Genomic DNA, 288,358 nt, shown 5'->3' with positions numbered 1-288,358 from the left:
AAACCAAAATAACCCCCAAACCCCAAACCCAGATAATCCAAGTTAAAAATGCAGGCATCAGGGGAGCAAAGGGACATGAACAGACAGACATTCTTTCAAAGAAGACATACAAATGCCCTACAGATGCATTGAAAGAGCTCACGTTGTCAGAAAAGTGCACATCGAAACCTCAAAAAGATTTCTCCTTATATCTGTTAGAATGACTTCCAAGAAAATGACTCGAGATATAAATGTTTTTGAGGGCATAGTGAAAAGGGATCACGTGTGTGCTCTTGTTGGGGATGTAAACTGCTAAGGCCATTGTGGAAAACAGCATGGAAGTTCCTCGAAAAATTAAAAAGTAGATTACCATACAATCCAGATTCAGTACTTCCACTTCAGGGTATACATACACAAGTAGCAAAACACTCCCCTACTCATTGTAGCATTACTCACGGTAGCCAAGATATGGAAACAAATTAAGGGTTCATTGACGGGAGGAATGGATAAAGAAAATGGGGTACATACGAGTATTATACTGCCTTTAAAAGGAAGAAGAGTCTGTGATTAGAGACAACATGGAGGAGCCTAGAGGGCTCTGTGCTAAATGAAATAAACCAGACCCGTAAATACAAATACCACACAACATCATTTATATGTGGAATCTAAAACAAGTCAGAGAAAATCCAACTCCTAGAAGCAGGGAGTAGAATGGTGTTTACCAAGGGCTTGGCGGTGGAAAGATTAAGAGATGGTGGTCATAGGACTCACAGTGAAAAATTCTCCTGTACAGCATGAAGACCATAGTGATTAACACTCTATAGGCTTTTGAAATGTGCTAAGAGAGTGGATCTTAAGTCTCCTGCCACGAAAAGAAAGGTAAACACGGAGGTGGTAAACATGTTAATGAGCTTGATTATAGTAAACATTCACCATTTCACACCATATACATATGTGAAAACATAGTAATTCTTCTACCCTCTTGATGAATTCCCCTGAGTATCATAACCTAATGATTAACGCCCTGTGACACTTCAAATGAGTTAATTTTTTTCTGAAGTAAGTACAGCCACTCTTGCTTCTTTCTCTTAGTTAGCATTCTCGAGTCTTTTTTTTTTTTTTTTTTCCATCCCTTCATTTTCAGCCTATGTGTCCTTTAGGCTAAAATGCGTTTTTGTAGACACTAAGTATCTATTTCTTGACTCCTTGTCAATCGTTTTCACCACTCTATGTCTGTTAATGGGGATATAACCCATCAAATATAAAATTACTATCTTTAAAGTCATTGCCGATGAGTAACAAAATGGGCTATTTCCATTTTGTCAATTGTCTTCTATCAGTTTGCAGCTCCTTAGTTCTGTTCTTCCTCTTGCTGTCTTCCTTTGTGTTTTGACGGGGTATTTTTCTTAGTGCTATGCTTTGATTACTTTCCTTTTCTCTTCCTACACTATATTTCTGCTTTGTGGATACCACAATGCTTATATAAAACACCTTATGGTTATATCCGTCTGTGTTCAGCTGGTAACAACTTAACTTTGATCATATACTACGCTTTAACATTTTTTCTTCTCCCCTGGATTTTTACCGTGTTGAAGTCCCAGTTTATGTCTTTTTACCTAGTGTGCATTAACAAATTTTTACAACTGTACTTGTATTTCATACCTTTGTCTTTTCATTTTTATACTAAAGTCAAGTGTTTTACCCACCACCGCTAGAGTGTTGGAGTGTTCTGAATTTAACTAGAGGCTTCCTTTTACCTGTGAGTTGTATGCTTTCCTATGCTTTCACATTGTTAACTAGTGTTTTTTTTTTTTTTTTTTTGGTTAGTATTTCTTGTAAGGCAAGCCTAGTGGTGAATAACTCCCTCAGCTTTTGTTTGTCTGGGCATGTCATTATCTACCTTTCATTTCTGAACGATGGCTTTTTCTGAATAGAGTATTCTTGGTTGTCAGGCTTTTTTTTTTTTTTTTTTTTTTTTCTTTCTCTCTTTGACTAGATCATCCCACATGCTCCTGGTCTGCAGGGGCTCTTTGCAGCAGTCTCCTGCTGGCCTTATGCTGTGCCCTTGTTTGTGACAAGCGGCTTTTGTCTCACTGATTTCAAAATTCCCTCCTTCGACTTTGGATATTTTTATCACAGTGGGTCCCTGTATAACCTTCTGTGAGATGATACTGTTGGGGGACTTTTGAGCTTCATGAGCTCGGATGTCCATGACGCTCCCAGCATTTGGAAGCTTTCCAGCCATTATTTCTAGGAACAGGATTTCTTCTTTCTCACTATCTCTTCTCCTCCTGTGTCTCCTCTCATGCATTAAAAAAAAAAAATCCCATAGGCATATCCTTTCTTTTTCATTCTTTTTTCCCCTCTCTTCTGATTACCTAACTTCAAATGACCTGTTTTTGAGTTCATTGATTTTTTTTTTCCTTTTGCTTGATGGAGTCTGGTGTTGTAGCTCTGTATTACATTTCTTTCTTTCTTTCTTTCTTTCTTTCTTTTTTTTTTTTTTTTTTTTTTTGTCTTTTTGCTATTTCTTGGGCCACTCCAGTGGCATATGGAGGTTCCCAGGCTAGGGGTCGAAGCGGAGCTGCAGCCACCAGCCTACGCCAGAGCCACAGCAACGCTGGATCCGAGCCGCATCTGCAAACTACACCACAGCTCACGGCAACGCCAGATCGTTAACCCACTGAGCAAGGGCAGGGATCGAACCCGCAACCTCACGGTCCCTGGTCGGATTCGTTAACCACTGCGCCACGACGGGAACTCCCTGTATTATATTTCTAATGTCATCCCTTGCAGTCTTCAGTTCCAGAATTTCGTTTTGGTTCTCTGTTTATGATTTATATCTCCTTGTTGACTTTTTCACTTTGTTCAGGTATTGATTTCCTGATTTCGTGGAGTTGTCTATGTATGTTGACTTGCAGCTGCCTGGGCATCCTTCAAACAATTATTTGAATTCCTTATCAGGCAATTCATGGACCTCCATTTCTATGGGATTGGTTACTGGGAAATTCTCTTGTGTCACTGGTTGGGCTGCCTAGATTTTTCCTATTCCTGTAAATCTCATGTTGGTGTCTTTGCATTTGAAGAAGAAATCTCCTCCAACAGTCTTTCCTGGCCTTCTTCATGAGAGAAGCACCTGCACCAGTCAGCCAAGCTAGGGATGCTGAGGGGTCTCTGAAGCCTTTTCCGTGGCTTCACCTGTTCCACTCCTGCTCCCCCTTGTGAAGGAACTGTTAGGATGATGTATGCCTTCCTCGACTGCACAGAGCTAACACACGTGGACAGCTCCCTGGTTATTTTCTCTAGGGTGACACCCTGAAGTATTTAAGGTATGTGCCTTCTCTCAATCTAGCAGAGTGTGTGTGGTGCTGGTTCTCCTTATGCTCTTGTGCATGGTCCATAGAGGCTTGAGTGTACCGTCTGCAGGGGCATCAGTGGAATGCCAGTTCTGAGGGGGAGGAGCACATGGAGTGCTGGGGGTGCTCCTGGGCGAATTGGTGCTTCTGCAGGTGATGGGTCCTATGAGGTTTCTGAAGTACAGTCCGTGAAGCAGTTTAGTAGAAACGCAGCCCTTTGTTGAGTTTGGTGCCCTGTCTGCGGTGAGGCCTGGCCCCATTTCCCTGCCCCTTGCTGTCTCAGTTTATTCAGCATGCTCCTCACCTCTGTGCTCTCAGTTTGGGCAAGAAGGAAGTGGGATACTTAGGCAGCATCTAACACCACTTGGTAATTCGGGGGCTCACCACACCCTCACAATCCCCCATGGGGGGAATTGCTGACTCAGGGTGTCTCTCTAGGCATTACTCTGTGTAACCCTGGGGGAAGACTCATATCAGTAAAGTGAAAATGTTCTTACCCTCTTCAATGTGTCTGGTTTGGGATTTTTTTTTTCTTTTTCTTTCTTTCTTTCTTTCTTTTTTTTTTTTTTTAACTGCAGCAGGGTGCTGCAACTTCACTACTGGACAATGCGACTCCCACAAAGACACTCTCATCCATGGTCCATTGACAAAATAAATGTTAATTTGAGGAGGTGAGCAACATCACGGAGGTCCCAGAATGTGGGCAATTGCAGATCTCAGTTCTGCTGAAGGTAATGTTCTTGTAAAACACGCAGATCAAGGGCAACCCTACTGTCCTTGGACCCTGCAGGCACCAAGCTGACTCTACCCTCCCAGGCACATGAGACTGTGGGTTCCCAAGGCTGCAGGTCATGGGGATGCTGCCATCCTGTGGGCAGTAGTTCCCTGACCGGCTCAGCCCTACTTGTGCTGTCATCACCCTGGGCTCTTTTTTTTTTTGGTCGTCTTTTCTAGGGCCACACCAGCGGCATATGGAGGTTCCCAGGCTAGGGGTCTAGTCAGAGCTGTAGCCGCCCACCTATGCCAGAGCCACAGCCACGCAGGATCCGAGCCACATCTGCGACCCATACCACAGCTCAGGGCAACACCGGATCCTTAACCCACTGAGCAAGGCCAGGGATCGAACCTGCAACCTCATGGTTCCTAGTCAGATTCGTCAACCACCGAGCCATGAGCCATGATGGGAACTCCACCCTGGGCTCTTAAACCCAAAGAGCATGTGGTCTCTTGAGCCCTGTTGCCTCAGGGACCATGCGGTGGATCCAGTCCCTCAAGTCACTAGAGCACCATGGACTCCTACATCTTGCCTGTCATGTGGATCCTTCTCTCAGGTGACCCCTACTAGCTGCCAGGACGTGGAAGACTGAGCCCTTGACTGTGATCCACTGCCTAGGGTCATGGGGTGCTAGGGCCTGGTACCCCTCCCCTCCGTCCCCCCCACATAGATGGCAAGTTCAGCCCCCTCTGTTACGTGAAGGTTGTGGGCTACTTAACTCTGGCCATTCATGTATAGGCACCACACGTGGCACACAAGGCCCTCTGAGTCGTGCCGAGCACTGTAGCTTCTTCCAGAAGGCTGTTGGTCACGTGGATCCTATGGCCACAGGTCGTGGTCACGTGAGACCCAGCCCTCTCAGTTCCCTGAAAGTGGAGGGCTTCTGAGCTCTGTGGTTCAGGTGGTCATGTGACGCCCTTTGGTCGTGAGGAGAGCCTGCCCTTAAAGCGTGGGCACGGTCTACTGAAGGGCTCGGCTTGGCCTTCAAAGGAGTCAGGCCTATAGGTGCAGAAGACCTTTACACGGGCTGTGGGTGCCCTGGCTCAGGGGGAACTTTGATGAGACTCTTGCTCAGATCCCAGCCGTTCCATCCACTTTTGTATCCTGCCGCGGTGGGCGGTACTCAGGTGGGAGGGTTGCCCGCCGGTTCTAGAAGTTCACTCCCAAGAAGGGGGCTTTTCCCGGCGCCAGGGTGACCTCAGACCACAGCCTGACCACAGAGCAGAGGCCCGAGAGAGGGTTGGCCAGAGGTAGGGGGAGCGCTTCTGAATGTGGCCTAACTCTTGTACTCCTGGCAGAGAGAACTTGTGAGTGTGCAACCTGAATCTGGGCTCACGGGAGCTGTTGTTGGTAGAGTGAAGTGGGGGACGAGAAGGTCCTGCCTGGGAGCGCGGGGTGGTGGTAGGGCAGATGGGGTTTATGGACTTGTGTGTCCTCTCTCAGCAGCAGGGCCCTGGAGGCCAGGTGGGACCCCTGCCCCGCCCCCGGTGAAAGCTCATCACCCTGCCTGGTTCCCTGTCCTCAGAGTGATGGCATCGTCGGCTCTCCTCTAACGTATTGTCATCAAGGGCACCAGAGACCTCCCCGATGCCAGCGTGTATAGACGATTCCAACTCTGTGCTTAACTTGTGCCACTTACTTGATTCTGCAGAGTCCCTTTATTCCCTAGATACCTTTCCCCTGCAGACATTCCAGAGATGTGCTCAGGGAAGATACCGAGCAGAGTGAGAGGGAGATGGAAAGGGGAGGAGGAGGAGAATGTGGGAAGGAGAATGAGAGAGAGAGAATATGAGGGACAGCATCTTCAGGAACTAAATAGTTCAGTAACAGCGTCAAGGTGGCCCTGACGTGAAGATTCAGACCTTATTTCTTATACTTAATTTGAAGTTCAGTAGTTTTACAAAAATACCTCTGGGAGTGGAGTCACAATCCTTTGGTGCTTAGGTTCTCTGAAAGGTTTAAATAAGTAATCCGGGCAGACACTAGTGGTTTCTGCTCTCCCCCCTGATTTTCTAACCCTCCCTGCTTAGATTCTTTCTTGAAAACTCCCCCCTTTCCTTCACTTGGAAAATACTAGTGACGCGACCTAAAAAAATCTTCGGTGCGATCCCAGGTGCTCCTCATAGTTGGTACATCATGAAACCGGTGTTGAATGGGTTAAGCTGAGCAGATAGCAACATTATGTTTACATTGATAGGGGACTGAAACACATGGCTCAAGAATATTGTCGCTTGTGATAGTTCATATTACATGCCACTTAAATAATCCACTTTATTTTTCTCTCATGTCAGCACTTCCAAGCTGGTTCTGCCAGACACAAGGCCCCCAAATCAGCAACAACAAAAATGGACTCGCCTTTAGAGAAGCGTGGGACACACAGGACTGAAGGTAAATGGAGTTCCTCATGCTAGGAGGTTTCTTAGATAAGATGCCAACATGCAATCATAAGCCTAAGGGGAGGGATAGCTTTCCCAGCTCTTGCGGGAATGAAACAGTGTTGCACAGAGCATCTGAGGAAGGAGCATTCCTCAGAAAACTGTCTGGGGAAACCTGTCCAAACGAAATCTTCCAGCACTTTCAAACCTCGCGCCTTTGTTTACTGAGAACAAGGGAATTTTTGTTTCTAATAATCACCATCTGTTCTTCTTCTCATGAAGAAATGGCTTATTGCTCTTGAATTCATTTTATCTTATCTCACTGGCCAGTCTCTCTCCTGCTTAAACCCTTTCACTTCTTCATTCTTCAGAAAGCATGTGTCTGATAGCGTGGCAGCAAAAATAAGCGCATCAGTGCAAATTGTGAAGAAGTCTTGTCTACTATAGAGCAAATATAGCGCCCCCCTCGGGAAAGCAAGATACACCTTACCTATCAGGATCAGCAGGCACAGTGCCTCTCATTGAAATAGTCCCAATACACAGGTTTCCAAAACAGTTTTGTTATTATTATTTAACCATTAAAGCTGCTGTGTTTTGAGTCCCTATCATGAGTCAAGGACTGTGGTGACCTCGTCGTGTAAGTCAACTCACGTAACCCTCAGAAAAACCCTGAGAGGGTGTTACTTCAGTTTACCGATAGAAATACACGAGTCAGGAGAGGCTGGGCTGGGCTGTGGTAATAGACAATCCCCAAGGCTCGGGGGCGGATACCTACCTCCCACTACATGTCTGTGGCAATTGCACAGCTGTCACGGGGTGACAGATGTCGGAGAGCTGATCTGTTCTTATTGAAACGTCTCAGGGATACGAACTGACAGAGCGGCCACCATCTAGAAAGTTGTCAATCCCTGTGCCTGAGGGAAGGAGGTTAAGGGAGCTGGAGGCGGGGCATTGGAGAGGTGTCAAGCCAACAACTATACGTTCTGGCCCAGAAATAACACGTATCACTCAAAGCCATTAGCCAGAACTAGTCACATCTATCGCCCCGCCCAAACTGAGGGGGTAAATCAGGAAGTGCAGTACTGCCAGGCGCCCCGGGACAGGGGAGAAACGGAAACACTTGACAAGCAACACCACTGACTCCTGCTTGATGCAGCTCAGGCTCTGAGAGATTGAATCCTTGCATAAATCATCTGGGCAGTAAGGGACAGAGCCAGGATTTGAATCCAGACAGGCATGTTTTCAAAGTCGATGGTCTTTCTATACTCTTTCCTATATTGTATGCTATTCACTTAAATCAAATACATATATACTGGTGATGCCTGAACAACACGGGGATTGGGTGGGGTGGGGGAGGCTCCAAGCCCCTGCACACTTGAAAAATTCACATAGAACATTTGGCTCCCCCCAAATGTAATATAACTACTGTTGACCAGAAGCCTTATCAATAACGTGAACAGTGAAAAAAAGCACCTATTTGGGGTGTTACATGTGTTATAGAGTGTATTTTCGCATTGAAGTCGGTCAAAGAAAAGACAACTGTATGAAGAGAAAATACACGTACGGTACCGTACTCTGTTTACGGATACTGAAAGTTTGCACCATCTGTTTACGAGAATAATCATTCTGTCAGTACCTACATCCACACTGTATTATATGATCCAAAACACTGTAGATGTTTTACATATTACTAACACTAGACACCAAAAGTTAAAAGATGATGTGAAAGTGAAGTTCATATTCATTTACAGGTATAAGGATTCGTGCACTGATAATGAAGAAGCAGCAATATGGTTGCTTTATGGTTGTCTAGTGTGATGGATACCACTGCTTCATGGTAGCCTAGCCAATACACGAAGGAAAGAATCATTACCAAACTTTTATGGCATGCAGTATCACAGTCACACTCATGATACGCCATGGGAAACAGATATATATTAAAAAAACAAAAACAAAAACAAAAACACATACCTGTGCCGATGATGGGCTGATACAGAGTTTCTCTAATTACTAGAGATAGATAGACACAGAGGGAGAGAGAGCATGAGGCATACTCTAAATTTATGTAATTCTTTGAAAGCAAAGTTATAAAAACAGTATGAAAACTAATATATAATTAATTTTAGATAAAATATCATTTACCTTATCCCTAGGTGAGGATAGACTGTCCATTTCAATCCAAGTCTTGTACACGAAGTTCGAGGGTCACCTGTATTTACAATAGAGATCCTATTACTTCAATGTTCTTGTTCCCTCTGCCTTAATCATCTGATGTGCCAAAAGTGGACCTGAAGAGACATGGTGGCATTGGCTAAAGACATGAGCACGGCAAAACTGCAGCTCTCGTCCAAATAGATGAATGGATTGGACATTTGAGTGTCCGTTATTTTCAAGGATAAAAATGACAAAATAAAACCTGATGGTAGATGAAAAGCTTGCTCACTGATCATTAATGTACAAAGAGTAATCTCATGTCTTTCTGCTATTGTCAAAGAAAGATAATAAAAATAAGAGCAGACATTAATGAAACTGATAACAGAGATGACAGAGTTCAACAACTAAAAATGCTAGCTGCAAGCACTTTAAAGAGATAAGACAATAAGGAACCCTCTCCCCAGGAGGACCAAGAAAATCAGAGATAAGGCAAAGATAAGCCACTTTGGAATGAAAAAAGCTGTCAAACCTGCAGTTTCAACAAAGCGTCAAATGACACAATAGTGCTAGGAAAAAGCTATGCTGATATATTGGAAATTTAGAGTCAACAGACAGATCTCAGAGAAAACCACAAGTTTCCATGCTGAAGAAGTGAAAAATCTTAGTATTACTCAAGGTATTCTTGACAGAGAATACATGGGAAGGCAAAATTATTAGCCGATCTCAGTTCACAAATGCAAAAACTAAAGATAAATTAATAGCAACTGAAATCCTGCCATGGCTCCAAGAGGAAACTCAGTAGGACAGAGTTGGGTATAATCCCAGGCATGCAAAGTTGGTTTAGTTTTAGGACACCTGTGATGCAATTGAGCCCATCAGGGGAATAAGGAAAGGAGGAAAGGACGATAATCACAAAGTATTCAGTAAAAAAAAGAAAAAGAAAAAAAAAGGCCTACAAAAAAAAAGTTAAACAACCAATCAGCAGTAAACGATGACAACAACAGTCATTCTCAGGAATCGATAAAGCAGAAGAAGTCTCTTTAAACTAACAACAACCATTACATCAAACAGCATACTAATAGTGAAACATTAAACACATTCCGGAGTTCCTGTCGTGGCACAGTGGTTAACGAATCCAACTAGGAACCACGAGATTGTGGGTTCGATCCCTGGCCTCGCTCAGTGGGTTAAGGCTCTGGCGTTGCCATGAGCTGTGGTGTAGGTCGTAGACGTGGCTCGGATCTGGTGTTGCTATGGCTGTGGCATAGGCCGGCAGCTACAGCTCCCATTAGACCCCTAGCTTGGGAACCTCCATATGCCGAGGGTGCAGCCCTAAAAAGCAAAACAAAAAACAAAACAACAAAAAAACCACCTTCCATTTAAAATCAGAAAAGAGACAAAGATGACTTCCCCAACCGCTTTTCTGTTTCATACTACCTCTGTAGGCAGAACAGTAAGCCAGAATACATATGTGTATCTATCTATATATATGTGAATTCATGAGTGTATACAGAAAATACAGCTGTCAACATCATATAGTCATCTTCATATAAATTCAAGAGAGGCGGCAGAAAATTAAAGTTGATGCTTGAGGTTCATAAGTTTGTTGAGTGTTAGACTAATATAGACAAAATAATTGTAACAAATAGAAAGTACCATTTCCATTCTGAAACACTCATAAGCTTTCCTGTTGTTTAGAGGCTAAGAAGCTAAAACCATGAAAGGAAACATGTGTGTGTGTGTGTGTGTGTGTGTGTGTGTGTGTGTGTACACACAATTACCAGAACCCTTTACAGCTAGGGTTCTAAATGAAATCTCGAGTTTATCAGGCCTATACACCATCCTGAGACTTGGAGATGTATGTAACTGAATGATGTGGAAACCATGTACGGCTCAGTGACGTGGTCAACTGTGGATGATGGGAGGGGCCTCTGGTTCTTATGGAGCCCTAAGAGCAGCTCTAGAATGCATACATGTCAGGTAGCATGCAGGAAGCAATGGTGTTTCAGCTGTCACAGCCCCATAGCATGAATGGGCGCCCCTGGCTGTGCAGCACCCAAGCCCACTTTTCTGGCCCTCACAGTGTTTTCCTAAGCTGTGCCACACAGTTTATTAAGAATGTCTTACTTTTCGTAAAGTAGCTGGAACAAATTCTGGCATAAACAAGTGGGGATTTTGATGAGTGGAATACCTGACAGCAAAATTGGTTGCAAGCAAAGGGAAGGCCCCAGAAGGAAGTGGGCATCTAGGAAAAGTTATCGGGCCCAAGAGGCTCTGAAGACAGTAAGGATCCAGGTGAGTAGAGGATGGAACATTGGTGTTCCATGGCACGCCATGGTGAGAGAGTTGCAAGAGTTACTGCCTGTGGTCCCTTGCATTGAGATGCGTTTGAAGTCAGTGTGTTGCTGGACCAGGCAGCTGCTGTTATGGACTCAGAGGACACTCCTTTCCCCACAGCACTGAGAAACATATTAGTGCAGCGGGCATCTTTGTCTTTGAAGTGTTCTGAAGTGGCTGACTGTGTAGGCCACGGATGAGATGGGAGGTCCTGCCATTGACATGGTCACCTCATTGCAGTGGGGGTGATGGGATCCTGGAGTTGCAGGCCCAGTAGGAGCAGTTAAGCTCCTGCCTCAAGGTAAGTAATGTTGACCTCAGTAAGCAGCAAGGATGAAAGGGTAGTCACACATTGGTTTAATCTAGAGCAATATTGATCTGGGTGGCCAGTTGATCAAAAGATCCCTAGGTTCTGGAAATACCTGACCATCCTCTAAAGTTGCATTCATCCATGTAAAACTAAATAAAATATAAATATTTCCTAATAATAAAGTACAAGAACACAAGAAGAAATAAATAAAACTCTAGTAGAACGGGTAATGTGAGCTATCTGGAGGGTGAATGATAATCCCTTACTCCATTCCCTCACTTGACCCAGAACACTGTGAATGAGTGGGCTACAGAGGAAGGGCACACCCTGCAATGAAGTCCCAAGTAACTACAGTAAATCTTCTTCCCAGGCTTAGCCAAAGGGTCTGTCAGCCACTTACCACAGTTACTGTGCACTGGCTTTAAGGGCACTTGCTCTAAGCCAGAGCTCAACAGACTTTTCCTGGAAAGGGACAGATCACAAATCTTTGAGGCTCTGCAGGCCTTTCAGCTTCCTCTGGAGCTATGCAAAGCCGCCATTGTAGAGCAAAAGCTGGCCCAGACACAGTACGGCTGTCTTCCAATAAAACTGTAAGCATGGCTAGGGATGTATGAATTCCAGATAATTCTCACAAGTTAGGAAATATGATTCCCCTTTGGATGTTTTTTAACCATTCAGATATGTAGAGATCATTCTTAGCTTGTAGGTTGTACAGAAACAGGGGGTTTGGGGCTGCCATATGCACACTGAGGTATAAGGGATGATTGGCCAGCCAGGGCCTGCTGTATAGCACAGGCAACTCCACCCAAGATTCTGTGATAATCTATGTGGGAAAAGAATCTGAAATGTGCTGTAGGTGTGAAACTGAATCACGTGGTTGTACACGAAACTATTACAACATTGGAAATCAACGGATACTTCAATAAAACCGTTAAAATGAAAGGAAAAAAGAAACAGGCTGCAGGCCAGGTAAGGCTTATGGACCATAGCTTGCCAGTCCCTGCTCTAAGCTCATGGAATCACTAGGTTCCCAGAACAGCCCTGACTGGAAGTTCAGAAAAATGAGGGGGTAGGCGTTCTTAAGGTCTTCTAGCAAGCATACCCTGAAAGCTGATGCCTTATAACACGGTGGTTTTCAACCTTGGTTGCACCCTGCGATCACACAAAGGGTTTTAAAAATGTAACTACCTGAGCCTGACCCCAGTCTGTTTTAATCGTCATGGGCGTGGCCTGGAGCTAGTGATGCTTCTCAGTCTCCCCAGGTGGCTGGCGTGTGTAAACCAAGTTGAGAACTGCCTGAACAATTTAAATGATGAGAGTGCAGCTGTTTTACAGTATTTCATGTAAACATCTCATACTTGTGGTTTTGGAATAATCCTGTTGGAATAATGAATGCATATAAATTCCAATAATAATAAATATGTAGCAATGCTGGGAAGTTTGAAATAAGAATTCCTGTGTAAGAAGTGGAGAATAGTCTCCTGAGAGATAGAAAGGGAAGGCAGGCAGGAAGGATGGCAGGAAAGCAGGCAGGCAGGAAGGAAGGAGGGAAATGGGGAATCTCAGAGGTAAGGCAGAGGTCACCAGTGGTAGGGTCAGGGTGGAAGTCAAACCACTGGCGAGCCCAGAGCCAGGTATGGATTAAAGTCAAGCTCCCAGGAGCCCTGGGCTGACTTGACAGTGAAGTCTTCTCTGCAGGAGGCAGTCACAACCCAGGGCAAGCATGGAAGGGACAGAACAAACTCAGCACATGGAGTGATGGTACTGGGGGAATAGAAAAAATAGAAAAGGCTGAAAAAGACCTTAAGGTAGTTAATGATATCCTTTATACAAGAACAGAAGACTGACCAAGAAGCTGGCTGATTGGACAGAAGGATGGACTTTCACTTCCTCCTGAAACCTCATTAAAACAACATTGAAGGTAAAAACCAAATCAATACAGGAGTAGATTACTCAGCAAGAAAAAGGCAAGAGCATGGATGGATGAATCTCAAAAAAAAAAAAAAAAAAAAGGTTGCCGAGTTAAAAGAAGCCAGACACAAAGAACTATGAGATGTTTAATTCAATTTATACCAAATTCTAGAGGAGGAAGGAGACTGAAAGCCAATCAAAGTTTGTGAGGGGCCAGAGGATGAAGAGGAGATTATCTGGGAACCTTTTGGGGGTGTGTGGTATATATGGTCTTGATCTTGGTTAAGGTGCTGATTCGCCTAAACCGCTGAATTTTACATATAAAGCACCATGAATCAGGAGCAGTTTGGGGAGTTGTCTAAAGTGATACAGCTTATTAATGAGCAGGGAGAGACTTGCATCAGCTTATTAGTGCTAACTTGTTCCTATGATGCTGCACAAGGAGCCAACAGGTATAGTGCTTCCCCCTAAGCACCTGGGAAAACCCTGAGCCAGGCATGAACATCCTTTAACACAAGTGAAGCATAAATCCGAACGTGTAACTCTTGTGCCTTCCAGCCACTCATTTAGAAACATGGTTGACATCCTCACGGGTTGCCTTATCTTGACTTTTTAGTGTTTATATTTACACGTAACAACATAAACATTCATTCATATCTTCTTTGGTGGAACCATACTGTGTCATACAGTTTTATATCTGGACTTTTTTTTTCACATTGTATCACGTGGTGTCAAAGAATATTCTGTGTTGCTTTTTGTAGCCTACCACTTAAGCCTAAACTATTTTTTGAATAATGATGCTTTTTTTTTTGCCTAGAGATTGGAAAGGGGGACTTAAGCCCACCCCCCACAGACTTAATCCTTCCACATGCCTGTTTCAGCCTCTGAAGTTTTCATTTTGGTTCCCTTAGATAGTATGTCAGATTATTTCCCACCAGGGCTGCCCTGTTTTACTATGGCCCCTTTCTAAGATAGCTGAGTAGCTGACACTGTAGCCTGTGCCCACACAGCCATCCATTTTCCTTTTTGGAACAACAGATGCCGCTAACACACATTCAGCCCTTACTAAACACCAGGGGTTTATTAAGTACATGACTGAGTAATAGCTAACTTACTTGTGGGGCTCATCGGTCACAGGCATTTCTCCAGAAGCTTTCCGTGTATCTTCATATATACCAATTCAGTTCTCACAATTACCTCATGAGGCAGAAACTCCTACTACCTTCAGTTTGGCAGGGGGTGGGGTGGTGTGTGGGATGCAAGGAACTGAGTCACCATAAGGTCACAGTCACTTGCCTTGGACCATCATTTAGCACCATTTTCCAACCCCGGTCGATCTGACCTCAGAGCCTTTGCCCAGAATCAGCAATGTGTGAGCGGCTCTGTGTTCGGACTGAAATGAGCACTGGGATGGGACTCACACAAAGTTGGATGGGCGATGACGAGTGTGGTGTCTGGAAGCAAGAAGCCCTGCACTCCAGCCTTTAGTCCAAGAGGCCCGTGGTTGCATGCTGTTCCCCTGTACGGTCTCTCCTTTCTCAGACAGTGTGGGAACTGTTTCACTGGTGTTCCAGTTGAAGGCAAAGTAACAGAGACAGACAAACTACACGTGGAGAGAAAGGAAGGTTTCCAGTGCGGGGGGGGGGGGGGGGGAGGAGAGCAAATGGCCAGGGCGAATTCAGCCCTCAGAGCTTGTTGCCATTTGTGGTTCATTCTCTTCCCAGTGCTCACTCTCATCTTTGTGACCCATACACCCATCCCTTGGCCGTTTCACTCTGTGGGTCAGGTACTCACGTCCCTTCTTTTCCATTTATCCTTGATTCCAAGGATGGGCCTTGCTACTCCTCTTCTGATGATAGCACCCTCTCTTTGGTGCCATTGTCCTTCTGCGCCAAAGAGCCTTGAAGCACAGCCATGTAACTGTAGGTATGTCATTAGGTAGGAGATACTTTGTGTGATGAATTCAAAATGTGAAATGTCGGGGTCAGAATGACTTTGAAATGGTTTAAGCATGTTATATGCTTAAATCGGGCTCTCCTATGCTGTTAGCAAAAATGTATATTGCTATAACTATCACCAACTGTCCCTAGGACACTATGTCTCACGTTCGAAAGTGTTTGTGTGGTTCTTCTGGGAAGCCAAAGAGCAGGGACTCAAATCTGGACCTCCTCTGAAGCCCAAGCCCAAGCTGTGCTCCACTGGGTCCTTTGGCCTCCACTGCAGGGGATGCGCTATAACCCTGGCCAACCCATGGGTATTGTTCTTTTGTTGTTGTTTTTAGGTTTTTTGTTAGATTCCTTCGGTACAGAGAACTCTATTACTTTCATAATTAAAAAAATCAAAGACAAATACGAAAAAAATCAGTGAAAAAAAAAAAAAAGCATACCAAGACTAAGGGCAAGCGGCAAACACTGGGCATGTGTAATACCGTGGGATGCAGAAAATGTAGAGGAGGATCCAGTTTTGGTGGCTACGCACTCACCAACATGATTTGGAACACGTGTATCTGTAACCTAATTACAAAAGCTTAGAATGCACAGCATTAACATATGCCCATGCACACGCACACACACTCCTCCCCTGCTCTGAGACTGTGGCCGTGCTTACTGTCTGTCACAAAGCCGAGCACCCACAGATATAACTGCAGGTCCAGAACTCTTCCCCCCACACACACCAGACATCCACGAAGAAGCTATGTCTGCTGGATTCAAGGCAAGCGTCTCCTTGTTTCTGTCACCACTTGTTTACCAACGCCTCCTTCCTGTGATCAGAAAAGCCATACTTCTAGCGCTAATCAACAGGGAGGGGCTTGGCTCTATTTCTAACTGTACGCTAGTGAAAAATATTTGTTTTGCAAAAGCAAGATTCAACACAGGCTAGTTTTGCAGGCAAGTTGTGAGACAGTTCTGCAGCGCAGTTTTTTGTTGTTGTTGTTGTTCTTGTTCCTTTCCGAAATAGGTAGGTGTGGGTAGAAATGGCTGAGACGTGTGGATTCTCAAATGTGGCTTTGTTGACGATCCCAAATCTCCATTATACACATTCTTTTAGCGAATATTAATTCGTTGTTAGTTCTGTGCTGGACATTGCCAGCCCCAGAGGACTGCTAATGTACAAACCCTGTGATCCAAAAAGATTTCTCCATCAGGTTCAAAGCAGAGCTCTCTGCAGGCTTTGCGAAGAGGCACCTGGACCCGCCCAAGCAGGAGGGACTAGGTCCTGGTCACAAAACATCATCCCAGGTGTAATCACAGAAGTCTGCCCCTGATTGCTGAAAGCTCACCGTGGAAAGAGAACCAGTACCAGTAAGCTGGGGGACCACTTAGGATGCGGAGATGGACCGATAGGTGGGGACACTGACTCGTCTGAGAATCCTGGGAAATGTATCAGACCCCTGTGCCCCTCATATTCGTGACCTTGGATACAGTCGTCATGGGGTTTCTGCATGGAGGTCAAATAAGTCTAGTGAGAGTTCCCAACACTGAGCACTTGTTGGTTGCTGCTGGGCAAGCACTGGTTCCTAATCGCCCTGTTCCTTCCTTACCGAGGCGGGATCAGGTGCCAGATCGCCGTGGCATTTCTTCATGAGAAGAAGAACAGATGGTGATTATTAGAAACAAAAATTCCCTTGTTCTCAGTAAACAAAGGCGCGAGGTTTGAAAGTGCTGGAAGATTTCGTTTGGACAGGTTTCCCCAGACAGTTTTCTGAGGAATGCTCCTTCCTCAGATGCTCTGTGCAACACTGTTTCATTCCCGCAAGAGCTGGGAAAGCTATCCCTCCCCTTAGGCTTATGATTGCATGTTGGCATCTTATCTAAGAAACCTCCTAGCATGAGGAACTCCATTTACCTTCAGTCCTGTGTGTCCACGCTTCTCTAAAGGCGAGTCCATTTTTGTTGTTGCTGATTTGGGGGCCTTGTGTCTGGCAGAACCAGCTTGGAAGTGCTGACATGAGAGAAAAATAAAGTGGATTATTTAAGTGGCATGTAATATGAACTATCACAAGCGACAATATTCTTGAGCCATGTGTTTCAGTCCCCTATCAATGTAAACATAATGTTGCTATCTGCTCAGCTTAACCCATTCAACACCGGTTTCATGATGTACCAACTATGAGGAGCACCTGGGATCGCACCGAAGATTTTTTTAGGTCGCGTCACTAGTATTTTCCAAGTGAAGGAAAGGGGGGAGTTTTCAAGAAAGAATCTAAGCAGGGAGGGTTAGAAAATCAGGGGGAGAGCAGAAACCACTAGTGTCTGCCCGGATTACTTATTTAAACCTTTCAGAGAACCTAAGCACCAAAGGATTGTGACTCCACTCCCAGAGGTATTTTTGTAAAACTACTGAACTTCAAATTAAGTATAAGAAATAAGGTCTGAATCTTCACGTCAGGGCCACCTTGACGCTGTTACTGAACTATTTAGTTCCTGAAGATGCTGTCCCTCATATTCTCTCTCTCTCATTCTCCTTCCCACATTCTCCTCCTCCTCCCCTTTCCATCTCCCTCTCACTCTGCTCGGTATCTTCCCTGAGCACATCTCTGGAATGTCTGCAGGGGAAAGGTATCTAGGGAATAAAGGGACTCTGCAGAATCAAGTAAGTGGCACAAGTTAAGCACAGAGTTGGAATCGTCTATACACGCTGGCATCGGGGAGGTCTCTGGTGCCCTTGATGACAATACGTTAGAGGAGAGCCGACGATGCCATCACTCTGAGGACAGGGAACCAGGCAGGGTGATGAGCTTTCACCGGGGGCGGGCAGGGGTCCCACCTGGCCTCCAGGGCCCTGCTGCTGAGAGAGGACACACAAGTCCATAAACCCCATCTGCCCTACCACCACCCCGCGCTCCCAGGCAGGACCTTCTCGTCCCCCACTTCACTCTACCAACAACAGCTCCCGTGAGCCCAGATTCAGGTTGCACACTCACAAGTTCTCTCTGCCAGGAGTACAAGAGTTAGGCCACATTCAGAAGCGCTCCCCCTACCTCTGGCCAACCCTCTCTCGGGCCTCTGCTCTGTGGTCAGGCTGTGGTCTGAGGTCACCCTGGCGCCGGGAAAAGCCCCCTTCTTGGGAGTGAACTTCTAGAACCGGCGGGCAACCCTCCCACCTGAGTACCGCCCACCGCGGCAGGATACAAAAGTGGATGGAACGGCTGGGATCTGAGCAAGAGTCTCATCAAAGTTCCCCCTGAGCCAGGGCACCCACAGCCCGTGTAAAGGTCTTCTGCACCTATAGGCCTGACTCCTTTGAAGGCCAAGCCGAGCCCTTCAGTAGACCGTGCCCACGCTTTAAGGGCAGGCTCTCCTCACGACCAAAGGGCGTCACATGACCACCTGAACCACAGAGCTCAGAAGCCCTCCACTTTCAGGGAACTGAGAGGGCTGGGTCTCACGTGACCACGACCTGTGGCCATAGGATCCACGTGACCAACAGCCTTCTGGAAGAAGCTACAGTGCTCGGCACGACTCAGAGGGCCTTGTGTGCCACGTGTGGTGCCTATACATGAATGGCCAGAGTTAAGTAGCCCACAACCTTCACGTAACAGAGGGGGCTGAACTTGCCATCTATGTGGGGGGGACGGAGGGGAGGGGTACCAGGCCCTAGCACCCCATGACCCTAGGCAGTGGATCACAGTCAAGGGCTCAGTCTTCCACGTCCTGGCAGCTAGTAGGGGTCACCTGAGAGAAGGATCCACATGACAGGCAAGATGTAGGAGTCCATGGTGCTCTAGTGACTTGAGGGACTGGATCCACCGCATGGTCCCTGAGGCAACAGGGCTCAAGAGACCACATGCTCTTTGGGTTTAAGAGCCAGGGTGGAGTTCCCATCATGGCTCATGGCTCGGTGGTTGACGAACCCGGCTAGTATCCATGAGGATGCGGGTACAATCCTTGGCCTCACTCAGTGCTTAAGGATCCGGTGTTGCCAGTGCACTGTGGTGTAGTCTGGCAGCTACATCTCCGATTCAACCTTTAGCCTGGCAACTTCCATACACTGCTAGTGCAGCCTTCAAAAGCAAAAAAAAAAAAAAAAAAAAAAAAAACAACAGAAAGGAAGAAAAAGAATCAGTGGTTAAAGGAATGTTTATTGTATACATGACACAGTAGTTTAGGAATAGATTCAACAACTGAAATAGGGGTAGGAGGATGGATAGGGAGTTGGAGGAACATTCATGCCACATCATCCATTAAAAAGTATTTCAAACTTTTTTAGACAGCCCATAATAAGAAATGCAAGTGCAGGCCTCTCCAAGATGTAGACGAATATTTATTTGCTCTTCAGATGAAAAAAGCATTTGTGCATATAAAAGAAATGGAACGCTATATAAATAGAAATATATATAGCTTTCAATACTTACAATTTAAGTCTGGGATATACACAATTCAATACTTACAATTTAAAGTCTTGGATAGCAAAAGGAACCACAAACGAAACTAAGATGCAAAGGAGAAATATGACTTGTTTAAGAAGAAAAAGGCTGATGGAGGGATTTTAAAACGCGAGCACAAAAGGATTAGCCACAGAACGGAGGCGAACCCACGTAAGGACCGGGCGAGCACAGAGGGTGGACAGGAGAGAGGACCGTCGAGCAATCCAGTGGACTGCCTTCCTTCCTAGCCCATAAGCCTTGACCCTGGAAATTTCAGGCCGCCAACAGAATCGTATTTTACAGAAAAAAATGCTGATGTAACTTACCTGAACTGGAAGAAGGGTCGGAAGAACCCTGAGCGGTCCAAGACCCCAGTAGTGGGATCCAGCGCAGTGCGATCGATCGCACGGGTATGGAGACTCCGTGTTGGCGGTGCCTGGCGTTCTAACGGTTCCCTCTCAAAGTTAAAGTTTCAGGAGGAGGACTTGGATTGGCGCAGCTCAGGTCAGATGACCCCCTATCCATCAATCATCTCTTAGTGGGAGGCGGGGCCAGATTCCAGACCCGCCCAGAGGACCCGAGTCCACAGGGGATTCTGGGTGAGAGGGTTAAGCTCATGCGCACCCCCACTGGCCTGGGTCTCCTTGGGTGGAAGGCCAGGCGTGATGCCGCTCCCTGTGGCCTGGGCGCTCCTTGGCCAGGGTCTCTGCCAGGCCGGCCCTCCAACCCACAGAGCTAAGGTCGAGGTTTATGGGCTCCGCAGCAGGGGGTGTGAGTTTCAATACCAGTGGCCACTGGATGACGAAAAGCCTTCAGACTTTAGTGTCCCCAGGGCTCTGCTCTGTTGAACAAGGGGTCAGCCCCCTCCTCCCCCCAAAGACAGGAAGAATGTGTTCTGACCTCTGCAGTCAAGCCAGCATAGCATTTACCTTGACATTTGACAAAAGCAGTAGAACGGAGAAAACGTCCACCTGCTAATAACCGTCCAGTGCATTGCAAGGACACTTAATATAGCTCTTTCCTATGCTGTCCCTGACTCTGATTCCACTTTTTTCCTGTTTCCTTTTCCCTTCCACGTTATTTACCACCTTTGGGAATACAATATATTCTAGTCAATTTTTAAACGGTCCGCCTCCCTCAGAGGAAAAATGTTAATGACAGGAGGGCAGGAATCTTGGTTTATTTCTTCCTTAACATATCCCAAGGCCTGATAGTATTGCCTGATTCAATGGATACTCGAATCTTTTTCAAAGGAATTTCTCTCCAGCCACACTGGCCCCTCTTTGGTCCTCTAACACTGACTCGCCCAGCATGTTCCCATCCATTATGTATTTTCCTGTAGCAGCCTGCGCCCAGATATCCCTATAGCCACCTTCCTTACTAAAGTCACCTCTCTGATCACCTTATCAGACAACTCTTACTTTACTTCATGACATCTAGCATGTGATCATAGCTTTTGTGAGGTTTCATGGGGTTTTGGTGGTTTTTTTTTTTTTTCCTTGAGTTTTGTTTTTTCTCTGTTTTCTTTCTTCAACATTTCTTTCTTACACTCTAATTGCACATAAAGGGGTAGACCGGCCAGGACTGTGTTAATTTTTGTAGTACTGTGTCATCTTTCAGTAGATTGGGGTAATGGCATTGTCGACTAAAAAAATTACACAACCTGAAAGTTGAGAGTTGCATTTTATTGGGGGGTGAAATTAGCACTTAAACAAACCCAGGAGACAGCATCTCAGGTAGCCCTGAGAAACAGCTCCAAGGTGGTGAGGGAGGAGCTAGAATATAAAGGGGTTTTTGCAACAAAGGACAGGGAGCAGGAACAAAAGAGGCCTGGGCTGAAATCATTCCTCTGATATGCACATCCGCTATCAGGGCCAGTATCCTGAGTTTTCACAGCCTGTAGGACTCACCAGCTCTTACCCTAGGAGGTGACCGCATTCACAGATGCCCGTGACAGTCTTTATCCTTAACTACAGACCAGGCTGAAGTACCACCCAAGGAGGAAAAGGGGGAACATCAGGATAGGATAAAGGGGAGGGGGAGGTGCATGCAGCACCCACACATTGTACAAAAGTTTGTGGCTGATCTCCTGAAGGTCACTACCAGTCCCAAGGAGCAGACCTCACCATGAAGGATTTTAGTGTTTTTCTAGATATGAGGAGATGCAAGAACTGGGCACCTAAAATCGCCTCCTAAAAATGTCCGACTATGTGAAGGCCTGTTCTTCCAGTTTTCCTAGAGCACAGGGTGTCTCACTCCTGGTCTCCACCCTGAGCCCGCTCAGGGGGTGCCGCAGGTTGGTCGCTGCAGTGGCTCATGTTTTACTCCATGTAGAGGCTGATGGCAAGTGCCAAACGTCCATTTACAGGATCAAATATCTGAAGATTGGATCCCTGATTTTATGGCTTTACTGCTTTGTAGCTACAGGACCTTGGCCAGGCACATTAACTCTTCCAAGATTTCGTTCTCCATCTTCAAAAGGACAGTGGCAACTGACGTGACTTCTCAAGTCTGTTGATTGGGTTTCATCCAGATAACGCATATACGGTGTTTAGCAGAACACTGGACAGTGTTGACAAAGACATGATCATGATATTTATCATTGACTGTATGTTATTATCCGAATTGAGCCTCAAGAGCACGAGAGTTCTTCCTAGTCTCTAGTTCTGAAAAACATTTTGCGATTTCCAAGAAGTCACCTTAAACTACACTGTGCTTTAGACTGATTGTGCTACAGGCAAAAGGAATAATAGGCCTTGTCAATGCTAGTTACCGCTAGTTGTTTAAGAAATGTCTAAGTAGTCAGCTCACCTTGAACCCAGTGTCACTTTTTTAGTGGGCAATGGAGAGTTGAAGTGCCTAGATTGTCCAAAAAAACAAACAAACAAAAAAAATCTAAAGAACCCCAGGGAAAGATAATGAAAAGTCTGTTCCTCCCTCAAAGGACAAGACGTTAGCCCAGCCTCATGTCAGGTTCTGCCCAGAGAATCCTGAACAGAAAACAATTGAGACATCCGATAGGCAGGCCACCTGTACAGACAGCAACTGGGTGGGCTGCAATGATCATGCACCTAAGAGATTTCTCTAGGTGGACCATGGCTTGGTGAAGCTGGAATAGCAGAAACATTTCAAAAGGAGAATTTTAGCGTAATTCTTTTCTCTCATATCCCCAGAACGAATTTTGAAAACAGTCTTCTCCTGTTTTTAATTTGCACAGGATGCAATTTCTGCTATTTGTACATAGACCAGAAAGATGTGCTTTACATATCTTTGTTTCTAAATCTTGGCATGACAAACATAGTCCAATCAAACATGGAAAACGGTCAGCATATGACTGAATTGGAAAGATGGTTCTCTCTGAAAAAATGGTCAAATATGAAAAGGATTACTCTTAATAAGTAAAAGTCTGGTTTCATTTTTTGATTTCAGTAAATGTATAAATGATACTCTATGACATCTGCCTTCTGAATCCCAAATCTAGTATTGGTAGGTGGATAGTTAGAGAGAAAGCAGGCTAGAAGAAGCCCAGTCCATTGCCCTAAAACTCGCTGCCAGGATCTATGCAGTTTCAGTAAGAGATACATCATTTTTGAGTTCTGTAATTTGCGCTTGTTTCTCTCTTAAAACTTCCATTGTCTTTGCTGGATTTTCAATTTTTTTCAGTTGTTTTCAGAGAATTTGTAACCCTTGTTAATTACTTTAAGAAGGTCACTTGAGATTCTTGTCATTACTCTAACATCATTGACCTCAGTGTTGGCATCTGTAGGTTGTCTTTTATTATTCAAGGTGTCAAGTTCTTGATTCCTGGTACTGGGATCTCTATCATGTGCTACGCATCTTGGATACCACATTATAAGACTCTGGGCCCTATTTCATCTGTATTTTTTGCCTGATTCTGGGGTGTAACAAGGAGTGGTATGGGTCATATATTCAGATTTCTGCTCTGATACCACCCTAGAGAATGTGGATTACTGACTCACACTGCTTCTGTGGTAGCTGAACTCCCACCCAAGCCCTGGATACCTTTGCAGTGACAGAGAGGCACCAATGTACAACACTCTATTGCCTCAGAATGGGAGTTTAAGCTCAGTTCCTCCCGCCCACCCCTCCCTGGGCCCTGCTGACACCAAGGAAGGCGGATGGAATGGCAGATTTAATTTGTGGCTGGCCGTAGGGCTGGGGCAAGAAGCTTGGCTAGCTTCCCACTGGCCTCTGAGACATCAAGGGAAGGAAGGGTGGAGCTGAGTGCCAGGTATCCCTGCCCCCACTGCATGTTTCTCTCCTGATAATGAGTGGAGGTGGAGGCTCAGCTCTCAGTGGGGCTTAGCACACAGAGGGGCGAGGGAGAAAGTGGAGTGTTGACCAGTCCCATTTCACACCACCTCATTACTGCTGGATGGCTGTGGAGGTGCAGCTTACCACTGGCCACCACTGACAGCCGAACGGGGGTAAATGGAATGCTTACTAGTCCCTATCTGCACTGCCTTGTTCAGTGTCATTGGCATTGAGTGTAGTTGGTGGCTGGATCCCTCTGACCCTACCTGACAGGTAAATTGGATGGTCATCACCTGCTTCAGAGAGGCAGGGTGGAAATTTCGCTTCCCCCCTGGCTTCTGAAGCCTCAGGGGGTGGGGGAGGGGTTTGTGTTTGACTGGAGAAGGGGGCGTTATTGCCAAACAGGTTTCCTGTGTTCAGATTACCCTTTCCTTGGGCTAAAGGAATAGACTTTTCTTAGAGCTTTGTGTCTGTCAGTGTTGGTGGTTTTGCGCTGGAGGCTTCAGTGGTGCCTTATCTGGACCTTTGGGAAGGGAACTCGTTCCTGTTTCCTTGCTCAAGTTGCAAGGGCACTAACCAGTTTGTCTTCTCTCCACCTTTTAGAGTTTCCATTGCTTGCTTGCCTTGCTCTGTCCAGGGTGTTCTGATGCAGGGAGACCACTGGGGAGTAGTGGGATTGGAGTTTTCCAGGACATTAATTTTTACAATTATATTTTGGGAGTTCCTGTTGTGGCTCAGAGGGTTATGGACCCAGCTAGTATCCATGAGGATGGGGGTTCAATCCCTGGCCTCGCCCAGTGGGTTCAGGATCCTGAGTTGCCATTAGCTGTGGTGTAGTTTGTAGATGTGACTTGGGTCTGGCATTGCCGTGGCTGTAGCTCCGATTGAACCCCTAGCCTGGGAACTTCCATATGCCGCTGCTGTGACCCTAGAGAAAAGTAAAAAAAGAAAAAATTATATTTTGATGACTCTAGTTACTACCAAGGTCTGCTCATATTTTGATCATCCTCTGGACCAGAGAGCAATTCCTTGATAAGAAAATGTAACATCAAGCTTTCCTTTTCAGCACTTTGCTTCTCCTTGAACTTCCTGAGCTTCTATAGCCCATGATGGGCTCTTTCTGAAATGTGACAAATAAAATTCATTTTCTGGGTTTTCAGGTTTCCAGATATGATGCTCATTTAACTCCCCCTTTTACATTTCTTTATAAAAAATATGTTCCTCTAAGTAATAGTGGAATACTGGTTGCAGACCACTGTTTTGCTTATCCAAGTTTTCTTTACAAATGGAAGTCTAAAAGTTCTGGTCTGGTTTGCTGATGTGATTCATGGGTGAACATGTCAGCTACAGATGAGAGCCAGGTAAATTTTTCTTTCATTTTCAAGATTGGTGTTCCAGATCTGATCACAAGGTTGGAGGTTGAAAACCTGTGAAAACTTCAAAATGTGAGGGAGAATATTATATTTCTTTTGTTTATTACTTCCATGGTTTGATGGAGGGGGCTCATGAAATTCCTGAGTAAATGGGAGAGAATGAAGAGACTCTTATTTAAAGAACACAGAGAACACCTATACAAATAATTTAAAAGATCAAGTATCCATTCTCAGTCATCTCCTGTCAATGATAATTTTTATTTTTTTCCTGCAGAACTTGCTTGCATATGTATTTGTGTCTGATTTTGCATTAGACTCCCTGCTCAGGTTGAGGAGCCTAAGCTCCAAGTCTGTCTGTGGGTCTGTAAATGGAAAGTCTTTCTTCCTATGGTTTTGAGGGTATAATATTTTTTACAGCTGGAAACGTTTAACACATTTGATTTTTTTTCCTTAAAATTAATCATATCTTAGACTGCTTGGCTTATTGCATCTGACAAATGCTGAAATAGTTTTATAAAAAGGAGTACATTAATTCCCAGTGCAGAAACTGATCTTCCATTGCTCTAAATGTGCCGGCCTTTCAATATTAGATTAATATGCAGAAGTCAGTTGTCTTTCTACACATGTGCAATGAATAACCTAAAATAGAATTAGGAAAGTATTTCCATTTACCATGGTATCAAGAAGAATAAAATATTTATGAGTTAATTTAACAATCACAAAATGTACATCTGCAAACTAAAAATATTGTTGGAAGGAATTTAAGATGGTGTAAATAAATTGGAAAATATCCCATGATCATGAATATTAAATATTATCCATATTGAGCCAGAGATAGAATGCAATGCCTACCATAAACATTGCACATTACTTTGTAAAATTAACAACTTGATTTTCAAATGTGTATGGAATTGAAAGGAACCTACCTTAGTCAAAACAAACTTGAAAAAGACAATGCAAGAGGACTCATTGTTCTCTATTTCAAAAGTTTCCACAAAGCAATAGTAATTGAGATACTGTGAGCCTGGCACAGGGGTAAACATACAGCTCAACTGAACAGAATGGAGAGTCCAGAAACAAAGCCAAGCATCTTTGGTCAACCAATTTTTAACAAGGGCTTCAAGACCATTAATGGGGAAATAGGATAGCCTTTTCTGCAAATGTTGCTGGGACTATTAGAAAGGTACATTTGAAAAAATAGAGTTGGAACTTTATCTCACACCATATACAAAATTTGACATCAAGTGGATCAAAAAGCTAAATGTGAGATCTAAAACCATAATATCCTTAGAGGAACATATAGGGACAAATCTTCATGATTTTTGCAAAGGATTCTTAGATACAACAATTTTATTGCCCAAGAAAATATAGACATTAGGAACTTTATCAAAGGTGACAATTTTGTGCTTCCAAGGATACTATCAATAAAGTATAAATAGGATTTTTCATGTGGCGCAATGGATTAAGGATCTGGTGTTTTCACTGCTGTGGCTCCTGTCACTGTTGTGATGTGGGTTCAGTCCCTGGCCTGGGAACTTCCCATGCTGCGGGCATGGCAAACAAACAAACAAACAAACAAACAAACAAATCAAAACAAAATAAGTGAAAATAGCACCCATAGAATGGAGGGAATTATTTGCAACTCATATATGTGAGAAGAGAGTTATATCCATAATTTGTAGGGAACACTTACATCTCATTAATGAAAAGACAGGTAACCCAATCTTTTAAAATGAGAAAATGATCTGAATAGACATTTCTCCAAGGAAGTTATAAAAATGGGCAATGAGATGCTCAATATCATCAGTCATTTGGGAAATTCAAATCAAGACCATAATGAGGAGTTCCCACTGTGGCACAATGAGTTAATGATCCAGCTTGTCTCTGTGGAAGCTTTGGTTCCATCCCTGGTCTGAGGCATTGGTTAAGGATCCAGCATTGCTGACGATGTGGCATAGGTTGCAGCTCCAACTCAGATTCAATCCCTGGAGCAAACTGCCATATGCCATATGCTGAGGGGGTGGCCTAAAAAAGAAAAGAAAAGAAAACAAAACATAATGAGATACCCCTTCAATCCTACTAAAATAACTAGAATCAAAAGGCAGATAATACCAAACACTAGTGAGGATGGGGCAAGTTGGAACCCTCATACACTCCTGGTGGAACCTTAAAATGGTGCAGCCACTTTGTAAAACACTGCAAGTTTCTGAAATGCATAAACAGTCACCACACAACCCAATAATTCCACTCTATATATCCAGTAGAAATAAAAAATATGTTCACACAGAAATTATAGATTAAAATTTATAGCAACATTATTCATAATAGCCAATAATGGAAACTATCCAATTGTCTATTGACTCACTGACAGATAAACAAATTGTGGTAAATCCACACTATAGACTTATTCAGAAATAAAAAGGAATGACTTGCTGATATATCCTACTGCATAAATCAACATTGAAAACGTTATGCTAAATGAAAGAAGCCAGTCACAAAAGACCATGTATTATATAATTTAATCCACATAAAATGTCCAAATATTTTGTCTATAAAGACAAAGTAGATTATTATTTGCTTAAGGCTTAAGGTATGGAAGTATAGAGGGTGACAGGTCAAGATTTGGGTGTTTCTTCTTGAAATGATGAATAAGTTCTAAAGTTGACTGTAATGGTGGTTGCTGTGAATATTCTAAAGGCAATTGAATTGTACAGTCTGAGTGAACTATATGACATGTGAATCGTATCTCAGTAAAGTAGTTAAATATACAAAACGAAACAAAAAAACCCAAAAGACATAAATCTATACACATCAAACTTAAAATATATATCAAATAGTCAATCTTTTAAGTATATGTTTTTAAAGAGATTAAATCTATAATTAATAACCTTTAAAAAGAGAAAACATTGGAATTCCCATTGTGGCTCAGCAAGTTGAGAACCTGATGTTGTCTCTGCGAGGATGTGGGTTTGCCCCCTGGCCTGTCTCAGTGGGTCAAGGATCCAGCATTGCCATAAGCTGCAATGTAGGTTGCAGATGCGGCTCCAGACCAGTGTTGCCATGGCTGTCACAGGCCCCAGCTACAGCTCCAATTCAATCTCTGGTGTGGGAACTTCCATGCTCCACAGAAGTGGCTATAAAAAAGACCAGAAATCATCAGGCCCAGATGGCTTAATTGGTGAATTATACCAACATATTTCTGTAAGAAATTATACCGATTCCCTATAATATCTTCTAGAATATAGTATCAGAGAGAGTACCTCCTCACTCATTCTATGAGGCTGAAGTTACCTTAACACAAAAACCAGAGAACGATGTTACAAAAATAGAAATGTACAGACCACTGTTTCTCATGAAGATAAATGCAAAGTCCTCAACAAGGAATTAGCAAATAGAATCTAACAAGATATTAAAAATTATACCCTTTCACCACATGGGATTTATTCGAGGTATACAAGGCTTATTCAACATTTGAAAATCAATTAATATAATCTCTCACATCAGCAGCTTAAGGAAGAAAACACTCATAATTACATTAATGGATGCAGAAGAAGTATTTGGCAAAATCAACACCCATTAATGATAAAAGCTCTCAACAGCATGGGAATAAGGGGTAATTTCATCAACCTAGTAAAGAATGTCTATAAAATCCCTGCAGATATCATCATACTAATAGTGAGAAATTAGAACCTTTTCTTCTAAGATCAGGAACGAGACTAGGATGTCCCCTCTCATTGCTCATTTTCAGGTGTGGACTGGAAATCCCAGCTAATGCAATAAGGCATAACCAGAAACTAAAATTGTGCATATTAAAAAGGATGAAATAAAAGTGTCTTTGTTCACACATGATATAATTGCCTGTGTGGAAAATCTGAAAGAATCAACCAAGAACTCCTGGAAATAATAGATATAGCAAGGTTTCAGGATACAAGATGAAGATATATTTTATATATCTTTCAATCATTCTCCTATATAGTATGAGGAAATCTATGAAACTCTGGTGAATAAATAAAGAACTAAACAAATGAAAATATTCCATGATCATGAATAAGAAGATTCAATGTTATCAAGATGTCATTTCTCCCAAACTTTATCCATAAACCAAGCACAATCACAATCAGAATAACAGAAAACTGTCTGGGGCTAGAAACAAACAAATTATAAAGTTTATATGGAGAAACAAAAGAGCCAGAATAGCCAACACAATATTGAATGAGAACAGAGTTGGAAGAATGATACTACCCAACTTCAAGACTTGCTCTTAAGCTACAGTAATCAAGACTGTGGAAATCATGAAAGAACAGACATATAGATCAAAGGAACAAAATAACCAAGAAATAGCCCCACATAAATAGAATCAACTGACTTTTGACAAAAGAGCAAGGACAATACAGCAAAGACTGTCTTTCCAAGAAATGGCCATGAAATAACTGGACAGCTACATGTGTAAAATGAATCTATACACAAATTTATACCTTCACAAATATTAACTCAAAAAGGATTACAGACTTAAATACAAAACAATAATACACCTAGAATATAACACAGGAGAAATTCTAGATGACTTTGCATTTGGCAATGATCTTTTACATATAATACCAATGGCACAGTCCATGAAAGAAATAATTGATAAATTGAGCTTCATCCAAATTAAAAACCAGCATGCTGGTTTAAACTAAAAACTCAGCAAAAAGAAAATTAGCAGTGTGATTGGAATATCTGAATGGCACTTCACCAAAGAATATATACAGAGGGAAAACACACTTATGAAAAGATCCCCAATACACTATGCCACTGGGGTATTACAATTTAAAACAACAATAACATACTATTACACAACTTTTGGAATAGCAAAAATCCAAAACACCGACAATACCAATTGCTATCATGGATGTGGAGCAATAAGAACACTCTTTTACTATTGATAGAGACGCAAGATGGTAGAGCCACTTTGAAAGCTAGTTTGGCTGTTTCTTTTAAAACTAAACATACTCTTATAATATGATACAGCAATTGTGTTCTTTGGTATTTACCCAAATAAATTGAGAACTTATACCCATAGAAAAACATGCAAATTGATGTTTTTTAGCAGCTTTATTCATAATTGGAAGCAACCAAGATGTCCTGTCCTGCAGGTAGATGGACACATAAACTCTGGTGCATCTCTATAATGAAATACTATTCTGCATTAAAAAGAAATGATCTATCAAGGCATGAAAAGATGTGAGAGAAGCTTAAATGAATATCATTCAATGAAAGAAGCCAATAGTATAAGGTTATATAATGTATGATTATACTTATGTGATATTCTAGAAAAGGCAAAACTATGGAGACAGCAAAAAGATGAGTGGTTGCTTGGGGCTCAAAAGGATGAAGGGATGAATAGGTAGAGCACAAAGGGTTTGGGGAAAAGTGACATTATTCTATTTGATACTTTATTTGTGTATATATATATATGTCATTATACATTTGGCCAAACCCATAGAATTTATAATACAGAGTGAACCCTTATGTAAACTACGGACTTGGGTAATAAAGGTGTGTCAGTATAGATTCATCTACTGTAAAGACTGTACCACTCTGCTATGGGATGTTGATAGTAGGGGAGGCTGGGTAATGGGAGGTATGTAGGAACTCTCTGTCCTTTTTGCTCAATTTGCTGTGAACCTAAAATGCTCTAAAAATAAAGTCCATTAAAAATACATTTCATATCTGAGATGTCTTCATAAAAACTGAACAAAACAAGATTTATAGATGAAGGACAAAATTATATTGAAAAGTGAAAAAGAAGTCTGCAATATTTCAAGGAGAAATATTAAATTATGGAAACAAGATGTGAATATAAGAAAAAAATTTGGAGTTCCCATTGTAGCTCAACAGGTTACAAACCTGACTAGTGTCCAGGAGGATGTGGGTTCGATCCCTGGACTGGCTCAGTGGTTAAGGATCTGGCATTGCCACAAACTCTGGCATAGGTCACAGATGCGGATTGAGTCTGGTGTTGCTGTGGCTGTGGCTTAAGCTAGCAGCTGCAGCTCTGTTTTGACCCCCAGCCTGGGAATTTCCAATTGCTGCAGGTGTGTCCCTAAGAAGAAAAAAAAATTTCTAAGATATTGAGAAAGTGGAGGAGCCAATGGCATTGACCTACAAGTCCCAACTGTATTTAAACGTAATTATGAGTAAGCACGTGAGCAAGCCAGTTGGAAAGGGAAAAGATTGTGGCCAGACATTAGGATGTTTGAAATCATTGTTTCGGAGGAAATGAAGCAGTTTATAGTTTTTTTCATTCACTCATTTAATACATTTTTATTGGATGCCTCCTATGTGCCAGACACTATTCAAGGTACCTGAGCAGTGAAAACAAAAACAAAAACACAAATGACTCATGCCATTGTGGAGTTGATATGTTAGGAGCCTTTTGCTTCCTGACAAATTACTCCAAAATGTATCAGCCTTCAACAATAAGCATTCATTATCTTGAACAGTTTATAACAGTCAGGAATTCAGGAGAAGCTGAGAATCTTTCATGAGTTTACAGTTAATATGTCTGCTAGAGCTATTGTCATCTGAAGGCTTGATGGGCTGGAGGATCTGCTTTCAGTTTCAGTCACATGGCTCTTGGAAGTGGCCTCATTTCTTCACTAGCTGTTAGCCAGAGGCCTCATCTTCTCACTATATGGGCCTCTCCACAGGGCTTCTCATGACAGGGCAGCTGGCTTCTGCCAGAATGAGTGATCTGAGAGAGAGAGAGTTAGAGAGAGGGTAACCAAGATGGAAGCTATAATTTCTTTTAGAACCAAATCTCAGAAGTAGCATACCATCATTTCTGACACGTCTAGGTACTGGGGGCACAACAGTGAGCAAAGAGGTCAAATACCCTGCCGTCTTTCAGGAGACTTGGCAGGCATGAAGACATGGATATGTACACACAGTTATAGTAGCTCTGGGGCAGATAAATTAGAGCAGAAAGAGTTAAGGCACTCTCTTTATACTGGGTAAATTTGGAGGATGGAAGGCTTTTGTCATAAAGATTTGCCTATGTCTTTGGTATTCAGGTACCAGATCTTAATATTCAGAATGACTAACCTCTGAAGGCTGGGAATTGTCAAGAGATGACCCAAATAAGATCAAGGACTTTTGTGTTGCCCCTGCCCTTGTGCATAATGAGAAATGCTACCCTCACACAGAGGTGAGGGAGCCCCTCACTCCTAACTACAGGTTATAATCAGCCATAAGCGCTTTAATTTTTTCTTTTTCTTTTTTTTTTTTTTTTTTTTTTTTTTTGCTTTTTAGGGTCGCACTCATAGCAAATGGAGGTTCCCAGGCTAGGGGTCAAATTGGAGCTATGGCTGTGGGCCTATGCCATAGCCACAGAAACGCTGGATCTGAGCTGAGTCTGCTACCTATACCACAGCTCACAGCAACACCGGATCCTTAACCCACTGAGTGAAGCCAAACCTTTTTGGATCCTAGTGGGGTTTGTTAACCGCTGAGCCATGAAGGGAACTCCTAAGCTCTTTAATTTTACTTTAAAAAAATGTTATAGTCACACCTACAACATATGGAATTTCCAGAGATTGAATCCAAACTGCAGCTGCAACCTGCACCACAGCTGCAGCAACACCAGATCCATTAACTCACTGCACTGATCTGGGAATTGAACCTGCACCTCTGCAGCAACCTGAGCTGCTCTAGTTGGATTCCTAACCCACTGCACCACAGCAGGAGCCCCACCATAAACTCTTTTATAACAAAAGCTTCTTCTGTCTCTGTCTCCTTAGTGCCCAGTACAGGGCCTACCACATTGTATGTGCTCAGTAAATGTTTTTCCCTGTGCTTGGAACAGGAGATTTTTTTGGGTTTTTTTTTTTTTTTTTTTTTTTGCTTTTCATGGCTGCACCCGTGACATATGGAGGGTCCTAGACTAGGGGTTGAATTGGAGCTACAGCTGCCAGCCTACACCATAGCCACCGCAACGCTGGATCCGAGCTGCGTCTACGGCCTATACCACAGCTCATGGCAGCGCCAGATACTCAACCCACTGATTGAGGCCAGGGGTCAAAACTGCAACTTCATGGTTCCTAGTCAGATTCATTTCTACTCCACCACGATGGGAACTCCCAGAAGATTTTTTTTTATCTATTCCATATATTAGATGCCCAAAGGGTATTTGGTGGACAAATGAATTGATTAAAATCCAATAATTCCTACATAATGTGTTCCAGCTGTATTACAGAAGAACCCAGAAAGGATGGGCAAGATGGGTCTCTATTTCTTGATTTCACTAAGTGATGAGGTGATCTAGGCAGTACCATTGAACCTGAGTGGCTTTCTGTCTAGAAAGTCTACTGAGATAAAATGTAAAATATAAGAGCTGTTACCATATACTTAATATTATTTTCTTCAAGCTATCTTTATTAATATGGTCCACATCAGTATGGACGGGAACATACTAGCAAAAAGATGGGAACATACAAGCCATAGGCACTAATTTAAAGATTTGTTGAGGGAGTTGTTGTAGCTCAGTGGGTTACAAACCCAACTAGTATCCAAGAGGATTCAGGTTCATTCCCTGGCCTCAGTCAGTGGGTTAAGGACCCAGTGTTGCCATGAGCTGTGGTGTGGGTTGCAGGCGTGGCTTGGATCCTACATTGTTGTGGCTGTGGCTTAGGCTGTTAGTTGCAGCTCCAATTTGAACCCTAGGCTGAGATATGCCTACCTGTGGCCCTAAAAAACAAACAAGCAAAAAACCAAAAACAAGATTTGTTGATCAAAACCTATAACAAAATTGACATTGGAATATAATTGGCATACCCCTCTAGTTCTAATCTTAGTAAACTAAATATGCCAGAAATATCAAATACACCACATTTGATATCCATTTATCATCTACAGAAATATTTTCCAGATCAGATTGCCTTGCAGCTAGTAAAATGATATACTGTCTTCCTGAGTTCATAGACCTTAATTGGAATTTTCCTAACAAAAACATTTTGATATGAATCAAAACTACACCTTGATATGATCAATTTTAAATATTCAGTAACCTTATTTGTAACAAAATAAATAGCCCCTGCACCATTTTTAAAAAGCCATATTTGCTAGATTTTATTCGGATGCAAATATTTATTGGTGCATTATCATGTGTTTGCAAACAATATTGTTATTAGTATGTCTGTTAGTTCAGGTCTCCTGAGAAGCAAACACCAAGTTGAGGCTTCCGGGAAAGAAATTAATTGGAGGAAATGCCTGAAAAAAATAAAAGGGAGGGAGTAGAAAAGGACAGGAAGAGCATTCAGACCACAACACAGGGATGACAGCTGTGAAGAGAGAGAGAGAGAGAAGAAAGAGGATTTTGTAGGAAGACACTTAGCTCTAAGGTTTCTGACAGGCTGTTGGGAATACCATGAGCCAACGTTGCCTATTAGAAGAGTCCTCATCCTGAAAGAAAGGACCTGCACTGGTAGCCTCCACCTACACCATTACTTCTCACTTAGTGATTATTTGGAAGCAAGCTAAGGGAAGCATGGCTTTGGTGCAGTGGTGGATGGAGAGGGCCATCAGCTGAGCTGTTAGTCAGCTAGGCTCCCCAGAGCCACCAGACCTCCTAGCAGGAGATCGGAGTGGCATAATTTCATAGCCGCCACCATTCACCTTCATACTGCACAGATCTACTTCTCTGTGCAGGTTTAAAGAATAGCTCCTCCTTCATTCCTATGGGCCTGTCTTCAAGAGGAGAAATTTGAAGGGAGAGGTTAATGGGATAAATTATGGCCCTTTCTGCTGCATTTTGTCTGGGCCAGAACTGGTAATTTTTATCTTCCTTTTCCACTATCCATTTTAAATTTCCCTCACTCTCAGTTATTATCTTATCCTATCACAATGTGATTTCTCTTCTTGCCTGCAGGTCCCTGGACACCAGGAGTCCAATGCTTGTCATTCAGTGTGATACCTGTTGTGACCCCATGGACCATTTTGGTAGGAAGTAGACACACTCCTTCCCCCCCACCCTTGATTCAAGATCCAGTTCTTCCAGTTGAGGCCAAAGCCCAATATTGTGGTCTATATACTGCTTCCTGGAGAATGATACCTATTTTTTCAGTGTTATTATTGCTTGGTGCTTCAACTGTGCCTTTAAGCATGTTCTTTGAGGTCAGCTTCTTCTAAATAGTGCAATATGTGATATGACTAATGGATCTCCTTGTCATGGGCCCATTTCTGGATATCCTTTACTGTGAAGTGGCTGTGCAGATTTTATACTGGGCAAGATTCCATGACCATGGATCAGGCCCTCAAAAATGCCCCAGTTTGTGGTACTTACTGAGGCTGTGCAAGCAGAAAACAAAAACTCATACCCTGCCAGCATGAACCTTTTGACCCTTCCAGGATAGAAAGAGTCCAAAATAGTCAACTTGCCACTAGGTAACCTATTGGTCTCCTTGAAAATAAAGATATTTTGGGGAAGCAGACTTGGTCTCTGTTGCCACAGGTTGGATATTCATAATGGGAAGCAGCTAGATTATCTTGATATGTAGACTTTGTGGCTCTTGGGTCCATATATTAGCTCCATTTCTGCCATCATGGCCACTCCTTTGAGGTGCCCACCCCAGTCCTTAGCAACCACAACTGTACTCTGTTTCTATGAATTTGGCTTTTTTAGATTCCACATGTAAGTGAGATCATACAATATTTGTCTTTCTCCAATTTCGCTTAGCATAATGCCCCCAAGGTTCAACCATGTTGTTGCAAATAGCAGGATTTCCTTGCTTATGTGGCTGAATAATATTGTGTTCTACATATACACCACCACTTCTTTAACCGTTCCTCTATCAGCAGACACCTCAGTCATTTCCATAGTTACTGTGATTAATGCTAAAATGAACTTAGAAGTGCAGATATTTTTTGAGGTATTGATTTCATTACCTGCCTTTGTGACTTGATGATTTTTCATAGTGGTATGCTTTATCTTTTGTGTACCTTCTGGAGGTTTTTGCTTTGTGGTTCCCATGAAGCGTACATAAAATGTGCTTATAGGTATAATAGCCTATAGTAACTGATAACACAACTTCAGTCACATACAAAATCTCTGCTAATGTATTCCCACCACATTTTATATTTTTGATGTCACACTTTATCACTACTTATATAGTGGATCCATTAACAAATTATTACAGCTATAGTTATTCTTGATACTTGTATCTTTATCTTTCATACTATAAGTAAATGATTAACGTAACAGCATGTTACGGTATTACAGTATTCTGAATTAGACTATATACTTTACCAGTGTGTTTTATATTTTCATATGCTTTCATATTACTAATTATTGTCCATTCACTTCAGCTTGAAGAACTTCGAGTATTTCTTGTAAGGCTGGTCTAGCAATGATAAACTCTCTTAGCTTTTGTTTTTTTGGGAAAGTCTTTATCTCACTGCAATTTCTGAAAGATAACTTGCTGGATAAATATTCTTGATTGGCATTTTTTTTCTTTTAGCACAGTGAATTTACTATTCCACTCTCTCTTGTTCTGTAAGGTTTTGGCTGATAAATCCATTGATAGCCTATGGAAGATTCCTTGTATGTGAGGAATTTTTTCCTCTCGCTACTTTTAAAATTCTCTTTGTGTGTTTCCTTTTAGGTAATTTTATTATAGTTTGTCTTGGAGATAATCATTTTACGTTGAAAATTTCAGATGTCCCATTGACTTCATGATCTTGGAGGTCTGAATCTCTCCCCTGATTTGGGAAGTTCTTAGCCATTATTTCTTTAAACAATTTTATTTTCCTTTTCTACCTCTCTACTCCTTCTGGGACTACAATGCATAGATATTTCTCTTAATGGCATTCAGTAATTATTATAGTCTTTCTTCTTCACTCTTTCTCATTCTTTTATCTTTGTTCTCCGCAGGCAGGGTAATTTCAAAGGCCCTGTTTTCTACCTCACACATTCTTTCTTCTGCTTGATTCAGTTTGTTGTTGATAAGCTTTACTGCAATTTTTATTTTATTCATTGTAATCATTAGCTCCAGAATTTCTCTTTTGTTGTTTTTTATGATTTCTATCCCTTTGCTAAACTTACTTTTTTCATTGCTGTTTTCCTGTCATTACACTGTCTTTGCTTTTTGTTTTTTTTTTTTGTAGCTCGCTGAACTTTAGAAAGTTTATATTGAATTCTTCATTAGGCAAATTACAGATCCCCATTTCTTTGGGATCAGTTACTAGAAAATTATTGTATTCCTTTAGTGGCATGACGTTTCCTTGATTTGTCATGTTCCGTGAAGTCTTATATTTCTGTCTTCACGTTTGAAGGAGTAGTTACCTCTTCCGGTCTTTAGTGGCTGGCTTCAAATAGAAATACCTTCCATAATCTTTCTTAGGGATTTGAGGTTTTCTCAGACCTTTTTTATGACTATGCCTGCTCCACACTTCTTATTCTCTCTTAAGGAAGAATTCTTAAGATTGTATGCCTTCTTTTCCTTCTGCAAATCCAGGCTAGATTCTATAGCCTCCTATTTTCTTGCTTTCCTTAGAGTGGTGCTGAATTTTCAAGTTTTGGGGTTTTGTTTGTTTGTTTTTTGTTTGTTAGGGGGGGTCATGCTTGCGGCATATGTAAGTTTCCAAGCTGGGGTTGAATTGGAGCTGCAGCTGCCAAGCTATGCCACAGCCACAACAACTCCAGATGCAAGCTGTGTCTGTGTACTACACCATAGTTGACGGCAATGCTGGATCCTTAACCCACTGAGTGAGGCCAGGGATTGAACCCACATCCTCATGGATACCAGTTGAGTTCTTAACCTGCTAAGCCACAACAGGAACTTCTGAGTTTTCAAATTTTTATGCTTTCTCCCAGTCCCATAGTGTCTGGCCAGCTTTCTGCAATGCTCACTAGGCATCTGCAAAGGCTCACTCTCCTGCACAGGGAGACAGCTGTGTTGTGGAGGTAGGTGTGGATGAGGCACATGGAGCATTGGAAGTGTCCATGGGCCAGTTGGGAGTATCTCTGGGTGAGGAATTCCCAGAAGCTATGGACAGGCTTCCTGATAGAGTGTATGGAGTAGTTAGTAGGATCTTCATCCCTTCAATGACCTTTTCTGCGATTCTCCCAGCCACTCCTTGCACCCCAGTCACGCAGTACACCAAAGTTTTCTGAATGGGGTGAGAAAGAAATGGGTCTTTTGTCAGCAACACACAGAGCTGAGGGAGTTGGATGCTCACTCACACAATCTGAATTTCCCCATAGACAAAACCACATACTCAGAAGGTCTCTTTTGGCATTAAGCTGTGCTACTTTGGGAGAGAGGTTATGTGGGTAAAGTGAAATGTTCCTCTTACCATTTAAAATGGATCCAAAATCGGGTTTTGTTTGTTTATTGGTCTTACGTATATGTGTGCGTTGGAACTTCTCTGCTGTACTCTTGGACTTCTGCAAAAGTGCTCTTATCTGTGAGTGATTTTCAAAATCAGTTTTCTTAGAGAGGAAAACAGCAGAGCACTCTTATTTCACCATTTTGTTGATGTAACTCTCCAAATGTGAACTGCTTCTGATTCTCTTTTCTAAGTGGATACGAAGAACACATTCACCAAATCAATAACTGCACATCAGGTACTTTAAACCTTATAAATGCGCTCTAGCTGTGATACCACATCCAGCACAGCAGCTCTGATTGCAGATACCATTTGGTTGAATTTGTGGTAGCATACTGTTCTTCTCCAGGATTCAATAAGCTTCTCCAAAAATGAGACTGGCAAAGTAAGTGGAGATATGATAGAGACCAGGCCCCTGTATCCATTAGGTCTTTAACAGTGGCACTAATTTCCTTCTTTGTCCCAAGAAGATATTATATTATTTGTGATCTAATTCCTTGGCCAAGTGGAAGGACGTTTTCATAAATTTCCAGTTGACTTCTCCCACTATGCAAGCTCATACTTCACAGGCCAATGATTCAATAAAGCTGTTACTCCAAATACCAAATATATAAATTGCAATTTTACAGTCAGGGAGTGGAGATAAAGACCATGGAAAGCTGTGACCTGACAGTAAACTAGACTTTACATAGAAATTCATCCATTATCTGGTCTCTTTAAGCCCCTACTCTATCAGTTGGGCCATGATGATGCTTTAGGTGTCCCAGATATCAATGTCAAACATAGGCCCTATATTCAATAGTTGCTGAAATATCTGGGTGTTTTCATTTCCCTTGTATACAGTAACCTGAATGAATAGCTATAGTTCCTTTTGGCAAAGAACTAGCATAATCATTGTAGTATATACTTGTGATGTTGCAGGGTTCTTCTTTCTAAAAACATGGCTCCCTCTTTAATAATTGTTCTCTGGATCTGAAAATTGGGTTGGGTCCATAAACTAAGAAATGGGTCATGACTTTTTACTGGGAAAACCTCCCTCAGCCTGCTTCTCTTACATTCTTGTCTTTTTCAGCTTATATGTATTGAACAACACCCTTTTGGACAGTCCATCTATGTTCCTCCTAGGGATGCCAGGCTCCATTAACTACCTTCATAACTCCCCCATGGTAAAGCCCCCTTGGCTGCCCTACTGATGCTGCTCATTATAATTGTAATTATGGCCTCCTAGCTTCATGAAGTTAAGAACTGCCTTCATCCCCATTGATATTAGTGACCCAATTTTGTGACCGCATCTCTTACCATCTCTGATCTGAAGAGAGCCACCACTAAACTTCATATGGATGCTGGCACCCATCTTATCCACACATTCCTGATAACCTAGATGAATGATGTATCCTCTGGAACACTATCCTCAGCTGGGTCTTTTCATTTCCCATAAAATAACCATTTCATCTTGGCCACCTCTCTGAGACTTTGTATTTCTTTCTCTATTGTATATCCGGATACCTCAAGCATTTCCACTTCATTAAGCATGGGCCATTGTTTTCTCCAGGCTTCTAAGAACCACGCTAATAGCAAATTTGCCCCATCTCCTAGGGTCATTGCTGTTGTTAAATCCCATGTCCCTAGAAGTTCTCCCAAGTTAATTGATTCTTGCTTATCTAGTCTTATATTCAGGTCACTTCAATCAGGTACCTGCAAAATCCAATCCTGGGAGTACATGTATACCTGGATCCCTCTGGTACCTGCTAGGTAATTTTTACATGAAGCAACTTTGAGGTATGATCTCTTTTCTTTCTTATCATTCCTTCATCAGAATGCCCCAAATGGGTCATTCTGTGACTTATCACTAATTAAGGGTCTGGAAGCCTTGTGAGGAAGAAGTAGGGGCACCTCCTGAGGATAACAACTGTTTCATTGCTGGGGTGAGGCCTCTGTAAGTAGAGGGGAAGTTCTTATGCTTACTAGACAATCATGGGCTATCTCTGCAACTTCTGAGGGAGGGTTTGGAGTAATCTGCCAAACCACCATTCTCAGGAATGCATTTAGGGACATCCATCTAGATGTACCTATCCCATGTTTCCATATTCTAGATTTTTTTTTTCTACCAGGGACCTGACATTAATATAACACACTTGCTTTAGCTGAGTAGTTAAATGTCTCTGAAGCTGTGCAACCCTATCAGGGTCCAAGTTTTTGCTCTTCCACTAAAGTAGATAAGATCCTCTTTAAAAGTGAACAGAAAGACTCCCAAACTCTTATACTTAGCTTTTTTATTTTAATATAATGAGACTATTTATTCAACCTTCTTGCTAGGAAATATAGCAATTTACCAAAAGTACACAAGCAATTTGGGGGAAAAAATTAAAAGGATAGTAAAAGCACAATATTATGAAGCAGTATTGACCTTTAATTGCTTGTTGATGACCTTCAGTTTCTCATTATCGCTCTGCAAAACATCGCTAAAACTTAGCAAACTAGTAACAGCTAACTCCACTCTCCTGATAGGTGTTATCCCTTCCCTCTATTTTATTTTTATGGCTGCACTTCTGGCATATGGAAGTTCCAAGGCTAAGGGTTGAATCTGAGCTGCAGCTGCTGGCCACAGCCACAGCCTATGCCACAGCTACAGCAACACTGGATCCAAGCTGCATCTGTGACCTATGCTGCAGCTTGCAGCAACGCCAGATCCTGAACCCACTGAGTGAGGCCAGTGATTGAATGTGCATCCTCACAAATACTATGTCAAGTTCTTAACCCACTGAGACACAATGGGAACTCTCCTTCCCTCTCTTTTAAATGTCTGTACACCAGCAAGGATGGTGTCATACAGGATTTTCCCAAACTCAAGACTGATGAAATTTCTAGCCATTTTCCCACTATCCTCAGCCGTAGACTCTGTATTCCCACACCAGTCAGGATATTTTTGTTTGTTTGTTTTGCTTTAGGGCTGCACCCGAGGCATATGGAAGTTCCCAGGCTATGGGTCAAATCAGAGCTATGGCTGCTACGCCACAGCCACAGCAACTTGGGATCCAAGCCTTGTTTGCAACTTACACCACAGCTCACTGCAATGCTGGATCCTTAACCCGCTGAGTGAGGCTAGGTATCAAACCCACAACCTCATGGTTACTAGTCGGATTCTTTTCTGCTGCTCCACAATGGGAACTCCAGGATATTGTTTTATTTGCATGTTGGGTGTTAAATGAGCCAGACCATAAACTCCACCTTACCACCAGTTGTCTTGGACAATTCCTGGAATCACTTGTGTTATCACTGGTCCCCTGAGAAGTAGCCGCCCAAATGGGAATAGATAAGCAAGAGATTAAGTGGGATAAATACTACCAAGGATAAAAGGGAAGGACTGGGAGAAGGTAGGGAGAGGGTTTGAATGGTAATGCAGGTCTGACATTGATGAAGGAGAGGAGGAAGGGAAGGAGGATTTAATAGGAAGAGGCTTAGACTTTAATGCCATCCTGGAGTTTCATCTAGGCTGAAGAGGAGTCCTGGAGCCAAAGACTCTGGTTATAGAAGTCTCGCATCTCACAGAAATGCAACTGTATTAGTAGCATTTATTGGCAAAGATCAGTCCATGGGATGTATGGCCTCAGTATGACTGTGGTGGTAGATTCAGAGGGTCAGCAACTGAGGCCGTCAGCCAACAATGCTCCCCACAACAGGAGACCTGTGGTTCATTTTCATGGTTTTTAATAACAGAGGCAAAGTTCTAGTTATATAGCTGCTTTACCACTTAAGATTCCTTTAGATTTTTCAGTTTATATTGATCAATGATGCACTATTCCAATCTTTTAAGAATATTTAATGTATTTATGTGTGAATTTACATTTGAATTAGCCACCAATCCTGGTTAGTCATCTCACCACAGATATAAGACATAAACTAGGAATTCCCATTGTGGCGCAGCGAAAATGAATCCGACTAGGAACCATGAGGTTGTGGGTTTAATCCCTGGCCCCGCTCAGTGGGTTAGGATCTGGCATTGCTGTGAGCTGTGGTGTAGTTCATAGATGCAGCTTGGATCCTGTGTTGCTATGGCTGTGGTGTAGGCCGGCAACTGTAGCTCTGAATAAACCCCTAGCCTGGGAACCTCCATATGCTGTGGGTGCAGCCCTAAAAAGACAAAAGACAAAAAAAAGCCATAAACTAAAGTTGTCATACAAGCAATATCAGAAATTTCATCAACTTGGGTTGTAAAATATATACCAGATTATAAAAGTGTTCTAATAAATTTAATGAGCTATTGTGTTATGTGTTGTGATAGTTATAATTTATTCAACTTTTAAGCCAAAAATCTGATGCACCATATCCAAGTTGGCTAGTAATATATATCTTTATTTCAGCAGCTGTTATGTCATTTTCTCTTTTGCCACACAATATGGAACTACACACGGCAATGATAAAATTTTCTCACAACAGTCCCAACATATTCATAGCTTTTTCATTTTTTTTATAGTATGTACAAGGCTTACTGACAAGCTTAGGCTTCTGTGTTTTCAATTTCCTTTTACATTTTGAAGGCTTTGAATGTTCATTTGTACAAATACCATTAATAAACACGTTAAGGTCTTCATTTTCTTTGGGTTTTGTACATTTGAAAAATCGTATTTTAAATAATTTTAATATAAGCATGTATTTTTTTAGGAAAGATATTCCAAGTTGAAGTTTGCTGTCCATAAGGGAAAATGTCCTCAGTGATTTTTATTTGCTCATCCAGATCCAGAATTTGACCATGAATATAGCACTTCATTTTTCTTTCATCATTAAAATCATCCAAAGTAAGGACATTTATATTAGTTAAATTAAAAATCTTACTGAGGGAGTTCCTGTCGTGGCCCAGTGGTTAACGAATCCGACTAGGAACCATGAGGTTGCAGGTTCCATCCCTGGCCTTGCTCAGTGGGTTAGGGATCCGGCATTGCCGTGAGCTGTGGTGTAGGTTGCAGACGCGGCTCGGATCACGTGTTGCTGTGGCTCTGGCATAGGCCAGTGGCTACAGCTCCGATTTGACCCCTAGCCTGGGAACCTCCATATGCCGCGGGAGCGGCCCAAAGAAATAGCAAAAAGAGAAAAAAACAAAAACAAAAAACTTACTGAGTCTCAGACATGTAAAAACACCCCATTTGATAAATTTCATTCCTTAAAAAAAAAAAAACCCAACATTTCAAAACTGATTGGTTGCCGAAAGTGGGAAAAAAATCCCCCCCACACCTTACTTTACAGTAAGCTGAATTGTGTTAATAAAAATCAGACTATGCCTTTTTAATTCTCCCATCAGAATGATGTTTAGGAGTTCCTGTCGTGGCGCAGTGGTTAACGAACCCGACTAGGAACCACTAGGTTGCGGGTTTGATCCCTGGCCTTGCTCAGTGGGTTAAGGATCCCAGCGTTGCAGTGAGCTGTGGTGTAGGTTGCAGATGCAGCTTGGATCCCGCGTTGCTGTGGCTCTGGCGTAGGCTGGCGGCTACAGCTCTGATTTGACTCCTAGCCTGGGAACCTCCATGTGCGACGGGAGCAGCCCTAGAAATGGCAAAAAAAGACCAAAAAAAAAAAATGATGTTCAAATTGAAAAAAAAAATAAGACACTTGTGAGCTTCCTATGGAAGGGCCATTCCTCCACAATGCAGGCATTAGCGTGCCACTCCTTTGAGTCTCTCATCAGCTTGGATGGCTTCAGTATATATTGCAATGTGCACAGCTGTTGCTATATCTGTAATGATTCCTAATTTTCCCCTTTTCTATTGTTATAATAGAATCCCAGTTTTCACCCCTATGTTGGTTTAATGGCCCAGAAATGGGTCTCGACTTGTACTTTTGGAAAAGTCTTTCCTGGAAAATAGGCTAAAAGATGTCAGTGTTTGGTAAGCTGGCATATCAGTTATGTTTAAGAAAAGGAATGGCTGATTCTCCTGAATTCTGGCAAGGTAGGTAAGTGGAAACTGGTAAAAGAGGCTTCTGCTATATTTTTATCTGGAAGGATTCCCCCCCCCCTTACCCTTTGGCTAGTGTCATTCTGGGGATAAAATCGAGCACCAAAATAAACAATAATAACAAACTAAACCCAGCAATGGCTAAAACAAATAATATAGCATGACAAAGTTGTACTTATCCTAAGTGTTCAATGTTGATTTAATATTAGTAAATGCATAATGTAATTTGCCACATTCGTAGCATAAGTGAGAGAAGAAAAAAGATGATTTTCTAAAAAAAATAAATCAACTTCCAGAAAAGAAGGTATATACAGTGAAATGAAACAACCATTCTTTAATAAATGATTTAAAAATAGCAGTAAACTTCAGCAAACCAGGAATAGAAGGATTATCTTTAAAATAACAAATGGACACTAAATGAACTACAGTAAACAACATACTTAATAGTGAAATTTAAAACTGTCTTGGAGTTCTTTTGTGGTGCAGTGGGCTAAGGATCCGAAGTTGTCACTGCAGTGGCTTGGGTCACTGCTGTGGCATGAGTTCCATCCCTGGCCCAGAAACTTCCACATGCCATGGGCATGGCAAAACAAAACAAAACAAAACAAAACCTCTTTAAACAGAAGGATGGCCCATATAACCATTTCTGTTCAACATGGTACTGAGTGTCCTAGTCAGGGCAGTAAGACAAAATGAATACACATATACATACACACATTATTAAGTGTATTAAAGAGAAAAGAAAACTGATACTATAACTGTCTTCATGTAAAACTCAAGAAAATCTACAGAAAAGAATCATTATTAATATATTTTAGTGATTTTCTGGATATAAGAACAGTATGCCCAAAATAATTGCAACAAATAGAAAATAAATTTTTCATTGTGACTATACCATTTACACCAGCAAAATTTGTTTTAAAGAATTTGAAATGTCAGTTTGATTAGGTCCCATTTGTTTATTTTTGCTTTTATTTCTGTTGCTTTCAGAGACTGACCTGAGAAAACATTTGTAAGGTTGATGTCAGAGAATGTTTTGCCTATGTTCTCTTCTGGGAGTTTGATGGTGTCTTGGCTTATATTTAAGTCTTTAAGCAATTTTGAGTTTATTTTGGTGCATGGTGTGAGGGTGTGTTCTAGTTTCATTGCTTTGCATGCAGCTGTCCAGGTTTCCCAGCAGCAATACTTGCTGAAAATATTGTCTTTTCCCAATTTTATGTTCTTGCCTCCTTTGTCAAAGATTAATTGACCAGAGGTGTCTGGGTTTATTTCTGGGTTCTCTATTCTGCTCCATTGGTCTGTCTGTCTGTTTGGGCACCAGTAGCACACTGTCTTGATGACTGTGGCTTTGTAATATTGCCTGAAGTCTGGGAGAGAGATGCCTCCTGCTTGATTTTTGTTCCTCAGAATTGCTTTGGCAATTCTGGGTCTTTTGTGGTTCCATATAAATGTTTGGATTATTTGTTCTAGTTCTGTGAAAAATGTCTTGGGTAATTTGATAGGGATTGCATTGACTCTGTAGATTTTTTTGGGTGATATGGCCATTTTTACAATATTAATTCTTCCAACCCAGGAGCATGGAATATCTTTCCATTTCTTTACATCTTTAATTTCCTTGATTAATGTTTTATAGTTCTCTGCATATAAGTCTTTTACCTCCTTGCTCAGATGTATTTCCATGTATTTGATTTTTTGGGGATGCAGTTTTAAAGGTATTGTATTTCTGTATTCCTTTTCTAATATTTCATTGTTAGTATACAGAAATGTGACTGATTTCTGAATGTTGATCTTATATCCTGCTGCTTTGCTGAATTTGTTTGTTTAATTGCTGTGGCCAGGACTTCCAATACTGTGTTGAATAACAGTGGTGAGAGTGGGCATCCTTGTGTTGTTCCAGATTTTAGTGGGAAGGCTTTCAGCTTTCCTCCATTGAGTATTATATTTGCTGTGGGTTTGCAGTCACATGGATGGAAATAGAGACTCATCCTGAGTGAAGTAAGTAAAAAAGAGAAAGACAAATACCATATGATATCACTTATACCTGGAATCTAATATACAGCACAAAGGAAACTTTCCACAGAGAAGAAAATCATGGACTCGTGATTGCCAAGAGGGAAGGGGGGGGGAGTGGGAGGGACTGGGAGCTTTGGGTAAATAGATGCAGTATGTTGCCTTCGGGATGGATTAGCAATGGAATACTGCTATGTAGCACTGGAAACTCTGTCCAGTCACTTATGATGGAACGTGTAATATGAGAAAAAAGAATGTATACATGTAAGTGTAACTGAGTCACCATGCTGTACAGTAGAAAAAAGTATACACATAAATAAAAGATTTAAAAAATTAAAAAAATAAACTATAAAAAAAGAATTTGAAATGTACTATAGGTTAGCTCACTTGGAAGCTACTCCAACTCTCTTATATGCTTTCCTATAGTATAAAGTCTGGAAAGCTAAAGAAAGTAGAGCTATGTGAGTGTGTTTGAGTGAGTGTGCATGTGTACACAATTACCAGAATCCCTTACAGATAGGGTTCTAAATGGGATATTGGGTTTATCAAGCATATATACACCATCCTGAGACTTGGAGGTATAACTGAATGATATGGGAGCCATGTATGGCTCAATGACATAGTCAGCTCTGGATGACGGGAGGGGTCTCTGGTTCTTATGGAGCAGTAAGAGCAGCTCCAGAATGCATACATGTCAGGTAGCATGCAGGAAGCAATGGTGTTTCAGCTGTCACAGCCCATAGCATGAATGGGCACCCCTGGCTGTGCAGCACCCAAGCCTACTTCTCTGGCCGTCCCAGAGTTTTTGTAAGCTATACAATATATTTTAAGGATGTCATTTTTATAAAATAGCTAGAACAAATTCTGGCATAAGCAAGTAGGAACTTTGATTAATAGAGTACTTGACATTAAAATTGGTTGCAAGCGAAGGGAAGGCCCCAGAAGGAAGTGGGCATCTAGGAAAAGTTATTGGGCCCAAGAGGCTCTGAAGACAGTAAGGATCCAGGTGATTAGAGGATGGAACATTGGTGTTCCATGGCACGCCATGGTGAGAGAGTTGCAAGAGTTACCGCCTGTGGTCCCTTGAATTGAGATGCATTTGAAGTCAGTGTGTTGGTGGACCAGGTGGCTGCTGTTATGGACTCAGAGGACACTCCTTTCCCCACAGCACTGAGAAACATATTAGTGCAGGGGGCATCTTCATCTTTGAAATGCACTGAAGTGGCTGACTGGTGTAGGCCATGGACGAGATGGGAGGTCCTGCCATTGACATGGTCACCTCATTGCAGTGGTGATGATGGGATATAGAACAGTCCCATCACATCAAAACATTTCCCCATGTCGCTTTGTAGTCACAACCTCTATTCACTCCTACCCTTAGCAACTACTGATGAATTTTCTCTTTTTTACTCTCTTAAATTCATTTTTTATTACAATATAGTTGATTTACCATGTTGTGTCAATTTCTACTGCACAGCTTAGTGACCCAGCCACATGTATATATACATTCTTTCTCACATACTATCTTCCATTATGATCTATCTCAAGAGATTGGATATACAATCCTTATGCTGTGTACAAGAATCCCTGTGCTGTACAGTAGGACTTCATTCAGTTTTATATCCCTATAGTTTTACCTTTATCAGAATAGCTTATAAATGGAATCATATTATGGCTGCTTTAAATGTGTCAACCTGGGTAGAATGGACTACGTTTTCTAGGATTCACTTACCTGTATGTCGATAGTTAGAGTTAGCCACAAGAGAGATTACTATGGGAGATTTTGAGGGTGGAAGTCAAGACACACTGCCTCTATATAGTTCAAAGACATTTCTTATTGGCTGGCTCATCTCAATGGTGTAATACATTGGTCAAGCCTGTAATGTCTCCAAACTTCTAGATCTTTTTTGCTTTTCTGACTCCTGGATCTGGCATGTCTATTTAAATATATGGTTAAGGGAACCAGATTCTGCATGACACCCATGCCATTAAGTGTAGAGGCCCTGAGAACATACTCAGCCGGTCTTCAAGGGCTCCAACTCGTGCTTATGCATTATAGCTTGTTCTTGTTCTCCCCCAGGTTATACCTAGCTTCTCCTCCTGACTGCTTGCCTCTTGGTTTTCAAGCTTTAGCATCAGATGTGAAGAGACAGCCTTGCAGAAAATACTTACCCAGTTCCCACAGTTGTGTGAGGTCAAATATCTCTGAAGATGAGCTGATTGTGATAAATACAAGCCCCAAAGAAACACACAATAATTTCTCCAAGTCAGGACCAACACCCTCCTCCAGCTCCTTGCCCATCTTCTCCCAGGGGCAGTTAGAAATTGTATAGTCTGTCTCCACTCAGTCTAAGATAAAATTTGTTTGGTGTTAGACAAGAGTGATGTGAATTTTTAGGGATAGGAGTGAGTTGAGAGGAGCAGAGGAGGAAATAATAAGAACTCATATTTTTTAAATCTATGAATAAATCCTAATCAAATTATAATGTATGTGAGCAAATTTTAAACTAAAAAGATGTTCCACTATTCATACTATGATTAGTCATTCCCTTTTTCATCACTCAGTACGCAGAACATCTTTATCTCTCAGTACAAATTCAGCTATGTTTGAACTTTGAGCAGGTGTACAGTAATGTTCTGAATTCCATGGTCCCTGTGTCATTATTTACATTTAGATTTACACAAGTTTTTCCCCAATACACATTATGCCCACAGTGTCCATTCCAAGGCATATGTCACAGCAAATTCAAAGGTATATTTTTGTCACATAGATTAGGAAATGGCACCATGCAGTCAGTGTATCTCCACTTTGGACCTAATGGATGCTGTCTGTCCTTCATCCACTCCAGATGCCTTCATAACAATCAATGGGACTACATCAGAAATACAAAGGTTCTTGGTCTGCCCAGGGTGAGATCTGGAAATTGAGTACAAAAAAGTGGAGGTTAGATGGCTTGGGAGTGAAAATCAGGGCTCCTGGTACTGATGATTCCCCAACCCCCTCCCTTCACTTGCTACAAGCTATAATCAAGGTCCAGAAAAGGTTTTCATGAAATGATCCATGGTCTTGAAAACAAAAACCCTAAAAGCAGCACTGGACTTGTGATCATCATCCTAATCTTTCTTTCTCTTTTCTGGGTCTGTGACTGAAGTGAGAGGTACAGTCTGTCCAAAAAGGAAAACCTTACCTTGGAGGACTGACCCTTGTCCACCCAAAAGGCCAGTTCTTCTGTATATTTGTTCCACCCAGAATCCCTGCTTCTTTTCAAAATAAAGAGTGATGTTGTTTGTTCCATAAGTGATGTTATATCCTGTATATCCTGAATCACTTTTCAAACATGATCCAACAGGGCCAGGACCAAAAGGCTCTGCCTCACCATTCATACTTGGGCAGTCCCTAGCACTTATATTGCCTCAGTATATTCCCAGACATTTGGAAATAAAATCTGATGAGCAAGGATACACGTTCTAGGGAGGAGACTTAGCGATAATGTGACTAAGCCAGATGCCATACCTAGGGGCTGGCAGAAGCAGGCATGTTACCTGGCTAACAGAACATTTGCAAGGGATGCCCCCTGTCTTAATGGAGTCAGTGGAAGTGAGTAAGGCATTTCCCACATTGTTAATTCACACACTTTTATTATTTGCGTTATTTCTCGAAGAACATACAGTACATATTTTTAAGATTTACAAAAATAAGATTTGTATAGTGGCCTTATTGCACTTCTCATGTACTTTCATCAGTCTTCATCCTAAATACCTATCCACTAGAGCACCTATCCACTCTGTACTCTAGAAATTTTGGCACAAAACCATATGAATAAAAAACGTCAGTCAAGGTAACTCTATGCATTAAAACAAAAGTCAGTATTTTATTATATTTTTGGTTCACAATTCCTCTTTTTTCCCATATGATTGAAAAGACAAATACATTAAAAATCATTATAAATCTATATTAATGAGCATAAAATGTTTATCAGAGACTAACAAAATAAAGGGAAAGGACAAAATTGAGTAGAAGCAATGACACTACATGGATGAACTTTGAAAACATTATGTTGAGTGTAAGAAACCAGAAACAAAAGATCATATATTGCATGATTCCATTTACATGAAATATCAAGAAAAGGAAAATCCACAGAGACAGAATTCAGGCTATCGGTTGTCAGAGGTTGTCAGGAGGGAGTAAAGGGGAATGATTGCTTGATGGATATAGGGTTTTCTTTTGAAGTCATGAAACATTTCTGGAACTAGACGGGGGTGATGGTTGTTAAACATCGTTAATATACTAAATGCCACTGAACTGGACAGGTTCAAATGGTTAAAATGTTGAATTTTATGTTAGGTAAATCATATCTCAATTTAAAAAGAAAAACAATTTAGGTAGTGTAGTAGAGAGATTTCTAAAATGCTCCCCCCAAAGATTCCAGAACCCTGGTGATTTTATCACATGCTAATCAAGGCACTTCTGCAATTCGATTTTGCACATGTAATTCAAGTCCCAAATGAGCTAACTTTAATGTGAGTTCCCATCATGGCGCAGTGGTTAACGAATTCGACTAGGAACCATGAGGTTGCAGGTTCCATCCCTGGCCTTGCTCAGTGGGTTAGAGGTCCGGCATTGCCGTGAGCTGTGGTGTAGGTTGCAGAGCGGCTTGGATCCCGCGTTGCTGTGGCTCTGGCGTAGGCCAGTGGCTACAGCTCCAATTTGACCCCTAGCCTGGGAACCTCCATATGCCACGGGAGCGGCCCTAGAAAAGGCAAAAAGATGAAATAAATAAATAAATAAAAGGTTGAGATTATCTGAGTGGACTGGACCTAATCATATGAGCCATTCAAAAGCAGACAGTATTCTTCAGCTGACAGCAGAAGTGGAAGTCAGAGCAATTCTAAGTGCATGAGGGATTTGAAGTAAGGACAGTTCTCTTACTGGGTCTGAGGGAACTACATGATAAGATATGAGAGCAATCTGTAGCTCCTGGGAGCAGTGCCTAGCTGAAAGCTAGTAGGAAAACCAAGACTTCAGTCCTACATACCCAAGGAACTGAATTCTGACAATAATAAGAATGTGCTTAAAAGCAGGTTTTTCTCTAGGCTTGCTACCTGATCAGGGCACAGCAAACCAACATCTGGATTTCAGCCTTGTGATTCTCTGAACAGAGAACCCAGCCATGCTGTGCCTGATTTCTGACCTATAGAAACTGTGAGATAAATTTGTTGTATATGCCTTTAAGTTTGTGCTAATTTATTACATGGCAATAGAAAACTAATACAGGTTTTACTATATTTACTGAAATGGAAATATGTCCAAATACACAGTTAAGTTTTTAAAAAGCCTCAGAAAACTATATACGGTTCAATTAAAATATGTGCATATGTTATGTATTATTTTGGTAACATATTTTAATAAAGAAAACAACTTTTTAATGTGTTTAAGATAGGGAAAGTCATTAGAATCTCTTTTATTTCTGCTACAGAAGGGAGATTTATCTTAAACCATTCTTAACAATATTATCAATAAAAACTGAGTTTTAATAGCATTTGAGTATAAAGCTTTCTTTAACAAAACCTTACTAAGCTTAACAAAGGGATGTTTTACATTAGCTGACAGAATTTTTTTTTTTCTCTTTTAGGGCCAAACCTGTGGCATATGTGGGTTCCCAAGCCAGGGGTCTAATCAGAGCTACAGCTGCCAGCCTACACCACAGCCACAGCAACGCCAGATTCAAGTTGCATCTGCAACCTACACCACAGCTCACGGCAACATCAGATCCTTAACCTCCTGAGCAAGGCCAGCGATTGAACCTGAAACCTCATGGTTCCTAGTCAGATTCGTTTCTGCTGCACCACGATGGGAACTCCAAGACAGAATTTTTTAAAAGATAATTTTCCCACTAGTCATAGCTGTATAACTCATGCTATATTACAATGCTTCAAATATTTTAAAGCATTTGAAGTAACAAAAGAACAAATAATCTTTTATGACCATGAAGTTTTCACAACTTCTAGCATTAGAAAAGAAAATCGTATTATTTAAAAAAAAAAAAAAACTTAGTCGAGCAGTGAACAGTAGTTTCTTCTGCTGAATAAATGGGGAAAATGTAGTGACTTTAAGTTTTTATTTTTATTCAAACTTTCAACTTGCTGTTAAGATTAGTTCTGTTCCTTTCTTAAAGGGGAACTCATTTATGATGTAATTCTTTCTGATTTAATATCATTTTCCTTTACATCTGTACATTCATAGAAAACAATTTCCAATAATATACACCAAATTGAATGGTTTTATTTTTGAAAAACAACTCAATCATGAAAATTAATTTAAAAAGAACAGAGACTGAAATAAAAGTTGACGAACTTGGGATTACAGATCAATGAAGGGTGTGTGTGTATGTATGTGTGTGTTAACCAATTTCAAGGTTTACCAAAATAGATAGTTTGCTTGTACAAAATCTTAGGGAAAAGTATTCAGTTTGAAACTTTTCCCTTCGACTTAAAAATTTGTTCTTAAAGTGTTACTCTGCTTAGAAGTTATGTGATATCCTAAATGTTAAAGAATAATTTTAAATATTATTTTATCTTTGCTTGATATAAGAAAGGATTTCTATATATAAACACATGCAAAATGAAATTTCTGAAAGAATATATAGCAAATTCATTCACTTTCTACATTATTCATGTCTGTATTACTTTACTTTTAAAAACATAATCATTAATAAGGACAGTAAAGACATTTTAAAATAGAACTTGAACTACACTAATATTGAAAGACAATAAATCAGCAAATTAATAGGATGATATTTTTAACACCTCAAAGTGTTTCCCAAACTTGCCTAATCTTATAAATTACCTAGAGTACTTCTTAAAACACAAACTCTCATGTCCCATCCCAGACCTACTAAATTAAAACTTACAGAGGATGATCCTATCTATCTAGGTATTTTATAGATCCAGGATGTCATCCAAGAAGGGGCAGACTTGGTGAATCCTGGCAGATCAGGCTTAACAACCACAACAACAAACCCTAAAAAGTAAAAATAAATAAACACAACAAAATCAAAATTTTGCAATTCAAACAAAAGAAGTATAAAGAACCCATGCACAAAGATGTACACTAAAGCTATGCCTGTAATAGAAAAAAAATAGAGAAAAATCTAAATGTGCCTGAATAGAAAAATAAAAATGAATTACAATACAATTATACAATGAATACTATACTGCCGTAAACAAATAAATGACATGTTTCTATATACATCAACATAGATGAATGTCAAAAACAAGATTTTTTTTTTTTTTTTTTTTGCTTTTTAGGGCCACACCTGTGGCATATGGAGGTTCCCAGGCTAGGGGTCGAAGTGGAATTACAGCTGCCGGCATACGCCACAGCCACAGCAATGCCAGATCTGTGCTGCATCTGTGACTTACACCACAGCTCACGGCAATGTCAGATCCTGAACCCACTGAGCAAGGTCAGGGATCGAACCTGCATCCTCATGGATACTAGTCAGATTTGTTTCCACTGAATCACGATGGGAACTCCTCAAAAAAAACCCCATGGTTTCTAAGAGGAGTTCCCTTGTAGCACAGTGAGTTAAAGATCCTTTGTTGTCGGTGTTGCAGCTCAGATCACTGCTGGGGGGTGGGGTTGATCCTTGGCTCGGGAACTTAGGCGTGCTTACAGTTTCAGCCAAAACAACAAAAAGAAAACATGGTTTCTAAAAAAATAGGTTGTGTGTTTGTGTATGTATGCAATCTGTATTTTCAAATTATATATATTATAAAACCATGGATGTATGCTATATTCTTTTAACCTAATTTTATATGATTCCAATATTTCACAAATTAGTATTATTGACTACAACCTGTGTTGGTGAGGGTATGCATACACGAACAGCATTCCTTAATTCTTTCTGTCATTTATCACAATTGTTATTTAAAGAAACAAGTATGTATTGCATGAAGACATTATGATCTTTTTCTCTTAGTTGAAATAAACTCCAAGGTAACTGGACTCCTAAAGCAGTTGTTTGCCTGATATCTATTTTAGCAACATTTTTTATAACACTCCGACTGAACAAAGTAAATCAAAGTATATTTTATCACTGTTGAAAAATAAAAAATAAAAAAGCAAGTAGCAGAACAGTTTATAGTATACTATTCCAATAAAATATTACCTGATGACCTTAAAAACAATTTTTAAAGAATAAATGAAATAAGACAGAATGAAACAAAAAATAAAACAAAATTTTAAAAATATAATAAACCAGTGTTGATAAACACATAAGAAAACAGGAATTCTCATACTTACCAAACTGTGACAATATTTTTCAAAGCCAATTTCTATGACAGTTAAAACCATCAAAAGTCATATACAGCAGTGGTCACTCTAGGAATTTAATCTTCATATTAGTATTAAAACATTTATGTACAAACAAGTTCAATCAACCTTGACTCTCGTAGTGAAAACTACAAAGAGCTTAATATCCATAAATATGGGAGTGGATGTGTGTGTGTTATCTTTACTTTGAAAGTAAATATTTGGCCTGATTGAGAGTAAAATAGTATATTTCTTGAGGAAGCGATAAAGATGATATTGTCCTACTTTATCTGGATTTCTAAATTTTACTGAAAGCTTTTTTTTTTTTTTTTTTTTTTTTTTTTTTTTTTGGCACTTTAGGAGCTTGCTCAGCCCAGGCTTAGGACAACCTAGATTTGCCAGAGATTTTAACATTCCCAGGGTAACATCTACCGATAAAGGACCCACATCTGTGGATAAATTTCCCATCTCCAATTTCCCATCTTTAATTGGGATAATTCTGAGGAGCATTCTACACGGTTCCTTAGACTTAGAGTGTTCCCTGCAGGGTTGGGTCAATTGCCTTTTGGCTATGTCCGACTCTGGTGCTATATTTTTAAAAAGACATTTTCATTCTTAAATTATAAAAATAACATTTGTTATATACTATTTTGATGGTTTTGTGCCTTTTATCTAAATATTTAGTGTCTGTATTTAAGTGTTTAACAGGAATAACACACTTCATTATTTTCCCAAATAGTAATCAATTATCCTGGCACCACTTCTTCAATAATCTAGCCTTTTCCCACTGATTCAAAATCTTTCAGTCAGATTTTACTAACATTTCTCCATATTTGGGTATGAAAGTTGCCTTTCTCTCCTGTTTCATTTGCCCTATATTTATTCTGGTATAACATTGTTTTAATATTGTAGCTTCACAACACTTTTTATCTGTTTGCATAACTTCCCCAAATTATTGTTTTGAATTGTCGGAAAACTTCAGTGTCGCTCTATTTTAGAGGCCATGCTGAAGTCTTTTTGTAAAGTGAATTTGCACTAATGTAATTTAAATATAATTTCGAGGGGACCATAAATTTGTCACAGCTTCTCAAGATCCGAAAATCCACCAGCGAGACTCCATCAGATGCACTGCCTCATCTCATAAAAGGAATGCACAGAGACCCTTCACAAGGGAAGCCACCAGCTTAGGTTTATAGTTCAAAGTCCTTAAAAGAGCAGTAAGGGAGTTCCTGTCCTGGCGCAGTGGTTAACGAATCCGACTAGGAACCATGAGGTTGCGGGTTGGGTCCCTGCCCTTGCTCAGTGGGTTAATGATCCGGCGTTGCCATGAGCTGTGGTGTAAGTTGCAGACGCGGCTTGGATCCCGGGTTGCTGTGGCTCTGGCGTAGGCCGGTGGCTACAGTTCCGATTCAACCCCTAGCCTGGGAACCTCCATATGCCGCGGGAGCGGCCCAAGAAATGGGAAAAAGACAAAAAAAAAGATCAGTAAGTGTGCTGTCCGGAGGGTCTACATTTATAGGATAATTCAGCAGCAGAAACAGGTTGCCAAGTTTTTGGAACCTGAATCTTATTTTTCAACTGAAATTAACTGTATTGTTTAATTATAACAAACAAACAAAAAAAATGAAATCAGGAGTTCCCGCCGTGGCACAGTGGTTAACGAATCCGACTAGGAACCATGAGGTTACAGTGTTCGATCCCTGTCCTTGCTCAGTAGGTTGAGGATCCAGCGTTCCCATGACCTGTGGTGTAGGTTGCAGACGTGGCTCTGATCCCGCGTTGCTGTGGCTCTGGCGTAGGCCAGTGGCTACAGCTCCGATTCGACCCCTAGCCTGGGAACCTCCATTTGCCTCGGGAAGCAGCCCTAGCAGAGGCAAAAAGACAAAAAAAAAAAAAAAAAATGAAATCATGCGAATGGGAAATTGAACAAAATTAATCACCCACCCCTTCGGAAAAAAATAAAAGTAAAATAAACAGGGAAATAATTAAGGTGAAGTTTGTTTTTTTTAATGTTACCTCTTATCTATTTTCCAGACTTCCTAGCTTTGTCCCCCTCACCTCCCCCGCCCCGGTTCCAGCCTGGGACAAAACCAACAAGACTGATGGGGAAATTCTAGGCTTTATTTGCTGGAGAGGGGAGGGGAGAGAGTGGGCATTTAATAATATAGAAGAGGAAGAAGAAATTCTTTAAAAGCTTCGACAGAAATCAGGGAAAAGGCAGATACAAATGACAAAATATTGTGACCCGTTTGGTGTCAAAGATTGCTAAATAGGAAAATAAATAAATAGATAAATAAATAGATACAAAGGGATGGGCAGTACCCAGGGGTCTTGGTAGGGAGAGGAAGGGAATGAGGAGGAAGGTGGCCCCGCCCACACTCGCGCTCCCAATCCCCAGCCGCACTGCAGGTACAACCACAACTGGGGACCTGAGTTTAGGGTGACGTAGCCCTTAAGAGACCTGGAGTGTACGCCTGTAGTACTCCATCCTTACAGTTGCCGGCAGTAGCTCTTTGTGGCTGTGCGCGAGCTTGCTATTGCCTTGAAGGCGGGCGAACCTGTACCCTGGGAAGGAGGAAGCCTCAGAAGCTGACAGCTATCCTCAGCAGGTTGGCGGGCACTCAAAGGGGAGGGAGCGGAGGGCCTGAGGGCAAAGACAAGAGCGGGTCCGGGACTGGAGTCACGCAACCCTTTCCCGCTATGCGCTTGTTTTGTGCAAGAAATGGAGGGTTTGTGGGAGATCGAGGGGTCAAGGGTTAAAAATGGTTACCAGATGGGATCTCTTAGGAGGTGGGCGGTCGGGCGACACCTGGAAGGGAAGGACCAGAAAAGGGGACTGCAAGGAAACGGCCTGAATCCTGCAGGGCGACAGGAGGGGCGCGCAACCTGTCACCTGGGTTGGAGACTGCGAACTCTGCAACGGGTATAGGACTCCATTCCCGGTGTTGCTTCTCCACCCTCCTTCCATTTTGGAGCCGGAAATGGTGGGCTACAGGAACTCGGGGGAGGGGGGCGGGGACCCAGGCGGCTGCAGCAGACGATAGGGGCGGGGATTTGGTCTGGGAAACAAGTCCCTTCTGTGGAGAAAACATTCGATCTGGCGAGCTACCGACTTAGGGCTATAGCTGGGGAGCCAGAAACAGTTTCTGGTCCCTTCAAGTCGGTTTAAGCATGGGCATTGCCTGAGGACCCTGTGGGTAAGAGTGACAAAGTGGTCACGCCCCAGCAGTTACAGGTTGCAATGCCCACGTTACCTCTTCGCCCTTCATCCATCTTGATGCATAAAATGGTGGGCAGTGGAAGGAGAGTGAGCTCCAGAAGGCCACTGGGTCCCAAAAGGTCCAGGCAGGTACCCAGATTGAAATTCTTTATAAATAAACCGCATACCTCTTAGCAAGCTCTTCAGACTCCCCAGCCCTGCAGAGTGTCCATTTGAGTTCAATAAATGGTAATTAGGAGAAGGGAAGGACAAGACAGTGGAGATAAGGGGCCTAAAGAAGAGGTGAAACTAGTTTGGAGGTGATGATTTATTATTATTATTACAATGCCTGTTTCTGAAAGGCAGGGTAGCACATCATGGGGTGGGAAAAGAAACTGTGAGACAGGAAGGTGGAGAAAGAGAAGGCAGCAACATTTGACTATCTGAGTCCTAAACCAACAGCAATGGAGCTGGTGCCCTGATACTGGTCCTTGAATCAATTGGTCAGCCCTGGCCATTGCTGCATTTCTGTCTGCAGGTCCACTGGTGCAACAGATTTCAAGGCTAAGAGAGGAAGACTACTTCTGATCCCTGCAGGTATGGAGGGTGCCTGGACCCTCTAGTGTAGGGGTAACAGGAATCAGAACAGAATCTGGAGGACTCCCAGCCCTCCCTGCCTGTGTTAAGTGCAGGAGAAACCTGATTTTAGAAACTGGACCTGTGGCTGGTGAGGGAAGAGAGGAGAGGGACAAGCTCTGGGGTGCCCATGGAGAGCTTACCAGGATCCCTGGTAGCTAAGGCCTGCTCTCTCAACCACTGTCCAGCCCACAACCTGTCCTACGTTTTGGTGCTAGGAGTTGCCCAGGGAAGGATTTTTAGGGAAAATGATGGGCTTTGAGTTAGGGCTGGATCTAGGGCGCCTCCTGGAGGGCCTACGAAGTATCTGGTGTGAAAGCCTTTGCCCACAAAGCTCTGAATCCCGTCATTTACAAAGCACTCAATCCTCCTTTTTGTCTCCTAGGAAGAAGAAGCAGGAAAGAAATCTCAAGATGGAAAATTTTCCTAAGGAAAACAAAGGAAAGGAGCAGGCTCAAATGCGGAATGAAGAAGCCCACCCTTTTGGAGGTGGTGAAGGCCAGAGGCCTGGGGAAAACGTTCCAGGGGACTGGGTTCCACCTGCCCAGGATTTTAGAGAGGATTTGCCCAATAGGCTTGTCAATAACATTGACATGATAGATGGAGATGCAGATGATATGGAAAGGTTCATGGAGGAGATGAGAGAGCTGAGGAGGAAAATTAGGGAGCTTCAGTTGAGGTACAGTCTGCGCATTCTTATTGGAGATCTTCCTCACCATGACCATCATGATGAGTTTTGCCTTATGCCTTGAATGCTGAGGTTAATAATCATAACCCCCCTGCTTCCCAAAATTGCATTTTCTTGATGTACCTTTTACTACGAACCTTTGGTGTTCTGTCATTTTTCTGATTGGAGATTTTGTTTTTACTTTTGACTTAGTCTGTAAGTTTTTCTGTCAGCGGGGGAGATTGATCAACTTGCATGGGAAGATGTCTATTCCATATGGTAAAGCTAATAAAGCAGGTTAAAAAGCAGTCTGTAGATGTACCATCTCATTTAAAATCATGCCAAGACTGGGGATCTGGTAGATGGACCCTTGGTTTTGGACAGGTTCCACCACGCAGTCATCACTGCTTCTTACCTAGACTGCCCTTCTCACAGTAAATATATTGTCCTATTTGTCCTGGTACCCTCAGTGCATAGCATAGGGTGTGATAAGTTGTATGAGGGCACAACAATTAACTATAGCTGAGTGAAAAGTCCTGCAATCTGGGCCCAGGTTTGTCTCTGATCACTTGTGAGCAAGTAACTTTCTTTCTCTGTAGACTGGAGCTTACAACTGAAAAAGGAACACAATGGAGAAAGCATTATATATCAAATTCAACACATGGGGATTTCCTGTTGTGGCTCAGCAGTATGAACCCGATTAGTATCCATGAGGATGTAGGTTCAATGCCTGGCCTCACTCAGAGGGTTAAGGGTCTGGCAGAGCTGCAGTGTTGGTTGCAGACATGGCTTGGTCCTGCATTGCTGTGGCTGTGGCATAGGCCGGCAGCTGCAGCTCCGATTTGACCCTAGCCTGGGAACTTCCATATGCTGCAGGTGTGGCCCTTAAAAAAACCAAGAAAAAAAAAGAATTTTAAAAAATTCAACACATGGATATTATAATGTTATATATGTCAGTGTTTATCAACATGTGCTATACAGATCTGCTGTATCAGAATACTGTGAAGAATTGGTTAAAAATTTAGGAAACTAGGTTTGACTCACACCTACTACATCCTACAAGTTCATCAGACATCTCTGGACTTAGATACATTAGAGGCCCCACTTTAATTCAAGTCTGGACACTCCCCTCCTTATTATACAAACACACACTCTCACACACACACACACACACACACACACACACACACACACACACAATCAGCCTTTATTTTACCACTAGGCCATCCCTTTCTAAAGAGACAACTGTCTTATGTTTATGCTGTTATAGGTTCTAATCTTGGTTGCAGGTTTGAATTACCTGAAATTTAAAAGTGGAGCTCAGGTCCCAATGCCAACTTATTGAATATCACTCATTAGAAGTGAGATCAAGGGATCATTGCCTTGTAAAACTCCCACAGTGATTCTGATGTGCATGTAGAGTTGTGCACAACTGGGTGTAATTTGTAACTAAAATATCTGTGGTTTATTTTCTCTGCACTACCCTTGATAGACCACGTAACCCTAAGGAAGTCATTTCATGTACCTAGAATATATTTCTTGTGAAAAATGTCATATCAAAAAGGAAGGACTACACCCCAAAATCAACACGTGGTAGTATATGTCAGTATCCCTTGAAGTTTGCTAGCCTATCAAATGTTTCAAAATCACATGTGGAACTTGTTTAAAATACAAAATCCTGACCCCACACCCAAGAACCATACTTTAATAATGGTACCCAGGTAACTGCATTGTTAATAGGCTCCCAGGTAATTCTGCTGCACACTGGAGTTTGAGAATTGCCCCTACACATATTTTTATCCCATGTATATTAAGGAAAAAACAATGAGATCACTAAAAAAGAAAGGTAGATATATGTTCCTGAATTCAAGGAAAAGATCATAGAAGAGAAAGACTTTCTAAATATTAGAGGAATAAGAAAAGATAAAACCATAAAGGGAAAATTTGATATATACAATGTAAAATTTTTAAAATTTTTTTCTTTTTATGGCCATACCTGGGGTATATGGAGGTTCCCAGGCTAGGGGTGGAATTGGAGCTGCAGCTGCCAGCCTATGCCACAGCCACAGCAATGCCAGATCCCAGATGCAGGTTGCATCTGTGACCTACACTGCAGCTTGCAGCAATGCCAGATCCTTAACCCACTGAGTGAGGCCAGGGATGAAACCCACCTCCTCACGGATGCTATGTCGGGTTCTTAACCCACCAAGCCACAATGGGAACTCCAACCATGTAAAAATACTAAATATTCTGTAAAGCAAGACTATAAACAAAAGTTTTAGAAGAGGGTCTGCATGTCTGAATAAGATGTATTTCCTCACCTGAACACTGTGTAATGCCATTCACTGTCTCATACAATGTGAGTAAATATAAACAACAAAATTAATATAAAGCACATTTCTCTTGTACATTTAAAACCTTGATTGTAAAAATCTGTCCTAGCCATTTTGGATTTATCCAATAACAAAGGGAGGTTTATCTGCTTGTCTCAGGGAAAAGGTAGTAAGGGGGAAATAGGGACAAATACTTATTTGTCTCGGAGCCTGCCACTAACCATTGGTATTTGTTTCCTGTGGCTGCTGTTACAAAAAAACACAACAGAAATTTATCCTCTCACATTTCTGGAGGCTGAAAGTCAGAAATAAATACCTGGGCAGGGTCATGCTCCCACTGGAAGTGCTACAGAAGAATCCATTTGTTGTAATGTAACCCCTATGGAAACTACAATAATCAAAACAGTGTGGTTTTAGCATAAAGACAGACATACAGACCAGTGGAATAGAATAAACATTCCCAAAATAAACTCACACAGACATGGCCAGATGATTTTCAACAGAGTTCAAAACCATAAAATGTGGAAAATATAGTCTTTTCAACAAATGTATTAGGAAAACTGGATATCTACCTGCAAAAGAATGAGGTTGCACTCTTACCTTACACTATATACACACAAAAAAAAAATGTCAAAATGGATCAGAAACCTAACCTAGGAGCTAAAACTATAGAACTCTTAGAAGGAAACAAAGGGGAAAGCCTCATGCTATTGGATTTCTTCCTTTGGGAAAAAGAATGTCTCTCTTATGCCTATTCTACCACTGAGTTTGGAAGCACATAACTTCTTTAGTTTCACAAGTTCACAACTGGAGAGGAATTTTGCCTCAGGAAGAATCATACCTCAAGTCTCATCCAGACTTGATTTAGATGATGTTTAGATGAAACATCAGCTTAGAGTTGATGAACTTAGAGTTGATGTGGAATGGGTTAATAGTTTGGGGGCTGTTAGGATTGGATGAATTTTTTTAATATGAGAAGGAGATGAATACTGGGGAGCCAGAGGGTTAAATGTTAGGTACTGAATCGTGTCCCACAAATTCATAGGTTAAAGCCCCAACCCCAGTGTACCTGTATTTTGAGATAGTTTTTTTAAGGAGGTAAATATGGTTAAATGAGGTCATAAGGTGGGACACCAATATAATAGCCCTGGTATGCCTGTAAGAAGAGGAGATGGAAAAGGCCATATCAGAATATAGTGAGATCTGGAGAAAGCAAACCTGCTGACAACTTGATCTTGGAATTCCAAACTCCGGGACTGTGACAATTTAATTTCTATTGTTAAAGTCACCTAATCTGTGGTATTTTTGTATGGAAGACCTAGAAGACTGATAAAAGATATAACATAGATTGGTGGCTGCCAGGGACTGGGGTGAGAGAGAAAGGAGGGAAATGCATAGTGAATAAAGAGTTTTACTGCGTGGTGATGGAAATGTCTTGGAACTAAACAGAGGTGGTGGTTGCACAACACTTTGGATGTTCTAAGTACCACTGAATTGTTCTCTTTGAAAATGGTCCAATTTTAAAATTTTTTAATTGTTGAAAAATTACATGATACAGAACTTAACGTTTTAACCATTTATAAGTGCTCAATTCAGTGTCATTAAGTACACTCACATTGTTGTGGAATCATCACCACTCTTATCTCCAGAAATTTTTCATTTTCCAAACTGAAACTCTGTACTCGTTAAACAGTAACTTCCCATTACCCCTTCCCTCCAATCCCTGGTAAACACGATTCTACTTTATGTCTATAAGAATATGATTATTCTAGGAGTTCCCATCATGTCGCAGTGGAAACGAATCTGACTAGGAACCATGAGGTTGTGGGTTGGATCCCTGGCCTTGCTGCTCAGTGAGTCAAGGATCCGGTGTTGCCATGAGCTGTGGTGTAGGTTGCAGATGCAGCTTGGATCCCGCATTGCTGTGGCTCTCACGTAAGCCGGCAGCAACAGCTCCGATTAGACCCCTAGCATGGGAACCTCAATATGCTGTGGGTGCGGCCCTAAAAAAAGTCAAAAGACAAAAAAAAAAAAGAGAGAGAGAGAGAGAGAGAGAATATGACTATTCTAAGGACCTTATGTAGGTGGAATCATATAGTATTTGTCATTTTGTGTCTCTCTTATTTAACATGTTTCTCAGGTTCACTCATGTTATAGCATGTAGCAGAACTTCATTCCTTTTTAAGCCTGAATAATAGTGCTGAATGTATATAACATGCATTATTTATCTGCTAATTTCTCAATAAAAAATGGGTTGTTTCTCCCCTTTGACAATTGTGACTAATGTTACTATGAACATGGGAATACAGATGTCTATTTAAGCCTCTGCCCTTAATTTTTTTGAGCATATACCCAGAAGTGCAATTGTTAGAACCTATGTTAATTATACATCTTTTTTAGGAAATGCCATAATATTTTCCACAACTGCTGCACAATTTTACATTTCCACCAGCAGTGTACAACTGTTCCAATTTCTCCACATCCTCATCAACACTTTATTTTCTGAGTTTCTTTTTATAATAACACCCTAATGGATGTGAAGTAATATCTCACAGTGGTTTGGGTTAGCATTTCCCTGATGATAAGCCATATTGAACATCTTTTTATATGCTTTGGCCATTTGCATATCTTCTTGGAAGAAATGTCTATTCAAGTTTTTTGTCCAGTTTTTAGCTGGTTTTTTTTTTTTTGCCACAACTGTGGCATACAGAAGTTCCTTGGCCAAGAGCTGAATTGGAGCTACAGCTGAGGCCTACGCTATAGCCACAGCAACACTGGATCCAAGCCAAATCTGCAACATATGCTGCACCTTAAGGCAGCACCTGATCCTTAACCTATGAGCAAGGCCAGGGATCAAACCTATTTGGCCTACCACTCTGTCAGCATAAGGAAATCTGGAAAATCTACAAATACATAGAAATTAAACAATATACCTCCATTCAATCAGAATAAATCATTAAAGAAATTACAAAGTACTTTGAGATGAAAGAAAACAAAAACACAACATGCCAAAACTTATGGGATATAGTTAAGCAGTGCTTAGAGGGGAATTTATAGCTTTAAATGCTTATATAAAAGAGATGAAAATCTGAAGTCAATCATTTAAATTTCCACCTTAAAACATTAGAAGAAAATTAGCTTAAATCCAAAGAAATCAGATGAAAGGAAATAATAAAGATTGGAGAGGAAATAAGTGAAATAGAGACTAGAGAAACAATGGAGAACATTATTAAAATCAAAAGTGAGTTCTTCGAAAATATTAAAAAAAAATTCTTGAAAAAACTACAGGTAAGATTGCCAAGGGGAAAAGATGAGGATTCAAGTTAACAAACTTAGGAGTGAAAGAGGGGACATCACTCCCAATTCTATGGGTTAAAGGATTGTTCATAGGATAATGCTATGAACAACTGTATGACAACAAAAAAAAGATGAGTGAGATGAAATGGACAAATTCTTATAAAGACACAAACTGCCAAACTTGAAAAATAGAAAAAGTAACATTACTGAAAATGGCATTGTATGGAACTCCAGGATTTCATCCCTTCCCAAAAGCAGTTAATAAACTGGAAAAAAAATTATCAAAATCAACTTTTGCAGACTCTGGAATCTAGTCAAAAAATTACAACTGGGGAAAATTTGGTGAAGAAAGAAGCTCCTGTACTGTGGTAATAAATTTTAAATTGCCTGTCTACCATCCCCCACTGCCCAGATTGGCAAAAGTTTGTGGATGATAGCCCTTTAACCTAGTTCAGACTGTTACTGCTAGAAAGAGAAATTTGGATCCTATTCTCATAGAATTGTGGTTGTGGATCTTGGTCTGTATGGTGGTTGCCTCAAGGACCAGAATAAATATTTCTCCTTGCACAGCAGACTGAGAGTATTCATGGGACTGGAACTGGAACAGTAGCTTCCTGAGTGGCTTTTACTAAAAGCATTTAACATTATAGATATTGGCCACAGCAGCCTAGGGCAAGGAGCAACATTTAGGATAAGCAATAGACAGACTGAGAAGCCTAGGAAGGACAGTTAGGGAAGAGAGATACATGGGGAAACAAGCACTTTTAAACACATATGCTGAGGAATCAAGAAGTTTATGTACATGCCCAAGGTTGAACACATACTCAAAAAAGACCAGAGAAGACCCCAAGCATTCACCTGGGGCTGGCTTTCAGGCTCTGCACAAGCAGAAATTAAAGCATTTAAAAAGTGCTCCGGCTCAGAGCTCATCTGTAAAGACTGGGAAAATGGGATTTTTTTTCCCTTTTATTGGCTCTAGGCATTAAAAGTAACCATGTTCTAACACCACTGAGCTAATGAAACACAGACTTCAGTGGCCAAATATTACCCAAAATGCAGAATTTACAAAAATATTTGTAAAAGTCCCTAAAGAGGGAAATAATAATCCACAACAGAGAGCCACAATAAATCCTATGAAGTGAGAGAATCTGGTTTCTAGATTTAACACTTTCTAATATTCAGAACACTCACATTCCAACACAAACTATGAGGTATATGATGAAACAAGAATGTATGATCCATTCACAGAAAATAAAAATTAATTCTTAGAAACTGAGAAATTTCATGTATTGGACCAACAAAATAAAAATTTTAGGTGGATTGCTTTAAGTATACTCAAAGAGCTAAGGGAAACTGTGGACGAAGGACGAAAGGAATTTAGGAGAATACTGCTTCAGGAAATATAGAATATCAGTAGAAAGAATATAAAGAGAATGAAATTATGAAAATAAACTAAATTCTGGAGCTGGAAAGTACAGTAACCACAATGAAAAGCTCACCAGAGGGTTTCAACAGCATGTTTGAGTAGGCAGAAGAAAGAATCAGTTAACTTGAAGACAGGTGTTTTGAGATTATTCAGTCTGAGCAGTAGAAAGTGAAAAGAATGAAGACAAATGAACAAAACATAAGAGATCCACGAGATACTACCAAGCATACTAATATATTAATGATGGGCATCCCAGAAGGAGAAGAGAGATAGAAAGGGGTAGAAAGAATTTTTGAAATAAAACAATGAATGAATGAAAATTATGCATATTAGAAGAATGACATTAATCTGTGCATCTAAGAATTTCATTAACTACAATGGGAATGAATTTAAAGAGATCCAAACCAAGGCAAAATATAGAATATCATCAAATCCAAATATGTGGAATTATACTGTAGCAACTATAATATTGTCAATTTTCTAGTTTTTGAGTTGGATCATGGGTTCACAAGTATGAAAGAGGAAAAGGAAGGGGGAGGTAGAAAGAAAGGTAAGAGGGACAAGCAGGGGTCAATAATAAGAGTGCGCTGTGAACCAAGGACTTTCATGAATCTGTGCATCTGCAGTCCACTTATAAAAATGTTTTAACCCTTCCCCCCCCCTTTTTTTTTCTTTCTCTTTTTTAGCTTTTTAGCTGTCTGACACTCTAGATGAGAACAGGTCAAATGTTGGAGTGCAAGTTTCCAGCGTGGAGGGAAGTGAACAGAGAAGGCAAGAAGGGAGTTGGTGAAATCAGTTTGGGGTACATGGATTTTGAGGTCTCTTGGGGAACCTCAGGCAGTGGTGTCCAACAGACAGCTGGCAAAGGTCTGAGGCTCAGAGGAGGGAATAACGTGGGTCTGTAGATTTGGGAATCATCTGTGTTTAGAGGGAAATGAACAGAGATCACCCAGGGAGAGAGAACAAACACGAAGGCTGAGAAGAGAGGAGGCCCAGACACCGCTACTGAAGGTAGCAGCGCAGCTTCCTGGTGGGCACCACCACCAGGGCTGTGGAGTCAGGCAGAGCTGATCTTGAAAGCAAGCGGGCTATGGGGCTCGGTGTGGAACACTCTTGTCAAACTCAGGTGCCTATCCCTTTTATCAGCTGTCACAACTGGCGATAATGGGCATCTCAGAGGGATGCTGAGCAAGATGAGATGCGCTAAGTAAAAGCACCTCCAGTCAGGAAGCTTCCTCTCTCCCGTACTGTCTGTAACTTCTCTTTCTCCAACCTCCTGTCCAGCCCCTCCTCCGTCCTCAGCCGTGCCTTCCCCTGGGAATGGGGCTGAGGGGGCGGGGCGGGGGGGCATCCGAGCTCTGGTGACGCGGTGCTCACATGACCGGCCTACGTGGGCAGCAGCCCCCACACCCGCCTGCCGGTCCTGCGGTCGGGTCCCAGCGCCGTCCGCTTGCGTCGCCCGCGCAGAACCAGCTCCCTGAGCCGCCCGGGCGGCGGGCAAGTGGGGAGCGGGCTTAGGCGAGCCCCAAGAGGCGCAGGCCTGGCCCGGGCCCCGCAGGTCAGTGTGAAGGTGGGAGCTGCTGGCAGCCCCGGGCGGGGGTGGAGGCGAATGGGACTAGGATCCTGGAGCAGCGGTGAGGGTGGGGGAGAGAGGAAGGGGTCCAGAGATGGCTGAGGAGGGGCACGGGGCGTGGCGTGGGCAGGAGGGGTGGAAGGATCCCGCAATTGGCCCGCTGCCTCCTCGACGCCCCACCTCTGCGCCCTCCATCAGTTTTCTGGCCTGAAATGGAGGGGGCGGGGGAGGGGTGTAACCCTGAAACGTAGGCAAATTCTGGAAATAACCCCTTTTTACCCTCTGCCCAGAAGGAACTACTAACTTCTGAGTAAAGAGGTAGAGGTGGGACGGGTTGCCTGCAGGGGAGGGGGACCCAGAGACCCTAACAGTTTCGAAAGCATCCTGGCCTGGTGTCTGACACCTGAAAAAAAGATGTGGCGACTGAGATGTGGGGTCAGGGGAGATAAGGGGGAACGGTTGGTTGAAGAGGCCCCAGATTCAGGAAACGGACCTCGGTCCTCTGACCACGCAGCCCCTCTCTGTGTCTCCTTTCTGTCTGCAGGTCTGCGTGTCTGTTCCCAGCACTCTGCAAGGCCAGAAAAGGAGGAGGAACCTGTCCAGAATCCCTGCAGGTCTGTTAAAGGGGGGAGGGACACTGGAAAGGGACGGGGCCCGGGGTGGGGGGGGGCAGGTGGAGGGCACAGCTTGGGCAGAATTTGAGGGCCCCACAGCTCATCCTCCACCACATGTAATATATACACTCCCCACCATGCCGAAGGATAGTACAGAAGGTTGCAGGGCCTACCAGGTAAATGGCTGGCGCTCATGGGCAGGAGGAATGGTGGAGTAAAGGGTGGGCAGAAGGCACACCAGGAGGGTCAGGCCAGGTCAAGGGGATCCTCCCAAGGATGAGATGCTGGTACTATCCAGACCTGCATTTCACCCCAAAGCCCTCAGTCTCCCTTGCCTCCTCTTTGCCTCCTCTCCCCCACCTCCATCCCCCAGGACAAGAAAAGGAAGGAAAATCTCAACATGGAAAAACTCTGCAAGGAAAATGAAGGAAAGCCGGAAAGCGAGGGAAAGCCAGAGGATGAAGTAGAGCCTGACAATGAAGGAAAGTCGGATGAGGAAGAAAAACCAGAAGTGGAGGGGAAGTCAGCACATGAGGGAAAGCTCCAGAACGAGGGACAACCAGAAGATGAGGGAAAACCAGAAGACGAAGGGAAGCAAGAGAAGCAGGGCAAGTCCGAAGATGAGGGAAAACCACCTGGTGAGGGCACGATGGAGTCCCAGGCAAAGCCAGAGAGTGAGCCACGGGCTGCCGAAAAGCGCCCCGCTGAAGATTACGTACCCCGGAAAGCCAAAAGGAAAACAGACAGGGTGACAGATGATTCCCCCAAGGACTATGAGGAGGACTTACAGGAAAGGCATTTGGGCAGTGAGGAGATGATGAGAGAAGGTGGAGACCTGTCAAGGGCTCAGGAAGAGCTAAGGAAAAGACAGAAAATGGGTGGTTTTCATTGGATGCAAAGAGATGTACAGGATCCATTCACCCCAAGGGGGCCACGGGGTGTCAGGGGAATGAGGGGCGGAGGTAGGAGCCAAAGGGGCTTACATGATATCCCCTATCTTTAATGCCTTTGGCCTTCAATTCTGATTCTCTGATGAGAATGTCACTGACCCTGCTTTCCCTGGCAGGCATTTGCCAGGCTGCGTGCTTTAACCGTAAGCTGATATTTGCTTTAGGTGTCACTTGTTACCAGCAGCCTTTTGGTCCAACTACATTGCTGTCTGTGTTTCAGTAGGGGATTTTCACCCATGTGCATGAAAGAGATGTTCATGGTACACTGTAAAATAACAATAAAGAAAAATGGTTTTCATAACTGAAAATATTAGTATCTGCCATTTTTGTGAAAGTATAAATACTTGCATAATCCATTTGTGCAAAGAGAAAACTCTGAAAATGTGTGCACTAAAAAGGAGGTGATGGTTTTTCCCTGCATGGTAGCCAAAAATAGGTCTGACCTTCACTCAAAAATGAGTCCAATCACTTGATGGTTCCTCCATGCCATTCCTCTGTGGTACCCATCCCCATGTCTTCCCCTAGTTGTAACTACATCAGTGGGTATTGATACCATCCTATGGCTCCCACTGTGTCCTTTACCATCCTATGGTTCCCACCATGTGTGATTCTTTTTCTTTCTTTTCTTTGATGATTCATTTCCACTTTTTTCTATTTGGATTATGTTAGTCATTAAAAAAAAACAACTAAGACCAGAAAACAATACATGATGTGATTGGACTGCCCAGTGAGTTTATGAGAGCAATGACGACACTTAAAATTTCTGTTGTCAGAACGTACAATAATAGGTAAAACTCACATTAACTCTGGTACTCAGAGCTAGGGAAATCAACTTGGCAGTTAGAACAGACACACTGCTATAAAAGTCAGTGTTATTATCTGTAAAATAGGGATAATACTTGCCTCATGGGACTGCCAAGTGGATTAAATGAAGTACTTGCTGAGAATATTCGCTGTGTTGTGACTCAGTACTCACCATATACTTGGGGGAGGGATGGCTCCCATACCACTTTTATGCAGTAGCAAGTATATGGATGGAATCAGACACTGAGAGAATAACTGAGGAAGGTCTCACCAGTGCTCAGGAATAAGTCCAGGTAGCTAAGAGATAGATGCCACTCTCTCCTGGATAATGCCATGTCTGCTGGGTTCTGTGTCCCTTCTCCTGGATCTTGTACTCATTACTGATACTGTGTAATGAGCTGAAGGCCATAAGGTGCCAAGAGCCCTATCAATTTCTCTAAGGCCAGTGCCCACTTAACCTTGACCTCTTCAGAAGTGTGGATAAAGCCCTCTCTTCACTTTAGAATTACGGTTACCTAGTTATCTGTAAGTATCCCCTTAGTGCTACTTGAGACTCTAACACCGTTCAGATTTTTTTTTTTTTTTGTCTTTTTGTCTTTTCTAGGGCCGCACCTACGGCATATGGAGATTCCCAGCCTAGGCGTCCAATCAGAGCCTACACCAGAGTGACAGCAACGCAAGATCTGAACTAGGTCTGCAACCTACACCACAGCTCACAGCAATGCCAGATCTTTAACCCACTGAGCAAGGCCAGGGACTGAACCTGAAACCCCATGGTTCCTAGTCGGATTCCTTAACCACTGAGCCATGACGGGAACTCCCCTTCCAGATTTTTTAAGAAAAATAATCATTTATGTGTATTTTGTTGGTTTATGTGGTTTTGCATACGTAAATATCCTTCTTACCAAATTCAGATATTGCAGATTAGACGGGGTGTGGGAGTGGGGAGGGGGCAGATATCTGCATGATAGAGGCAGTGCTATTCTCACAGGTGAATATCTCATCTGCAGACTCCTTCCAAGGTTGAATTTTCTCCCAGGAAACTCTTAGGCCCTGCTTTAGCAGTTCAGCAGACCCATCAACATATTTGATTTTTAGATCCTTATTAGTGAATATGTGGTCCACGGACCAGCTGTATCAGCATTACCTGCGAGCTAATTAGAAATGCAGAATTCCAGGCCCTACTCAGACTTACTGAATTGGAATATTCATTTTAAAAAGACCCCCAGATGATTCCTATGCACATTGACGTTTGAGAAGCACAGGGTTGGAGGGAGACTCTTTTCAGGCCCCTCATTCCCACCTTCACATGATGTGCCAAAAATGATAAGTATATGCCCTATATAACATACACATCATAGATTATTAAACAGACCCATATTTGTTTGTCAAACTGCAGATACCCTCTCCTCATGCATTAGTAGGTCTTAAAATTAATTCACTAGGGTCAAGACTTGCAATTTTTTTTGGTCTGTTTAGAGCCGCGTCTGTGGCATATGGAGGTTCCCAGCCTAGGGGTCAAATTGGAGCTGTAGCTGCTGACCTACACCACAGCCACAGCCACGTCAGATCTGAGCCACGTCTGCAATCTACACCACAGCTCATGGCAACGCCAGATCCTTAACCCACTGAGCAAGGCCAAGGATAGAACCTGCATCCTCATGGATGTTAGATTCATTTCCACTGAGCCACAACGGAAACTCCAAGACTCCACAACGGAAACTCCAATTTTTAATGAAATAAGTTAGAGTTGAAGAGATTCAAATATAAAATACCAAATTGCTGGAGTTCCCACTGTGGCACTATGGGTTAAGAATCCAACCGCAGTGGCTTGTGTCACTACAGAGGTGCAGGTTTGATCCCTAGTCTTGTGCAATGGGTTAAAGGATCTGGCATTGCCACAGCAGCAGTGTAGGTCACAGTTGCTGCTTGGATTCAATCCCTGGCCCAGAAACTTCCATATGCTGCAGGTATAGCCATTAAAAAAATCAAATTGCAGGTAGTTAGAGTATTATTTTGTGGAATTTGGTATGTATGTATGTGTATGTACCATGAGTTATGATTTTAAAAAATATATTTCTGACTGTATGCTATGGTTTTTTTAAAAATTGAGAAACTGCACTGAACTCTTTGCATTGCAAAGCATATCCAGTCCCTTTCACACTTGTATCCCTAGTGCCCAGTGCAGTACCTAACAAATAGTAGGTACTTACTTAAAGTATAAATAATAATGACTAATTCAGGAACTTGAGTTTTTCTCCAAGTTTAGCCCCTGCCTACATAAATAACTGTGGGCAAATACAATTGTCTAACAAGGTTTACTTAAAATTCCAAAAGGATCCAGTAACTATAGGCTTCAAAGCTAGATAGGACCTATTGCAATTCACAGTGAGAGCTTTCATTAGTAAAAGATAGACACACTCAGCAGCACCAAGGAGAGCTCCTGGGCTGGAGAGAGTAGAATTTCTTGACCAAGGGAAGACAGTCTCTGTAAAGTGAAACTTAACAATTGTGGAATCCTTACTGTAAAGGGGCTCTGTGGAGGGCTCTGTGTATGCCACAAGAGCACGCCTCACAAAAGAACAGAAGCATGCCTGCCAGGGTGGGAGGCCAGGCATGAGGGGCTGCCCTGGAGAGATAGCAGCTGAGCTACCTGCAGATTTTCTTTCTTCACTTAGTCCCAGGGGAATCAAGACCTCAGGTTTTAGAGACAACATATATCATATTGGTCTTGTGTCTGGACTCCATATGGTTTCCAGTTTTTTAAAATGATTTTATTCTTTCATTATAGCTGGTTTACAGTGTTCTGTCTCTTTTCTACTATACAGCAAGTTAACCCAGTCACACATACATATATACGTTCTTTTTCTCACATCATCCTCCATCATGCTCCATCATAAGTGACTAGATATGGTTCCCAGTGCTATACAATAGGATCTCAGTGCTTATCTACTCCAAAGTCAATAGTTTACATTTATTAACTCCAGATTCACAGTCCACCCCACTCCCTCGACCTCCCTCTTGGCAACCACGTCTGTTCTCCAATCCATGAGTTTCTCTTCTGTGGAAAGGTTCATTTGTGCCATATATTAGATTCCAGATATAAGTGGTATCATATGGTATTTGTCTTTCTCTTTCTAACGTACTTCGCTTACTCTGAGAGTCTCTAGTTTCATCCATGTTGCTGCAAATGGCATTATTTTGTTCTTTTTATAGCTGAGTAGTGTTCCATTGTGTATATATACCACCTCGTCTTAATCCATTCATCTGTCGATGGACATTTAAGTTGTTTCCATGTCTTGGCTATTGTGAATAGTGCTGCAGTGAACATACAGGTGCATGTGTCTTTTTCAAGGAAAGTTTTGTCCAGATATATGCCCAAGAGTGGAATTGCTGGGTCATATGGTAGATCTATATTTCGTTTTCTGAGGTACTTCCATACTGTTTTCCATAGTGGTTGTACAGTTTCTAGGTTTGAGTGATACCCAGAGCAAGAAAAAAATCTACAGTAGGTCCAGGCTATAGTGCAAGTTTCTCTGACACTTCAGCTTCATTACTCTGCAGACTCAACTTTATTGTATTCCTGCTAGATAGAGTCTGTGAAGCCTTAGAAATCTCCAGCAGTAGAAGTAGAATACATACCTCACTGTTTTAGAGGAAAAAAAAAAAAACATGTTCCCTTTTCTTGGCAACCCTAGCTTGCTACCAGTCCTTGGTAAAGACTTAATACCTGACCATGAGCTTTTCATTTTCTATGCAAATAGGATACCAATTTTGAACTTGTTTTTATCTACTCTTTGAATAATGAAGTTTGGTATGAGAATCAGCTTCCCACCATTAGTTGCAAATGGATTTAAAAGACGGCCTGAGTAAGTCAAGAAGGCACAAATAAATTACAGACTTACTCCTACTATTTCACTGTCCTTCTCTCAACCGACATATACGGTCTCATAGGGAGTTCCTCATGACCCATTAGAAAAAGAGATAAAACAGTGGTCCAGCTCATGAATCTATCTTCTTGGTATGCTGACAGTAGGTACAATTGGATGTCTGTTGCACTACAGCCCCACTCAGGAACGACTCAAAAACAGTAGGAAAAAGAAATGATACTAGTGGGTAGAATTTTGTGTGGTCCCTTTTGTATAAACACGTCATGGCTGTAGGTATGGAGCTACTCAAGCTCATGTGCAATGGTTAAAAGATTGGTCAAGGACTTGGAGAGAATTAAATTGGAAAATTAATGATGAGGAAGTATGAGGAATAGGTTTGTAGATGGCCACTCATAAAGGGTGCAGATGGTACAGATATCCATGTCTCAAGATATAATAATTTATTATTGCACAACAAATTACCCCACACTTAGCAGCTTAACAAAATATTCATTTATTAGCTCACATATCTGTAGGTAAAAAGTCTGGCACAGCAAGGTTGTGTTTTCTGTTCAGGATCTCACAAGGTTAACATCAAGATGTCAGCCAAAGAGAATTCTCATCTAGAAACTGGGAGGAAAATCTTATTCCAAGTTCATTTAGGTTGTTTCCTGAATTTAGTTCCTTGCAGCTATAGGATTATAGCCATACATTTTTTTGCTGGTCCTCAGCTAGGTTGTTTTCCGTTTGTGGAGGCTACTTGCATTCTTTATAACATGAAGCTCACTCCATCTTCAAGCCAGCTGTAACACATTGACTCTTTCTCATGCTTCTAATCTCTGACTTCTTTGTCTCTGCTTCTAGACCCCTTACTTAAAGGGATGATATGATTAGGTCAGGACCACCCAGATGATCTTCCTATATTAGGGTCAACTAATTTTTGATCCTAATTACATCTGCAAGATGACTTCACAAAAGTATATGAATTAGTGTTTGATGGAATAACTGGAGGAAAATATGTATACACCATCTACTAGTAATTTGGTAGGTCACCTTAAAATTCTGCCTATTACAGTTTGCCTTCTGGTCCCCAAAGTTTTATGCCCTTCCCAGATGCAAAAGACATTCACCTTCTCCCAAGCTTCCCAAGAATCACATCACATTACAGTATTAGCCCCAAAGTCAAAATCTCATCATCTAAATTATCTAAACCAGATGTGGGTGAGGATCTTGAGTGTAATCCATTAAGTGCAATTCCTGAAGATACTCCTCTCATCTGTTGACCTATGATATTAAAGACACAAATTTTCTGCCCACAGCATATGATGATGGGATAGGCACAAGATAACAGTTATAGACAAAAATGTGGAAAATGGAAGATAAAAAGAAGTCACTAGCCCACAACTGCTGGACTTCCATGATAAGATCTCAAGGCCTGAGAATAATAATCCATGGCTCTTAGCTTCACCCTTTGTGCTCGTGGCTCTGTCTTCTGGACTCTTAGCTCTGTATTCTGAGCTCTTGGTTCTGTCCTCTAATTCAGCCTTCCTTTTTCATTAAAGGTAGCACGTGGTTCCAGTTAGGCAGTTTTATCAGACTGCTTTCCACCAGAAGAATTTTGGGGTTCTGATATTCTTTCATTTTGTACTCTTTTGTCTCTTTCATTCCAAGCTGATGATATTTCTGTTGAAATAATTTTCTTAAGAACCTTGTTAATCTTGAATAAATTGCACTGAGTTTTACTTCATTGGACAAAATCTATACACATGGAGTTTCCCTCGTGGTTCAGGGAATTAAGAATCTGACTAGTATCCATGAGGATGCTGGTTCCATCCCTGGCCTTGCTCAGTGGGTTAAAGGATCTGGTGTTGCTGTGAGCTGTGGTGTAGGTTGCAGATAAGGCTTGGATCTGGCATTGCTGTTGCTGTGGCAGCTGCAGCTCTGATTAGACCCCCACCCCGGGAACTTCCATATGCCTCAGGTGTGCCCCTAAAAAGACAAAAAAAAAATCTACACATGTAATTATTCCTGAGATAATTTTTCTCTATCTTTGCCTCCTGTTGAGGTGGGAAATGTGTGTGGATGCACTCACCTCCTAAAGGATTTGCATATTCATTGCCACAAATTATCCTCCCACTAAGTTGGTAGTGGCACATTAAATCCTCATCTTTCAAATAATTAACTTCTTTGTCTGACCTCTAGATCCCTTAAGCTTCCTAGAGGCTGTTGGGTTTTGTGGAATGTGCAAGCCATAATTTTTATCTCTCAAAAATGAACTTTTATGACTGAGTGCTCTTTTTAAAAACTTTCGAAGGATTTAGCAAAAGGTTATGCTAGCCACACCCTCAGCTTTTTCGTTATGTCAGCTTTTTCGTTAAGGTATCTCTTAATTTTAGTGTATTTTCCCACTTGAATAGAATGAGAACTTCCCAAATCATTAAGTCCTATTTCCTTTGTGTTTAACAGATATCCCATCAATTTGTCTCTCTCTTGCCACATTTTGATATAAATAATAGGAAGAAACCAGGGCACACCTCATCATCTTGCTTGGAAATAATCTCACCTAAATGTCCAAGTTTATCATTTACAAGTTCTGCTTTCCACTGAACTGTAGGAGATAATTTCACTAATCATTATGCTACTGCATATGAGGATCTTACTGCTTCAGTTTCCAATAACATGCTCTTTACATCCTTCTGGACTTGTACTGGCAAGGTCTTTGAAGTGTCTGTTTTTATTTATGGTTGGTTCCAAGCAATAATATTCCTCAAAATTCTCCCAGCCTTCACCCACTGCCCAGCTCCCAAGCAGTATTGGGTATTTGGTACTTTCAATCCAATATCTAGATTAGTTTTCCATTACTATGCAACAAATTACCTCAAATTTATCAGCTGACAGTGTTTGGCACAGCTGGGATGTGGGGAGAGGGAACCCTGTGTTTTGGCTACAGCAGTATGGAATGGAGCTTGGAAAGTGGGGAGGAAGCAATCTTGGTTCAAATATTACAGGCACTCAACTTTCTTACTGAATTTTTATAGATTTTCTTGAACAGATGTTTCTTCATGTGATTTTTGTCCTTAAGACCATTAGGAATTTAATGACTGACTTTCTTTTGTAAAATATATTTTTTACCACTTTCACTGAGGATACAGTCAGTGGGGCTCCTCATGCTGCCATGCCAGAAATCAATCTTCCATTATTTCTTTGCAGTGTTTCATCACAATTTTCTTTCTCTTCTTCTTCTGAGACTTTGGTTAATCACTTGACCCTTGAACAATGCAGGGGTTAGTGGTACTGACTCCTTACACAGTTGAAAATCCATTATACCTTTTGGCCTCCCCCTAAACTTAACTACCAACATCCTATTGATGACTGGAAGCCTGACCAATTACGTAAACAGTAGATTAACACATATTTTGTGTGTTATATCCTGTACTCTTGCAATAAAGCAAGATAGAGAAAAGGAACTGTTATTAAGAATAAGGAAAATACATGCACAGCACTGTACTGTATTTATTGACACTGTATATTTACTTCATCTGTTTACATAGTCTGTCAATGCCTACATCAATATTGTCTTATATGATACAAAATAATGTAGCTGTTATATGTATTGCTAACACTAGACATCAAAAATGAAAAGATCATTGAAACTTAAATTTATGGTTGCCAAAGGGGAAACATGGGGAGGGATAAATTAGGGGGTTGGGACTGACATGTATACACTACTATATAAAAAATAGATAGGTAATAAGGACCTAGTGTATAGCATAGGGAAAGTTACTCAATAGTGTGTAATAACCCATATGGGAGAAAAATCTAAAAAGGAATGTATATATGTATATGTATAACTGGTTTACTTTGCTGTACACCTGAAACTAACACAACTTTGTGAGTCAACTATACTCAAATAAAATTTATTTTAAAAATTAAAAGATCATGTGAAAAAGAAATTCATATTTATTTATAGGTATAAGGATTTGTGCATTGATAATGAAGAAGCAGCAATATGATTGCTTTATGGTTGTCTAGTGTGATGGATACCACTGCTTCATGGTAGCCTAGCCAATACTGTAATGAATAAATAATTATAAAACTTTTATGGCACATAATATCACACTCACATTCATGATATAGCATTGGAAATTTTGTTACATTAAAGAAAAATACTTACCTGTGATGATGATAGGCTGATACACAGTTGAGAGAAAGGGGAGAGAGAGAGAGGCATACCATATGATTATGTAATTCTTTGAAAGCGAAGTTATAAAACAGTAAGATAACTAACACATTATTAATTTTATATCACTCACCTTCTGCCTGTATAAGAATAGGCAATTCACATCAGTATTAAGTCTTACACACAATGTTATTCATGTATATTTTTGTATATTTATTGAAAAAAATCCACATATAAGTGGACCCAAGCAGTTCAAACCTGTGTTGTTCAAGGGTCGACTGCATATACATTAAATTCTTTTCCACCATATTCCATTAGTCTCACAATCTTTTCTGCATTGTCTTTTTGCCTCTCTCTCCCCCTAAGTCTAGAGATTAGCACCAGTTCAGAGCCTTTAGCTAATAACTCCCAGAAGATTTTTATATTTATTGCCCTAGTGCACAGTCACCCTGAAAAGTGTCTGCTGGAAAAGACTATGGAAAATTCATAGTACACACCAGTGGCTGCAGGGTCCTAACTTAGAGGTAACTTGCCTTTCCCTCAGTTAGGTGAGAAGTTGAAAAACCCCACTATAGCAACTTGAATTAGGAAATTAGCAGCGCTAGATTTTTTTTCTGCCTGAACATGTCAGGTAGAATTCTATAGGCTGCTCAATTATTTCATTTTTAAGAGTGCTCTTATTATTCATCACCACTGATCCCTGTGGGTCAAAAATCATCTAATTACCATTTTGTCCCCAGGGCTCATTGTAGTAGTTGCACTCAACGTGTTTCATGTGACTAAGCACTGTCACCTGACCTCCACCACTCTGGGATCCATTCATTCATACTAAGATCAAGTAGTAACTCAATACCTCTGCAGCATTCTTCACCACCATCTCCATCCTACAAAGCACAGGCCCACAGAAATCTTTAAGGATGTTCATGACCCTCTCACCCATGCATTTTTAATGTCTTAGAGCATGTATGCACAAATGCCCCCATCCCATATATCAGGGCTCCATTCCTTCCCTACTAGTGTTCTTACCTTGTTGTAAAATCCATAGCAGCTAGGGCAGTTAATTGGCAATGGAACTCAGTGACACCATGAGGACCTGAGCTTGGGCTTCAACATTTTTCTCATCCCTAAGATGAAAAACTTCTTCAAACATGCCATGTAAGCTTTACGTGTGTGTTCTATTTTCATAGTTTTCAATTTATTTTTTCCTATGTATACTCTTTAGGACCATCAAATGAACACGGGAAACTCCATAACCTCTTGGATAATTATTTTCAACATAATGCTTAAATGACACAGCAGCTTGATTCCCCAAACTTTAGATGCCACCTTACATCATTCCATGACACCAGGGGTGTCAATTTGAGTAAGTGTGATACTACTACGTGCTGTGTACCAGGCAACCTCTCCTAACACCTGCCTCCATTCTCCTGACCCCAATCGTAAGGAGGTAATTTTTTTCTCCTTAAATTAGCAATTCAATTCCTGGGGTAACTTCTGGTATCTATTACTGTATCTGAGATGTGCATGACAAGAAACAGGGAACCCATTTTTAGAAAATTTGAGAGGCATTTTTTTTAAAGGTCAATGTGTAAAGATGTGAGAAGGGTACTGGAGAACCACAAGGGATAGTACAATACTCCATGGCTAGTAATGGTAGGGTTATCTAGGTCTGAAGGACAAAGGGAAAGAGAGGTTACTGAAAGCTGGAGATACTGTTTCTATTCCTTCAGGAAACTTTGGAGGAGAGACTCAGCATCTGGTGATAACACAGGGAATAAGCTGAGAAGAAAATTTCCTGACCACATTGTCCATCATTGACTGCCACAGAACAAGAGAGCTCTTTGATGTAGTTAATACAAGTCAGATTCCCTGGGATATAGAGCAGGGTGAAGGAAGAATCCCAATGGGAAGATGGAGAGATTTCTAGGAAATAAGTGATGGCCGTGTTAGTAATACTCACTGGGAATTGTGCCTGCAGTGGGAAAGGGTCCCCCTATTCAGCTTTTATTACATTGTAAGGAGAGGGGTAAAAGGCATTTTGTTGGAGTTCCTGTCGTGGCACAGCGGAAACGAATCCGACTAGGAAGCATGAAGTTTCGGGGTCGATCCCTGGCCTCGCTCAGTGGGTTAAGGATCCAGCGTTGCTGTGAGCTGTGGTATAGGTCACAGATATGGCTCGGATCTGGCATTGCTGTGGTTGTGGTGTAGGCTGGCAGCTGTAGCTCTGATTGACCCCTAGCCTGGGAACTTTCATATGCAGTGGGTGTGGCCCGAAAAAAAAAAAAAGACATATTGTTCTTACAGGGTTAATTCTAGCAGGACTGGGATTTGCCTAAACTGGTCTACTAAAGTAAGAAGTGCACCTGTGAGTTACTGACTGCATGGTAAGGGCATGAAACATACTAAGAGTTGTTTTAGAGCCATGGGTCCAAGGAATTTGGGTGGTATGTGCCAGCGTATCAGCTTTGTTTATTGGTAACAAAAAGGTTGATCATTTGCTCCTGATCTTGGTGAACCTCCCATTAAGAGCCCTGCTGTTGAAGTCAGCTACATAGCAAGAATAAGCCTATATAACCATCACTGTATGAGAATTGTGGGCTGAGACCCCATTTTGTGCTCTCTAGTTCTAAGGTATTCTGTGCATGCATCTGTGGTTCCTGTTCCAAAAGAAGAAGTGCATATTGCCAGGGCTCTTAGAGAGACGGAGAGGAATGGGGGTTTATATCTGGACACTTTAGCCCCTGACTATGAGACAGTTCTTGGCTGTGGGGCATATTCTCAATGCTGTTGCTGTATCATATTTCTTTTTTTTTTTTCCTGTGCCCATCTACGGATTTGCAAGCATTGACATTTGAGGTCCCATGAGTCTTCTTTAGCAACGGAACAGTTTAGCTGTCATAGTTATCATAGTATATGGAGAAGAAAATACACCATACTATGAGATGTCTTCCATTTGCCTTTGTTTATAGTCATGATTTGCTCTAAAGACACTTTCAGATTCTCTTCAGTGGATATATTAATCCTTGCCATTATGGATTCATCCTCCCAAACTTTTATACCTTACACAGGCCTTTAGCTCCCTCCCTACACACAAAATAGCCATTGCTCTTTTCACTTTATGGTGATTTACACTTACTATGACTGCAATCTTAATGAATATATAGGTCAGTGGACATTAGCCTTTAGTGTGAATCAGAATCTCCTAGGAAGCTGGTTAAAAATGGAGATTCTAGCACTCCACTCATTTGATCTGAGGGAGAGGGTCAGTTCACATTTTCAACAAAGTCCTCTGGTGATTCCAACATGTGGCAAGTTTGCAAAATTTAAAAATATGCATACATTAATAAAATGACTAAGGGTTAAATTTGTGGTACAAATGCTTCCACATGATGTTTCATTTGGAACTGCAATTAATCCCACTAAAGAAGTAGAGTCCACAGTTACTTATTTCAACCAGGAATGATCTGGGGTACAAACACCTAACTCAACTATTATTACTTGCAAATTTATTAAGAACCTATTGCTTGATCAGCACTGTGCTAAGCATTAGAGGTACCAGAATGAAAAGGACAAATTGTGCTTTGAGAAGCAGAACCCAAAACAGTGTTTCGCAATTTTTTAAAAATTTAGCCCACAATCAGAAATTTATTTTTCAACACAATTCAGGGTGTACAAACACACGTATATACATAACTGAAATACAAATTTCACGAAACAATACTCACCCTATCTACCTGCAATATAATTTGATATTTACTGTTTGGCTCTAACCAATGCTATTCTACTCTACTTCATTAAAAAAAATTGCAGGGATTGACTCATTTAGTTTGTTTCCATTTCTACTAATGTCAGGGATGTGGAACTGCAGTTTTACAAACACAGGCCTACATAATAATCTGTGGGGTGTATCTTATGCAACACAAGCATTTATCCTTCTGGGCACATATTTCCCACAATGGTGGGAGTGGGAGGCTAAAGAGAGTCCCCTTATAAACAAGTGCTTTGCAAACTTTAAAGTGCACAGGAATCACCTGCAGATCTCGTTTGAATGAAGATTCTTATTCAGTAGGCTTGGAAATGGGGACCTGAGATTCCACATTTCTATCTCCCCAGTGATGCTGATGCAGCCAGTCCATGGACCACCATTTGAGTAGCAACGCTACCACAAGTGTGGGTAGGTGTGCTAACCTTGTAATGAAGGACCAGGCAGGAGTCTCCTAGGAGATAATTTCCTCTAAGGAAAGAAGAATGAATCAGAGAAGGCACTGACACATGAGAAAAGCACAGGATGTGCCACTCATATTTTATCCCAGCTTCGCATATCTGAATCTAGTGGAAAGATGGCTGTACACAAAAACAAACTTGGAAAGCAACAAACACAAAAAGGGTTGTTTTGGTGTTAAAAAATAAAAAGGAGTTCCTGCTGTGGTGCAGTGGGTTAAGAATTCGACTGCAGTGGCTTGGGTTGCTGTGGAACCACCAGTTTCTGGTTTGATCCCTGGCCTGGCACAGTGGGTTAAAGGATCTGGTGTTGCTGCAGCTGTAGCATAGGTCACAGCTGCAGCTAAGATTCAACCTCTGGCCTGGGAACCACCCTATGTTGCAAGTGTATCCATTAAAAAAAAAAAAAAGATTGTAGGATTGTTTCACTTAGGGACTGAAACATCACTGAGGTGTTACAACTTGGATAAGTATAACTATAAAGTGAGGAAAATGGCTTTAATCTCACTTCCATAGGTGAAATGGGGTGAGGCAGGTTTGGGGCTCATTGAGAAATCCAAGGAAATCAACTGGGCTTTGTCACCTTGGTACCAGTTCATCAGCAGTAGTGAGGGCCTTTAAGAGCATTCAGGATTGTTTGTTGTTTTTTTTTTGTTTTTTTTTTTTAATTTTATTTTTATTAGTGTATAGTTGATTTACCACGTTGTGTCAATTTCTGTCATACAGCTAAGTGGAATTTATGAAAAATCATCCTAAAAATAACAGTAAATGACACTGAAAAAAAAAAAGAGTGAGTGAATGCAGGACTCATGAGAAGGGGTATAAGTGCCCAGCAGACATGGCAATACCCAGTGGAAGGTGTTATCCACCTTTTGGCTTCCTGGACTTATTGCTGGGCACTGGTGAGATGTACCTCAACCCTCCTCCCAGTGTCTGATGGGGTCCTGGTCCTGCTAGTGTAGGGGAAAATGTAGAAGTCAGCCTAACACGGCTTTCATACTCAGTACCTCATCTAATCCATTCCTCAATTCTGTAAGGCAATTACTACCCCGTTTCACAGATGACAAGACTGTCCTTTACAACAATGGATCTGTCATAACTGCCAATTTGATTCCTCCAGATACAAGTCCACAAGTAATGTGAATTTTACATAATATTTTAAGTTCTGATAAGAATTTTGAATGTCTCCACTGCTTTCCTAAACTCAGTAAACAGTTCTTTGTATTGCTTTCTATGTATTGCTTCTTTTTTTATTTCAGTATTTCTTTATAAGGAAAATAACCTATGTTCTCTAGGAAAAAATAGACAGATGAGTAGAACTAAAACAAAGAAGTCACCCACAATCTCACAGCTCAAAAAATCATTGTTAACCATTTAGTGAACAAAATTTTCTATTTTTCCTGTGCATAGATGCACTATATAAATTTGCTTTTTTTTACAAAAGTGGATCAATTCTATAGATGATATCATAAGCTGCTTTATTTTTCCAAAAATCATAACGTCTTTGTAATGCACATGGGGGAAAATCCTCTATGGGTAAAAACATTGTTGATAACAAGATTGACACCTCGAGCAAAGTATCAGCAAAACCTTAAAGCACAAGGCCTAATAAAGACCTGCCAGGGGCACTACACAAAAGGAATGTCTTCAAAACCCCTCTGTGGGGCCCTGCAGCCACCCCTGAGTTCCCTTGGGCCCCTGGGGTGGAAGGGGTCCTGTAAACTTTTTTGCATCCACATAAAACCCCCCAATTTCTGTCTGGTTTTCTTCACCTCATCCTCCACTCTGGCCATCTCGTCAAATTCTCTTATCATCTCCTCATTGCTCAAATGCATATCGTGTATGGCCTCCTTGTATTCCTTGAGACACTGAGCCAGCCCCTTGTTGGTTTTTCTTTTGGCCTTCCTGGGTATATCATCCCCAGCTGGGCGCTTTCCTGCAGCCATTGGCTCGCTGGCTGGCTTTTCTTCTTTGGGCTTGCCCTCACTCACTGGCTTTCTCTGGCTCTCTGGCTTTGCCTCACTCTCTGCTTTTCCTTCTTTTGGTTTGCCCTCGCCCACTGGCTTTCCCTGGCTCTCTGGCTTTGCCTCACTCTCTGCTTTTCCTTCTTTTGGTTTGCCCTCGCCCACTGGCTTTCCCTGGCTCTCTGGCTTTCCTTCTTTGGGCTTTGCCTCACTCTCTGGCTTTTCCTTATCCTTTAGAACTTCCTCATCTTCTGGCTTTCCCCTGTGATCTGTCCTTCCCTTGTTTTCTAACTTTTCTTTGTCTGCCACGGCACAAGCTACTCCTGGCTTTCCCGCATCCAGTGGCTCTTCTTCCTCTTCCATCTTTCCATGGTTCTCAGGCTTTCCTTCATTTTCATTGCAGAGTTTTTCCATGTTGAGATGTTCCCTCCTTCTCCTGTCCTGGGGGTGGGGCAGGGGGAAGAGAAGACAAAGAGGAGACAATGGAGACTGAGGGCTGGGGGTGGACAGCAGGTCTGGATGGTAGGAGTTGCTTCTTGCTCCTTTCTGGGATCCCCAGACCTGGCCCAGCCCTCCTAGTGTGCCTTCTGCCCACCCTTTACCCCACCATTCCTCCCACACACAGGAGCCAATCATTTCTGTTGCAGGCCCTGCCATTTTCCCCCAACGTTTGCTCAGCATGGCAGAGTGTGTGAAGATGTTTTGGGAAGTGGACAGCGGGGTCCCCAATTCTGCCCAGGTGGTGTCCTCCTCTGGACCCTACTGTGACCCTGTCCAGTGCTTCACTGACCTGTGGGGATTCTGGACAGGCTCCTCTCCTTTTTTGTAGCCCAGCACAGTGCTGGTAACAGCCTCACAGACCTGCAGACAGACAGGAGACCATGGCTGGATGGCTGGTGAGCCCTGCTATTCCAACATTTCCAACTCTACCTTCCAAGACCTTGCACCTCAGTGGCCACATCTCTCTTTCAGGCCTCAGACACCAGGCCAGGATGCTTTCAAAATTGTTAAGGTCTCTGGGTCTCCCTCACCTGCAGGCAACCTGCTCCGCCCCCACCCCTTCCTCCTGGGCACAGAAGGTTAAAAAAGGGGTTATTTCCAGAATTTGCCTACGTTTCAGGGTCACACTCCTCCCCCGCCCCCTCCATTTCAGGCCAGAAAACTGATGGAGGGCCCAGAGAAGGGGAGTCGAGGAGGCGGTGGTGCCAAATGCTGGATCCTCCGGCCCCACATGCCCACGCCACGCCACGCCCCGTGCCGCTACTCACCCATCTCCGGACCCCTTCCCCTCTCCCCCACCCTCACCGCTGCTCCAGGATCCTAGTCCCATCCGCCACAACCCCCGCCCGCGGCCAGCAGCATCGCCTACCTTCACACTGACCCGCGGGGCCCGGGCCAGGCCTGCGCCTCCTCGGGCTCGCCTAAGCCCGCTCGCCCCTTGCCCGCCGCCCGGGCGGCTTGGGGAGCTGGTTCTGCGCGGGCGACCGGAGCGGATGGCGTGGGACGGCACCACAGGGAGGGTGGGCGGGCGCGGGGGCTGCTGCCCACATAGGCGCCCAGCCGGTCACGTGAGCACCGCGTCACCCAAGCTCGGATGCCCTGCCCCCCCCCCGCCCTGCCCCCTCACCCCTATCTCCAGGGGACCAGACAGCTGCTGACCGAGGGGTGGTAGGATGGGCTCTTGGAGGAGTTACCCACAGACCAGGATGGGGGCAGCTTCCTGACTGCAGGTGCCTTACGTGGAGCATCTCAGGTTCTTGCTCAGCATCCCTCTGAGATGCCCATTATCGCCAGTTGTGACAGCTGATAGGTACCTGACTTTGACAAGAACATTCCACACCGAGACCTATAGCCCGCTTGCTTTCAAGACCAGCTCTGCCTGACTCCACAGCCCTGGTGGTGGTGTCCACCAGGAAGTTGCGCTGCCACCTTCTTCTCAGCCCACGTGTTTGTTCTCTTTCCCTGGGTGATCTCTGTTCATTTCCCTCTAAACACAGATGATTCCCAAATCTACAGATCCACGTTATTCCCTCCTCTGAGCCTCAGACCTTTGCCAGCTGTCTGTTGGACACCACTGCTTGGGGTCTCCAAGAGACCTCAAAATCCATGTACTCCAAACTGATTTCACCAACTCCCTTCTTGCCTTCTCTGTTCACTTCTCTCCACACTGGAAACTTGCACTCCAACATTTAACCTGTTGTCATCTAGAGATTGTCAGACAGCTAAAAATTTAAAAAAGAAAAAAAGGAAGATTTAAAATAATTTAAGTGGATCGCAGGTGCACAGATTCATCTCATAACCCATGTTTGCCCCTCTTCCTTCTCTTCCTTCCCCTTTCTTTTTTTTTCTTTCACATTTGTGAAACCACCACCTGACCCAAGACTACAAAACTCCCAGTACAGTAGCTGCTACAGTGTAGTCACACACACACACACACACACACACACACACACACACGGGTATACAGGTGTCTGAGTGTATAAATATGGGATGCCACTATTTCTATTTTGATTTGCAAAATACCACATCTTTTTACACAATTATTATGAATGCGACACAACTACTTCTAATTATATTCCTTTTTTTTTTCTTTTTATGACTGCAACTGTAGTATATGGAAATTCCCAGGCTAGGAGTCAAATCAGAGCTGCAGCTACTGGCCTAGCCACAGCCACAAGCAACATTGGATTGGAGCCACATATACAGCCTACACCACAGCTTGTAGCAACAGAGTCCTTAACTCACCAAGCAAGGCCAGGGATGGAACCCACATCCTCTCAGACATTATGTTAGGTTCTTAACCTACAGAGCCACAATGGGAACTCCTCTAATTATATTTCTTATGCATATGTTTCTTAATTAGACAAAACATTTATTTTCCTACAACGTTTTGTTCCACCAAAATATGTATTCTCATTAACATTAACTTGACGTAACAAGTAATTTTATCCTTAATATTGAATTTAATTTTATCCTTAATATTGAATTTAATCCACAATGCCATTAATAACAAGCCTAAATATGTCCTTTCATGAGAATGAACTTCCAAAAAATGTATTATTATTATTATTCCATTAATTCGATGGGGGAAGTAATATCAAATCACTCTTAGTATTAACTGATTTTGTTTTAATCATCTGATGATGCCAATTTTAAACTATTGTCAATATTTGCCTCTATTAAAGTTTCTTTGCTAATGGAGCCAACATATTAAAAGCTATTGGGAGTTCCCGTCATGGCTCAGTGGTTAATGAACCTGACTAGTGTCCATGAGGACTCGGGTTCAATCCTTGGCCTCGCTCATTGGGTTAAGGATCCTGCGTTGCTATGAAGCTTGGTGTAGGTCACAGACCTGGCTTGGATCTCATGTTGCTGTAGCTGTAGCTTAGACCAGTGGCTACGGCTCCAATTGGACCCCTGGCCTGGCCTAGGAACCTCCATATGCCTCTGGTGCAACCATAAAATAAATAAAAAGAGCTATTACTCCTATTTTTGAACCTGCACACAAAAACTTGGGATTCAAAATTTGAAGAAAAAGAATTCATTCTAAATTAGAAATATCATTCATAGAATGAGGAGGCAACACAACTTCTGCATCTGTATGTACTTAATTGACATTCTTCTTAAAATAACTACTACCTTCTAAAGTAGATGGAAATTTCTTTTAGCAGGTTGATTTGAGTTTTCTGGAAGTCAATAGTATCACTACAGCCCCCTTAGTGCATAGTAAATGTCAGCAAACATTTTGTGGGAGTTAAATGTTTATCACCAACTTTCTTAAGGAAACAAAAGTTGTTACTAATTTTTCATTCAATATACTCATAAGTTTCTTGTTCAGAGATTGAAGAATCATTTCCAACAATAAAATATAGATGTAGATTTGCACTGTATAATGAATGATAAAACCACTCTACCAAGGATGTTCATGCTCCACAGCGGCACGACTCAGCTTGTACTTCCCTCACATATTTCATATACACTTTCATGCTTTTTTTGTTTTTGGGTTTTTTATTTATTTATTTTGCTTTTTAGAGCTGTACTAGTGGCACATGGAGGTTCCCAGGCTAGGGGTCAAATCGGAGCTACAGCTGCTGGCCTAAGCCACAGCCACAGCAACATCAGATCCAAGCCATTGTCTGCGACCTACATCACAGCTCACAGCAACACCAGATCCTTAACCACTGAGCGAGGCCAGGGATCAAACCCAAGACTTCATGGTTTCTAGTCAGATTCGTTTCTGCTGCGCCATGATGGGAACTCCAACTTTCATGCATTTTGGATATCCTTAGCATGATCATGGTCCAACTAGCTAATCACATGAAATAGCAGAGCTAGCAGCATCAAGTGCTTTTCTCACTACCAGTCAAGACAAAAAGGGACTGGTTCTCTAGCTGCTGCTATGAGAGTTTACCTCATTTTAATACTGAGTACCCTGCATGTTGTCCTTGAAGAGGATGTATTACTTATGTGACATTAGGAAAGAGACTTTTCAAAGATGATTAAAGATTTTGAGAAGAGAATATCCCAGATTATCCAAGTAGGCTTTAAATATGATTATAAATGTCCTTATAAGAAGGAGACAGAGGGAGATTTTACTACAGAAGAAGGCAACCTAACAACTGAAGCTAGATCCTAAGCTGCTTGGAGTTCCTGCTGTGGCACAGTGGGCTAAGGATCTGGTGTGGTCTCAGCCGCAACTTGGATTCAATTCCTGGCTGGGAACTTCCATATGCTGCGGGTGCCAAAAAAAAAAGAAAGAGAGAAAGCAAGCAAGCAAGCAAGCAAGCAAGCTAAGCTGCTGGCTTTGAAGATGAAGGCAGGAGCCATGAGCCAAGGAATGCAAGGAATGAAGCTTAGAAGCTGGAAAAGGCAAGAAAATGGATTCTCCCCTAAAGCCTCCAGGGGGAGCCCAGCCCTACCCATAAACTTGATCCTAGCCCAGTAAAACTGATTTGGGGCTTTTAACATCCACAGCTGTAAGAGAAGAAATGTGTATTGTTTTAAGCCTTCAACTTTATGATTATTTGTTACTGAAGCATTAGGAAATTAATACAGTAAACAGTCTACTAAACCCATTCTGGCTTTTGCAACAGGGAAGAACAACTATGACTCCATATTGAACCTAGTTTAGTTCTTACCTTTGTCTTCTGGTGTTAGTTGCCTTTGCTTCGTCATGTTAGCGCTGCGCATAAGCACATTAATTATTGAAGGAATTTTGCCTGCAGCTTAGGGTGTACGTGATAGCCCCATTTTGAAGAAGCTCTGCCTTCCCTGAGGTGATAAGGAAATAAGAACAAAAAAAATTAACATTTCTCTTATCTATTTTTGCAGGAACATCTTGACCAGACCAGATTAACGTCAATGGGAGTCAACTGACCAAGAACCAAGAATTTTCGCAACCTCTCTCAGACCACTGGTGCCTCGCTGCTTGAGGCTATTCCTCACCTCCTGACCTCACCTCCTCCTGCTGTCCCCTTCACTAGCCTAAAAGAAGCTTGAATTTGACCCCAAATTAAGATGTTCTTTAGGATATTACTCCGCCATCTTCTCATCTTGCTTGCTTTCCAAATAAAGTCGATTTTCTTTGCCCCAACACCTTGTCTCTCAATTTATTGGTCTGTCATGTGGCAAGTGGTATGAATTTGGACTCAGTAATACTTTAATGTAAATATCAAAAATAATAATACATTGTTTAACAATGAAGATTTTTGGACAAGTGTTAAACTATATGGATGCCAGGTCAATAGGCAACCCTTATGTTAAGGGCAAATCAGGAAGCAATTTGTGTAAAGCCACCTGCCCCAGTGCCTGGCTCATAATAAGTATTCAATTGGATGAGTTTGTATTAGTATTCTGGTTGAGAACAGCCATGTCTTTTTTAAAACTTTCTTTAGACTATTGTAGATTTACCTATAGTTGTGGAAAAACAATAGAGAGACGTCTTATGCCCCTTACTCATTTTCCCTCTATGGCAACTTGTGTAGCTACAGTAAAATATCACAAATAGAAAATTGACATTGATATGACAAAATAAAATTCATATTTTAAAGTAAGACAAGATAAATTTAAACATACAATTTTTCTCTGCTTGTTTGGGCCTCCTTCCTCCCCTCTAGTGTGCATTGTGCATCTGTATTATGCATTGACCACATCTCCCCAATGGCAGAAATACCTACTTAACCACAAGAACAATTTTTCTTTATCTGATGCCAGCCCTGTAACTCCTTAGAAGATAACATTCCTTTCTCAATCCTGTAAAGGGTGATGATGATTCACCACTCAACTTGTATGTGCAAACATCTTTGGTGAACTTTGTGTACAATGTCACCATGTCATTTCCCTCAAAGACAGTGATTGGTGCAGAACAGTGGTCAGACAACCTGGGGAGATATAGGGCTGCACCTAATGGAAGTTCTTAGCTTACATACTTACTTTTGATCTTATTAATGTCACTGGATATATTACTCGTATCCTGCCTACTTTTCAAAATCGTTGTTGCATTACCAAATGTGTGACTGAGTCTCCAATAAAAATAATGAAGACTAGGTGACTTGAAACAATTGACCAAATATGTAGTTCTATATGAGATTAATCAATCAATCAATCAATCAATCAATCAATATGGGAAGAAGTGATAAAAGGGAGTAGTTTCCTAGACCATAACAGACTAGTAAGACAGGTGGTCTAGAGACTTTTGGAAATTGTTGATAAACCTAGTCCAGTAATAGCACATTGGGTGGCCTGTCAAGAAATTCCTGGCCTGACCTGGGAATTAGCATTCCTAGCACCGTGGGACAAAATGGTCATGAAATGCTTTCCAAAACCTTGCTCAAATTTATGACCATGAGAGTGCACTGCCAACTAAAGTAGATTGAGCACCAGTACGTTCTATGTCTCTAAACTTCAACATACCCTGAAAGTAGTTCACGGTGGAAATCAGGAATGAGGCACTCTATGTTCTGGGAAAAGTGGCAGAACAGGCTTTTGGGTAGTTAAGATTTTCAGGGAAAAATTTTTGTACCCAGTTTCTTGCATCTTTTCATACCTAGAAAAGCCCTAAAACTGTGAACTAAGATATCTGTTTCTTGCACACCAAGTTGTATGCTTGATTGTATCCAGCCCTTCTCTAAAATCACATATACTGTTCTTCCCCTTTACCTCTTGGGAATAGTACCCAGAGCTTTCTGAAGGAGTGCCTCCTGGGTTGTAATTCTCAGGTTGGTGCAAATTATATTTTCCATTTCTTTCTTAGATTGAATACTGACTAATTTCTTGATGGCAGATTAACCCACTGGCCTTCAGATTTCACCATTTTACATGTGCTCATATTTGTGTATATATTTAGTTTTATGACATTTTATCATACGCGCTTTCCCAGATGGGATCTCTTTAACCCCTACATCTATCTGAGAGGTGTCGTCCAAAAACAACCAGCACTGGGGAAATTATTTACCCAAGATCCTACAGTATGCCTGGTCCCCAGTGTTCTATCGTAGTGCTCCTCTGCAAAGTCTCTTCTTTCTGGGTCACATTGCACACATTATTCTTGAGGAAATAACATAGACTTAAAAAGTGGGATGGGGAAGTATATGAAATAAAATAAGATGGGGTGATGCTTTTCTTTTGTAAACCCTATGGAACTGGCCCAGTGATTATTTTTCTTTTTTTTCTAAATTATCAGAGAAATCACTTTCCATTGGTAGCAGTTTTAGAAGTTATAAATCATTTCTCACTTTTTTCTCATAATAAGAATACAGGTATCCAGATAAAGGGAGCAACTATCTCTCTGATTTGTCTTAAGCTCAAAGGTTTGTGAGCATAGATTCTCTACTTTTTGGGGTGATTCAGAAACCCTTAAGAATTGTTCCACATAGTGCTTCAGAGCAGATACTAAACCAGGTCGCTATGCTGGGAAGACAGGCTTGCCTTTGACTCACTTGGTGAGCTCAGTGAGAGATGGTGCCAGGGCAGCAAGGTGCCGTGTTTGCCTAACTGCTGCTCCTGGACTGCTTGGCATGTTCATATATTTAAAGGAGAATCCTGGACCCACCCCATAATCACCAGGGCAGGGGTCCTCAGATCAGGCGTCATCCAACCACACTGCACCAGGACTTCAGCAATTTGCTGCCTCTCTGTGGGAAAAAAATCCACAAATTACTACCATTTCTTGGACACAAAAGTATTCTTCCTTCTATTTACTCATAACTGAATATATATTGTTAAATCCCATACTGTTCCATTGGAGGCATTGCATTAAATCTACATTGGAAATAGGAGGGTAACAGGGGAAATGAATATATGGGAAAATTCAAGGATTAAATCTGAGAAGAGATAGCTCTTTTACATCTTTAACTTTTAAACTTAATCAAGTTTCAAGGTATTGAAGATTAAAAAATTCTCAATTCCTCATGCTCATTCAGCCACAGGATAACCCTCCCCCCCCACCTCCAATATCTGTCTGTCTCTTTTTCTCTCTCCCTCTTTAAAGACAAAGTTCCAGTGAGCATTTTCTGCATTCCCTGTTAACATTCTTTGCTTCCAACAGACTCATTTTCCCACTGCACTGTGGATTCTGTAGTGTACTCTCACAATGGTCACAAACCACCTTTCTTTCACTAGATCCAGATATTGTCTATGATATATTAACATACTGAGTATTACATTTTTTTTTTCTTTTTACAGCCACACCTGTGGCATACGGACATTTCTGGGCTAGGGGTTAAACTGAAGCTCTGCATTTGCGACCTACACCATAGCCACAGCCACAGTGGATCTTCAACCCACTAAGCAAGGCCATGGACCAAACCCACATCCTCACAGACACTGTTGGTTTTTTAACCATTGAGCCACAATGGGAACTCCCTGATTGTTACTTTTAATGACCTTCTGAAGTATGCTTGTTTGTGCAGAATGCTTTATTTATTTATTTATTTATTTATTTATTTATTTATTGTTTAGGGCTGCACCCATGGCATATGGAAGTTCCCAGACTAGGGGTCAAATCAGAGCTGTAGCTGCTAGCCTACACCACAGCCACAGCAACATGGGATCCTTAACCCACTGAGCAAGGCTAGGGATAGAATTTACATCCTCACGGATACTAGTCTGGTTCATTGCCGCTGAGCCACGATGGGAACTCTCAAGAACACCCTTGATACTTAACAAATCTTGGCATTTTTCCAGACTCTGGAGCATAAGGTACTGAATACAAATTTAAGCTGTGCTGCTCCCTAAATGTGCCAAATCTTTATTCTCACTGTCCCTCAGTTTTTCATCTATAAAATAAGGATTAACACCATATCTATCTCATAATGGTGCTGTGATTATTAAATGACTCAATACATAAAACGTAGTTGGCACACAAAAAAATTTTAGTCATTTTAATTTATTTTTCTATATCTATCAAGCATTACTATAGCTATTATCTTTATGGTCTAGATTGATTCACGATCTATACCATATCAGATATTATAGCTACTATCTGATATGGTATAGATTGTATGGTATAGGTTCATTCACAGTCACTGACTTTGAAGAATGTTATTAGTGAGACAAGAAAGTTACAAAATTAAATGTAGGAGTTCCAATTGTGACTCAGTGGTAACAAACCCTGCTAGTATCCATGAGGATGTGGGTTCAATCCCTGGCCCTGTTCAGTGAGTTAAGGATCTGGCGTTGCCAGGAGTTGTGGTATAGGCCAGCAGCTGTAGTTCAGATTAGACCCCTAGCCTGGGAACTTCCATATGCTGCAGGTGTGGCCCTAAAATGAAAAAAAAAAAAAAACTAAACGTAAATGTGATCTTATGTTTGTACGTAATTCTATAAATGCACATACACATGAATAATTATATAAATTCCCACATTAAAAAAACTACCAGAAGAATATAATACAGATGAAAACATAAGTGGTTATTCTGGGTTGAATCGTATCCCCCTTAAAATGTGTGTTGAAGCCCTAATCTCAACTATCTTAGAATGTGGCCTTATTTGGAAATAAAGTTCTTAAAGAGATAATCAAGTTAAAATGATTTTATTAGGATGGGCCCTAATCTGATATGACTAGTGTCTTCATAAAAAGGGGAAAATTAGACACAGAGATACACAGAATATAATATGAAGAGACACAGGGAGAATGCCACAGGAAGATGGAGGACTGGGAGTGATGCAGCTACCAGCCAAGAAACAACAAAGATTGCTTTCCAAATTCAAGAAGCTAAGAAGAAGCAAGGATGGAGAGTCCTACAGGTTTCAGAGAGGTCATGGCCCTCTGAAACCTTGATTTTTGGAACTCTAGCCTCCAGAGCCATGAGACAACAAAGTTCTGTTTTTTAAGCCACCTATTTTGTGGTCTTATGTTATGGCAGCCCTAGGAAACAAGTATAGGGAGACTTATATTTGGAGGTAATGCTATTTTATTTCCTTTCTGTGTTATATATTTTTACCTATATTACACACTATTGGACTTGCAGCAGTACAAAATAATTAAATGGCATGAAAACAAATATTTTCAGTTCTACCAACAGGAAGGCCATTCAGCTTTAGGACAGGGAAAACACCTGAGGCACAGGAAGGGAGACAAGATGGGAGAGAACTTTCACAGTAAAATAGGACATATTTCTTCAAAACTCCAAACCACACTGATTATTGTCAATATTTTATTTAGTTATTTATTTATGTTACACTCATAGCATATGGAAGTTCCTGGGCCAGAGATTGAATCCAAGTTGCAGCTGCAATCTATACCACAGCTGCAGCACCACCAGATCCTTAACCCATGGTACCAGGCTGGGAATTGACCCCAAGCCCCAGCAGTGACCTGAGCCACCAGAGAGACAATGGCAGATCCTTAACCTGCTGCACTACAGCAGGAACTCCTATTATCAATATTTTAAAATTTCATCTAGTTAATGGGGAAAAAACATGGCCCCCAGGTTGTTTTATCTTACTTTGCCCAAGGTTGAAGGCCTTGTCATGGGAGAGGGAGTAGCACAACCTGGTTAGATGTATAGGCTCAGGAAGCACAGGATATATCTTACCCTTGCCACTTGCTAGCCCTGCCTTTAGTTTCTTATGTTTAAATTTGGGCAACAATAGCTCCTCCTCATAGGTTGTGGTGAGGATGAAATAACATAGTTTTAGCACTTATAACAGTGTCAGCAATAAATAGTAATCATTACCATCATTATTTTCATACCTGAATTGACCATTAGTGTTTCTAATGTCATTTTAATTACATGGATTTATATTGATTGGCATGGATTGACATTGATAATATGATGTTTGTCTAAAATCAGTTTATAAAACTGTAAGTAGGATATCATCTCATTACTACTCTTAAATATATGATTATAATTGTATAGGATTCTGAAAACAATATGTATGTTCAAATGATAACAGTGCTTATCCAAGAGTAGTAGACTTTTAACGGTTTCTTCTCTTTTTATTTTCTTTTTACTGCTGTATCTGAGGATATGGAAGTTCTCTGGGCCAGGGGTCGAATTGGAACTGTAGCTGAGGCCTACACTATAGCCACAGCAACACCAGATCTGAGCGGCGTCTGTGACCTATGCTGTAGCCTGTGGCAATGCTGGATACTTAACCCACTGAGCAAGGCTAGGGATCAAACCTGCATCAAAGTGTCTTGGTTTTGGAAGTGAAAAGATAAGTAAGAACTTCCTAGCCATTTCCATAGGAAAGTAACTCTTTGTCAGAAATGGCAGCCATCCCTAAACCAAGGTTACCACCTGACAATCCCCATTTGGCAGCTTCAGGGAAATTACAGATGCCCAAGAGAATAGCAAGGACAAGCCTGTCTCTCAAATAAACCTACATTCCACAGTTAGATGATGTCTCCTCTTCTCTGCCTATTAGATAAGGTCATAAGATCAAAGTAGTTTCACAACAAGCTTCTTTCTGTTCTCTACCAAATAAATCCCCTCTCATTGAAACCAGGATTAACCACTCAATAAGCCAAGAAGTGAGTGCCACAGGTGAGGGAGGGAGTTTGCACTGATGCTCATCACTCAGCCCCACAGCTTCAAGAAAGAGAGAATTCTTAAATAGAGGCTTTCAGAGTAAAAGTTTAATCACAGGCTCTTTCAACCTAGGGCCCCAGGGCAATTGACCCATCCAGACTAAAACAACTTTGAAACATTTTCCCTGTGCAACTAAAAATAATAAAAGGAAAGAAAAATACTATCATCCTTCAGTATTCACAGAGGATTGGTTCCAGGATGCCCCATGGATAGCAAAATTCATGGATGCTGAAGTTCCTTACATAAAATGTATAAAATGGTGTAGTATTTGCATATAATCAATGCATTTCCTTTCTTTGATTTGTATACTTTAAATCAATTCTAGATTACTTATAATGCCTAATACAATGTAAATATCATGTAAATAGTTGCCAATATGTTGCAAATACCAGTTTTGCTTTGTGGAAATTTCTGGAATTTTTTTCAAGTATTTTCTACTGCCAGTTGGTTGAATCTGTAGGTGTGGAATCCATGGATACAAAGAGCCAACCGTATACACATAACCAGTACTCATAACACAAAATCAGTTAAAGTTCAGAATGGGATGCATTTGTATACCAACCGAAGACTATGGGTATTAGTCTGGACATGGGAAAAACTAACTTCCTGCACTCACTGTCTTCTTTCACCAGGATGGCCCAGATAAAGCTCTGAATATATAGGCTTAAAGTAGTAACAGCATGAATGAAAGATAGAAATTTAAGTCTGGGCAAATATGAAGATGTTTCATGTTCAGGAAATGCTGAAACATTGTTTTTGAATACATCAGGGGAAAAGTGCAAACAGCGTGTGCAATTTCTGTTAGTTCTCCTACAGCATATAAACTGAGAAAATAATGGGTGTGTCCATTTTAGAAGTTCTGAAAGAGAATACACATTGTGAGGAAGGCATATATACAGGTCACATTATCAAACTGTTATGCATATTTGTTCTCTATTTTCTTGTTGTTCTTCCTCCTTTTCGATCATTTATCCAGACATCTACAGATAAACACATGCAACAAAACAGTACCATTTTTTGCTTAGGAATATAATACATATGTAAAAAAACTATAAAGAAAGTTTCTAAGAATGAAAACTCAGATTCATTAGAGTAGTTACCTATGAAAAGAAGGAGGCTAATGTAATCATAGAAAGCTTTAAATTGAGTTTCAACTGCAAAAGAATGTTTTATTTCTTAAATTGAGTAAAGAAGTCTATTTATTATTTTCTATAACTTTTTAAATATTTGAACTGTCTAATAACAATTAATGTTTCTATAGCTTTAAGTTTGATTTTTAAAATGAGCCAAACTAATTTAGAAAATGTGGAAAATGTAGTAAAGTCCAGAAGTAAACATGCGATTAATTAGTAACACCACTAGTCATTAATTTTTTGAAAATATATTTTGTCAGCATCCTCTCATTATTGTGTTACGCATGCATATAACAATGAATATACGTACATCATTTGTAAGCTTAAGATCATGTATATAATTTCCTTTTTCATATATATAATTTTCAGCCTCATGATTTTTTACTCATCATGATAGCCTAAGATATCAAATTAAATTTCTTTAGCTGTTGTAATATGGCATAATTTAGAAAGTTTTATCAGAACGTATATTGCTTTATGTGCATTATCTACCGATATCATTTACCTATCTCTCTATTCTTTGTGTATATGTATACATATATATGTACATACATACCCACACATATATACATATAAATATATATATAGATAATTTCTATATGTGTATAATCCATATAACAGAACTGAACCCAAATGCCTAAACACATTAGTCATGTCAAATACATGTACATGAGCTTAACTCACCCATTAAAAGAAAAAAAAATTCTCATATTGCCTACTGAAGCAAAATACAACACAATAATTTTTCAAGATATATACTTAAAGACAGTCAGAGAGGTTAAATTTTTTTAAATAAGCAAATATATACAAGGTAGTTTGCAAATAAAAAGAAAGGTAATGTTTAAGGAGTGAGATCAAAATGGATTGAGAGAGATTTTTAAAAGCACAAGATAACTGTAAACACTAAAGTTCACAAGGAAGATGTGTTATTAATATTATGTACAAGACATATAAAAATATTCATAAAAACAACAGGAGGTGTAAAGAGAAATTGAAAAAAACACACCAACAATATATGATTCTACTATACTTGCCTCAGTCCAAGAATATTCAAGTGGACAAAAAATTTCAGTTAAGAATAGAGAAGATCTGAAGTACATAATCCAAAGGTAGATTTTATGTATTGAATTCTGATGCCTGATTTTAGTGAACAAAACTATATTTCAGATAAGCATGGAATAGTTATGAAAACTGACTGTATCTGAGACTCTTAGACAAATTTGGGACAAAATGGAAATAGATTAAAGTTGCACAATTTGATTACAAAAATGATAATGATAATACAACATATCAGAATCTACAGATAGAGCAATTGTCAGAGGAAATTTTTTAGCATTAAATAATAGTATCAATAAAAATTAAAAGAAATGAACTTAATATTCAACCCAAAAGCCTGATAATGAACTGCAATATAAGTAAAAAATAAATGCAGGAGTTCCCGTCATGGCGCAGTGAAAATGAATCCGACTAGAAACCATGAGGTTACGGGTTTGATACCTGGCCTCACTCAGTGGGTTAAGGATCTGGCGTTACAGTGAGATGTGGTGTAGGTCGCAGATGTGGCTTGGATCCCGTGTTGCTGCGTCTGTGGTGTAGGCTGGCAGCTATAGCTCCTCTTGGACCCCTAGCCTGGGATCCTCCATATGCCATGCATGTGGCCCTAAAAAGCAAAAATAAAATAAATAAATAAATAAACAAACAAACAAGGAAAAGAATGCAGAAGGAAAGAATCATTAAAGGTAAAAGTAAAAATGAATGAGTTAGAAAAAACTACAGCAGAACTTATATAGGTTTATTTTGGATTAATTAACAAAACGAACAAATAACTGGGTAAATTAATTAAGAAAATAGGGGGAAATGAATCTAAAATACAAGGGAGAAATAGTCATCTAGTTAAAGGAAATCTTAAAGACTCCTAAGTGAATAATTTTCACAATTCAATTTAAATACATTTGAAAACACAGATGAAGAATATGAATTTCTAGAAAAATGCAACTTATAAAAATTTATCCAAGTAGAGATAGAAAGTTTAAATGCACCAATTAAATTAAAGAAATAAAGAAATTGGTTAAATTTCTCCCCTGAAAAGGCAGCAGGCCCAGATGCCTCCATGGAAAAATTCTACCAAAACCTTAAAGATAAAATAATCCCAATACTACTTTAACTATTCCAGGGGTATTGAAAAGAAGAAACAGTTCCAAATTCTTATGATGAAGCAAGTATATAATTGATTTCAAAGCCTAGTAAAGATTACATCAAAAATGAAAATTATATTGGAGTTCCTGCTGTGGTGCAGTGGGTTAAGGATCTGGTGTTGCTACAGCTGTGGCTGGCCTGGGAACTACCATATGCTGCAGGTGCAGCCAAAAAAGACAAGAAAATGAAAATTATAAAATCATTTCATATGTGAATATGAATGAATATTCTGAAGTAAAATATAATAATAAATTATATAATATAAATATAAAATAAATAAAACACAATCCCATAGCACCTAAAAAAGTAAATCATAACATGTAGAACTTATTCTAAGAACACAAGACTATTTCAATTTCAGGAAATCCATTAATATAATCTAGTGTAATGATAAAGTCAAGGAGAAAAACGCTTACCTCTATAGATGCAGGAGAGGTATTTGAAAACATCACCACCCATTCATGCTTAAAAATCAACAAACTCTTTGAAATGAGAATCAGTGGGCATTTTCTTAACAAGAAAGTATATATACACTTCAGCCAGAAAGCCAGTGTCCTACTAAATGGGGAAGCGCTAGAGGCTTTCCTGTTAAAGACAATAACAACACATGCCAACTTATTTCCTATAACATTGTGTGGGAGTTATTATACAATTCAATTGATGACATTAGAAGAAAAAAGAAAGAAAATAGCAATGTATCAAGATAATGAGAAGACAAGCAGCAGGAGCGATATAGGACTGACATACAAAATATACTTCAAAAAAGTTATGATTCACCGAAAGAAAATGAATACCCAGTTTTAAAATGGGCCAATTATATGAACAGACACCTCGCTAAAGAAGATATACAAAAAGCAAAAATAGAAAGCAGGTAAAAAACGTTCAACATTAAATGTCATTAGGGAATTGCAAATTAAGACTACAATGAAATTCTACTACAAACTTATTAGAATGTCAGAAATCCAAAACATGACATCAAGTGCTGAGAAGGATGTGGAGGAATAAAAACACTCATTCATTAGGAATTTCGCCTTGGCATAGAGGGTTAAGAATCTGATGGCAATGGCTGGGGTCGCTGTGGAGGTGTGGGTTCAATCTCTGGTCCAGGAACTTCCATAATGCTGCAGGTGTGGTCATAAAAAAAGAAAACTCCCATTCTTTGCTTGTAGAAATGCAAAATAATGCAGTAACTTTGAAAGACAGTTTGGCAGTTTTTTTGCAAAAGTAAACATAATCTTACCATGTGATCCAGCAATCACATTCCTTGGTATTTACCCAAAGGAGCTGAAAATTAATGTCCATAAAAATACCTGAACATGGATGTTTATAGCAGTTTTATTCACTTTTGGCAAAACTTGAAAGCAACCAAGATGTCCTATGGCAGGTGAATGGATAATTGAACTGTGGGATATTCATACAATGAAATATTATTCAATGCTAAAAAGACATGGATGAACTTTAAATGCATATTACTAAGTGAAAGAAGACAGTCTGAAAAGACTACATGCTGTATGATTCCAACTATACAACATTTCGGAAGATTAAAAACTATGGAGACCATAAAAACATCAGTGGTTTCTGGGGGATTAGGGAAAAGGAGGGCTGAATAGATAGAGCACAGGGAATTTTAGGCCAGTGAAGCTATCCTGTATGATGATAAAATGGTGAATATATATCATTTTACATTTATCCAGACATATTATGTACAACACCAAAAGTGAACTCTAATGTAAACTATGGACTTTGATTGATAATGAGGTGTCATTGTTGGCTCATTGATTGTAACAAATGCATCATACTCACATGGAATGGTATAGGATGTTGATGGTATAGGGGACCATGTATCTGGAGGAAAAACAGTTTATGGGAACTCTGTGCTGTTTAATTTTGATCTGAACCTAATTTTTTTCTAAAAAATAAGGATATTAATTTTTTTAAGTGGCAAACAATTAAATGGGCTTTCTGTGAAAAAAAAGCAATAGGGTGCAAGGTTGTTTTAAAAATAAGACTTTCAGGAGTTCCCGTTGTGGCTCAGTGGTTAACGAATCTGACTAGGAACGATGAGGTTGCAAGTTCGATCCCTGGCCTTGCTCAGTGGGCCGAGGATTCGGCATTGCAGTGAGCTGTGGTGTAGGGCAGATCCTGCAGTGCTGTGGCTCTGGCGTAGGCCAGTGGCTACAGCTCCAATTAGACCCCTAGCCTGGGAATCTCCATATGCCACGGAAGCAGCCTTAGAAAAGGCAAAAAGACAAAAAAAAAAAAAAAAAAAAAAAAAAAAAAAAAAAAAAAAAAAAAAGAATTCCAAAATGACTTCGTACTTTATTTGTATTTATAATTTGATTTAAAAGTTAAATATTAAATAATTAAACAGGTATTTCAGACTGCTCCCTGAAAAAAAAAAACTTAGTAAATGGGAATGGGTTCAACAGCAGAATGGAAAAGACAGAAGGGAGAATAAGTAAACTTGAAAATAGACAATATAAATTACCCGCTCTGAACAACAGAGAGAAAATAGACCAAAAATAAAAAGAACAAAGCATCAGGAACTAATGAGACTATAAAAAAAAAGATTTATCATTTATGCCATTAATGTCATCAAAGGAAAGAAGAAAGAGTGTATGGGTGGAAAAATATTCAAAGTAATAATGTTTGAAAACTTTCAAAATTTGCAAATGACATAAGCCTACATATTCAAGAATCTAAGTGAATCCCAAACAAGAGAAACCCAAAGAAATCTGCAAAAAGAAAAATCATAATCAAATTTCAGAAAACTAAATACAAAGAAAGTACATTAAAAACAGGGTGAGAGAAATGATGCATACCTGTAGAAGAAAAAAATAATTTGAATCATGATAAATTCTTTATCAGAAAGAACGAAGTTCAGAAGAAAGTGACACAACATTTTTCAAGTGCTTAAAGTAAAAAACTGTGAGCCTTGAATTCTATATCCAGTTAAAATATCCTTCGGAAATGGAGGAGAATTAAAGACATTTTCACATGAAGTAAAACTAAGAATTTATATCAGCAGATGTTAAGAACTATAACAATGGTTAATGGATGTTCTTAAAACAGAAAGGAATTGATAGAAGAAAGAATAATAGGAAGGAAGAAAGAACAACAAACAAGCAAAAACATGAATAAAAATGAGCAAAAAGTATAACATTATTTGACGTAGTTCTCAATGTGTGTCAAGGACATATTTAAGACAACTCTATATAAATGGTGAAGGGTAAATGGGTTTAGAGGGAGTGAAATTTTCTACACTTAGAACCAGTAAAATGTCAACGACAGTAATGATGTATCTATAGCACACATTGTGGATTTGACCCCAATCACAATGGCTACAGCCCATGAATATTTAGAGTGAAAGAATTTGAGGTAAGAACCTCGCAGATACTATCAAGTTTCAGAAACAGAAACACACTGCTGTACACTCAAACATATAGAGCCATTGTCAAAAACTATAAGGGGCTTCTTTCTCTATAAAATGGTATTCTTTGCACATATTTCCAAAACAATAAAATCAGTAAATTATTTCTTAAGCTCTTTCAATATAATTTCTGTTTTAAAATTTTTATTTTAGTACTATGTCCTGTTTATCATATTTCAAGCAATATTATATTCTAAACATTAAATTTATGTTTATTTACATATCATGTATTAATTTACATACTTACATATAAAAATAGATATATTCATAAAATGAAATCACCCAAATCTCACTCTTGCCTAATTCGCACACTCTGAAACACAGGTGTTCACTATCAATGGGTTGTTGCATGCTCACCAGATACATTTCTTTATAGGTGAATTATTATCATATAGTCACAGGTACACAAAATACACATACCTCTTCTTCAGTATTAGTATTACATTATCCCTTTTGTTCTACAACAGGCCTTTTTTCATCTAAAAGCGTGTATCTCCAGTTTTCATTGTTTTTCATTAAATAAATGGTTTAAAATGTTCATTGAACATGTAATTGCTCTTTATAAATATTACGAGATTATATATGTATTAGTTATCTATTGGTACATAACAACATACTCCAAAATTAAAGCAGCTTAAAGTAACAAACAAGTATTATTTTACCACTTTGGGGGGTTAGGAATCTGGATGTGGCTTAGCTGGATGCTTCTAGCCCAGAGTCTCCCACAAGAATGCAATTAAAGTATAATCTACAGCTTCTGTCATCTTAAGGATCAATTGGATGAGAACCCACTTCTAAGCTCTCATTTACATTTTTTGGCAGGCCTCAGGGCCTCACTGGTTGCTGGCCAGAGACACTGGTTCCTTGACATGTGGGCAACACACAGCATAGTGACTGGCTTTCCTTAGAGTGAGCATAAAAGAGTACCTCAAATGAAGCCATAGCCTATTGTAACTAATCTCAGAAGTGGCATCCCATCACTTCACAAGTATTCTATTCAGTAGATGCAGCTAATCCCAGCCAGCATTCAGGGATAAGTGATTACAAAAGGGCATGAATAGAGTTATTCCCTTTTCCTGGGTCTCTCCCATGTATACATGTTATTAAGCTTTCATTTTCTCCTGTTTAAAAAAAAGGCATGAATACAGAGATGTGGATCACTGAGTGTCTTCTTGAAGGCTGCCTACCACATCATTTGCCCATCTGTTATATATCACAAGAATTAGCCCCATATAATTTGAAAATATTTACTGTAGCTTCTTCAGACATGCTTTGCTGATTTTGTGCCACAAAGATGTTTTTAATTACAATACTATTTTAATTTAAAAATAATACAATTCACTATAAAAAAAACATAATCAGTATATTGGAGAGCATCAATTTCCCAGATACATTGAGAAAAGCTCTAGAGTAATTCCAGCTTTAACTACCGAGCAAGGATTTGCAAAGAAGTTTCCCTTTTACTTAACCATCTCCTAACTTAGTATGGTCTGATCTGAATTATGGACTTAATAACATGTAACTTTAATAAATGTTAAAATTAAAGGAGACACAATTTAGAGTTCCATTTGTTTACATTAGCTTTAAAAACATTAATATCCTACTCTCCAGACCATCTTTTCCAGAGGAAACACCTATTCTTCTGACTGAGCCTCTGTCTGCCACCTTAAAAACCAGTCAATTCATATGGTCCCCCTACCCAGGTCTCTTGACCCCATGGACAAGATTTCACTTTCTCCATCATCATCATCATCATCACCATCACCACCACCACCACCACCACCACCACCACCACCACCAAGATTGGCTGCTGAGGAATGAGCATCTATGAGGAAGTGTAAAATGACCAGTCCATAACCCTGGTGGCCCATCATGCACATATTGGGTCACTGAGTATATACAATGTTTCTCAACCTTCTTTCATTATCGTCTACTTTATGGAGACTTTTATACACTTTTTTCTCCCGAATCATTGCCCCATCCATTGAATGTGATATTAATACCAGGGGTGTGGTGTATATCTGTTTGTGCACCTTGATCTTTCAGAGGACAAAAAAACAAAGTGCTACCTAAAATCTCTTCACCCTTAAAAATCAATTTTCAGTTCCTCGGGGGAGATGTTGCCTCTGTTAAGAAGGTATGGCTGGAGTTCCCTTCGTGACGCAGCGAAAATGAATCCAACTAGGAACCATGAGACTCGGATCCCACGTTGCTGTGGCTGTGGCATAGGCCGGCAGCAGTAGCTCCAATTAGACCCCTAGCCTGGGAACCTCCATATGCTGCATGTGCAGCCCTAAAAAGGCAAAAAAAAAAAAAAAAAAAAAAAGAGTGTATGGCATATTATGGAATGGATGGTGTGTATAGGGAACTCTACTCTGTATTCTGTAATAACCTATATGGGAAAAGAATCTGAAAAAAGTTGATATATATATATATGTGTGTATGTATAACTGAATCACTTTGTTGTACAGCAGAAATTGTTACAACATTGTAAACAACTATAATTCGATAAAACTTAAAAAATAATCCATGGCGGAGTTCCTGTCGTGGAGCAGTGGTTAACGGATCCGACTAGGAACCATGAGGTTGCGGGTTTGGTCCCTGCCCTTGCTCAGTGGGTTAACGATCCAGCGTTGCCGTGAGCTGTGGTGTAGGTTGCAGACGCGGCTCGGATCCCGAGTTGCTGTGGCTCTGGCGTAGGCCGGAGGCTACAGCTCCGATTGGACCCCTAGCCTGGGAACCTCCATATGCCGCGGGAGCGGCTCTAGAAATGGCAAAAAGACAAAAAAATAAAATAAATAAATAAATAATAATAATAATCCATGGTATATTGTGATAAGGGCAAAAGCTGAGCCCCACTTTTTTGATCTGTCTATATTTATAGTGAATAGACTTTTAGTGAACATTTCTCAAATAAGCATTTTGGAAAAATTACTGATCCTGGTTCTCTGAAATTATTGTTTAAAAAACACTATTAGATAACAAATGGCATGGCTTTACTAACAACACAAACATATTTTAAACTTTGAGACTTTTGTAAAAGTTGCACTGGAATTAAATTGGTTTTCCAAATGCATTCTTTTTGTTCACATGGTAGTTCGTTTCACTGACACCTATGTATAACTATTCAGAAATATAACAGCTATCAATGAAATCTCAAGAAGGACCGCACTCATCCCTGCAAAAGAAAGTTAGTGACCTTAAGGGCAGCAAAAGTAAAAAGTCGGGAGCGGATGTGAATCCATAGAGAGCCAAACGCTAAGTTCTCCGTTCCTGTCCAAAACTGAAAGTTGCTTGAACACTAAGTTGTGAACCTCATTTTGCCCCTAACTTCATGGGTGATTCTGGAATACTTGTTTTACCTCTGTTAGCCTGTACATGGTCATCTGTAAAGGAGACCTATGATGTCTTTCTTACAGAACTGTTGTGAGGTACAAATGGGAAATCCTGTATAGAGTGTACAGCATGTAGTAGGACTTGAACAAATGTAAATCTTGGCTCATCTTTCTCCTCTCACCCAGAGAAAAAAATGACTTTGATCTAAACCAAAGTTTAACTGCCATAGAGACCACCTGAAAATGTAACAGCAAGAAGTAAAATGTGTAGAATGGGAGTTCCCATCATGGTGCAGCAGAAACGAATCTGACTAGGAACCATGAGGTTGCAGGTTCGATCCCTGGCCTTGCTTAGTGGGTTAAGGATCTGGCATTGTTGTGAGCTGTGGTATAGGTCGCAGACGTGGCTCGGATTTGGCACTGCTGTGGCTCTGGCCTAGGCCAGCAGTTGTAGCTCCGATTAGACCCCTAGCCTGGGAGCCTCCATATGCCACAGGTGTGGCCCTAAAAAGACAAAAAAAAATGTGTAGAATGAAGTTTGGGAACCATTTCTGTCAGGCAGGATGAATTTTCTGAAGTATTTGTGGCAAGAGAAGATCATCAACCATTTTTTGATATTTCTACATCATTCAGTCACATAATTATAGTGTCTTAGTATTCTGCCACAGATAAACTAACTGCTTAGCATGGCTTGTGATTTTACAGGTTCATCCTGTGAGGACTAGCTCATCTCCAAGAATCCTAGGATACTTCCTTGGGTCTCTGCACATTGAAAATACTACTCTACTGTCTCTTTAGAACAAACAAAATTCCTTACAGCAGGGACACGGTCTGTTCCACCAAACCAGGCAGAATTCCGCCAATTGCCTGGACGCCAGTCTAGGTCTTCTAATTAGAATGCTTTCTCATGTTGCCGCCTGAAGAGCGAAGGCGTTTTGCTTTCAAGCGAAAAGCCAGGTGGGTGGAGTGTGTAGTAGCATTTCCGGTGTGTGGGGGGGGGACTGGCCAGCGCATCGCGGTTGCCATAGAAACATGACGTCAATATGGCGACCGACCGTGACGACTTTTCTATAGAGACAGACGTGGCCTGACAAGAAAAATCAGGTCCCGCCTTCAGGTGTTCAGGACTCAGTTGAGGGTGTGGGTCCCCGCGGTGGGGGCTGAATAGCCCTGGGGTGTGGGGAGACAAAGGGATCCAAGTCGTGCCTTTCCAGCTTTGGGAATCGGTGCCTGGGCTGTCTGGTGAGGCAGAGAGATGGGCCCTTGGGGTGTTTCCCCCCCTCCCCCGCCCCGGCCCCAGTGAGTGTGGTGTCCTGCTCCCGGGGTGTCCTGAACTATTTTCCTTTTAAAAATAGGGTCTAGGGAGGATAAGGCAAAGTCTTGGGTAGTGAGAGAGAGGGAGAGAGCATATGCGTATATGTGTGTGCCTGTGTCCTGTTCAGTTCCTGGCACATATTAGGCACCAAATTGGGTTACTGTTTTTTTTCTCAGCTTTCCTTGGCCAGCTTGGTTACCACGGTGGCTCGGTGACTGCTGTGGGATTTAGTGCAGACAGATCATACTTTTTTGAAAAAATTCTTGGCTGAGTCATTTGTTACTATGATAGTTGTCAAGTGTTACTTTTCTAATTCATAACTTCCAGTTTTATTAGTTGGCATTTGACTGTAGGGTAGAGCTTTCCTCTCTCCTTTATTTATATATTTATCCATGTGTTTATTTACGTCAGTATGACTCACAGATTCCTACTTTGCTCAAAGTGTTACCTTTTTTACATCTGTTACTATTATTTGTATTTTGATGCTCAAATTGTCACAGAATTGGCCAGTGTTAGTCCCTTCAAGTTGGCTTCTAGGTCCATTGACACCTCCCTAGAATTTTTTGATCAGGTACTTTGTTCTCAGAGCCCAACAGTCTCCCAGTCTGTAGAAAGGAAGTAATGATACCCACCCCAGAGAATTGCTTTGAGGATTTGAAGAGAAAAAGTCCAAAAAATTACAACCTATCCTGTGTGGCATCTAGCGGGGCCTCAAAATGTTAGTTTTCTGTTCCAACTTTACCTCCTTCACTCTGTCAATGTGATGCCTCAGACATTAACATAATAGCATGACCTTCAGGGTGACTACTGAGGAGTGTAACACAAGCAGGGATAAGCACATGTCCATGACACATGAGCTTCAGTATCACAGCTGTGTGTGGAGGGGGAAGAGGCAAAGCGTCACTGCACAGTGTCCAGTGAACTGAGAGGGGACAGACAGAGCCTCCTCGCCCCTTCCCCTGTATGTCATGTGCTTTCCCTTCTTCTTACGTTCCTCTCTATTCCATGTGCTGTCTTATCCCCTTCCCTTCTACTGAAGGATCAGAGAAGGGTGTGGACTCTGAGCCCCAGGGGAAAGAGCCAATAGAAAAGAACCAAGTATGATGTTGAGTCTACTAGACAGGTTCCTAGAGCAGGAGTGAGGAAATTGGGCCCCATCATTGGGACACTTTAGGTAAGTCCCCACCCTTCCCGCCATTGTCTTCTATACAACAGGGTAACAGTACTCAGTGCTCCAGACCACCCAGGAATATTGTGGAGTTTTTGTGGTCCTGTGTGGAAAAACAATTTGTGCTCCTAGGTGAGAAGGGAGGGCCAGTGCACTGGAGGTAGGACAGAATGGACCTGTAATGCCTGTGTGTTTGCAGGAGGTTAATATGAGGATAAGGCAAGATCCAGGATGAGCCCTCGGCTTTTTGTTCAGCTACATACAGAAATGGTGGTGTGTTTCCCTAAGATCAGTTGTTCTAACTGCCTTGAGACGTCTTCATGATAATTAGTTAGGTATCCAACAGTGGTTATAGTGAAAGTTAGTGATGTACAAAATCTATCCTTCAGTGAATAGGATTCAGTTGTTAGATCATTAAGTAAAGACACATACAAACTCAAACTATCATAATGATAAAAATCTCAACTTGTATTTCTTTTAAAAAAAACCTAGATTTATTGAGTTGTTACTGTATGTCTAGCACTGTTCTAAGATTTTTCATGTGTTAATTAATTCTCAAAGCAACAACCCATGAGGTACAGATGATTGTTTTTTTGACCATTTTACAGAAAAGTCAGTGAGAGACTTTTACTCTCCCAAGATCACAGAGTACAGTATAACAGCATCTCTGCACTTGAATTTTTATTTTTTATTTTTTTCCAAAGACATTTCAAACATCTTTTCTATGAAACCTTTTTCTTTTTTTTTTTTTTTTTTTTTTTTGTCTTTTTGCTATTTCTTTGGGCCGCTCCCACGGCATATGGAGTTTCCCAGGCTAGGGGTCGAATCGGAGCTGTAGCCCCCGGCCTACACCAGAGCCACAGCAACTCGGGATCCGAGCCGCGTCTGCTACACCACAGCTCACAGCAACGCCGGATCGTTAACCCACTGAACAAAGGCAGGGACCGAACCCACAACCTCATGGTTCCTAGTCGGATTCGTTAACCACTGCGCCACGACGGGAACTCCTGCACTTGAATTTTTAAAATAATGTGATTCTTGAACATGTATCCTTGTAAAAAACCAAAACACAAAGCAATATTGTTTAAATGTTTTTTTTCTTCTACAGTCAGTACCATATAATCTTGGTTTTGCAGATGAGACAATTGAGTGACTAAAGGGTGAAGGAAGAGTATTCAAACTCACACAGTTTGTAAGTGACAGAACTAGTGGTAGGACTTGGTCTCTAAAGCCCACATTCTGAACCAGTATACCTAGGAAGAAGAAAAAAGACATTTTTTGAACTATCTCAGCCCACAGTGGTTAACGTTAGGCTGGGTTCATATCTCTTTCTGTGGAAATTAGACTTCAGGAGTCATTCTAGTGTGCACTTGAGTTTTAAGAAAAACAGAAAGGGAACGATTATAAAAACAAAATGCATTGTATGGATATTTCACAATATTTTTATCTGTTGTGGAGATTTCAGTTTTTTCCAGTTTTGTGACTGAATATTGAATAATGGAGCCATGAACTTTCTTGGATGGATTTTTTTTTTTCATTTCTTGGGCATGTACCTAGGAGTGGCATTTCTGAGTAGGTGTATGTTCAGTTCAGTAGATACTTCCAATGAATTTTTTAAAGTAGCTGTTCCAATCTATATTCACCACCAGCAGATTATGAAAGTTCTATTTGCTCTTTGTCCTTGCCAACACTTGGTATTTTCCACCTTTTTCATTCTTTTTTTTAAACTACTTTATTTTTATTTTTATTTTTATTTATTTATTTTTTGTCTTTTGTCTTTTTAGGGCCATACCCACGGCATATGGAGGTTACCAGGCTAGGGGTCAAATCGGAGCTATAGCCGCTGGCCTACACCACAGCCACAGCAATGGCAGATCTGAGCCACGCCTGCAACTTACACCATAGTTCATGGCAATGCCAGATCCTTAACCCACTGAGCAAGGCCAGGGATTGAACCTGCAACCTCATGGTTCCTAGTTGCATTCGTTTCCACTGTACCACAATGGGAACTCTACCTTTTTCATTCTTGTTCTTCTAGTCCATGTGTGGTAGTATCTCCTGTGATTTTAATTTTAATATATCTGAAATGTCTCTTTTTTATCTAAATAATGCCTACTCTCTCTTTGTTTAACCTTCTAATTTATTTGCTTAAGAAACTATAACTTTTTTCTTGTGGAGTTTGCTCTCTGTATTTTGCTGATTGTATTACTATTATGTTATTTATTATGTTCCACTGGCCCCCTCCTATTTCCTTTAAATTGGTAAGTAGATTTAGAGGCTTGATCAGATTCAGGTTTTTTTGGCAAGAATACCTCAAATGTGGTGTTGTACTTCCTGTAGCCTTACACCTGGGGGCTCGTCTTGTCTGGTTGTCTCTCCTGTGTTTTTGAGATTGATTACTGGGTCTCAGGTGTTGTCAGACTGATTCATCCGTCTTCAGATTTCCCATCTGCTCTTCATCACATATTTTTTGCAGCCTCTGAAGATTGTTGCCTAGATCTCAATTTCATTAAAGATGCAGAAAGGTGATGTTTTAATTCTATTCTTTCTTCTGCATTTATTAGCTGGAATTCTTCTATAAAGTAACTGTGAGGTTACATTGAGGTATGGTACACACAGGAAGGTAGGAAGAATGTATGTATAATTCTTTTGCATTATTTCCACTTTTCAGAATAATGAGTTCTTTCCCTGGGATCCACCGAAGGTGAGCCATGAGTTGTTTAAGCTGCCATAATGAGCTCCTAGATGCTTATATATTTGATGTGGTTTAACCCATTGTAGTCATTAATCTTTTTGATGTTCAAATTGTTCTCTTTGTCCAGTGGGAGCCTCTTCAGGTTGGCATGAGCCTTTTTGATGTGCTTTTTGCAATGAGAGTTTGGTCTCAACTCATGTGGTACAATCCCTACCCAGACCTAGAAGGAAGACTGCCTGGTTCCTTGTAGTGGGGAATGTTTTCAGAGGATTCAATCTGGGGACTAGAGCTGACCATTGCTACTGGATTGGTTATTGTTTCTTGACCTTTTCAGTGCAAGGATCCTGGAAATATTTATTATATTTGTAGGAGAATATACATCATTGCCTTGCATCATGGGCTGCTCCTCTATCTGCTTAGAGGTAATTATTTTCGTCCATTTTGGTTTTAACTTTCCATATTTTATTATTATTTTTTCCATTTTATTTTTTTAATTTTTTTAATTTTTATATTCCCCAATACAATTTTTTTCTACTGTACAGCATGGTGACCCAGTTACACATATATGTGTACATTCTTTTTTCTCCCATTATCATGCTCCATCATAAGTGACTAGACATAGTTCTTAGTGCTACACAGCAGAATCTGTGTAAAGGAATCTGTTTATTTCTACACAGCAAAGGAGACCAAAAAGAAAACAAAAAGACAACTTACAGAATGGGAGAATATAGTTTCAAATGATGCAACGGACAAGGGCTTAATCTCTAAATTATATGAGCAACTTATACAACTCAATGGCAAAAAAGCCAACAACCCAATGGAAAAATTGGCAGAAGATCTGAATAGACATTTCTCCAAGGAAGATATACAGATGGCTAACAAGCACGTGAAAAAATGCTCAACATCCATGATTGTTATAGAATTGCAAATCAAAACTATCATGAGATACCACCTCACACCAGTCAGAATGGCCATCATTAATAAGTCCACAAAAAACAAGTGCTGGAGCAGGTGTGGAGAAAAGGGAAACTTCCTGTACTGTTGGTGGGAATGTAAGCTGGTACAACCACTATGGAGAACAGTATGGAGGTACCTTAGAAAACTATACATAGACTACCATATGATCCAGCAACTCCACTCTTGGGCATATATCCAGACAAAACTTTCCTTAATTTTCAATATTTTAAACATATAAGCAAATGAAATATGTATATTAGTCTCCTTTCCTATTCACATGTGAAATGTGGCACATTCTTCATCAGCACTGTCCCATAGAAATTTCTGCAGAAGTGAGAATGTCCTGTATCTGAACTAACATTGTAGCCACGAAGCAACAAGTGGCTGCTGAGCATCTAAAATATGGCCAGTTCAACTGAATAACTGAATTCTCAATTTCATTTATTTTTTAAATTAAAATTTTATAGTTGTTTGTGACTAGTGGCTACCATATTAGATAGCAGCAGCTCTACACATGTTTTCTGCACCTTGCTTTTTTCACTTAAAAATATATCCTGGTGATCACTCCATAACAATCTAGAGAGGGAGTCCTCATTGCTTTTTATGGCTGCCTAGTAGTCTCCAATGTAAATTACTCACCCAGCCCCCTATTGGTGGACATTTGTCTTGTTGCTACTCTTCTGTTGTTATGGATTTCTATGAGGGATGGCCTTATGCTTATTATGACTTCTTGTATTTTTACATTGTCTTGGGGGGATAAATTCTTAAAAGAAAGATTTCTGGCTTCAAGAGTAAATACCTATGTAATTTTACTGAATAGTATCAAATCGCTTCTATAGGGCAGTGTCATTTTACATTACCACCAGCAATATATGAGAATGTTTATTTCTTCACAGACTATCTCATTCGTAAGAAGAGGTATCTCATTTTAGTTATTTTCCTTTACATTGCTTATCATGAGTTAGGTTGAGCATTTTTCTTGTGTTTAAAGATTTTTTCTTTTTTCTTTTTTTTTTTTTTTGCTGTTGAGTCTACATCTTTTTGGTGAAATACCTGCCTGTATCTATTGCTCCTTTTTTTCTCTCATCTTGTTGGTTTTTGCATTCACTTTTTCATAAAATTTCTACATATTAAGGATATAATTATTTGTGATCTAAATTGTAAATATTTTTTCAATTTTTAGTTTTTTATTTTATTTCGCTTATGGTTTTTTCTCACTCAACTTTTCTATGAAAAATAATTCATACCTATCACTTTTTGCCCTTTTAAGTTATAGTTAAACAAGTTTTCTCTACTACCAGGCTATAGAGGAAATTCTCTAGGGGTGTACTTTGATAGGCAGGAGATAGAGGAGAGAATTTGGATCATATTGGGGTGCTGGGCATAAGGGGAATGCTGAGAGGAGGTGTCCATCATGTGAGAAATCTACAAGAACTGTTTCACTAAATCAGGAGAATTAGATGTTCAGATTAGGGTCCCGGTCCTGTGCTTGTATTTGAGAACTTGGTCTCTACTCTTCTGTCTCCAATGGAACTTAGTCCAGGCCTGCTCACTGGTATAGAAAATCTTACTTGAAGCAGAAATTCCATGTCACCTCACGTGAACCTCTCAGATAACTAAATGGAAGGGAACACTCTCTTACAGATAAAACACACATAAAAACCAGTTCTAAGATCTACCGCCAGACCTAGCCAAGGAGTAAAGAGAAAATAAAACCCTAGTTCATGCCCATGAGGAAAACCAAGACTAAAATCGCACAAGGGTTACTGCATCCTTCACTCTTTATCTGAGAGATCCTATCGGAAGTTAGTAGCCCATTAGTACTATGCAAAATAACAGACATAGATTATAAAATGCCTCGGTTTCCCAAGGTGGTACACTTTCCCCACTCAACTGCATCATTTCCAGTTTAGATACTGGGTTTCCAGGACTCAGGATGAAGCTTGGACTACACTTGCATAGAGTGAAATCTGTTTTGGGTGAGTGCTAACATCCATCTTGCTCCCGTGGGCATTTCTAGTTATACAGGTCTAGAGATCAAGAGAGGGAAGGTGCGGGATTCAGATGTAGAATTGGACGGACAGTGCCTGGCACACAGTAGGCAATACACATTAATAAAGAAAAGACGTAGATACAGGAAACAAAACTAAGTATACATCTTCTCAGTCTTCTAAATACATATGCAGTTTTCAAAAAGATTTGGGATTTACACTATACTTATTATTTAATTATCTACTTTTAAGAAACTATTTTGTTTCTATTTCTAAAAATTATGCCTTTTCTTTGGGAAAAAATAATCCATAGAAAATGGAGAAAGATGCCACCTGGTGATGTGTGTCAGAATTGCAGATGTGAAAGTCATCTAGTGGAGCTTGGCAAATGGTATGGTGATGCAAGGGGGATTAAGGGAGGTGAATGAATTCCATTGTATAGGCTAAAGCTTTCTGGAATTTTCCACACACCAGTGGTGATCTTTTTATATTTGCGCCCATCTTGGGATTTTCAGGGCCTAAGGCTTAAGTCTCAGCCCTTGTGAACTAAATGGAAAGCTGCATGAGTTGGTATATGAGCAATAGGTATGAAGAAGTTTGAGACATAGAAACACACACATACAGAGAAATAGCATCAAATAAATTGTTGTGATCTGCTTCTTTTCTCTTAAAACAGTATATTGTGAACATGTTTCCCAAGGAATGAACATATATTTAAAACCAGGTCATATTATTTTATGTTTTTAACATTTTATACAACAAATGCTTCAGATTTTAAACACTATGGAAATGCAAATTTAAATGAAAGTAGCCTCTCTCTCCCATCAACCCACAGACATTGAATTATTATCAAAGAAATCTTTTATTATGTTATTTTTATACAACAGTATAGAACATGCTTCTAAATCAGTAAATGTATTTCTATACTATCATTTTGTGGCTTGGTTTGTAGGTTTTCCTATTTTACAAAACTTTATCTTAATAACTTTTTCAAATTACCAGTTAATGCTTTCTTTGTTTTTGTTTTTGTTTTTTGTCTTTTGTCTTTTTAGGGCCACACCCATGGCATATGGAGGTTCCCAGGCTAGGGGTCTAATTGGAGCTACAGCTGCCGGCCTACGCCAGAGCCACAGCAACGCCAGATCCAAGCTGCGTCTGCAGCCTACACCACAGCTCATAGCAACGCCAGATCCTCAACCTACTGAGCAAGGGCAGGGATCGAACCCTCAACCTCATGGTTCCTAGTTGGTTCATTTCTGCTGCGCCAAGACGGGAACTCCCCGCTTTTTGTTTTTTAACAAGCATTAAGCAATATAGAAATGTATATTACAAAATTGAAATTATTCTATATCTCCCTTCTGCCTCCATCTTCTGCTCATCATAATACAGGTATCATATTTTAATTTATTGGTGCCTGCTCTCTAGATATTTCTCTGCATGTAATGTTGTTAACATAGTTAATGACATACATATACCTATTCACCCATGTTAATGTGTATTCTTTTGCAGAAATGGAAACATATTCTACATATTTTATGAGTTCCTTGTTTCATTTGTTTACTTGACACGGCATGTTTCCAAGTATTTATTGGGAACTTATATTGCTTTTTATGCACATTATCCCTTGATATTATTGATCTATCTTTATCGTTTAAGAGTATTTTGCACATCAAAGATGTAAACCTTACATCTGAATGTAAGTGGTAAATAATTTTCCCACCTTTCCACACACGTTTTGATTTTTAATTTTTGGTTTTCACATAGTATTTTACATTTTATAGTGATTTTCACTATTTAAAGAGTGCTTTACTCCATTGTTTAAAAAATAATAACTGAATAGTAATGTTTTGACGTAATCTGAATGTTAGTTCATAGGACAGAGGGAGGAAAAACTTAGTCTCTTGTGTCATTTCATGTTTTGAGTCCTGAAGCAGTAATTTATAAGATTGTTTCCCTGGGAAACTTCTTTTCCTTTATCTGGGTAATAGAGATAATTATCAGTCTTGAATAGAGTTTAGGATTAAATGAGATAAAATGTAAAACACCTTTCATATAGTAGCTACACATGTTAATATCCTACCATTCAGGTTCTCTTTCCAAAGGGCAACAGTTTGTGCTGCTTCCTGGGTCCAGTTCAGCACCTCAGGAATCAGCCATTCATTGGGGCCCCCACACCAAGTCCTCTTAGGACATGGAACATCTTTTCATCCCCACCATAATCATCACATCCACTGGGGAGCGTGACACAGCCCAGATTCCACATCAGGAGAGTTCTCCACCCTTAGTCTTTAAGCCTTGGAATTCTGTCATCTAAACAGGAGGCCACTGATTGATCTGTGTAGAGGGCAAAAGGTAGACATCTGACCCTGGAAAATTTACATACCTCCAAATCTGAGGTTGGCCATCTGTAAGATGGGACTAAGTGTGCCTATTTCAAGGCATAAGAAGAAAAGGAAAAAAAAAAAAAAACCTCAAAGAATGTTTGGCATGTAGCGGGACTTTGATATATATTACTCTCGGCCCATCCTGCCTTTCCTGTCTCATAAAATAGAAGCTTTGAAACAGTATCTGGAATTGTAGCAGCAAGAAGTGAACTTTGGTCCCATCTCATCATTTCTTTTTTTCTACCTGCTTTCCTGTCTCCTTATTTTCCTTCTAGTTTGATGTGAGTGAAGCAATTTCTCATTGAACCCCAGGAAGAAGAAGTAGTACAGAAGAGAAAGAATAATAACGGGTCAGCTAGACAGAAGATGGGAGTCATCAAACATGTGTCCCAGTAGCCAGACCTATCAACTGAGCACAGGACCTTGGGTGAGTCCCTTTCCCCATGCTAGCCCCAGTCCTAACACAGACGGGCACTCAATATAGAAACTGTGGTTAGGAGCATGGGCTTTGGAGTTGGAAGAGTGGGATTTGACACTGAGACTCATTATTGTTGGTTGCATGATTTTAAGCAAACAATTTATCTATTATGTGCTCTATGATTGTTGGTGTGTTTTATTATTGTTTGTTGATGTTAGTATCATTATTATTATTCCTACCATCCATCCAAATGGTGAATGATGGGAGTGATGATTATACTGCCTGGCATTACACTGTGACACATAACTGATTTTATAACTGTTGGATAGAATGATCAACACACAGATGAAAGGAAGTCTATAGAAAGCTTATGAGCATACCTAGATATGTAACATTATTTAATATGCTACTGGTATGTCATTTCTAATCAAATACGTTGTTCAAGAGTTGGAGCTGGGTCCACAGGTACAGGCTTCATTAAAAAGCGTAGTTAGGAGTTCCCATTGTGGCTCAGTGGGATAAGGACCTGATGTTGTCTCCATGAGGATATGGGTTCAATCCCTGGCCTTGCTCAGTGGGTTAAGGATCTGGTACTGCCCCAAGCTGTGGCATAGGTTGCAGATGCAGCCCGAATGTGGTGTTGCTGTGGCTGTAGTGTAGGCCAGCAACTGCAGCCCCAATTTGACCTCTAGCCCAGGAACTTTCATATGCTGCAGGTGCAACTGTAAAAAGAAAAAAGAAAAAAAGGATAGTTACATCTCATCTTACTTACCTTATTATTTAATCAGAAAATTTTCTCCACATGCCAATCCTCAAGACAAGAGTTAAGATAAAAGCAACACCAAAATAACAAAAAAAAGGATACCAAACTGTATATAGTGTAGGATAATAGTTATAGGAAATGTATATATTATACATGTACATTACATTTGCATATGTTCAGGCAGAGGAAAGTAATGGAATGAATAGCACAGTCTAAATTTCAATGATGATGGGATTGCTGAATGTTGATATTTTTAAACTCGGCAGTTGACTCAAAATATTAAACATTTGCTAAGTGGAGTATGTATTACATTTACGATAAACTGTATCTTCTAAAAGTGCTACTGCTTATGAAGGATTTCAGATGAAAAGCATAGAGCTATAAGGTCAATTCAGATAAGGAAAAAAACTTTATTCCTCTCTGATTGTATCCCCTTTCTTCTCCTCTAGAGATAATTACTATCCAGAACCTGCATTGCTATATCCCTTTATTCCATATGAGAGTTTTCCTAAATAAATTATAATATTTTTCTACATATCACTACACACATACACACGTAAGTGTTCTTATCCTCCAGCTTGTTAATTTATTTAACACACACTCACATGTACACATGTGTGTGTGTGTGTGTGTGTGTGTGTGTGTGTGTGTATTTGTGTCTATTCCTGGTCCTTACATTCAAGGGAGTGTTGTGAAGAGTTCAAGGGGAAACTTTCATCAAGATCCCAGCACAGGAGTTCCTGCTGTGGCACAGTGGGGTTTGGCTTGTCTCTGTGGAAGTGCCTATTTGATCCCCAGCCCAGCACAGTGGGTTAAGGATCCAGCATTGCTGCAGCTGTGGCATAGTTCGCAGCTCTGGATCTGATTCGATCCCTGGCCCGGGAACTTCCATATAACACAGGGACAGCCGTAAAGAAAAAAAAAAAAAATGATTCCAGTACAGTGTTTGGTACATCATCCACAACACCAGTGTCTGTTTCCTTCATATCCTAACTTGTGACCTTTAACAGGGATGTTTTTTAAAATGTCAATAGCATTACTATATTTGAGTGAGTATTTGGAATGTAAGAACAGGATGGGAACCACACACAGCTATATTACGTAGGAATTTCAATGCCATCTCTATGATATGCAGTGTAATGGAGTTGGGGGAGGGAAAAACCTTCTTTCCAGTGAATCCTTTCCTTTTCCTGTCTTCTCTTGGTGCCCTCTGTGTTCACACTAGGCATGCTCATGGAGCTCTGGGACCTACTTAAAGTTCTAAGAAGTGGTGACTGGGGGTCAGCACGGGGGACACTGGAGCAAGGCCGTCCAAGTGTGGGACCAATTGGGGAAGGAACACATTTGCTTCCATGGGATGCTGCATAGCCCCTTTATACACTGAAATGACACAACAATACTAAGAAGGAGCGTGCCCTGCACATCTGTTGCTGGTCCCCTGGGGCAGTGAGGAACCAGGAGCACTGACAGTAGTGAAGCCGAGTTCACGCTCAGGTCCCTAAACCTCCATTAAAGTGGGAAGCATGCATCAAAGGGAAGGATTCAAGACTGATGTATCTCCCTGCGCCATCTGTAAACTATACACCCTCTTTAGTTTCTTCCTGACCCCAGGTCCCAGATCCATCTGTCCCAGGTCCATCTGCCAGCGGTGGGGTTCTACCTGCCTCTGGAGTCACATTCTTAACCAGAACATTCTGTCCCCAGGCGAGCTCTCTCCATGCTCTCGTTTGTTTCATCTCTGCATTATCCCTGAGATCACTAGGGCTGTTCTCCTTTGTTGCCTCAGCTTCTTTCATCAGCTCATTGAGGTGTATCACATCACTGCTCTGACAAGTTTAGGCTTAAAAAACACATATTGTTCTTACACACTTATCATTTCTGCAGAGTTAAGATCTGACCCCTGCCCCAAACAGATCTGTGGTCTTTTTTCTTTTTTCACTTTTTTTGGCTGCACCCACAGCATATGGAATTTCCTAGGCCACAGATCGAATCCAAGCTGCAACTGCAACCTACACCACAGCTGTGGGAACACCAGATCATTTCACCCACTGTGTGGGGCCAGGGACTGAACCTGTGCCGCTGCAGAGACAGCTCTGGATCCTTAACTCCCTGCTCCACATCAGGAACTCCAGATCTGTGTTTTTTGACAAAACGCCTCCCCTTTATGCTTGGTCACTGTGCTATTGTAGACACATGGGCTCAGCATACTTAAATGTTCTATCATCCAAACTTCCTAACATTTTCCAATTCTGTTCAGTAGAATCTCTGCACAGGATTTCTCCTGGGATGTAATGGTTTGTTTCTGGATTTCAGCCATGTCATCTGCACACGTTCTCTCATATACAGTTAGCCCTATCGCTTTGGATCCTTTTTGGAGAGCTTCAGTGGTTTACATGTGGGCCCACAATACTCCTTTCCTTGTCTCTGAATCATTCTCTGTGACAATTTACTGACAGTAGGGATTAGTGAAGATGCAGGGTACAATTCTTGGGCTGCCCTGAGTCCCTTCACCTTGGAATAGAAGCATTTAATAACCAGGGAGTGGATATGACAGAAAGCAGTTGGTGTTAGAATAGTTTTGAAACATCTGAAAAGCATTGCATTCCAATAGAGATATTTTGTAAAGGAAAAGGAAAGAGCATAATACCAAAGTAAGTGAGTGTTCATGGGGATGATGTTCAGATCTTAATTATCATTTAGAATCTGGGGAATATTTGTGTCCTTATCTTAGGATATCTATCATTCATTCATTCATTCTTACCTACATGGGTAATAGGTAGCTGCATGCCCAACTCTTTCCATTGTGTGGTCCATAAAGTTTCTTTATCATCCACCTTTTGTGGTAGAATAGTCTTCAGTGTTTCCTCTGTATTCATTGAGAACCACTTCACATAGTGTGATACTTTTTGATTTAGCCATCCAACAGAATTTTAGAAATTTCAGGAGAAGGAAAGGCTATTATGTTTATCCATATTTTTGCCCTGTCCATTTTTTCTTACTGATGTTCAAAGAGCACTTCTATTATCAATTCCTTTCTGTCTTAACTTCCTTTAAGCCATTCTTTTAGTTTACATCACTGGTGATAAATTATTTTCTTTTTCCTTCATCTGACGGTGTCTTTGTATACCCATCCTTTCCTGCAGGATAACATAGTCACCAGATACAGAATTTTAGGTTAACAGTTCTTTTCTTTCACTTGAAAAATATTGCACCACTTCCTTCTCTTCTCCACAGTTTCTGATGAGAAATTTGCTGTTATTTGAATTGCTTTTGTCCTATAGGTAATGCCTTATTTCTCTCTCCATGCTTTCAAGTTCTTTTTTTGTGTGTGTACCTAATTTTTTAAAGTTTGATCATGATGTGTGTTTTCATGGATTTCTTTGAAATAATTCTGTTTGGGGTTCGTTCACCTTCTTGAACTTCCAGGTTTATGTCTTTTGCTAAATGTGAAATTTGTTAGCCATTATTTCTTCAGTTTTTCTCATATGCATTTTTCCCTCTCCTTTCAAGACAAAAATGATATGAATATTACATCTTTTGTTTATTGATTCACAGGTCCCTGAGGAATTGTTCTACATTTTTTGTCTATATTTTTTTCCTCTGTCGTTTAAATCAGGTTATTTCTGTTGTTCTACCTTCACATTAACTGATTCTTTCCTCTTTCCTCTCCATTCTGCTGTTACATCCATCCATTGACTCTCAATTTCAGTTAATGTATGTTTCAGTTCTAAAATTTCCATTTGGTTCCTCTATGTATTTTCCATTTCTTTACTGAGACTTTCTATTTTTTTTTATTTGTCTCAAGCATGTTTGTATTTATTCATTGAAACACTTTTATGATGACTACTTAAAAATTCCATGTTAGAAAATTCCAATACCTGTTATTATCTTGGTGTTCATGTCTATTGATGATATTTTCTCATTCAACTAATATTTTTTCGATTTTTTTTGATAGAAGAGGGAATTTTGATTATATCCAGGACATTTTGGGTATTATGTTACAAGATTCTACATCTCATTAAATAATCTGTTTTAGTAAGTCTCTTGTGACACTATGCCAGTAAGGAATGAAACTCAGACATAGTGTAATAGCAATGCAGAGATGAAAGTCAGGGTTCATCACTCAGGAGGTATGAAGTGGGAAGAGAAGGGGTGCTTCATGAGTGCTCTGTAGGGGTGGGATCTCAGGCTCCCCACCAGGCATCACCTACACTGCCCAAGTTGGGAGAAGGAGCGAACCTCCTTGTTGTTCCTCTGTGGCCTCAAGTGATACTATATTGGGGGGAGGGAGGTGTGCTCATTAGTGCCAGGTGGGGATAAAAGTCCATGTTCCCCACTCAACCTCTAACCTGGGGGACAGGGTAGTCATGTGGGTGGAAGGGAAGTGGTGCCTTATACTACTGCTTGGTGGAAGGAGGATTTCACTCCCCACCAGGCCTCCATGGATACCACCCAGGTAGGAGTGGGAAGGCACTTCTTTACTGCCCTCCTTGTGGCTTCTGTTAACACCATGGAGGGGAGGAGGCCTCTTTGTCATTGGCTCATCATGAAAGTTCCACTGTCCCACTTGGCTTTTGGTGACCCCAGCCCAGAGAGGGGCTGTTCTACCAGAGAGGAGGCGAAGGGAGCCTCATTATGACTGGGATTGGGTGGAAGTCAGACTCCCTGCAGGGTCTTCCCTGACACTACATTGTGTGTATGGGGGGGAGGTCCTCATTTCCACCGGCTGGGGATAATAAAATTCCCTTTCCCCAGGTGGTCTGCTATGATACCACTGAGAGAGTGGGAAGGAAGGGTGCCTGCTTACAATCAAGTGAGCATGGAATCACCCTCCCCACTCAGCCTTTGCTGCCATGGAGAGGGTACAACTGCGTTTCATGGCATGGTGCTTGTCTGAGGTAAGACAGTTGTCTAACAGCTAGCTTTCTTGCTAGGTTCTCCTTTTTCTGGCTCTTTGTCTGGACATAGATTTTCTTGGGGCTTTTCTTGTCTTTTCCTGTTGGCATTTTTGGGTCACCTGCTCTTCCAGCACCTGATCTGGGATAAAAATAAAACCAAAGGAATTCACTGCCCTGTTACTTAGATCTCTAAGTCCCAAGCCAGTTGGCCTTTTTACTTTCCACATTTCAGAGGTTTCTTATATTTGTGTTACCTATAATATCCAGGATTTTAAGCTGTACCTAGCCAAAGTAATAGGGAGAAGTACGTCTATTAAATCTTGTCTATGAAGTTCCCATTATGGCACATTGGAAAAGAATCTGACTAGGAACCATGAGGTTGAGGGTTCGATCCCTGGCCTCACTTGGTGTCAAGGATCTGGCGTTGCGGTGAGCTGTGGTGTAGGTCGTGGACATGGCTCGGATCCCACATTGCTGTGGCTGTGGTGTAGGCCAGCAGTTGTACATCCGATTCGACCCCTAGCCTGGGAACCTCCATATGCCTCGGGTGTGGCCCTAAAAAGACAAAAAAAAAAAAATCTTTTCTTCTATAAAGAAGTCCTTTCCTTTTATTTTTTAATATAAGTAAAAATCTATATACAGTTGACCCTCAAACAATAGATTTGTCCACTTATACACAGATTTTTTTCAATAGTAAATACTATAGTATTACATGATCCAAAATTAGTTGAACCACAGACATGGAACCACAGATACAGAGGACCCATGGATATGGAGGAACTGAGTATATGGCAAGCCAACTATAAGTTATATGCAGGTTTTCGACTGTACAGAGGGTCAGTGCCCCTAACCCCTGTGTTGTTCAAGGGTCAACTATATTTGCATTCCCCTGTTTGTTCTTAGATTTAAAAAATACCATACTATACACCTTTGTGTACATTGACTTTTTCTCTTACCAGTATATCCCAGAGGTCTCCCCATAGTTTTACGTGGAGATATTCATAATTCTTCTTTATGCTTACTTGGTATATATACTGTGGTTGTGTGAAAGTTTGTTGCATAACATACAGCTGGTGTATATTTAGGTTGCTTCTGATTTTTTCTTATACAAATAGTGCCTCAGTGAATATCTGTATTTATAGCTAATATCTTTTTTTTTTGTCATTACCTGTATATCTTTAGTATATAGATATTATGTTTCTGGAAATGGGATTTCCTAGCCAAAGCATAAGAATATATGTAATTTTGCTGGGTATATTCAAATTCCCCTTTATAGTGGTTGCATTACTTTCCTATAACTACTGTAATAAATAACCACACACTTGGTGGCCATGCAAAGTAGAAATTAATTAACTCACTGTTTGAGAGGTCAGAAGTCCAAAATTAGTTTCACCAGGCCAAACTCAAGATGTCAGCATCATGATGCTCCGTCTGGAGGGTCTAGAGGAAAATCTGTTCTTTTCCTCTTCAAGCTTTGGTTAGTCACTGACATTCCTTGGCTTGTGCCTGCATCACTCCAGCCTCTGCATCCCTGGTCATATTATACCTTATTTTGTGTCTGTATCAACTGTTCCCCTGCCTCTCTGTTATAATGACACATATGATTGCATTTAGGGCCCTCCTGGATAATCAGGACAAATCTCTCCATTTCAAGATCCTTAATTTCAACACATTTGCAAAGACCCTTTTTCCAAGTACACTAAGGTCTATAGGTTCCAGAGATTAGGATTTGGTATCTTTGGAAGCAAATATTAAGACTACTATAGTGATGATAACATTTTACATCTCTGTGAGCAGCATGTGAAAGGACATTTTTTTTTTTTTGTGCATCCTCATCAAATGAGTGAGTTAATAAACTTTTGGATTTTCCAGTCTAATAGTTTAGAAATGACATCTTCCTGTAGCTTTAGTTACATCTTCCTTACTAAAAGCAAGTTTGAACCTCTTTTTCATGTATTTAAAGACAATTTTAGGGAGTTCCCATTGCGGCACAGCGGAAATGAATACAACTAGTATCCATAAGGATGCGGGTTCAATCCCTGGCCTCGATCAGTGGGTCAAGGATCCAGCATTGCCATGAGCTATGGTGAAGGTCGTAGACACAGCTCGGATCCCACGTTGCTGTGGATGTGGTGTAGGCCAGCAGCTGTGGCTCCAATTTGATCCCTGGCCTGGGAACTTCCATATGCCGTGGGTGTGGTCCTAAGAAAAGAGAAGACAATTTGCATTTTTTCCATTAATTGTTTATATTTCTTCCATATCTCTGATATGTTGTTGTTTACTCTGTATCAATAAGCTTCTATGTGGAAGGACTATCAACATTTTGTTAGATATTAGTTACACATATTTTTCTTGTGTCTTTTTAATTGGCTAGCATGTTTTATGCCATGCCAAATTGTCCTTGTTATTTGATATAGTCAAATTTACTAATCTTTTTCCTTAATATGCCTGAATTTTGAGTCATAGTTAAGAAAGTTCTCCTTCCTATAAAAGAGACATTAACATGAATATCTCATAGAGATCGAGTGAATTTGAAGCAGAAGGAAATGAAATACATGGATAGTTATATGATGGATAAGCTTTGGTGTCATTTTTGTATGATGAGATACCTAAGGGTGGTGAGGGGGAGGGAGTAATTATCCTTTTAATACTTATTTTAAACAATGAGGAAACTTTTATATCATTTAACAAGAAATGTGGCAGAAAGACAATGCCAGGATTGGTTTCATTTAGCTGTTCAACAGTGTCATCAAGGACTAAAGTTCTTTCCACCTTCAATGTGTGTGTTGGTTTGTCTGCTCTCATGATCTCAAGATAGCTACCGTAGTTCCAGGTTTCACATACAATCAACAATATCTAGAAGCAGAAAAAGTGTGTCTGGCTGTCTCTCTTTCCTACCCTCCTCTTTTTTTTATTGTGGCAAGATATACATAACAAATTTATGATTTTAACCATATTTAAGTGTATAGTTCAGTGGCATTTAGTGCATTCATGCTGTTGTACAACCAGCACCACATTTCTGGAACTTTTTTATCATCTGGAACTGAAATTCTGTACCCATTAAACAATAACTCCTCATTTATCCCATCCCAGTCCCATGGTAACCACTATTCTACTTTTCCCTCTCTGAATTTGACTATATATATATATATATATATATATATATATATATTTCATATAAATGAAATAATACAATGTCTGTCCTTTAGTGTATGGCGTATTTCACTTACCATCATATCATCAAGGTTCATCCATGTTGTAGCACGTATTTCAACTTCATTTCCATTTTAAGGTTGGATAATATTCTGTTGTATGCATATACCACAATTTGTTTATCCATTCATCTATTACTGAACGTTAGACTTGCTTCCACCTTTTGACTATTGTGAACAGCCTGCTAAGAGCATTCTGTACAAATATCTGTTTGAGTGCCTCTTTTAATTCTTTGCGGTATATACTCAAAAGTGTAATTGCTGGATCATATGAAATTTCTTTGTTTAGTTTTTTTGGAAACTGCCATTCTGTTTTTTACAGCAGCTATACCAATTTACATTACCACCAGCAAGTTACAAAGTAATAATATCTCCACATTCTCACCAACACTGGTTAATTTCTGGGGGGTGTTTTATTTTCTATTTACTAATTTTTATTGAAGTATAGTTGATTTACAATATTATATTAGTTTCCGGTGTACAACATAGTGATTAAATATTTTTATAGATTATACTCCATTTAAAGTTATTGCAGCAAGTAAGGGAGGGATAAATTAGGAGTTTGGGATTAGCACATACAAACTACTATTTATAAATTAGATAAACAATGAAGTCCTTCTGTATAGCACAATACAATATCCTGTAATAATGAAAAAGAACATATATAACTGGATTACTTTGTTGTACACCAGAAACTGACACATTGTAAACCAGTTATACTTCAATTTAAATTTTTTTAAGTTATTACAAAGCAATGACTGTATTTCCTGTGCTATACAATATATCCTTGTTGCTTATCTATTTTTTTTTTTTTTTGTCTTTCTAGGGCCACACCCTTAGCATGTGGAGGTTCCCAGGCTAGGGGTCTAATCAGAGCTACAGCTGCGGGCCTACACTACAGCCACGGCAATGCCAAATCCAAGCCACATCTGCAACCTACACCACAGCTCATGGCAATGCCGAATCCTTAACCCACTGAGTGAGGCCAGGGATCAAACCCGAAACCTCATGGTTCCTAGTCAGATTTGTTTTTGCTTGGCCACAACAGGAACTTCCATATTGCTTATCTATTTTATACATAGCAGTTTGTATCTCTCAATCTCATATCCCTATCTTGCCCCTCCCACTTCCCTCTCCCTACTGGTAATTGATAGTTTGTCCTCTATGTCTATAAGTCTTTTTTTGTTATGTACATTCGTTTGTTTTATTTTTTTAGATTGCGCATATAAGTGATAATTGATTATTTGTCCTTGTCTAATGTGTTTCATCAAGCATAATACTCTCTAGATCCATCACATTGTTGCAAATGGCAGAATTTCGTGCTTTTTCATGGCTGAGTAATAGTCAACTGTGTGTGTGTGTGTGTGTGTGTGTGTGTATACACACACACAACATCTTCTTTATACATTCATCTGTCAGTGGACACCTAGGTTGCTTCCATATATTGGCTATTATAAATAATGTTGCTATGAACATTGAGGTGCATGTATCTTTTCAGATAGTGTTTTCATTTTCTTCAGATATATATGCAGGAGTAGAATTTCTGGATAATGTGGTAGTTTTTCTTTAGTCTTTTGAGGAACCTGAGTACTGTTTTCCATAGTGGCTGCACCAATTTACATTCCCATCAACAATGTACAAGGGTTCCCTTTTCTCCACATCTTGGCCAACATTTGTTATTGGTAGGCCTTTTTATGATGGCCATTCTGACAGGTGTGAGGTGATATCTCATTGTGGTTTTGAGTTGCATTTCTCTAATGATTAGTGATGTTGAGCATCTTTTCATGTGCCTGTTAGTTATCTGTATGTCTTCTTTGGGAAAATGTCAATTTTATTTGTTTGCTTTTTCAAATAATAGCCATCCTAATAGGTATGAGGTTGTTCTCATTGTGGCTTGGATTTGCATTTTCCTGATGATCAATGATGTTCAGCATCTTTTCATGTGTTTATTGGCTATTTGTACATCTTTGGAGCAATGACTATTCAAGTCCTTTGTCCAGTTTTTAATCAGGTTGTTCATTTTGTTATTGAGTTATAAGAATTCCTTGTATATTCTGGTTATAAATCCTTTATCAGACTTGCAAATATTTGCTTCTGTTTTGTGTATTGCCTTCTTACCTTGTTGATAGTGTCCTTTGAGGCACAAGAGTTGTTAATATTGAAATCCAATTTATTTTTTATTTTGTTTCCTGTGCTTTGTTATCATATCTAAGAAATAGTTGCCAAATCCAATACCATGAAACATCACTCCTAAGTTTTCTTCCAAGAGTTTTATAGTTTTAGCTCTTATATTTAGGACTTTGATTTCTTTTGAGTTAATTTTTGTATATGGTGTAAGATAAATATCCAACTTCATTCTTTTTCATGTGTATATCAGTTTTATCAGTACCATTTATTAAAAATACTGTCCTTTTCTTATTGAATGGTCTTGCACCCTTGTTGAAAATCACTTGACCAAATAGGTGAGGGTATATTTCTGGGTTGTCTGTTACATTCCATTAATTTATATGCCTGTCTATATGCTAATAGCACACTGTTTTGATGATTGTATCTTTGAAATAAATTTGATGTGAGAAATGTGTGTACTCAGTTCTGTTATTGTTCAAGTTTCTTTTAGTTGTTCAGGGTCCCATGAGATTCTTTATTAATTTTATGATATATTTTTAAATTCCTACAAAAAACATCATTTAGATTTTGATAGAGTCTGGTAGATCATTTTGGGTGGTATTGACAATTTAACAATACTAAATCTTCTAATCCATGAACATAAGATATCTTTCCATTTATTTATGTTCTCTTTAATTTCCCTCAAGAAAGTGTTGTAGTTTTCAGTGTGTGCATCTTTTTGTCTCCTTGGTTAAGGTTATTCCTAGAGCATTTTTTTTTCTTTTTCTTTAGGGCCACACACACAGCATATGGAGGTTCCCAGGCTAGTGGTCAAATAAGAGCTGTAGCTGCTGGCATACACCAACCACAGCAACAGCAATGCCAGATCTGAGCTGTATCTGCGACCTACACCACAGCTCATGGCAATGCCAGATCCTCAACACACTGAGCAAGGCCAGGGATCAAACCTGTGTCCTCATGGATGCTAGTCAGATTCGTTTCCACTGAGCCACAACAGGAACTCCATAATCCTAGAGTATTTTATTCTTTTTGATGTAAATGTAATTGTTTTCATAGGTTCCTTTTTGGATTATTTATCTTTAATGCATGGAAACATAACTATTTTTCGCACATTGATATTGTATCCTGCAATTTTACTGAATTAATCTATTAGTTCTAAGAGTTTTTTGGTGTATGTAGAATCTTTGGGGTCTTCTACATATCAGATTATGTCATCTGTGAACAGAGATAGTTCAACTTCTTACTTTCCAATTTGGATACTTATTATTTCCTTTACTTGTGTAATTGCTCTGGCTAGAGCTTCCAATACTATGTTGCACAGAAGTGGTGAAAATGGGCCTCCTTCTCCTGTTCCTGATATTAGTGGAAAAGTTTTCACCATTGAGTATGATGTTAGTTGTGGCTTTTATTATGTTGAGGTGGTTTCCTTCTATTCCTAGTTTATTGAGTGTTTTAATTATAAAAGGGTAATGAATTTATCAAATGCTTTTAAAACATGAATTGAGATGATTATGTATCTTTTCCCTTCATTCTGTTAAGGTGGGATGTTATATTGTTTAGTTTTTGAATGTTGAACCACACTTGAATTCCATAAATGAATCCCACTTTGTCATGGTGTATAAACCTTCTATATGCTGTTGAATTTGGTTTGCTAGTATTTTTTAGGATATTTGTATTAATGCTAGTGATATTGGCCTGAAGTATTATTTTCTTGTAGTGTCTTGGTCTCGTTTTGGTATCGGAGTAACACTGGTCTTACAAAATGAGTTAAGAAGTTTTCCCTCCTTGGAGTTCCTGCTGTGGTGCAATGGGATTTGTGATGTCTCTGCAACGCCACACTCAGGGGGTTAAAGGAAGTGGTGTTGCTGCAGCTGAGGCTTAGGTCTCAACTGTGGCTTGGATCTGATCCTTGGCCCAGAAACTCCATATGCCTTGGCATGACCAAAAAGGAAAAAAAAAAAAAAAAAAAAGAAGTGTTCCCTCCTCTTTAATACTTTCAGAATTTTTAAAAATAGACTTTATTTTTATAGCAGTTTTAGGTTCCTATCAAAATTGAGCAGAAAATTAAAGAGTTTCCATATGACCCCTTCCCCAGCACACATACTGCCTGCCCCACTCTCAAAATTCTACACCAGAGTAGTCCATTTATTACCATCAGTGAGCTACATTGGCACATCATTATCAGCCAAAGTCCCTAGTTTGTGCTAGGTTTCACTATTGGTATTGTACATTATGTGGGGTTGGGCAAATATATGCTGGCATATGGACATAATTATAGTTATTACACAGAAAATTTTCACTGCCTTAAAATTGTTCTGTTCTCTGCCTTTCCAGCCCTCCCTTTCTCCAACCACTGGCAATCACTGATCTTTTTCACTGTCTCCATATTTATGCTATCACCAGGATGTCATATATTGGATTCAAATAATATGTAGATTTTCTGATTGACTTCTTTAATTTATTAATATACATTTAAAGCTTTTCATGTCTTTTCAAGCCTTGATAGGTGATTTCTTTTTTAGCATTGAACAATATTCCACTGTATAAGTGTGCCACAGTTTATTTATCCATCTGCCTACTGAAGGCCATCTTGATTGCTCCCAAATTAGGTAATCAAGAATAAAAGTGCTATAAACCTCCTTGTGCAGGTTTCTGTATGGACGTATGTTTTTGGCATATTTGGGTAAATTCTAAGAAGTGCAGTTGCTAGATCATGAGGCAAGAGTATGTTAAGCTTCTAAGAAGTTGCCAAACTGTCTTCCAAAATGGCTGTACCATTTTGCATTTCCATTAGCAATGAATGAAAATTCCTGCTGCTCCACATCCTCACCAGCATTCATTGTTGTCAGTGTCTTGGATTTTGCCATTCTAATGGCAGTAGTTTTTGTTGTTGTTTTAATTTAAAATTCCTGAGCGATGTGATGTGATCATCTTTTCTATGACTATTTGCTATCCGTATATAGTCTTCGGTGAGGTGTCCACCCAGATCTTCTGCCCATTTTAAAATTTGGGTTGTTCATTTCCTTACTGTTGAATTTTAAGAGTTCTTTGTATATTTTGGCTATGAATCCCTTATAAGATTTATATTTTTCAAATATTTTATCCCAGTCTGTAGCTTGTCTTTTCATTCTGTTGGCAGTGTCATTTTTTTGTGGAGCATAAGTATTTAATTTTATAAATTGCAGTAGTCAAAACAGTGTGATATTGATAAAAGATTAGACAAATAGATCACTGTAACAGAATAAAGAACCCAGAAATAGACCCACACAAATATAGTCAAGTGATCTTTGACAAGGAGCAAAGGCAGTACAATGGTGCTGAAACAACTGGATAGCCTCATGAAAAAAAATAGTCTAGACACAGGACTTACACACTTCATAAAAATAACTCAAAATAGATCATAGACCTAAATGTAAAATGCAAAAGTTTGAAACTCCAAAAAGAAAACATAGGAGAAAATCTAAGTGACTTTGGGTTTGGCAATGATTTTTTTAGATAAAGCATCAGACATGATCCGTGAAAACAATAATTGAGGGAGTTCCCATCATGGCTCAGTAGAAACGAATCTGACTAGCATCCATGAAGACACAGGTTCAATCCCTGGCCTTGCTCAGTGGGTTAAGGATCCAGCATTGCTGTGAGCTGTGGTGTAAGTCACAGATGTGGCTCATATCTGGTGTTGCTGTGGTTGTGGTGTAGGCTGGCAGCTTTAGCTCCAATTCGACCCCTAGCCTGGGAACCTCCATATGCCATATGTGGGATGCCCTAAAAACCAAAACAAAAAACAAAAAAAAACCAAAAAAAAAAACTTTTTACAAAAACCCAAAACCCCACAAAACTTGATTATCTGACTTCATTAAAATTTAAAGCTTCTGTGCTGCAAAAAAGACTGGTTTTAATCTTCTTTTAACCTTTGGTAGAATTTACCATTGAAGCTGCCTGGTCCAGGACTTGTGTGTGTGTGTGTTTAGGGTTGCACCTGCGGCATATGGAGGTTCCCAGGCTAGGGGTCAAATCAGAGCTACAGCTGCCAGCCTACACTACAGCCACAGCAACGTGGATTCCAGGCCACGTCTGTGACCTACACAATAGCTCACAACAATACTGGATCCTTAACTCACTGAGCAAGGCCAGGGATCAAACCTGCATCCTCATGGATACTAGTCAGGTTCATTAACCACTGGACCACGATGGCATCTACAGTCCAGGACATTTATTTCTTGGAAAGAAAGATTTCTGATTACGGATTTAATCTCCTTAATAGATTTAACTGTGCTCAGATTTTCTATGTATTCATGATTCAGTTGGTAGGCTGCATGTTTCTAGGAATTTGTTCAGTTCATCAAGGTTATTCAATTTGTTGGCATACAATTGTTCATTATATTCTCCTATAATTTTTTTTCTGTAAAATCAGTTGTAATATACCCACCTTCATTTCTGATTTTAGTAATTTGTATATTCTTTTTTTTTTTCTTAGTCAAAGTAACTAAAGATTTGTCATTGTGGTGATATTTTCTAAGAACCATTTCGGTTTCATTGATTTTTCTTTTTTGTTTTCCTATTTTTTATTTTTATTTAGCTCCACTCTAAACAATGCGTGTTTTTTCCTTTCTTTTGCTAGCTTTGGTTTTAGTTTGTTCTTCATTTTCTAGTTCTTTAAGCTGTAAAGTTAGGTTGTTAATTTGAAATCTTATCTTTCATGTAAATATTGACAGTTAATAATTTCCATCTCAGCATTGCTTTGCTGTACCCCATAAGTTTTTGTTGTTGCATTTTCATTTATATTTGTCTCATGGTATTTTCTAAATTCTTTTGTGATTTCTTCTTTGCCCTATTGGTTGTTTAAAAGTATGTTGTTTAATTTCCACACATTTGTGACTTTTCCAGTTTTCCTTCATTTATTGATGTCTAGTTTCATTCTGTTGTGATTAGAAGGTCATTTGTATGATTTAAATATTTTTAAATTGGGATTTCCCATCGTGGCACAGCAGAAACGAATCTGACTAGGAACCATGAGGTTGTGGGTTCAATCCCTGGCCTCGCTCAGTGGGTTAAGTATCTGGCATTGCTGTGAGCAGTGGTGTAGGTTACAGACGCAGCTCAGATCTGACGTTGCTGTGGCTATGGCGTAGGCTGGTGGCTACAGCTCTGATTAGACCCCTAGCCTGGGAACTTCCAAATGCCTCAGGTGCAGCCATAAAAAGACAAAAAGACAAAATTTTTTTAAAATTTATTAAGACTAGTTTTGGTAGTTCCTACTGTGGTGCAGCAGGTTAAGGATCTGGCATTGTCTCTGCAATGGCACAAGTTCAATACCCAGCCCACACAGTGGGTTAAAGGATCCAGCTGTGGTGTAGGTTACAGTTGTGGCTCAGATTCACTCCCTGGCCTAGGAACTTCCATACACTGTGGGTGTGGTCAAAAAATAAAAAAACAAAGCAGGAGTTCCCGTCGTGGCACAGTGGTTAACGAATCCGACTAGGAATCATGAGGTTGCAGGTTCGATCCCTGTCCTTGCTCAGTGGGTTAAGGATCTGGCATTGCCGTGAGCTGTGGTGTGGGTTGCAGATGCGGCTCTGATCCCACGTTGCTGTGGCTCTGGTGTAGGCCGGTGGCTACAGCTCCAATTGGACCCCTGGCCTAGGAACCTCCATATGTCCTGGGAGTGGCTCAAGAAAAGGCAAAAAGACAAAAAATAATATAAAATAAAAAATAAAAAAAAGCAAAACAAAAAACATTATTTTTGTAATGTATGGTCTATTCTGGAGACTATTCCATGTTCAGTTGAGGACAATGTATATGTGGCAATTGTTGGTTGGAGTTCTGTATGTGTTTGTTATGTCCAATTGGATTATAGTGTTGTCCTCCTCCCACCCATGTTATTGATATCACCAATTATATCTTTATATATTGTGTAGCGATTAAAATAGGTTTATTATTTTTGATGTATTTGTAATTTAAATCCTTACAAAATTAAAAGTGGATTTATAAACCAAAACTTGTAAAATACTGATTTTTATATTTGCCCATTTATTTACCTTTGATCTTTATAGTTTTATATAGCTACAAGTTATTGTTTAATGTCCTTTCATTTCAACTTGAAGGACTCCCTTTAGCATTTCTTGTAAGGCAGGAATAGTGTTAATGAACTTCCTCAGCTTTTGTTTATCTGGAAATACCTTAATTTCACTCATTTTTAAAGGATAGTTTTGACAGATTTAGAATTATCATTTGATAGGTTATTTCTTTCAGTACTTTAAATATATTATCCTACCACATTCTGGCCTCTAAAGTTTCAGCTGACAAATCAGCTGATAATATTGAGGATCACTCGTATGTGATGAATTGATTTTCTCTTTCTACTTGCAAAATTCTCTTTGTCTTTTCCTATTGAAAGTTTGATTTTAGTGAATCTTGGTATGGAACTGTTTGTGTTTTTCATACTTGGGGTTTGTTGAGCCTCTTGTACATTTACAATTATGTCAATTTGGGAAGTTTTCAGCAATTATTTTTTCATATAATCTCTCTGCCACTTTCTGTCTCTCTCTGGGACTCTCATGATGTGTATATTGGTCCTCTTGATGGTATCTTATAAGACCAATAGGCTCTGTTGACTTTTCTTCATTGTGTTTTCTTTCTGTTCCTCAAACTCAGTACTTACAAAGGTCATATCTTCAAGTTCACTGATTCTTTCTTCTGCTTGACCAAATCTATTATTGAACCATTTAATGAATTTTTCAATTACATTGTAGTATTTTTTCAGCTCCAAAATTTGTTTGGTTCCTTCTAATAATTTCTGTCTCTGTCTATATTCTTATTTTATTCATACTTTTCCCCCAATTTCCTTTAGTTCTTTGTTTTCCTTTGGCTCTTGAGCATATATAAAACAGTTACTTTAAAATTTTGTCTAGTAAGTCCTATGTCAGGGCTTCTCTGGGTGAAGAAGTTTGTCTCAGTATGTTCTGTACATTTGAATTGGCTATATTTTCCTGTTTCTTTGTAGTCTTTGTCATTTTTGGTTGCAGTTTGAACATTTCAAATAAAAACTACCAATACCAGTTTTTGCAGACGTTCTTTAACAATAGTTGGACTTGCTCTGATCATGGGAATTAGCCTGAAGTGAAAGCCTAAGATTTTCTCAGGTCTTTTTTGCACTTGCATGTTGTGTGGGCCTTGTGTGAATTTCTCAATTCCCCTTTATACATGGCTACTTTTAAATGTCATAATTTCCCCAAAGAGTCTCACCACAGATTCTTCTTGGCATCTTAGATAGTCTATTGTATATCTCCACCTATAATCTCTTTTCTTATCCTTCTGTGTCCAATAGTATCCATGAAATTTTCACAAACAGTGTCTTTTACCTTTCCCATCTGTGCCCAAAGTTAGGGAAAACAAAGGGCAGTCCTTCAGGCAGCACTCAGACAAGTTAAAATATTGAAGATAAGGTCTACTCTACTTCCTCTGGTTTGAAAGAGGGACTATGAACTGGGCTGCCATCTCCTCCAGATAAAAACTGCTGCCACACTGGGAAGGGGAAAGGAAGGGTAAGTAATGCTTCAGAAACTTTTCCTACCACTTTTAATGAGGGCTTTTCTTGATTGGGTGTTCACTTAATTACAGTAGACCTTTGGCTCTTCTCAGATCTCTTATAAAGTTATTATATCAAGCCTCTATTTATTTTATATGATGTTTTTGTGGGTAAAAGAGGGCCCAGAGATTCTTAGTCTGCCATTTTGCTGATATTACTTCTCCTTACTTTTAATGTATTTTCTTCTCTTCTCCTTTTATCTTCCATTTTAACACCAGAATAGCATCTACCCATTGAGTCCCAGAAAGAAGGAAGTAAAAATAACAGTATAAGGACAGGTCTTCCATAAAACACACTGAAAGAAGGATTGCTGTGTCCTAAATACCAGCTCCTTCTTTTCCTGTAAGACCAAAGGCGGTCATTTCCCTTGTGTTGGTCTCACCCATAACACAGAAAAAGTTTGTATATTCCAATGGTTAGCAACATGGCCTTTAGTGTCAAATGAAGTTGAATGTCAGTTGGACAAATTTAATTACTGACATCATGACCTTTATAGCAAATATTGAGCCTCCAGAAATATACTGAATTGTAGGTTTCTGGTTATTTACTTATTTATATCTGGACTTGACAATATTTTCCAAAATTTCTAAGTTAATAATGGATCATTTTTTTAAAGCCAGATTAAAGCTTATAGAAAGAGTGCTTGCTATGAAATATTTCAGATATAGATTTATAAAAAAATAACAGAATTCTATATATTCAAGAAATAAAATATCACATATGCAGTTGAAATTCACTTTGAAGTTTATATTAACCTCTTTCTTCTTCAGAGGTAATTTTTAATCAAAATTTGGGTTTTTCATACTTAAGAATTTCTTTATAGTTTATTACATATGCATATATATCTATAGTTTTATTACATATGTATATATACCTAAGTGAAATATGGTATTATTTTCTTGCATGGTTGTATCCATGGGTGCTGGCTACCTGATGGAAAAGAGGAAGGAAGAAACATAAGGAGAACAAATACACATTCACATCTCAACACTGTGACCTGCCATATATACCTTCCTTGCCATGTGTATTCCCTTGCAGAGCTACTTAAATGGACACAACCATTTTTTTTCTTTTAGTTTATGTGCTGTAGGGATCACTAACATATTCTGAAGATACTATTTTCAGCCCTTTCCTCCCAATGTTTTCAAAGGCTTAATTTCCCAAGTGCCATATAGCTCAAAATAATTTCTCAGTGTATCCTTAATGTGAAATATCTTTTCATTTGTCCAGGCCTAATTTACTGGCTTTCATTAACAGTTACTCATGTAGTCCTGTGTATCTAGAACCTAATCTGTATCATCCTGGTGAAAGTTTTTCTGTGTCCAGACCACTACCTATACCCCTTGAATGGCTTAAGGATGCATCCCATTTTGAACTTGATCTGATTTTGTATTACAAGTGCTTGGCATGTGTATTTTTTTTCCTTTTATTATTTTTTATTGCCCAAGGAAGGTGATTCAGTGATGTTTTAACATGTGTGTGTTGATTGCTCCTGAATGAGCCTGCAATGAAACTTTAACCCCGAACCCCACTGTTTAAGGACTCTCCCCTTATGGATGCTGTGGAGCTGAGCTCTCAGCAACTTCATGCAGATCTTCACCCTTTCCCTCCCCTGTGACATACATTGCTTGGATAACTGGGAGGTTAAGTGGATGAGACTGCTTTTAATTCAAAGAGCTTTATTTGGGAGACTACAGAAAGAAGAATGTTGTGAAACTACTTTTATCTAAAATCCAGGGAAATGAAGACATTATCTGACTGATGAATGTAAGCCTTATTTGAGAGACATGCTTGCCCTTCCCTTAGGCATTTATACTTTACTTGAAGCTGCCGAATGGAGACTGTCAGGTGGATATCTTCATAAACTAGTTTTTTGACCACTTTATTACCTAATTCCCCTTGTTTAGGGAGGCTTATCTGACACTGACCCACTTTCCCATGGAATGACTGGGATATTTATTTTTTCTCTTTATTCTTTTCACTTCTAAACCCAAGTGCTTTTGTTGTAGATAAAAATGGGAAATACAGGGAAGGTAAAAAAAAAATTAGAAATCCTTAAAGTCTACTACTTCTGGATAAACAATTTAATAGTTGAATATAATATTTTCAGAAAACAAGACCTACCTGTGTGTTGTCTGTAAGAAACTCACTTTAAATGTAAAGATTCATATAGATTAAAAGTAAATGGATGGAGAATATGCTAACATGCTAATATTAACCAAAAGAAAGCAAGAGTAGCTATATTCATTTCAGACAGACTTCAAAGCAAGGTAAGTTATCAAGAACAAAGAAAGGCATTATGTAATGATTAAAGAGATCAATTCTCCAAGACATAACAATCTTTAACATTTATGTACCTAAGAACAAAGCATAAAAATATGTTAGTCAAAACTGATCATATGATCATATCAATACATTTGACAAAAGCATTTGACAAAATTCAGCACCCATTTATAATTGAAAAAAATTCTCATTAAACTAGTCATAGAGGGGAAATTCCTCACATTGGTAATTAATATCTACAAAAAACATACAGCTAACATCATATTAATAGTGAGAAACTTAAAGGTTTCCCACTAAAGTCAGCTACAAAGCAAGATATCCACTCTCACAACTCCTTTTCAGTATCATACTGGAAGTTATAGCTAATGCAATCAGATAAGAAAGGGAAATAAAAGGTATACAGATTGGGAAGGAAGAAATATAATTGTCTTAGTTCACAAATTACATTATCATCTATGTTGAAAATCTGAAAGCATCAAAAACAACAAAAATACCCCTCTAGAACAAATAAGCAATTATGACAAGGTTGCAGTATACAAGGTTAATATATAAAAGCCACTTTCCTATATACCAGCAAAGAACAAATAGATTTTGAAATTTAAAACCCAATACCTTTTACATTAGCACCCCCCAAAGTAAAGTAATTAGATATAAATACAACAAAATATGTAGAAGATTTATATATGAGGAAAACTACAACACTCTGATGAATGAAATCAAGGAGCTAAATAAATAGAGATATTCCATGTTCATGGACAGGAAGGCTCAATATTGTCAAGATGTTAGTTCTTCCCAACTTGACCTGTGGGTTCAATGAAATACTTCTCAAAATCCTAGCAAATTATTTTGTGGATATTGAAAAACTGATTATAATATTTTTATGGGTCAAAGAACCAGAATAGCCAACACAGTATTGAAGGAGAAGAACAAAAGGTGAAGGACTGACACTATCCCAACATCAAGACACATTATAAAGTCATAGTAATCAAGACAGTGTGGTATTGATGAACAAATAGATCAATGGAACAATACACAACCTGTAAATTGACCCACATATGTATAGTTGACTGATTTTCAACAATAGAGCACAGGCCATAGAATGGAGTGAAGATAGTCTTTACAACAAACGGTGCTAAAACAACCAGACATCAATATGGAAAAAATGAATCTAGATACAAACCTTATACCCTTCACAAAGAATAACTCAAAATAGATCAAAGACCTAAATGTAAGACATAAAACTACAAAACTCCTGGGCTAAGGACCCGGCATTGCCATGAGCTGTGGTGAAGGTTGCAGATGTGGCTTGGATCCTCCCATTGCTATGGCTCTAGCATAGGCTGGCGGCTACAGCTCCAATTGGACACCTGACCTAGGAACCTCCATATGCCCCAGTGCAGCCCTAAAAAGGCAAAAAGAAAAAAAACCAACTATAAAACTCCTAGAAGATATGAAAAATCCTAGATACCTTTGATTATGGCAGTTACTTTTTTGAATGTGATACCAAAGGCACAATCCATGAAAGAAACAATTGATAAGCTGGAATCCATGAAAATTAGAAACTGCTGCTCTGCAAATGAAAATGTTAAGAGAAAGAGAAGACAAATCTAAGACTTAAAAAAATACTTGCAAAAGACACATCTGATAAAGGACATCCATCCAAAATATACAATTAATTCTTTTTTTTTTTTTTTGTCTTTTTGCCATTTCTTGGGCCGCTCTCGCGGCATATGGAGGTTCCCAGGCTAGGGGTCTAATCGGAGCTGTAGCCACTGGCCTACGCCAGAGCCACAGCAACGCGGGATCCGAGCCGCGTCTGCGACCTACACCACAGCTCATGGCAACGCCGGATCTTTAACCCACTGAACAAGGGCAGGGATCGAACCTGCAACCTCATGGTTCCTAGTTGGATTCGTTAACCACTGCGCCACCACGGGAACTCCAAAAAAATACAATTAATTCTTAAAACCCAACAATAATAAAATGAACAACCTAATTTTAAAATGGGACAAAAGACCTTAACAGACAATTCTCCAAAGATATACAGGTAGCAAATAAGTATAGAAAAAGATGCTCCACATTGTATGTTATCAGAGATATGCAAATTATAACAGAGATGAGATACCACACATTTATTAGAATGGCCAAAATTTGGAACACTGGCAACACCAAATACTGGGAGGATTTGGAGCAATAGTATCTCTTGTCTGTTGCTGATGGGAATGCAAAATGGTTACAGACACTTTAGAAGACAGTTTGGTGATATCTTACAAAACTAAACGTACACTTAACCACACAATCCAGTAGTCACACTCCTTGGTGTTTACCCAGAGGAGTTCAAAATTTATGTCCATACAAAAACCTGCACACAGATGTTTATAGCAGCTTTATTTATAATTGCCAAAACTCGCAAGCAACTAAGATGTCCTTCATTAGGTAAGTGGATAAATAAATTGTGGTGATTCATGCAGTAGGATATTATTCAGTGTTAAAAAGAAATTGGTCAGGAGTTACCATTGTGGCTCAGTGTTGACGAGTTTCCATGAGGGCACAGGGTCAGTTCCTGGCCTCATTGGGTTCAGGATGTGGTGTTGTAGCAAGCTGCGGAGTAGGTTGCAGATGCAGCTCAGATCCTGCATTGCTGTGGCTGTAGCTGTGGTGTAGGCCAGCAGCTGCAGCTCCGATTCAACCCCTAGCCTGGGAACTTCCATTTGCTGCAGGTGTGGCCATTAAAAAAAGAAAAAGAAAAAGAAATTATCTCTCAAGAAAAGACATGGACAAATTTTATATGCATATTATTAAGTGAAAGAAGCCAATTTGAAAAAGGCTTCATGTCTTTTTGAATTAGTGTTTTCATATTCTTCAGATAAATACTGAGAGGTGGGATAGCTGGATCATGTGGTAGTTCTATTTGTAATTTATTGAGGAATCTCCATGCTGTTTTCCATAGTGGCTGCACCAATTTATATTCCAGCATAAACCAATAGTTTCCCTTTTCTCCACATCTTTGCCAACACTTGTTATTTTTTGCCTTTTTGATGATAGCCATTCTAATGGTCTTCATTGCATCATTATTTACAACAGCCAAGATGTAGAAACAACCGAAATGCCCATCAATGGATGACTGGATAAAGATTTTACACACACACACACACACACACACACACTACATAGCCATAAAAAGATAAAATCTTGCCATTTGTGACAATATGGGTGGACATTGAGGATATTATGCTAAGCGAAATAAGAATAATACAAATACTATATGATTCCACCCATATATGGAATAAAACAGACAAAATTAATGAACAAACCAAACTAACAAAGGAGGGGGGGAGTGAAATGTGTAAAGGGGATCAACTTTATGGTGACAGTTGGAAATTAAGTTTTTAGTGGCAAGCATCCTGTAGTCTACACAGCAGCATAATATAATGTGCACATGAAACTTATATAATGTTATAAATCAATGTTACCTCAATAAAAAAGAAAAAGCTACATATTGTATGATTCCAACTATATGACATTCATAGCAAAACTATGGAAACAGTAAAAAGATCAGTGGTTGCTAGAAATTTCAAGGAGAGAGGAGGAGGATGTGTAGGTAGAGCACAGAGCATATTTAGGGCAGTGAAAACACTCTGTGTGGTACCATAGTGATAGACATGTCATTATACATTTGTCCAAACCTATAAAATGTACAACACTAAGGTAAACTATGGACTTTGCATGATTATGATTTGCCCATGTAGGTTCATCAGTTATAACAAATGTACCATTCTGGTGGGGATGTTGATAATGGGAGAGGCTATGAATGTATGAGAACAGGGGGTATATAGGAAATCTCTGTACCTCCCTGTCAATTTTGCTGTGACTGTATAACTGTTCTAAAAATGGAGTCTTGGAGTTCCCGTTGTGGCTCAGGGGTTAATGAACCCAACTAGTATCCATGAGGACACAGGTTCGATCCTTGGCCTTCCTCAGTGGGTTAAAGATCTGGCGTTGCCATGAGCTGTGGTGTAGGTCAAAGATGTGGCTCGGGTCCCACATTGCTGTGGCTGTGGCATAGGCCGGCAGCTGCAGCTCTGATTCAACCCCTTAGCCTGGGAGCCTCCATATGCCGCAAGTGCGGCCCTCAAAAGACAAAAAAAAAAAAAAAAAAAGAGTCTTAATTTTTAAAAAGTTAGTGTGAAGGGGCCATGTCATCTCAGAATTAACCTTTGAATTAGTCCGTAATTCATTTCCCCTCTTATCCTCCTATTTCCAATATACAGCTAATGAGATGCCTCTGATGGAACAGTATGGGATTTTACAATATATATTCAGTTATAGTGAATGGAAGGATAATTTTGTGTCCAAAAAATGGTGGTAATTTGTGGAATTTTCGCCTCTCAGGGAGGCAGCAGATGGCTGAAGTCATTGTGTGATGTGGTTGGATGATGCATGATCTGAGGACCCCTGCCCTTGTGACTACGGGGTGGGTCCAGGATTCTCCTTTAAACATATGAACACACTGAGCAGTCAAGGAGCATCAGTCAGGCAAACATGGCACCTTGCTGCCCTGGCTCCAAATCCCACTGAGCTCACCAGGTGAGTCAAAGCCAAGCCTGTCTTCCCAGCATGGGGAACTGGATTAGGATCTGCTCAGAGGCACTATGTTGGGCAGCTCTTAGGAGCTTCTGAGCCTCCTGAGAAACTGGAGATCCTTCTGTCATTCTAACTTTGAACCCAAGGCATATCAGAAAGATATTTGCTTTCTTCATAAAGAGAGCTATCTTCTTATTAGGAGAAACTGAGAAATGAGTTCTCACAGTGCCTGTCTTAGCCCCAAGGCTCAGTTGGCCCCTTCTGCTGTGTCCCGACATTTAAAGGGCCCTGGAAGTCCCACCACACACCATCCACTCTGGGCAGGTTTTCTCATTTGTCCCTGTGCTCTGTGACACAGGTATCATGAGTCCCATGTCACAGATGCCCAAGCTCAGGCTGACAGAGCCCAGGTCACCTCCCCAGGTAAGTGGCAGGATGGGCTGAGCTTCCACCCCTCACCCTCCCTAGAGGATTCTCAGCAGCCTCCCTTTTAGAAGATGAGCTCCCAGCGCTGGAGAAAGGGTCACTCACACTCCCTGCTGTGGTGGCCCCAAGGGTACTCACCAACCCCTCTGGGTGAGGAAGATAAGATGACAGAATGAAATCCTGCCCCTTCTGTCAGGAGACCTGTGTGTCTCAGCCACATCTGTGGGCTCATCCCTGGAAGGAGGAGTGGGGCACAGGCAGAAGCTCAGGTGTTGCCCTTGAGATAGGTGATCTGGAGGGAAGAAAAGTGATAGGTAAGGAAAAGCTTTAAGAAATTGCACTCTGTATTTCATCTCCTTTAATCTCAACAACTATTCAAGCTACCCTTCCTTATGACCAACCTTCATACCAGGGTTGGCTTTAGGGGAATAACTAAGTCAGGTAGACACCTTGTTGTCTCCAGCTCAGTAGCCAACTATGGAATCACTCCCAAGTCTTTCCCATTTGGTCTTGGTACCTCCAGGACTCCGAATGCTCTCACCGCCCACCTGGAGGCTGGAGGTACCCACCCCTCACATTTTTTCTTTGATAATACTTGCATTGTTTTTAACCCACATTATTGAAATATAAACTTTTCTAAATGAAAAAAAGACATGTTTAAACAGAGGAGAAGACGTGTAAACCACACCTCATATTGGGCTAAATATCCATGATTTATGACGCACACTCAGTAACAAAATAATTGGCAACTAATTTCAACAAAGAATTCAAATAAATATACATATGAATAATAAACATGTTAAAATATGCCTAAACCACTAGTGTTTTATTGAGGGTCCTCCAGAAAAATGGAAACAGTCCAATGTGTATTTGCATATAAAATGAGAATGGCTCCTGCAGTTACAGAGGCTGCAAACTGGAGACCTGGGAAAGCCGGTGGTGTAATTCAGTCTGAATCCAAAGGCCTGAGAAGCTGGAAAGCCTATGGTTTCAATTCCAGGGTGAGGACCCGGGGAAGAGAAGGTGAGCGGTCAGGCAGTGGAGCAGGAGGCAAAAAGGGGAGAATTCCTCCTCTCTCTGCCTTGTGTTCTACTCAAGCTTTAAACAGATTGGATGAGATGCTGCTACAGCAGGGAGGACAGTCTACTGTGTCCACCAATTCAAATACCAACCTCATCCAGAAACACCCTCTCAACCACAGCCAGAATTCTCTTTAATCTGGGTACCTCATGGCCAGCTCAGTTGGCACTTAACATAAACATCACAACTAGAACTAATAAGAATAAAATATAAACCTAAAAAGAATCTTAAGTAGAAAAGACAAGTTGCAAAAGATGAAAAATGTGATTCCTCTTTTGCAAGAGACACATGTGTGTGTGCAGGTGTCTGTGTCCACGTGCCTTCACCTACAGGGACACATCAGGGGAGGAGGCACTGTTCTGTGACCACAGATTCTTCTGGGTCAGGGGGTGGGAGTCAGGCCTGCAAGAGAGGTGAGAAATGAATTTCCACATATTTTTTGTAACGTATTCATGTAAACAGCATTTTCATCAAAATTTGAAAACCAAATACTGTGAACAGACCGACAAAGGTAATATGAACATGTATGTATGACTTTGGAAAAACATCATTGTATTCAGTTTTCTAGGAAAATGAAGTAGATTGAAAAATGGAATTGACTGTGTGTGTGTGTGTGTGTGTGTGTGTGTGTTTCTAGGCTTCCTCTAGCTCTATTGCCCCAAGAACTCAGAGACTCACAAATGCAGTTTTCTCTTCAGTTCAGGCCAGGGCTAGGTACCCTATCTCAGGTTTAGATGTCTCAAAAAAAGACTACTAACAGTAAGTGCAAATTTCCAGAAAATACTGGCTGATATCACCAAGCCAACATGAAAACCTCCATTCCTTAGCCCCTCTTACTGAGCCAGACACCTGGGCTGACTCTCAGGGCGTGCAATCCTACATCTGGCCACCAGGTGGCAGCCATCCCACTTTTTTTTTTTCTGTTTTAAGAGGATTACATTTTCCAAAGATAACAAATGATATAAAATGGTTTGTTTACTATGGTGCCAATTATTTTTGGATAATTCGTATCTATTTTAGAACATGACTACATGTTTGACCACAAATCTGTATCGCGCTTGTTGCGGTATCTCTTCCTTCATTAGCGAGATTGAAGTGTCTAGGCCTTAAAAGGTCCCTCCCAGAGAGCATGGCATTCACTCTCCATTACCCCACCCCTGTACAAGCTTCCCAGACTTCTTCTACTCCCTGTCGGTCATCCCTTTTCCATGATACTGGACACAAATGGTCAGACATCGCTCCTATGCTTCATCCTCTCTCGCCCCCCCTCCCCATCCTGTCCTGCGCTGCCTTCCACCCGCCTGCCGCTGACCGCAAAGGTGTTACTGCCATCTGGTGTTTCATCGTGTGCCGGCCCTGGAATATGTCTTTACAGTCCTCTTTTATGATGAGTTTTTTCAGACAAATTAGAATTATTCTGTGCATGGGCTCAAAGGTTGGCTTTTAAAGGAGGGTACTGTTTCGTGTTTTTTTCTCCTTGAATAAACGTCCTTGACGATAGCGGTGAGTTGGTGCCACCTCGTGGCAGAAGTCTGAACTGCAGCTCGAGCTTCCCTGAACTGGAAGGTGGGAGGGAGGGGTTGTGGTCAAAACTCAGCAGACAGCTTTCCGGAAGTCTGAGTGGAAAGGGGGGCATTGCCACTGTACAAGGATACCGATAGGCTCAAGGCAGAAAATTCAGCCTCTTATCATGCTGAAGAGAAAACTGTATGTGAGAAGAATGAAAAGATTTTATTGTTGTCCTTTGAGCCCTAAGGATTCTAGAGACCTGTATAAGCAAAAATGGATCCATGCCGTTTATGATCTTTGTGAGCCATGTTTGCACTTGTAATGACCATCTTTCCCCGTAAATACTTGTATGTCATAACACTTTAGGTTACTTTACAACAAAATTTCAAGTTTTTTTGTTTTTTTACATTGACCAAGCATTTCATATGGATACCCCAAAATTTATTTCACCAGTATTCTAGCGATGAAAATTTAGTTCCTTTAGCATATTTTCTATTACAGAAAATAGTATACTTAACATTCTTTCTCATATATATGCAAATATATACTATGCATTTTGTAAATCCCTGAAATTGTTCTTTCGAAAGTGTACAATCTAGAAACTTTTATAGTAACATGTTACATTCAAAATCCGATCACTAATCTATATCCTCTGCAATGTAGGATTACAGTGCCTGTTTTATGCATGTTGATGATAGCATGACTCATTGCTAATCTCATGACGACTAGTCTCTCATTTGTTTCTGTTATAATTCACTTTTAAGCCCTACCTTGATGTGACATAATCAATTCTCACAACCTTGTCTTATTTGGAATTCAGGTTTCTGATATTACCTGTTATCAACTTTGTGTGGATGGCATGGTTTCACTGTACGCTACTAGTAAAGGTCAAAGTTCAGGCCACTTTTAGGTGGCTATTTGTGCTAGAGGGCTGAACTTGTCTTCTTTAACCTCAGCAAATGCTCTTGGGCAAAGTCTAGTATTGTTAATAAGAGAACCTGGTAAGTACGTGTGTGTCTGTCTGTGAGTCTCTGAGTGTGCTGACAACTACATTTCCTTCTGCTCCTTCATGACTTTGCTTACCTTTGGTCATTTCTGCAGAATTAAGATCTGACCACCACTACCCCCAAACAGAGCTATAGTTGTTGACAAAACATTCCCCTTCCCCCATGCTTGGGCAACCATGCTGTTGTAGACATGAGCTTGACCCATTTAAATGTGCATTTTGCTGTCTTCCACACTACCTGATCTGTTTAACTGTGTTCAGTAGAATCTCTGCACAGGATTTCCCCTGGGACATGATGGGTTGTTTCTGGATTTCAATCATGTTATTTGCACATGTTCCCTTATACATAGTAAGCCCTATCTGGATTATTTTTGGAGCACTTCAATGGCTTATCAGGTGGGCCTGCAGTGCCTCTTTCTTTTGCCTTTTATCATCTCTTTGCCAACTTACTGAAGGTCGGGATTAGTGGAAATGCAGGGGAAGATTCCTGGGCCTCCTGAGTCCTTTGACCTTGGAACAGAAGCATCTTAATACCTTAGGGGATGAATCTGACAAAATATGACTGGTGGTTTAGCACAGTTTGGGACTTTGGAAAGCATCGATTTATAATAGAGATATTGTTTAAGGGAAGAATAAAAGAGCACTGAGCCCAGAGTACCTAAGTGTCCAAGGAGATTGTTAAGGGTTCAATTGTGTCCCCCCAAAAAACACGTTGAAAGCCTAACAACAAAATACCTCAGAATGTGACCTTGTTTGGAAATAGGAGTATTGTAGATGTAATTAGCTAAATCAAGAGGAAGCCATACTGGTGTATGGTAGACCCTGAGGCAAGGAGGCAAAGTTAAGAAACTCTCCACCAGGTTTCAACGATAATGAATGTCCTTTATCACATTTGGAAAGTTTACCTCTATTCCTAGTTTGTTGAGATGTAAGGATTGTTTTTTTTTTTTTTAAACCATGTAAGGTTTTGTCAAATGCTTTTTCTATTGAGAAAATCATGTGTTTTTTTCTTTTATTCTAATAATAAAATGTATTATATCAATTAATTTTGAGATGTTAAGCAAATATTGCCTTCGAGGAATATGTTGCTGGATTCAATCTGCTATTTTATTAAGGAATTTAATTTTTATGTTCATGTAGGATAATGGTCTGTAGATTAACTTTCTTTTGTCACCTTGTTTCAGTTTTTATTTTATTTTATTTTATTTTATTTTATTTTAGTCTTTTAGAACCACACCCAAGGCATATGGAACTTCCCAGGCCAGGGGTCAAATTGGAGCTGCAGCTGCTGGCCTGCACCACAGCCACAGCAATACAGGATCAGAGCCACATCTTCGACCTACACCACAGCTCATGGCAATGCTGGATCCTTAACCCACTGAGTAAGGCCAGGAATCAAACCCACATCCTCATGGATACTAGTCAGGCTCATTACCGCTGAGCCACGACTGGAAATCCAGTTCAGCTTTTATATTAAGATAATACTGCTATCCTTTTCCAGAACAGTTTGTGAAGGATTGGGTATTATTATTTTTTCTTTAAGTATTGATGGAGTTCTCTGGTGAAGCCATCTAGGCTTCCTTTGTTGGAAGATTTGTAATTACTAATTCATTTTCAATACCTGTTGCAGACCTGTTCAGATTTTCTGTTTCTTACTGAGCTAGTTTTGACCACTTGTATCTTTTGTAGGAATTTGTCCTTTCTTCTAGGTTGTCAAATTTGTTGATGTAAATTTGTTCATAATATTTCTTTAAAATCCTTTTACTTTGGTAGTTCCTGTTGTGGCTCAGTGGAAACAAATCTTACTAGCATCCATGAGGACTCACGTTCAATCTCCAGCCTTGATCAGTGGGTTAAGGATCCCATGTTGCCATGAACTGTGGTGAAGGTCACAGACATGGCCAGGGCATAGACCAGTGGCTATAGCTCCGATTCGACCCCTAGCCTGGGAATCTCCATATGCCACAGGTGCAGCCCTAAAAAGACAAAAAAAAAAAAATCCTTTTACTTTCTGTGGATTTGATAGTGATATCCCCTTTCATTACTTACTTTTGCCATTTATGTCTTTTTTCCATGGTCAGTCTAGCTAAGGGCTTGGCATTTTTGCATACATTTTCAAAATACCAATTTTTTATTTTATTTTCCCACTGTACAGCAAGGGGATCAAGTTATCCTTACATGTATACATTACAATTACATTTTTCCCCAATTTTTGATTTCACTGATTTTCTCTATTGTTTTCCTAATGTCCATTTCATTGATTTCTGCTGTATTCTTTCCTTTCATGTGTTGCACTGGGTTTAGTTTGCTGTTCTTGTATGTAGTTTTATAAGATGAAAGCTTAGAGATTTCCCCTTGTGGCACAGCAGAAACGAATCTGACTAGGAACCATGAGGTTGTGTGTTAAATCCCTGGCCTCTGTCAATGAGTTAAGGATCTGGCATTGCTGTGAGCTGTGGCGTAGGTCGCAGACGTGGCTCACATCCTGCATTGTTGTGGCTGTGGCTAGGCCAGCAGCTGTAGCTCCAATTCAACCCCCAGCCTGGGAACCTCCATATGCCACAGGTTTAGCCCTAAAAAGCAAAACAAAACAAACAAAAAAAAAAGGTGGAAGCTTAGGTTACTGATTTGAGACTTTTCTGATATAAGTGTTTGAAGATATAAATTTATGTCTGAGCATTGCCTTAGTTACATTCCAAAACTTTGATTGCTATGATTGAGCACTCACTTCAAAATATTTTCTAATTTACTTTTTTGCCTCCACCCATGTGTTATTTAGAAGTGTATTAATTTCTGAATGTTTTGGGATTTCACAGATTTTTCTTTTGATATTTAAATTAATTCCCTTGTGGTCAGAGAAAATATATGGCATGATTTTCATCCTTTTAAAGTTAGTAAGTCTTGTCTTATGGCTTAGTGTATTGGCAATCTTAGAGAATGTTCCATCTACACTTGAAAAGAATGTGTGTTCTGCATTTGTGGAGTGAAGCATCTTATACACACAACCATATGCATGCACATACACCCTTGTTATATTGGTTGAAAATTCTGTTCAAGTCTTCTATATCCTTGTTAATGTGTTAAATCTAGTTGTTCTACCAATTATGATAGAGTTTTGAAATTTTCAACTATTCTTCCTTTCAATTCTGTCAGTTTTTTGTTCCATATATTTTAGGGCTCTGCTTTTTGTACATATACATTTTTAATTGTTATATCTACCTGAGGTATTGGCCCTTTTATCATTATGAAGTATTCACTAATATCCAAATGATATTTCTTACCTTAAAGTCTATTTTTTATAATATTAATGAATTCACTTCAACACTCTTGTAGTTATGGTCTGTAAGGCATATCTTTTAAGAATATTTTACTTTCAAGCCATCTGTGTCTTTGAATCTAAGATGTGTCTCTTTAAGACAGCACGTAGTTGAATCTTGCTTTGTTATTTAGTCATTTGCTTCCTTTTGATTAATGTAATTACTAATGTGCTAAGATTTTTTTTTATTTTTGCACTTTTTTTCAATGTGTCTCCTATCTTTTTATTATTCTATTCTTACTGGATTCCTTTCTTTAGATTAAAATTATTTTTGGCATCCATTTTAATTCTTTTGTTTGTTGATTTTACGTTTTATGATAGTTTTTTGAGATTTTTTTTGTAAGTGGTTGCTCTAGGGATTATGACATGCATCTTAATTTATCACAATCTATTTCAGAGTGGTACTAATTCAATTCCAAACAAACAAAAATAATTTGCTCAACTAAAACTCCATGCCATCCATCCTCTGTGGTATTGTTACTGAATCCAAGCCCCTACCACTTCTTTCATGATAGGCCAGTAAGTTGCAATACAAGGCATTGGGGCAAGGATTAGCTACTTTATTTAGAAAGCCAGCAGACTGAGAAGATGGTGGATTAATGTCCTAAAGAACCATCTTAATTTGGGGTAGAATTCAAGCTAGGGAAAGGGGCAGCAGGAGGAGGTGAGGTCAAGTGGTGAAGAATAGCCACAAGCAGTTGAGTGCTAGCTGTGGTCCAAGGGAGGTTACAAAAGTTCTTTGTTCTTGCTTAGTTGACTTTGATTGACATTAATCTGATCTGATGTTCCTGCAGAAATAGATAAGGCAAATGTTAATTTTTTTTTTGTCTTTTTACCTTTTCTAGGGCCGCTCCTGTGGCATATGGAGTTCCCAGGCTAGGGGTCTAATCGGAGCTGTAGCCACCAGCCTACACCAGAGCCACAGCAACAAGGGTTCCGAGCCGCGTCTGCGACCTACACCACAGCTCAACCACAGCTCACAGCAATGCCAGATCATTAACCCACTGAGCAAGGCCAGGGATCAAACCCGCAACCTCATGGTTCCTAGTCGGATTCATTAACCACTGTGCCACAACAGGAACTCCAAGGCAAATGTTAATTTTTATTGCTCATGTTTCTTTATCACTACAGGGGAGGTAGAGTTTCTTCAAAAGGGAGCTATCACATACACCCCAAGCTTTGAGCAAAATTCCTTTAGTGACTAACATGTCTATCTGCAGGGCTAAGTGGAGGCTTATGACTCAGAGGGTAAAGCAGCAGAGAGATAGATGCATTATGGTGTTAGATGTCTTCCCTATTACACTATTATTATTGTCATATATGTTACATCTATATATGCTATAAATCCAACAATACAGAGTTATAATTATTGCTTTTTAGCATCTTATGCCTTTAGAAGAATTTAAGAGGATAAATGAAAAAATGTTTTGATAAGTTCTCTCAAATTAACCCATATATTTACCATTTCTGTTGCTATTCATTTCTTCCTGAGGATTCAAGTTACAGTCTGGTGTCACTGTCTTTCAGTCTGAAGGACTTCCTATAGTATTTCTTGTAATACAGATATGCACAACAAATTCAGTCTTTCTTTTTCTGGGAATGTCTTTATTTAACTTTAGCTTTTAGAGGAGAATTTTTATGGATATAAGTCTTGGTTGACAGGATTTTTTTTCTAGTGCTATTGCCTTTGACCACATTACTTACAATGAGAAGTTGGATACTAATCATAATACTGATCCTCTGTGCATGCTAAGTCATAACTAATAAAATATTGCAAACAGCTGTACTTCATTTTAATTTTTTTAAATAAAATAATTCTATGAAGCTTATAAATAGACAAAATCTTGCTAGAGTAAATGCATAAAAACAAATGAGTTAAGAATAAGTATTCTGGTTTTACTTTTTGTTGGACCTTTCACATATCTGTCTATTCACATAACCTCAGCATCAGCTCAGAGTGTGGAAATAGCTTGGCCCTTTTAATTTACTGCTTTGCATTCACTATATATACAAACAGGATAGCAATCTTATTAACAGATGACAGGTTTCAGGTAGATTTTGTTTTCCTTTCCCATAATTCGTAGTTTTCCTACAAAAAATAATTCACATTATTTGTGCAGTTAGAAATAATGATAAATTGATGGAAAAAAATATCCATTCACTGCAACAGAAAAATAACAAGAAAGAAGAAGACCTCTAAGTCCATAGATGAATTAAGCAACAGTGTAAACAGAGAAGTGCTTGTTTACTCATCTCATTGACTTCTACCAACAAAACTGTCCCAAGTGTGCAACTTAAAAAATCATACAAGCTTCTGCCTCTGGTGAGATAGAGTACAAATACTTTCTTTTATTCCGTTCCCTAAGTTCAACTAAAAACTATGGACATTATGTAGACTATGAACTTCAGAAGACTCTGAAATGTGGGAAGGAGAGGAGAGACTGACTAAAGACCTTGGAACCCAAGGAATGACATCACGGTGAATTCCTTGGGTTTTCTCTTTATCTCATGAAGTAAATATACAAATAAGACAAGGGAGGTCCTTCTGTGGCACAGTGGGTTAAGGATCTGGCATTGCTACAGCTGTGGTGTAGGTAGAAGCTCCAGCTCAGATTCAGTCCCTGGTCTAGGAACTTCCATATGCCATGGGTGTGGCCTAAAAAGAAAAAAAAATTAATTAAAATAAAACAATAAATTATTTAAGTTGAGAATAGAAAAACAATAGAGAAAATCAAACAAAATAGCTGATTCTTGAAAACGTTTTATAATATTGACAAATCTCTAGCAAGAATGACAAAGAAAAGAGAACAAAGACACAAATTTATCAAGAATGAAACAGGAGATAGTATTTCAGAACCAGAAGACATCAAAAGGATAACAAGAGAATAATTTGAACTGTACACACAAAAATTTCACAGCTTAGATCAAATCAACAAATTCCTCCAAAAATACCAACACTACTCACTCAATATAAAGTAGATAATTTGAACAGCTATATAAATGCTAAGAAAATTGAATTTGTAATTCAACAACTCCCCAAATCAAAATCCCTAGGCCAAGATAGTTTCACTGAAAGATTATCGGAGATACGTAAAGAATAATCAACACCAATTCTACACAATCTCTTCCAGAAAAAGAAAAGAGTGCAACACTTTCAATTCATTTCACAAAGCTAGAATTACTCAGATACCAAAACCAAAGACAGCACAAAAAAGAAAAGAAAATATAGAACTATACCTCACATGAATATAGATGTAAAAATGCTTAACAAAATATTAGCAAATGGGATTTAGCTATATATAAAGGGAATTATACACCATGACCAAGTGGAGTTTATTCCAGGGATGTAAGATGAGTTCAACATTTGAAAATCAATAAATAGCAGTCTAAAGAAGAAAAATCACATGATCAACCAATATAGAAATAGTATTTCATAAAGTTCAACATCCACTCATGATAAAAACTCTCAAAAAACTAGGAACAGAGGGAAATTCCTCCGCTTGGCAAATGGCATCTACAAATAACCTACAGCTAACATTATACTTAATGAAAAAGAGAATGCTTTTCTCCTAAGATCAGGAATAAGAAAAGATGTCTGTTCTTGCCATTTGTACTCAATGTACTACTGAAATTGCCCCAAATTGCACAAGACATAATTTTTACTTAGAAAATCCCAAGGAATATAAATTTTAAAATGCTTAGAACTCAAAACTCTACCTAAAAGAGACACATGCACCCGCATGTTCATTGCAGCACTATTCACAATAGCCAGGACATGGAAACAACCCAAATGTCCATCGACAGATGATTGGATTCAGAAGAAGTGGTATATATACACAATGGAATACTACTCAGCCATAAAAAAGAATGACATAATGCCATTTGCAGCAACATGGATGGAGCTAGAGAATCTCATACTGAGTGAAATGAGCCAGGAAGACAAAGACAAATACCATATGATATCACTTATAACTGGAATCTAATATCCAGCACAAATGAACATCTCCTCAGAAAAGAAAATCTTGGACTTGGAGAAGAGACTTGTGGCTGCCTGATGGGAGGGGGAGGGAGTGGGAGGGATCGGGAGCTTGGGCTTATCAGACACAACTTAGAATAGATTTACAAGGAGATCCTGCTGAATAGCATTGAGAACTATGTCTAGATACTCATGTTGCAACAGAAGAAAGGGTGGGGGAAATAATGTAATTGTAATGTATACATTACAGGATAACCTGACCCCCTTGCTGTACAGTGGGAAAATAAAAAAAAAATATTAAAATGCTTAGAACTAACAGGGGAAGTCAGCAAGACTGTAGGATACAAGCTAAACATACAAAAATCAATTTTTTTTCTCTATGGACCCCAAAATTAAAAATTCAATACCATGTACAGTTGCTCAAAAAATGAAATACTTTACATATATATCTAACAAAAACCAATGTAGGACTTAATGTGCTAAAAACTGAAAAACACTGATGAAGAAAAGTCCAAGTAAATTAGGAGATATTTTGTGTTCATCAATGAGAAGTGTCCATCAAGTTTCCAAATTGATCTATAGATTTATGCAATTTCTACCAAAATAAAAATCGATAAATTGGATCTCATGAAACTTAAACAATTTTTCTCTGCAAAAGATCCTGTGAAGAGGATGAAAAGACAAACAGACTGGAAAAAGATATTTGCAAGCCGTACATGAGGCAAAAAACTAGTAGCTAGATTATAAGAAGTAGTCTTAAAACTCAACAATGAACAATGAAATAATCCAATTAGAAAATGGCCAAAAGACACTGAGACATTTCACGAAAGATGGCAAATGAGCACAAAAAAGATCTTCAAATTGTTGGCTATTAGGGAAATGCAAATGAAAACCATAATGAGTTATTACTGTGCCATTAAGGAATTTCATTTTATCATATGTTACTAGGGAATTTCAAATAAAAGCAATGTGATACCACTGCACACCTATTAGAAAAGCTAAAATTAAAACAACAACAATGCCAAATGCTACTGAGAATGGGGAGAGACTGGAGCATTCCTCATTACCAGTAGGAATTTATGATGATACAGCCATTTGGGAAAATAGGTTGGCAGGTATTTTTAATGTACCCTTACCATAGTACATAGTAATTGCTCTCATTTGTATTTATCCCAGAGAAATTAAAACCATATATCCACAAAACAGCCCCAGTTTGTAATAGCTCCAAACCGGAAATAGGCCAAATGTCCTTCAATTGGTACATGGTTAAAGAATCTATAGTACATCCATACCATCAGCTACTACTCAACAGTAAAAAGAATCAACTTTTTAAAAAGCAGTTATGTGTTTCTCTTTCCTCCTATTTTCTTATATAAAAAGAAACATATATTTTTAAACTTTGATTCTTTTCATTAAACATTGTCATAGAATATATATCCATGTCATTATATAGATATATTCCTCATTATTTTTTAATGGCCGCATAGTGTGTGTACTATAGAGTTTATTCAACTAATGTCCTTTACTTGAGCATTTAGATAGTATTCTGGTGTTTTGTGACTACAAATAATGCTACAATAAATAAACTTTTGTACATGTGTTTTCATATTGCTAGAGTTGTATCTTTAGGGGAAAAAAAAATCCAGTAAGTGGAATTGCTGGGTCTAAGGGTAAATGTGAGGAGTTAACAACTGATGCATGTAGCAACTATGATGGTTTTCTAGGGAATTATTCTAAGTGAAAAAAGCTGATATCAAAAGTTTACACACTTTATGATTCCACTTATGTAACATTCTTGAAATGACATACTTTAGAAATGGAAGTCAATTTAGTGTTAGCCAGAGGTGAAGGAAGAGGGGGTAGAAGCACAAGGTTAAGAAATTGTAGCTAAAAAACACCAAAAGGCAAAAAAAAAAAAGCAACAGATAAGATCATTTTGTGATGGAATTGTTCAGTATCTTTGCTCTATCAGTGTCAATTTTTTCTTTGTGATCTTGTCCCATAGTTTTATAAGCAGTTACCATTGGGGGAAACTGGACAAGTGGTACTTGGATTTCTCTGGGTTACTTCTTACAAATGCATGTGAATTTGCAATCATTTCAAAAGAAAGTTTAATTTTAATAATTTAATTGTTTAAAAAAGGGTTTTACAGGTGCCTGGGACAAGAAAAATTATGCAACTCAAATAGGTCTTTTATTCTATAGACAAATAAGTACTTTCCTGCTTCCTGGATGTTTGAAGAGTCTTATGAATTGTGTTTCATAATGAGTCTTCCAGATAGATGCAAATCAATGCCCTTGGAAGGAAATCAGACTCATACCCAGTAATCCAGTTTGTTATTCAAGTTGTCATTGTATAAGTTAGTTAAGAGTGACATAACAAAATATCATAGACTAGGTGGCTTAACCAACAGGAATTTATTCCTCACAGTTCCAGAGGATGAGAAGTCCAAGATCAAGATGGCAGTGATTCAGTTCTCCAGTGAGGACTCACTTCTTGGTTTTTTAGTTGTTACCTTCTGGCTGTGTCCTCAGATGGCGGGGAAAGACAGAGAGGAAGCAAATTCTCTGGTATATCTTCTTGAAAGGGCACTAGTCCCATCATGAGGATCCCACTCTTAGGACTGGATAGAAGCCGTACAAAGGTCGCATTTCCAAATACCATGGTATTGAAGGTTAGGGTTTCAACATATGAATTGGAGGGGGGGCGGGGACACAATTAAGTTCACAACAGTCATCAATACAGTTTCAGAACAAACGAGTTTAGATAATAGTTTGTACAAAGGACAGCTCACTCACTGCCCTCTCTCACTCTCTCCTATCCTTAGGATTGTTGAGCTTAAGTCAAGGTGCACAGGTATTATATAGTAAAAATGTGAATAAAAGATATTTTTAAAAGACCTGATACAAAACAACATGGATGATTCTCACAAGTATAATGTTGGTCAAAAGAAGCCAGACACAGAAAAAGTACACATTATAAAATGCCAACTATATAAAGTTCACAATCAGATAATACTAACCTATGATGTTAGATGCCAGATGTCAAGACAGTGGTTACCTGTTTAGGATGGACCAGTAGTGACTGAGGAGGAAGTAGCTTCTGGATTTGAATATAGTGTTTTGTTTTGTTATCTAATCGCTAATTACACAGACGTGTTCACTTTATGAAAATTTTTGAACTGTGCTCCGATGATTTGTGTACTTTTCTACAAGTATGTGACACATCAATAAAATTTCCCAAAAAAAAACGTATAAAAAGAAGGGCTGAATGAATAGAAATCTATACCATGTTCAGGATACATTATTAAGGCATTATTTTGTGCTAGAAAACTTTAAAAATTTTAGCTCAAATTGCTAAAATATTGAGTAAAATGCATTTTTAATTTAAGTTTCAAATACTTAATACTTAATTTAAGTTCCTGTGATTCTTACAGCATATGAGCTAAAAAAGTGGAATTCTGGAAATATCTAAGAGGAAAAAACATATTCCTCTTGTACATTCTTGTGAGAGTACATTCTTGTGAGATGCTATTGTTTACTTCCTTTCCTTTTGTTGTTCTCATTGCCTGCCCCTTTTCCAGTAAGAAGCTTCAATGGGGGCATTGTGGCAGAGCTAGAAGCAGAAATTCCTGCATCCTATTCTTCATAACTCATTGAATAAATTCTGTGTCCCTGGACTGCAAAGGAAAACCTTGGAGGATACTCTTCCATCTCAAGAGTATTCCACCCATCTAGGGGTGGCTCCAGGTGGGTCTAGAGAGCCTGGGCAGCCAGTCTTGCCAATGATTCACCAACCAAAAGTATAGAACTGAATGAATAGGGGTCACATGACCTAAAGACATTATGCCAGTCAGGATAATGTTTATCTCTAAACTATGTGGCAAGACAATCAATAACTGTGGGGACAGGTAGAAACTTCTGGGCTAGATATACCCAGAAGTATTGACTCAGATCAGATAGCCTGTCAGCTTGGCAGGAATGAGTCTCAGATTGTTTTCAGTTCATTTGAAAGCCTTCTCTAATTGCCTTGACCCCTACGATTTGGAATCAATTGTACTTCTCTTTGTTTTTCCACAGCATTTCACTTGTTGCTGTAGAGGAAAGGACATATGTCTTAATGTGTGGCTAAGGGCCTATTCCCATGGCTTGTGACTAAAAGTGTGCACCAGAGTGTGTCTGTGTCCTGCATGCACACATGGGCACGCACACATCTGTGTGTGTGTATGTGTGAGAGATAGAGAGAGAGGGAGAGAGAGAGAGAGACAGAGAGAAAGAAATATGTGAATGCATAAGTGTTTTAGAATATATCCTTTGAAGGTTTAAGTGGAAATATAAACCAAAACAATCAAGTTGAAAATTCTTATGCAGATAAAATTTTGATACATCTATATTAATAAGCATTTATATTTTTATATATGAAAATCTTATTTTATCAAAAACTTTTGGTAATGCACATAAATTTTGTTGTTCAGTTCTGCATAGACATGCAGTTTACAAACATTCTGATGTTAACCTAAACACAAAACAAATCAGACAAGACAGCCCAATGACTAAATGGTAGGATTATTAAGCAGAGTATCAGGAAAAATCACAAAAGTGTTTTCTGCTTTTGCCCTTGCCACTCTTTTGGCTAATAACTAATCTAGCCTCTCTGAGCTTCAGATTATCTTCAACTGAAGCTGGTGGATCAAATAACCTCAAAAATAACTTCATTTCTTAAATCATAAAGCAGATGAAGGACTTAGCTACTAAGAAGCTTTTGTCATCCATAAATGAGTGAAAATTTCCTGGTGCTAATAGGGAGGGAACCTTTCTTCATTACACATTTGAGATTTGAGGATGATCCTGTAAACTCTTTCACATATGGCTTCAGCATTAGCCACGGGCAATTAATGATCTAGGTACTATAAACATAGTTATGTACTAATTGTCCATCTAGTGCTAGTGTTATGATGATGAAAATTCAATTAACCGTCAAGAAAAAAAAAAAGGAATTTTATTCAAGCTAAACTGAAGATTATAATCCAGGAAGCAGATTCTTAGAAAACTCTGAGAACCCTTCCTCCTGTTAGAAGTTGAAGGCACAGTCATATACAGTCTTGATACATGCAGCATGTGGAAGTTCCTGAGCCAAGGATTGAACTGGTGCCACAGCAGTGACCAGAGCCACAGCAGTTACAATGCCAGATCCTTAACCACTGAGCCACCAGGGAACTCCAAGGTGCCAATTTATATTCAATGGGAAAAAAAATTCTTGAAAACAAAACTACCTAAATGGATCCGAGAAGAAATAGAAAATCTGAATAGTTTCATATGTATTAAAAAATTGAATCTATAATTAAAAACCTATCCAAGAAGAAATCTCCAGAACCACATAGTTTCACTGGTGAATTTTTCTAAACATTTCAAAAATAAATGATACAGGAGTTCCCGTCGTGGCTCAGTGGCTAATGAATCTGACTAGGAACCATTAGGTTGCGGGTTCGATCCCTGGCCTTGCTCAGGTGGGTTAAGGATCCAGCGTTGCCATAAGCTGTGGTGTAGGTCACAGACGCAGCTCAAATCCTGAGTTGCTGTGGCTCTGGCATAGGCCGGCAGCTACAGCTCTGATTTGATCCCTGGCCTGGGAACCTTCATATGCCGCGGGAGTGGCCCTAGAAATGGCAAAAAGACAAAAAAAAAAAAAAGAGATACAAATCATACATAAATTATTTAGGATAACAGAAAAATTACTTCTCAACTTGTTTTGTGAGTCCAATGTATTTTTGATACCAAAACTTGGAAAGGAGTTTATAAGAAAAGAAAATAACAGGTCAATAACTTTCATAAACACAGACACAAAAATTTAAAACAAAATAGTAGAAAAGGGTGTTATTGTAAGGAGTTCCCATTGTGGCACAAGCTGGTTAAGGACCTGTCGTTGTCTCTGTGAGGATGTAGGTTCCATCACTAGCCTCACTCAGTGGGTTAAGGATCCGCATTGCCACAGCTACACTCCGATTTGACCCCTGGCCTGGGAATTTCCATTATGTTGCAGGTGTAACAATAAAGAAAAATAAAGAGAAAGAGAAAAAGAAAACAGACATTATTATATAAACGGGAACCATGCTTTTTGTATATCTTTTTGAGAATGACTTTTTCACTTAGTGTGGTTTCCTTGAGGCTAATCCAAGTATTACGTGTATCAATAGTTTGCCTTCCTTTCTTTTTCCCTCTCTCTTTTTTTTCTTTCTCTCCCTCTCTTTCTTTCTTTCTCTCTCTCTCTTTCTTTCTTTTTTTCTTTTGTTTTCTTTCTTTCTTTCTTTCTCTTTCTTTCCTCCTTCCTTCCCTCCGGCACTCTCTCTTTCTTTTTTTTTTTTTTTGTAGTTTATTTCATGATATGGATGTGCCACAATTTGCTTTATTTTTTTTTATTTTTTTTATTTTCCCATTGTACAGCAAGGGGATCAGGTTATCCTTACATGTATACATTACAATTACATTTTTCCCCCACCCTTTCTTCTGTTGCAACATGAGTATCTAGACATAGTTCTCAATGCTATTCAGCAGGATCTCCTTGTAAATCTATTCTAAGTTGTGTCTGATAAGCCCAAGCTCCCGATCCCTCCCACTCCCTCCCCCTCCCATCAGGCAGCCACAAGTCTCTTCTCCAAGTCCAAGATTTTCTTTTCTGAGGAGATGTTCATTTGTGCTGGATATTAGATTCCAGTTATAAGTGATATCATATGGTATTTGTCTTTGTCTTCCTGGCTCATTTCACTCAGTATGAGATTCTCTAGCTCCATCCATGTTGCTGCAAATGGCATTATGTCATTCTTTTTTATGGCTGAGTAGTATTCCATTGTGTATATATACCACCTCTTCCGAATCCAATCATCTGTTGATGGACATTTGGGTTGTTTCCATGTCCTGGCTATTGTGAATAGTGCTGCAATGAACATGCGGGTGCATGTGTCTCTTTTAAGTAGAGTTTTGTCCGGATAGATGCCCAAGAGTGGGATTGCGGGGTCATATGGAAGTTCTATGCATATAGAACTATGTATAGTTTGGAGATTTGGTATCTCCAAACTGCTCTCCATAGTGGTTGTACCAGTTTACATTCCCACCAACAGTTCAGGAGGGTTCCCTTTTGTCCACAGCCCCTCCAGCATTTGTTATTTGTGGATTTATTAATGATGGCCATTCTGACTGCTGTGAGGTGATATCTCATGGTAGTTTTGATTTGCATTTCTCTTATAACCAGCGATGTTGAGCATTTTTTCATGTGTTTGCTGGCCATCTGTATATCTTCTTTGGAGAAATGTCTATTCAGGTCTTTTGCCCATTTTTCCATTGATTGATTGGCTTTTTTCCTGTTGAGTTGTATAAGTTGTTTGTATGTTCTAGAGATTAAGCCCTTGTCGGTTGCATCATTTGAAACTGTTTTCTCCCATTCTGTAAGTTGTCTTTTTGTTTTCTTTTGGGTTTCCTTTGCTGTGCAAAAGCTTTTCAGTTTGATGAGGTCCCATGGGTTTATTTTTGCTCTAGTTTCTATTGCTTTGGGAGACTGACCTGAGAAAATATTCATGAGGTTGATGTCAGAGAGTGCTTTGCCTATATTTTCTTCTAGGAGTTTGATGGTGTCCTGTCGTATATTTAAGTCTTTCAGCCATTTTGAGTTTATTTTTGTGCATGGTGTGAGGGTGTGTTCTAGTTTCATTGCTTTGCATGCAGCTGTCCAGGTTTCCCAGCAATGCTTGCTGAATAGACTTTCTTTTTCCCATTTTAAGATTAATGGACCATAGGTGTCAGGGTTTATTTCTGGGTTCTCTATTCTGTTCCATTGGTCTCTCTGTCTGTTTTGATACCAGTACCACACTGTTTTGATGACTGTGGCTTTGTAGTATTTCTTGAAGTCTGGGAGAGTTATGCCTCCTGCTTGGTTTTTGTTTCTCAGGATTGCTTTGGTGATTCTGGGTCTTTTGTGGTTCCATAGAAATGTTTGGATTGTTTGTTCTAGTTCTGTGAAAAATGTCATGGGTAATTTGATAGGGATTGCATTGACTCTGTAGATTGCTTTGGGTAGTATGGCCATTTTTACAATATTGATTTTCCCAATCCAGGAACATGGAATATCTTTCCATTTCTTTACATCTTCTTTGATTTCTTTGATTAAAGTTTTATAGTTCTTGGCATATAGGTCCTTTATCTCTTTGGTCAGGTGTATTCTGAGGTATTTGATTTTGTGAGGTGCAATTTTAAAAGGTATCGTATTTTTGTATTCCTTTTCTAATGTTTCATTGCTGGTATACAGAAATGCAACTGATTTCTGAATGTTAATCTTATATCCTGCCACTTTGCTCAATTGATTAATCAGTTCAAGGAGTTTTGGGGTTGCGTCCTTAGGGTTTTCTAGGTATAGTATCATGTCATCTGCATACAGTGACAGTTTGATCTCTTCTCTTCCTATATGGATGCCTTTTATTTCTTTTGTTTGTCTAATTGCTGTGGCTAGGACTTCCAAAACTATGTTGAAGAGCAGTGGTGAGAGTGGGTATCCCTGTCTTGTTCCAGATTTGAGTGAGAAGGCTTTCAGTTTTTCCCCATTGAGGATTATATTTGCTGTGGGTTTCTCATAAATGGCTTTGATTATATTCAGGAATGTTCCCTCTATACCCACTTTGCGAGGGTCTTGATCATGAATGGATGTTGGCCTTTGTCAAATGCTTTTTCTGCGTCTATTGAGATGATCATATGATTTTTGACTTTTTTTTTTGTTAATGTGGTGTATGATGCTGATTGATTTGCGTTTGTTGAACCATCCTGATGAACCCAACCTGGTCATGGTGTATAATTTTTTTGGTATGTTGTTGGATTCGGTTGGCTAAGATTTTGTTGAGAATTTTTGCATCTATATTCATCAATGATATTGGGCGATAGTTTTCTTTTTTGGTGGTATCTCTGCCTGGTTTTGGAATGAGGGTGATGGTGGCCTCATAGAATGTCTTTGGGAGTATTCCTTCTTCTTCAACCTTTTGAAAGAGTTTAAGGAGGATGGGCACCAATTCCTCTTTATATGTTTGATAGAATTCACCTGTGAAGCCATCTGGTCCTGGACTTTTATTTGTAGGGAGTGATTTTATGACCTCTTCAATTGCATTTCTAGTGATCAGTCTGTTCAGTTGGTCTGTTTCTACTTGATTCAGTTTTGGCAGGCTGTAAGATTCTAGAAAATTGTCCATTTCTTCCAGATTGTCAAACTTGTTGCCATATAGTTGTTCATAGTATTCTCTTATGGTTTTTCGTATTTCTGCTGTATCCGTTGTGATTTCTCCTTTTTCATTTATAATTTTGGTTATTTGGGTTCTTTCTCTCCTCTTTTTAGTGAGTCTGGCCAGGGGTTTGTCAATTTTGTTCACCTTTTCAAAGAACCAGCTCTTGGTTTTATTAATTTTCTCTATTGTTTTTTGAGTCTCTATTTTATTGATTTCTTCTTTGATCTTTATAATTTCCTTCCTTCTGCTGACTTTAGGACTTTTTTGTTCTTCTTTTTCTAATTCATTTAGGTGGAGGGTTAAGTTGTTAATTTGGGATCTTCCTTCTTTTTTGAGAAAGGCCTGTATTGGTATAAATTTCCCTCTGAGCACTGCTTTCGCAGCATCCCATAGTGTTTGAGAGGTTGTGTCTTCATTATCATTTGTTTCAAGGTAGTTTTTAATTGCCTTTTAATCTACTCAGCCACTCTGTGTCTTTGGATTGGGGCATTCAGTCCATTGACATTTAAGGTGATAATGGATAGATGATTATTTATTGCCATTTGAACCTCGCGTTCCAGTTGATTCTATGGTTCTCCATTCTTCCTTTCTTATTTTATTTATTTATTTATTTTTGGTTGGATGGTCTCCTGTTATTATCTCCTTGAGTGTATTTTTTTTCATTTTTTGCAAATGCAATATTTGGTTTTGGCTTGTGGTTGCCCTGTTTTTTAAGTATGCTAACCCCTTCCCATAATTGTGTGTTTTAGCCTGATGGTCCTGTAAGTTCAAACACTTTATTACTATATTAAAATTAAGAAGAGAAACATACAAACAAACAAAAAGGGTTATTTACTTCCTAACATCCCTTGCCCACATTTTATGGTTTTGATGACTCTTTTTTATTTTTTTCTTTTTAATTTTATTTTGTTTGAAGCATGTTCATGATTAAATCTGTATGCTGGCTTATTTGTGTGACTGCTCTCTGATTGCGGTTTCCTCAGTCCTAGTTCTTCCTCTTCTTCTTTTTTTTTTTCTTGTCTTTTTTCTTCCCTTTCCTTCCTTTCTTTTTGGTTTAGAGAAGCCCTTTCAATATTTCCTTGAACCTGGGTTTTGTGTTGCTGTATTCTTTAAGTTTTTGTTTGTTGGGAAAAATTTTTATTTCCCCTTCTATTTTAAATGATATTCTTGCTGGGTAGAGTATTCTAGGTTGCATATTTTTTCCTTTGAGCACTTTAAATATCTCTTGCCATTCCCTCCTGGCCTGTAGTGTTTCTGTAGAGAAATCAGCTGATATTCTTATGGGGGTTCCCTTGTAGGTAACATTCTGTTTTTCTCTTGCTGCCTTTAGGATCCTCTCTTTATCACTAACTTTTGCTGTTTTTATTATGATATGTCTTGGTGTGGGTCTATTTGGGTTCAGTTTGTTTGGGGCCCTCTGTGCTTCCTGTATCTTGAACCCAGTATCCTTTAGACTTGGGAAGTTTCCATTGATGATTTCTTCAAATATATTTTCCATCCCCTTATCTTTTTCTACTCCTTCTGGAATTCCTATTATGCGTAGGTTGGCCCGCTTTATATTATCCCATAGGTCTCTTATATTGCTTTCCAGTTTTTTGATTCGGTTTTCTGTCTGTTGACCGGATTGAGTGATTTCCATTATTCTATCTTCCATATCACTGATTTGTTCTTCTGCATTGTTCATTCTGGTTTTTACTGCCCCTAGTTCAGTTTGCATCTCTGCAAATGAATGTTCTAGTTTTTCTTGGCTCCTCCTTATATTTTCTAGTTCCTTTCTGAGGGTATCTGCATTACTGTTCATATCTTCTCTTCATTCCTTCAGTATTTTCACTATTTCTCTTTTGAACTCCAGGTCTGTCAGACTGCAGAGATCTGTTTCATTGCTGACTGTTTTAGGTGAGTTCTCCTGTTGGTTTGACTGGGGGTGGTTTCTCAGCTTCTTCATCTTGCTTGATGTTTTCTTTCTCCCGAGGGAGTTGTACTCTCCGTTATCAGGCAGTGTTTGCCTTGTCACTGCCGTGGAATATTTCCTGAGGGCCGGCGTTGTTGGTCAATCTTTTCTGAGGCAGTGTGGCTTTTCTGGAGTGTTGATGGGGCTAACAGTGGTTCTTTGAAGCAAAGGAGGACTTCCTGAGGGCAGACAGGACTGGGAGGTCCACACCACGATGGTAGCAGATTTCACTTGGTCATGCAGAGCTTGCTCTGGTGTTTTTAGGCTGTGGGGTTCTTACAGGGGGTTGGCGGTGTTGAGCAGCTGTTCCTCAGGAGTGCAGCACCTTTCACAGGCAGAAGCAGCTATCTGGGTCACTGAGAACCTAAGAGGTTCTTCCCTAGGGCAGCCCAACTCAGAAGGATGGCCTGAGAATGTAGGCGGCTCTTTTCACAGTCTGGCCAAGCTTGTTGCAGCTTTTCTGGTCTGCAGGCGCTCTTCTAGGGGGCCAGTGGTGCTGAGCAGCTATTCACCGGGAGTGGGGCACCCCCTAGGGGCTTGGACGGGTAGCAGGGCCGTTGGAGACCCAAGCGGCTCCTCCCCAGGGCAGCCCGACTCAGAAAGCCCGTCTGAGATCTTTTCCCGACTCGGCCAGGCTTGTTGCAGCTTTTCTGGGCTGCAGGGGGTCCTGCCTGGAGCTGGCAGTCCTATGCAGCTGATCCACTAGGGCATCCCCTGGGGGCTTGGGCGGGTAGCAGGGCCGTTGGAAACCGAAGAGGCTCCTCCCCGGGGCAGCCCAACTCAGAAAAACCGTCTGAGAATTAGTCAGATCTATTCACTGCCTGGCTAGGCTTGTTCTAGTTTTTCTGGGCTGCAGGCCTTTTCTCGGGGGCTGGTGGTGTTTGGTGCTGCTCTGCGGAAGTGTAGCTCCTCCAAAGGGCAAGCAGGCCTGTGCAGGGACAGCCCCTGCGGTGGTAGGCTTCAGGCAATTGTTGAGGCCAGCCCTCCTGGATGGCAGGCAGCCCCAGGTTCGGCAAGAGCGTAGGGAGTGGCGGGGGTGGGGGGAGGGGATGCACTGGGAAGCACAGCTTTCTGCTAGCTAGTGAGCCTGTAAGCTTGCTGTGGCGTGGGGGGTATTCTATGGGGACCCACCCCTTCTTCTCTCCCCTCCCCAGCACAGGCACAGACCAGGCTCTTCTCCCAGGTTCCCTCTGATGCGGCTTTCCACTTCCCCGCCCCTAGACTATTGCTCCCTTCCTCTGCGACAGCTTTGTTTTCTAGTCTCCCAGGCAGTCTCTGCCCCGTCAAATGGTTTCTAGACCTCCCAAGCAGTTTCCGCTCCGCCCCGCCCCCCCAGCTGGGGGACTAACCTCTGGAACCGAGGTCTCGGTGCCCAGCCCCCACCCAGTCGTCCCCCGGCCCTTTCTCGGGGACTAACCTTCGGAACCGAGGTCTCGGTGCCCAGCCCCCACCCAGGCATCTCAATTTTTGGTGACTGTGCCCGTAGTTCAGATGGTCCGTTTGGATCTTGTTCGGCTTTTCTGTACTCCAACTTACTGCTACACTCTTCTCTGCATCTGGAGATTCCTCTGGTTCGTTTGATCTTTCCCCCGTGTCGGTGACTTTCCAGGGTGCCGGATCCCTTTCTCATCCACAGTTCCCTTTCGGGAGCGCCCGTCCCACTCGGATTCACCTTCTCTCACTCTCCTCTTTTCTCCCGTTCTGCCCAGTAATGTCACGAACTTCTTGCCGTTATTGGAGTTTAGGTTCCTCTGCCAGCGATTGGCTGCTGTTCTGTGCGAGTCATTTATTCTGTAGATGTGCTTTTTTTGTTGTGTTTGTGGGAGAGGGCGAGCATATCCCCCTATTCCTCCTCCATCTTGTCCTCTCTTTTTCACAATTTGCTTTATAATTCTCCTATTACATGACACCTGGATACTTTCCACCCTTTGTATTTTTGAATAAATCTGCTATGAACACAAATTTCCATTTCTCAGGGATAAATAACCAAGAGTTCAATTCAATTGTCAGGCCATATGATATTTACATATTTAGTTTTTAAAGAAACTTGCAAGGTATTTTCCAAAGTGAATTTTCACATTCTCACCAGCAATGTATTAGAGATACAGCTTCTTCTCTATATCCTCACCAGCAATTTGGTGGTGTTCCTATTTTTTGTGTTGGCCATTCTCATTATGTGTGTAATTATGTGATTATTTGCCATCTCTACATCCTCTTCAGTGAAATGTCTCTCTATGCCTTTTGCAAATTTGCTAATTGGATTTTTTACTGCTGAGTTTTGAGAATTCTTTATATATTTCAGAAACAAGCCCTTTGATAAATACATGGTTTGCTAATATTTTTCTCTCAGTCTGTAGCTTGCCTCTTCATCCTCTTAATGTGATCTTTCATAGAGCAAATGTTTTAATTTTCATGAGGTCCAATTTACCAGTTTTTGTTTTTTATTTTATTTTATTTTTATTTTTTAATGTTTTTGGTCTTTTTGCCATTTCTAGGGCCATTCCTGTGGGCTATGGAGGTTCCCAGGCTAGGGGTCTAATCAGAGCTGCAGCCACCGGCCTATGCCAGAGCCACAGCAACACGGTATCTGAGCCACGTCTGCAACCTACACCACAGCTCACGGTAACACCAGATCCCTAACCCACTGAGCAAGGCCAGGGATCGAACCCACAACATCATGTTTCCTAGTCAGTTTCGTTAACCACTGAGCCACGATGCGAACTCCAGTTTTTGATTTTTAAAACTTTAGTTGAATACAAAAAAATGCACATATTTCATGTATACATTTTGATGAGTTTAGACAAATGCATACACCCATGATAACATCACCATAATCAAAGTAATAAACATATCCATCAACTCCAAAATTTTTCTTGTGTATTTTATGCTTATTTTTGTAGTAATAACACTTAACATGAAATCTATCCTCTTAACATATTTTAAAGTGAACAATATAATGTTGTTAACTATAGGTACTATGTTGTATAGCAGATCTCTAGAACTTGTTCATCTGGGTAAGTGAAACTTCACACCCATTGAACAACTTCCCACTTTCTCTCCCCTGCTTGCCCCTAGCAACCACATTTCTATTTTTGACTGTATGAGTTTGACTATTTTAGATGCCCCATTTTGTAGTATTTGTCCTTCTGTGAATGGTTATTTCACTTGGCATAATGTCCTTTAGTTTCATCCATGTTGTCACAAATGGAAGGATCTCCTTTTTTAAGGCTAATATTCCATTAGATGTACATACCACATATTCTTTTGGGGGGGGTTGTTTGTTTCTTTGTCTTTTTTTGTCTTTTCAGGGCCACACCCGAGGCCTATGGAGGTTCCCAGGCTAGGGGTTGAATCAGAGCTGTAGCTGCCGGCCTACACCACAGCCACAGCAACATGGGATCTGAGCAGTGTCTGTGACCTATACCACAGCTCACAGCAATGCTGGATCCTTAACCCACTGAGAAAGGCCAGGAATCGAACCAGCAACCTCATGGTTCCTAGTTGGATTCGTTAACCACTGAGACATGACAGGAACTCCCATACTGCATTTTCTTTATCCATTCATTTGTCATTGTATATTTATATTATTTCCATACTTGGGCTATTGTGAATAATACTGCAATGATGTGTAAGCAAAGATCTCTCTTCAAGTTCATGATTTCAATTCTTTTGGATGTATGCCCAGAAGTGGGATTGCTAGATCATATGGTAATTTTATTTTTAGATCTTGCTTTTGATATCATGTCTAAAAAGATTTGTACCCTGAAACGTACACTGATGAAAGAGACTAAAGAAAATACAAACAAATGGAAAGAGATCCCATGTTCTTGGATTGGAACAATTAGTATTTGAAAATGCCCATATAATCCAAAGTGATCTACAGATTTAATACAATACCAATCAAAATTCCAATGGCATTTTTCACAGAAATATAAAAAATTATCCTAAATATTGTTTGGAACAACAAAAGGCTCCAAATGACCAAAACAATCCTGAGAAAGAGGAACAAAGATGGAAGTATCATACTACCTGATTTTAAGCTGTATTACAAAGCTATAGTAATCAAAGCAGTATGGTACTGGCATAAAACCAGGCATATAGACCAAGGGAACAGAATTGAGAGCCCAGAAATAAACCCACGCATATACAGTCAACTAATTTTTGACCCAGATGTCAAGAATACATATTGGGGAAGGACAGTCTCTTTAATAAACGGTGCTAAGCAAACTGGATATCCACATGCAAAAGAATGAAACTGCACCCCTATCCTATACCACTCACAAAAACTAGTATACGATCCAGCAATCCAACACCTGGGTATATATCAGAGGGAAGTGAAATCAGTATTTTGAAGAGATATCTGTACACCTATATTCATTTCAACATTATTCACAGTAGCCTGGATATGGAAACAAGTGTGTACACACACATCTACACAAACATGCATGCACGCACACACCCACACAGTGGAATATAATCCAGCTATGAAAAAGAAGGAAATTCTGCCATTTGCGACAACATGGATGAATCTGAAGGGCATTATGCTAAGTGAAATCATGCAGACAGAAAAAGACAAATACTGTATGGTATCACTTACATGTATAATCTTTTTTAAAAAGCTGATTTCATAGAAACAGAATAGAATTGGGATTGTCAGTACCTGGGAGTAGGGGAAAATGGGGAGATGTATGTCAAAGGTCACAAAATTTTAATTATAAGAAAAATAAGTTCTGAAGATCTCATGTAAACATGGCAACTATAGTTACTTCTATGGTATTATATACTTGAAAGTTGCTGCGAGTAGATCTTAAGTATCCTAATCACAAAAAAAGACTTACCTGTATTAACTATATGAGGTGGTAGATATGTTAATTATCTTGATCTTGATAATCATTCTACAATGTATATGTATATTAAATAATCGTGTATATATAAATTATATTTGTAAGTTTATTCCTCAATAAAGTAAAAAAAGTAAAAACAGAATCTCTAGGCTAGGGAAAAATATTTCCAAATCTTATATATAAGAAACTAGTATCTAAAATATATAAAGAGCTCTGACTGCTCAATAGCAAAAAGGCAACCCAACTGAAAAATGAGCAAATGTTTGAATAGACATTAATCCATAAAAGATATACAAATGGTCAATAAGCACCTAAAAAGATCTTTCACATCATAAGTCATTAGGGAAATACAAAACCACAATGAGATACCACTTCACACTCCCTAGAATGGCTAGAATCAAAAAGACAAATATTAACAAGTGCTGGTGAGACTGGAGAAATGAGAACCCTTGTAAACTCTTGGTGGTAATTTAAAATGGTGCTGCAATTTTGGGAAATAGCTTGGTAGCTCCTCAAAATTTGAAAACTGTGTTACTATATGACTCAGCAATTTCATTCCTAAATATATATTTAAGAGAAATGAAAACATATGTCCATGCAAACACTTGTACACAAGGGTCATAGCAGCATTATTCAAAACACCAAAAACTAGAAACAATTCAAATGTCTATCAATTGATGAATGAATAAATAAAATGTGGCATATTCCTGCAGTGGAGTACTACTTGGCAATAAGAAGTGAAGTACTGATGCATGCTACAACATGAATGAATCTTGAATACATTATGCCACATGAATTCATCAGAAATAAAAGTTCAGATGATTGTTTGATTCCATTTATAAGCAAAAAAGATTTGCTTACATAATAAGCAAATCTATATAAAAAGATAGTAGATTCGTGTTTGCCTAGGGATGAAGTGAGTGCTGGAGGGAAATGTAGAGTGATTGCTCAGGAATAAATGGGTATGAGGGTAATGAAAATGTTCCAAAATTGATTGTGGTAATGGTTGCACGACTCTGAATATGATAAAAATTAAATTATTGGTTTATTTTATGAATCATGGCTCAATAAAGCTGTTCTAACAAGAAAAAAAATGAAAATTTATAGAATAGAAAGTTAGGAGTTCCCTCTGTGGCTCAGCGGAAACAAATCCGACTAGTATCCATGAAGATGTGAGTTTGATCCCTGGCCTTGCTCAGTGGGTTGTTTCCGGTGTGTTGCTGTGAGCTGTGGCATAGGTCCCAGACGTGGCTCAGATAGTGGCTTGCTGTGGCTGTGGTGTAGGCAGTAGCTGTAGCTCCAATTCAACCCCTAGCCTGGGAACTTCCATATGCTGCGGGCGTAGCCCTAAAAAGCAAAGAAAGAAAGAAAAAGAAAGGAAGAAAGAAAGAAAGGAAGAAAGAAAGAAAGAAAGAAAGAAAGAAAGAAAGAAAGAAAGAAAGAAGGAAGGAAGGAAGGAAGGAAGGAAGGAAGGAAGGAAGGAAGGAAGGAAGGAAAGAAAGAAAAAGAAAAGAAAGAGAGCAAGCAAGCAAGCAAACAAGCAAGCTAATGTTTTTTTTTTGTTGTTGTTGTTGTTGTTTTTTTTCTTTTTGCCATTTCTTGGGCCGCTCCCGCGGCATATGGAGGTTCCCAGGCTAGGGGTCAAATCGAAGCTGTAGCCACCGGCCTACGCCAGAGCTACAGCAATGCAGGATCCGAGCTGCGTCTGCGACCTACACCACAGCTCACGGCAATGCGGGATCCTCAACCCACTAAGCAAGGGCAGGGACCGAACCCGCAACCTCATAGTTCCTAGTCGGATCCGTTAACCACTGCGCCACGATGGGAACTCTCCTTTTTTTTAATTCCCACTTTCAGAAATTACCACTGTTAACAGTTGTGTCTACCTCTTAAATTTGTCTAGATGCATTTCAATAAAATTTATGCAATAATTATTCTTTTAAAAATGTATAATGAGGAGTTTCCGTCGTGGCTCAGTGGTTAACGAATCCGACTAGGAACCATGAGGTTTCGGGTTCCATCCCTGGCCTTGCTCAGTGGGTTAAGGATCTGGCATTGCCGTGAGCTGTGGTGCAGGCCACAGACGTGGCTCGGATCCCATGTTGCTGTGGCTCTGACATAGGCCGGCGGCTACAGCTCCGATTAGACCCCTTGCCTGGGAACCTCCAAATGCCATGGCAGCAGCCCTAGCAAAGGCAAAGAGACAAAATAATAATAATAATAAAATAATAAAAATGTATAATGAAAGGTATTTTGTTCTTCAACTTGCATTTTTCTGTTAGCATTAATATCCACTACTTTATTATCTGATCTTTTTTTCTTCCTAACTCCCATAACAAAACAAAATTAAGCCCCGGGAGTTCCTGTTGTGGCACAGCGGAAATGAATCTGACTAGGAACCATGAGGTTACGGGTTTGATCCCTGGCCTCGCTCAATGGGTTAAGGATCCGATGTTGCTGTGAGCTGTGGTGTAGGTCGCAGACACGGCTCGGATTTGGCATTGATATGGCTGTAGTGTAGGCCGGCAGCTGTAGCTCCAATTGGACCCCTGGCCTGGGAACCTCCATATGCCTCAGGTGAGGCCCTAAATAGACAAAATAAATAAATAAATAAAATAGAAAGTTAAGCCCCAAACAAAAAGCCAAGGCATAAAAGGGGAAAAAGATCCTAGCCCTAAGCAAAAACCTATTAGCACAACACAAACACATTCTGAGGTATGTAACGTGCTGTTTGTTTGTCCCTCTTGGGAAGTCCATCTTTATCTTTCTGATAATATAATTATAAAATATGCTGTAGCAGATCTTCTGTTTCTCAATCTCTCTCCCTACAAGTTTGACCTTAAATAGCTCTTAAACTACTGATTGCCTGAGATACCAACCTAACACATTTCTATCCCTTTAGCACCCATTTTGATGAGAAAGCTGTGGTCTTCAGTGCCCTCAGAAATGAAGTGGCAAAGATGTTAAATAATATTGTATATTGCCTCATGGAGAAAGGGGCTCCCACACTTGTAAAAACTTGAACACACAGCTCTAGGGCTATTTTGTGTTTTTCTGGGAGAGATGATACGCATGGTGAATAGACAGATGTACTTTAACTGCAAATGAGAAAATAATGTTTCTCTTCATTATTTAGGACAAAAACTTTGTCATTTACAACATCAATTGGAAATGCTATTTTAAAACTTGGATATTTACTAGGAAAAGGAGGAGTTCCCATTGTGGCTCAGTGGTAATGAACCTAGCTAGTATCCATGAGGACACAGGTTCGATCCCCAGCCCTGGGGCATTGCCATGAGCTGCAATGTAGGTCGAAGACATGAGGGATCCTGTGTTACTGTGGCGAAGGCCAGCAGCTACAGCTCTGATTCAACTTCTAGCCTGGGAACTTCCATATCCTGTGGGTGTGGCCCTAAAAATACAAAGAAAGAAAGAGAAAGAAAGAAAGAAAGAAAGAAAGAAAGAAAGAAAGAAAGAAAGAAAGAAAGAAAGAAAGAAAGAAAGAGAGAGAAGGATGAAAGGAAGGAGAGAGAAAGAGAAAAGGATTCCTTGAACAATTCTCCATGCCAATGAAATGCAGTTCATTGCTTTTACCTGCTGTATAGAACTTCACTTTAAGTCTGTATTATCACTCACTGAGCAAATTCCCTAGTAATGGACAAGTTTTCTATTTCCTGGTATTGGCTCTTACAAATAATGCAGCAGTTAGCATCTCCATACATGTGTTTCTAGGGGCAAGATTCTTAGAAGAGGATATACTTGATTAAAAGGCATGAACAGTGTAGACTTTAATGGATGTAAGATGTTTAAAGTACTTTAATGAATATATAGTCACTTAAACTGTTTGGGAAAAGAGAGGAAAACAGTGTTAACCATTAGCACGCATTCCCAAAGGTAAAGATTTATTTTCTCACTGATTTGAGATGACATGGTGGAAACATGTCTTGGGGAATTCAGAGTTGTCTGACTCCAAAGTTTATGTTCCTAATCATTGATATAAAGGTTTATTCTCTTTTAGATATTACACCAGTAGAGGGGACCTGACTTATCCAAGTTCTTCTATTCAGCTAATCAGTGGGACTCAAACTTTTGACATTTATTTCAGAATCCTGTTCAGCAGAGCCAGCAATAAGCTATGTTTTCCTTCAGTTACTTTTTATCTCCTAGCATTAAAGAAAAATGTTATTCTGTGATATGGACCTGGAAGATTAACTAATGGGACAAAAGACTATATGAAGAATTTTAAAAGTGAGGTGATAAATTTCTCCCACTGCCCAAATCTCCACTGTATAATACTTAAGTCACACGGAAATGGTGTGGTCATAGCCTTTCTTTTCCCCAGCCCAATATGATGGATGATAGTGACAGACTCCTGAGCCAAAGGCTACCTCTACTGTCCTTCATCCCTACCTTATTTCTATCACCTTTTCTCCAAGTTTGATGATTCTAAGTGAGTGTGTGTTAGGGTATTTAGGGAGGGGTGTAGGAAGGGAAAAAGTAGAGATGGTTATTAGAGGAGCTCTCAGAGGGAAAAACGTGAAGGCGGACACATGACAAACCCACAGCTTTACATTATGAAGAACAAAAATTGGGACTACACATATGAAAGTGCCTGTCCCTTCCACACACTTGCCAAAAGGATCACCCCCAATTTTTTTTGTTGTTGTTTTTTGTTTTTAGAGCCGTCCCCACAGCATGTGGAGGTTCCCAGGCTAGGGGTCTAATCAGAGCTACAGCTGCTGGCCTACACCACAGCCACAGCAATGCCAGAATCAAGCTGTGACTTCGACCTACACCACAGCTCATGGCAACGCCAGATCCTTAACCCACTGAGCAAGGCCAGGGATGGAACTCGCAACTTCATGGTTCCTAGTTGGTTACAGGAACTCCTCACCCCAAATTTTTTAAATTAATCTTTGCCAGTCATAAAGCCAAAAAAGAATTTCTCTTTGCTGAACATAATTCATTTTAATGGTTGCCTAAAATTCCATCATTCACTTAGATGTGCTTTAATTAATTTAAGAAATTTTCTGTTCAGTATATTTAGTTTCTTTCTATAATTTCCCTGCTTTAACAATGCTCCACTAAACATTTTTACAGTCAAGTTCCATTGAAAAAGTATATGTTTTGGGGGAGTAGGTTGAATGGGCTCAATTAAACTTTCCCCCCTACTTAACCCCAACAAAATAACAAAACCTAATGTGAAAAATCCATGAACCCCTTAATAGCAAAAAACTAAGCAGTGAGCACATCAGCCTGGTGCTTCTCTATCGGTGCTACTCTCAGGTATAGGTACCAGGGTGTTTATGCGTGTGACCTCTGGGAGCTCTTAATAGAGTTTGTAAGGATGCTTTGAAAAGGGCTTCTTAACCTCAGCACTATTTACACTTTGGGCTATATGATTTTTTTCTGTGGGGGCTATCTTGTGCATTTTAGAAAGTTAACTAGCATCCCTGGCCTCAATCCACTACCTGCTCATATCATAACTTCCAACCCAATCAGTGATAGCCAAGAATATCTCCAGACAGTGCCAAATATCTCCCAGCAGGAGACGAAGATCAGCCCCTTTTTGGCAGCCTTCAGTAGTGTAACCCTTATTTATAAATGGGGCCAGTGGAGGGGAAGAGACTTACTCAAGTCCTCCAAATCAGTGATGGGTCAGGCACTCAGAGAAATATTTCCTAACTCTCCTCCATTTTCCTTCCCAGTAGATCTGTTATGTTTGTTCTTCTGCTGTAACTTATAACCTAAAGGTTCATAAAACATTACAGATTTCCAGTCCATATGTTTCTCTCACCTAACCTAAAAGGCAAAATATAAAATAAAAATAAAACAGGAAGGCATATTAATTAATTCAAAGGAATACGTTTAATCATCAAAGTTTTTCCAGTCCTTTTTAGGTCTTAGTTTCTTCTTTATAGATTGTGGCTGATAACCTCTACCACACAGGAACACTGAGAAATGCATGTGATAACAAATGCAAAGTGGCAGACACTCAGGAAAGGTGAGTTACCGTGGTTCCTTGAGGGCAGTAATACTTTAGTTAGGCACAAATTTTCATTCAATTAAAAATAACAAAAAACACTTAGCATATTATTGGGTTCATCCAATGCTGAACTTGATGATATCTGAGAGTAAGTTGTAAAGTAATTAGTTGGCAGTAACTGATTTTTTTTTCCATCTAAGAATTCCAAATGCTTTCCCAGATGAGATTTTATGAAGCTCCAAGAAATCCTTAGGTGACAAGGCCAGTAGAGGAGAAATGATATATTTGACAATAATAGCACAAAAGAGGCAGATGGGAATAAAGCTGCACTGGAGGAAGAAAAGAACACAAGATGGTAATTCAATCTACAGGATGAAATGAGAATCAGAAATGACAATTTAGATGGCTAATATACCAAACTCATAAATATATACTTGTTATTTTTCCTCCCAGCTTCTTTAAAGAATTTTATACAATATAAAATTACAGAAAGTATCATCATAACAATATATTGTTGTATTTGTTATATATATAAGTATACACACACCCACACATAGGCAATATATATAACAATAATTACACAGAAAGTAGAGGGGGGAAATATAGCCATGGGGAGTGATGTTCTTATATCTCACTGAAATTAGTACAAATCTAAAGTAAATTCTGCTAAGATGAATTGTTCAAGCCCTATATCAACCATTAAGAAGATAACTAAAAAATGGTGACAAAATTATTAGAGGAATCAAAGTAGTCCTCTAATGAAATATCTGAATATCAAAAGTATTTGGATATTGAAATATTTGAATATTGAAAACAATCACTTAATATAAAAGAAAAAAAATGAAAGAGGAACAGAAGAATAAAAAAGATATGAGACATAAATAAATCAAAAGTAAGCTGCCAGAGGCGTTCCTGTGGTGGCTCAGTGGGTTGTGAATCCAACTAGTATCCATGATGATGTGGGGTTGATCCCTGGCCTTACACAGTGGGTTAAGGATCCAGTGTTGTCATGAGCCATGGTAGGTCACAGATGAGGCTGGGATATGGTGTTGCTGTGGCTGTGGCGTGGGCTGGCAGCTGCAGCTCCAAATCAACCCCTAGCCTGGGAACTTGCATGTGCTGCTGGTGCAACCGAAGAAAAAAAAAGTAAGTTGTCAGACACAAATCCGACCATATTTATAATAACATTAAATATGAATGAATTAAACAACCCAATCAAAATAAGAGATTGTCAGATTTGTTACAAAAGGCAATCCAATAATATACCGCCTATAAAGATACATTCAGATTCAAAAATACAAATAGATTTGTGTAAATGGATAGAAAAAAATACACAAAGAGCAACTATAAGAGGTGGCATGGCTATACAAATAACAGATAAAATAGACTCAAAATACACACAAAAATGTTACTAGAGGTAAAAGGTACATTTTGGAGTTCCTGTCATGGCTCAGTGGTTAACGAATCTGACTAGGAACCATGGGGTTGTGGGTTCGGTCCCTGGCCTCGCTCAGTGGGTTAAGGATCTGGCGTTGCTGTGAGCTGTGCAGTAAGGCCACAGATGAAGCTCAGATCCCGTGTTGCTGCGGCTGTAGCCTAGGCCAGCAGCTGTAACTCCGATTCTAGCCCTAGCCTGAGAACCTCCATACGCCTCAGGTGCAGCCCTAAAAAACAACAACAACAACAAAAAAGAGATAAAAGTTACATTTTATAACGATAAAAGGGTAAATACAAGATATAACAATTATAGACATATGCATACCTAACGACAGCCTCAAACTACATCATCAGAGGTAGAATAATTGTCTCTCCAAAGATGGCCACGTCATAATATCTAAAATCTGTGACCATATTACCTCATACGGCAAAAGGGACTTTTTAGATGTGATTAGTCAAGGATTCTGAGATGTGAATATTATCATGGATTATCTAGATGGGTCCAATTTGTAACAACAATAGTCCTCCTAAAAGAAAGGAGGAGAGTCAAAAAAGGAAATGTGGCAATAGAAGCAGAAGTCAGTGTGATGCGGCTACAAGCCAAGGAATGGCAACAGCCCCTAGAAGCTGGAGAAAGCAAGAAACAAGTTCTCTCCTACAGTCTTCAAAGGAAAAAAGCCCTACCAAAACCTTGATTTTAGCCCAGTGAAACTGATTTCAATCATCTGACCACCAAAACCATAAAGTAATAAACCTGTGTTATTGTAAGCCACTAAAATTGTAATAATTGCTACAGCAGCAGTAGGAAGCTAAAACACACATGGAAGAGAAGTCTAAAATGGAGAGAGAACTAGATAATTCTACAATAATTTGAAGACTTCAATATCATACTCTCCATAATGAATAGAAAAGTTAGGCATAAGATCAACAAGGAAATGGAGGTCCTGAACACAATGATCCAAATATACTAAATGACATATAAGTGAATCTACTAGGCCCCAATGAACCCCAATTCAATAGGAAAGAGCAGCACTACCCCCCACCCTAATTCCATCAGATAACTCAATCTGTAACATTCTATATAACAGAGATGCCCCTGAATCTGTTACATAATATACAGCAATATGTTTATTTTCCTTTCTTTTATAACACTCAGAAATGTTCTCTAAGACAGTAATAACATCGAGGTAAGAATAATATCTCAAAGAAAGGAAGGATGGAATGGGAAGAAAACATATATTTGCTGCCAGTCTATATGTTCCAGATATTGTTTGGTATTAGAATATGCTTTTACATATTATAAGACTGAGGGTCAGGGATGTTAAGTACATGTTCCAGGGCCACACAGTTACTAAGATAAGAGCTTCTATCGTAAACCCCATATGCTTAACTCAAAGGCCTGTGTTTGGAATCAGGCACTTAGCCTTCTCTTTATATGGACAATATAGAGCAATGGGAACTCCCATCCACAACTGGTTGGATTGTAACCTGGTACATCAACTCTCCAGAGCAATTTAGTCATGTCTAGCAGTTTGTACCTATCTGATAACACCTCAAATGAACCCACAAATATGTACCCAGAATTCCTGCCAGGTGCGCCCAAGGAGACCTGTACAAGTACGACTTCTGTACCACTCTTTTTAACAAGCACAAATTTGAAAACAATCCTAATATTCATGAACAGATTACTATGAATAAATAAATCAGGATGTAATCACACAGTGGATTACAATATACCAGTGAAAGTGAATGAACAAAGGTTACAGCAATTACAATGTAGATGAATCTGATAATGTTTGGAGATTCATGTGTGTCTAATTTTACTTTGGGGAGAATAGTTTGCAGTTTATCTAGCCCCATTTTTTCAACAACATATCGGATGGGAAGCACCATCACAGACACTGCACGCATATATGCAATACAGTAAATCCACCCATATTATGCTTCCTGTTAATGGTTGGAAAGTCTAATAATAATAGTATTGTTAAATAAGTGAATGTTTACTGATCATTTACAAAGTATCAGTTACCATACTTAATGTTTTTCAAGTATTATCTCATTTACGCTTCACTATAGGCATATGGAGTAAGTACCATTCTAATCCCCATTTTATTTTGTCTTTCTTGGGAGGTTCCCAAGATAGGGGTCAAATTGGAGCCAAAGCTGCCAGTCTACGCCATAGCCACAGCAACGCCAGGTCTGAGCTGTGTCAGCGACCTACACCACGGCTCACGGCAATGACAGATCCTTAACCCACTGAGCAAGGCCAGGGATCAAACCTGCGTCCTCATGAATACTAGTCAGATTCGTTTCTGCTGAGCCACGATGGGAGCTCCTCATCCCCATTTTAGAAATGATAATATGGGGGCTTGGAACAAAAGGAGGTCTTGCTAGATATCATGCAACTATCAAATAATGGTGTCTTGGTTCAGACTCCAGTTTATCAGACTCTAGAGCCCACAACACTGACCACAAGGTGATAGTGAGTATGACTCTGTATTAGGGCTGAGGCCAGCCCAGGAGAAGTGACTCAACCAAGGTTGTGTGGTCAGTGATGGGCCTGCCTGAGGATCTTGGGGCCCAAGTATCCTGGCTCCATTCCTCTGTTCTGCAGATCCTTTATGAGGTGTTGTTCCCCTCAAATGTCTCTTCTAAGTAGAGTTCAATGGGGATCTGCTTTTCTCCCATTCAGCCTACAAGGTACAGAAACCAGGAAAGGACATTTAACATGAGATTTACACTCTTTTTTTTTTTTTTTTTTGTCTTTTTGTTGTTGTTGTTGCTATTTCTTGGGTCGCTCCCGCGGCATATGGAGGTTCCCAGGCTAGGGGTCTAATCGGAGCTGTAGCCACCGGCCTACGCCAGAGCCACAGCAACGCGGGATCCGAGCCGCGTCTGCAACCTACACCACAGCTCACGGCAATGCTGGATCGTTAACCCACTGAGCAAGGGCAGGGACCGAACCCGCAACCTCATGGTTCCTAGTCGGATTCGTTAACTACTGCGCCGCGACCGGAACTCCGAGATTTACACTCTTAATGCACTTAAAAGACTTTCTTTAAAGAAACTAGGAAAGAATTTCACATGGGATTAAACAAAAAAGGGATGATGGTTTTCTTCTATTACCTGTACTCAATCAGAGATTATATCCTAAAACACAGAAGTGGCACCAAAGCTCATGTATGTAAAAGTGTGTATGTGTTTGACTTTCTGATGCTACATTCTAGATGCTATCTCTGATAGCTATGCCTTCTGTTTGAGGTCAAAGTCTTTTCTTTCAGGAGAAACAGGAGGCAGGGTGGGGAAAGAATAAGTATTTATTGAAATCCTATTATATAGCACCCAGGTTTCTGTTACCAAATCAAGTCCAGCTATTTTCTGCTCAAAAATCAGTGTGTGAGAGAGATAAATGTAGGTAGAAAGGCAAGTTGCTTTTCATCAGAATGCCCACAGTCTGGGGAGATGGTGGACTCAATGTTCCCCAAAATCACCTCTGAAGATTCTGAAAGTTTTTAAAGGGAAGAAGGGAAGTAATCTCAGTTAATCATGATGGGGGTGTCATAGTCATCACTATCCCCCACTGTATGCAGGCTTGCTAACTTCTTGTGATTTTTCTTTAGATGCTATCTTGTTAGAGATTACCAAAGGGGAAGATAGGGAAGAGATGTGGTCATCTGTTAATTATTTATCCTTCCTTCCAACTTCTTTGATCTACAGAAAGAACAAATAGGTTAGGCAAGGTATTGTGTGATCAGAAGATGTGAAAGGTGTGCTAGGGTGGGAGATGAATAGAGCAGGGGGTGCCTAGTTTAAGGTTAGTGACAAGACAAAGGGGCCTCCTGCAGCGAGCGCTTTCCTGCAAAGAGCTCTTTCCTGCCAAAAGCTGCTCCAAGGTCCCCACTTAGAACATCATTCCATTTCTAAGGGATCACGGGAGAAGGTCTGTCTTCTATAACTTCATGTTGACACAGTGCACCATATTAGTAGAGTGGGAGATGTTGACATGGGTCTGTAGCATCTCTTTGATGACAGTGATAGTCGTCCGTTTACATATAAAGGCAGATCAAACTATAATTATTTTAATGCCCATAGATTATTATGAGCAATAGTGTTAATCCCATTCTCTTAAAGCCAGTTCTTGGAACTGTACTGGCCATAGACTCAGTACTGTTCAACATGGAGTAATTTATGTCATGGCTGCAGTGTGGTCATTATGCAGTCAGCCTTTCTCCTTCTGGTGGCAGTTACAGTGTCTGTGAAACAACTCAGGAGTGTGCCTCAGACCCTGAGTCTGTGACTCTGTTGTCCTAACCATTAGCTGCCTGAGCCTGCTCCTTTGTGACTCAGGGAGTTCAGATTTCCTTTAAAAAAAAAAAAAAACAAAGGCAGGAGACATGGAGATGCCTTTGTTCTTGGGGATAGGGGCACAGGGCTCTGCTCAGTTCTACTTCCTTAATTTTAACATTTGCTATTCACAGCATATCTGTGAAGAAGATAACCTCATTTCTGAATTTACAGATAATGAAGCTCAAGTTCTGAAAGGGTCACACTCTGCAGGATCAAACATCTATAGTTGACTGGAGGGTCTCTATTTCTTGCCTTCTCCACAGAACACTCAGGACCCGCAGTTTTAGACAACGAGCTTTTTGGCTTGGGACTAAACTTTAAATACCACTTGGGTGATGAAGGTGGCAGTGGAGACAGAACTTTGTCCTTTGGTCCAAGAGGCCAAGATATGGGGCTGAGGGACAAGGTGGGGCTCAGGCACAAACAGAAATATTGTTTTTTCCTGAAAGAAAATCAGGAGAGAAAGAAAAAAAAAGCTAACAACACTCCTTTAAGCAAGGTATTTAACATTTTATCTGCCTTAATCTTAACTGCTATTCATGCCACCAATGATTATTCCCATTATTCAGATCAAATTATAGCAGTTAGGACATAATTAAATAAATCAGGGAAACAGCTTTGTAAATGCTTGTGCAGTAGTTAAAGCTGGAAGTACTCTAAAGCTCTTCCATTGCATTCTGAAGACTCCAGGGCTCGGAATGCTCTGATCTGGGGCAATCAGTGATTGCTAAGGTATTGCTCAACTTCTATTACAATGAAGTTTTAGTTTTTCTTTTCAGGGCAGCATCTATAGTATATGGAAGTTCCCAGGCTAGTGATCGAATCAGAGCTGCAGCTGCCGGCTTATGCCACAACCACAGCAACTGTTTCTTCAACCTACACCACAGCTCATGGCAACGCAGGATCCTTAATCCAATGAGCAAAGCCAGTGATCAAACCTGAGTCCTCAGGGATACTGGCGGGGTTCATTGCCACTGTGCCACAACCGGAACTCCCCAATGATCTATATTGTTTTAAAACCAACAAATTAATGAAAAAATTTTAAACATGTTCTGTTTGGCAATATAATAGTTGACTGAAAATCCAAGAGAAAATACCTGTTGGGAGTTCCTGTTGTGGCACAGCAGAAACAAATCTGACTAGGAACCATGAGGTTGCAGGTTTGATCCCTGGCCTCGATCAATGGATTAAGGATCTGGCATTGCCATGAGCTGTGGTGTAGGTCGCAGATGAAGCTTGGATCTGGTGTTGCTGTGGCTGTGGCATAGGCCGGCAGCTGTAGCTCTGATTGGACCTCTAGCCTGGGAACCTCCATATGTCTCAAGTGTGGCCCTAAAAAACAAACAAACAAAAAAACAAAAAAAAACCAAAGTAGTGTTCATATCAACACTTTTTAAAGCATGTTTACTATTAAACAGGGAAAGAGAGGCAGATGATAAGAACAGAATATCCAGGGAGTTCCCATTGTTGTGACACAATGAAAATGAATCCAACTAGTATCCATGAGGATGTGGGTTCCATCCCTGGCCTCACTTAGTGGGTCAGTGATCTGGCATTGCTGTGAGTTATGGTGTAGTTCATAGACTCGGCTCGGATCCTGCATTGCTGTTGCTGTGGCTGTGGCACAGGCTGGCAGCTGCAGCTCGGATTCAACCCCTAGCCTGGGAACTTCCATATGCCTCGGATGTGGCCCTAAAAAGCAAAAAATAAACCCCCAAAAAACAACAAACAAAAACAAAACAAACCCAGAGCATCCATTTAAAGAATAATCAATATTCATGCCCAATAAATATCTGAATATTCCAAAACACATTAGCTAATGAAATGCAAGTTAAAATCCTGAGAATATGGATGAGATTCCAATATAAAAAAGAATATGTGGATGCGAATGCATATTTGTGTATTTCTAAATACAAGTTAATATAGCATTTACAGGGAATACAAACACATCTGGAGCAATGCACCAATCTGCACATAATGGACAACATTAGCTTGGGGGATGGAGATTAGGCCGGTGGAGGATACAGGATAATTTTATTTAATCAATATACATTCTATATTGCATGAACCATTGTAATTAGGAAAATTATTGGGATAAAAATTCAAAACAAAAGAAATGGACTCATGATGTTATTGCTTTGGAACTATATTGAAAGTGAATTTTATGGGGAAAAGAAGCAAATTTAACAAATTTATTTGAAAACAGGCATTTATGTGTGGTTATTTTTCTGTGTCTGTTTCTATGGTGGAGATTTCTCTGAATCTATGTGTGTGTGTGTGTGTGTGCGCGCGCGCGCGCGTGTGCGTGCGCGCGCACGCGCACATTTGTGGGCACTTGTCTATTTATGTTTCTATATCTTAAACTTTCACCTCAAATATTGACATGCTCACATATGCAGCTTTCTCATCAGGGCTGTATTTCATGTCTGGAGCTTAAACATCAAATATCTTTGAAAGTCATGGATTTAGAGGGATTGTCACCAATGGGTGGAAATTCCAGAAAACTCTGCTATTCTAATCAAGCAAGATGGGTTCTCTCACACTCACATCCTTTACTAGATTCCTGGTCTGAGATTTTCAGAGCTGCAATTCTGGTGCTGACTCATGTGGGCTCAATTTTTTACATGTTTTTCTCCCAAATGAAAAGGCATATTTGGAAAGAAAAATAAAATGATAGTGCTGAAGCCAAAATGTCAAGTATTACTCAGAGTAGAGTTCCCAGTTCTTTTTGAACAAGTGCTGGCATGTTCAGAGTGAAGGATAAGGCAACTTTTTGGATTGCTTTGATTCTTGCTAATCCTCAAGGGCAAGAATCAGGAGTTTCAAAATACACTGTCCTTTAGATTTTCACTGGGTCATGGGTCAAAGTGGGAGATTTCTGGACTGGTTTTGTGCCTGTCTTATCCTCTAGAAGAGTGACCCCTCCCATTTACTCTTCCTATTATACTCCATGTCTGAACTGTCACCCTTGAAATGGCATGTAGTTTCTTTTTAATACATCACTTCTTCTAGTTGTGGAGCTCTGGGTACAGAAAGACATGGATGAGCACATGTGAGAAGAGAAACAAGAAAGTTCATATTGGAGGAAGCACTCATGGGAGTACTCACTCACAAGCCCCTGTGGGTGATGAAGATGACAGAGATAAAATCCTGCCCCTTCTGCCAAGAGACCTGGGAGTCCTTGAACACTCACATACTCACAAATGCAGCTTTCTCTTTAGTTTAGAACAGGGCTGGGCATCCAATCTCAGGTTCAGACATTTCAGAAAATGATGGATGCAGAGAGACTGCTCACAGTAGGTGCAAAATTCTAGAAAAATTTCAGGCTGAGACACTAAGCCAAGATCCCACCTCCTCTCCTTCCTCTTTGCTGAGCACCCTGGTCTGAGCTTCTTGGAACTGCAATCCTGAATCTGGCCACCGGAGGGCAGCCATAGTCACTTTTCTTTTTTAAGGAAAGGAATACATTTCACGAAAAAAAAAATGCTATCAAAGGTTTGTTTATTACAATACTAATTCTTTTTGGAAAAGTCATATGTATATGAAAGCATTTGCATTTGCTGTGGACCCCAAGTCTTCTTCGTGTTCATTGATGTATCTCTTCCTTCATCAGTGTAGGTTGTCTTGTCCACACTGTAGAGGGGTCCCTCTCAGAGAGCAGGCTGTTCATCCTCTATTATCCGACCCCTACAGGCTTCTCACCTGTAAGAAGACAGACAACAGATCTGTCCCCTACCCGCTGTCTGGTATCCCCTGTTGAGAACACAGGACAGAGCTTCCCAGACCGGCTTAGCAATTCATCCTCTCTGATACCCCTTGCCTTGCTCTACACGGCTCTTTTCTTGTCTGCTGGCGACTGCCACGGTGCTGTTACGTGGTATGCAGGCCCTAGAGAGATAGAATCATTCTGTACATTGGTTCCAAAGCCTGGGTTTTAAAGGAGGTTATTGCATATTTTCGCTCCTTGAATAAATTTCTTGGCAGAGAAATTTTAAAATAGAGATAATGTTGGTGTCACCTTGCGACAGAAGCCTAAACTGCAGCTTGAACTGGAAGGCGGGAGGAAGGGGCTACTTCCGAAACCAACCGCTCAGAGCTTTTGGAAGTCTGAATAGAAAGACGGGTGTATTGCCAGTGTGCCAGAATACTGACTGCCTCCAGGCAGAAAGTGTAGCCTCTTATTATGCTGAAGAGAAAGCTTTACATAGGAAGAACAAAAAGATCGTTTTTATTTTTATCTTTTGAGACCTATGAATAGAGACCTATATAAGCAAAAAAATGGATCTCTGACACTTATAATCTTTGTAAACTGCACGTAATATCACCACATTTCCATGTAAATATATTTTTAAAATACATTTTTAGGATAAACTTATTTTAGAGTAAAATTTCATTTTTTTAACATCACTGTAGTGATTCATCATTATGGATGCCCCCCAATTTTTTCACTGGCACCATAGTGATAAAAATTTAGTTCCATTACCACATTTCTATTACAAACAAAGATACATGTCTTCTCACTATGTCTTCACATGGTAGAAAGAGCAAGGGAACTCTCTAGGGTCTATAAGTCCACTAATTCCATTCATGAGAGCTATACCCCTCAAGACCTAATCGCCTTCCAAAGGACACAACTCTTAATACCTTCACATTGGGAATTAGAATTTCAACATATGAATTTTCAGGGGGACATATTCAGTCCATAGCTGAAGGATTAATATATTACCTATGTTTTACCATCATAATGGTCCAAATTGCTCAGCTCAGAGAAGTTGCAGAGAGAGGAGGGAAGCCGCAAAGTGAGCTTAGAATATCTTGTTGCATTCTGTGTATAGGTACACTTTAAAATTCATGTTTTGGCTAAGGGTAGGTTCAGATATTTCTGATAGAAAGACCGAATGAACAGTGGTTTAATTGCACAAGCTAACCATCTTCCATTAAAAAAAATCTAGAAGTAATCCAAGGATGTTCTATTGGTTTCATGAAGTGGCTAGTGACCCAAGCTTCCTGCATTCACAGCTGGGAGGCAATTCTTTATGGCATTTCTACATGTCTGATGACAGCTTTTGTCTAGAAGTATCCTTTCAAAGTTGTTGTCAGAGCAAACAGCCTTGGAATACAAGATAGTATCTGACTCCAGGTCAGAGGACAGATTTGTTTCCTGGGTTTTTGTTTTTGTTTTGCTTTGTAGGGCCGCACTCGTGGCATATGGAGGTTCCTAGGCTAGGGGTCGAATGAGAGCTACAGCTGCCAACCTACACCATAGCCACCGCAACACCAGATCCTAAACCCACTGAGTGAGACAAGGGATCGAACCTGCAACCTCATGGTTCCTAGTTGGATTCATTTCTGCTGTGCCACGATGGGAACTCCTGAGGACAGATTTGATTCCTGGACAGGACAGTAAAGGTTATGCCTCTCTGCAGGGCAGAGATTGGTTGGATTTGCTGGAAGTTTCCTTATAAAGCTGGGGTGTTCCTAAGCTTAGTGTTCCTTAGCTGTGGTGAAGATTCACCGGGTATATAGTACCAACCTGGCTGCTCTGCATCATCCCCATGGGCCAAGGAAAACAATGTGAACATGAAGCTTCCTGACACTTGCTGTGCTAGAAGTAAAAGACGATCTAAATCCATTTAGACAGTTGTCTTATCTCCTTGTCTTCTTGCCAAGTCTTTGAAAGTGTACCCAGCCGACATAGCAGCTTCAGTAGCTTCTGCTATATAGGAATTGCTTGACCACTTGAAACTCACTACACTCACACGTGGTTTGTGGCCCTCCTCCTCATAGTTGAAGTGATCTCATCCACCTCATAAGGATGGAGGAAAGGGAGAAAAAGAGGCAGTGGCACATGCCACCAAGGGACTGTCTTGAAGATGCCACATAATGTTTCTGCTTACAACTAATAACCCCAAATTATTTGTACACATATGCAAGCAAATCTTACCAAACTCTTATAAGCAGTGATCGTTATCACTGGAAAATGAGAATATGGGAGCGGAGTGTGTTTTCTCATCATCTACATTTTACATTCTCTTGGTAAACTGAAATGTTTACATCCATATATGGTATTACCTTCATACCCCCAAAAGCACTGGAGACATACCCTTTAGAAATATTAAGGAAACTTGAGGGAAGGTAAATGACATCATTGTAAGGATGGCTTTCCGAAGCTCTTTTCATCTATACGTATATCCCTGAATCTCTACCATTCCGCAATGGGTGGTGACATGATTAGAAATGGATAATTCCATATTCATCTCAAGCTTTTCTGTCCTGGACTAGAACTAAGGGGATAACTAAAGGAGAAAAAAGTGAGGAGCTGGCAGTAACCGCCGCCCCAGACCCTGGAGCTTAAGATTCAGTGGAGTGGGAGGGGACGTGTGTGGCAGGGTCCTTTCACTGAAGGAGAACTGCAGAAACTGGTAGGAACCCAAGGATTGGAGTCGAGGCTCCAGTGCCATTCTCTGTTGCGTCCCCTCCTCCTCTTTCGCTAGTAAGAACTTTCTCCTTTCTGATCTCACATTAATCTCTTGCTCCAAGAAACATGGATCACTTCCACTAGTAATCCTAGGTGCGCAATCTTAAATCTCTATAAAGAAACTAACAAAAAAGCAAGCCAATAAACTAACAAGGTTTCTTTTCAGTCTCCAGGGTGGAAAATTCCACAAGGTATCCTACTGCTTCACTTGTACCTCGAACCTATTCTGAGGATTCACTGTGTCCGGCAGTAGGGAAGGATCAAGTGTTTCATTGGCTGAGCCTCTGAACAGTGCAGTGAGCCCTACTCTGATTGGTCTGCTGTGGGTGGGTCCCCGGGGGTCCCCCCAACACGGTCCCCCCACCCCCCACTGCCGCCCTTACCACAGGTCTGGAAACATTTGCTAGGAATAGCGTATGAGGGCGGGGACGGGGGGAGCACAATAGGAGAGAAAATAAAGTGACAGAATAAAATGTAATGAGTTAGAAGATTAATCTCAGAGTTCGTTGATCATGCCGTTTCAATATTTTGCTCAGCATTTAGTGCAATATGTATTTCTCTATCTTGCCTGGGTCTCTTTAAAAAATGTTTCCTGGGGAGTTCCCCTCGCGGCGCAGTGGTTAACGAATCCGACTAGGAACCATGAGGTTGCGGGTTCGGTCCCTGCCCTTGCTCAGTGGGTTAACGATCTGGCGTTGCTGTGAGCTGTGGTGTAGGTTGCAGACGCGGCTCGGATCCCGCGTTGCTGTGGCTCTGGCGTAGGCCGGTGGCTACAGCTCCGATTAGACCCCTAGCCTGGGAACCTCCATATGCCACAGGATCGGCCCAAGAAATGGCAAAAAGACAAAAAAAAAAAAAAATGTTTCCTGGAGTTACACTTGGCTCAGTGGTTAACTAGTAGACCTGAGGTTGTGGGTTTGATCCCTGGCCTCACTCAGTGGGTTAAGGATCTGGCATTGCTGTGAGCTGTGGGGTAGATCACAGGCACTGCTCGGATCCAGCATTGCTGTGGCTGCGGCCTGGAAACCTCTGTATGCTGCGGGTGACACCCTAAAAAAAAAAAAAAAAAAAAAAAAAAAAAAAAGCTTTCCTGAATGTGCTTAGTGGTAAACAAAAGCTTGAAAACCTCTGAAACTGAAATCTACAAAATGTAGGTGCGCTCTAGGTAGAATTTTTCAAAGTAGGCTTGCTGGGGGCCACATTCAGCTACTTTACTAATAGCCTTTTGTTCTCATTGCTGCCACCTCACCTCTGGAGAGTCTTATTAACGTTAATCCCTACTGTTGCTTTTAATCCAATCAGGTTTGGGGTTAACCCACTGCCTCTTTTGAATCTTGTCTCAGTGTTCCAGAGCCTACCCCTTTGCTTCTAAGACAGTCTCAGGTCTGGTATATCGTGCCATAGGGCTTCACAAAACACAAGACTAGTTCGAATCCAAGAATAGGAAAAGTAAGAAGAAAAGAGGTAGCCAAAAGAGTTGTCATAACTACTTATACGAGTTTCAAAAGTGGATTCCCAACAAAGAAAGCTTTTACGAGGCCGTATGCTTTTACGAGGCCGTATGCCTTTAGAGCAGACACTGGATGCTACCCTCTAGGAAGGGCTGGACATCTGTGAATCTTCTGCTGCTAGAGAACTGGCTCCAGTAAGCATTTCCGAGAACCCCAGCGCGACACCAAGCTCTAAGTAAATCTTGGAGGTAGGATAAGGGACTCTGCGGAAACCGACAGCCCTTTTCGGAGCCACAAAAAGTGAGATGTGGTCAATTACTGTGGTTTTTTTCATTTTGGAATTCTCTCGCTTGTTCTTGGGATTACCTTGATTTAAATAATTCACTAATTTCCTACCTTGTTGTTTTTAAGAGAAAATATTTTATTCCTCATGTAGTGCAGAATTTTCTGTACCAATGAGTCTTAAGTCTGCTTAGAGTTTTTCTTGTTGAAATTTGTATATGCTTATGTTGCATATATATTTTACCACCCAGACCCTACTTAACAAACCAGGATTTGCTTCAGTAGTAAAGTTGGGAATAATTTATATGTCTGCAGAACTTTTTTTTCTTCATAGTAATAAAGATAATTTTTGTTAGGTTCTAAAACCCATTGAAGCTTATTCTGATTGATTATTGAAATTTCCTTTCCTTGTATCAAAAGTTTCCTTATTCTTAATTTAACTTTACCTCATAGGCACACACACACACACGCTTAATGTTCTATGGGAAATTTAAAATTCTTTAGCTAATAGATGTGAATTTTGATTTTTTCAATCCTGAGTTTTTCTTTGTCTAGAATCGGGTTCATTTGTTTAAACCTTTTACATTCCTTTTCAGACTTTAATGATTTTAGAAATACTCATTTTACTCAACGGTTTTCGTCTGAATTGTGGGTAGAGTTGAAGCTCTTTAACTCTGTGAAGTAATGTTTTATTAGCCTGCATCTGTTATTTCTGCTTTATCCCAGTAAAAGGGGTTTTCTAGGCATGCAGTGAATACAGCTTGAAAGTGCCATTTTGCGTCATCATTTCTGTATTTCCTTTTCTTGCCTAGATGCATTGGCTAATATTCCAGAGTAATCACACTAATATTGGGTACATTGCTCCTAATGTCAGGGACACTATGTGTGACAATTGATGTTGGGGCTGTTTTTTCCCTTTAGAACTGATTATCAAGTTAGAGAATTATTTTAAATATCCAGTTTTCTAAGGGTATTTAATTAGCATAAAATATTGAACATTAGCAAATCAATTTTTCACATGTGCTGAGATAAACATGTTTTTTTTTTCTATTTGACTTATTGCCAAGTAACTCAACCACAAGGGAGCTGCATATCAACAGAATCTTAAAAAAAAAGTTAAAAACCACAATAAGGAAGTTCCCTTCATGGTTCAGTGGTTAACGAACCTGACTAGGATCCATGAGTTTGCAGGTTTGATCCCTGGCCTCGCTCAGTTGGTTAAAGATCTCGTATTGCCCTGAGCTGTGGTGTAGGTCTCAGATGCAGCCTGGAACTGGCATTGCTGTTGGTGTGACCTAGACCAGCAGCTATAGCTCCAATTCAACCCCTAGCCTGGGAACTTCCATATGCCGCAGGTGCAGTCCTAAAAAGCAAAAAACAAAACAAAACAAAACAAAACAAACAAAAAAAAGTTTCCAAAACAAGTGCTACAATCAACTTAAGCAATTATTTTCTCTTTTTGGGATTCACTGCTTATACATTGCCTAACAAAGCAAAAACGAAATCTGTATCACAGAACGCTTGTCATTTCTATTTTCTGGGCTTGTAGCTTGATATTTTGGTTAAGTATAAGCTTATTCTCTGATGAACCAGGCTTAATTTATATGTATAAGATTTACATATCTACATAAATTATATATGTATGTGTATATATGTGTGTGTATATATAGATATATATATAAATATCTATATATACACATACATGCATATATACATATCTTCCAGAATCTGACAGAATGGACTTTATCGTTGTTTAGGAACTGGAGTCACGCAGGCATTTTTCCTTCAAGTTTCACCTCATCCACTTCTGAAGGAGCATTATCTGTGCCACTGCTGCATTTTTACAAAATCTTGTGGGGATTACTACATACATAGGAATTGAGAATGGCCGCAAGGAAGAGTGACCTTCATAGACAATCCTGTAAGTATCCCCAGATTGCCCATGTGGGTGTTTCATTAGGAGCATTGTTTTTAACAGGGGTGCAGTGTTTTGATGACTGAGTCTGCATTTTTGAGAAGAGGCCTTGGCTGTCTCTCTTACCAGTAGGACATGAGAAAGCCTGAGAGTGCAAAGAGCTGAGGACCTTGGGACGTGGAGCCTGGGAGGATTATGCAGGTTTTGCTGCATCCCTAGCCAGCTGTAGGCTGTGAAAAGAAGTTCTTCCTTTAGTCCAGACAACTCCACTCAGGACAAAAATGATGGAATTTGAGTCCTAAAATTCAGTCGCACTGACAGGTCCCTTTGTGTGTCACAGGTGACCAATTTGTTGAGTGCAGAGTAATGTATGTGCAGTCTTGAGTTTCTGTCCCCTCTCTCTAAGACATTCTTGAACACCAGAAATTTCCCTTGTGGCCCAGTGGGTGAAGGATCCCCTTTTGTCACTGCGGCATCTCGGGTGCTGTGGCATGGAATTTGATACCTGGCCTAGAAACTTCCACATGCTGCAGGCGTGGCCAAAAAGGAAAAAAAAAAAAAGGAAAAAGAAATGAACACCAAAGTCTGAAAGCCACAGTTCTGGCTAGATCACATTATCTTCATTGATTGACCCTTGTAACAATCCCTTCTCCTCACAGCATTCAGACTTCAAACACCACACATATGGCTGCCATTGGTGCTGCCCTAAACATGGCCAGATATCCCACACTGTCCCAAATCCAACACACTGGCAGGGTTGCAGCCACTGCCATCTTTTCTGGGCTCTGACACATTGTACCAGGCTGAAGTCATTGCCCCCTTCATGTAGAAACCCTCGTCACCCCACTTAGACTTCAACATTCTGCTCCTGGTCATTCCTACTCACTCCCACAGGACCAACTACTCTGCTGTCTCCTCATTTACTTTTCTTCATTAAAAGAAGTTTTTATTTTGAAATAATACATTCACAAGAAGTTGTAAAAATATGCAGAGAAGTACTGTGTACCCTTTTACCAGTTTCTTCCAATAGTAACATCTAACTAATTAGTACAATATCAAAACTGGGAAGTGGAATTTCAGATCATTACATGCAATCATTTGTAATTGTGTGTATAATTCTATGCAGTTTAACCATATGGGTAGATTTATGTAACCATCACCACAATCATGATACGGAACTGTTCTATCACTACAAGGATCTCCCATGCTATCCTTCTATAGTTGTACTCATCACCTTCTCCTCACAGTCCATCTTTTATTCTTTTTTTTTTTTTTTTGTCTTTTTAGGGAAGAACTCACAGCATATGGAAGTTCCCAGGCTAGGGGTCGAACCGGTGTTGCAGCTGCTGGCCTATGCCACAGCCACAGCAACACCAGATCCGAGCCATGTCAGGAACCTACACCATAGCTCATGGCAGTACCTGATCCTTAACCCACTGAGAGAGTTCAGGGATCGAACCCACGTCCTCATGGATACTAATCAGATTCATTAACACTGGGCCACAGTGGGGAACTCCCCCATCTTTTATTCTTTTTTAATAAAACATTTTGCTTTATGTTTTCACAGCATAGTGATTGAATATTTTTGCAAATCATGCTTCATTATAAGCTTTTAGAAGTTAATGGGTATAATTCCCTGTGCTATACAATATGTCATTGTTTATCTATTTTGTACATAGTAGTCTGTATTTCTTAATCTCATATACCTAATTTGTCCCTCCTACCTTCCCTCTCCTCTTTGATAACCACAAATTTGTTTTCTATATCTATGAATCTGTTTCTGTTTTGCATATATATTTATTTATATAATTTTTAAGCTTCTACATATAAGTGATATCATACAGTATTTCTCTCTCTGTCTACCTGCTTCACTAAGTGCAGTGGCCTTAAGGTCCATTCATGTTGTCACGAATGGAAGGATTTCATTCTTTCTCATGGCCAAATGTTATATATATGTGTGTGTGTCTATGTGTGTGTGTGTGTGTGTGTGTGTGTATCTCACATCTTTATCCACTCATCAGTGAACACTTAAGTTGTTACCATATCTTAGCTATTGTGAATAATGCCGTGAGGAACATGAGAGTGCAAGTATCACTTTGATATCCTGTTTTCATTTCTTTTAATATATACCAGAAATGGGATTGCTGTCTCATATGGTAGTTCTGTTTTTAATTTCTCAAGGAATCTCCATTCTGTTCTCCATAGTGGCTAAACCAGTTTACATTCATACCAACAGTGCACAAAAGTTCCCTTTCCTCTACAACCTCGCCAACGTTTGTTACTTCTTGTCTTTTTGATAATAGCCATTCTAACACATGTGAAGTGACATCTCATTGTGGTTTTGATTTGCATTTTCCTGATTATTAGTGATGTTGAGTATGACTTGTGTTTCAAAAATGGAAGAATATGGACTGGAAATGACTAGAATCAAATGTAATGAATTAGAATGTTAATATTAATTAGTCCAGTGAGCTTGGAGAGGACATTGCTTTTTGGAATGGTTGATTTAGATATTTTTGTGCTGTTCAGGGGTACTTTGTTATATATTTAAATAAATTCCTTGATATAGGTCCTCTTCAAGAAATTGGGCAGTATATTTATTATATTAATCTGCATTCCTTGGCTTGATGCTGATAATTTTTTATTTACTGCAGTAAATACAACAATAGGATATGATTTTTCACTTTGTCTCGTTTCGCCATTCACCCATTCTTAACGCTCATTTATTCCCTTTTCTTATTCTGCCACCAAGTTAACAATAAGATGTGTTAATTTTCCCTCCCAATCTTCAATGTCAAGCTCCATTTTTCCTCTCTTCTTCCCATATTTCATCTGTCTCAATAACCCCTGCACTCCTAGTCGACATTCCACAGCCCAATTATGATGTCTTTTTAATTTAATGTACCAATACTTCTGTTTTATTTCTGAATTTGCAAATGGACAGTAGCCAGTGGATTCAATATGTTAATGTTAAAATGCCTTCTCATATAAATACAATAATGTATGAGACCAGTATTCCAAAATAAATTGGGAAAACATATGGTTATTTTGAAACAACCAATGGAAATTAAACAACTTAAGTGAAATGCTATTTTGTTTTTTCAAACTTATCTGCAGTTCTTTCTCCAAATACTTGCATGCTCTGAATATAGCCTTTGGTTTCACAAAATTTTGTTCTGTAAGTATAAGGCAATCAGGTGGTACCACCTTGGAAGTTTGTTTATGTGCAGATGGTTTTGAGGCAATTTTTCCTAGTTACCTTAGGCAGCAGCTTTCAAATTCTTTTCTAAAGATGTATCTAATATTCCAGAATAATGATAAACAATAGTCCTGATAAGGGGGCTCTTCGTCCCGAATCCTGACTCTAATGGTGATAATATTATTTCATCATGAAACAAACATTGTCTAACTCATCATATTAGCAATGGAATTTGAAGAATCTACTGAGATTATCCCCAAATGTTTTTTCTCTTTTAATGCCATAAAATGGATCGTGTTTGTATTTTACTCAAAAGTGAACTGTCACTGTATTCTTGAATGGATCCCAGTTTATCCTTTGATGTTCATCTTTTAATGAGAATTCAAATTTGATTGCTAATATTTCATGTTGGATTTTTGTGTCCTCATTCGTAAATATGGATTCTCAGGACTCTTCTTTAGGCCCTCCTCAATAGGTTTTATCATTATATTATGTTTTCTTTAAATAACATTTTGATTTTTTCTCTTATAATTTAGAATATTTAATTAGCAGTTAGAAATTCTTATTCTTAAATGGTCTGAAAGAAAACATTCCTGGAAACTTGGATATTTGTGATAGTAGCTCATTAATTACCTCAACTTCTATCCTTTTTAGTCTTTAATGATTTGGGGGGGTATTAATTTTTATAATTTATTTTATCCACAAATTCATACATTTTATCCACATTTTTAGTATATTACTCTAGATTTTTCAAGGGAGTATCCCATTAATTTTAAAGTATTTTTTTATGGCTCTCTTTTCTCCCTTAGGAATTAGAAGTGTAATTTAGTGAATTTTTTTTTCTGCCAACAGCTCTCACGTTTATTTATCAGCTTCACAATTTGGGGGTATTCTTCTAGGCCCTAAGTATCATCAAGAAAAAAATTTTTTTTCCTCGATGAATTTTATTACATTTATAGTTGTACAACAATCATCACAACCTAATTTTATAGCATTTCCATCCCAAACCTCCAGCCCACCCCCCCATGCCCCAGCTGTCTCCTTTGGAAACCATAAGTTTTTCAAAGTCTGTGAAGAAAACAATTTTAAACTTGGTAAATATTTGAGAATATGTTGCATCTTTATAAATATTTCCATTTTTGTTTGTGTTGTCTGTTTGGAGATTGGGTTTTGCCATTTCTCCTTTTGCCAATCCAATGAAAATTTTAAAATTTACTTTTTATACCATTTTACTGAGGTATACAAAAAGTCATACAGGAGTTCCCATCGTGGCTTAGTGGTTAATGAACCCGACTAGTAACCATGAGGTTGCGGGTTCAATCCCTGGCCTTGCTCAGTGGGTTAAGGATCCATCGTTGCTGTGAGCTGTGGTGTAGGTTGGCAGCTGTAGCTCTGATTAGACCCCTAGCCTGGGAACCTCCATATGCCATGGGTGGGGCCCTAAAAAGCAAAAAAAAAAAAAAAATTAAAAAGTCATACATATTTAGTGTGCACACTGAATTTTGAGAGAACTATTCACCTGTGAAACCTTCACTATAATCAAGGCCACAAACATATCCATCACCTCCAAAACTTTCCTCCCTTTCCCTTTATTTATTGTTTTTTTAATCTCTTTTGTAGTAAAAAATACTTATAAAATCTACAGTTTTAGCAAATTATTAAGGATATAAAATATTACCTATAGGCACTTTGATAAAACCAGAGGCAATGTGGCTTGTCAGCAAGGTCCCTTGTTTTACAGAAGCGCTATGCTTCCCCATGTCAGAGAGTTCCTCCTCAAGTCAAGGTGGCCCGGAACCCAGACAACAGTGGGATTCTGGATCAGAGAACAAATGGTCCAATTGCAGCCAATTTTAATCCTTTGGCATAATGGACTTGGGTTATAGAGGTCAGAATTTCTCAAAGGACTGAAGCTGACATCTCTACAGTTTTGTTGGAGCAATTTCATGTGCCTGATGCACAGTGAGGTCAGACAATCCAAAATTTGGAGCAGAGAAAGGTTTATTGCAGCATTATGCAAGGAGATGGGTGGCTCATGTCGCCCCAAACCCCAAACTCCCTGAAGGGTTTCAGCAAAACATTTTTAAAGGCCAGGTGAGGGAGGGTTGTCCCAGGGTGTGCGATCAGCTTGTGTACAATTCTCTGATTGGCTGATGGTGAGGCAAGAAGGCAGGGTTACAGGGTTAACATCTATCAGTCCTTAGGCGCCAGTCAGTCTGGGGGCTATGTGCTCAAGGTCATCAAGTAGTTAATTTCTTCCATTTGGCAGAGGATTTTCACATCTGCAAAAAAACCCTCAGGAATGTGTATTAGATACTCTTAATCTAGGTCCTTCAGAGAGCAGCTAAAGCAGAGGATATGGGGAAAGGACCTGACCTGGCAAGGCCCCATAGAGTCTCGCTCAATTACAGTGTAGGTGCTATAGGGACATCTTTTCAAAGTTCTTTTGGTAGAGTCCACAGGAAAGCTTCTCACCTTCTAATTGGCTCAGGCTTCTCACCTTCTAATTGGCTCAGGCCAATTAGGAAGAATATCTAGTCATGCCTAACACTGTGTGGTTTATTGACAGGCTTTCCTGCATAGCATTTATCCAACTCAATTATTGAGTTTACCCACGACCTCATTTGAATGTGGGGCCTATGTGGGACCCACCCTATCACTAATAGTCATTCTTTTTTCTTCAAGGTACTGGAAAGATGTTGCCATCACACCTGAGCTTTCTACTAACTTTTCTATGTTTAGCAAGAATTATTCCAAGAAAGCTGCCTCTAAAACCCAGTAAGAAAAAATAAAAGTGAATGAGACACTGCTACTGAGTTACTCCACCTGTGTCTTCAAGGTTCTGAGGCAGGTTTGCTCTGACATGGGCATTTCATTAAAGGCCGTGAGCATCATGAATTCTTTCCTTGACTACATACTCAAGTGCATCTCAGACAAGGCCTCCTATCTGGCGTATTATATAGGGTTTTCAAATGTTATCTCTAGGGAGGTCTAAATAGCCCTGTACCTACTGCTCATAAAGGCGGCTGATCACACTGGGTCTGAGGTCACTATACACCAGTCACAAATTAATTGCCTTGGAGTTCCCATCATGGCTCAGTGGTTAACAAACCCAACTAGTATCCATGAGGTTGAGGGTTTGATCCCTGGCCTCTCTCAGTGGGTTAAAGATCTGGCAATTCTGTGAGCTGTGGTGTAGGTCGCAGGTGCGGCTTGGATCCTCATCCTACATTGCTGTGGATGTGGTGTAGGCTGGCAGCTGCAGCTCCAATTTGACCCCTAGCCTGGGAACTTCCATATGTCCTGGGTGTGGCCCTAAAAAGCAAAGAAAGGAAGGAAGGAAGGAAGGAAGGAAGGAAGGAAGGAAGGAAGGAAGGAAGAAAGAAAGAAAGAAAGAAAGAAAGAAAGAAAGAAAGAAAGAAAGAAAGAAAGAAAGAAAGAAAGAAAGAAAGAAATGCCAATCACTCTAAGTTACTTTAGACAGAGATTTAATGCAGAGAATTGGTTTCAGAGATGTTGCAAAGGGCTTTCATAGCAAAAAGGAGAAAGGGGTGTTACCTAGAGATAAGGAAGTTTTTATCACTCTTATTGTTGAGCTCTGGATGGGTCCTACCACTGCTGCCAAAGGAGGAACTTCCTCTACCAAGTCCCCCATGACCTTATCCCATGACCTTATTTTTCACTTCTTGTTTCATCATGTTTCACTATTTCACATTGTATAATTTCTTTATACTTATTAGCTTATTTCTGTTGTCTGTTATTCACTTAACTCTGCTATCTATAAAAATGATCAAATTATTAGCTTAATTTTCGTTGTCTATTCTCCACCTCCATCTACAGTAACATGGATTCCATGAGGACAAAGACTTAATCTTTTTATTCACTGCTGTATCCCCATGTCTCAAGGAGTCCCTAACACAAAGCAAGCTGTTACAATTTTGAATAAAAGTGAATGAAAGATTTAATAAAATTAACATTTGCATTCTACAGTGAGTGCGTTAACATAAATCTTGCCTGTAACAATTTAATAAGTGATGTATAGCCTTTATCTTGAAGAATGCAGCCACTGAACAACTGGATCTTTCCTAGTGTCCCTATCAGGGACTAACAGATGAGCTAGTTAGGTGAATTAATTGAGAGTGTTGGTTTCAGGAGGCAGAAACCAATTTGAGCTGGTGTGATCAGCTCTCTCTGCTAACCCAGTTAGAGGGGCTAACCTCTCTTTAATCAAATATCCAAGTTTTGGAGCTCAGTCTTAACTATTTTGTCAGGTGTCTAAGTGTCCCCTTTGATCTGAGAATTGTCCTGAGGAGCCTGAGGAAACCCCTTTTGGTGACAGCCAGATGGACAGAGGCAAAGGCACTGGCCAGACAGGGTACTGTATGCATATGGGGTGCATTTCTATGAAGACAGGCAGGGCCTCTGTTGCAGACCATGTGAGGTCTCTGCTCATGTGAAAACTAGGAAATAGGTGGGAGGGATTCTGATCCACCTGCCACTATTGCTGGTACTTAGGCTTATTCCATGAATTTGATTCAGTAGGGAACAAGCAGAAAGCAACTTTATTCTTTATCCCATTGAACCTTTAAATCTTCTAAATGGAATTACTCCCTCCCTTAAGAAATTTCACAACTTTGGGGGTTCCTTTCACATGTAAGAGCAGTTTGACTTCTGTCACTAAAAAAAAAAATTACATCAGGGGCAATATCAAAACTCAATTTTTTAATCAGTTTGAAACTTCACTTTCTTAGCTCTGGCTTGCTTCAGGCTAACAAGCCCAAGTTTGATGGGAGGGGTAACATTGGCCTCTTCACTTTTCTTTCTCTACTTTCTTCCCTATTCCTCCTTCGAGCACCTATAGGAAATGAGAGGAAAGAGGAAGGAGAATTAAGAGCAGATCAGGGCTTGCTAGCTGGTATGGTTGGTTGCCATCGGACATCAGGACCTTCAACATACTGGATAAAAAATGGGTGACTCCTCTCACAGGATGCTTTAAAAGTTTCCTTGGTGATCTCTCAGTGAGAACTTCTGACTATGAGCCATGCCCCTTTAGCTGTTATTTTTGACCCCTCCCTCAGCCCCTGAGCTTCTGATGGTCATCCTTTCTGCTGGAATCTTGCTATTCTCTGAGCAGTTTTCTTGGATGGGATCCATCATAACATGATACCAGAAGAGTTCCCTTCTGTTGGAATCACACTTTATCCTGCTTTCATTAAAATGCAGTGTGTTCCCAACACAGCTGTAGTAATCATTTTGGCATTGGCTGAGACCATTTTAGCCACAGCTTCTTCCCTTCCTCCTTCCCCAGGCAGGACTCAAATACTTATCTCTTTCAGCCCTCAGACTCCAGAGATGAGGGTTAGTTTTTCAGGTGCTTTTTATGAAACTTGCCCTGTGATGAGCAATGAATGTCCAGAACACTGCAAACTCTCCCTACTAGCCCTCATTGCAAGCCCTTTTGTCTGTTTTTTCACATCTTGAGGTACATGGTTAGCTAAAAATGCTGGAGAATCAATATTACCGTATGTGCATCTTGTACTGGTGCTTAGAATCTAGAAGAAGTGATTGTACTTAGTAACCATGGTATTATTCTCGGTCTGTGTAGGTATGCTCAGCTGAAATGTCACGTCCATGTTTCTTCTCATCTAATCTGGCATCTCCTAAACAGTGGCCAAACTCTGCTGGCCCAGGTGCCCCTTACCTTAAACTGCTCCGCCTTCTTCCTTTTTTCTCATTTTCCCTGATCTCCATTCCCCAGACACACAAAAGAGAGATCCTGGATGCCTTAACACTACAAATAATTAACAACAATAGTTCCCTCTTTTTTGAAGAAAAGAAGATTCCTCCACTGATACTTGATTGCCCAGCTTGAGTCAGGTTGAGTCAGCTCTGAATAGCTAGGCAGAGTTATTTAGTGTTTATGGCACTTCTCAGAGGCCCAATACTCTGAGACGTGAAGCGTTAGATAGCAAATAAATGTCAGGGTCATGGATTTGTCACTACAGTGGCCCATAGACAACAATCAGAGAGGAACTTCTAATTTCCATAGCTACCTCCTTATTTCCAATGCCCTGTCCCTCCTTCACAGTGTCATGATTTACTCCATCATATTTAGTCTTTTGCTCTCTCACTTTTGCTCTCACTCTTTTTAACAAAATTATTTTATTGAAGCATAGTTGATTTTCGGAGTTCCCGTCGTGGCCCAGTGGTTAACGAATCCGACTAGGAACCATGAGGTTGTGGGTACGATCCCTGGCCTTGCTCAACGGGTTAAGGATTCGGTGTTGCTGTGAGCTGTGGTGTAGGTTGCAGATGTGGCTCGGATCCTGCATTGCTGTGGCTGTGGTGTAGGCCCGTGGCTACAGCTCCTATTCGACCCCTAGCCTGGGAACCTCCATGGACCTTGGGAGCAGCCCAAGAAATGGCAAAAAGACAAAATAAGAAAAAAGAATGAAGCATAGTTGATTTTCAATGTTTTATTAATTTCTGCTGTACAGCAAAGTGATTTAGCTATACAGATTTATATTATATTTCATAATCTTTTCAATTATGGTTTAATAGAGGACATTGAATATAATTCCCTGTTATATAGTAGGATCTTGATGTTTATCCATTCTATGTGTAATAGTTTGCATCTGCTAATCTCAAACTTGCAATCCCTCCCTCTCCCACCTCCCTCCTCCTTGGCAACCACAAGTCTGTTCTCTATATCTGTGAGTCAGTTTCTGTGTTATACATAAGTTCATTTGTGTCACATCTTAGACTCCACATATTATATATATATAAATATGATATATACCTTATGATATATATATATAGATAGATAGATAGATAGATAGATAGATAGATAGATAGATAGATGGTATGTATGGTATTTGTCTTTGTTGGGCTTACTTCACTTAGTATGATAATCTCTAGTTCCATCCATGTTGCTGAAAATGGCATTTCATTCTTTTTTAGGGTTGAGTAGTATTGCATTGTGTGTGTGTGCCTGTGTGTGCGCATTCCCACATCTTTTTTATCCATCAATCTTTTCTTTTTTTTGAAATTTTATTTTTTTTACAGAATAAAATACATACATTTTAACACACTTATCTTCACACAGATTATTATATCATGGATCTTAAGAAACAGATTAAGTGACTCCCTCTGGAGAAGTGGAATGGAAAATACGCTGAGACAAACAGGAAATTTATTCTATACTTTATCCCATTTTGTATGGCTTTCATCCTTACTATTTAGTATTATCTATTACATTTCAATTTTTCTTTAAAAATTAGCATTATGTTAAAATTGTTATATTGTGCAACTAAAATTTATAAAGAAAGCCTTATATACCATTAAATATTTTATATAGCATAATAAAAAGAATAACTTAACTGGTAAAAATAACAGAAATAATATACCCTCTGAAAATAAGTAAAATATAAAGTGCATAAATTGGTTAAAAAACAGCATAACTATATAAATATATCCTCACCGTTTGTTACATCTTATTGATTCTTCAATATAGGCAGTACACCATTCTAGGTGATGTGATAAACAAGACATTATAGACCTTACATTATACCATGGAGAGAAATGGTTATTAAAAATACAATTGTAGAACTGTATTATTTAATTGTAGAGTTGCATTATTTAATTGTAATTATCATAAATTCTTTGATGGAGAGGAAATCAGAATTAGTTCTAAGAAGACTTCAGCATTCCAAGAATGATTTCAAATGACCCCCTTCATGGTGGATTATGCACTTATTTAGTATGAGATATACTTCTCCAGAGATTCCTTGTTTGTGTATCAATTGTAGATTTTTGGTTTGCAGTTATTCTGAAGTTTTGATGTAAGAGTCTGTATGTATATGAGATTAAGTTGTTGTTCTCTTAATTGCAAGTTTATCTCCAGTGTCCTGCATTTGTACCCTCCTCTTCTCATGATTTCTGATTTTGGTGGTATAATTGTGCATGGATGATTTCATATCTTTACTGTATATATACCTTTACTGGTGAGCCTTGTCACTTGTGGAAGATTTGTTTCCCATTGCTGTGTTTTCTTTTCTGCCTATAGAAGTTCCCTTAGTATTTGTTGTAAGGCTGGTTTAGTGTTGATGAATTCTCTCAGCTTTTGCTTGTCTGTGAAGGTTTCGCTTTCTCCTTCTAATCTGAATGAGAATCTTGCTGGGTAAAGTCATCTTGGTGGAGGTTTTTTCCTTTCATCACATTAAGTATATCATGCCACTCCCTTCTGGCCTGCAGAGTTTCTGCTGAGAAATCTGCCAATAACCTTATTGGGGTTCCCTTGTATGTTATTTTTTTCTTTTCCCTAGCTGCTTTCAAGATGTTCTCTTTGTCTTTAATTTTGGTCAGTTGGATTAACATGTGTCTCGGGGTGTTCCTCCTTGGGTTTATCTTATATGGTACTCGTTGTGCTTCCTGGATTTGAGTGAGTGGTTCCTTTCCCATGTTAGGGAAGTTTTTGGAATATGTTTTCTCTTGGAAGATGTTGTCTGTCCTTTCCTCTCTCTCTCTTCTGCTTCTGGCACCCCTATAATACGGATGTTGGTGCGTTTAACATTGTCCCAGAGTTCTCTGAGACTCTCTTCATTTGTTTTCAATCTTTTTTCTCTTTTCTGTTCCGCATCCGTAATTTCTAGTAATCTGTCCTCCACCTCACTTATTCATTCCTCTGCCTCCTGTATTCTGCTGTTAGCTGCTTCTAGTGAATTTTTCATTTCAGTTATTGTATTTTGCATCTCTTCTTGTTTAAGTTTTATATCTTGTATCTCTTTGCTCAGTGTTTCCTGTAAGTTATCCATCTCTGCGTCCAGTTTATTTCCAGTGTCTTGCATCATCTTCAGCATCAACAGTCTAACGTCTTTTTCCTGGGGGCTCAGAATCTCCTGATCACTTAGCTGATTTTCTGTGGGTATTTCTTTCTCCCTCCTCTGAGTTATAGTTCTCTGTCTTTTCATTTGTATAGGTTTTTGGTGTGGCGACCTTTTTACAGATAATAGAGTTGTAGCCTCTCTTACTTCTGGTGTCTGCCCCCTTGTGGCTGAAGTCACCAAGGGGGTTTGCTGTAGGCTTCCTGATGGGGGGGGCTGGTGCCTGCCCACTGGTAGGTGGAGCTGATTCCTATCCCTCTGGTGGGTGGGGCTTAGTCTCTGGATGGGATTAGAGGCATCTGTGTGCCTGAGGGGTCTTTAGGTAGCCTGTTTACTGAGGGGCGGGGCTGTGATCCCACCTGGATTGTTGTTTGCCCTGGGCTTCTCAGCACTGACTGATGGGTGGGGCCAGATTTTCCCAAAATGGCCACCTCCAGAGAAAGGCAAGCTGCTGAATATTCCCGAGAGTTTTGCTTTCAATGTCCTTCCCTCACAACAAGCCACATTCACCGCTGTTTTCCCAAGAGGTCCTCCAAGAACTATAGTCAGGTCTGACCCAGATTCTTATGGAGACATTGCTTTGTCCTGGATCCAGTGCACGTGAAAGTCTGTGTGCGCCTTTTAAGAATGGGGTCTCTGTTTCCACCAGTCCCGTGGAGCTCCTGTGCACAAGTCCCACTGGCCTTCAATGCCAGATGCTCCAGGGGCTCTTTCTTCCCGTGCCAGATCCCCATGCTTGTGAGTTTGATGTGGGGCTCAGAACTCTCACCCCAGTGCGTGAGTCTCTGTGAACCAGTTAGTTTCCAGTCTGTGGGGCTTCCCACCCGGGAGGTATGGGGTTGCTTATATCACATAATCGCCCCTCCTACCTCTTGATGTGATCTCCTCTTTGTCTTCTGGAGTAGGATATCTTTTTGAAAATTTCCAGTCCATTTGGTTGAAGATTGTTCAGCATAAATTTTGTTGTTTTTAGGAGAGAAGTTGAGCTCCAGCCCTTCTATTCCACCATCTTAATCCCATCTCTCATCCCTTTTGAAATGTAAACATCTAGTTAACTCTTCCAGGCACCTTGATAATTTAATCACCTGTCTGCCTTAGGCTGTAACCATTTTCTTTTAGAGGCAGTAAGAGAGGATGTGTAATTCCTGTGGTAAAAGCAGTTAACTAAAACAAATAACTGTCCCAATCCTCAAGTGAATTTAGGATGAACCATGTGAAAAAATATATATACACAAATTTTCCTATTAAGTCCTCTTATAGGAGACACAAGATTACCATAAAACCTAAAGAGAATGTGTCATGTATGGCTGCAAAACAATCTATATAAATGTGTGTGGAAATGCCCTGACTTTATAGGTCTTTTTTAAATTTTATTATATTTATAGTTGTACAACGATAATCACAACCCAATTTTATAGCATTTCCCTCCCAAATCCCCAGCGCAACCCTCTCCCCCTCAATTTGTCTCCTTTGGAAACCATAAGTTTTTCAAAGTCTGTGAGTCAGTATCTGTTCTGCAAAGAAGTTCATTGTATCCTTTTTTTAGATTCCACATGTAAGTGATAGCATATGATGTTGGCTGACTTTGTAGTTTTATACATACTGCTTATGTACACACAACTTGGATATGCTTATTCAAAACTAAAAGCATCATCCTTTGTACACTTTTTGGGGAATACTCTGAGTTATTGACAGGATTTCTGTACCCCACTAATTACAGACATCCAGAGGTTTGAGACAGGGTAAAGAATAGGCTAGAAGTCAAGGGTACTGGCCATGCAGTTCATGGTCATCCAGGCAAGAAAATAGCTGGAACCATGAAATCACACCCAAAGCAAAGGTCAAGGCAAAGAGCAAATCAGAAACCAGGCCTGCAAGCAAAAGACATAGGATTGGTAAGATGTGTATGATGAGCAAATCCTGAGGACAGGTATGGGTAGTCATGCTGAAGAAATTCAGAGAGGACCCAAATACAGAAAGGCAAGGTGAAGAGGGTAGTCAGAAGTGTGAACACATTCAGGAACTTTATTGAAGCCAAAATGGGTGGGATGAGCTGAAGAGCAAATATTTTGTCCCCTACATTAAGAGACCTTGCCCCAGATCAAGCTCTCCTGGCCGGAGGATTCATATACTTTCTGCAAGATGAATGCTACTTGTAGGGCTGGCCTACAGCAGCTAGAAAAAATTTGAGGGAAGATGTTGATTTCCTCTGCCAAGTAAGATTGTATTCTAACTAATGCTTACTTTTTTGTTACTTTTTGGTAGTTTGGGGAGAGTGAATTTACAAAACAGTGTGTGTAGCAAATCTGAAAAGAACTGCTGAGTCCAGTTCTAATAAGAAAAAAAAAGCTATGTAAAGTATGTTAACCCCACACAATAAGAAATGATACAGCTATAGATCTCTTTTATTGACATAGAAAATATCTGCAGGAGTTCCTGTCATGGCTCGGTGGTTAATGAACCCGACTAGGATCCATGAGGACTCGGGTTTGATCCCTGGCCTCGCTCAATGGGTTAAGGATCCAGCGTTTCCATGAGCTATAGTGTAGGTCACAGACGTGGCTCAGATCTGGCATTGCTGTGACTGTGGCGTAGGCTGGCAGCTATAGCTCTGATTCGACCCCTAGCCTAGTAACCTCCATATGCCATGGGTGCGGCCCTAAAAAGACAGAAAAAAAAAACAGCAAGAAAATATCTGCAATATGTATTAATGAGTATATATACATCATTAAAAAAATTCAACCAATACACACTAGCAAGGCTGCAAGGTACTACTTGTTTATGACCAGTGTCTGTTCTGTTTGGTATCTGTCCTGTATTATTTGTTACATATTTTAAATAATATCTATATATGTATAGAATGTTTTCCAAAAGTCTAACTGTGGTCACTTGTGGGTGGAGAGATTCTACTTTATTCTGCTTTAGACAGACAAACATGCTAATTCATTTTGCCCACTTGGAGCAGAGTGTAGTAAAGTGAATCTCAAATCTCACAGTGCATCAGAACCGAGATACTTTTTAAAAGTACAAAGGCTAGGGTCCCAGATATCTGTTTTAATTGGTCTTGGTAGGGATGTGGATATATTTGAAAAGCTCTCCAGGTGCGTTTAACCTGTACTTAGGATTGAGAATCAGCCGAGGTTAGGACCACCTTGGGTTTAAATCCTGGCTCTGTCACTTACTCCTCCTGTGATAGTGGGCAAAATAATTAATCGCTTTGTGCTTTAGTTCCCCCCCCCCGTTAAAAAAAAAAAATGAGGATTTTAGTAACATCTATCTCTTAAGGTTGCTGTGAGATTAACACACACACACTTTAATAAAGTAGTACAAAGCACACTTAATAGAGTTATTGTTATGCCAATATATTTTTAATGTTATTATTATTATTATTGCTTTTTTTTTTTTTAGGGCTGCACCTGCGGCATATGGAGGTTCCCAGGCTAGGGGTCAAATCGGAGCTGTAGCTTCTGGCCTGCACCACAGCCACAACAACACAGGATCTGAGCCGTGTCTGCGACCTACAGCACAGCTCTCGGCAACGCTGTAACCTTAACCCGCTGAGCAAGGCCAGGGATTCAACTTGCGTCCTCATGGATGCTAATCAGATTCATTAACAGCTGAGCCATGACGGAAACTACCTGATTTATTTTTTTAATTTTTTGGCCACGCCCACAGCTTGTGGAAGTGTCTGGGCCAGAGATTTGTACCTGCACCACAGCAGTGAATCAAGCCACTGCAGTGACAATGCCAGATACTTAACCTGTTGAGCCACCAGGGAGCTCTCTGCTTTGATATCTTTCTTTCTTTCTTTCTTTCTTTCTTTCTTTCTTTCTTTCTTTCTTTCTTTCTTTCTTTCTTTTTTTCTTAGGGCCTCACTGGTGACACATGGAAGTTCCCAGGCTAGGGATTGAATCGAAGCTGCAGCTGCCAGTCTACACCACAGCCATAGCAACACCATATCTGAGCCGAGTCCATGACCTACACCACAGCTCACAGCAATGCTGAATCCCTAGCCCACTTAGTGAGGCCAGGGATCAAACCCTTGTCCTCATGGATACTAGTTGGATTCACTGCTGAGCCACAACAGGAACTCCATGCTTTGATTTCTTTAAAGTGAGCACCAGCTTAATTTTTAAGGTGTTGGAAAAATTTCTTCTCCTCTTAGGAACCACATAGGAAGCCCTTTCATTTTTTAGAGATAACATAAAGCAATAGTACTCTTTTATTTAAAAAATAGGAGCTGTCAGCAAATACCAGTTATACATTGTGAGATGCAGCCCTTATGCCTTCTCTCTTCCATTTCCTGTTGCATTCTGTATTCACATTGGCATGTAAACTTGCATTCTGGCCAAATGTGTAAGTTGATATGAGAAGATTCATTTATTTGAGAGGTTATGAGATAAAAGAGGTAAAAGATGGCACTGAGAAGGTGAAAATACAAATCTGTTCCCCACCCCCAAAGTCTGACCCCTTTTTCCCCCATAAAGACTTCATCTGAATTTGGAAACAGCATGTTGGGAACTCTCAGGAGCATCTCAGTCCTTTCCCTGGAATATTTTCAGGGAAACCAGTTGAAATTCAGGGGAAAAAAGTATGGAATTTTGTTTTCACCTTCTCAGCACAACTAATAAGTGATTGAAGCGGGATTCAATCCTGTCTGACAGACTCCAAAATCCATACTCTTTCCACTATTAGACACAGCCTACTGTTAAAACCGGTACAATACCTCCTGACCTGATATACCTCAAAATATTTTCAAGAATGGTAGTTCCCATCCTGGTGCAGGGGAAATGAATCCAGCTAGGAACCATGAGGTTCAATCCCTGGGCTCGCTCAGCAGGTTAAGGATCCGGCACTGCCATGAGCTGTGGTGTAGGTCGCAGATGCAGCAGATCTGTCGTTGCTGTGGCTGGGGCATAGGCTGACAGCTACAGCTCTGATTAGACCCCTAACCTGGGAATCTCCATATGCCACGGGTGTGGCTCTGAAAAGCAGAAAAAAAAATTCGAGAATGGAAAGACAGAAGGAAAAGAAAAATAAAGCTAACATGTATTAGATGCCTACTAGAGGCAGTCTCTATAACTGCTTTACATATAGCACTTTGTAAATAGCAGGGCACTTTTCCGATTTCATTCATTATACCAAAAGGTAGGTGAGATTTGTTTTTATTACCCACCAGCACTTTCCTTTATTAGCACCCCAGTACTTCCTTTAATGCTTCTTCTGACTTCATTTTCCAGTTATTCACTGTCCTTCTTCTGTTCCCTTACTTCTGGTGTCTGCCCTGGCCTGCCTTTCTCTAGTTGTGGACCTTTCCTTCCTCCTCCTCATCCTCCTCAGTAAAAATGGCTTGGCTTAGTCCCATCAACTAGTAGCTTAGCTAATAATTTTTTTTTTTTTGGTTGTACCTGCAGCATGTGGAAGTTCCCAGGCCAGGGACTGACCCCACACCACAGCAGTGACCTGGAGCTATAGCAGTGACAGTGCAGGATCCTTAACTGCTAGGCTACTGGGAAACTTCCATTAGCTAATGAGTTTTATAGAAGAATTTCTCCCTGTGCAAATGAGTGTTGAAAAATATGGCTTAACACAAAATCTATTACACAGGAAGTTACTATTGGTGGACTTGCCCTTACTGCAATAGGCCACTGGAGGAAATACCTCATGGTTGGTAGTGAGATTTTGTAAACAGAGAGACATGGGTTGGATTCTCATTTATGCCACTAATGAGCTGTATGTTATTGGAGTAGTCACTCTTCCTCTTGTAATCTCGTTTTCTTTGTCTATTAAAGGAGTGACCCCAAAAAGGATTGTTACACTCTACTTTTGCACTAAAATTGTGTGATACCTCCTCATGGTATATGGAGGTTCCCAGGCTAAGGCTTGAATCAGAGCTATAGCTGCTGTATGCCACAGCCACAGCAACTCAGGACCCGAGCCATGTCTGTGACCTACACCACAGCTCTCGGCAACACCGGATCTTTAACCCACTGAGCGAGGCCAGGGATTGAACCTGCAACCTCACGGTTACTAGTCAGATTCATTTCCACTGCACCACAATGGGAACTCCTAAAATTGTGTGATCTTTTTATTAGTAATGGATCTTCTTTACAAAAAGTTATAAGTAGAAAGAGCATTATAAATTGTGTATTACGCTTTTTTCCATTCCCAAGCCGGTAAGAAAAAAAAAAAAAAGACAGTTGCACAGTAATTTAGGAGCTACAACCTGGATATCTGCATGGGAATCTTGGTTCCATCACGAAATAGTGCCACTTAGTTCTATGGCTTTGGGAAAATTGATCTCTGATTTTCCACATCTGAAAAAAAATAGGGACAACATTAGTACTGTTATTTTTATTTTATTTTTATTTTTTGGCTGCCCCATAGCATATGGAATTCCCAGGCTGGTGATCAGATCCAAGTCACAGTTGCAACCTATGCCGAAGCTGCCACATGCCATAACTTTAACCCACTGTGCCAGGCTGGGGATTAAATTTGCATCGCAGGGCTCCAGAGTTGCCACCAATCCTATCGTGCCACTCTAGCATTATTACTTTTAAATTAAATTGTTATATGATATAATGCACAGGGAGCACCTAACTAACAACTGGTAGCTATTCCTGTCATAAAGCTCTCTATAAATCCCAGTATCTTAATCTGGGATTAAGATTTCTTGAGAAAGATTTCTCGAGAAAATTGGAAACAACCATCAGACAGAGGTAGTGCAGAGAAGGATGTGTATTCATGTATATGTTGGGTGGGGATCAGATATTAAGTAATAGTATTCCATGAGCTGAAGTGACAGTGGGTCCATATTGATTCTTCTCTATAGCTTGTGTGCATTTAATGGACTGTTGGTCTTTCCTGTCTTTTCCCATTATCCTTTGCCAGTCTCTGTTTTGATTTGGAATACACAGAGTCTTTCTGAACAGAATGGATGATGTCTAATTTCCTCATATTAGCATGAAGTTCTGATGAAGGGGTTGTTTTGTGCCATTTAGGTTTCGCTAAGAGTACTTGAAATCTTTTCTGAGTGAGGCTTTGGCAGAAATGAGTGGGTGCTCTTCCCAGTCTTCCAGAAGCTTCGTTTTAAAGTCTAGGTCTCAAAATAATTCCAGAATTATCTCTTGAAGCAAGATATTGTCTCCCTCACACCCACCCTTCCACCAAGATTTGTGGGTTTTTAAAATTATATGAGAGCTATTGGAATACCTTTCATATCTAAGACTCTTCTGGAGACTACTTTGGATGATGATGGGGTCTGATCAGGGGTGAAGCTGAAAGAAAACCTTAGATGTACACATGTGTGATGATTAAGGGAACCAGTTGAGGCAGCAGAGTTGACTCTCTGGGGTTTTATGTGATTATATATGCTGGGGTGATCTTTATCATTTTAGCTCATTTTTTTTTTTTTTTTTTGTCTTTTTGCTATTTCTTTGGGCCGCTCCCGTGGCATATGGAGGTTCCCAGGCTAGGGGTTCAATCAGAGCTGTAGCCACCGGCCTACGCCAGAGCCACAGCTACGCGGGATCCGAGCCGCGTCTGCAACCTACACCACAGCTCACGGCAACGCCGGATCGTGAACCCACTGAGCAAGGGCAGGGACCGAACCCGCAACCTCATGGTTCCTAGTCGGATTTGTTAACCACTGCGCCACGACGGGAACTCCTTAGCTCATATTTTAGTCCAGGGATTACATTGAACAAATATTTCTTTTACCTAATTTCTTCTACTGCACCCCTCACCAGTTCTTTTCACTTCTTAAGGAGCTGCTGCTCCTTTTACCAGAAGGAATCATCTCCTCAGGTTCCCTGTAGAACTGAGTAAGGGTCTTTTCAGAGTCATAGCCCACCTCTCCCCATTACCTGGCAGGCTGCTTTTGTTTCTTTGTTAGTAGTAAGGGTCTTGGGATGAATTGACTCAGTTAGCCCGTCACTTTAAACTAGAAATTCTTCTGAGACTACCAAACATTTCAGCAAAGCCCTCTCTATCTGCTTTTCTGTTCTATACCACCTGAGACCATACTTGTTCCTGAGCTCCACCTAAAATTTTGAAGTCAGGCGGTCCCAACACACCCTATATCTGTTACCTCTGCCCATAATTTTTGCTTTTCCAGTTCCTCATACTTTTATTATTTATTTATTTATTTATTTATTTATTTATTTATTTATTTTTGTTTTTTAGGGCTGCACCCATGGCATATGGAAGTTCCTAGGCTAGGGGTCAAATCAGAACTACAGCTAGCAGCCTTCACCACGGCTACAGCAACGCCAGATCCGAGCCACATCTGCGATCTACACCACAGCTTATGGCAATGCCAGATCCCCAACCCACTGAGAGAGGCCAGGGATCAAACCCAAGTCCTTGTGGATACCAGTAGTTTCCACTGTGCCACAGTGGGAACTCCAGTTCCTCATACTTTTAAACCCAGAATACTTCCCTTCCCCTGAACTCTGTCCAGTGGATGAAAACTCCATTATAATCTCTATCTTGTTGCAGAATACTTGCAACTGACACTTGGCTCTCACTTAAGGACATTTCCTTTTCTTGCAGCTTTTATGGGAAAATTGATTTTGCTTTCAAGTCCCCATACCACAACCCTAGAGATGTCCCCTTGACCCAGCTGCCATTTCCAAATCATTGTTTTTATACCCCCATATAAAAACTTCTTCTCATGTCGTCTGATTATATATAATCAGCTACCCTTCATGATCATTACTGTCTACCAGTCTCCTGGTCATTTCTCTCATATTCATGTCCTTACCTATCCTTCTCATCTTCACTGCCTTCAATATACATTTACACAAATCAACAAACTCCCTAACTTCACAGATTTTTTTGATTTACTCAATTCTATTTGTCTTATTTCTTCCATGCTGGGAATACCTCTTCATGGCCATATCCTGGACACAGTCACAATTCATAACTCTACACTTCTGACATTTTAAACTTTAGTGCTTCTTTCTTTTTTCTTTTTTCTTTTTGTCTTTTTAGGGCTGCACCTGAGACATATGGAGTTTCCCAGGCTAGGGGTTGAATCGGAGCTGCAGTTGCCAGCTTATGCCACAGCTATAGCAATGCCAGATCAAAGATGCATCTACAACATACACTGCAGCTCAAGGCAATGCCGGATCCCTAACCCACTGAGCAAGGCCAGGGATTGAACCTGCGTCCTCATGGATACTAGTTGGGTTTGTTAACTGCTGAGCCATGACAGGAACTCCTAATGCTTCTTTCTAATTCCTACCTCATACCTTTTCACCTATCTTCACTTTCTTTCTACTGAAATTAGTGTGTGATCTCATAGAGACCTCAAGTAGTTGACACTCTATTTTCTCTATCAGCAATCTCCTGTCTTCATGTCCTTTATCTTGCCAATTCATAACTGACCAAAGAATAAAATCCAGACCGCTTGACCTACCACCTAAGTATCTTCATAACTTGACTCCCAACATTCCCTTCTTTAGCTTTTTCTCTATGTATTCCCTATAGTTTTGCTAAATCCAATCACCCACTGATCTTTGAATGAACCATATTTTTCCATGTCTCCCTGCCATCACACATGCTCATCTCTTTTGAATTTTGAAATATGATGTCTAAAATACCCTCAATGAATTCCCTGGTGGCCTAGCAGTTAAGAATCCAGTATTGTCACTGCAGCAGCTCCAGTCACTGCTGTAAGTTCGATCCCTGGCCTGGAAACTTCTGCATGCCACAGGCATGGCAATAAAACAAAAAACAAAAAAAAAAACCCTCAAACTGTTCTACTCTTTTTTTCTTTTCTTTTCTTTCTTTCTTTCCTTCTTTCTTCTTCTTCTTCTTCTTCTCCTCCTCCCCACCTCCCCTTCCCCTCCTCCCCCTCCCCTCCCCCCTCCCCCTCCTCTTTTTAGGGCTGCACTTATGGCACATGGAAGTTCTCAGGTTAGGGGTTGAATCGGAGCTGTAGTTGTTGTACCATACCACAGCCACAGCAACAAGGGATCTGATCCACGTCTGTGACTACACCACAGCTCACAAGAATGCTGGATCCTTAACCTACTGAATGAGGCCAGGGATCAAACCCAAATCCTCATGGATAATAGTCGGGTTTGTTATTGCTGAGCCAAAACGGGAACTCCTCTTCCCCTCTTTTTATCATTAAACACCAGTTGGTGTTTTTTTGTCTGTTTTTTTTTTTTGTTTTTTTAGTTTATGAAGCCTCACTGAACCCCCTGTATTCCACTAATTATGATCAGGGATCTCTTCTTTAATCCCATATTCTCATGGCATTCTCTACACATATTATAAGCCTGATTATTTGTTTGCCTATGCCATCAGACTATAATTTCCCTGAAGTCAGGAACTATGGTCTCTTATTCACCTTTCTTTCTCCAAATTCACCTGTATTTCTCCAACAATACAACTCCTAGAACATAATAGATATTGAGTAAGTATGTGTTAAATTAATGGATGAATTTGCTTATAGCAAAAGTCAAAAAATCAGTGAATATGGCTATTATTTTTTTCCTATACTTTTTCACAATCTGTATTTAAAATATATATTTAAAATAAACCACCATATAGCACATTATTGTAAACCAATTATAATTTTTAAAAATAGTTTGCAGTAGATATTGTGTTTAGTCACAGTTCAGTGCCATCTGGTGAAGACACGCAATACAATATTATAGCTTGGATGTCATATAACAGGTAACAGAGGGTTGAGGGGGCATGAAGAGGTTTTATGTGGTACAGGAAGTCAGGCAGAGCACTTGAACACTAAATCACATGACAAAAAGTATCCATTAGCTCCTCTCTCAGCTGACAAGAAAGGTAGGTGTCACTGCATGCATGTGTTTGTATGAGACAGTGGGATATATATATCCCACTAGAGATATACTAAGAGAATACAGAGTATAGTGTATTATGCAATTTAAAAATGTATACTGTATATAAACAGTATAAATATACTATGATATGTGATTGAACAAAAAGGCAGATAAAGGTGCTTATAACCTCATTTTTTTCTGTCAATGATATATATTTAACATTTTTGAATGTAGAAGAAATACATTTACACAAAATCATTTTTCATTTTAAACCCCCATTTATCTTACATTTTTAAAATGTACATCAGTTTCTTTTCCTGATGATCAAATTAATATATTTGAGGCCAAACCACAAGCATTAAAAATATACCTGTATAAGAGGAAAATTTTATGTTGTTGCCTCTCATCCTGCCACATAACAAGGTAATGTTAACCAATTACCAATATTATATTATAGCAATGTTATAATGCTATAATATAACAATGTTATAATGCTATAATGTTATAATATAGCATTATAACATTGCTATAACATAACCAATTGCTATAACATTACCAATACTATATTATAGCAATATTATTGCTATAACATAACCAATAGCAATATTTGGATGTATAGTCTCCACGTGTGTGTGTGTGTGTGTGTGTGTGTGTGTGTGTGTGTGTGTCCATCTATCTGTCTGTCTGTCTGACCCAGGAAATGTAACTTACTCCTATAACTCAAGAACTGCCCATCTTCAAAATGGGAGCAGTGGAACCTTCCTTACATGATCTCTAGGAGGAGAAAACCTAAGAAGGTTTGTCACATTGGACACATTCAGAAACTAGCCTTACTCTGCTTTCTCCCTCACATAAAGAGGTCGCTTTAATACTTACTGTTCCAGTTATCTATTGCTGTGTAACATACCATCATAGAATTTAGTGACATTAAATATTTCTTTTGCTCACCAACTCCATGGATCTGTAATTTAGACTGGGCAGAGCAAGGACAGCCTTTCTTGTTTCACAATATCTAAGGGCTCAGTATCTAAAAACTCAGAAGTTCAGGTTGACTTGATGGCTAAGGATGGTGTCATCTAAAGTCGTCTAGTGGATACTAGCTGTGGGCTCGGACTTGAGCAGAAATTGCTAACCAGAACATCTGTATGTGACATCTGCATTGGCCTGAGCTTTCTTACAGCATGGTAACTAAGTTTCAAGTGCAAGTGACCCAAAAGAAAGGAAACAGGAGTTCCCACCATGGCGCAGCAGAAAAGAATCTGACTAGGAACCACGAGGTTGTGGGTTTGATCCCTGGCCTCGCTCAGTGGGTTAAGGATCTGGCGTTGCTGTGAGCTGTAGTGAAGGTAACAGACAAGGCTCGGATCCTGCGTTGATGTGGCTCTGGCATAGGCCGGCAGCTGTAGCTCCGATTTGACCCTTAGCCTGGAAACCTCCATATGCTTCAAGTGCGGCCCTAAAAAGCCAAAAAGAAAAAGAAAAAAGAAAAAGAAAAGAAAAGAAAAATTTTTAAAAAAGGAAAAAAGGAAACAGAAGCTATAGTTTCTTAAGGCTTGGACCCCAGAAACTGTGACTGTCACTTCTGCCATATTCTAATAATTAAAAGTAGGTCATAAGCATGCCTAGGTTCGAGATAAATCCTACCTCTTGGTGGGACTGCCAAAGAATTTGTGGACATGATTTAAAATCATCATGGTTCCTTTTGTTACTTTTTATCCTACTGACTTTTCACAGTAAATACCAACAAGGAGTTCTATTTTAAAATCATTTTTGTTGTTGTTACTGATCTTTAAATAAGTGCCTGCTGGTGTTTGCAAGGCTTGAAGAAAGTTTACATGGTCCTTATACCCGGGGAAACCCGGGGAACTCTGCAGTGTGTCAGGCACTATACTTGCTCCTTGACATAAATTACCCCAGTTATTGCCTACATCATATCAATGATTTGGAGTATTACCATCTCTATTCACTAAATGAGGTTTTGGCTAACGTAGTTGCTGTATGAAAAAAGTGATATTATAACCCAGGTCTTTATGACATTATATTCAATTATATTGCCTTTAGCTTGGAGCTATCGTTAAAAAGAACTCCTCCGGTAAGATCAATAAAAATATGAAAAATGGCTCCATAAGTCATCTATACTGTATACTTAAATGTCTAATACAGTGTTATATTAATAGAGAAAGGGCTATGGAGAGACATTGCATTCTATAAGTCATACAAGTTCTGGAAATGGAAAATATGGTTTGATTTTGTGTTGGCAAAAACAGTTGGAGAAAAAAGTTGAGTGTGTCGGCTGTGCTTTTGTGATCCTGGTGCTCTTGTGCAGGTTCTACACTGGTTGTCTTGGGATCGATAACAACTTTATTGCACAGATGTGTGGTATCATAGGAGTGGAGGCCTATTTATAAGAACAATCTTGGTTTGCATTTTAAATTCTAGCGTTGGTGAAGAAGGACAGAAATGCACGTCACTATTTTGTTTCTACTTGAGTATAGAAAAAGGGCCTCCAGTTGAAGGGAGACACCATATATAATCTAAGAGGAAAGTTGGTGGCTGTTAAAGCAATGGATATGTGTTGTTTGATGGGGAATTGGGGGAACTCTCACTGGATACAATGCTATACTGGATTTAAATTTTGTGACAAAATGATAACCAGTAATGTTAATAAGGTTGCTTTAAAGCACTTTCACAACTTTCTCATAAAGTGGAACCCCCTACCGGGAACTACTGAATTTAAGGTATCTGGTCTTGGTAGTAATTGGTCCCAATCAGCTTCTTGGTGCCACTTTGCTTCAATATCATGAACCAGAGGGCATTTAATAAAAATAATTCAATGAATTCTCACATTCTTCTCCTGCACAACCCTGGATATTTGAGAAGCATGACAAGTGAAATTCAGGCTGATAGGTGAAGAAAAAAAGAGAGGTGAAGGGATTTGTGCAAGGTCGTTAAGGGTTATATCTGGTACCAGCATCCAAAGAGGTCTCTTGAATTCACTCCAGTGGGCCTCTCCAGCAGCCAAAATGCTGGTTTTATTCCCCACTGGCTTTGTTCTTTGCTAAGTGGTGTCTCTTTTTTCAAGGAAGGTGTGTGTTTGTGTGTGTGTAGAAGGAGAGAGACAGAGCGACACAGAGCGAGAGAGATGGAGACAGATAGAGAGAGAACACCTAGTGCAGTCAGTAGTTAAGATCTTAAGCTTTGGAGTCAGACATTATGCTTTCAAGTCCCAGTTCACATTTTTCTCAGCACTCAGTGGTTACAGGATGAATTACCTAATGGAGTTGGTAAAGAGGAAAAGAATAATTGTATCATTTTCTTTTCTTTCAAGTCTTCTCCCAATCCCTGATTTTACTGTATGGTATGATATAAGAGAAAACATCCCATTGATCTTCAAAAGGAAAAGATGGTACGGAGGAACAGAACATAATACTGGACTACTAAGCAGAGAAATGGATTTAAGAGACACATACCTCTGGACCCACATCATTTTCATTAATTAAAATATAATTAACTAATTCTGGTGATACTCCTTTCAAGTAACCATTTTGTTAGCACTGTAGTAGGCTTCTAACAGAAACTGGGTAAGGTCAGCTGGCTAGGTTATTCTGTCTACTTGATTGTTTAATACCTCTTCTATGGTAGATGTTCTTTAGTGAGTGTTCATATGTAATACAAAGATGTTCACTTTTGCCTATTCCCATTAGTCCATCCACATGCCTCCTCTCCAGACACCCTTGTACTGGATATTCTATCTTTCTCCTTCCATGACCCTGACCAAATTGACAAGTCATTTCCCACTGCCTCTAAGTTCACAATATTCTTACCTTGAGCCAGTTCTCTCTGAACCAAGATGAATGACTTGGTGCTCTCCCCATAGTGCTGTACACTGGGAAACTTTACCCTTAAAAGGTATGTCTTTCAGGGCTACCTCTGTGTGAAGCTTAGTGCAGCAGAATTCCATTTTCAGCTTTTACCTGCATACTGGGACAACCCATCCATGAATCAGTTTCTTTCTCCATCAATCTGAACGTAAGGACTCTCCTATGGCCACAAGTGTGAGTTGAGGCCTTAGGCTCTGATACAACAGTTCTAATAACTTGGGAGCCTGGGACAGCTACTCCAGTATTAGTTGTGCTTTGGAGACCTGCCCATACCCAATCCCAGCCATAGCACTTTCAATTTACAATTAATCCTTGCTGGACCCACTCAAGTTTATGATTTTGTGAGTCTTACAGTATTCGGGTCATGATGGGAAATTCTAGCTATATAGTCACTTGGTGTTAATGGTTCAGGTTCTCAGTCTCTGTCAAGGCCCAGAAAAGTGCCAGAGGGTCTTTTTTGAATGGTATCTAATTCTTCAGATGGCATGGCCTTGCTCCAGGACATCAGTGATTATGTTGTAAATCACCTGTTGAGACTTGCCATAAATTACATGCCATCTAGTCCCTCTCCATGTACCTACCTTTAATACTATAGGAACTGTTGCGTCCTATGGCATACACCCCATCTTGGACCTGCTGCAGAGCCTTGTCTTACTTTAAGCCCCACTCAAAGTTGGTATTCTTGTATACTACTTGGTAAAGAAGTCAGAACAGCATTTCCAGGTTGGAATATGCTGCCTCCACAATCTGAAGAGGTCTATCAGGTATCTCACCTATCCTACTTGGTGGCAAATGGGTAAAAATGCTATAATGCACCCTCTGTGTTCATAAGTTTGTCCCTGCATACATAAGACTACTACACCACTAAAAACTACGCTGATGTGAATCTGTGATGGTTTTATCTCCCTCTCTCTGGAACATATATGTTTTACTAAGGACTCAAATGTACCTCATCTGAACCAGTTAACATGATTCCATCCATATAGTGGATCAAAGCAATGTTGTGCAGAATGTCCACATGTTCCTCATCTCTTCAAACTATGTTACAACAGAATTGGATTATTGATGTATCTCTGGGACAAAGCCATACATTAATTCAGTTCTCCAGATCATGTGAATGTGAACTGCGCCTGAATATTCTTCCTGGTAGGAATGGGAAAGAGTTCATTTGTTAGATTAGTGGCCACATACTATGTACTTAAAGCCATGTTAAGCTATTCCAGCAAAGATACTACAACCAATACGACAGTTGCAATTGGGGCTAATGCTTGAGTTTGTGATAGCTTACTCTCTTCCTCCATAAACCCTTTGGACTTTTTAGTGATTTAGAATGATAAATTAAATGGGGAAATGATGGGCATTATTACCCCTGCATCCTTTAAGTCTTTAAGGGTGGAACACATTTCGGCTACTCCCCCACAGGCTTCTGTGTGTTTTTTATTTAATGTCTTGGCCAGATTAGTAGCAGTTTCAGAGGCTTCCACTTGGATTCCCCAGAATGATAGCTTTTTCTTCACAGACTAAGGAACATGGAGGCTCTGCCACCTGCTATTTATACCCATTCTAATTATATATTTGTGGATCATGGAGATGACAAGCAGATTGTTTCATGGACTTATTGAACCACAGTGAGTCAGAACTGGGCTTAATTTATATGCTCCCTGTCAGAGAGCCGTGAATATGCTTTAGGTCTTCAGGCATTAATGTCAACTAGAACTCCATGTCCAAGAGCCTAAATGTGCCTGGGTAATTGTTTCCAATGTATAGTTATCTAAGTAAAAGGCCATAAGTCCCTTTGGGTAAAGGCCTGGTGAACTCTTATTATATAAACTTGCTATAGATTTGCAAGTTCCTCCCTTCTGGGAACCTCACATCTATGTTGTCCCTGGAGGCTGACAAGACAAACTACTCAGTGGAGTAGGTCTGTTGGGTTGAGTGCTAAAGTGAGAGTCAGCAGGTATGTATCACATAGTCAGACCCATCAGTCTTGTGGACCTGAGGTAGGTCACATCCTCTGTCATTATGTTTAGCATCCAATAAATGCCAACTCATTATACTGAAGTAAATGTCCTGTGGTGCTTTTGAGTAGTTTTACAAGACCCTGTAAAAATATTCAGACCCTTACCCAAACACTTACAGAATGGAGTTATTTTAAAAGAAAATATTTCCTGGAGAAAAGACTTGTGGTGAGTGTCTTTGTTGAAGAGAAGTTCAAAGACATGGGTCTGGTCTATTCAGAACACACACACACACACACACACACACACAAACACACACACACACACACCAGACATCAAGCTAAATTCTGAGACACTTCCTGTAGCATAAAATTGCTCTATAATAGTGCTAAATATTTTTTAAATGCCCACATGAAGTATACCCTTTATAAGAACAAAAAATGGCTACAGTGACATTTATTCTGACATTTTTTTACATCCCGAAAATAACTATTGCCTGGGTAGTAACATTAGTTCTAAATTAAAAATTTTTTTCTAGATCACACTATTATTTATGCAGTTACTTTTATTAAACTTCATTTTGATTGTCATTTTAATGCTGAGAGCAGTTTCCAGCTGAAGGAAAGAACTCTAGATAGGACCTAAGAAGGCAGTTGATATCTCTTTTTTTTTTATGTGTTCTAAAATAAACCATTTTTTCTTTAATTTTCCCACTGTACAGCAAGGGGATCAGGTTATCCTTACATGTATACATTACAATTACATTTTTCCCCCACCCTTTCTTCTGTTGCAACATGAGTATCTAGACATAGTTCTCAATGATATTCAGCAGGATCTCCTTGTAAATCTATTCTAAGTTGTGTCTGATAAGCCCAAGCTCCCGATCCCTCCCACTCCCTCCCCCTCCCATCAGGCAGCCACAAGTCTCTTCTCCAAGTCCAAGATTTTCTTTTCTGAGGAGATGTTCATTTGTGCTGGATATTAGATTCCAGTTATAAGTGATATCATATGGTATTTGTCTTTGTCTTTCTGGCTCATTTCACTCAGTATGAGATTCTCTAGCTCCATCCATGTTGCTGCAAATGGCATTATGTCATTCTTTTTTATGGCTGAGTAGTATTCCATTGTGTATATATACCACCTCTTCCGAATCCAATCATCTGTTGATGGACATTTGGGTTGTTTCCATGTCCTGGCTATTGTGAATAGTGCTGCAATGAACATGCGGGTGCATGTGTCTCTTTTAAGTAGAGTTTTGTCCGGATAGATGCCCAAGAGTGGGACTGCGGGGTCATATGGAAATTCTATGTATAGATTTCTAAGGTATCTCCAAACTGTTCTCCATAGTGGCTGTACGAGTTTACATTCCCACCAACAGTTCAGGAGGGTTCCCTTTTGTCCACAGCCCCTCCAGCATTTGTTATTTGTGGATTTATTAATGATGGCCATTCTGACTGCTGTGAGGTGATATCTCATGGTAGTTTTGATTTGCATTTCTCTTATAACCAGCGATGTTGAGCATTTTTTCATGTGCTTGTTGGCCATCTGTATATCTTCTTTGGAGAAATGTCTATTCAGGTCTTTTGCCCATTTTTCCATTCATTGATTGGCTTTTTTGCTGTTAGGTTGTATAAGTTGTTTGTATGTTCTAGAGATTAAGCCCTTGTCGGTTGCATCATTTGAAACTATGTTCTCCCATTCTGTAAGTTGTCTCTTTGTTTTCTTTTGGGTTTCCTTTGCTGTGCAAAAGCTTTTCAGTTTGATGAGGTCCCATGGGTTTATTTTTGCTCTAGTTTCTATTGCTTTGGGAGACTGACCTGAGAAAATATTCATGATGTTGATGTCAGAGAGTGTTTTGCCTATGTTTTCTTCTAGGAGTTTGATGGTGTCCTGTCGTATATTTAAGTCTTTCAGCCATTTTGAGTTTATTTTTGTGCATGGTGTGAGGGTGTGTTCTAGTTTCATTGCTTTGCATGCAGCTGTCCAGGTTTCCCAGCAATGCTTGCTGAATAGACTTTCATTTTCCCATTTTATGTTCTTGCCTCCCTTGTCAAAGATTAATGGACCATAGGTGTCAGGGTTTATTTCTGGGTTCTCTATTCTGTTCCATTGGTCTCTCTGTCTGTTTTGATACCAGTACCACACTGTTTTGATGACTGTGGCTTTGTAGTATTTCTTGAAGTCTGGGAGAGTTATGCCTCCTCTTTGGTTTTTGTTTCTCAGGATTGCTTTGGCGATTCTGGGTCTTTTGTGGTTCCATAGAAATGTTTGGATTGTTTGTTCTAGTTCTGTGAAAAATGTCATGGGTAATTTGATAGGGATTGCATTGACTCTGTAGATTGCTTTGGGTAGTATGGCCATTTTTACAATATTGATTTTCCCAATCCAGGAACATGGAATATCTTTCCATTTCTTTACATCTTCTTTGATTTCTTTGATTAAAGTTTTATAGTTCTCGGCATATAGGTCCTTTACCTCTTTGGTCAGGTGTATTCCGAGGTATTTGATTTTGTGAGGTGCAATTTTAAAAGGTATCGTATTTTTGTATTCCTTTTCTAATGTTTCATTGCTGGTATACAGAAATGCAACTGACTTCTGAATGTTAATATCATATCTTGCTACTTTGCTGAATTGATTAATCAGTTCAAGGAGTTTTGGGGTTGAGTCCTTAGGGTTTTCTATGTATAGTATCATGTCATCTGCATACAGTGACAGTTTGATCTCTTCTCTTCCTATATGGATGCCTTTTATTTCTTTTGTTTGTCTAATTGCTGTGGCTAGGACTTCCAAAACTATGTTGAAGAGCAGTGGTGAGAGTGGGTATCCCTGTCTTGTTCCAGATTTGAGTGAGAAGGCTTTCAGTTTTTCCCCATTGAGGATTATATTTGCTGTGGGTTTCTCATAAATGGCTTTGATTATATTCAGGAATGTTCCCTCTATACCCACTTTGCGAGGGTCTTGATCATGAATGGATGTTGGACTTTGTCAAATGCTTTTTCTGCGTCTATTGAGATGATCATATGATTTTTGACTTTTTTTTTTGTTAATGTGGTGTATGATGCTGATTGATTTGCGTATGTTGAACCATCCTGATGAACCTGGGATAAACCCAACCTGGTCATGGTATATAATTTTTTTGGTATGTTGTTGGATTCGGTTGGCTAAGATTTTGTTGAGAATTTTTGCATCTATATTCATCAATGATATTGGGCGATAGTTTTCTTTTTTGGTGGTATCTCTGCCTGGTTTTGGAATGAGGGTGATGGTGGCCTCATAGAATGTCTTTGGGAGTATTCCTTCTTCTTCAACCTTTTGAAAGAGTTTAAGGAGGATGGGCACCAATTCCTCTTTATATGTTTGATAGAATTCACCTGTGAAGCCATCTGGTCCTGGACTTTTATTTGTAGGGAGTGATTTTATGACCTCTTCAATTTCATTTCTAGTGATCAGTCTGTTCAGTTGGTCTGTTTCTGCTTGATTCAGTTTTGGCAGGCTGTAAGATTCTAGAAAATTGTCCATTTCTTCCAGATTGTCAAACTTGTTGCCATATAGTTGTTCATAGTATTCTCTTGTGGTTTTTCGTATTTCTGCTGTATCCGTTGTGATTTCTCCTTTTTCATTTATAATTTTGGTTATTTGGGTTCTTTCTCTCCTCTTTTTAGTGAGTCTGGCCAGGGGTTTGTCAATTTTGTTCACCTTTTCAAAGAACCAGCTCTTGGTTTTATTAATTTTCTCTATTGTTTTTTGAGTCTCTATTTTATTGATTTCTTCTTTGATCTTTATAATTTCCTTCCTTCTGCTGACTTTAGGACTTTTTTGTTCTTCTTTTTCTAATTCATTTAGGTGGAGGGTTAAGTTGTTAATTTGGGATCTTCCTTCTTTTTTGAGAAAGGCCTGTATTGGTATAAATTTCCCTCTGAGCACTGCTTTCGCAGCATCCCATAGTGTTTGAGAGGTTGTGTCTTCATTATCATTTGTTTCAAGGTAGTTTTTAATTGCCTTTTAATCTACTCAGCCACTCTGTGTCTTTGGATTGGGGCATTCAGTCCATTGACATTTAAGGTGATAATGGATAGATGATTATTTATTGCCATTTGAACCTCGCGTTCCAGTTGATTCTATGGTTCTCCATTCTTCCTTTCTTATTTTATTTATTTATTTATTTTTGGTTGGATGGTCTCCTGTTATTATCTCCTTGAGTGTATTTTTTTTCATTTTTTGCAAATGCAATATTTGGTTTTGGCTTGTGGTTGCCCTGTTTTTTAAGTATGCTAACCCCTTCCCATAATTGTGTGTTTTAGCCTGATGGTCCTGTAAGTTCAAACACTTTATTACTATATTAAAATTAAGAAGAGAAACATACAAACAAACAAAAAGGGTTATTTACTTCCTAACATCCCTTGCCCACATTTTATGGTTTTGATGACTCTTTTTTATTTTTTTCTTTTTAATTTTATTTTGTTTGAAGCATGTTCATGATTAAATCTGTATGCTGGCTTATTTGTGTGACTGCTCTCTGATTGCGGTTTCCTCAGTCCTAGTTCTTCCTCTTCTTCTTTTTTTTTTTCTTGTCTTTTTTCTTCCCTTTCCTTCCTTTCTTTTTGGTTTAGAGAAGCCCTTTCACTATTTCCTTTAACCTGGGTTTTGTGTTGCTGTATTCTTTAAGTTTTTGTTTGTTGGGAAAAATTTTTATTTCCCCTTCTATTTTAAATGATATTCTTGCTGGGTAGAGTATTCTAGGTTGCATATTTTTTCCTTTGAGCACTTTAAATATCTCTTGCCATTCCCTCCTGGCCTGTAGTGTTTCTGTAGAGAAATCAGCTGATATTCTTATGGGGGTTCCCTTGTAGGTAACATTCTGTTTTTCTCTTGCTGCCTTTAGGATCCTCTCTTTATCACTAACTTTTGCTGTTTTTATTATGATATGTCTTGGTGTGGGTCTATTTGGGTTCAGTTTGTTTGGGGCCCTCTGTGCTTCCTGTATCTTGAACCCAGTATCCTTTAGACTTGGGAAGTTTCCATTGATGATTTCTTCAAATATATTTTCCATCCCCTTATCTTTTTCTACTCCTTCTGGAATTCCTATTATGCGTAGGTTGGCCCGCTTTATATTATCCCATAGGTCTCTTATATTGCTTTCCAGTTTTTTGATTCGGTTTTCTGTCTGTTGACCGGATTGAGTGATTTCCATTATTCTATCTTCCATATCACTGATTTGTTCTTCTGCATTGTTCATTCTGGTTTTTACTGCCCCTAGTTCAGTTTGCATCTCTGCAAATGAATGTTCTAGTTTTTCTTGGCTCCTCCTTATATTTTCTAGTTCCTTTCTGAGGGTATCTGCATTACTGTTCATATCTTCTCTTCATTCCTTCAGTATTTTCACTATTTCTCTTTTGAACTCCAGGTCTGTCAGACTGCAGAGATCTGTTTCATTGCTGACTGTTTTAGGTGAGTTCTCCTGTTGGTTTGACTGGGGGTGGTTTCTCAGCTTCTTCATCTTGCTTGATGTTTTCTTTCTCCCGAGGGAGTTGTACTCTCCGTTATCGGGCAGTGTTTGCCTTGTCACTGCCGTGGAATATTTCCTGAGGGCCGGCGTTGTTGGTCAATCTTTTCTGAGGCAGTGTGGCTTTTCTGGAGTGTTGATGGGGCTAACAGTGGTTCTTTGAAGCAAAGGAGGACTTCCTGAGGGCAGACAGGACTGGGAGGTCCACACCACGATGGTAGCAGATTTCACTTGGTCATGCAGAGCTTGCTCTGGTGTTTTTGGCTGTGGGGTTCTTGCAGGGGGTTGGCAGTGTTGGGCAGCTGTTCCTCAGGAGTGCAGCACCCCCTGGGAGCTGGAGCAGCTATCTGGGTCACTGTGAACCTAAGAGGCTCTTCCCTAGGGCAGCCCAACTCAGAAGGACGGCCTGAGAATGTAGGCGGATCTTTTCACAGTCTGGCCAAGCTTGTTGCAGCTTTTCTGGGCTGCAGGGGGTCCTGCCTGGAGCTGGCAGTCCTATGCAGCTGATCCACTAGGGCACCCCCTGGGGGCTTGGGCAGGTAGCAGGGCCGTTGGAAACCGAAGAGGCTCCTCCCCGGGGTAGCCCGACTCAGAAAAACCGTCCGAGAATTAGGCAGATCTATTCACTGCCTGGCTAGGCTTGTTCTAGCTTTTCTGGGCTGCAGGCCTTTTCTCGGGGGCTGGTGGTGTTTGGTGCAGCTCTGCGGAAGTGTAGCTCCTCCAAAGGGCAAGCAGGCCTATGCGGGGACAGCCCCTGTGGTGGTAGGCTTCAGGCAATTGTTGAGGCCAGCCCTCCCGGATGGCAGGCAGCCCCAGGTTCGGCAAGAGCGTCGGGAGTGGCGGGGTGGGGGGAGGGGATGCACTGGGAAGCACAGCTTTCAGCTAGCTAGAGGGCCTGTAAGCTTGCTGTGGCGTGGGGGGTATTCTATGGGGACCCACCCCTTCTTCTCTCCCCTCCCCAGCACAGGCACAGACCAGGCTCTTCTCCCAGGTTCCCTCTGATGCAGCTTTCCACTTCCCCGCTCCTAGAGTATTGCTCCCTTCCTCTGCGACAGCTTTGTTTTCTAGTCTCCCAGGCAGTCTCTGCCCCGTCAAATGGTTTCTAGACCTCCCAAGCAGTTTCCGCTCCGCCCCGCCCCCCCAGACCGTTCTCAGGGTCTAACCTCTGGAGCCGAGATCTCGGTGCCCAGCCCCCACCCAGGCGTCCCCCGTTCCTTTCCTGGGGACTAACCTCTGGAGCCGAGGTCTCGGTGCCCAGCCCCCACCCAGGCGTCTCAATTTTTGGAGACTGTGCCCATAGTTCAGATGGTCCGTTCGGTTCTTGATCGGCTTTTCCGTACTCCAACTTACTGCTACACTCTTCTCTGCATCTGGAGATTCCTCTGGTTCGTTTGATCTTTCCCCCGTGTAGGTGACTTTCCAGGGTGCAGGTTCCCTTTCTCCTCCGCAGTTCCCTTTCGGGAGCGCCCGTCCCACTCGGATTCACCTTCTCTCACTCTCCTCTTTTCTCCCGTTCTGCCCAGTAATGTCACGAACTTCTTGCCGTTATTGGAGTTTAGGTTCCTCTGCCAGCGATTGGCTGCTCTTCTGTGCGAGTCATTTATTCTGTAGATGTGCTTTTTTTGTTGTGTTTGTGGGAGAGGGCGAGCGTGTCCCCCTATTCCTCCTCCGCCATCTTGTCCTCTCTCTCGCAGTTGATATCTCTTAAAGCAGGAGCTGCATGGTGATGTAATGAGGATGGATACTATGAAATGTAAGAATTAGAAGTCAGGAAAAGCACGTGAAACAAGTGGAGATGGGATGCTGAAGTCGTTCCATGACTCCAAACTCCTTTGAGAGTTTTAGTGACCAATACCTAAACTGCTCTTCACTTAACCAATCATAGAAGATAAACTTAGGTTCAAGAAAACACTTCCCTATAGTTCTAAAACAGTGAGAACTATATGGAATTTTCTAGATGTTTATGTAGCATAGGGAGCATTAGAAGTGATTCTGCAGAGATCTGGATGCTAAATCACATGGTAGAATGTTCCCTTCAGACCCTCTCTAGGATGACAAGAAAGGTTTCTGTGTGTGTGTGTGTGTGTGTGTGTGTGTGTGCACGCATGGTGGGGGTGGGGAGCAGAGAATAAGAATGAGAATATATGAGAGTGTATCCTGTGAGACCAAGACATTAGGCTTACACAGATAACTTCCTTTTATTTAACTATAGATGTTTGACAACTTTTCATGTTAATAAATATATATTTCTGTAGCATCAATTACCAATGAGATACATCTTATGATGACATAATTTTATCTATATAACTATTACTGCTTCAACAATGGAGAAATACAGAATTCTGTTTGTATTTTTGTATATATTCACCAAATACATTTTTATGTGTGTTTGTACATAATATAAATGTTATGTCTGTATGTTCATATTTTTTTTGTTTAAAACAGTCACATTATACATGGTATTTTATTTATGTCTTTCATTTGTATATATCAGTGTGTCTGCTTTTCTTTAATTTTACTGTTGTTGAATAACTTTGAATGTTTGATTGGCACTGTTAATCAGCTTTGATTTATTGATACATTTGAACATCACTGTTCTACTTAGATTCATTTTTATGTCAGTTACACTGGCCATATGCCACTAAATTATATTCTAATTATTTCTTCCATTTTCTGATTTCTTTAAGGGTATTGTGTTTGGCAATAATGACTTTTTTAATTCCACATATTATTCCAATCAAAGCATATTATGTTTGACTGTAGAAATAGTGAAAGAAACATTGGCATGCTTTTGTTGTTTTTTTATTGATGTCTCAGATATTCAAAGATGTACTCCTTTATTTCTTTTTGTCACCTCTGACCTCCACCTTAGACCCACTTCCACATACCCGCACTGCCGAGACCAGCTCAGCAGGATGGGGCTGAAGAACAGGTGCTGTGGAACTTAAGGAAAAAAAGTTAACATAGAACAAGACACAGGGAGTTCCCGTCGTGGCGCAGTGGTTAACGAATCCAACTAGGAACCATGAGGTTGAGGGTTCGGTCCCTGCCCTTGTTCAGTGGGTTAACGATCCGGCGTTGCCAGTGAGCTGTGGTGTAGGTTGCAGACACGGCTCGGATCCCGAGTTGCTGTAGCTCTGGCGTAGGCCGGTAGCTACAGCTCCGATTCGACCCCTAGCCTGGGAACCTCCATATGCCGCGGGAGCGGCCCAAAGAAATAGCAAAAAGACAAAAAGACAAAAACAAACAAACAAACAAACAAGACACAGAGACATTTATCTTAAGTAAAGGTGGGAACCGGGGGACTCAAGGTCTCAGGGACCAAGAGCCCTGCATCAAGAAACCACACTGCTTTTATTGTGCTCTTTAGAAGAGATCAAGTGAGGAGTGGCTATGGGTGGATGATACAGGGTTTGTTTACTATTGTATAAGTTCTTTTACTATTTAAAAAGCCACTTAGGTGGTAAAAGGTTAAGCTCTTACTCTGACCTCTAGGCACATAACAGTTCTTAAGCTTAAATCACTTATGCCTTTAGGTCTTTGTTCTTAAGCTTATGTCATTTACCAGCACTGTGACTGTTTTTCCAAACAGGAAGATGGGATAAAGTAAGACAAGAAGATGGGATAAGGTAAAGAAGGACAAGATGGAGTTTTCAAAGAAACAAGTCTTGCGACACCGCACCTCCACCTTCTTTCTGTGATTTGAAGAGTTGGTAGTTAAAACTCATTTCAGCCAATACTGTCCTCTTCCCTGCGGTCCAGTGACATAAACAGACCATTTCAGGGAATGCTACTCAATATTCTGTGATAATCTATATGGAAGAAGAATCTGCAAAAGAATAGATATGTGTATATGTATAACTGAATCACTTTACTGGACAGCAGAAATTTTTTTTGTCTTTTTGTCTTTTTAGGGCCACACCCGAGGCATATGGAGATTCCTAGGCTAGAGGTTGATTCAGAGCTGTAGCTGATGACCTACACCACAGCCACAGCAACGCCAGACCCAAGCTGCGTCTACAACCTACATCACAGCTCATGGCAACTCCAGATCCTTAACCTATCAAGTGAGGCCAGGGATCAAACCTGTGTCCTCATGGATACTAGTCAGATTTGTTTCCACTGAGCCATGACAGGAACTCTGAGAAATTAACACAACATTGTAAATCAACTATACCTCGATAAAATAATTTTTATTTTTATTTATTTATGTATTTTTGCTTTTTTTTTTAGGGCCGCACCCGTGTCATACGGAGGTTCCCAGGCTAGGGGTTGAATTGGAGCTACAGCTACTGGCCTATACCACAGCCAGAGTAACACAGGATCCGAGCTATGTCTGTGACCTATGCCACAGCTCACAGCAATGCCAGATTCTTAACCCACTGAGTGAGGCCAGGGATCAAACCTGCAACCTCTTGATTCCCACTCGGATTTGTTTCTGCTGCACCACGATGGGAACTCCAATGAAATAATTTTTAAATGGCAGCAGATAGTTAAAAATGAAATGAATTTATTTAAATCTTAAAAAACAGACCATTCTAACCACTAAATTGCAAACCATAGAAAAGTTAGTTATATCTGTGAGGCTGAGTGCATTATTATTTTTTTCTTTTTCCTTTTTTTTGGGCCACAGTGTGCAGTGGGGATGTGGGATGTCAGTTCTCAGACCGGGGATTGAACCCAGGCTACAGCAGTGAAAGTACTGAGTCCTAACCATTAGACCACCAGAGAACTCCCTGAGTACATTCTTTAAATAGGGCTGATGAGCCCAACGTAACATCATTCTTTTGAGCCAGCTGCGAAATTATGGGAAGAGTCTAGCCCACAGTATGCTTTTATCAATTGTTACTCTCTGCCATATTCCACCTCCTCTCTCTTGTGAAAGAAATTACTTTGGCATCCACTTAATAGCATGACTATCATAGAGAACAATGATAAATATAAGAAGAAGACAGAAAAGTAGGCACTTATTGTCATAGTGTATGACTCAGATTCAGTGGCATTTTTGTGCTATGGCATGTCACCAAATGGAGTTGGGGAATGGGGAGAAAATTAACTACTTTCTTTATTTCATGCATTGTCCTCTCCTCTATTTTTACTGTTTGAACAGGAGACACAGAATTTTCCATAGAACCTAAGAAGGAAGAAGTAACTCTATGATTTAATAAACATTTGTTGACAGCTATAGTCCAAAGGCAGGAAATTGTAACTGTCACACAGAGGTCAGTGGGCTCCAGAAAACCACTGCTAATCTTACAGATCCTCCAAAACCTTTGAGTATAAGCCTTTCATAAGAATGTTAAGGCTACCACAAAAAACTCATGTTTCATATCTGTTGAAGTCCATTAAAGAATGGCTTTTATCTCCATTCTATTTTAAAATGTTTATCATTGGTGAGACCTAACCCATATTGAGAATCTTGCAGGCCAAAACATCTAGGAAATATAATTCATAGGCTTCCAGTTTCTGCAATACAGGAGAGAACACAGAAGAGGGTAGAAAGGCTATCCAGTGCTGGCTGTGAGTATCCGGAAAAGTCTTTGAGTTTTATTCCTCTAAACTTTCTGCTTTTTTTAAAATTTGGATTCCCTATATTAAATTGTTTCTGTTTGAAGTACCTAGCGCAGTTTCTCTTTTGCTGACTGAATTCAGAGTGATGTACACTCCCCAGAGATTCTGATTGAAGCGTCCTTATACAATGGACTGATTTTTATTTTGAGAAACAGTGCTTTAGAGGGACTTTCCCCTCCCATATTGGAAGGAATAAAATTACACTCCTTTTTATACTTACTTTTCCTGCTGGCTATTTCAGTGGAGAATTTCTTGTACATCATCTATCCAGTAATTTCTTTGATAAGTAAATGTTGTAGTAACTTAGACAAGGACAGGACAGAACATTAGAGAAACCACCCAGTGACTCAGGTAATCTTAGGTAAATTACTGAACTGTAAAAATTACATAAAGATATGTCCTTAACAGCCCAGCACTCCAAGTCTCTGAATTTGCTATTAATATCCAGCTAATTGTTGCCAGTCAGGAATACACAACCAATACTGCCAAATTTTCAAATGTTTTTGAGACTTTTAAAAAATTTTTCATGAAATATTCCTCTCAAGTTTTACAGTTAAAACACATTTGTCGGCCAAACAGAAAGACTTAGGGACCTAAGGGCCCACTGGTTTTTTACCTTTTCTGTAGGACTTTATTGTGTTGGACCATGAGAAGTCAGAAATAAAGCTGTCTTTTGTCTCAAAATGGTCCTAGTCTCTGGAGTAGAGACACACAATAAAAATATGCACAAGATATTGCTGTAACAGAGGAGGGTGGAATTAAACTGAAGCAGGATAGAACATGTTACCTGGAAGAAGTGATGTATTATTTAGGGTTTAAGGGATGTGTAGGAATTCAGTAGGCAGGTGCCTAATGTGGGGAAAGGGCCTTTTCAGGAAGAAGGAACAATATATACAATAGCATTACATCATAAGATAAAAGTTTTTACAGGAATCTGTGAGAAGATTTAATACTGCTGAATAACAAAGTAAAAACAGTGTTGGGAGGTGGGGGCGGTGGAAGGGGATGGGATAAGAAAGTAAGGGGGAAAACTAATAGCACAAAGCTGTGTCTTTGACTGTCCAACAAGCCAAGAGGAGTCAGTAATAAATGGCAGCAATGTGGAAATAGGTTGGAGGGATTGAGATCAGAGGAAAGGAGACCAGCGGGACATATGTCATAGTTCTGCCAAGGACTTGAAATCCAGCAAGGAAGGTGGGACTGGAAAGGAGAGCATGCCCAAGGCAAACTTTTGCACAGATGCACACGTCACAAACCCATGAACAGCGATATGAATGGATGTTGTAAGGCATTGACAGTAAGTTAGCTATAGCTACATGGATGAATCTTAGAAAAAAGTTTTAGTGAAAGAAACAAGCCCTCAAATGCTACCTAGAAAAATATGTAAATTTTTGTGAAATTTGAAAGCAATAAAAGCTAAACAACATTGTTTAGGCAACATGCTAAGAATATATGTAAAAAGAGTATGGAAATAATATAAATCAAGATATTGGTTTCTTGGAAGTTGGGGAAAAGATGGTGAGGAGATTCAAATTATCAGTAATATTCTCATTTTTTGCTTGGATATGGGATTCCCAGGTTTTTATTGTGATTTAGATGGGTAAATGCATAGATAAGCAGTCCTTTAGGGCCCGCGATGAAACTACATCTGCTTATTTCTATTCACTTTATTGAGGGCTATTAGAAAGACAGGAGAAGGCATATTTCAGAGGTATTTTGGAGATGGAATCAATTGGTTTCCCCCTAAATTGGCTCCTTCAAGGGAAAAGGCCTCATTGTGTGAGGCCCATGTGCTTTTTTTTTTTCTTTCTTTTTTTTTTTTTTTTTTTTGTCTTTTTAGGGCCGCACCTGCAACATATGGAGGGTCCCAGGCTAGGGGTCCAATCGGCGCGGCTGCAGCCGCTGCCCTAAACCACAGACACAGCAGCGCTGGATCCCAGTCCAGTCTGTGACCAACACCATAGCTCAGGGTAACTGCGGATCGTTCATCCACTGTGCCAGCCCAGGGATCGAACCTGCGTTGTCATGGTTCTCATGTTCTCAAACATTTCTGTAGAGCCACGACGGAAACTCCCCACGTGCCTTTACATCCCGCGCTTTTTGTCCTTTGCCCTTGGCCACCTTCGCTTCCCTTCCAAAGGGAGGCGGGTGACGCCAAGCCGCGGGGGAGAGGGAGGGGCGGCCCGCGCGTCTGAAGCGTTCCTATTGGTGGAGACGAGGAGCGAAACCGAGGCTGGAGCCAAAGCAAGGAAAAGAGGGGCGAGGGGGCGGGGCTAAGCGGGAGGCGGGATCAAAGGAGCTTAACGGGAGCGAGGCGCAAGTGCAATTGTCCGCGCCTCGCTGCGATGGCGGCGGCGCCGAGCACAGTCACACCGCTGGCGGCGGAGTCTTCCCCTCAGGAAGCTACCGTCTCTGCCGCCTCCTCCTTCTCCTACACCGCCTGCGCGGCGGCGGCGGTGGCGGCGGCAGCGATTGTGCCTGCCTCCTCCGCCACCTCCACCTCTGCCTGCCCGCCTGCCGGTGGCTGTGGTGACGGCGGCGGCAGCTTTGGCGGCTCCACTATGGCGGCGGCGGGGAGGGGGGGCAGTAGTTTTAAAGTAGACACCCGCCCTTTCCTCAGAGAAGGTGAGTTCCCGTCCCGGGGTGTGGGGGCGGCCCCATCTCCTTCGCTGCCTCTCTTCAGCCCGTCCGGGATAGGACTGGGCGCGGTTCGCCACCGCCCCACCCCCCACCCGCTGTGGCGCAGTAAAGGCCAAGCTCGCCCCGCCCCGCCTCGCTGTTCTAGCCCCAAGTGTGCCAGATAGGTCGAAGCAGAGAGGGGCTTCCCCACCTCCTCCTCCCCCGAAAAGGATTGCCGCCCCCCCCCAGGAAAAAGAACTGCAGGTATTCACAAGGCAGGAGTGCGAAGGGGAAAAAAAATACCACATCATTTTCTCCCAGTCAGGACGCCTAAGTAAGCTGTAGGAAGCAGAGGTGTGATTTGGTGAAAGACAAGAGGCAAGGTGGCACTAGAAGGTTAGGGAAAGGGAAGGGGGACTGAGGGAGAGAGGACAGAGAGGAGAGAAAAAAGGCCAGATAAATGAGAGGGAGGAAAATCCCTTTGGAGAAATTAAGCATCCAGCAGCATAGAAACTCGCAGTAGAATATTTAAGGAGAGATGAGATTAGACGTTTGGGGAGGTTAGACTGTATACTTGAGCTTTAAGGTAGGATTGGTTGGATTTTAGGATCTTAGGGTCTGGTGGAGGGGGTTTACTGAGGAAAGAGGAGAGGAAGAGAGTGACAGAAGCACAGATTTCAGAATTTTCTTTGGCTATTTAAGAGTGTGACCTTGTAAAGCAAGGTTTTGGGGCCCATCTTTAAGGTGGTTTTTGTTTTAATAAGTGCTGTTGTACCTACCAACACATATTACTCCTAACATAAAAAGATACTTCTTGACTATTTCAGCAGAAGTGTTATTTAGTTCACACTTGTAAACAGCCTACTAATTGCAAACTGTAAAATTTGCCATTGAAATGTATTTTCAAGCAGTTTGGGAACTACTTCTTAGATGGTTGAGACCAAGTCCACCACAGAAGATGTCAGTAAAGCATTTTGCCATTGTAAATTTCATAATTTCCAGTATATTCTGTGTTACCTTATGCTGCTGATTTGCCTCCACAGTGAAAGATCATGGACGCCAAAATAGAGTTGAATAATCTAAGTTGTTTTTTCTTAAGAGGACACCCTAGTAAAATTATCCCATAAAAATAATTTTCTTTTCACATTGTTAAATAACGTATCCCATACCCCGTGACACTTTTCATTTTGGAGGAATGTCAAAGCAACAAAAAAATCCCGTACAATATTTGTCATAGGTACATTACATAAATGACACTAAATGTGGAAATTAGAAATACACTGTAATATGATGATGTTTATTTATTAACTCTCTTACTGAAGGCAACCTTTGAAAAATTCTTATTTAGTGTCTTCAGTCAGCCTGGATTTGTACAGTTGTTCTGAGGTGAAAATATGAAATCTCCTGGATTTTTTGTTTTTATACCAAACTTTATGTCTATAACCAGCACGAAGGAGAGAACAGTTTAATAGGTGGTCAAGATCACAATTCAGTCATGTTTCATGGCCTTTTTATAGTAAGGTTTAGGACCAGCATCTCATGGAAAAATGGCTTTTGGCCTGGCTCTGTGACTGGCTTGTTTGCAGTATCTTTGAATATATGCAGGTATTAATAACTTTAAGAGATATAAATTCAGAAAGTAGGAGAAATACCCTGTCTGTACTACTGCTAACTGGTAAAAATGAGGAGAGCCCTAGAATAGGAATCTGGTGCAGTGAACCTAGGTTCTGTTGTTAGTTTACTGGCTAGTTTTTTTCTGACCCTGAACAGATCCCAAGCCTCCTGGGTTTGAGTTTTGACATTTCTGAAAAGAGGTATTGGACTTGCCAAACTCTAAGGTTGATTTCAGATCTGAAAGTATGAACCATGATTTTGCAGTTCTGGGTTGATATTCTTTCGATGGCATTTCCATGGCTGTGCACTAGAACAGTGATTCATAAACCATAGAAACCTTGATGAAGAGTTACAACCTGACATTCAGTGAGTAATGAAATCTGTGTTGTTAGTGTTGAGAGAACTTAATAGGATATTAAACACCAGATATAATTACTACCTAAAAACTATCTCCTACCATTTCATTTTGGGTAAATATCCTTCATTAACTGTACAGTTCAAACCAAAACCCTTAACTTTTCACTTAACAAATGATAAATATTTTATATAGTACACTGTCCAAAACACTGCTGTCTCAAACTATTTTTGTTTAGGTATTTATAAAGGCCATAAATGGTTACCAGTTATGATAATGGATAAAGGAGAGAAGAGAAAAATGTTTATTGGTGATGTGGCAATATCTTTTCCTTAAGTCCTAGTTAGGAGATGGCTCTAAAAGGTAGCCAAGAATTGTCAAGTTTCCCGATTATTACAAATCCACTCCAGATGGGACCATTAAAAGTTGTTTGATAAAGTATTTGCCAATCCATTTTTAACTGTAGTCAACACTCCTGAGGATTTCATCTGTCTTGGGGTTGGTAATGAGCCAATGTCAGTGGAGATTAGAAATTGCCAAGCAGGGAAGATTAGAAGCTTTCAAAGGTTACAAATGAGAAATTGGGCAGTCAACTTAAAAATAAATCAACAAATAAAAAGAAATGCCAAGTGAATACACATATGAAAAGACACCTACCTGCCCCAAATTCATGGTAAGGAGAGTCATGAGATTTTGTAGGACCCTTCATATTTCATTCAGTGAAGTCTTTCAAAATTGTTTAATGGCCCAAAACTGAATTTTCACCCAGTATTGATGCTGTGAGGTGATCATAGTAAAAATCAAAAGTAAACAAAACTCATTTATTTCCTTCTGCCTTTTAAGAAAAAAATTAAGTAGATTCTATTTTAGATTGGAAGGCATCCTGGCATTTTATTTAGTTAATGATCTATTTGGATAGCAATTGCCTAACAATACTTTCCTTTGTAAAACTCCAAGTCCAACATAAGAAAATCTAGTTAATAGCCTTTCCTTCATTTATTCAAGAATCATTTATTGAACACCTGTGTGTATGTGTTTGTGTGTGTGCTAGGCAGCTGGCTCAGTGCCCAGAATATACAGATGAACTAGAAACGGCTATATTATAGGACTCAGTAGTAATGCTTGATAGTAAAATTATAAACTAAATAAATAAAATAATTGTGGAAAATGCAGTTTTAAGTGTTATCTAGTCAAACTCCTAAACTATCAAGACTATTCCTTTGTTTATTATAAATCTGTACTTTGCCCATGGTGTCTCAAATACATAGGCACACTAAAACATGTTATACATCCAGTGTTGGAAGTAGCCAACTGTTAGAATTAATTTTTAATTCTCTACATTCAGCAAGGTGGGGATGTCTGGAGAGAGGTTAATGACCGTTTTAGTTTCTAACCCTCTGTCTTTATTAGGTGTCAATATGTGAAAATTGACTAAGCATCTGTATTCATAAACATCTACTATATTCATCACATATATACTTTAGAATATGAACTTTGACTCTTTTCCACCTGAAACCAGTACTACAGATCCATTCACATTTACTAACATGTTGGCTTTCTGATGCAAAGTAGCTGTCATGGGATGAGGTAAATTAATGGATTTACACGGAACTTGAATTCAGTTTCTAATTTCACAGGCACGACTCCCAAGGTATCTAGCCACAGAGTGCTTATGATTATGAAGGTCAAGGACTCAGTTTAAATAAAGACGAAGTAAATATGGAGTAAAAATTAACAACTACTTCCAAATTTTTTGTTAATTCCATTGCATTTTGTAATTGTTAATATGCCACGGGAAGGCCTTCATTATTTTTTTGATTATGATAATCTGTGTAAATAGCCAAAACCTGCCAAACTCATAGGTTAGGTACTAATCTTACAACCTGAGTAAGTAAAGATACTCGATAGCATTATCGCTATGAGTGTTCAAAATGCTGACAGGTACAGATCTGCATTTATGGCATAATTAATATATCTGAAAATGCCTTTTAAAAAGTGTGATCATTAGGGGAAAAGAAAAGAGTTAAAACTCCCTGGCAAGTTTAACACCATCAGTTCCCTAGTCTTCTATAACTTAGTGTTGAGCTCTTCTCATTGTTTCCTATGATTATGATGGTATTAAAAGGTTGCAAAGATCAAATCAACCTTTTTGTTGTTGTTGTTTGTCTGTTTAGGGCCACACCCATGGTAAATGGAGGTTCCCAGGTTAGGGGTCGAATCAGAGCTGTAGCCACCAGCCTACGCCACAGCCACATCAGTGCCAGATCCAAGCTGTGTCTGCTACCTACACCACAGCTCATGGCAACGCCAGATCCTTAACCCATTGAGCGAGGCCAGGGATCGAACTCATGTCCTCATAGATCCTAGTTGGGTTCTTTAACCACTGAGCCACGATGGGAACTCCCCAGCTGTTTTTTTAAGGTCCTTTTTCATCAAGAATGTCTGAGGGAGATTATCTCTAAAGGTACAATCATGGAGAATATAGCACATATGCTTCTTGTAGAATCAAAATTATTATTTCTCAGATTTCTTAATAGCTTCTGATTTCAAATCTGTGGCTAAGAATGAGGTATATGTTTATAGTATTGCAGCCAACACTTCTGATATTTGCTACATTCTTGTCACTATTAAAGTATAATATGCAAGGCATTCTTTACAATGTTGTATATGTTTTGCATCAAGATCAGTTGGACTATGAAATTCCTGCTTCAGCAAAGCATTAGAACAGTCAATAGCTAGTTCTTGCCATAAATATCTGATGGATCGGAGTTCCCGTTGTGGCGCAGTGGTTAACGAATCCGACTAGGAACCATGAGGTTGCGGGTTCGATCCCTGGCCTTGCTCAGTGGGTTAAGGATCCGGCGTTGCCGTGAGCTATGGTGTAGGCTGCAGACGCGGCTCGGATCCTGAGTTGCTGTGGCTCTGGCGTAGGCCGGTGGCTACAGCTCCGATTAGACCCTTAGCCTGGGAACCTCCATATGCCGCGGGAGTGGCCCAAAAAATGGCAGAAAGACAAAAAAAAAAAAAAAATCTGATGGATTGTATTGAGGAGGAAATTTGATGTTTTGTATAAATAAATCTAATTGTCACATAACAAATGCAAGTAAGATAGTCACCTAATTTGAATAAGCTTAAACTTTTAAAAAAATTATTATATTGATTTATGATGTTCTTTCAATTTTTCTGTACAGCACAGTGACCTAGATATACATATGTATACATTCTTTTTCTTATATTCTATCATGTTATATCCCAGGAGATTGGATATAGTTCCCTGTGCTATACAGCAGGACTTCATTGCTTATCCATTCTAAATATAATAGTTTGCATCTACTAAACCCAAACTCCCAGTGAATCCCACTCTCTCTCCTTCCCCCTTGGCAACTACAAGTCTGCTCTCCATGTCTGTGAGTCTCTTTCTGTTCTATAGATAGGCTCATCTGTGCCATATTTTAGATTCCACATATAAGTGATTATATGGTGTTTGTCTTTCTGACTTACTTCACTTAGTATGAGAATCTCTAGTTCCATCCATGTTGCTGCAAATGGCATTGTTTTGTTCTTTTTTATGGCTGAGTAGTATTCCATCGTGTGTATGTACATCTTCTTAATCCACCCATCTGTTGATGGACATTTAGGTAAGCTTAAACTTATTATCAGGGTAACCAAAGAAACTAATTGGAGTGAACAGAGAATGTTCTCTTACCTAGAGCTGAAGAGATGTGATGATCTTCTGGTTCCTTTCCTTAGAGATCTTTCAAGGTTTTTAATTCCGTTAGTGAGAGGACCAAATTGTAGGCACAGATTTCACTATTCTTTTCTGATTCAAGCCATAAGTGTTATTCTTTTGTCACGAAAATATATTTCATCCTAAATTGTCTGATGTTGTCTAATAGTATTAGAAGGAAGTTTCAAATATGATAATTTGGATTTTATACTCTATTGCATATTTGTATGCAGCCAAACTTTAGCATAATAATACAGCTATTTGGAGTAGCCACAATCCAACAAAGGTCCTTAAAAAGTGAGTTTCTGGCGAGTGAATCCTCTTTGCTTTTTATACATCAAAGGCAGATATACTGGTACAAGCTGAATTGCATATTTTTATATCAACACAGGGCATTTTAGTGATGTCCAGGTCCATAGATGTGAATTATTAGTACTCACATTTGTATTTTACTGACTTAAGAACATCCCTCTGCTATTACAAATGTCTTTCCTGAAACTACTGGAATTCTTTCCTGTTCCAAATCCACCTGAATCTAGAAGATATCTTTAAAAATTTACCTTCCCCAATCCTTTATTTCCTATTATCTCTCTTCCTAAGGAGGCCTTAGCTTCCTCACTTTGAAATGAGGACATTAGACTAAATCACTTATAAAAACTGGAGGCAGTTTTACCCCACAAGGGACATGTGGCAATGTCTGGAGATATTTTTGGTTGTGACACCTGGGGAATGCTACCAACTTCTAGTTGGTAAAGGCCAGGAATGCTGCTAAATATCCTACAATGTGTAGAATAGCTCCTCAAAACAATGAATTATCTGGCCCAAAGTGAAAATAGTGCCACGATGGAGAAATCCTAGACTAAATTATCTCTGAAATTACTCTGATCTGAAATAAAATGATGATATAGAGTACTAAAATGCGAAGCTTCCGAATTGTAAGCAAGCATACCTTGAGTGCCTACATGTGTTAAACATTTAAAAATTTTTATTTCATTTAATATTCACCATATGCTGAAAGATACTGTATTTCTGTGCTTTTTAGGTGAAAAAAACTGGCTCAGAGTGGTTAAGTAATTTTCTCAAATTTATGTAGTTATGGGTAGAGATAGGATTTGAATCTAACTCAAAAGCTTATTTTTTTTTCTACTACTACCCAGTGCTCTACTACTTATTATTATTTTTTTTTACTACTACTCAGTGCTGTAGGTCAGTTTTTCACCTATTCCAAACTTTATGAAACTTCTATTTTTTCAAGTCATGTAAACATTCCTTGTAGGAAGGAAATAGATTAAACATTTTCATTAATAGAATATTGGTTGATTCATGCTGTAACCAAAGGCTGCAGCCATACATAAATATAATAAATTGTAGGATCATTAAATACATGAACTCTGATCCCATTTATAATTTGTCACAAAATCACTCTTTGATTTAAGATAGCCTTCATTAATGATATTCAGTTGCGGATCATTCAGGTCTTGGTAGTGAAACAAAGATTTATTATTTACTCATGCAGTTTCCTCTGAATCAGCTACCCTTCATGCCATGGTTTGGGAAAAGGTGCTTTGTCTTTTTTTTTTTTTTTTTTTTTTTTCCTTTTTAGGCTACACCTACAGCATATGGAAGTTCCTGTGGTGGAATTGGAGCTGCAGCTGCCAGCCTACGCCACGGCTACAGCAACACCAGATCCAACCTGCATCTGTGACCTACGCCACACCTTGCAGCAGTACTGGACCCCTAATGCACTGAGTGAGGCCAGGGATTGAACGCACATCCCCATGAATACTAGTCGGGTTCTTAACTCACTGAGCCGTGATGGGAACTCCGCTTTGTCTTTTTTTTTTTTTTTTCCAACATTTTATTTTTTATGATGGTAAAATATATATATATAACATAAAATTTTCCATTTTGAGCATTTTTAAGTGTGCATATCAGTGACATGCAGTGGTTCTTATACCACCTTCACCACTATTCACCTCCAGAACTTTTTCATTGTCCCAAACTGAAACTCTGCCTGCAGGTTACATGAAATGTGGTCATGTTATATGATATTTCTTCACTCTAGAGAACTTGCTGATGTGTCTCATTTCTGGAAAATAAGGTGTTTAATAGTTAATCTTTTCCATATCTTATTAGTTTAAGCCCTCACTCCATCATCAGACTTAGCTTTTCTTCCTGTTTTGAACCTAGTTTTTGGCAGTCCTTTCTTATTCCCATTGCTTTTGTTTTATGTTAAAACACAAATGGTATCAGCATCAGAAGTTCCTGTATGCTTCAAAGACAATATACCCCAGTCCATATTTGAGGGCACATGATTGTATCATGAAGATCTCATTAACATTCTGCACTAAACTGTGCTTTGATTCTGAGAATAAAATCTTTCCCCCCATTTATATATTTTTTTCCAAACTTATGGTACGTACAAAATTCAGATATGTCAGGGAATGAAGAATAATCGGTAAGTGCTATGCTAGGAATATTAAAATAATATGCCTAAAATTAACCAGGAGATACTTACCCTCCCATGTTCAAAGAAGTTTATTGCATATGAAAGATGAAATCGCATTTCATAGCATGCAGTATTTTGTCATTTGATAATCTAATGTGTTATATATATATATGTAGAGAGAGAGAGTCTTTTTAGGGCTGCACCCGTGGCATATGGAGGTTCCCAGGCTAAGGGTCTAATCAGAGCTGTAGCCAGATCCTTAACCCACTGAGCCAGGCCAGGGATTGAACCCAAAACCTCATGGTTCATAGTCGGATTTGTTTCCACTGTGCCAATACGGGCACTCCCTATTTATATTTTTTAATCATTGCTCTCCAACCAAATTAGATCGAAAGATGCATCTCCCATGAATCTGATGTATTCATTGGCATAACTGAACCACTTACACCTAAGTTATAACCAAAATAATACTCCAGTATGCTATGACTAAAACCTTTAAATTTGTTAATAGAAATTCTGTGTGTGTTTTTCAAAGAAATATTTGAGAGAGAACCAGCTTTAGGGTTATGCCATAGACAAGGAGATGCAAATAATGGAGGAATAGGGGAAGAAATGTTGAAACCTTTTGAATTTTTAGGCCCATAAAGTCTTTAAGAAACTTCACAAATGGAAATCTGAAAGGTTGTGATATGTTCTTAGTTATATAGCTAGTTAATACCAGGGTAAAGACAGTAATGTAGGGAATTCCCTTCGTGGCTCAGTGATTAATGAACCCTACTAGGAACCATGAGGAGGCCTTGCTCAGTGGGTTAAGTATCCGGCATTGCCATGAGCTGTGGTATAGTTCGCAGATGAGGCTCGGATCCCCCGTTGCTGTGGCTGTGGTGTAGGCTGGCAGCTGTAGCTCTAATTTGACCCCTATCCTGGGAACTTCCACATGCCGTGGGTGCAGGCCTAAAAAGCAAAAAAAAAAAAAAAAAAAAAAAAAGCCTGTAATGTGCTTTTTATAACTCACTGCTTTTGGAATTAAGAATTTTTGTTAGCTCATATTTAACAACCAATAAAAATACATTTGTTTCATATTCTGATTAGTTAAGAAAGAAAAAAGATATGGTGAGAATAGAAAGAAAGAAAGAAAAGAAAGGAAGATACAAATCCCCAAGTTTCTTCAGCTATACCTTGGTCCCCCTTCCTACCAGAACCAGTTCCTGAGGCCCAGTTCTTTGAGGGAACACTTCAGATCCTGGCATGTAATGATTGCTCAGTAAACATTAGTTCCCATCTCAGCCATCTTCCTCACAGCCAGTCATTTGCTCACCTGACCCCTGATTTAACGTCTATTCCCTGAGGTTGGCCAGACAGACTGAGAAACATCTCTACTATCACCAATTTCCTCTCACATTTTCAGAATTGGCTCCAGGCCATTGTTTTCTGGGCAGCCAAAAATCATGTCTCAAATAGTGGGAATGGGGGTAGAATGGGGCCTAAAGGAACATTTATTTAGCATCTCCTGTGAATTAGATAGGTTTTTTACATATGCCAAACTTAGGAAGTTTCTCATTCAAAACTTTGGCATTTGTAAATTTTTAAAAAAATTTTTTTTGTCTTTTTCTAGGGCCGCATGGGGCATATGGAGATTCTCAGGCTAGGGGTCTAATCAGAGCTGTAGCCACTGGCCTACACCACAGCCACAGCAACGGTGGGATCCGAGCCGAGTCTGCAACCTACACCACAGGTCATAGCAACATGGGATCCTTAACCCACTGAGCAAGGCCAGGGATCAAACCCGAAACCTCGTGGTTCCTAATCAGATTCGTTAACCACTGAGCCACGACAGGAAGTCCAACTTGGGCATTTTTAAAAGCCAGTACTCAGGGAACTCTTGGGAAAATTTAGATTCGAACTTTGGCTCTGACGCTTACTAGCTATGTGACTTTGGGCCAATTGCTTGACCTCTCCAAATCTCAGGTATCACTTTTAGAAAGTAGGTATCATTACATACAGGTCACATTTAGGGGAAATGAAGCTTGAGGAAAATTGATAGTATGGAGTGAAGAATAATACCCATTATATGTAATTGTTCTCAGTAAAAAACTACCTTCCACAATCATCCTGTCCACAGATTTAGGATTTAAAAAGATCTTGAAAGCCTGGAAGGAATCTAACAAAGTAAAAAATTTAAATGAGACAAATATGAGTGTTTATTGGGTCTGTTCGGGGATCCAGAAAAGTTTCTATCTATGTAACTATATCTTGGAGTGACAGAGGTTAATCAGTTACAGGTGAAAAGGAAACTTTTATTTTAGTCAAAAATTAGCATGAGGTGATAGTATGATGTGACCACCAAAAAATGGTGAAGTAATCTTAGGCTATATTACTAGAATAGAAATATTCAAAATGAGAATATACTTAACATTACTGAACTTAAAAATAGTTAAGATGATAAATTTTGTTATGTGTTTTTATCTCAATTTTTAAAATTGAGGTGATCTCATTTTACTTGTTCTTATTGTGACACTATTAGAGTGATTGTGTTTACGTTACACTTTATGAATGGCATGGATTTAGGCAAACGAATGAGAACTACAAAATCATTCTGCATGATGAAACTAGCATCAACTCACAAAAAGGCTAAAGAGGAAGGGAAGGAATGAAGATATAATGGTTCTCTAAAAATATTTAAAGATTTCCATTGAAGAAACATTATACTTACAATGACTTCGAGAAACAGAACTAGGACTAGTGGAAGCTCTAAGATGGTGATTCTCAGAGTGATCTCTGGACCAGCAGCAGCATCATCACTTGGGAACTTTTTACAAATGTGTATTCTTGATCCCCCATCCCAGACTACTGAATCAGAAAATCTGTGGTGGGGTCCAGTAATTTCTTTTAATAAGCTCTCCAGATCATTCTGATGCATATTAAAGTTTGAGACCCTCTTGGAAAACAGGTTTCAGTTGAACAAAAACACATGTAAATTTGGCTGCTAAAAAATAGCAGTGATTCTTAACCTTCACTGTGCGACAGAATCACCCAGAAAACTTTAAAAAAAAAAACAAATCACAATAAACTATGACTGAGAACTACTCCCAGGGGTTCTGGTTAGTTGGTCTGGGATGGAGCTGGGACTTGCTATGTTTCAACCTAAGTGTATGTAACAACCTAAGTGATTTTAATGTGCAGGCAGGGTTGAGAATTACCTCAGTGGAAAACTGAACAAGGATCACTAGGTTGGCTGTTTAAAGGGATTACTTGGGGACCCTATATACAAACACAGAGTCTTAAGCCTCAACCCTAGAGATTTAAATGGATTTGAGGTAATGCCAAGGAGCATTTTCCTTTTATTTTCTCCCTCCCTTCCTTCCTCTGTTTTTTTCCAAAAATCTCTTCAACTTAGACTAAAGCTCAGTTAGGTTGATAAGTTATTATTCTAGATGAAAAGACCCTTATATTAATCAATTTAGTCACTAAATAGATATTGGACAGCCATTATGTGTAAGAATCTGAGCCTGTTCTGTAGGACAGTGATTCCCAATCATGAGAATCACTTGTGGGTGACTGGGACCACCCACAAAGATTTTTATTTTAATTAAGCATGTTTGATTTGGAAACTGAGCATGTGGATTTGATGTGAAACCCTGATTAAGAATGATTTTTACATGAAGGTTTGTTTCTGAAGTTTTGAAAGTAGAATTAGTCATCATTGAATTAGGAAAACATGCTATTTAAGTAAAATTAGAGCAGTCCCTTTAAGTGCATTTTAATGTGCATCATCACTCCGGTATCTTTTTTCTGAATTTTAGAGTTTTGTTTTAATTTTTGATTCAGTGAAGTCAGAACATCAACATATTCATTATATTACACCCACAAGGAGAATTTGCCAATGACAAGTAATCGTAGATTAATTTATTGGATGTAAGGTCAGAACTCCACTTCTTGGATCAGGAACAACTCTGCTTAAGCTTAAATGTAATAGATCTAAAGATATCATATTCATGTCAAGTTTTAAGCTCAGGATTTAATACACTCTATTTTCAATAGATATGCTCCTTCCTTTCTATTTTCTTTCTTTCTGTCTTGCTTCCTATTGCCCTCTTCTGGTTCAAGCTTCATGACCTTTTGCCTGCAACTGATTCCTAACTCGTATCCCTATTTAAAGTCACTTCTTTTCCCTTGTTGAATGTAGAATTAAGTCCAAAAGCCCTAATGAAACCAATTATGATTCAGCCTCATTTTAAGCTTTCAGTCATTATTTTTCGTACTCTTATCTCCCCCCCAAATATCTTTACGCACTTTTTTTTTGAATCTTATGCATCTTTTAAAGCTTAGTTTAAAACCTGTTCTCTGAAAAGATTTTCCCAGACTCCTCAATAGGAACACACTGTACCTTATATCACTTATGACATTTCGACCTTGGAATGATAGTTCTTTCTATACACATTTTATCTTCATTACTAAATTGTAAATTTCTTGAGATTAGGAGTTATTCACTTGCTGTGTCATTTCTAATATGTGGGACAGTTGTGTATGTATAATAGAAAAAGTCAACATAAAACAAATTTAAGTTCCAGCTCTACCAAATAACATGTGACAAGTTATTTTGATTTCAGTGAATCCTATTTTCCTAACCTTCAGAATATGGGAAATATCACTTACCTTGCAAATTTGTTTTAAAGACTAAAGGGGTAAGCTGTTACCTTGTTTACACATAGCAAGTCTTCAATAAATACTCATTCTTTTTTCTTCTTCCAGAATGTCTACCTAGTACTTTGAAACCAACCTCAGTAAATACCAATAAAGTTAAATCATGCCCAAGACATCGAGGGCCTCAACTGAGGTAGTGTTATGGGTAATGAAAAGGAAGCAACAGATGTCAAATAAGCTACAACAGACATGAAACAGTGATTTGCTGCAGAGAAGAATAGCTGAGATTTTGAGTCTGGAATATTATGCCATTTAATAAAGAAAAAAAGACCAAGAACTTGTTGAGGAAATGAGTCAAAGGCAGTAAGTCTAGACAATACCATTCTACAGGAAAAGTTGTAGAAGTACCAGTAACTTCACAGGCTTCATGGAAATGATGTGGTCACCAGTAATGAAAGGCTGGGTTAAAATACTCAGTCTTCATATTTCCCAGCTGGAGGCCAGTGTCAAACTTTGACTATTAGAAATGAGGAAGTCTGGAATTAAAGGTTGATCTAGGAAAGAAATAAGTGTTAAATTTTAGGAATTTTTGAACCTCTAAGCTAGCAGTTTCCTTTTGTCTTCTTAATGGAAACTTTCCCTGTAACAAATTATATTGCCACCAAATGATAATATTAACTTATAATTAAAGATTTTAGCTGTTAATTCAAGATCTTATCACTATGCTCAGATTGCATGTAGTAGTTAATTCTGAAACAGGGGAAGTCCTGAAATACATTTTAGTTAAACTCTTTACCTTGCTGATTTTAGAGTCAAAGTTAAAGAAATGACATATTTTAAAACAACCTAAAAATAATTCAGAGGGGGTACTATATATTATAGGGATAAATTTTTTAACAGTTCATCAACTTATTTTTGACACAGTCCTAGTTACAGTTATTATCTTGAGTGCAATTTAAGTAAGCCTTTTTAGTCTGAACAGTGGTACTGAAAACTAAGCTTAGTTGAAAATATCCAACTTTTAAATAAATACCTCTAAAGTTTTTTTTAACTAGAAAGTCCTATACACTTCTTGAAAAAATTAAAAGAAAACAATTGTACAGATAATAAAATGTTAAATTTTCTCCCTTTTCTAGCCCTATTTCCCCAAGTTAATCACTTTCAAATTGAGTTTATATCTTTCCATATTTTTTTAATCTTTTTACCATTTCTTGGGCCACTCCTGTGGCATATGCAGGTTCCCAGGCTAGGGGTCAAATCGGAGCTGTAGCCACCGGCCTACGCCAGAGCCACAGCAAAGCAGGATCCAAGCCGCATCTGCAACCTACACCACAGCTCGCGGCAAAGCTAGATCCCCAATCCACTGAGCAAGGCCAGGGTTCGAACCCGCAACCTCATGTTTCCTAGTCGGATTCATTAACCACTGAGCCACGACAGGAACTCCTTTCCATATTTTTATATGTGATAAATATTTACTTTTTGTTAGTGTTGGAAAGTGGATTATTATATTTATTATTCTACCACTTTTTAAATTCTTATTTGAGTGTAGTTGATTTACAGTGTTGTGTCAAAGTCTGCTGTACAGCATAGTGACCCAGTCGTACATATATATACTTTCTTTTTTTCATCCTATCTTCCATTATGTTTTATCTCAAGAGATTGGATATAATTCCCTGTGCTTACCCATTCTAAATGTAATCAATTTTGCATCTACTAACCCCAAACTCCCTGTCCATCCTATTCTCTACCCCTTCCACCTTGGCAACCACAAGTCTGTTCTCTGTGTCCCTGAGTCTCTTCTACAACTTTTTATCCGTTTAATATATCTTTGGCATTTCTCCATGAAAGTATTGTAGTATCAGTTTATTGATTTAAATAGCCAAATAGCAAGCAAACTCGATGTTTTGTGATTTATACCCTATGATACACTAATAAATTGTGGCAAAATACATTGCAGCTGTTAATAATTTTAGATAGAGGTATGGACTTCAAGTGTAAAGTTAGAAAGCTTTGGCATGTGTTATTTATTAGTGAGAAACACTGTAGCATAATTTCTAGAACTTATTATATGAACATTACTTTATAATTTTGGGGAGAGTGGCTTGTGTGAGATTTGTTTGGCCAGATGAGTGTGATAATGTTTGCACAACAATGGAAAATGTTTGCCTACTATGGGCAAAGATTTTTTTGTGATTCTCTGATTTTTGTCTACTGTAAAACAGAATTCCAAGGCTGCGTGTTTTAATCCTGTCTTTCATTACTGGTGCCCCAAATCATTCTATGAAGCTCATGAAGTTACTGGTACCCCCATAACTTGTCCTTTGGAATGGTGCTGCCTAGACTTATATTAAATAAATAACCCTTGCCATATTCTACATTAGAGGCATACTTATTATGCGAGTATAAATTACATTCTCAATAAGCAAAAAGCTTTTACTGTAGCCTCGCAAGCACTCAGACTTGAGGTGGTATATGAAATATGTAGTTGAAGAATGAAAATGATACTTAAAAAATTCATTGATATGATATATATAATCTCACTACCCTTTATTTTATTCATAGATATGAGTTGGAATCAACAGGAAAAGACTGAACTTTTTACAGATAATTTTTGTAATATATGTGGAGTGGTGCTGCAGTTTGAATCACAGAGGATTTCACATTATGAGGTAGGTTAAAAATAATGGGAGTAGAGTCTAAAAATAGTTTTTTAAATGTAGCAGATAAACTTCATATGTTAGTTTTTTTTTATTCTTATGAGAATCCTGTGTATGATTTCCCTTTGATGGATGAGGAGACTGGCTCAGAGAGGGACAGTAACTTACCAGCTTAGGTTTGGGGAATTCGGGTTTAAACTAAGTCTTTTTTCTCTAAAGCATGTTTTCTTCACACCATTCTGCCTGCCTTTGTATCTCTCAACTACTATATCCTTTGTGTCCTTATAGTAAATATAAGGAAAGTGTTATAAAGCTTGAACAGGAAACTGTTAACATGAATCAAGGTATATTTCTGAGCACAAGTTTTCCTTTACAGTAAATGAAGGATAAAAACAAAATGAACCAATCTTTCACTTGACTTAGCCACATGTTTTTAAGCACAGTTACCATAGAATTCTAGAGCCAAAAGAGGGAATTTTAATGTTCTTACTTCTTTTGTTTATTGATTAGAAAATTGAAACCCAGAGGGATAGTGATACTCCATAGCTAATCTTGGCATGATTAAGCTTAAAAATGATTTCTTCTGATTTCATGTCCAGTGTTCTTTTCTTCCATTTCTATATCATATTATTAACTTGGATTTTTTTTCATATCTGGTATCTGTGTTATAAAAAGTACTAGATATACTTACTTAAAAGAAATATAATGCCAGTTCTACTTTTTATTTATTTATTTGCTTTTTAGGGCTGCACCCATGGCATATGGAAGTTCCCAGGCTAGGGGTCAAATTGGAGCTATAGCTGCCGGGCCATGCCACAGCCACAGCAATGCGGGATCCAAGCTGTGTCTGCGACCTACACCACAACTCATGGCAACACCAGATCCTTAACCCTCTGAGCAAGGCCAGGGATTGAACCCACATCCTCATGGGTACTAGTTGGATTAATTTCCACTGAGCCACAATGGGAACTCCCCAGTTCTACTTTTTAAAACCTCACCTTGTTTTGCCCATTGCTAATCTTATTGGCAGCTTGTAAGGCAGCCAGTCCTTATGTTGATTGGGATTCAATTACTATAATTACAGATAGTGAAAACGTGTTGGTTGTGAATTGAGAGGACCTATGTTCAACTCTTAACCCCACTATTGTTGTATATCCCTGGGCAAGTCACTTTACTTCTCTGAGCATGTTTCCTGAGTCTGCAAAATGGGAGCAGTAACATCTCTCTTACTATACTTGTGAGAATTAAGTGAAATTAAATATGTGAGCATGCCTAGCACATCCTGGGACCCCAAAGCTCAAAGATTTAGAGTTACTAAAGAGAGGTACATAATCAAGGGGCCCTGTGATAACTGCAGTTGGAACCACTTGAATTTAAATTTGAAAAATCGGAGTTCCCGTCGTGGCGCAGTGGTTAACGAATCGGACTAGGAACCATGAGGTTGAGGGTTCGGTCCCTGCCCTTGTTCAGTGGGTTAACGATCCGGCGTTGCCTGTGAGCTGTGGTGTAGGTTGCAGACGCGGCTCGGATCCTGCGTTGCTGTGGCTGTGGCGTAGGCCATTGGCTACAGCTCCGATTCGACCCCTAGCCTGGGAACCTCCATATGCCGCGGGAGCGGCCCAAGAAATAGCAACAACAACAACAAAAAAAAAAATTTGAAAAATCGCTTTTTGTGAGATTATCAAGTACTAGTCAGTGTAGAAAATATGCAAAATACAAGAAAATATAAATCATAATTCAAATGCTGATTAACTTCTTTTTAACTTATATAATTCCAGTACTTTCTAAGTACACACACACTTTTACAAAAGAGATTGTGTATGTTGTTCACGTTTTTTCATATAAGAACATATTCTGAACACTTTGTCCTATCATTACATCTTTTTAGTTTTCTGTAATATTTTAATGACTATAAACCATTATGTAATGTTTTAGCATATTTTTATTTTTTATAATAAATTTTATTTTTTCCATTATATCTGATTTACAGTGTTCTGTCAATACTGCACAGCAAGTTGACCTAGTCACACATATATGTATACATTCTTTTTGCTCACATTGTCATGCTCCATCACAAGTGATAGCATATTTTTAAATTTAAATTTCAGTGCCATCTCTAAGTTCGGTGCTTAACCTTGTTAAACAATCAGATCTATTCATGACCTTCCATATATTTGAAAGCATTTCCGTACAAATATCCTACTTGAAAAGGTGATTTTTTTTTCTCTTTAGTATGCAGCTTATTTAATACTGTCAGGCTGTCTCAACATAGTATTTATTGTACATATGAAATAGAACACTACTGCAGAAGTTTTGAATTTTAACGAGGTTTTATGTGTTAATATTTCTCTTTGTATCTATACTTACATATTTAAGAAACCTTTCACTGTACTTTTGTCATATAGATAGGTCCCTTTATTTTCTTCTAATACTTTAAAAAGTTTTATTTCTTATGTTAAAGTGCTTAATTAATCCATCTGGTATTGATTTTCATACATGGAGGGTAGTAACATGTTTTCCGTACAGATAGCTAGGTATACCAGTACTATCTATTTAATAGGCCATCCTTGCCCCACTGATTAGTAATGGCATCTCTATCATGTGCTAATTTTCATATATACATATATATGTTTATGCTGTTATGTTTTATTGTATTGCTATATTTACCGGTCTCTAAAATAATTTCACCTAATTAGCTTTAAAATATGTCATGATACCTGGCAGGGAATATTTATATGGCAAAAAATAATTATAAAGTTAACAGACAAGCTACAGATAGAGTGGTATTTATAACCCATATAACTAACAAAAGATTAGCATTTGGAATATATAAAGAAGTATGTATCAATTAGAACAAGAAACAGCCCAATAGAAAAATAGGAAAGTGATATGAACAGGCTGTAAAAGAGATACTTAACTTCACAAGTGATCGTACTGGATCCCCAACTTAAGATGATAATGAAGTATCTTACCAAAACCATCATGCTCACAAAAATTAAAATCTAATAGCACTTAACACTTCAGGAGAATATGAGAAGACAAAAACACTTGTATATGCTGTATTTGAAGTTGTAAACTGCTTCAACATCTTTGGAGAGAAATTTTATAATACCTATTAAGGTTGAAAACTCTCATACCTTATAAGCCAAAAAGCCCATGTCTAGGTATCTATTCTAAAGAAACTCTTGAACATGTATATTGGGAGATATATTTACATATATTCAGTGCAGAAAGGCTTGTAATAGCAAAATAAACAGAAACATTACTGCCTTCAATAGGGGACTTGATGGGTAGCATATGGAGTGGAATATTATGCAGCAGGCAGTATAAATGAAGTAGAGCTATGGGCAAATCTTATATAATATTGAGTTATAAAGAGGAAGTTGAAAAGGATCTGAATAGACCAATTCCATTTTCATAAAATTTTAAACATTACAATAGTATTTCCATATATTTGAAAATGACAATAGTATGGGTACATGCATAGATACTAAAAGAATGAAAGCATGAAAGGAAATACTATAGATCAACTTTAAAATAGTAGTAACCTGTGGGAAGAGGCCAAGCAGGAAGGGATTGTTTTCATGAGGCAATAGGACTGTATAAAGCTTTTGAAAAGGAAATCTGAAAGAAACAGAGCAAAATATTAATATCTGTTAAAACTTTGGTAATGGGTATGTACTTCAGCTGTATCATTTCCTGTGTTTTTTCTATATGTGTATATGTAGAGATGTATTTTATATATCTCTATACATATATAGAAATGTATACATACAAATACATGTATATACAAATAAATATATATATGTATTTTACAATTTAAAACACTGTAGAAAGAACATAATTGCCTCACAGTATATGCTCAGGAATGTTAGTTTCTTGTCTACCTGCACCAACATTTTGGTTATGTATTTTGTTCAGAGATTTTTCTATTATGCTTAAGCTAGAAGGGTTAATTTCATCACATAAAATAATTTAAGAGGTAAGCAGGCAGGGCTGATATGACAGCCCCATAACATTATGAGAGATCTAGGCATTTTCTCTCTTTCTATTCTGATTAATTAACTTCTGTCTTCAAGATCCCCCATAGACCCAGTTGACTGTTGGAACTCTGACCTTTACATCTTAATTCCAGAAGCAGGAGGGAAGAAGTTTATAAGAAGGGTTCATTCCCATCCTGTTAGGAGGCTTCCCAGAAGTTCCACCTAATACTTAAGGTTACATCTTATTGGCCAGAATATTGTCACATGGTTACATCTTGCTGAAAGGGAGGCTGGAATATGCCTTTTAGCTGGGTATATCACCCAAGATTTGTAACTAAGGAAGAAGAAGAAATTTGATATTGGACAAAAACTAGGAGTCTTTGTTGAAAACAAGAACCTACAAGTTATTGGCCTCTAAATTATAGCATTATTTTCATTTTAACTGAGATTTTGAGATTTGAAAGCATGTGAAGCCTTTTCATTAATTTGTTACACACTATATATGTGCATTCCAATTCACAGGTGCTGTCCTCAAATTCAGAGAGGTATAACTTTGGGGTGCCTCTGTTATTGAATAAATAAAGTCACATTATATCTTTTTTCAGAGTGAAAAACATGCTCAAAATGTTAGGTTTTATTTTCAAATGCATGGGGAACAAAATGAAGTGCCTGATAGGAAAATGAAGATGGATGTTAGGAATTTTCAGGTAAGTGGCCTATGTTGACGTCGTAATTTGAAACTCTGAGTTATTGAATCTTTCTAATAGGATTGTGCTTATTTCAGGTGCATAGGAGTGAAGTAGTGGACAGAAACAAATTTTGTGATCTTTGCAACATGATTTTTAGTTCCCCAGTTGTTGCTCAGTCTCACTATGTGGGGAAAGTCCATGCTAAAAAACTGAAGCAATTAATGGAGGAGCATGATCAGGTATCTCCATCAGGATTTCAGCCAGAGATGGGTAAGATGACATTCACCTCTTTAGCTTCAATATAGGATCTATCATTTTTTTGAACTCTGCCATACATTTTTTTAAAATTTTATGACCACACCCATGGCATATGAAAATTCCCAGGCCAGGGATTGAATTCCAGCCACAGCTGCAGTCTACACTGAGCTCCAGCAACACTAGATCCTTTAACCCACTGTGCTGGGCTGGGGATTGAACTTGCACCTCCACAGCAACCTGAACTGCTGCAGTCAGATTCTTAACCTGCTGTGCCATGGTAGGAACTCCTGCCATCTGTTTTTTATTGAAGAGACTTTCACTCTGCCACAGTAACTTGATTCTTCTTTTGCTTGGTAATCTCTTTCTGTGTCCTTGTCATTTAATATGGAGATCATAATTACCAGCTGATTTTTAAGAAACGTTATGACCTCTCCTTTTCAGTTTATTAACTCTAAATAAAAGCAAGTTATTTTCTACACTGCTAGTAAAAAAAAATACAAGCAGCTTGAGTTCTCCAGTTTTATTTTTTGGGCCACACCCATGGCATGTGCAAGTTCCTGGCCAGGGGTCAAACCCATGCCACAGCAGCAACCAGTGTCTCTGCTGGATCCTTAATCCACTGAGCCACCAGGGAACTTCTCCAGTTTCTAATCAAATCATAAAGTCTTAGCTCCTTCTTACTTAGTCCCCTTGGAGTAAGAATGAATCTATCACTTTTTTTTGCTTTAGTTATTTCCCAAACTTTATTTTATAATGTGTGTTCAGATAAGTGTCTTCACTGTAAGATAGCTATGCAGCATTTTCTGACTATAACTATAGGAAAAAAGAAAGTTATGTAATATCCTTCTACCTGGAGAGCTCATTCCTTTCTTCCTATGAATATAAAGTACCACCAGCTTTATCAATCAGCAGTTGTTGAGTATTTATTTATGTTAGATACCAGAGATACAGAGAACTATAAAACGTTACTTTGTCTTCCTTTCAGTGATGCTGGGCCACCAGTGCATGAGAGAACTGACCCACAGGTCTCACTTTTAGCCTGAAGTAGCAGAGTACACCCTGGAAAATGGGATTTAATAGTTTTTAAATAATTTTAAAAACTCTATTTTTAAAATTATATGTGCTAGAAAAAAATAAGAATAAATAATTTGCCACATTCTCACTAGCTTCAACACTTTAGGACTAAAGCATGCCTGGCATGGAAATTTTACCAACATTAATTTCCAACTCGTAGTATAGGCCTCATCAGCATTAAAATGTATTTTTGTAATAAACAAAACCCAAATTATTTTGAATTTATTGTATTTTCTAATTTTGTTGTATATTTGTTTTTCTGCCTATCAGTCAAGAGGGATAGAATCAGTGTGCTCTGTAAGAGAAAGCATCTTGTAAAGCCTAATCTTTGGTCTCCCAGATTCACCAATTTGGGCTCAGAGAGACTAAGTGCACGAGCTCTGAAATAACCATCATCGTGTTAATTATAATCGTGTATAATCTTATAGCCTTAAACAATTGCATATATTTTATTTTGATACAGATACCATAGTTCCGGACTGAATAGATGACTTACTCTGCTATTCAAGAAAGAACCAACTTAGAAGTTGGTACTATGTCTTTTACCCCCACTAATTAGTTTCAAGAACCATCCTGTTTTTATTTTTATTTTTTTGTCTTTTTGTCTTTTTAGGGCCTCACCCGTGGTATATGGGGGTTCCCAGGCTAAGGGTCCAATCGGAACTTTAGTTGCCGGCCTGTGCCACAGCCATCGCAATGCCAGATCAGAGCTGCGTCTGTGACCTCCTACACCACAGCTCACGGCAAACACAGGATCCTGAACCCACTGAACGATGCCAAGGATCGAACCTGCATCCTCATGAATGCTAGTCTGATTTGCTAACCACTGAGCCACAAAGGGAACTCCTCGAGAGCCATCCTAAGACAGGTCTCATGCCTTCATTGACTTTTCAGATAAATATAATTCATTTGAAATACATGCCTAACACTGAATATTCCTTCCTGTATCTTTGTTGGAAAAACTTGGTGACAGACTTGTATTCAAATTTCCATTCTCAGAGAAGGAAATTATTTTTAGCCTGAGTACCTTTATCCAAAAGCCCCATGTAGAAGTCAAGAGATAGTAGGTTTTTAAAGAACTCTTAACTTTCCCTAATACTTTGTGATGAATGCGGCTCTAGTAGCTAAACATATGTTGATCACTTTTCATTATGACTATTTCAGCAGGTGTGCCTATTACTACTTCTTCAGAGTCAACTTTTCTGAAGCCCCTTGCTGTCAAGCCTCCTCCAGGTGGGATTAAAGACGAGCCTATGCCTTCCTCTTCCAGCAGTGCTTTGGATTTGAACAATCCAAACAAGTATTGCAAGCTCTGTCCTGCTTCCTTTAATAGTCCATTAATGGCCCAACAACATTATGTTGGGAAAAAACACAAAAGAAATGAAGCTAGGAAGAAGTTTGTAGACAAGATAAGAGAGAAACCTCTTCTAGCAAAATCAGATGCAAATGGTAAACAGTAAAAATATCCCAAATCTCTTTCTTAGGACATTTATGTTTTATAAAACTTACTGGCTTATGTATATACCATTTTAGTCTTATTGAATAGGAGATTGCTAGTACTCATGGGATCATAGAATTTTATGTAAGTAAGGACTTTTGAGTCCATGTAGGTCCATCTGTTGGTCTTCTAGAAAATGAAACCCAGAAAGGTTCAGATGACTCCTATTAACTAAAGAATCATATGTATGTATTACCATAGCTTCATGTTATATCATAGGTACATAAGGAAGTATTTTAAATTAGTATCATGTGGTTATAGCATTCAGTCACTAAGTATGGCTTAAATATGTATCTCTTGTGTGCTAGGCTAGTCATTGTTGGGAATACAAATGATAATATGCCATTTTCCCTGAAGGGGCAAGTGTATAAACTAGTTGGGTTAATAACACTTCATTGAAAGAGGCTGCAGACATGGATTTTTGTGTACAAATGTTTGGTAACCAGAGGAATGAAACATTCTGGTTTAGAAAATCTTCATAGAAGAAATATATGATTTAGCTTGTTAGAAGTGGGAAGGAGAGATTTTGAAAAAAGGAGCCGAGAAACAGTGGCAAGAATTCAGGCACAATAAAGATTCTGATCCTGACTGGAGTGATCCACTTGCTCTTCTAACCATATTTTTTTTTCATTTTTTTCCCCACAGGCACCTTCTCACTACTAGTATATTTTATCCCCTTTCCATATTCTCTCTTCCACTACTTCTTTTACTCTACTCACTACTATTTTTCAATTCTTTCCTTACTAGACCTTTCTGCTTCATGTGACAGTGTTCATTACTCCCTCCATGAAGCTCTATTCCTTGTCCTATGTAACACCTTATGCTCTGGTTCTTCTCCTGTATTTCTCTTTCTTTTCTGTTCTCCTTGGGAACTCTTTTTAAAATTCATTGCTTAATTGTAGGTGTTCCCATGATTCCATTCTTGACCTTAATCTCTAAACATGATCTAATTCATTCCCCTGATTTCATCTCCCATCTGTATGCCTATGACCTTTCTGTCAAACTGTAGATTTACATATTCAAATGGCAGCTACTGCTTCACCTGGATACATCATAGCCATTTCAAATCCTCTCAGTTGTTCAAAGTAGAAACCCATAGTTAACTATAAATCCCTCAGCATCATCTATTTCACTTTCTACATCTAATGAAGCATCAAGCCATGACTATTTTACCCTATCTCCAGCCCTGCTTTTCCCACACTAGTTCAGACCCTCAACATCTTTCCTAGAGCTTTGCTACTCAAAGTACAGTTTGTGGCCAGCATCATCAGCATCACTTGGGAGCTTGTTAGAAAAAAGAAATTCGGCCTCACTGCAGACCTACTGAATCAGAAGCTACATTTTAAGCAAGAGATCTAGGTGATTTGTACTCACAATAAATTTTGAGAAGCATTGTTCCAGAATATTTCCATAACCTCCTCACTACTCTCCTTGCCATCAGTTTTGTCTCCAAAATCCACCCTCAGTTTAACCACTAGAATGTTTCACCTGAAGTGCATGCCTTTCCATGTCATTCACCTGCTTAAAAATTCTCGTTTCTTTATTTTCTAAGGACAAAAACCTAAGCTTCAGAGCTCTCTACTGTTCCATTACCATTATCCCATTTCTTGTCTCCATGCCCATCATGCCACCATTTTGCCTGGAACATCTTCATGTCCCTCTTCCCTTGACTAATTCCTACACATTCTTTAACATGCTACTTCCCTGTAAGACTTTTCACTCCCTCCAAGGCTTATCTTCTGTGCTTCCTTAACCTGCAAATCTAATTATCTCTCCCTGTGTCTTTATCTCCCATTGGAATGTAAGGTCTTTGAGGGAAGGGACTTTATGTTTCTAGCAGTAGAGATAGAAACTAGCACAGAGTAGGCTTACCTCAATAGAGGTTGGTTTAATATATGAATCAGGGAACTATTAATCTTTATTTCTTGAGTGTTAACCCTGCATTTGTACTATTACATTTGCTACTTAATGTGATTCAGCATATCCCCAAAAGTTACATAGGAATCTGTGTTTTTATCTAGGATTTTAAAGAATGCTGATTTAAGCAAGTGTAGAAATAAAAGTGGTAGGGCTTCTGAAAATTGTAGATTTCTACTCGTTAAAAGTATTTTTCCTATTGCTGTGCTGAGGGTTATCTGAAATAAGTGGCTTCTAGTTTAGTGGCATTAGGTAAATTGAAATGGAGAAATGTGTCAGCTATGAGAAGTGTGTGTACTCTGATCACTTCTGAAAGGAGGGTCATTTTAGCACTGTCAAGTTTCAAGTTTATTAGAATGAGAGAAGGAGGATTTTGGTGAGATTTTTATCTGGCCACAGAAGAGGTGCTGATCATCAGCATAATTTAATCCAGTCATCAAAGTCATTTTACACTAGCCTCTGAAGCTAAAGCTCAAAGAAAAGGTTTTTGACCCTGCCTTGGATATTCAATTTTGAGAACAGTAAACATTTGAGGGTTGGGAAAAAAATAGCTAGAGAATTTAAATTAGCTAATGAGAGTTTCAAAGAACAGCAACAGCAGAAGTCCATATTTGTAAGTGAGCAAGCTGTAAGACAAAAACAACATGTGCCACTTTATTTTCAGTCTTCACTCATTTTCTCCCTTCTGTCTGTCTTCTATATCTGCTATTGTTTACATATGTTTCTACCATATCTAATCTCTCTTTTTCTTCATCATTCTCACTGCTTTCTTCATGTCCCTCACCCAGCCCAGATCTTATTAGCACAGGAATGGCTACCATAACGATATGGAACTAAAGTATGTATGTATTTTTTATTTATTGTATTTGTTTTGTTTATTTTACTAGTTTCTAGTCCCATTATTGCACTTAGAGGTCTCACCATCACCTGTAACTCAACACATTTAAAATTAAATAATAATCTCCCCTAAACCCATCTTGAATTTACCAAGTTTTCAGTCTTTGCCAGTAGTACCACTATTTATTAGTCACCTACACTTGAATCTTTGAGGGCATCTTTGACCACTTTATCTCCCTATATCTCTCTCACCCATCCACAGTCACATCAGATCTTCTTAGAACTGTTTCTCATTCCTGTACCTTTCCATTACATTTTCACTACCATCATCTTGCACTTTAATGCTGTAACCACATTTTGGAATGCTTTACTTACACCTCATTGTTACTCTCTCACTACCTAGTAGCAAGATTTCAACTCTGGGTCAGTTCCACAGTCCACTTATTCTACTTTTACATTTAGAATACTGAATGATGCTGTGGAACATTATATAGGGCTAGAGACTGGGTACCTCTACAGAGTCTTAGTATCCAACCTCTGTGGACTTTTAGTCCCACTTAATACTTTCCCTTTTCCTTTACTTTCCTTTCGGCGGTGATTTTAAAGCCTATATCATTCTTCAAGACTCTCTTCTACTGTTTAATACTCCCCCTCCTCACAGCATTCCTTCTTTCATCAAGAAAATTGTGGCCATCAAATGTGGATACTAAGTATCTTGACTTAACCAAATCATCTCTTAAACTTGAGTTTCCCATTAAATACTATACTTTCCCCTTATCTTCTTAGCCCAGTTTTTGTTGTTGTTGTTTTTCAAATATACTCTTATACTGTCTTCACTGACATTCACTCCTCAACTCATTGCCATTTGTTGACATATGTTTTCCCAGCCCTCCACACCATCACTGTACCATTCCACTGCAACTATTTCCCTAGAGTCATTGTGACTTCTAAATTTCTAAATCCAATGGAGGTCTTTACTCCATTCACTAAACATTCTTTAAAAATCTCTACTTCCTTAGCTCCTTTGACATCACTCTCTCTTGTGCATCCTTATAACTCTGTCCTTTACTTCTTGATTTTTCATGGACCCCTCCTCCTCTACCATCTAGTTTAAAGAGTGGCACTGTCCAGGGTTTTTAATCATTATGTTGCTATTCCTATGCCCACCCATACATCATCCTCAGGAGATCTCATCCGCTCTGATTGTTTAACTACCCCAATGCTCTGATTTTTCCATAATCACTTTAACCAATCTTCTGCCTTTCAGACTCTCATATCTAACTGCCTGTTGGACACCTTCATATGGAAATCTCACAGATATATCAGGCTCTGTGTGTCTAAACTAAAATTCACCATTGCTTATTCTCTCACTCTTAAAGCAGTACTACCTTATGAAGTTCCAGTTTCAGGTAACAGGATCACTACCCACTCAGTTACCAGACTATGCTGAGAGTTATTTTAGACTTCTCTAAATTCTTCCTCCTCCCTTATATTCCACATTAAATCAGTCATTAAGTTTTTTCAGTTTTAATGGTAAATATTTCACCAATCTCCCTGCTCCTCTCTACTCCATTATGACCTTTCTAGCCCATACCCTTCTTATCTCTTGCTTGGTCTCATATATTCACATAACTGTGGTCTCCTTACTTCCAGGCTTATTCCTTTCAGATTCATCCTCTGTATTGAAATAAGAGGAGAGATTTTTTTTTTCTAGAACATAGAGCTGACCATGTCATTTATTACTTAAACCACTTCAAGTTTCCCCAGCCTACAGAATAAAAATTCTAGGCTCCATACCATAACACAGAAGTCTCTTTGATCTGACATCCTTTTTCCTGTCTTATCTCATCCCCTTGTATTTTATTCTACAATGATTCCAAATTTTAACAAGTTCCTGGGAGTTCTTGCAATGGCGCAGTGGGTTAAGAATCCAACTGCAGTGGTTCAGGTCACTGTGAAGGTGCAAATTGGATCCCTGGTACAGTATAGTGGGTTAAAGGATCCAGCATTGCTGCAGCTGTGGCATAGGTTGCAGCCGCTGCTCAGATTCAGTCCCTGGCCTGAGAACTTCCATGTGCTGCAGGTGTGGCCATAAAAAAATTTTTTAAACAAGTTCCTGAAAACAGTTCTGTGCTTTTATCATGCTTGTTTCTCTACGTGCAATACTCTTCTTAATTCTTTTCATTGTTAAATAACTTTCATTCTTCCAAGTTTAATTAAGGCTTCATCTCTTCCAGTAACCCTCTTCAGATCCCCATATTGTACTAAGTGCCTCTGCTCCCTTGAATTCCCATACCTCTTAAGCATACTTCTCTTACCTTTTACCAAATGGGATTGAAATTATCTGTTCATGTGGTTTCTTACTTGGATTTGTGAGCAACCTTCCCATTTTATTCATCTTGTAACTCCAGCATCTAACATGATGCTTGGTGCCACAGAAGTGTTTAGTGTTTGTTGAACAGATTATTTGAGTTCAGCACATCATGCTCATTTCTGTCTCTTTCATACCTGATATTGTTTTCATCCCCTGGAATGTCCTACTTGCTTTCCTTACAATGCAAATCCTTCTTTTCCTTCAAAATCCATCACAACTTCCCTCCCTGCTCTAGCTCTTGGTATTCTTCCTTCCCTCTGATTTATCATAGGCTTTACTGTTTATTGATAATTGTATTAATTATAGTCCCATAACTGAATTGGCCTTCTTGAGACAACGTCTTTTATTCTGCAATATTCTTCTCAGTGCTTTATATGGTAATGAGTATATAGTTTTTCTCAGTATTTGGTAATTGTTTATTGAGAGGCAGTGTTATTCAGTGAGATAAACATAGATTTGGAGAAATGTTTGAAGTCACTAGCCCAGTTGCACCTCAGGTATAAAATGAGAATAAGCCTACTTCACAAGATTGAAAAAGAATGAAATGAAGCAGTGTATACAGTACCCAGCACAGAATAGGTCCTCAACAAATGCTAGTTTTCTTGGAATAGTTTGATTTCCTTTCATAATTTAAAAACAGGAAAATTGGACATTTTCAATTTTTCTTCATAAGCTAAATCCCAAATTAAGTTGCATTTTTGCTTACATGTAGCTCTCAATTGATTTTCCTCATATAAGATATTAGACCAATGATTCTTATTCTTAACTACATACTATAATCATACAGGGAGCTTTTAGAAAACCCAGTGCTCAGACCACCCTTCAAATAAATTAGAATCCCTGGGACCCACACATGAGTGTTTTGTTTTCTCTTTTTTAATTCCCCAAGTGATTATGGTATAGAGCCAACATTGACTACCACAATGTTAGACTATAAAAATATGCATTTATCTAATCTATGCTTTGAAAACAAAGACTTTAGTCCAAGGAGTTATGAGATAGGGCATCAGGAGAAAAATGGGCCCAACAAGTGTTAGGTTATGGATGATTCTGAAAGGTACAAGATGCAAAAAAGCTTAAGTTTCTGGGTGAAGTCAGAAACAAGGGATCCTAGCAGGGCTGAGGGGAGCAAAACCACCAGGGCCAAGGAGCAGACTCGATAGGAGAAACAGTAGAGGCAAGTTTCAGTAGGATTAGACCATGAATTTTGATCCTGGGGCCAGTAAACAGGCTTCATATATTCACAGAAAGTTTATATTGTTATATTATTTTCTGAGATATTCATATCCTAGAAAAAGATAAAGGACATCAGTGTGTGAAAAAAACAGAGGCTAAGGTAGTAGAAATCAGAACTGCCTCTGGATCTTTCATATGTGACCTGCAGCTCCTCTAAATCCTAGATTACCTATATTATAATCTGTGTGTGTGTGTGTGTGTGTGTGTGTGTGTGTGTGTGTGTGTGTGTGTGTGTGTGTCTTTTTAGGGCCGCACCTGCGGCATATGGAAGTTCCCAAGCTAGAGGTTGAATTGGAGCTGTAGCTGCCGGCCTATGCCACAGCCATAGCAACGCTGGATCCTTAACCCATGAGTGAGGCCAGAGATTGAACTTGCGTCCTCATGGATGTTAGTCAGGTTCATTACCACTGAGCCACAATGGAAACTCCATAATCTTCTTATATAATTTGTGTAGGAACCATGGAAGAACTGAGAACATTATATACAATACGCTGTATAAGCACTGAACAAATAGGTAAAACATCTTAAATATAATCTGAGTTTAAAATCATAATGGAGAGCATTGGCTCAGTAATCTAGACAGTGGTGCTCAACAGTGGCTGCACAGAAAAATCATCTGGAGTGCTTTCAAAAAGTAAGAAAGCCTGGTTCCACCCCCTAAAGATTCTGATTAAATTGGTCTAATGTGGAAATGTAACATGAATATTTTTCAGAGTTATCCTCATGGTTCTAATGTGTAACTAACATTAAGAACTGCTAGTCTAGAGGAAACCAGGATTCCTACTTGCACTTGTGTGCCCTCAAAATACATGGTATTGGTCAAGCAAATCTGAGTCTTAGTTTTCACGCTTGTTAAATAAGGTTAGTAATAATTTCCTGAAAAGGGTTATTATGATCATGCAGGGTCCTGGATTCAGTCCTCAGCTTTGCAACAACTCCATAATCTTCAGATTTGATTAGCCCCAAATCAAGGACTCACCAAACCAAAAACAAAATTGGAAGATGCTGATAAACAACCAAGGAACTGGAAAAGTATTCAGTAGTGTCTTTTCCATACATTCTCTGACAATAATTAGCTGGGGTATTGTTAAAATATAAATCCCCTGTCCCAGTGAATCATATTCTTCAGAGGAGGAGTCTGGGGATCTGTATTTTTAACTCACACTCCAGATGATTCTCACCAGAGAAGTCTGGGAAACGCTGTAGTTTACGTTAATACCATTGTCATTCTGGTACTGATTTATTGGAGGAGGAGGAGACATACATATTTCCAGTTCCCAGGTTTATAAAAAATATTTATCATCTAGAGTATTCTCTTTTTGGCATCAAGAATATGGGAAACCACATTATAATCAGAAGTGGCTTGGCAAGCACAAAATCAGAACACAGGAAGAGAGGATAGTTTTGAAGAATCATTCATTCAGACTGTGACATAACTTGCTGAGCTCCCCTGGGCCCACCACAGAGTACGTGTCAGTAGTGACCAGAGTCCCCATGTTATTTAAAATCAGACTCTTACTTTCCCCTTGACAGTAAACTCCTGTTTCTTTCTTTCTTTCTTTCTTTTTTTTTTTTTTTTGTCTTTCTGCCATTTCTTGGGCCGCTCTTGCGGCATGTGGAGGTTCCCAGGCTAGGGGTCCAATCGGAGCTGTAGCCACTGGCCTATGCCAGAGCCACAGCAACACAAGATCCGAGCCGTGTCTGCGACCTACACCACAGCTCACAGCAATGCCGGATCCTTAACCCACTGAGCAAGGCCAGGGACCAAACCCACAACCTCATGGTTCCTAGCCGGATTCGTTAACCACTGAGCCACGACGGGAACTCCCTAAACTCCTGTTTCTATGAATAATCTTTACTTGAACAAGGCCAGTATGCTTAGTAATGATTAATTTAGTATCCTTTAAATGAATAAGTTGCTGTTTGATTTAAAAGAAGATGACCTTGTCTGACCCTAAAATCTCTGCAGCCATCAATTTATTGCCTCTTCCTTTGGGCGGGATTGTTTTTATATTTAGCTTATGAAATTTATTAAATTTGCTTCTTCTGACCAAAGAGAAAGTGGAAGGATGACAAGATTAAGAAAACAAAAATAAATCTATCTCCTGGTTCCAGTTCTACCTACGAATCAGAGTAGAGAGGTAGCTGGTATACCTGTTTTATAGTTCTTGACTCTTATGAAGTGGTAAGTAGTAGTTTTGCTTTAGAATTTTGTTTCAGCATTTATCCTAAGAGTGGGGGCTTACTGAACCTCTCTCCTTTCTAAAATCTGTCTGTGGAAATTACTTTTGGTAAACTAATGTACTACAGTGATTTTAGGTAAGATAGTAAAAAATTGCTTTTATTTGTCTTTACTATTTGTGGGATGTTTCAGGTTTTAGTTGGGTACAGATAGAACTAGGAGCAAACAAAAAGGTTGGCTGAGGGATTAAGAGGCAAAATTGATTAGGCATGCTAAATTTGAAGAGTCTACTGTATTTCCACATAGCTATAATAGACAAGCAGATAGTAGTTTCTTAAGAAAGAAACCAAGGCTAGAGAAGCAGTGTGGTGTAGTGTGAAGAATTTGGGGCTTCAATTTAAGAGACACAGGCTCTGAGAGGCTATCTCTATTACTAACTGGCTCTGTGACTTTGGCCAAGTCATATGACCTCTCTGGGCTTTATCTTTAAATTGGGAAAGTTCAAATAGATGATCTCTAGTAAATTCCTGTCCAGATCTGTGATTCTTAGTGTATCCCTGTTGACCTTTTTAACTTGAACTCTCTGTTTTTCAGCATTTAGTATGAGAACCTACGTTTGTCATATTTGCAATATCACTTTTACATCTTTAGAAATGTTCCGGTCCCATATGCAAGGAAGTGAACATCAAATTAAGTAAGTATTTCTTGCCAAAATGCTCCAGTGACACCAAAGACCAGGGCTTCTGTCAAGTACCTCTGCATGTATTTCACAAACTTTTCTAGGCTTTCATTTTCTTATTACTTGATCCTGGGTATGGTTGGTGGTATTTGTAACATATTGCATGCTATCACCATCCCCCAGGGAGTTCTCTAGCCATGATAGTATACTGACAGAGCTAGATAACTGCCCTGCCCCCTCTTGACCAGATAGCATTGTCCTTCTTTGGAAAGATGCTAAATGATCATTCTCAGACTAGTCATATAAATTCAGATAATCCCTGGAAGATTGATTAGTTCCAGGGATTCAGTGATCTGGTCATCATCCTTCCAGTGAGGTATAGTAGTTAAGGAAAAAGGTCTTGCTGTTAGAACTGAATTGGAATACTAGATTTATCTTTGTACCAAGTGTGTAACTTTGACAGCTCTGACATAAAGCAGTTATACTAAAATATAAAAATATGTGTAAGGTACATAGTAGGAGTTTAACATACATTTATTCCAATTTGTTCTGTTATTTTAAGGAAGAAAAGATTTAATGGACAATTGCTGACTAGGTAAGTCAAGTAGCAGACTAGAGGGACACTTAACTATTATATATTTGTTTTGTTGCTTTTAAAATCAAAGCATAGTATTTCTGTTACATTATTTTATTCTCGAGTAAATATTTATATTATTGAGTCTGAATACTAAGGAACTAAATTGTCTCACTCACCAAAGTAACCTTCATTTAGACTCTTTTTAAAAAGTATCAGGGCTGCAGAATAGTCAATTTTAGACATCTGTATAAGGAACTGAAAAAAAAATCAAAGCTTTTAAAGAAATGTGACTTTCAGATCAGACCATCTTTTTTTTTTTTTTTTTTTGTCTTTTCTAGGGCCACACCCTCAGCATATGGAGGTTCCCAGGCTAGGGGTCTAATCGGACCTGTTGCCTCTGGCCTATGCCAGAGCCATAGCAACACCAGATCTGAGCCTCATCTGTGACCTACACCACAGCTCACGGCAATGCCAGATCCTTAACCCACTAAGCGAGGCCAGGGATCAAACCTGCAACCTCATGGTTCCTAGTTGGATTAATTTCTGCTGTGCCAGGATGGGAACTCCAGATCAGACCATCTTTAGGGCATTAAATATTATTGGTCTTTTCCCACACACCCCAACAAGGTTTACATTTTAAGTACTATAGCAATATCAGATATGTCAGCTTCTTTGTACCCATCTTCCCCTTCATTCTAGGCCTGAACATTTTTTATATATAAAAAATTGTAAGGTGCCTAGGAGATATCTGACTATTCCTGCTACTTTGCTTTGTCATACTAAGTCATGGTTTATAGCTTTTATATTGAGGTAAGTTTTAAAATTTGTTTGGGGTTCTGTTGTATTTGTTCTTCCAAACTGATATTTTTGAAAGCAAAGCATATATTCTGAATAAAATAATCTAGTAACAAGAACTTTCTACTGTCTTGTTTGCAGAGAATCCATTGTTATCAATCTAGTGAAGAATACAAAGAAGCCACCAGATTCTTACCAAGATGAAGGTGCAGATTACATCAAAGTACAGAAAGCCAGAGGACCAGGACCAAAGACTTGTTTCAGAAAGACAGAAGAGAGTTCTTTGGAAGCCCGTGGGTACAGAGAAGCAGTTGATTCCAGATCCAGGCGTAGAATGTTTGAACAAAGACTCCCATGTGAGACTTTCCGGACATACCCAGGATCATACAATATTTCACAAACAGTGAAAAGCCAGTTACCTCATTGCTTACCAGCTCACTCAAAGAAGACATATGACTCTTTCCAAGATGAACTGGAAGATTACATCAAAGTACAGAAAGCCAGAGGACTAGATCCAAAGATTTGTTTCAGAAAGATAAGAGAGGCCCCTGTGGAAACCCATGGGTACAGAGAAGTTGATTCTGGACCCAGACCAAGAATCTGTGAGCAAAGATTTTCATTTGAGACTTCCCAGACCTATCAACAACCATATACTAATTCACCAGTGGAAAGCCAGTCACAACATTGGTTACCAGTTCATTCAAAGAGGACATATGACTCTTTCCAAGATGAACTTGAAGATTATATCAAAGTGCAGAAGGCCAGAGGACTAGAGCCAAAGACTTGTTTCAGAAAGATAAGTGATAGTTCTGTGGAAACTCATAAATACAGAGAAATGGTTGATTCCAGACCCAGACATAGAATGTTTGAGCAAAGACTCCCATTTGACACTTTCCAGACTTACCAAGGACCATATAATATTTCACAGGCAGCAGAAAACCAGTTACCTCATTGCTTACCAGCTCATGAAAACAAAGACAGATTAGACCCTATGACCTACTGTCAACTCACCAGAGACTATTTCCCAGAAAAACCAGTACCCCTGAGCCTTAGTCAGCAGGAAAATAACTCTGGCCCATACAGTGTGGAATCTGAAGTTTACAAGAACCTCTCTTCAGAAAACAGTACTAGTGACCCTCATGTAAGTCATAAGCGGAGACATCAGAAGAGAAGAAGGCACCAGGAGGAAGGTGAAGAAAGGCCAGAGAAGGAACAGTCCAAGCATAAAAAGAAAAAGGATACAGATCTAGACAAGGATTACAGCATCCAGCAAAAGAAAAGAGAGGGAGATAAAGTCAGCATCAGTTCAGGAAAGCTTAAGCATCGAAAAAAGAAAAAAAGCCATGGTGTACCCTCTGAGAAAGAAGAACGTAAGCACAAGAAAGAGAAAAAGAAATCTGTTGAAGAAAAGACAGAAGAGGAAATGCTTTGGGATGAATCTATTCTTGGATTTTGAACTTAATTTTGTTTACCCAATGAAAATTGGTTAAGAATAGGGGAATTTAGCCAAAGACAGGGATATCCAATGAAGAAAAAGAGAGATGGGTACAGTCATTGTCAGTTCAGGAAAGCTTAGTTTTATGTGTGTAAAAATTTGAATTGAAACAGACAAACAAGCCTAAATCTAGCCTTTGAGAAATAAGAACATAAGAAAAACGTAAGAACACAACAAGAACATAAGAGAAAAGGAAGCCTGTTGAAGAAAAGACAAAAGTGTCTATGCTCTTGGATTTTGAACTTTTCAGTTTTGTGCCCTTAAGGTTGAATTGAAGAAATAAGTTGAAGAGTTTGGTTTCATGAAATTCATGTTATTTGAATTTTCCTAAGTGGACAGTTATTTTAACCGCTAACAAAAGCCAAGTGAAGTAAAAGTATTCAATATGCCTTTTCCTCAAGTTATTTTTCCTCATTTCTTGAAATGAAAGAAAAATTACATGTTTCATACATACAGAATAATTTCCCTTAATGAGGCTGTCTCCACTCCTATTCATCAAATTGTTGTGATAGTGAATTTTTTACTTCTGGGAAATAATTTATTTTAAATGAGAGAATTACCACGCATTACAGAATCCATCCCTTGTATGGATTTGTTAGTGTTGGTGGTATTGTTTTTATCGTTGTTATTGTATGTTTATGTTTCTTGGTTTTCTCCAGGGAAAATGTGTGAAGCGACTCAGACTGATTTTTTTGTTTGTTTGTTAAATCTAATTTGCAGTGTATTTTTGTATTTTCTAGTTCTGAAAGTGAAAAATGAAACAGTCTATAATAAACTCAGATGATATATAGTTTTAAAAAGCTCTCAAAAAGTACTGTTAAAAAATCAGTCTATATTCTGGAAATGTTTATATTATATATATTAAAGTGTTTTAATTTCTACATACTTTTTTTTGCAAATGATCATTTCTGAGCCGCATATTATTTTACTTTGAGAGCGAGAGGGGTGAGAGCAAGAGGGGATATAATTAAACAATTTGCACCTCTAGGGAGATCATACTATAAAGTTGTAATAATTTCATTTCTCCTACATCTTGCTTAGGAGAAGCTGATATTCAGGCATGAGCTTAGGGTTTTTTGTTTTTTGTTTTGTCTTTTTGTCTTTTCTAGGGCCGCTCCTGTGGCATATGGAGGTTCCCAGGCTAGGGGTCTAATCCAAGCTGTAGCCACCAGCCTATGCCAGGGCCACAGCATTGCGGGATCCGAGCCGTGTCTGCGACCTACACCATAGCTCACGGCAACGCCGGATCCTTAACCTGCTGAGCAAGGCCAGGGATCAAACCAGCAACCTCATGGTTCCTAGTCGGATTTGTTAACCACTGTGCCACGACAGGAACTCCGAGCTTAGTTTTAAGTTAGAAAAATATGACCAATTAAATACTTAAAAGTGAAGAAGGAAGAATTTATAAGTGGGAGAGGACTGTGAGGAGGGGGCATTACCTTTAAATTGTTTCATCTTGATTATTATTTTTACTCCTTTTGTATGATAGACATCTCCTTTAAGCATTTGAGCATCACCATGATACAGTCAAAAGAGTAAGAGCTTGGGAGTCGAAATCCCAGGATTCTGGTCTGAGCTGTACCATGAAGTTGCTCTGTGACCTTGTAGAAATACCATCAAAATCCAACATGGAGTCATCAGGAATAGGGAAAATAGGCTGTAGTATTCCCTTGATGTGTTTATCTTATCAAAAAAGTAAATAAACATAGATGGTGATTTATCTGCATTTAGGCAAGGCATTAGTACTTGTTTTTTTTTCTTGAGATTTGAATAAAATGCTAAATATCAGCTGAAACATAACATGATTGGTTGGGCTCATAGCTGGTTGAATGAATATTCCAAAAGGGAGTTAGATGGTCCCCAAATTAACTTTTCTTCCACAAGACTGTCGGTGTGAGGTTATTGGTGTTATAATATCACTTCCCATCTTTTAAAAAACCACATCTGGTGTACTGGTGAAAGGAGAGGGGAAAGAAGAACCAGAGTAGAGCAAATTAGCCATGAAAATGGCAAATTCTCTTTTCTGAACATGCCAAAAATTAGCATTTTTTCCACAGAAAGTAAAAGACAAGTTCAACTGAATTGTAAACATTTTTAGAATTGGTAAATTCTTTTGCAGAGGTCCATTTTTCATTTAAAGCTGAGGGGGTGGGAATTCAAAACTATATCATAATAATACTCACTGAGTACCAAATTACCATGGTCTTTCCGAAATAACTTCAATAGATAAATTGTTCATTAAAATTAGCTGCACACATTAAGAATTAAAATTTTAATCAATACTAGGTAGATTATTTAAATTGGTGGTGTGGCAAATTGGGGGAATGATAAGAGTGTGGTGTTGACTGCATTCTTAGGAAAGTGACTTGCTCTAGTAAATGGTTTTGAAAATTTCTAGGACAAAACTTTTTTTTGGCCAAAAATGAATTTTATCTTAACTCTATCATAAAAGACATTTTCTGTTGACCAAAGGGCATTATTTTCTGCTTGAAGCTGGGGACAAGGACCTGGAGCCCATCTTTTGTACATTTGTTTTGCTCCCAACTTCTGCCCTGAGCACTTGGAGGTGAGACTATAAGTCAAAATATGTAAATATATATGTAAGATCCAAAATGATTTCCACTTCTGGAGTTAAGTGCTAAATCTAGCAAGATGAAATTTAATAGTGTAAATATTAAATATTGCCTTTGGCTATGGAAGACAACTTAAAACCTGTTGGAGAAGACATTGTTTTTAAGATATTACATGTGGATGTGAAAAGATATTAGGTGTGAAAATAATGTTGGGATATTTATTACATGCTAGGTTTGAAAAGGTAATATGTTTATAGATACTTAAAATCACATATGATCTAATGGAAATTATCAAAGCCAGTATTTAGACAAGTAAATTAATAGCACTTAGCTTCATAGGTATATCCTCAACTGAAAAGAAGATGGAGGCAAATTTTGGCTGAATTTAGAAAATAATTTTCAATAATTGGAGCTATAAAAAATGGAATTGCATGCATTGAACAAATAATAAGAGCTGGCTGTTAGCATTGAGCCAGGAGAGAATCTGAGAAAAAAAAAAAAAGAATGTAGGTTCTGTTTCATAAGCAGCTCACACAGTCTTAACAGAAAAAATGGACCAGTAAACAGGAACTGCAATATAAATTTTTTTTATATAATTATTTTTATTTTTTCCATTATAGCTGGTTTGCAGTGTTCTATCAATTTTTTACTGTACAGCATGGTGACCCAGGTACACATAACAATATAAATTTGATAAAAAGATACAATAGGAGTGATGAAGGATGCTATGGGTAGCAAGGGTAACAAGCTTCTGGAACAGCTTCCCAAAGGAAGTGACATCTAAGCAGAACTTTTCCTCTCAGTTCAAAGACTTACTTCTTTGATATATCCACTTGGCTATCTAACAGGTACTTCAAAATTAATACAGCCAAATAGAGTGCCTGCTTCTGCCGTTACCAATTATTCCTCTCACAGTTCCCCCATTTGTATAAAAGCTTCATCCAGTTGCTCAAGCCAAAAACCAATTTTGAGCACCTCTTTACTCTTACATTAGACCATAAGCAATTCCCCTTGATCATATTACCAAAATATCTCTCATAATGTCCAATTCTTCTGCCCTTCACTGTTACGAGTCCTATCTGAGACATCATTTTATCTTGATCAAACTGAGGAAATAGTTTGAGAGCAACTGAAACATTGAAAGAAGTCAAAACAGGCTCTGAATTACAGGTGAGTAGAAAAAATTACACAGAATCAGCAAGAGATCAAAGAGTGCTGTGGTGAACTAAGCTTTAGAGGATTTCTGGACTGTCCAGTATATAGTTTCCTCCAGAAGAACAAACCCTTGTACAAAAGGAAAACTGCAGAGTTCCTGTTGTGGCTCAGCAGTTAACGAACCCCACTAGTATCCATGAGGACTCGGGTTCGATCCCTGGCCTCACTCAGTGGGTTAAGGATCCAGTGTTGCCGTGAGCTGTGGTGTAGGTCACAGAAGTGGCTTGGATCCCACGTTGCTGTGGCTGTGGTGTAGGCCAGCGGCTACAGGTCCGATTCAACCCTAGCCTGGGAACCTCCATATGCCACTGGTATGGCCATAAAAAGACCAAAAAAAAAAAAAAAAAAAAAAAAGCAAAAGGCAAAATGAAAACTGCTAGTTTCAGAAATAAAATTCAACAGGGCAGAAATATGTAACCCAAAGGAAGATAAAGTTCAGACATTGAAAACAAACTTATGGTTACCAAAACAGGTTAAGGGGACAGATGGACTGGGGGTTTGGGCTTGGTATATGCACACTATGGTATATAGAATGCTTGGCCAACAGGGACCTTGATGTATAACACAGGAAATTCTACCCAATATTCTGTGATAATCTATGTGGGAAAAGAATATGAAAGAGAATGGATGTGTGTACATGTATAACTAAATCACTTTGTTGAGCAGCAGAAATTATCACAACATTGTAAAGCAACTACACTTCAATAAAACTTTAAAAAATGAAAAACAAAGCAAAACGAAAATAAAAAAACAGGGTAGAGACCTTGTGCATAAGGCAAAGGAAAAGTTCAGACAGTAGTGGATGGGGGAATAATCTAGAGAAAGCAGATCCCAGAAAGTATTATGACAGCAAAATAAACTTATAAAGATGAAAGTAGCACCTGGGAAGACAAGACCTGTAGGATGCAAACACACCGAAAAATGCAGACAAAAATTCAATGGAAATTCTAACCTAATCTAGTCTTTTGAAATGAGCTGAAAGAAAACATTTAGAGCTGTGGAACTCAGCATAAAATCAAAAAGAACTCAGAAATAGACAACAGAAGGATGTGAAACAAAAAGTGACAGAGCTAAGGAAATAGTTATTTAAAAAAACAATTTATAAATAAATATTAAGTTGGAAGGAATACAAGAAAAGAGACTTCGGTAAAGATAGTAAGGGAAATAATAGAAAAAACGAAGATTAAATTTTTGAAAATTATATAGATTGATGGAATAGGTAATGACAATGGAGATACTAATGCATTTGTTGTAACGTGTGCTGTGTTGTGCTCCTCAGAACTACTCCTTCCTCCTGACATACCTTTTCAGGACAGAGGCACTCATTTCTCTGACTTCTGGTAATTGGCCTTGTCTGAAGGGAACTGCTTCTCCTAAGGTCATGCCCTTTTCTAGGGGCAGTCCCCATTGATGAGGTAATATATGTATACAAAACCCAGGCCTCCTGTTTCAATTTTGGGCAACTCTGAAAGGTCATGGGATCAGTTGAGACCTTTGTTGAAACTCTATCACAGTTCAATTTATCTGCTAATCCTATTTCCTTTGAAGTGTTGTACTTTTGAACATGTCCCTGTAATTTACCTGCAAGTAAATCTCTGTCTCATTGTCATTCTCCACCCCCCCCGCCCAGAAACTGACTTGAGACAGAAGGTAATGGGAGTAGTCCTAGGGAACAGATTCCAAAAATGGGATTTGGGGAGCAGGCAATGAGTATCCTGTCATTGGTAGTTGGTAAAATACTGGTAGTAAGTAGTTTCTGGCATGCTGTAGCAGTACAATTGTTAAAATTTTCACCAGTGATAATAGTGGAAAGGAATGAGTGTGCAAGTGTACTATCTCAAGCAGTTAGGAGGATTGGGGAAATAGCCATTATATGGAATTATATGGAATCTTCTGTCTTTTGCTGAGTGATGTTGATGCATTAGAGAAAGAAAGCAAAAGGCTGATTACCAAATTAAGGGAAAAGTTGAAAGTCAGAAGGCACCCTTGGTAGCATAGAAAGGCATTTATATCTCTTCACCTTGAAATCCCACCTCCTCCTGAACCCTCTGAACTTGAAAAGGTAGACCAATTCTAGGATTGCCAGATAAAATATAGAATACTCAGTTAAATTTGAATTTCAGAAAAAGGAGCTAATTTTGAGTATAAATATGTCAAATGCAATACTTGGAAATACTTTATTTCCCCAATACATTATTTTTTTCTACTGTAAAGCATGGTCACCCAGTTACACATACATGTATACATTCTTTTTTCTCACATTATCATGCTCCATCATAAGTGACTAGACATAGTTCCCAATGCTACACAGTAGGAGGATCTCATTGTTAATCCATTCCAAAGGCAATAGTCTGCATCTATGAACCCCAAACTCCCAATCCATCCCACTCCTTCCCCCTCCCCCTTGGCAACCACAAGTCTATTCTCCAAGTCCACGATTTTCTTTTCTGTGGAAAGGTTCATTTGTGCCTTATATTAGATTCCAGATATAAGTGATATCATATGGTATTTGTCTTTGTCTTTCTGACTTATTTCACTCAGTATAAGAGTCTCTAGTTTCATCCATGTTGTTGCAAATGGCATTATTTTGTTCTTTTTATGGCTGAGTAGTATTCCATTGTGTATATATACCACATCTTCTAATCCAGTCGTCTGTTGATGGACATTTGGGTTGTTTCCATGTCTTAGCTATTGTGAATACTGCTGCAATGAAAATGCAGGTGCATGTGTCTTCTTATACTAAAACAAAATCTCATTGTTTATCTGAAATTCAAATGTAACTGAATGTTCTTGCATTAAAAAAAATTAAATCCAGCTACCCTAACCTTTTAACCCGATTAATGGCTAGCATTCTCACCTTGCTTCCAGATAATATTTAGCCCTCTACCTTGTAAGGCAACAAGCCCCCTCCCCTAGTATCTATCACCATAGCTCTTGCTGGCCACCAGACTGATAACTGTGATCAAATCACAATTTAACTTGGCCTGAAAAGTGTTGGTCTGATAAGGGGAAAAGCATCTAGGTACACTCTAAGGGAAGGAAAGAACTAAGAAAAGGCTTGGTGAGCGTGAGCTCACAGGCCACATAATTTGTGGCCAGGCTATAAGAGGGCTAGTAGTTTCCAGGAATAGCCCCATAATGCAAGAGGGGATTAGAGATAGAGAGTAAGGATAGAGGGAGCAGCCCATCAGAGAATGTACAAAAGAATATACACAAGAAGACCAGACCTGACTCTGAAATGCTAGGACTGGGTCATAGATGTCTGAGAAATATTAGAGCTGAGAGGCAGGAAACTGGGAAAGCAAAGCCCAGCTTCAGACAGGCTAATTTCACAATGAAAGATATCAAGAAATTCAAACTAGCATCATGATGTGGTTAAAGGAAAGAGGTAGCCTTCAGATTGAAAGAAGCTTAATTAATTACAGACTCAATTTTCTTGGGACCTTTTAATCAAGTCCAAAGAGCATTATGAGCTTTCAGTATATAACAATCGACCCTGTGGGACTTGGGTAGTAAAGTTTCATTCTGCACTTCAATTTAAGACAGGCGCTCAGAAAACAGATATTTGGGAGTAGCAATGACAAATTATATTTTGGAAAGTTAGAAAAGGATTCCCCACAGATCTGCTATTCTTTAAACAAAATAAAGTTATTAGCATAACCTTCCAAAAGGTTTGGTCAATTTATGTTTTCTTCCATTTGTTTTTATATAATTTTAGGTATATTGTGGCAAGATTCAGGAGGGAGAATTCATAAAACCTTTAATTGGCTCACTAAGGGTAGAACAATATGTCAGGGAAATCTGTCCTTTATTTCTTTTCAAAAGATTAGCTGTACATCAGTCTTACCTCATCTAATATGTATACAAGGAGAGAGATTTGTGAGAAAGAGGAAGTGTAGCTGGTATCCTCCATAAGAGGTGAAAAAACAAGAAGTGTGCAATACTCTTTTGCCTTCAATTAAGAAATAGTCTAAGCAGAGTTCCCACTGTGGCTCAGTGGTAACGAATCTGACTAGTATCCATGAGGATTCAGGTTCGATCCCTGGCCTCGCTCAATGGGTTAAGGATCCGGTGTTGCTGTGAGCTGTGGTGGAGGTCACAGACGCAGCTTGGATCCCACATTTTTTAGGTAAAAATGGGTCACGGAGGATTTCCAAGCAGAAAAAGAAAATGAGAGAGAATTAGCTGTAAGCCAGCAGCTATAGCTCCGATTTGACCTCAAGCCTGGGAACTTCCAATATGCCTCCGATGTCACCCTAAAAAGACACAGGAAAGAAAGAAAGAAAGAAAGAAAGAAAGAAAGAAAGAAAGAAAGAAAGAAAGAAAGAAAGAAAGAAAGAAAGAAAGAAAGAAAGAAAGAAAAGAAAAGGAAAGAATCTAAGCAATCTAGAGCTTTATTTGGTTCCTCAACTTTTCAGCTACCATAAATTGGGTAAATCTATAAATACAGGGACAGCTATGGGGAGAGTAAGAGTGAGAGCCATGGCATATCAAGCTCTCATTTATCCCAAATACAGCATAAAGTAATCAAGAAAGTAAACACTAATTTGGTTTTTATAAGCTCCATACAGTGTTTTTCGTTTTCAGAGTTGACAGAGGGCCTTAAGAGACTAGGTGGAGCAGGGCTCATTCCCATCCCAGAAAATCAGAAAATTCTAGCCTTACGTATTTTTTTAACTTTTTAATTTTTTTTATTACTCAAATGAATTTATCACATCTATAGTTGTATAATGATCATAACAATCCAATTTCACAGGATTTCCATCCCACAACCCAAGCACATTCCCTCCACCCCCCCAAACTGTCTCCTCCAGAGACCATAAGTTTTCAGTGTCTGTGAGTCAGCATCTGTTCTGCAAAGAAGTTCAGTCTGTCCATTTTTCAGATTCCACATGTCAGTGAAAGCATTTGATGTTGGTGTCTCATTGTACGGCTGACCTCATTTAACATGACAGTTTCTAGGTCCATCCATGTTGCTAAAAATTCTGGTATTTCATTCCTTTTAATGGCTGAGTAATATTCCATTGTGTATATGGACCGCATCTTCTTTAGCCACTCCTCTGTCAATAGACATTTAGGTTGTTTCCATGTCTTGGCTATTGCAAAGAGTGCTGCAATGAACATTGGAGTACATGTGTCTTTGTGAGTCATGGTTTTCTCTGGATAGATGCCCAGGAGTGGGATTGCTGGATCAAATGGTAGTTCTATGTTTAGTTTTCTGAGGAATCTCCATACTGCTTTCCACAGTGGTTGCACCAATTTACAATCCCATGAACAGTGTCCTTGGGTTCCTTTTTCTCCACACCCTCTCCAGCACTTGTTGTTTGTAGACTTTTTGATGATGGCCAATCTGGCTAGTGTAAGGTGGTACCTCATCATGGTTTTGATTTGCATTTCTCTACTAATGACTGATGTTGAACATTTTTTCATGTGTTGTTTGGCCATCTGTATGTCTTCTTTGGAGAACTGTCTGTATACATCTTCTGCCCATTTTTTGATGGGGTCATTTTTTTTTTTGGTATGGAGCTGCAGAAGGTGTTTATAAACTGTGGAGATTAATCCCTTGTCAATTGATTCACTTGTGAAGATATTCTCCCATTGTGTGGGTTGTCTTTTCATTTTGGTTAGGGTTTCCTTTGCTGTGCAGAAACTTTTAAGTTTGATTAGGTCCCATTTGTTTATTTTTGTCTTTATTGTCAATAATCTAAGATGTGGATCTGAGATGTTGCTGTCGTTTATGTCAGAGACTGTTTGGCCTGTTTTCCTCTAAGAGTTTTATAGCTTCTGGTCTTATATCTAGGTCTTTCATCAATTTGAGTTTATTTTTGTGTATGGTGTTAGGGAGTGTTCTAATTTCATTCTTTTCCATGTGTCTGTCCAGTTTTCCCAGCACCACTTATTGAACAAGCTGTCCTTTCTCCATTGTATATTCTTGCCTCCTTTGTCATAGATTAGTTGGCTGTAGGTGTGTGGGTTTAATTCTGGGCTTTCAATCCTGTTCCATTGATCTATACATCTGTCTTTGTGCCAGTACCATGTGGTTTTGATGATTGTTGCTTTGTAGTACAGTCTGAAGTCCAGAAGCCTGATTCCTCCAGCTCCATTTTTCTTTTTCAGGATGTATTTGGCTATTCTGGGTCTTTTGTTCTTTCAAAGAAACTTTAAACTATTTTGTTCGACTTCTGCGAAAAATGTCCTTGGTAATTTGATAGGGATTGCATGGGATCCATTAGGTAGTATTACCTTAGGTAGTATGGTCATTTTGATAATATTAACTCTTCCAATCCACGAGCACGGTATATCTTTCCAGCTATTTGTGTCATCTTTGATTTCTTTCATCAGTGTCATAGTTTTCAGAGTACGGGTCTTTTGACTCTTTAGGTAGGTTTACTCCTAGGCATTTTATTCTTTTGGATGCAATGGTAAATGGGGTTGCTTCCCTAATTTCTCTATCTGATCTTTCATTGTTAGTGTATAGAAATGCCATCAATTTCTGTGTATTAATTTTGTATCCTGCGACTTTGCCAAATTCATGGATGAGCTCTAACAGTTTTCTGGTAGAGTCTTTAGGGTTCTCTAGGTATAGTATCATGTCATCTGCAAATAGTGATAGTTTTACTTCTTCCTTTCCAATTTGGATTCCTTTTATATCTTTTACTTCTCTGATTACCATGGCTAGAACTTCCAAAACTATGTCAAAGAGTAGTGGCTAGAACAGACATCCTTGTCTTGTTCCTGATCTCAGCAGGAATACTTTCAGCTTTTCACCATTGAGAATGATGTTCGCTGTGGATTTGTCATATACAGCCTTTATGATGTTGAGGTAGGTTCCTGCTATGCCCACTTTCTTAAGGGTTTGCCTCAAAATGGGTGTTGGATTTTGTCAAAGGCTTTTTCCGTGTTTATTGAGAGGATCATATGGTTTTTCTTCTTCAGTTTGTTAATGTGGTGTATCACACTGATGGATTTGCTGATATTGAAGAACCCTTGCATCCCTGGGATAAATCCCACTTGCTCATGATGTACAATCCTTTTACTGTATTATTGGATGCGGTTTGTTGAGGATTTTTGCATCAATGTTCATCAGTGAAATTGGCCTGTAGTTTTCTTTTTTTGTGGTATCTTTATCTGGTTTTTGTATCAGGGTGATGGTGGCCTCATAGAATGAGTTTGGGAGTATCCCTTCCTCTGCAATTTTTTGAAATAGTTTCAGAAGAGTAGGTGTTAGCGCTTCTCTAAATAATTGATAGAATTCGCCTGTGAAGCCATCTGGTCCTGGACTTTTGTTTGTTGGAAGTTTTGTAATCACAGTTTCAATTTCAGTTCTTGTGATTGTTCCATTCATCTTTTCTATTTCATCTTGGTTTAGTCTTGGAAGATGGTACTTTTCTAAGAATTTGTCCATTTCTTCTAGGTTTTCCATTTTATTGGCATATAGTTGCATATAGTAGTCTCTTATGATCCTTTGTATTACTGTGATGTCTGTTGTTACTTCTCCTTTTTCATTTCTAATTTTATTGATTTGAATCCTTTCTCTTTTTTCCCTGATATGTCTGGCTAAGGGCTCATCAATTTTGTTGATCTTTTCAAAGAACCAGCTTTCCGTTTCACTGATCTTTTCTATGGTTTTCTTTGTTTCTAGTTCATTGATGTCTGCTCTGATCTTCATGATTTCCTTCCTTCTATGAACTTTAGGTCTTGTCTGCTCTTCTCTCTCTAGCTGATTTAGATGTAAAGTTAAGTTGTTTACTTGAGCTTTTTCTTCTTTCTGAGGTGGGCTTGTATCGCTATAAACTTTCCTCTCAGAAGAGCTTTTGTTGCATCCCATAGGTTTTGGAGTGTCCTGTCGTTGTTGTCATTTGCTTCTAGGTATTTTTAAATTTCCTCTTTGATTTCTTCAGTGATCCATTGGTTGTTTAGTAGCATGTTGTTTAGTCTCCATGTGTTTGTGTTTTTTGCAGGTTTTTTCTTGTTGTTGATTTCCAGTCGTATAGTGTTGTGGTCAGAAAAGATGCTTGATATATTTCAATTTTCTTAAAGTTACTGAGATTGGATTTGTGGCCCAGGATGTGATCAATCATAGAGAATGTTCTATGTGCACTTGAGAAGAATGTGTATTCTGTTGCTTTTGGATGGAATGTCCTATTAATATTTATTAAGTCCATCTGTTTTAATGCATCATTCAGGGCGTGTGTTTCCTTATGGATTTTCCGTCTGGTTGATCTGTCCATTACTGTAAGTGGGGTGTTAATGTCCCCCACTATATTGTGTTATTGTTGATTTGTGCTTTTTAAGGTTGTTAGCAATTGCCTTATATATTGTGGTGAACCTAGGTTGGGTGCATAGATATTTAAAATTGTTGTATCTTCTTCTTGGATTGGTCCTTTGATCATTATGTAATGACCTTCTTTGTCCCTTAAAATATTCTTCATTTTAAAGTCTATTTTGTCTGATATGAGTATTGCTACTCCAGCTTTCTTTTGATCCCCGTTTGCATGAAATATTTACCACCATACTCTCCCTTTCAATTTGTATGTGTCCCTAGAAGTGAAGTGGGTCTCTTAAAGACAGCATATATATGGGTTTTGTTTTTGTATCCATTCAGCCAATCTATGTCTTTTGATCGGGGAGTTTAGTCCAAGAATATTTAAGGTAATTATTGATATGTATGTTCTTATTGCCATTTTATTAATTGCTTTGGGTTTATTTTTGTTGCTCTTTTTTCTTTCCTTCTCTTGTTCTCTCCTCTTCTGGTTTGATGACTATCTTTCATGTTGTATTTGAGTTGATTTTTCTTATTTGTTTGTGTATCAATTGTAGATTTTTGGTTTGCAGTTATTCTGAAGTTTTGATGTAAGAGTCTGTATGTATATGAGATTAAGTTGTTGTTCTCTTAATTGCAAGTTTATCTCCAGTGTCCTGCATTTGTACCCTCCTCTTCTCATGATTTCTGATTTTGGTGGTATAATTGTGCATGGATGATTTCATATCTTTACTGTATATATACCTTTACTGGTGAGCCTTGTCACTTGTGGAAGATTTGTTTCCCATTGCTGTGTTTTCTTTTCTGCCTATAGAAGTTCCCTTAGTATTTGTTGTAAGGCTGGTTTAGTGTTGATGAATTCTCTCAGCTTTTGCTTGTCTGTGAAGGTTTCGCTTTCTCCTTCTAATCTGAATGAGAATCTTGCTGGGTAAAGTCATCTTGGTGGAGGTTTTTTCCTTTCATCACATTAAGTATATCATGCCACTCCCTTCTGGCCTGCAGAGTTTCTGCTGAGAAATCTGCCAATAACCTTATTGGGGTTCCCTTGTATGTTATTTTTTTCTTTTCCCTAGCTGCTTTCAAGATGTTCTCTTTGTCTTTAATTTTGGTCAGTTGGATTAACATGTGTCTCGGGGTGTTCCTCCTTGGGTTTATCTTATATGGTACTCGTTGTGCTTCCTGGATTTGAGTGAGTGGTTCCTTTCCCATGTTAGGGAAGTTTTTGGAATATGTTTTCTCTTGGAAGATGTTGTCTGTCCTTTCCTCTCTCTCTCTTCTGCTTCTGGCACCCCTATAATACGGATGTTGGTGCGTTTAACATTGTCCCAGAGTTCTCTGAGACTCTCTTCATTTGTTTTCAATCTTTTTTCTCTTTTCTGTTCCGCATCCGTAATTTCTAGTAATCTGTCCTCCACCTCACTTATTCATTCCTCTGCCTCCTGTATTCTGCTGTTAGCTGCTTCTAGTGAATTTTTCATTTCAGTTATTGTATTTTGCATCTCTTCTTGTTTAAGTTTTATATCTTGTATCTCTTTGCTCAGTGTTTCCTGTAAGTTATCCATCTCTGCGTCCAGTTTATTTCCAGTGTCTTGCATCATCTTCAGCATCAACAGTCTAACGTCTTTTTCCTGGGGGCTCAGAATCTCCTGATCACTTAGCTGATTTTCTGTGGGTATTTCTTTCTCCCTCCTCTGAGTTATAGTTCTCTGTCTTTTCATTTGTATAGGTTTTTGGTGTGGCGACCTTTTTACAGATAATAGAGTTGTAGCCTCTCTTACTTCTGGTGTCTGCCCCCTTGTGGCTGAAGTCACCAAGGGGGTTTGCTGTAGGCTTCCTGATGGGGGGGGCTGGTGCCTGCCCACTGGTAGGTGGAGCTGATTCCTATCCCTCTGGTGGGTGGGGCTTAGTCTCTGGATGGGATTAGAGGCATCTGTGTGCCTGAGGGGTCTTTAGGTAGCCTGTTTACTGAGGGGCGGGGCTGTGATCCCACCTGGATTGTTGTTTGCCCTGGGCTTCTCAGCACTGACTGATGGGTGGGGCCAGATTTTCCCAAAATGGCCACCTCCAGAGAAAGGCAAGCTGCTGAATATTCCCGAGAGTTTTGCTTTCAATGTCCTTCCCTCACAACAAGCCACATTCACCGCTGTTTTCCCAAGAGGTCCTCCAAGAACTATAGTCAGGTCTGACCCAGATTCTTATGGAGACATTGCTTTGTCCTGGATCCAGTGCACGTGAAAGTCTGTGTGCGCCTTTTAAGAATGGGGTCTCTGTTTCCACCAGTCCCGTGGAGCTCCTGTGCACAAGTCCCACTGGCCTTCAATGCCAGATGCTCCAGGGGCTCTTTCTTCCCGTGCCAGATCCCCATGCTTGTGAGTTTGATGTGGGGCTCAGAACTCTCACCCCAGTGCGTGAGTCTCTGTGAACCAGTTAGTTTCCAGTCTGTGGGGCTTCCCACCCGGGAGGTATGGGGTTGCTTATATCACATAATCGCCCCTCCTACCTCTTGATGTGATCTCCTCTTTGTCTTCTGGAGTAGGATATCTTTTTGAAAATTTCCAGTCCATTTGGTTGAAGATTGTTCAGCATAAATTTTGTTGTTTTTAGGAGAGAAGTTGAGCTCCAGCCCTTCTATTCCACCATCTTAATCCCATCTCCTAGCCTTACATATTTTCAATTTTACATGCAGAGAAGTCCAGAGTTGATTCCCCAGGCTTTCCCTGAATTCATTTCAGTGAAATATTTGTTACTTAATAGTTGTTAGCAGCCTACCAAGTACCCAGGTAGCTTATAGTGCAACAGAGGAGAGAGGAAACCCTATACATTATGAGCTGACACAGAGTAGTGCAGGTTTTGGTTTCAGATTCAGAAGAGCTATGTTTGGAAAAACCACTCTAACACTCATTCGCTTCTTTAAGGTAACCATGGCAGGTCATTCAACCTCTATAACCTTACTTTTCCTCATCTGTAAAATTGAGATTTTAAAAAACTTACATCGCAATGTTATTTGAGATTAAATGAGATAACATATCAATACAGTTTTGATATATATTGAACTCTCGGTAAATGTGAATTACATCAGAATATTAAGTAAAGAATAGTATTAGGGAGATAAAGTCTAAGTGCTAAATTACATGGTGGTGACTCTAAAAGAAATACCCTTTCTAGTGATCATAGTTGTCCAAAAAGTAAACTGGGTTATTTCAAGAAATACTGAATACTGACAGTGTTTAATAGCTGGATGATTATTAGGCTGGGTTTTACAGGGTCTCTGAAGCATCACATAGGGGATTCAATACCAACCTCAGCCCCACTTTTCATTCATAATCTTTCTTATTTTTTCTACTTTCCTTTCTCTACAATGTCATTATTTAATTTTATCTTTGAGTCTCTGTCTTTGTAAGCTGCCTTGCTATTTTTTGAATTGAAGCCTTATATAAACAAATACTTTTTACAAAAATTATATGTGGAATTAAAAAAATATGTGGCTTCATTTTTTGTACTAGAAGAGATTTGATAGGGAAAGTCTGCCTTCAAGAAGGGTAAAAGAATAAATATAAGTCACAAATCCCTTGCATTGGCATCATTTTCAGGCTATTGCTTTGTGGGTAGGCATTTTTTTTACTACCAGCTAATATTTATATATTTATATAAATATTATATATTTATAACTATTTATAATAGTAGATATATAAATGAATAATTATACTGTTTAACATTGGTTAAGTCTGAGTTTGTAAAATGTTTTCACCTATCACTTTCATTATTCTCAGTTCACAGATGAGGAAAGTAATGTTCTCCAAATCACACAACTCCCTACCTGCAGGTAGTTAATATTTGCATATCCATGGAAGTATGTCTAATTTATCAAATATCACAGCCTTTACAAGAGTGGGATGTCATCATCACCAAAGATCTCTTTTTGTCAAAAACACATTCCAACAGCCAAAGTATCTGCAAAGATAAAGCAAATAGTCCCTCTTCTTAAACTGTACATCTCCCAAAAGAAATGAGACTTAATTCCATCAGAAATGTTTAAATTCTATAGGCTGAAGAGCAACTTTTATGAGAATGGAAGCACTCTTCTAAGGATAATCTATTCAGCCGTTTCCAGCCACTAATTTAACCTGCAGTAAAGTGGCAAGAGAGAAAACAGACAGGTCACAGAATATTTGAATGTGAGGAGAGGGAACTGGAATTATATTTGAGTAACTAGTATTTGGATATGCATTTTCACACTTATTATCTCTTTGAAGTCTTAACATTAATTCTGAGAACCAAATGGGAAAAAGAGGAAAAGTGAATCTCAGAGTAGTTAAGTCCATTACCCAAGATCATAGAGTTAGTGACAAAGCTTGGATTGGAATCCTATTTTTTTGACCACTGAAGTGTACCTGAGCCAGGAAGTTCACTACCTCTGGGGAAGGGCTAGCTTAGAATAGCCTCTGTGTACCAAGACTGTAAGCAGGTCCAAGGCCATCTTATCCATTAAGCACAGTAGTCACAATGCCTAGGTCCCATGATAATTTCAGGGGTCCATGAAAATGGTTTAATTCAGGGAAGAGATGTCACTCAAAATGGTAGAGCAATAAATTCTAGAGCCCTGTTCATCTATAAAAGTAACTAAGCTGGCAAACACTGTCAGATTCAACTTTCACAGAACTCTGGAATCTAGTAAAAATCTTATAAAAATCAGGTTCTCTTTATCTGGAAAACCTCAACTAATAAGGATTTGGGTACTGAGGATTGGGTTACTGCTTTAACAAACACCTAAAAATACTGAAGTGCCTATGGATCTGGGATTGGATAGAGGCTAGAAGAATTTTGAAACACATGTTAGAAAAAGTCTAGTTTGGGGGTTCCTGCTATGGTGCAGTGGGTTAAGAATCTGACTGCAGCAGCTGGAGTCACTGAGAAGGCGCAGGTTCAATCCCCGGCCTAGCGCAGTAGGTTAAAGGATCTGGAGTTGCTATAGCTGCTGCATAGGTTGCAGCTACTTCTTGGATTCAATTCCTGGCCCAGGAACTTCCATATGCCACAGGTGAGGCCATAAAAGATATTACAAGGAAAAGTTTAGTTTGCCATGAATAAATTGTTGGTAGAAGCATGGGCATTAAATGTGATTATGATGAGAATTCAGAAAAAAAAGGAACATGTTATAGGAAACTGGAGGAAAGATGACTCGTTACAAAGTGGCAAAGAACTTGACTAAATTGTGTTCTAGCATTTGTGGAAAGTAGAAATTGTAAGTGACAGGAGTTCCCGTCGTGGCGCAGTGGTTAACGAATCCGACTAGGAACCATGAGGTTTCGGGTTCAGTCCCTGCCCTTGCTCAGTGGGTTAACGATCTGGCGTTGCCGTGAGTTGTGGTGTAGGTTGCAGACGCGGCTCGGATCCTGCGTTGCTGTGGATCTGGCGTAGGCCGGAGGCTACAGCTCTGATTCGACCCCTAGCATGGGAACCTCCATATGCTGCGGGAGCGGCCCAAGAAATAGCAAAAAAGACAAAAAAAAAAAAAAAAAGAAATTGTAAGTGACAAACTTAAATGTTTAGCAGAGGAGATTTTAAGCAAAATGTAGAAGGCATGGTCCTACTTCTCTTTCTTGCTTATAGTAAAGTGTGAAAGAGAGAAATTGAAGAAGGAATTGTTAAGCAAAAAGGCACCAGAACTTAAAGATTTGAGGAATACTCAATCTATCCGTATTGCAAAAAAAAAAAAAAAAAAAAAAAAAATTGAGAAAGCATGTTCCGGAGAGAAGCCAAGTGTATATAGGACAGTCACTCCATAAAGAGATTATGGGTATGACTCATGGTCTAATCAGCCATCTCAGTGGAAGTCAAGAAGAGAGATGGGATTATAACAGAAGAGATGCTGCCAGTTTTGACTAAAGGGGACAGAAATGGGGCAAAATGAAGGAAAACTGTAGGACCTCCAGGGTTCTACAGGAGAGGACATCATATGTAAATCCAGCTGTGAACATGTTATCCTTCAAGAAAAGGTAAAAATGACCCGAAATATGAGGCTATCTCCTCCTTTGTTTTAGCGAGCCAGGCCTGGGGCGTTTGGAGAGGGGCTGCTACCTTAGTTGGACCAGAAGGTGGAGTTTCCATCCCTGTGGGCCTGGAAGACAGAGCATTGAGCCAGAGGATTGCTCTTGACCCTTAAAGACCCTTAAAATCTAACGGAATTTTCTTTCTTAGGTTTTGGATTTGTTTATGACTGGGATCCTTCTTTCCAATCTCTTCCTTTTGGAATGAAATTGTCTATCCTATGCCTATATCACTATTACATCTTGGAAGCAGATATTTTCCACAGCTGGAAAGGAATTTTGCCTCGAAATGAATCATCTCTTGAGTCTCCCCTACATTTGATTTACATGATATTTAGATGAGATGTGGGACTTAGAATTGAAATTGGGATAGGGTAAGACTTTTGGGCTGTTGAGGTAGGAATGAATGTATTTTGTATGTGAGAAGGATGTGAAATTTGAGTAT

The 288,358-nt window shown here is 39.6% G+C and overlaps 4 protein-coding genes and 1 non-coding gene across 29 annotated transcripts; 3 read left to right on the top strand and 2 right to left on the bottom strand.

Annotated features, from left to right (window-relative positions):
* Nucleotides 57,228–59,659, top strand: BEX5 (brain expressed X-linked 5). Of its 3 annotated transcripts, none has more exons than XM_005657871.3 (3): nucleotides 57,228–57,458; nucleotides 58,587–58,645; nucleotides 59,070–59,659. In XM_005657871.3, the coding sequence occupies exon 3, from the start codon at nucleotides 59,098–59,100 to the stop codon at nucleotides 59,434–59,436; it is 339 nt and encodes a 112-aa protein (XP_005657928.1). In that variant the 5' UTR covers nucleotides 57,228–57,458; nucleotides 58,587–58,645; nucleotides 59,070–59,097; the 3' UTR covers nucleotides 59,437–59,659. The 3 variants fall into 3 exon arrangements, with proteins under 3 accessions (XP_005657928.1, XP_001925684.1, XP_013846420.1); XM_013990966.2 differs by lacking the exon at nucleotides 57,228–57,458 and adding an exon at nucleotides 57,514–57,833; XM_001925649.5 differs by lacking the exon at nucleotides 58,587–58,645 and having other exon boundaries at nucleotides 57,230–57,458.
* Nucleotides 67,809–69,852, top strand: LOC100621480 (transcription elongation factor A protein-like 3). Of its 3 annotated transcripts, none has more exons than XM_003360392.2 (3): nucleotides 67,809–67,965; nucleotides 68,525–68,594; nucleotides 68,968–69,852. In XM_003360392.2, the coding sequence occupies exon 3, from the start codon at nucleotides 68,995–68,997 to the stop codon at nucleotides 69,595–69,597; it is 603 nt and encodes a 200-aa protein (XP_003360440.1). In that variant the 5' UTR covers nucleotides 67,809–67,965; nucleotides 68,525–68,594; nucleotides 68,968–68,994; the 3' UTR covers nucleotides 69,598–69,852. The 3 variants fall into 3 exon arrangements, with proteins under 3 accessions (XP_003360440.1, XP_020935581.1, XP_013846419.1); XM_021079922.1 differs by having other exon boundaries at nucleotides 67,817–67,977; nucleotides 68,968–69,846; XM_013990965.2 differs by lacking the exon at nucleotides 67,809–67,965 and adding an exon at nucleotides 68,187–68,298 and having other exon boundaries at nucleotides 68,968–69,846.
* Nucleotides 84,079–89,844, bottom strand: TCEAL2 (transcription elongation factor A like 2). 6 transcript variants are annotated; one of them, XM_021079388.1, is made up of 5 exons: nucleotides 89,721–89,844; nucleotides 86,631–86,804; nucleotides 85,373–85,443; nucleotides 84,723–85,023; nucleotides 84,079–84,653 (listed from the first exon to the last, which is right to left on the bottom strand). In XM_021079388.1, the coding sequence occupies exons 4-5, from the start codon at nucleotides 84,994–84,996 to the stop codon at nucleotides 84,247–84,249; spliced, it is 681 nt and encodes a 226-aa protein (XP_020935047.1). In that variant the 5' UTR covers nucleotides 84,997–85,023; nucleotides 85,373–85,443; nucleotides 86,631–86,804; nucleotides 89,721–89,844; the 3' UTR covers nucleotides 84,079–84,246.
* On the top strand, nucleotides 107,778–270,700 carry ZMAT1 (zinc finger matrin-type 1). 16 transcript variants are annotated; one of them, XM_021079799.1, is made up of 11 exons: nucleotides 107,778–107,953; nucleotides 114,755–114,825; nucleotides 117,534–117,648; nucleotides 192,197–192,360; nucleotides 250,127–250,233; nucleotides 254,810–254,911; nucleotides 254,989–255,163; nucleotides 257,390–257,674; nucleotides 266,864–266,963; nucleotides 267,511–267,543; nucleotides 268,462–270,700. In XM_021079799.1, exons 4-11 carry the CDS (start codon nucleotides 192,324–192,326, stop codon nucleotides 269,774–269,776), a joined length of 2,154 nt encoding a protein of 717 aa, XP_020935458.1. In that variant the 5' UTR covers nucleotides 107,778–107,953; nucleotides 114,755–114,825; nucleotides 117,534–117,648; nucleotides 192,197–192,323; the 3' UTR covers nucleotides 269,777–270,700. The 16 variants fall into 16 exon arrangements, with proteins under 16 accessions (XP_020935458.1, XP_020935456.1, XP_020935460.1 ...); XM_021079797.1 differs by having other exon boundaries at nucleotides 117,497–117,648; XM_021079801.1 differs by lacking the exon at nucleotides 114,755–114,825 and adding an exon at nucleotides 109,066–109,200.
* TRNAE-UUC lies at nucleotides 231,245–231,316 on the bottom strand. Its single transcript has one exon. It is a non-coding gene; the product is annotated as a tRNA-Glu (tRNA).

The sequence above is a fragment of the Sus scrofa genome, chromosome X, assembly GCF_000003025.6.
Source record: "Sus scrofa isolate TJ Tabasco breed Duroc chromosome X, Sscrofa11.1, whole genome shotgun sequence".
Classification (NCBI taxonomy): domain Eukaryota; kingdom Metazoa; phylum Chordata; class Mammalia; order Artiodactyla; family Suidae; genus Sus; species Sus scrofa.
This window is presented reverse-complemented; position numbering and strand designations above follow the sequence as displayed.

What these genes read in the sequence shown, in the direction of transcription:
- BEX5 (XM_005657871.3), top strand. Translation starts at nt 59,098, where the DNA reads ATGGAAAATTTTCCTAAGGAAAACAAAGGAAAGGAGCAGGCTCAAATG.
- LOC100621480 (XM_003360392.2), top strand. Translation starts at nt 68,995, where the DNA reads ATGGAAAAACTCTGCAAGGAAAATGAAGGAAAGCCGGAAAGCGAGGGA.
- TCEAL2 (XM_013990946.2), bottom strand. Translation starts at nt 86,771, where the DNA reads ATGTTGGAGTGCAAGTTTCCAGTGTGGAGAGAAGTGAACAGAGAAGGC. An exon ending in CCAACAGACAGCTGGCAAAG is followed by an intron (nt 85,444 to 86,630) that starts GTCTGAGGCTCA and finishes GTCTGTCTGCAG; the next exon opens with GTCTGTGAGGCTGTTACCAG. An exon ending in CCTGTCCAGAATCCCCACAG is followed by an intron (nt 85,019 to 85,372) that starts GTCAGTGAAGCA and finishes CCCCCAGGACAG; the next exon opens with GAGAAGGAGGGAACATCTCA.
- ZMAT1 (XM_013990955.2), top strand. Translation starts at nt 234,502, where the DNA reads ATGGCGGCGGCGCCGAGCACAGTCACACCGCTGGCGGCGGAGTCTTCC. An exon ending in CCGCCCTTTCCTCAGAGAAG is followed by an intron (nt 234,782 to 250,126) that starts GTGAGTTCCCGT and finishes TTTTATTCATAG; the next exon opens with ATATGAGTTGGAATCAACAG. An exon ending in AGGATTTCAGCCAGAGATGG is followed by an intron (nt 255,164 to 257,389) that starts GTAAGATGACAT and finishes TGACTATTTCAG; the next exon opens with CAGGTGTGCCTATTACTACT.